Below are 288,358 nucleotides of genomic sequence, written 5' to 3' on the forward strand. Positions count from 1 at the left end.
GGATTTGCTCAGCAAGCAGCGTCTTCGCCCATTACCAATGAACGTGCCCCACCCTGCCTGGACTCCTGTTTCTCCCGCTATGCTCAGGAAGGAGGAAGGATAGAGGAAATCACTCAAGAAGGATTTAAAAATCCAAGGTTCCGAACAGGCAGGAAGCTAGAGAAACCAGTGTGAAAAAGATGGAAAATGGAAGAACGTGTCACGGAGTAACAGCAAAAGGAAAAAAGCCAGTGTTAACATGAGGCCCTGGGGCCCTCCATCACCCACGGCATGTGGGGAATTCACTGCTCCCCGCTGCATCTGGAATGGTCCTAGTTACGACCATGAGAGTATCGCAATGAGTGGGTGAGTGTGTCCCACAGACGCAAGGCCGGCCATCCTGGGGCAGAAGCCTCTCACATGCCATAGGACAGACGCAAGGAGCCTCCAGCTCAGCACCCGACACCCAGGAAGTGGCTGCTCCAACCTTGTGAATGGGGATGAAGAGCAGCCAGGCACCTGCAGATCTGAGGAATGCCAGGGGTGGTCGCTATCACTCAGCCGAGGGACCCAGAGAACCTGTTTTATAGGTGCAAGAATGAGGCCTAGATCTAAATCCCATCTGACTCCCCCATGAGCCTGTAAGCTCCGGAAAGCCAGTGACCACGTCTCAATCACCACTGTACCCCTAGCCCAGCCACACCTGGAACAGGAGGCATCTGCCTGTGTCCGCTGACCCCGCAGGGAGGTGAGCATCAGCGCAGGCCGAGGGGACCCCGTGGGGAGGGGACGCTGTAAGTGTCCTCACCTGATGGAGAATGCTGAGAGTGGACCGAGGGCAGCCAAGGCCAGGGCAAAGTCCTGAGCAGCCCAAGGAGGCAGGGGGAGTCGTGGCCCTCCTGGGCCTGCCCTGGGAGTACGCTGGGGAAGAGGCGGCGGCAGTATGTCCGCCCACACTGCGTATGTTGCCCAGCCAGCGATGGCTACCTCGTGGAAACCAAGAGACCTGTGGTTTGGGGAAGAGGAGAGCGTGGCAGCCCACAGGGGCCCGAGTGTGGAGGAGACTCTGGGCCCGGTGCGAGCAGGAGGCGGGTGGGAGGCTGAGGAAGGGAAACCCTGCGAGGTCGGAGCCCAGCGACTTCAAAACCCACGTGGAGTTGGCTCCTGAAAGGGAACGCCATGGCCCTGGGTGAGGACGGATAATGTGTGGAAAATGCCAGTTGCTCCTCACCTGAGGGGAGAGGCTTGGTGACAGGGACCGGAAAGGGACGCCTGGAGAGCTCCCGGAAGGAGCTGGCGCTGGGTTGAGCTCCCGGAGCTGGCTCTGCAGGTACTGCCAGGTCCCAGACACACCGCTGGCAGAGCCCGGCAGGGGAGGCAGTGGCATCAGCTTTCCTCCCTGCATTACGATTTTTCGACTGAGGCTCAGAGAGGTGAACTCATGTGCTCAGGGTCGCGTGGCTCGCACAGACTAAGAGAGAACAGTGTCGGATTCTGGCCCTGCTCCTCCTCAGCATCATACTGCCTCTCCCCGGGGGAGGCGTGGGCACTCGCCCCCGCTCTCTCTATCTCTCTCCCAGCAGGTGTTTGCAGGGTGCCCCATTGTGCAGGGCACAAGCTATGCACTGTGAACATGGCACAGCCTCTATCCAGGTGACCCACGAGGTCCACTGGTCCCAGGCAGGGCACAGGGCAGCATGAATCCCTAGTCAGTTTCAGCTCTCAGCCTTTCAGAGCCTTGGGGCACTGTTCCACCTCTGCCGAGAGCCCAGGATTCCATCTTTCTCCCCCAGGGAACTCCAGGCTTGGGGAGCTATTGATAAACACAGGTCCCCCCTCCACATACCTTCGCCAATCAAGTGGCAAGAACCTGGGGTAAGACACAGCTCCGGGAAGCCCCAGCTAAAATGAGCAGGCAGTACCTGGCCAGGCCTCCTTTGCACCCCTGGGCACCAGCATGGACCTGTCTTAATCACCAGGCCCCAAAGGGTGACACAGGCCTCCACAGCTCAGGGATCGCCTACAAACAAGGGCTCAGGTCAGCTCTAAAGATAACTGCCCTATGCCCTAGAATCCTCTTGGCAGAAGTGAGAATCCTTCTGTGTCTCTGAAGGTCATGCTGTCCTTCAGGGATTTTGCAGTTGCTGCAAAGACATAGAAGCTGTACTGCAGGTGAAGAGCGCTCCCAGCCAGGCAGCCCCAACCAAGTCAGAGGCCACAGCCAGGCCTCCCTCATCTTCATGGACCCTGAGCGATGGGTTCGTCTCGAGCTTTGTCATCACCTACCCCTGTACTGGCGGCCACACACGTCACAGCTCCTCCCAGCCCCCTGAGCTGAAACAACTGTGTCCAGCTCATCTTTATTCCCTGAAGTAACTGGTCTATGAGCACATGATAGACATGTGTCAGATAGGAATGCTTTGGTTGATAAAGAAAAAGGAGTAATATATTCCCTGAGCTGCATGTTTCTTGATTTCTTACTGCGTATACTGTGAAGAACCCTTTATGTGAGCGCATTTAGTTCTGATAACAATGTGTTGATGTGGGCAATACTATTAGCCATATTTTAGGAGGAGGAAACTGAACTATAGGAGGGTCCTGGGCCGGGTTTCAAACCCAGCCTGCCTATCCTAAAGCCACATTTTCAGCCAGCTGTACAGCCTGCTTTTTTTCCCTATCAAAAAAGGACGGATTCCCAGGGATCTGCCTTTTTCTAAACATCAGCATGACTTTGTTTCATCTTCATTGCCTGGCAAACAGTAGGTGTTCTATAAATGTCTATGGAGGATTAATAAATGGATGGCATCAATGTCAATGAAAAAGCAAATAGTGAAGGGAGAAAGGATTCAAAGATGGGTTAAAGACGCGCACTCTGTTCTGAAGCATTATCAGCAATTTCCTGGTATGTGTTGTGTGTGTCTCATACACAAACACACGCAGGTACACAGACACCACACAAGTCTATGTCTCAAGTTTAAGAAAGCGACTATTAATTACTTCTACATAAATATTAGAGGCTTTTCCATCCCCCAAGATGTGCTTCAGAACTCCACCCATGCTGCAATTCGACCTTCCTTCTGCTAATCTCATTAATGCCACTGAAACCTCTACTATCTTTACAAGGCGGCACCAAGGGTTTGGGCAGAAGTGTGGGATGTGACAGCTCAGAGCTTCTACGTGGGCAACAGCGGGATCTATCCTAGTTCCTGGTTCCTGCCCTTTCTACCTAACTCTGGAGCTTGGTAAGGCCTCAGTGTCTGTAACCATGGCTCACATACTCCTCCAGCTCTAGCTGTGGTGTCTGTGTGTGTGCGTGTGTGTGTGTGTGTGTGTGTGTGCATGCGCGCGCACATGCACGCACCGTAACTCTAAATACAGCCACGCACGTTAAAAACATGTATCACATATGAAGTTCAAAAATGAATCACTGCCTCATCAGCCATTATTTCCTCCAAAAGGTATACAAACACTGAAACCACTCCTTTCAAAACAGAATGAGTAAACAAATGAGGACCAACGATCTATAAAAGGAAATTCAGAAAGAGATGGGGGAGTGGCAATGGTTTTGCAGTTCCCAAAAGGGAGCCTTCAAAGGACACGGCTCACTCAGCACCTGCCAGCTAATGAGGTCATCATGGTCCTTTCTTGTTTTTAAGAGACAGGGTCTGGCTCTGTCACCCAGGCTGGAGTGCAGCGGCGCGATCTTGGCTCATGGCAGCCTCAGCCTCCTGGAGTGTAGGACCTCAGGCCGTGCCACCATGCCCAGCCGCATGGATGGATTTGGCTTTGGTCACTCAGTGCTCCCTGGAAAAGCCCCTTCTACTTCAGAATCCAGTATCTCCTCTCCTCACCACCTCCCAACGCTGGCATTTAGAGTTTTCACAAACGTGAAGTGCACACCACTCTGAACAAACTCTTAGATGCTCCATTTTGCTGACTTTGGCTGAAGCTGAGCTTCCAGGCCCGAGTCTGACAGAGGCACGAAGCTTAAGTCACTCTGCCACCCTGTGGCCAGCGCGACAACTGCACGTTTCCCGCGGGCCAGGCTCCGGAACAATGAGCTCCCAAGCTGCTCACCATTTTCAAATCCATGCTAGCACCTTTTAGGAGCACCTCCTCAAAGGCCTGACCGCAGTTCCTAATTGCACTGGAAATCGTCTGCTTTCATACAATTGTACACAAGTTTTCTTGTGTTTAAAGGGACCGATTCATCCATTTCTGGGTGCTTTGTTCTCCAAAACATCGTGCTTAGAATCCATCCTCAGGCTTTATCCACTTCGTCCTCCTGCCCCAAGGAAGGACACCCTTGAACCCACTCAGGAAACACACGTCACTGCCGTGCTATGAAGAGTGTCTGAAGGCAGCGTCACCATCTCCTGATAACACGCAACCATGTGTTTGAAGGTCAAGGGGTCGGAAGATTTTCTCTGAAGTCAAACCCGAATTCCTACTGCTGCGAAGACCTGAGGAAGTATGAGCAACCCCTGCTGAAGCTGATGTGAGTTCGAGTCCTAATGGGAGAAGTCGCTTGCTCTGAGCCTTACCGTTCTCATCTGTGATGTGCGGGGGCGAGAGTCACTCCTCCTGCCCCTGCCTTCGGGTTGCAGGGACGTGGGGTGTGCCAAAGCACACTGTAAGGCTTTTAAAGGGCGGTAGGAACGTGGCTCCAGTCACTCTCATGAAATGTTCCAAGGTGTCAGAAGACATTCAAGAGGGGCAGGTTGCGCAAAATGATGTCTTCAAACACAGAAGTAGGAGGAACCAGACTGGAGTTAGTGGGACCAGACATGTCACACCCTCCTGCCCAGCTTGGGAGTCACAGTGCAAGCGGGCCACCCACAAACCATGAACCAGTGACCTGCTCACTGGCATTCTGAGTTGACAGTAACCCCCCTCAGCCGCAGAGTGGCCGTGCAGGAGTGACTCTGGCCAGGGCAGGGAGGCCCGGGGCTCTGTGACACAGAGCTTGCCCCGATCACGGAAGCCATCTGTTCTGGATTTTCTGGACTTCCGGTGTCAAATATTCCGTCTATTGCGCCAATAAAGACACATGTGCTTGGCAGGGTCTGACAACTGGGTTTCAGGAAATATAGGTCCCGGAACCCCATTCTCGCAGCACCCTTTTGAAGGCAAGAGGCATAAACCATGATAAATGTAAAAACCCTCCCTGGGGTCTCTGAAATCCCAATCCTGAAGTGTAGGGCTCTCACAGTGGCCACCCTGGCCAAGCGGTCGGAGGGCCGCCTGTTTCGGGGTTGAAGCTGGAATCCTCCCTAGCCTGTGACTGGCCAGGACTCTCTCCTGGGACCTCACACCAGAGCCCAAAGGGCAGGATCAGAAAGGAGGCCGACTTCTTGCAGCCCGGGCACAGCTGGTGGCTGCGCGCCCTCTAGTGGAAGATCGGAAGAAGACGGCCTGCAGGGATGCAAAATGAAACTCACCAAGTAAGCCAAGTGAGTGTTTTTCCTGAGTTTTCTTTCCCCTGCTTCAGGATTGCCAGCACACATCTGCTTCCACGTTGACTGGCAGGCAGGCTTCAGTGCCTCCTATGCTCCAGTCTAGGGAACGACCTTCAATTCATAACAAATCACAGAAACCTTGGAAATGTTTCTGAACAGCAGCCCTCTCCACCTCCAAGAAAAACAATAAAATTTGGTGTTTGGGCCGCCTTCCTCCCTTGATGTGTTTCACACATGATTCTCCTGGTTCAGGGAGCTTTCAAGTTTGGGCATCAAATGCACGCATAGCCCTTTCAAGTAGGAGGTCTGAAAACCAAGACAAATAGTAGCTGTTCTTTTTTAAATGACTCATTTCATTTCCAAAGCATTTGGTCTTTTTATTAGTCTCTTTAAAATATAAAATCCATTGTGCAGCACACATCCATTTGAACAAACTAGATTCCAGGAATGCCTGGAGCAGATGCACACAGTCCTATTGTGTGGGCGTGCACGGAAGTGGGCCTACGCTTAAAATTTGTAAAAATTGTAAACTAAAAATTGATATTTAGCCAGGCATGGTGGCTCATGCCTGTAATCCCAGGACTTTGGGAGACCAGGGGAGGTGTATCACCTGAGATCAGGAGATCAAGACCAGCCTGGCCAACATGATGAAACCCTGTCGCTACTAAAAATAAAAAAATTAGCCAGGAATGATGGCGCATGAATCCCAGCCACTTGGGAGGCTGAGGCACGAGAATGGCTTGAACCCACAAGGCAGAGGTTGCAGTGAGCTGCGATCATGCCACTGCACTCCAGCCTGGGCAACAGAGTGGGATTCTGACCAAAAAAAAAAAAAAAATTGATAATTTTTATAAATGGAGTTATTTAAGCACCGCAAGGTTATTATTGTTTATGATATACTCTTTGCAATTAGTTTTTCTGTGGCTTTAGATACTGACAAAACCTATTAAATATCATAACAGTATTTTAATGTGGATATTTAACAGGAATGTTGGATGAAGTATTATAAAATCAAAGAACATTAAGATGTAACATCTCTTTCTCAGTTCCTCTGAGAACGGAGCGTCAGGCCAAACAGTTTACACACATAATCTCATTTAATTTTCCCAACGACTACATGAAGTAAGTATTATTATTTCCATTCTGTCGTTAAGAAAAGTAAACCTGAACAGGCATTCGTCTCTGTCTGTCCCACTCCACTTCGCTGCCGCCTGTGCCAGTGCCAGAAGTGCTGGCAAGAATAACCCACTTGTAACGTACTTACACCGGAGGATGCGGACCGAATGAAAAGAATTTCAGACAAAAAGAATTCCAACACAGAAAGGTTAAGTAAATTCTTGAAAGGAAAATAATGTAGTTTAAGGATTCCACAAAAGGCTTTTATACAAAGATGTTTTTAGAAAAGAAATGTGATTCTAAACAGTGTCTCCAATCTAATCACATGAATACATTTGAATACTTGAAGACCGAAATCAAAATGTGCACACAACAGTGGTACATAATCCCAGAAAGATTTAAAATACAAATTTACCAAAATCACAGCTTTTGAACAACAGACTTGAAAACATAAATAGATATTCACTGCATAAAGACAACTTCGGCTCTTCTTTGGTGAGACCTTAGCACTTACCAAAACATTATAAATAATGTTAAAAAAAAAAAAACTTTCCAATGATTAATCTTAAACTTCACCTTTTCTAACATTAAATGCCTCCAATCTAAGGCTGCTTGATCTGGAAAGAATTGAGTTAGCATTTATAAAGTGTCGGTGTAAACATCTTTTCAAGAGAAGTATATGATGATTTTAATTCGAGAAGCCAATTCAGCATTTATAAAAGGTAACTAAATCCGTCAGCATGTCTGTGCATTTTTCTTTAATGAGACTGAACTTCGTAATTTCTGAAGCATACAATTCAAGTGGGTTCAGATTAATAACAATTATATATTTATATATTAATTTTATATATTGTTTATTGCAAGATAATTTAAGTAAGAAAACTTTCTCCTCCAGGTTTCAAGAGCAGTGAACTTAGCAAGTCCATTTAGACCTGTTTGTGGTAGTTCCTCTCTCACCTTGGTGTTCCTGCATCAAAGGGCCCACAGAAGCAGAGGCTGTTGCTTCCGAGACCCAGCCCAGCGCAGTGTTAGGTGGGTGGTGGGTACTCACGAAATGTCTCCTTAACGGATCTGTGCTAGCAACTTCTAGGCCACAGGTTTGATCCCTAGAAACGTTTCTATCTGCATTTCACCAAGGACGAACATATCTCTATTAAAAAAAAAAATAAGATAAAATAAAATAAAAAACTTCCAAGCTTATTGCCACTGGGGCTTTTTATTCATAGTTCAAACTACGCAACCCACTAAAGGACTGGACGTGCTTTCAGAACCAACCTACTCAGTTCGGCATCAAGGAGACAGACTCACAGAGCGGAAGGCATCCATGCGACCCTCGCCCAGGCCTCCTGACTGCAAAATTGCTGTTCCTCTCTTATGTCTGTGGAGCTGGGACCTCATGGCTGCCCACAGGACAGAAAAAAAACAGCTACCTCAAGACAAACAACAGTATCTCTTCTCTGGCCACAGCGAGCAGCCACCTGTGACATTCTCAGAGTGGGGCGGCCCAGGCAAACAGAGCAGCAATGCCGTGGGCCTCGCTTGATGCCATTGCAGGTGCGCTCGGAGCTCCTCCTCCTTGGCAGCTAGGAACGAGGAACCGGCGCAGGTGAAGAAAGGGAACCGGGAGGAACAGGAGGGACGAGTGAAAGGTGGACTCGAATGCAAGCAGTGGGAGGTATGTCTGTGCAGGTCCGTCATCAAGCCCTCCAGTACAGCCTTGTGATGTTGTGTTGGGCCTCCCGCTCAGATTCCCAGCCCCGTGAAGACAAGAGCCATTCTGGAGGAAGCCATGAAGAATTTCTTTATGCAGAAGCACTCCCTCAGTTTCTCACAAGAAGGATGAAAGACATGGTGCGCTTTCTCTAAGAGCAGAAGAACGGGAGCTTACATTCCCCTAAGAGGCCAATTTATCCCTGTTTATCTCTGTTTTAACAGAGATGTTGCATCAAAAGCAAAGGTTTCTAGAAGCAACAAGGTAGCTGTCCAAAGCCCTGGTTAGTTAATTCATCAGATCAGCCCTCTGACATGGGTGTTTCAGATACGTGGGTTCTGCCTTAGAAGACAGAGATTTCCAATCAAAATGTGTAATTAGTGGCTAAACAAGGTATGCATAGGCCCAGGCCGCTGTAAATGCTACAGGAACCTCCAGTGAAGGTCAGAAACTTGCTGAATCCAAACAAGATTCCTGTCAGGCCACACTAGATCCAGAAACATTTTCTTATCCAGAAAACCTTAGTAGCTTGGATTGCCGAAGTCATTCAAGGGAGGCCTCTGCTCTATCAATGAAATACAAAAGTTAGATAGAGCTAATTAATAGTATAAAGCATCACTTAAATTACCTTTCAAGCATTCTCAATTACCTTAGAAGGAGCAATTGACAATCATTTGGTACATGAGATATGAATCGACTTTCTCTAATTCATTAAAGCAGGTCCCCCAGAGCCCTGGTCAGACCATACTTTGATAACCTAGTTTAAGTTATGGAAACGATTTGTACCTGAAAGTAATAGAGTGGAATTGCCTCAGAAATCCCCTTCCACGTAGTCTGCCATTGTAATTTTTTTTATTATAGCATTTCTATCTTAGAGGAAAAGATACCTGCATTATATGCAGCAGTGTTCTCCTGGGCAGAACCCTGGCTTCCCCGGGACTCAGTTGGCCCCTCTGTAACAAGAGGGGCCTCATCACCTCTGAAGTTCATTATCACTCTGAGGGTGCCTGGTTCCCCATGGCTGCAGCGGCCATCAGATACCTGAATCAAACCAGCCACTGCATTGGAGCAAAAATGTTGATACAAATGTCAAAAATCTCTTATGTCAAAACCTCGAAACGTCAAAAATGTCTTAGGCAAATCAGTTTCTCCAAAGAAAACAGATCTCTATTTCTGTCTTGGTTTCTTGGCCTGACTGCCTGGCTGAGCGGAGAGAGTGAGGAAAGAAGGGGACTGGGGTCTCCTCAATCTGAATGCTCATTTTTTTTCCTCGGCTTCTCTTGATGCTCAGTACAGCTCCTCAAACTGCCCATGATGGCCTGTGTCCCAGAGCCCGGAAACTCTCTGCGTCAATCTCTCTAGGGCACTGATTGCCGTCCCACGTCCCCTACCACCACCATCCCACACTTTCCCCCCAGATCTCCTACCAATTCAGGAGAAGGGATATTAGTCGGCCGTGGAAGGCTGGGGATGTCTTAACGTGCTCATTTTAAGACTTTCACTGAATCCCCTTGTTTTCAGTTCCACCCAACACTCGGCATTCTCTCTGTGAGTGTGCAGCATTCAGAAGCTTACCATCGTGAACAGCGTCCCCCAGCAAAGCCTCTGGGTCCCAGCTGTATCCAGTTTGCCAAGTCAATTGCAGTCATTCCTCCCCTCAGTACTGTTGACTCCTCCCACCGCACTCACCTTTTGGTCTCTCCACTGGCCCTGGGGCGGGGGACGGGAAGAGTGCAGACACGTGCGGGGTGGAAGTTTGCTTCCTTTAACCCGATGTCTCCAGGGTGGAATTCCTTAGGTCGTTTGACCCTTGCCTTTCTTCCCATTTTCCCCTCCCTGCCTTTTGCCAAGACCCAGAGTCGCTCCAGCACGCGCTCTCTTCCTCTCACGGCCTCCTCCCTCCCTGAAAGGACTCCCTTAAGATCAGTCCCTGGAGATCTGTGGGCCCCGGCCTGTGACAGAGGCCCTCTCTGCGTTTTGGGATTGCCACAGCTGCAGAAGAGAAGGAACGTTCCAACTCCCTGGCTGCACTGGCAAAACTCACAAACGCTGTCCTGACCATGAGTGAGGCCTCTCTGTCTCTGTCTGCCTCCCTCCCTCACTTCCTTCCTTTCTTCCTTCCTTCCTTCCTGCTTGCCTTCCTGCCTTCCTTCGTTTTAAATATAAAATGTTTCATGTACAGAAAGTGTATAAAATCTTTTTTTTTTTTTTCTTTTTTTGAATCAGGGTCTCACTGTGTCACCCATGCTGAAGGCTGGAACTTTTAGGTTCAAGCCATCTTCCCGCCTCAGCCTCCTGAATAGCTAGGGCTACAGGCATGTGCTACCACACTCTGCTGATTTTCGTATTTTCCATAGAGATGGGGTCTCCAGGCTGGCCTCCATCTCCTGGCCTCAAATGATCCTCCCACCTCAGCCTCCCAAAGTGCTGGGAGCCACCATGCTTGGCCTCCAAATTTATAACTAAAGCCCATCCTTCTCCTACCTCATTCCTTCTCTCACCCTGTCTTCCTAGAAATCGTTTTCTAGAGTTGGCGTGTATAATTTTCATATATGCCTCACGGATTATGTGCTCACATTTACATGATCTATATCCTTTTGCAAGTTGTTCTTTTCACTCAAAACTTGAGAGTTCATTTCTTACAGCTGCTATTTTTGTATTCTTTTCCATGTTTTAAAATCTGCTGCTGATGGATAATTTCCACGTTTTTAATTTTATTTAAAGTGCTGTGGCGAACATCCTTGTATTCTCATTTCTCTTTATGCTTAGACTGCAGGAGAGTTCCTTGGGTTGGATATCTGGAGTGGAACTGCTGTGTTTGTATGCTGTGTTCAGCTGGGGGAGGCCTTGCCAGCTTGATTTCTCAAGTGACTCTGCACCCCATCAGCAGGCTTTTACTGCGTGTGTCTCATCGCATCCTGTGAAACATCAGCTGTTCTCAAAGTTCCATTTGTGCCAATCTGACAGATGTAAAAGGGAAGCTCATTGTTTCACTCTGCATGTCAATGAGTAATTTCCAGTCTTCCTTTTCTGTGAATTGTCTGTTCATAGCATTTGCCCATTTTTCTATTGAGTTGTTTCTTCATATTGAGTTAAAGGAGGTCTTCATATATTTCAGCTAATAACCCTTTGGCTGTTATATTGGTTGCAAATATTCCCTCCAAGTTTGTGGCTTGGCATTTAACATTATTTGAATAGTCTTTTCTCTCATAGAAGGTTCTAGCTTCTCAAGAGTGTAAGAATATTCTCTTACATTGTCTTCTGTACATTTTAAAGAATTGCTTTGCATTTAGGGTTTAACATACCTGATATTTATTTTCGTGTGGCGTACGAGGCAGAAATCCAATTGTTTCTCATATGAAGAAAATAATTTCCTGAGCAGTACCTGTCTATCCTTGCTGACTGCAAATTTTTTTATTGAGGTATAAATTTTACATTAACAAGTAACCATTTAAAAATGTACAGTTCAGCAGTATTTAGAGGATTCACAATGCCATGAAACCACTATCTCTAGTTCCATAACTTTTCATCCTAAAAGAACACCCCCTTTTTTTTCCCCATGGTAATCATTGCCTTACTTTTTTAAGTTCCGGGGCACATGTGCAGGATGTGCAGGTTTGTTACACAGGCAAACATGTGCCATGGTGGTTTGCTGCACCTGTCAACCCATCACCTAGGTATTAAGCCCAGCATGCATTCACTCTTTTCCCTAATGCTCTCCCTGCCCCCATTCTTCCCCTACAGGCCCCAGTGTGTGCTGTTCCCCTCCCTGTGTACATGTGGTCTTATGTTCAGCTCCCACTTATAAGTGAGAACATGCAAACACTTTTGAGGAATCACTCCCTCTCTCCCAGCCCCTAGCAACCAGGAATCTGCTCTTTGTCTCTATAGTTTGCCTATTTTGGATATTTCATATAAAAGGAATCATGTAAGATGTGACCTTTTGATCACGACTTCTTTCACTTAGCATAATGTCCTGGAGGTTTATCTATCTTATAGCATATAGTACTTTGTTCCTTTTCATAGCTGAATCATCTGTCTGTACCACAATTTATCCCTTTATATCTTCATATACATATGTGTTATTTCTTCCTTTTGGCTCTTAATACTGCTATGCTTAACTGAAATTTAATGTCACCTTTAAGGATAAATTAATTACAATATATAAAGTGCATGGAATACTGCCTAAAACTTACATAGCAGAAATCATGTAAGCTATAGTTACCATTCTTATTCTATATTTTCATATTTTCATGGGTCTGTCCTTATTCTCTTTTGTTCCATTTCTCTTCTAACCTATTTCTCTGAAAATATCACATCGTTTCACTTACTATAATTTTTCAGTACATTTTAAAATCTGGGAGGATAAAATATGTCTCTCACTTGATCTCATTCCTTAAAGTTATTTGATAATTCTTGGCCTTTCAGTCTTCCACATAAATTTTTGAAACAGCCTGTCAAGGTCTATGAAAAATATTAATAGGATGTTGATTAAAATTGTATTGAATTTATAGATAAATTTGAATATGATTACTTTTTAATAAGTCTTACCATTCATGAACATTATATCACTTTCTGTATATTTAAGAAAATTTAAACTTTATTTCGATATAATTTTGTAATTTTCTTTAAAAATGTCTTGCACAGTTTTGATAAACTTCTTCCTGTGCACCCTTGTAGCTACTTGATATTTTAACTCTACAGTTTAGCCATTTCTTTGTTGCCATTGATTTCTATATTTCATTCCTTCTGTTTCCTGAAGGACATCCCTTAGTTTTTAAAGAGAGAATTTGAGAGTGGAAAACTTTTTATTATGAAAACGGGATTATTTAACCCTCATTCTTGAATGATAATGTAGCTGATTAAAGTCAACTACATGGACAGCAGGTTTTCTCTCAGCAATTTGTGGCTGTCCGCTTGTTCCCTGGAGGCTACTATTAAGAACTCTTCTTTTGGTCTAATTGTTGATCCTTTGTCAGTAATCTCTGTTCGTTTTAGTTGTTTTTCAGCTTTTCTCTTTGTGATTGCTATGTGAGAGTTTCTAGCCAGTGTCTCTTAGGTTTACATTTGTTTTTATTTTTTCTGTTCCAGGTTCACTTTGTTTCTTGCATCTATCAAATCGAATCTTTCGGAATCATAGTAGCCATTTTCTGTATAAGAGGACTTGGATTAGAGTACGTTCAATACACTCATCTATACTTGATGTCACTTAACTCCTCTTTCATATTTCCATCTCTGTTTGTGCTGCGTTCCAGGAAATGTATTCGTAAGTTCTACTGTTCTAGTCCATTAATCGTTTCTTCAGCTATGTCTAATGTATTTTGTGGCTGTCCATTGATTTTTTTTTTTTTTTTTTTTTTTTTTTTTTTTTTTTTGAGACAGAGTCTTGCTCTGTCGCCAGGCTGGAGTGCAGTGGCATGATCTCAGCTCATTGTAATCTCCGCCTCCCAGGTTCGAGTGATTCTCCTGCCTCAGCCTCCAGAGTAGCTGAGACAACAAGTGTGCACCACCACGCCCAGCTAATTTTTGCATTTTCAGTAGAGACAGGGTTTCACCATGTTGGCCAGGATGGTCTCAATCTCTTGACCTCATGATCCACCCACTTTGGCCTCCCAAAGTGTTGGGATTACAGGTGTGAGCCACCACACCTGGCTCTGACTTTTTATAAAAATGTTTTTTAATTTCTAAAAAATCTACTTGGTTGTTTACCCTTACTGTTAGCAAAAATGGTAAAAAGAATAAACAATATTCTTATGTAAGTTACAAGATTAATAAATTACAATACTTGAAGAACTTTCAAAAGTAATTGCTTTAATAGCCTGGGATACTTACTACTATTAGTCAAGTAGTAGAAAATATAGATTTGTCAAAGCACTAATCTGCCTTAGTCGATTCCTGGAACATTCTTGCAGATCTGTGCACCATATTGTAAGAGGAACCTGGATGTACTTAAGGAATGCCACTAGGATTATGGGATGACTTGCAGTTTTGTCTCATTAGGGATGGTTTAGGTAGAATAAGATGAGAACTTGAAAATAAAACTTACATGCTTGCTGGATAAACGGGGTAGAGCATGGGGCTAGCCTTCAATTCTACTAGGTAGGGCTCCCACAGCTAGGCTTCCATATACAGAAAGACTCATTCTCATTCTGATGGCCCTAAGGATTTGGGCTTAATGGATGGAAGCCACAGGAAATAAATCTATGCTGAATATAAGGATCTTCCAACCATTAACTAGTCTATGAGTAAGTACAACTAAAACGAAGGCCCCCAAGTGAATTATTTTTTGCCAAAAAATGATGATTAAAATTAATCCATTCCACATAAAATAAGCATCATTAGTGCTTCTGAAAGAGCTGCACTGTAATTCGGTGGCAACTCAGCATTAATTTTAGGGACTGTGGGAAATATATTCTTACTCACCAGTCTAAGTCATGAGTACTCAGTCTTTATGGCCCTTACAAAACAGTGTTTTCAATGGTATCCATTTACCATTTGGATTGTAGTAACAGTCATGCAAGATTTCTATTCTGTTCACTTGAGGCCAACTCGAAAGGAGAGCTTTCCAGGTCTCTCCATTTTAACTGCAGGAATCTTTTTCACAAGAAAGCAGTTGTTTCCCGCTGCCAATAATTCCAGATATATTCAAATGTCCCATAGACCTTACGACTATTCCAGAATTCCTCAGGAGTATAACTTCCTTATCTTGACATAAAGAAAAAAAAATCTACCTACTTCAGTAACACAGTCAGTGATAAATTATTCAACTGACTGCATAGTCCAAGAAATCTTTATTGAAACAGTTAAGAATGCTGTTAATCCTCTAGTTCATGCCCTATTTTTTTTTCATTTTTACTATTTTTGAGAGCATGAATCACTGTGAATTGAATGAAGTGGGAATATTTGATCAGAAGTGTCAAAGTAGGTTAAGCCTCTCTAACAGTACTCCACAGGGAAAGGAAATGTGCCCTGTTCCAGAGTGGCTGCTTAATTTAAACCATCAATAAGTGCTTGCTTAACTAATTTGCAGCAGCATCCTCTGGTGAAGCTAAAATTTTATAGCTTCCATTCAAACTGCAATCTTTGAACACCTGCTCGTTTGTTACATTACTATAATGTCATGTGCCATGCTCAAAAATATCATTTCTACTGTGGCACATCCCTAGCCAGTTACGATAAAGGATGTATCTTGGACATGGTTTTTCTGCTCCTGCTATCAGTAGAACTATAATGGCTTATAGTAGAACCCCACGCATTTGATTTTTAGTTTCGATTGTGCTATAAAAATAGAGGCAAATTTTATGTCCCATATCCAAAATTTCATTTGTACACCTCAAATGCTACATATGCTAGTCAACTGTCACAATAATATTAGACCATATGTAAGAATTGTCCAGGAAAAAAAATGTTTAAGGGCTGGCTTAGATTTGGGTGTTACTATGAAAAATGCCATATCACAGTTAGACCTAAAACATAGATAGGGAGAAAATGAATAAAATTTGGGGTTAAGGGTAGTTCTAAAAGAAATCCAAGAGGCCAACACTGGCTGCCAACACTCAACACCAATGTAAGCGTCCTTGTTTTTAGGAAGACGTACAGGTAGAAAGGGATGCTGGTGATGCTGGATCCTAATTTCAGTTCCTATCTCACCACAGGACTTTGGGTAAGCCATTTGATACCTGTTTGTCCCATCTGTAAGATCAATGATACGATATCATATAGAGATCAATAAACGTTTCTGTAAAGGGTCTAACGGTAAATTTTTTAGGCTTTGTTGGCCATTTTGTCTTTGTCACAATTACCCAACTCTGCCACTGTAGTGGCAAAACCAGCCATAACCACTGCAAATAAATGGGTGTGGTTGTTCCAATAAAATTCTGTAAGAACAGATGATTTGGCCTGTAGGTTGTAGTTTGCCAAGCAATAATATAGTATCTATTTAATAAAAATACCTTAATATTTAAAGAAGTGCCATAAGAAAAGATAAAATGATGCATAGAGAAAGAAGACTTAAAATGGTGGCGAAAGAGAAAAGTGGTTTAAGAGAAAAACTGGTATCACAAGGTAAATGATTTCTCCAAAAATAAACAAAACCCAAACAGCAAGAACTGAAATCTACTCTTGGTGAAAATTATTTACCAAGGCATTTAAACCGCTTGAGGCATTGTAGTCAGTCTCTGGGGAAGTTGCTTGATCTTTCTTCAAGTTTAAAAGAAGTAATGCTAAAGAACTAAACCTTCTTTGTGAAGTGTTATCATCTTAGTGGATAGATCACGGTGGTATACATATTTCATTACTATTCTTTTTCCCACTAGAGGTCAATTTTTAAAATAATTTCATCCAGCAGATGATATTTAATGTACAAAAGGGATAAAAATCAATGATGTGCTTATGTTTCCTATTTTTTTCTCAAGTGTCATCCTGATGTACAATCATGTGGCAACATATATGTTAACACCAATTACTCTGAATTCTTTATCAAAACAATTTGCCAGCACTTGTAAAATGAAACATTGGTATGATCTGAAGAGGGAAGAAAATTCTGTTGTTTCTTAGAGTTTCTCCTATAGTCTATGATTTTTCTAAAATTTGAGAAGCAAATTTAATAAATTGAGAATTTTGAGGGCATACAGCTCTACAATCTCTTATCTAAAACCTTTGGTTCAGATGTGTTTCAGAATTCAGAAATTCATATTTAAGAAAGGCAGTGTGTGCTGGGTGCAGTGGCTCACACCTGTAATCCCAGAACTTTGGGAGGCCGAGGTGGGTGGATCACGAGGTCAGGAGTTCAAGACCAGCCAGACCAACAGGGTAAAACCTCATCTCTACTGAAAAAACAAAAATGAGCCGGGCCTAGTGGTGTGCACTTGTAGTCCCAGGTACTCAGGAGGCTGAGGAAGGAGAATCACTTGAACCTGGGAAGTGGAGGATGCAGTGAGCCAAGATTATGCTACTGCACTCCAGCCTTAGGAGACAGAGCAAGACTCTGTCTCTAGTAAAAATAAAATAAAAAAAGGCAACGCGACATTGTTCGTATACTACATCACATACAGCTTGTTTATCTCTAAGGAAATCTGCAGCAGCACTCCATAACAAAATTAAGTACTTTTGCTACAGCCAAATTAATTACACCAAATAAAATAAAAGACCGTGAATAGCTTCATGTCAATTCAGTTCAGATTTTGCTGCCAAATGTCTTTGTTTCAAACTTTTGCAAAATCTTTGGGTTTTCAGAGCTTTTTGAATTTTGAAGAAGTCTGTGGCTTGTAAAAACAAAACAGAAAAGTCTTTCTGATGACTTTTTCACCTCAAAGAGATGCACAGTTGACTGTCTGAATTATTTATACATATACATTTAATATATTTAAAACTGAAAATACTTTCAAGCACGGATTCAAGAACAATAAGCCTCAACTTTCCCGCTAGCAGCACAATTACCAAGTGAAATGTGCTCCCTCAGCTCAAGTCTCGATTTCTTCTTAGAGCCAACACACATGGCACAGAACCCACTTTCACCAGTACTCACGGTCATTCTGACAGTGATTCTCAACCACAAGGGCTTGTCCCTAGAGGACAAATGACCCTATTATAAGCAATCTTCTATTTTCTAAGAACCTGTGGTTTTTCTCTGCAATAAAAAGATGATTCTTCTAACTCTGGCAATAATTGCAAATCAATATTAACTGACATTGAGATCTGCAGAGCTCTAAGAATCATTTTAAGTCCACAGCATTAATTTTTAGACCTATACATTAGAAATACACACAGAACATTGTTAAAAATAGATATCCAGGCAGCACCAGATCAATATACTTAGAAACCCAAAACGCCAAAAAGGTAATAGTGTCCTCCTTCATACAAAATTCAAAATAAAAACAATAATCATAAAACACATGGAAGGAAGTCCACCCTGTATGGAATTTTTCTTATGAAGCTTGGGCACCCTCTTTTTATTATTATTTTTTTAATGCCCCTGCTTTGCTACAGCCCTCAGCATAAACTTGTTCTTCCTACTGGATAATCCAGCACTGGGTGAGCCTTCCAGACTTGTAGACTGAGCCCCAAGTGGAAGAGGGAGGAGAAGAGAAAGAGAGCAGTATGGTAGAACATCCCAGACAGCCATGCAGTCTAAGAAAGGTTCTGCAAGGCCACTGTAGAGTTTTCAAGCCAAATACGGCTGTCAGAGGATTTCCATGTCTTCTAGAATTTGTAAACTAAGTATATCTTAGCATAACTGCCATACTCAGCCAATGGCTGAGAGAAACCACGGAAAGCAATGCAAATACTGCAATGGATTTCAAAGCGCAGCTGGGCCCCCAGGTCAACTGCATTCTCTGTAATGCCCCCGTATTGGAAGTGTGTGCCACAGATCTCCAGTATGATGAAGGGGCTCAGTACCCCTGAGAAAAAGCTTATCCGACTAGCATCTTGTAAAGTCCTCCGTTAACTATTAATATAACTTCTCACTATTATAGGATTTAAAGACGAAAAGGGAAGACAAAAAGTAAAGCAAATGTTACTTGAATAATACAAACCCACAAAGTTTTCACACCTGTAAACAATGTGCCAAATGTTTTATTTCTCTCATATGCAAGTAACTGACTCTCAAAGGATTAAAAAATTATTACACTTTACCAATGAATTATTTCTGTGCCTGGAGATTAAATAAAAATGTTACAAATAGTATAATATAATTCCTTAAATATATAGGACACTGTCAACAGCTTGATTCATATGAAAATATAATCGGATATCTCAAATTCCTAATTGTTTTAAAAACACAAAATACAATAACATTTGCTTTGAAATCGCTTATAATGATCCCTTTATTAAACTGCAATTAACCACTAATATAGAAATTCAATTTAAGCTATAAGCTTTATATATATACTTTACAGAAAACAATAATTTTGAAAAAGTTATGACAAACAGAGATCAAACACTTAGGGCATTAGTTACTGCATTCTCTTTTTAGAATGTATATTAAATCACTCTAGGAAAATTTAAAGTTTTATGACCAGGCCTTAAAAAACATGAATGATGATGACAGAACCACCACCACCATAAACAAAAATAGAACAGAGGGTGTCCACATCTTCATGAATTCAGTGATTTGAAATAAATGTTGCTGGGTTAAACATTAAGAGCAAATCTTAAGGTTCACCCAAAAAACTTAAATATTTTTCAGTATTTTTTAAAGTTTTAATAGTGTATCTCTGATGAAGGATGCAGAAAGGACAAAAAAAAAAAAAATACTGTACTGAACTGATTCTCACAGGCCTGCTCCCTCAAGAAACACAGTGTCATTATATATGGCTTATTTATATATAAAACAACCAGAGAATTTTCAGTCTTCTTAAAAAGTATTTAAAATACATTCTAGGTATGCATTAGGACTAAATGTTAATTTGTGATGTCCTTAAAGTCTTTCAATCCGTAAGAAACAATTTCTGGGAATATAAAAATATTGAATTTTACATATTTCAGAGTCTTGAAAAACTTAAAGTGCAATATTTTCATGTATCAGCAAATAATTATGCCATATAAGCTCATCTTGAAAGAGCACGTAAATAGCTTCCAAATTTTTATGAATGCTACATTAAAGAGGGCAGAGTATAGATATTTTAAGGTTTGACTGTCCACAATTTTTATTATTAGAGTGCAAGGAGAAAAAATAAGCACCAATGTAAAATATGCTTTATTAGAGGGAAAACAGTGTTTTCATGAAAAGAAAATAGCAAACATGTCATTTCTCCCCTTAGTGGGTTTTCTTCATTCAATTACCTGGCTTACCAAAAATGTTAACTCAGTTCAATCACTGAACAAATTACTCTTCAACAAAATGTCAGGGTCCAACATTTGTCCATGGGTTAAAACCTTTCAGCCAGGCATGGTGGCTAGCGCCTATAATCCCAGAATTTTGGGGAGGCCAAGGTGGGTGGATCACGAGGTCAGTTCAAGACCAGCCTGACCAACATGGTGAAACCAGACTCTACTAAAAATACAAAAAATATTAGCTGGGTGTGGCAGCATGCACCTGTAATCCCAGCTACTCAGGAGGCTGAGGCAGGATAATCGCTTCAACCCGGGAGGCAAAGGTTGCAGTGAGCAAAGATTGCGCCACTGCACTCCAGCCTGGAGACAGAGCAAGATTCCATCTCAAAAAAAAAAAGAAAGAAAAGAAAAAAAAACCTTTGAAAGAACACTAGTCATTCTAAGCTCCTTTCCTATTCTTCAGTAAGGCTTAAATTAAACATAAGCCTATTGACCTTTGCTTCACAATTTTAATATTAATGAAAATTTCATTCTAAGTTTGAAGTGATGTTTCTTCAAGGGTCTGGCCCATGTGGGTGGCAATGCACAAGTGGACTGTTATCACATACATGGTCACAAAATTAGAGTAAAACCTAAAAGGGGAAAAAAGTAGAAAACCCAGTATTAGTTAGTCTAGAAAAATAAAACGAAAAGATGGTTTGAAAATTGTCTTTAGCAAGATAAAGCAGAGTGATTTATAGACAAGACCAGTGGGTGTTTTCTCCTCCCTGCTGGAGCCCCTGGGATCTGTGACTAAGATGGTATTTGGGGTTTGAGAAGTCTCACTGATGACTGCTTCACCAATTTTTGCTGCTGTCTCGTTGACTGTGCATCCTCAATGGCATTATATGCTCTCTGTAAAGTAAAATACTTATTGTGAATTGTAAAGACAAGTGGAGGCTCATTTGGTTGAAGGGAAAGCTAAGAAAGCAAGAGCTGAAGCTCTCCAAACAGGTCTAATAGCTACGGACCAAGGATACAGTCCAGAGGTGTCAAATAAAAAGACTCTTGCACCTGACTGATCCACAGCGTATCATTTTAAGTTTATATATCCATCCAAAGTTATAATTGGGAGACCTTAGGGAGAATAATGGTATTCATTATAACCGGCTTTTTAAAAAGTATTTCAGCTAAAAACAAAAAAAATTGAGGGGTACTCTTGTTCACCTCTGCTGTGGCGGCATCCTTCAGGTAAACTTTTCGAACACAGCCTTGACTGGCACTGTCTTTTTTGTGGAACAGACCCTGTTCCTGTTTCAAAAGAAACAATGAAAGAAAGGAAATTATTCTGAGGAAGAAAAAAAAAATCACAACTTTCAATTGTATACTTAAATGTGAACTCTAAACAAATTGACTAACCAAATACACACATTCAAATAAGACATGAAATAAATCATCTTGGTACAAAGACAGTATTTCCATATGTGAGTTGTTAGAAGTTATAAAACTGGATGAACTATCTGTATAAAATAATGGCTTTCTGCAGGCTATGATAAATAGCCTACAGAAACACCACTTGGTAACTCATCACATCTGACAAATCAAAAAAACCCTTCGTTCATTTCTTTGGCTGATAGATAAAATTTTTGTATAATGCAAAATACATTGAGTCAATTCTCACCATTGATGCAAAAGAAAAGTGGTAACTGAGGAAACTGTAAAATATATGCACAGTGACATAGTCTTTCCCAGTTTGAAAACTGTATTTCATACACCAACCCACTCCTTAAGTTTTGACATTCTACAATGTGGTAATGCCAGGGTAACATGGTGTTTCCTTTTATTTGTAAATTTCCACAAAAAGATAAGTAAACATAAATTAAAGGGTAACAGTACTCACATATCTAGCTATTAAATTTCACAGTAAATGTTTTTCTAGCTAACTAAATTTCACAGTAAACTTTTTCAGATAGTTTTGCTAATAGAAACAACATTATTGTTTAGAGAAAACAAATACACTAAAGAAATTACCATATTTAGAAAAAAAAACATAGTTTTTTAAAGGCATGAAAATAAATTTATAATATATATAATATAGCAAACATATTTCAAAGAAAGTTAAGTACTTGAGTCTGAAAACTAAACAAAAGATAATCACTTTTACAAATTACTATGTAATTAAAATAAAAGTGCTTCCTTATAAAATGATGGGACAAAAGACATAAAAGTATTATTTATTATTACATACTTAAATTGTATTAGCATTCCATAAATGCCAAATATTATACAACATGGGAATTTTGGATACTTTTTTTTTTAATCAAATCACTTAATAATCTTCTGAAAACCTAAACAAGAGGAATCTTTCCAAAAATATCTAAGATTATAGTAACATGGGTATCCATATGAAATTTAAAAAAGAAACTATTTACTAATGCTTATTTCTACCAAAAAGAAAATATCAGCATATCAGAATCTTAGTTATCTGGGTGGGTAAACTGACACTTCACTCTATGCAATCAAGACTGCCAGAAAATAAAGTACAGATATACAAATAAATTGATTATATCTTTCTTTATGTCTCAGCATATGGTAGTAATGACGACACTAATCCTTCAAACATTTTGTGTAGTTAACTATAAAACAGTCTGAAAACAATGAATTCTTAGCTCTAAAGGTGTGACATGTTTTCTTACCTTAACTGAAATTTTTAGCATATTTTCACTGACACTAGGAGGAAATACAAAATCTTCAAATGGATACTGCCAGTCTATAGACATAAGGCCCAGGATTTCAACTTCCTTTATACACAACACTCGCCTATTTTGCAAAAGAAAACAAAAAATGTACAGGTCATGATGAAGACAATTTATTCTCACCAATAATTCACTCTGCTGGATGGCAGAGGTAGCACTTGCTCAATAAAGTAACAAAGTAGACTTTCAAAAATTCCCCTTCTGTCAATCTTACAGAATTCAGAAAAATGTAACTTTTTTTTTTTTTTTTTTGGTTAACCGACCAAAAAGCTGATAGGGAAATCATCTTTGAAACACATAAGAAACAGGCTGTACTCTCATCAGGGGAGCAGTAAAGGCAGAAGCCCCTGAAAATGTTTCACTTGGAAAATTATTAATTGCTCTGTACTGTCAGCCATTTATGTCTTCCAGTCAAGAATGAATGTGCAGGAAATGTCATAAACCTTAAATGTCAGCAAAGATTCACTTTAGGCCACTAATAAAGATCAGATTTGAACACTTTAATGCTAATATACTTTATCACAGAGTATATTCAATGGCAATAAAAAAATAAAAGAATGCTTAAAGGGCAACCACATTGATTTCTCAGTGTGTGATTCATTTTGATTACTGATATACCTATACTTAAAATTAAGCTTCTATTACAGAAAGCAAAATTACAAAGGAAGAGAACTATTAATTCAACAAATATTTTGGGTGCCAGAGAATCAAAGAAGATAGTTTCTGCTTGAGATGGTCACTGGCTAGAGGAGAAATAAACATGTAAATAAACGCAACAGCACAATTAGACAAGTGTGATAAGAGCGTGCAGATTCGAGTCTTTTGAAGCAAGCAAGAGAGAGGGGTACAAGCCTGTACTGGTAAAGCAGGTGACATAGGAGTTGATTCCTGAAAGGAAGGAATTCTCTATGTAGGTAAGGAAATGACAGTCCAGACAAAAAGAGGAACACACTGACATATAAAGGGATACAAAAAAGGAAACACTTATTTGAGGAATGTGAAGGTCTGTAGCTGGAGTACTGGATAGATACTATGGTGAAGCAGTAGGAAAATGAGCTTAGCACCAGACCTTGAGGGGTTTTTTTCTTTTCCTTTTAAAAAATTTTCACTTTTAATATAACAGGAAATAACATGATAATGTTGTTTCACTTTTAATGAAAAAGAAAGGGCATGTTTATTATTTTAGAGTCATGGTTCTGGTGGTAACAGAGGGAGGTGGCAAAGAGATTGGCAATAGACATTCAAGGTAGGAAGTTACCGCAATAGTCCAGTCAGGAGACAATGAAAGCCTCAAGTATGGCAGTGGCCTGAGAAGGGGCAAGAAAGGGCTAGATTCCACGTTTAGAAGGTAGACATGAATGAACATGGTGACCAATGCAGTGTGGGGAACTGAAACAGACCCCTGGCACTGTATTTCTCAGCAGAAGTGTTTATTAAATTTTGGACTTGTTTGGGATTGTGTTGTGCACTGGACAAAGTTCAACATCCCTAACCCCAGCCAAGTAAGTGGCAGTAGCGTCCTCTAATCACTGTGACAGTCTCCAACACCAACATTCATTTCCAAACAGCCTCCACTGTCCACACTCTTGGCCCCAATTGATAATAAGCTGACAGAGCTAAGAGTTAAAATGGCTGTTACAAATGCTTGTGCCAAACACAATTCACTACTCCAAGTATCTTTCAGTTTTCTTTACCATCCCAATAATACCACTGCTCTCCTACCATCTAAAATGTCTCCCTCACTCTCTTCCTCTTGCACCATGTTTACCAGGATTCAAATCTTGGTGGCCTTCTACTCACACACTCTCTCAGAATGGTCTCAGAAAGATCTCAACTCTGGATTTTTATCCAAACTATCTATCTATCTATCTATCTATCTATCTATCTATCTATCTATCAATCAATCAATCATCTATCATCTATCTATCTATCAATCATCTATCTATCATCTATATATCTATCATCTATCTATCTATCTATCTAATCTACCTACCTACCTACCTACCTACCTATCTATCTATCTTGTCTATCTAGGTATTTATCTACCTCTCTCCCTCCCTCCCTATCAATCTATCCATTTACCTACCTACCTACCTACCTGCCTACCTATCTAGGTATCTATCTACCTCTCTCCCTATCATGTATTCCCTTCTCATCTATATCCACTCAGTCACCAAGCCTCATCTCATAAGTTGAATTCTCATTCTTTAGACCCTCCCACTTCCTATCATGATAGCTGCCACAGTCTTTATGGCAGACAGAATTCTAAGACCGCCCCCAAGATTCCCAAACCCTAGTATACATCTCTGCACAGTCTCCTAAACTTTTAATATGATGGATTTCATTTCCAAGATTAGGTTTTGTTATAAGGCACAGGTGACTTTAAGCAAAAATATTTTATGTAGGTGGGCCTGACCTAAGTTCATGGACTCTAAATCTGGGTAAGATACCAAGAAGTCAGAGATTCAAAGCACCCTTGCTGGCCTGGAATAAAGGTGGTTTCTAGGAGCTGAGAGCAGCCCACTGGCTGACAGAGGTCAACGATATGGGGATCTTAGAATTCTGTCAACAACAGCAAATGAGCTTTGAGGTGGATTCTGTGGTAATGTGTTTTGCCACAATAGAAAACTTATACAATCTCTAACTGGTCTCCTTGCCTCTGGACTGATTCTCTTCCAGTATAGCATCCAAACTGCCAAAGATCTTTTAAGACTACAAGACTCATTGTATTATTCCCTGTTTACAAGATTTCCATGGGGTAGAAAAGAAGAGAGGTTACTCATGTGTGTATTATGCCTCTGTGTGAGCAGCTACAAGTGACATAAAAAAAAAAAAAAACAGACGTCTGGGTGTGATGGCTCATGCCTATAATCCCAGCACTTTGGGAGGCCAAGGCAGGAGGATTGCTTGAGCCCAGGAGTTCAAGACTAGCCTGGGCAACACAGTGAGACTCTATCTCTACTAAAAATACAAAAAATTAGCTGCTGCATGCCTGTGGTACCAACGACGTGAGGAGCTGGGGTGGGAGAATCACCTGAGCCCAGGAAAGTAGAGAATGAAGTGAACCATGATCAAGCCTCTGCATTACAGACTGGGAAATGAAAGTGAGACCCTGTTTCAAAAAAATACAGTAACAGTCTCTACCTTAAGCAAAAACCAGTGATTCTCCATCACGTTAATGATAAAATCGAAACCTTTAAAATCTTATGACTCATCTCCCAACACTAACATCTTACCATCCAGCCATTCCACACTGATCTTACTGATCAAATTGCCATACTGCTGTAGGCCTCCACCTGCCTCTAGTTTACCTATACAAAAGATACACACTCAAGACTCAGCTCAAGCTCCCTCATCTATAAAAGCCTCCTTGACACTTTTCCCATGACACTGTGGTCCCTATCTTACTGTATCAAGAGTTCTTCCTATGTCATTCAGTCTCTGTCAATAGAAAACACACGCAGTCTCTAACTGGTCTCCTTGCCTCTGAACTGATTCTCTTCCAGTATTGCAGCTAACCACAAACGATCTTTTAAAACTACAAGCCTCATCATATTACTCCCTGTTTATAAGACTTCCATGGGATAGAACAAAAGAGAGATGATTCATGTGTGTACTCTGTGCATATGCCTCCATGTGAGAAGCTGTGAGTGGTATCAAACAAAAAAATAAGAGACAGCTGGGTGTGATGGCTCATGCCTATAGTCCCAGCACTTTGGGAGGCCAAGGCAGGAGAACTGCCTTGGCTTTTCTTTGCTTTTCTTAGCACTATCATACTGTGACATCATTGATAATTTGTAGCCCTCGACCTTTAAAACAGGGAAGGGACAGAGATGTAACTTTCATCTCTGTGTCCTTGTATTTGTCACATGTTGATTTTTTTTTTTTAAAAAGTCTGCTCAATAATCAATTTCTTAATAAGGATTACTAAAATAAACTATAGCAGAGTTAGGACCAACTAGTAAAGCTATAGCCTAAGAAATTTAGGTCATGAGAACTTGCATTTTGTTTTAAAAACCTCGTAGAAAAAAAAAATTGGGGGACTAAGTTTTCGGCGAATTTCAAAATAAAAAATGCTATATACTGAGAAACTCAATTAGTAATCATTAACATGTCAATAATACATTTGATAAACAGGGTTAATATCATTGATTTCCAAAATGTTCTTTAAATTCAGTAAGAAGGCTAACGTACCAATGAAAAATGAGCAAAGAATATGAACAAGTAATTCAAGAAGTAGCAAATAAAAATGGATGATGATATATTAAAAGGTTCATGCTCAACAGTAATCAAAGAAACGCTAATTAAAATAAAAAATTATATTCTACCCATCAAGCCAGCAAAAAATGTAAGTTTAAATGATAAAACCTAGTCTTAGCAAAACACAGGATAAAGAACACTTTCATGTGTTGTTGAGTGGTTTCTAAACAACTGATTCAACCTTTCTGAAAAATGACTTGGCAATATCCAGAAAAGACCTCAAAAATCTTTGTAACTTAGTAATCCCACTTTTAAAAATGTATTCCAATAAAATAACAGAAAAAGTATCTGGTTACAAATATATAACAGTAAGAAATCAGGGAATATCTAAGACAAACATTGTTTTGGCTTAAGCTATAGGAGACAATATAAATTATGGACATAAAAAATAAGTGATTGTCAAAGTCATAAAATCTGCTTTTTAGATTGTTTTGTGAATATTTTTACCTTTTAACTAATGAGCAAATCAGGTGACTGAAGAATCCTCCCTTACATGAGGATTCTTACATGACTGGTTAACCTCTCTTATCCTGTCATTCAGCTTTCCTTTTTTTCTTCCCATCCAAATAAGTTTAAATGCAGTCATAAGGAATCTAATGCAGATTTTGCCTACTGTAAGAACTTTGCCTTAATCTTATAAAACTCATCACTAAGAAAGTTCTGGAAATCATTAATCTATAATTCTCACTTTGGGATAAGTTTATTATCTAGGCTAAATCTCAGGAAAATAAGCTTGGTAGTTTAGTCCAAGTTCCTGTATTTGGAAAAATTATCTACCACTTCCAAATGCTTAGTAAAAGCTGAGATAAATATAAAGTAATGCCATTCTTTAAAAGGGGCATGCTAATCACTCAAAATAAAACTTAGTAAAAGTGATTCACGAATTAATCCTCCATAACTGGTCTTGCAATTCATGAATAAGGGTATCACTATTATAGGTATAAAGCCCATTCTAGATTCTCTCAGTGGTTGTGTACTGTGAATAACTCCCTAAGCTACACTGTGTAACTTGGCTAAGTCCCTAAGCTACAAAGATATCTCAGTTTTAGCATCTTTAAAATGAGAAGGTTGGAACAGAAAATCTCAGAGGACATATTTAGATCTGTATTGTTGCGATTCTTTGAAAATGAACATTTTGCCATTCACTTTGGAGAATTTTAAGTACAATTCTCCAAATCCTCTGCCACTTTAGCCTTCAAAATTCTTGTGACCTATGCAACTAAGTAGTATTTGAAAAAATGTCACTTCAAGTCAATACCTATTTGTAACCATAAAGATTGTCTTCTTGCTTCCAGGAACAGCACAGTGGTATCGGTAAATCTCTCCTTCCAACTTTTTGATATGATTCTGAAAAGGAAACCAGGCTCTAGATTTGAGAAGTATATGCATGTAAGTAGTATTTACAATACTGCATATTAGCTAATTATAATAGTGTTAGGAAAACGTTTATTAGAAATAACAACAGAATTCTATATGTTGTTACATGAAGCTAGAAAAATATTCACAGCATGTTTGTAAGTTAACTTCCACTGTTGCCTTATGAGAAAAATATGTATTAAATGCTTACCAAGTGGTCTTCTGGTAAAATACATTTTGTTCTGTAGTAGCTTAGAAATATTAAAATATCTACCACCAATCATCACATTTTAATTAAGAAACATATGCTAAAATAAAATAACTACATTAACATTACAGGGGCTCTGAAGTAGGAGTCCATGGGAGGACTTTGGGTGGGTCTCTGAAGCACCAAACATAAAATAGAAAATTTTTTGAAAATGTGGTTCTACAGCTTTTTTCAGAGCACAGTTCATATTTTTTGTCAGTTTTTTTTTCAGTCACAGAAGGGAGTCAGTGATCTCTCTCAAAGATTAAGAACCACTGCTTTAAATAGAGGTATGAATATATAATTAATTATACACATAATAAAATTCCGAGATAATTAATGTTTAATGCTTTGGACATTTGATCTTATAAACATGCATTGAGAAGTATATTTATGTATCAAATTATATTTCTTATAGTAAAGAAAATATGACAATATTAGTATGAACAAAGAATTTCTAAGATTTCAAAATAGCTGGCACAATTTATTTCTGAAGACAAGTGTAAGCATAAAGTAATTCAAATATAAGTAGTAGCACATTAAAACACGTTTATTTTCCTTTTCAGCTATCTCAAAAGTATTGTGACTTGAATTAGTCAAATATTAAAAACGAGAGCTTTTTAAATAATGGATGCTAATGAAATATTACTGACATTATATATAATACACAGTTGAAAATAGATAATATATATGAAAATACAGAACATAAATATAAGACCTTGACACTCTATGACCAAGAATATAACACCAATATTGTTAAAAGGATAACACAACCAATATAACCAGAAGCAGAGAAATCACACTTGATATTATTTCAGTGCTTAAGTACACATTTTTTAAAGTTGCTTAGTACCTAGTCATTCCTTGACAATTGAAAAAAGCCATGAATAAGGAATAGGAATCCAAAAAGAACTGGGATCTCATCTTCAGAATGAGTCTCAGAGAAGAGTGCAGTTTCATAGTAATAGTCACTTGTTTCATAATTCACTTGTGCAAATTACCTAAATTCTTTTAACATTTATGCCTTAATTTCTTCAATGAGAAAATGGGAAATGAATTTAATAATTTAATGCATTTATCTTCAGTTTGAAATTTAAATGTTAAAATATTTATATTTGAAATGCAAGCACAAGAAATACTACCCACTTTCTATCTTGTATGCATTAGTTATCAGGCTATTGTGCTTCAAACCATTGAGAGCTTTTACAATATATCACCATAATACACTTTAGAAAACCTTGTTTTCAGCACTAATAAAAACCCATTACACTCTGAGATTCAGATTAAGATATTCAGTCACTAATGGCAGCAGAAGACCAAATTAGTTGTTAAAATAATCACATATCCTTCCCAAAAATGCAATTTGAGGAATTTAACAATACTTTGCAAAAGCCCTTTACCCCGTAATTCAATTTTTTCAAATAAATTCTAAGGAAATATCAAAAAGCAAGATATTAAAAAGCAAAATGTATAATGATGCTTATTACAGCATTATTACTGCTAGTAAAATAATAAACAAATTTAATGTCATGAATTAAGAGTTAAAAGCACAATGTAATGTTACCTAAATAGATGGTAATACAAGAATTAAAAATGTTAATGAAGCATTTCTAAGAACATGGAAAAATTTAACTAAAACGAAAAAGCAAGGAATGTTGCTTTAAATGTTGTATGATCATAAGTATGTGAACCAAAATGAGTATTAAATGACTATATATACATACAATGTATATACAGTCATATATAGAAGAATTAAAAATGTTAGTGAAGCATTTCTAAGAACATGGAAAAATATAACTAAAATGAAAAAGGAATGTTGCTTTAAATGTTGCATGATCATATAAGTATGTGAACAAAAATGAGTATTAAATGACTATATATGCATACATATAATCTATGTGTAGTCATATATACAAGAATTAAAAATGTTAATGAATCACTTCTAAGAACATGGAAAAATATAACTAAAATGAAAAAGCAAGGAACGTTGCTTTAAATGTTATATGATCATAATAAGGATGTGAACGAAAATGAGTATTAAATGACTATACATACATAATGTATGTATATATATTTATGTGTGTATATATGTGTTTATGTGTATATATGTATATACATATATAAGTATGAAGACTAGAGGATAAGTAGAATAGTACATCTCAGGAAAACATAATATATGATTTAGTAACTCTCAAAGCTGAGTATTAAAGAATACAGAGCACTACTCAGGAGAAAAAAGAAAACGAGGATCAAAAGATCCCCAAATAAAATATTTAGAATGTGCCCATATTACAAAGGGCTAAAAGGATATAATTTTATACTCTAACGCTCTTTAATATTTCCATGTTTTGTTATACTTGGTCCCTTAAGGACAGAAGGCTTCTTTTGTATATCCAGTACAGTCAAAATAATCAATAATCAATAAATATTTTTACTCAAGTAACTATGACAACAAGACAGGCAAAAATAAAATAGCCTAAGTATCTCCATTTTCCATGCCCACACTTGACATCCACGGCAAAAACTATCAAGTTCTCTCATTAGTGTATAATCATTCTATTTCTTCCAGTAATTATAATAATGCATCAAAGCTTTAAAAGCTGTCTGATATCTTAAAACTAATAAATCAGACAAAATGATTATATGTTTAAATAAAATAATTAAAGTTTCTGGAAGTTTTGTGCTTTTTGACATAGAGTTATAAAAAGATATCACAAGGAAAAGATTAATAACATAAAAAGCTAAACAAAAATTCAACATTTAAGAAAAAATCTTAAGTTACAGAAGTTCTCAAAAGTAAGTCTCATTAAAATAGCAATATATCTAGTAAAATTAAAAATTGTTACTTTTATTTTAGAATGTCAAGAGGAAAATTACTAGAAATGATTCAAGATAGCATCTTGAAGTAGGTATTTGTGCTTGACTCTCCTAGAATACTGCATGCGGTGACAATTTTGCCATCGCTCCATTTTCTAGGCACAAAAAAGGTTTGTCAGCTACCACTAACATTTACATATTTTGTTACACTTCATCCTTTAAGTACAGAAGTCATTTCCTTTGTATATTCAGCACAGGCTGGTTTTTGAATGTCAGTCTATCTTCTTTAAAGCTCTTATTTTAAACATAAACTTCAACTTATTATTTTGATAACTGCAATCCTTAAAATACATAATCCAACTAAACAGTTATATGTTAATAGTTTCATTCTCTTCAAATATACAACATATTAAATCTACATTTATACTTTGGCTTCATTTTTGAGGAGAAGCATAAAAGTTGCTAGATAAGACATTGTTTAACATTTCCATCATTTATTACAAAAAAAAGAAATTGAAACATGATTTATGTTGAGAATTAAGAGGATACTAATTTCAAAAATAATGATTTATAATTATTTTTCTCTTATTAAATCTTCTCTAAGGATTTAAATGCAAAAGGTTGGTTTTTAAAAATAAAGACCTCTATATATTCAAGGGCCACACAGCAATTTGACTAATTACATGTTCAACTTCTATCTACATTAATTAAAACTAGTAATTATGAAATAAGCATAACCAACAAGGAGATTCAATTTTTGAAAAGCAGAAATGCTAAAGGGTGAAAATGTATATAACACAATTACAAAATGACTATCATTTATCAGCAACAGTACCAAGGGGTTAAATAGGAAAAAGAGGAATGAGAAAACATATTCTCAAAATTCATGTGCCAACTATTATTTGAGGTCTAAGGGCAGGAGCAGAGCAACTGACACTTCAGTTATTAAAGCAGATGCTCCAGTAAACAGTCCTGTAACTTCAGTAAATTTAGTCATTTATGAAACAGAAGGCTATGTAATTCCATCATCAGGACTCAGAAACATAAAGAACGCATTCACTAAATTGGACATAAAATGGTCCTGTTTTTCAATTTTACCTGAAATGCACATGAACACCATACAAAAAGATAAAATCTTTGAAATGGTACTATCAGTTATCTGCTTCCGAGCTCAATAAAGTCTATTAAAGTCAATCTATTAAACAGAGAAGAAAGTTGATTCTCTGCATCCTTTAATATTTTGTGCTAATCTCTTATTTCTGGACTGTATTACCAGGAATACCACAAGTTTTTATTTGTAGTCAAGCCACTACTATGAAAGTTCAGATGGAGGTGAGAGTTTTAAAGAAAATTTCATTAAAATTGACAATGGAATTCACACACAGTCAATTAATACCACAGTTTGTTTTGATTTTTAAGGATGAAATCAAGTAGTAGATTAGGAAACATTTATTCCTGTATTTCCAGTTCTTGCTGTGTAGGCAGAAAAACAAAGAAAATAAAGTTAGAAGCATGCAGAAATACAGATAAAATGTAAACATATACAATAAAAACCAAAGGAAGAACAATTAAGAGGCATTTTATTTTAAAGTCAAGGTAGAAAAATATTAATAAATCTCTTCTGGGGGAAAGCCTGTCATGGGAAAACAGCTATATATATATATATATATATATATATATATATATGATCAAAACACAATAAAGTTAAAACTAAAAGCCTAAAAACTCTTAAATTTTCTTTAAGATTTAGCAAAATCATAATTATACATAACATTTTATTCCTTCCCCCAGCCCAGTTCTATTTACTGGAATAAATCTAGATTGACAAAGTAGTGCAAATAATTTGTTTGGGAGAAATGGAAGCAATGAAGTTCCAGTAATCAGGTACAAAGCAGGAAACCAAAATTAACAATGTTAACTAAACAAGTTATCACAGAAATAGTGATACAGCCTATAACTTAATATTATTGCTTCTGAAAAAAAAAAAAAAAAAAAAAAGCTTTACTCCTGTGTAGAAAAAAAAATCTATAATTTCAATTTAACACATGCTCAAATGAAAAATAATCAAATTCTATTCTACAAACTATGTATAATACCTAAAGAAGTTCATGAATCAGGAACTTTAAGAACCACCCATGAAATCCTGGACCTAGAAATCAGTAAAATTCCATTACACTCATGACCATGAAGAACAGAATTTACCTCAAGTAAATCAGACCCCTCAGACTCCTGTCTGTCATATGGACGAATGATACCATCTTCATGGATCAGGCGAGGGGGACGCAGACTAGATACTTCCTCAGTTGACTCTGCTGCCCTGAAAAAGGCATCAGAGTAAGTGTAAGAAAATACATGACAGTCTTTCAAAGTAACGTGTGTGTTGATTAAATACATAAATATTTCATAAAAAATCAGTAATTTTAGGTAACTTTCCCCAAATAATACAAAAATATTAAAATGACTCCAAGTCCCCCAAGGTTTTCTAAAATCAAAAGAAATATCAAAATAATAAAACCAGGGTCTAGCTCATCTACTCTCTGTATCCTTGGTGTCTAGCACAGTGCTTGGTACACGGTAGGTAATAAGCATTTGTTGAATAAAAGAGAAATTCAGAAAATATGTCTTTTATTATTCCATTCTGGTGGCACTGTATGTTTTAAAACCATCACAGCTTTCAATTAGACTCTAAGATCCTTAAGAGCAGGCAAATTATCTAATCTATTTATGTGTTCCTTGTAATAATTAGCACACAGAGACATACCTTGCACATAATACACTCAATTACCTCTGAATGCCTTGGAAGGTACTACTGGCCATATCTATGATTCCACCAGTTGGACGAGCCACAGCACCCACAAGCCCTTTTCCAATTCCTTTAAAGAATCCAGCAGCTCCTTCCTTTTTGGCACCTTCAGAAATTCAATGTTCAATGACAATTAATGATAAAGATATTTTACAATGAGCAAATTTGAATTCAACCAAAACCGGGGTCAGATACTGAACTGTTTTAATCAGGAAGTTATAAAAATTTGGCTTTCCAAAGAAGTTAAATGTAATCCTAATGTGATAAAATAGTGATTCTCAAAGTGTGTTAGAAACACACATTCTTGGGCGCCACCCTAGACCTACTGAATCAGAATCTCCGGGGGCATTAATAAGCACTCCAGGTGGTGATGACACATGGTCAAGTTTGGGAACTACTGATCTAGGAGTCACATCAGTACCTGTAACTTGCAGGTGTATGAAGGGACCAAAAACATTCTCTTTTTTAATGCTGACCATCAGATTTTTCAAGGAGTATACTTTTAAAAAATATATAACAACTTTACTGAAATATGTAGTTCATATAACATAAAATTTACCATTTAAAATGTACAAACTAAATTTTAGGATAAAGTGGCCTTTAGTACGTTCAGACTTGCACAACTATCACCACAATCCATTTTAGCAAATGTTAAACATTTTAAAAAGAAACCCCCTATCCATTACAGTCATTCCCCATTTCCCCCAGTCTCTCCCCCACAAATCCTACCCAGTGTACCTCCATTTCTCCCTGCCCCTCCCCAACTCCAGACTAGGTAACTACCTAGAGATACTTTCTATCCCTATGGATTTGCCTATTCTGGACATTTCAGACAAATGGAATTATGTAATATGTGGTATACTGCAACTGATTATTTTCACTTAGCATCACGTTTTCAAGGTTCATCCATTTTGTAACATGTACCAGTACCTGATTCCTCTTTATGGCTGAATACTATTGTAATGTATAGAAATATCACCTTCTGTCTATTCATGCATCAGGTGATGGACATTCGGGTTGTTTCCATCTTTCAGTTATCTTGAATAACGGTGCTATGAACATTTGTGCACAGTTTTTGTTTAAACACCTGCTTTCAATTCTTCTGGGTGTAAACCTAGGAGTAGAATTGCTGGGACACATGGTGACTCTGTGCTTAACTTTTTGAAGCACTGACAGACTATTTTCCTCCAAAATAACTGCATTATTTTATAGTCCCACTACTGGTATATGAGGGTTCCAACTTCTCCACATCCTCCTAACACTTGATACTAGCCATCCCAATAGGTATGAAATGGCATCGCATCACAGTTTTGACTTGCATTTCCCTACTGACTATTAATGTTTAGCATCCTTTTATGTGCTTATTGGCCATGTGTATATATTCTTTGGAGAAATGTCTATTCATATCTTTTGCTTGTTTAAAATTATGTGATTCGTCTTTTTCTTGATTTATAATAGTTCTTTGTATGTTCTAGATATGTCTTTTATCACATATATGATTTGCAAACATTTTCTTCCATTCTGTGGACTGTCTTCTCCCTTTCTTCATGGTTGTCCTTTGAAGCACAAAAATTTTTAATTTCGATGAAGGCCAATTTATGTATCTTTTCTAGCAAGGTTTTGCTTAATCCAAAGTCATGAAGATTTACTCCTATATTTTCTTCTGAGTTTAATAGTTTTGCTCTTACATTTAGGTATTTAATCTATTGTGAACTTATTTTTATATATGGTACAGGTAGGGGTCCAATTTAGTTCTTTTGCTCGTGGATATGTAGTTATCCCAGCAAATCTGTTGAAGATGGTTCTTTCCTATTGAATTATCTGGACATTCTTGTCAAAGACAATCATAAGTAAGGATCTATTTCTGAATTTTCAATTGTATCCCACTGTAGTACTTTTGCCAGTACTACACTGTCTTAGTTACTGTAGCTTTACAGTAAGTTTTGGATTTGGCAAGTAGAAGTCCTCCAACTTTATTCTTCTTTCTCAAGACTGTTTTGGCTATTTTAGATCCCTGGAACCGCCATATAAATTCTGGTCTTGGTTTGTCAATTTCTGCAAGGAAACCAATTGGGATTTTGATAGGGATTGCACTGAAGAAGCAATGTGCTTTATTAATGGGATAAAAACAACAGCAGCAAAATTGAGTCAATTGCTACTGAGGGCCCAAACAAATCTAGTTTATCTCTGGTCCTGCTAAAAATAACATTGAAAGTCTGAAGCCTAATCTCCTACTTAACCTCTCTGCTTTCTGAGGAAAACACATTCATTGAGCAACTTACGGCTATGAATATAAAATTCAGTCAGTAATTTTCTCAATCAAGTATCTAGCATCAATAACATATATTATGTTTACCATGCATTAAGTCTTCAGATTTTGTAAAGGAAGGCGATATTTTCAACATACCTTCCACAGGTTTTGTTATTATTCCAGTCACTCCACCAACAACTCCCTGAAAGACAAATCAAACATAATAGTCTAGACTGAATGCACAGCATTTAATTTTAAACCAACCACTAGAGGTCTCTACAGACATACTGGAAATAACAACAACGACAACAAAAAATTGAAGACTTAACTTGATAATGTGAACAACATAGACATATAAGTTAGCACTGTGATTTTTCAAATATTATATCGCAGCAAATTTTAATGAAATCACCTAGTAGGAGTAAAATGTTATAAAAGAAACAGGAGTAAAGCAGACAAAAGGATTTAAAATCTGGCTATGATACCAATCAGCTATGTAACCATGGGCAGTTGAGGAAATCTGTAAGTCTCAGTTTCCACATCAGCAAAATGAGTGAGTCGAGCCAAATAATATTTATGATCTAATTATAGATTTTAATGAGATTACTTTGTAACTTAGTGGAAGTGCAGAAAACTGAAAATAAAGGGAACTCCCAAGGATACCTAATAACCTGGCAAATAAAATGCCTTAGTGACTATAATATCCAACATTACAAATTACTATCACAAACACAGCAGTTTCCTAAAATTATTTCCAAAATTAAAACATGAATATACTAATACATTCTTAATCACTGTGAAGTAATAGTAGTAAAACTACCTGTATATTCTAAAAACACACAGAAAGAGAACTGATGGATACACACTTAAACTGGAAACAGATGAGAGATGATTAGAGTAGTCTACCCTTACTTTCAATGTTTTATTTACTTATTAAAAGAATAACTTGTAAGTTCTTACAATTATTTATAAGGAGAATATTCATATATCACCTATATAATTAATAGTATTCATATATTACCTATATAATTTAAAAGACTTAAAAAGTAATGAAAGGCAGTTCCTGGTTTACCAACAATTAACTTTCACACATCCCTTCTAAAGAAACAGTCAATTGCTGGTAACCTGTAGAGTTCCTTCTTCCTCTAGTTTCCATTGGTACCACGTATCTCTGCTTCTCACTTCCTCACCTTCTCACCAGTTCTAACCAGTTATCATTACAGTTTTACAAAATCTGGCAATTCAGGGGATAGATGTGGTGATGACAATGAGGAAGGGGAGCAAAAAGAAACTGGAAAGTCAATAATCTATCATTATTTCTATTCTAACAAGCCTAGACTCATAAGGAACTGTTTAAGTTTCATACAACCAGCTAGAATACATTTTTTTTTTTTTAAGTTGCAGATTTCTTAAAGATTCACCAGAGAACTTACTCGTAAAAAGCCCTTTCCTCCTCTGGCCAGGCTGTCTCCAAAATCTTTCGGCTGACGACTCAATTCTTCTCTTCTTTTTTGCTGATATTCCTTGTCCATTGTAATTGCTGCCAAACCTTTCCCAACAGAACCAGTGATTCGAGATACAACTCCTGCTGCACCACCTATCAAAGACAAGGAATTAATTTCTAGAATATACAAGGAACTCAAACAACTTAACACCAAGAAAACAATCTGATTTAAAAATTGGCAATCAATCTGAATATTTCTCAAAAGGAGACATACAAATGGCCAACAAATATATGAAAAAATGTCCAAGATCAATAGTCATCAGGAAAGTGCACATCAAAACCACAGTGAGATAGTATCTCACCCCAGTTAGAATGGCTACTACAGAAAAGACAAAAAATCACAAATGCTGTCAAAGAAGTGGAGAAAAGGGAATGCTTATACACTGAGAGTGGGAACATAACTTAATACAGCTATTATGGAAAATACTATGGAGGTTCCTCAAAAAACTAAAACAAGAATTACCGTATGATTCAGCAATCCAACTACTCGGTATATATCCAAAAGGAAGGAACTCAGTTTATCAAAGAGATGTCTGCACTCCCATGTTTACTGCATCACTATAGTCACAATAGCTAAAATACAGAATCAATCTAAGTGTCCACCAATGGAAGAATGGATAAAGCAAATGTGATAGATATATACACACACAATGGAATACTACTCAGACATTTAAAAAAAAATGAAATCCTGTCATTGACAGCAACACTGGAGGACATTATGTTAAGTGAAATAAAGTCTGGCACAAAAAGACAAATACTGCATGTTCTCATTCACATCTGAAAGCTAAAGAAGTTGAACTCATAGAATTGGAGAACAGAACTATGGTTATTAAATGCTGAGAAGGGCAAGGGGAGAAGAAGATAGGGAGAGATTGGTTAATGGACACAATATTACAACCAGACAGGAGAGTAAGTTCAAGTGTGCTATAGCACTGTAGAGTGACTATAATAAACAACTTATTGTATGTTTCCAAATAGCTAGAAGAGAGGGTTTTGAATGTTCCCAACACAAAGAAATAATAAATTTTGAGGTAATAAATATACTAATTACCTGATTTGATCACTACACATTGTATACAGGTATCAAAATGTCACTCTATACCCCATAAATATGTACAATCATTAAGGTCAATTAAAAATAAAATTTAAAAATTTTGTAAGGCTCAGAGAAGTTACATTGTTTATATAAACAGCACTATCACAATATATAGCATGCAACTGCTTTAAACTAATAAAAGCATAAAATGCTGTGCCATAAAAGAAATGTAGAAATTAACTTTTCCCATCTAACAAGAAAAGGAACAAAATTATTAAAAATACATGATTCAACACTACAAAGACATATTTAAAAACCAACAGGCCACTGTTAACTTATTTTCCACTTAAAAACAAGGAAACACATCCTTTAAAAGGGATTACTAAAAAAGTGATCCCTTTTTTATTAAATGAAAGCATTTGTTTTTCATATTTCATAACAATGTAATAAACAATATATACATAAACACAAATATGTGATACATACCTACTGTGTGTCCAAAGAGACTTCTCACTCCAATAACTAACCCCTCTGCAAATTCTTCAGGACCTTGAACAGCACCCTGGCCAAAAATAAAAAGCTTATTATTTAAAATTTAAATAAGTTTAAGACTTTTAATCTAATAGTTCAGGGTTTGCATGAAGAATTTTTATCTGTAAAAATCCATAAACATTGTGATGGATCAATTTGCACCTTCTACCCCAAGTATGGATAGAATATCTATTGTGTTTGAAGACACGTCTGACTTACACAATCTTAGCAAACCCTTTAAGTTAAAAATTGGATAGGTATAAATCACTGGCTTCAATTACAATTTGAAGTTGGCCTCCCAGAACTAAGTTTCATCAGGTTGCTAAAACAAGCTGCAATAAGAGTAAGAGCCCACAGATTTTTTGCTGTCTTGTTCTCCCATTTATTTTCTCTGCTTTATTCTTCTAAAACCCTCATACGCTGGACTGGTAGGCCCTTTAAATGGAGGGGAATAGGTTAGATAAAAGCCTGAAATGAAATAAACTTTGCTTTCAGTGCCCTATTAGTCCTTTCCACATAGTGGTACAGCCTTGAAGATCTTAATCTACTCGGCACTCTAAATATTCTTACAACTACATTGAATCCTGGCAAATGTGGGCAGTGTTCATTAAATTCTAAGCAATCATCCAATGTTATCTCATGTACCTTAAATAAAAATATAAAATTGATATACTTTTGTGATTTGAATATTATTCAATTCCCAGATACAATTACAATGCAAATTACTATTTGTCATTAATAAACAGAACATCCATTTTTCTATATCTATCCTTAAAATAAGTACGAAGTCAATACCTGGAAGGGTTCATAGAATAAAGCTTCAACTCCTTCAGACAGACCTCTAATTAATCCAAATGGGTTTCCAAGTACATCTAAGCCCAATACAAGGACATACATCTGTTTCAAGAACTAAAAAAGAAATTAAAGTAAGTCCTCACAACTGTTGTAAGACAGATCATAACGAAGTAGAAAAAAAGAGATTTACTGATAAAATTAAGTTTGTGTTAAAAGAAAGCTGTATGGAATAACCGCCACCACGTCAACTAATTGATCTTTGACTATGTGCCAGGCACTATGCTAATACTTTACACAGTTATGTGACCTTGTACAAGTCATTTAGTATCTAATGGCCTGTCTTCTAATCTATAAAATGGAAGGTTAGGTTGGGTAGCTTATGCCTGTAATTCCAACACTGGAGGCTGAGATGAGAGGATCACTTGAGGCTAGCAGTTCATGACCAGACTGGGCAACATAGTGAGACCCCATCTCAATAAAAAATGAAAATTAAAATTTTTTTGAAATGGGAAGTTACACTGTCCTTGCAGGGGTGAGTATGCATATTAAATGAATACATAATTTAGTCATTCTTAGTTGTTTTTACTACCACTTTACCATCACTATTATTAATAAAATAGATGGAAAATAATAACAAAAACAAAAAATAAGGGAAACTGCATCCTTATTTTAACATGTAACAACCATAATGTCTGTATATGTCACAGGAGTCAGAATATTCCAGCAGTAGAAGGAAAGATGTCACCCTGCAGTTCCATGGTATAGCAGTTTTACCCAAGTGACCTGCAACAACTACTGTCTCTATGCATACAAACTTGAACCACAGAGTAACTGAGGCACAGGGAGGAAACGGGCTTCGAATTCTCTTTGAGATTCACTAGATTATGTTTAGGAACTATAATCACTAAAGAAATCAAGTATAATGACTACAAATTCACTATTCTTTCCCAAAGTGGTAAAAATACAATTGCAAAGGAAAAAAAGGAACAGGAGGAAAATTTTCAAAAGGCGTATAAAGAGGGGTAGAACTAAAGAAATGGAAATTAATGCCCATCAATGACAGACTAGATAAAGGAAATGTGGCATATACACTATGGAATACTTTGAAGCCATAAAAAAGGATGAGCTCATGTCCTTGGCAGGGGCATGGATGAAGCTGCAAACGATCATTCTCAGCAAACTAACACAAGAATAGGAAATCAAACACTGCATGTTCTCCCTCATAAATGGGAACTGAACAATGAGAACACATGGACACAGGGAGGGGAACATCACATACCAGGGCTTGTCAGCGGTTGGGTGGCTAGGGGAGGGACAGCATTAGGAGAAATACCTAATGTAGATGATGGGGTGATAGATGCAGCAAACCACGATGGCACATGTATACCTATGTAACACACCTGGACATTCTATACATGTGCCCCAGAACTTAAAGTATAATAATAAAAAATAAATAAAGAAATTAATCATTGAAGAAAACCACTAAATAAGGAAATTTCAAACTGAGTAAATTAGACAAACATTACTGCACACTATACAATCACATGCAAATGTTTTGCTATTTTATAAAGTATATTCCTTATGAAATACTATGATAGGATATTACCTGTTCACTGTAATGCCTAACAACACTCCATATAAGCTGATCTCTCTTGTAAAACTGATATCGAATTTCATAATAAGCAAGTCTGGGAGGAGAAAAAGGAAAGATTCAAAGATACCAAGATATATTATAAAAAAATAAATGGGGCTTAAAATTTGAATGACAGCTAATGCTAATCATAGCCAATTCTTTCACAATTGACTTTGTACATTTACCATACACAATTTATGATTATCCTAATAAGGTTACTAAATTATTATAAAAATGGTACATACGTTTTTCATATATGGATAAAGAGTGAAGATGTTTTTTAAAAGTCAACAATCATCCCACCACAAAGGTTCATTTTCTTATTTTCCACTTTGAATTTTTTTTTTTCTATGCAATGGTAAAACGTTTAAAACATTTTGTATGTCCTGTTTACACTCAACATTGTGGAAAAGTATTTCTCTATGTTATTTAAAACTCTACATAACCATTTTTAAGGGATGCATAGTATGCCACCATGTGGCAGTGTTGTAATAAACAATTCTGTCAGACATTTCCAATTTTTGGTAAAATAATTAATGATGCCATGTGTATGTTGAATATAACTCTTTAACTGAACTTCAAGATTAGATTACTTTTTGGAAAAAAATTTCAAAAAGAGAATTACTGAGTGAAAGGCAACAAAACATTTAAGGCTCCTAACAAATGTAATTTTCCACTTACACCAATAGTATATAAAAAGTGTCTATTTCTTACTCTTACCCCTGACTAGTATTAAATAGGATTTTAAAATGGAATCGTTTGTATTTAAAATCTGTGATAATTTGCTTTAATATGCATGTATTCTTTGATAAATAATAACACCATCACTGTGTTTCCCCTTTTGTTAATTATCTCTTATTGTTGTCTGGCCACTATAACCATTAGAATCTAGGTTTTTGTCATCAATGTTTAATATTAAGATAACAGTTGTTTCTCTGTCATTGTATTTTCCCAGTCTTTTGTTTTTTTAATTGTTTTCATTGATTTTGTTGTAAAATATTTGATCTTTATGTGGTTAAATATATCTTGTATTTTCCACTGAAATGTTTTCCAGTGATTTTAAACTTAGAAAGACATCCTCTATTCAGAGATTTTACTTTTTTTGTCTTTTCAGTTTAGGTTTTATGTTTTATCATTCATTTTCTCCAAAATTTAGTAGTGTACATTTGAGGTGAAAATGATCTACAGGGAATTTTTTTTCACTCAGATAATTACTTGTTCCAATACCACTGTTGAATTTCAATTCAATAACAATATTTAATTTATATGTATCTAGCATTGCATATTTCTAAATATAATTATGTTTTAAAATATGGTCAATTTATAATATATCACTAAAAAATTCAATTATTCTACATTCATGTATTATCTAGATATGAGTAATCAAAGAAAACAAGACTTTTCACCTTATCATTATAAATACAATAAGCATTCCTAAAGAGTATAATCACAAATGGACCAAATTCTCCAAATGTAAGTAGTAAAGTTATCCTTTTCCTAAGTTAACAATGCACAAACGGAGAGAACTAACATCAAGAAACATGAACCTGGTACACCTGCCTCCCAATGTACTCTAACAGAAGTCTTACTTGAATATAAGGTCATCCACATCAGTTAGAGTAGCACCTATGCTTTTCAGCAGCAGGTTGACAGAATGAACTGCAAACATCTCCTGTTTTTCTTTGTCTGATTCTTCACCTCCGGAACCCAAAGACAAACTCAAATGCAACTAAAAGAAAAATAATTCTCAATAAATGAAAGCTAAAAGTGAAAAATTTACATATATAGGATCCAAGTCGTTACAGAAACAAACCAAAAAAATGTCTTTTGATTAGAGTCCTAGTGAAAGCCATTATTTGATACCATACATTAAAGCAGAACAACCCACTTATATTTGATTCTCCTTACTTTTTGATAAAATACAAATTAGTCTGATCCAAAAATAGAGTTCTAATTTTATGCAATGTGTATAAATGCCATTGTATTCATATGAAGAAGACCAACATACTTTTAAAAAATTGCATAATCATTTTGGTTTTTTTTGTTTTTTGAGACAGAGTCTCATTCTGTTGCCAGGCTGGAATGCAATGGCACGATCTCGGCTCACTGCAACCTCCGCCTCCCAGGTTCAAGCAATTCTCCTGCTTCGGTATCCCAAGTAGCTGGGACTGCAGGCGTGCACCACCACGCCCAGCTAATTTTTTGTATTTTTAGTAAAAACGGGGTTTCCCCACATTGGCCAGGATAGTCTCAATCTATTGACCTCGTGATCCACCCACAATGGCCTGCCAAAGTACTGGGATTATAGGCTTGAGCCACCACACCCAGCCAATCATTTTAAGAAGAAAAACATGTCAACTGGCACATAAAGTAATCTGACAGTTAAAATAATAGATAATAACGATAACATGACAAGGTAAGTTACCAAGCTGTCAAGTTTTTAAAAGTATAGTAAGGTTTTCAGCTTCCACAGACCGTCCAACTTAGTATTTAAAAATGAGATTTTAGATTCTCATTTAGCTGCTACTTTGTGCTAAGCTATCATTAGTGCAATAGTGCAAGAAGAAACAGGCAAAAAGTAATTCAATATGTGAAATAAAGTAGATGAACTTCCTTTGTCATTTTGTCATTTCCTAGGCATATTAACTAACTAATATAGAGCTCAAGTAAAGTGAACTTGGGGTAAGGCCAGGAAGGCCTGTGGTTATTTTCTTTCATGTGACCTTCTGCCCACATGAAGAGTCGGGGAGTGCTGGGATCCAAGAAAGGTAACCACGAGTAAACACTGATCCAGCCTTTCCCTAGGGTAAAGTCATCATGGGCTATGAAAATAATTGTTGTTCACAATTTTTGCCATTAGACTTCATGGCACAGTTTGCATGTGCCTAAGAACATGAATCTGGAAATTATCTATCATTAATATTCCTCTAGCATATAAAATCCATAAAGCCATTTTATACCTCCACAGCAACTTTGAGAATAAGCATTCAGTAATATTTAAGGTATTGTTCAATCTCACAAATAACTGATTTTCACTTAAAAATAAAAAAGAAATGGTATATTACCTATCACATAAAACATTATCAGTTTTAAACCTGACACTATCAATATGTCAGCTATCATCAAACTAATATATCAATTTAAAATAATAATTCCATTTTAGAAATTTATTCATTTAGCTGAAGGACTGGTATATGCAATTGAAAGTAATGTGCTATGAACAGTTTTTGAGAATATAAAGGATCATCAATATTTTAAAGAGCTTACTTAATTATAAATCTGGCCCATTACAATACACAAGTTTAGAGCATTTTGGTTGATAGCATTTGTGAATTTACTAAGCAATCACCTTCTATAAAGGCTAAAAAGAACAACAAAAGGGAAAAAGGAAATGGGTTCATAAAGTACAAAATCAGGCAAGTGAAAGGTATCCAATTTTCCACTCCCTTAGTTACAATCGAATTTTGGAAGGAGGAAAAACACCACATCAACAGTATAGTACCTACTTCAGCGTTTTCACATTCTGGTTAGGGCACCCATTATAGCTCTCTGTTTAGACAGTGATAGTAGTTACAAAGTGCAACCAAAACATTAAATGTTGGCAAGCACTTCGCTTAATTAAGAAATGCTTTTGTCAGCTTCTTCCTTGAATAAGGGGGTTATTAATTCAAGACTGGAGAACATGCTTTGGTGGTTTCTCAGTGGGAATTTTGGTTGTACATATGTTACAGAGAATTGTCTTAATTATTTCGATTAATCAAACAAAATTCCCACCAAATACATGATGCAACAAATTAAAACCTACTTTCGTCTACAGACCCTTTAAAAAGTTCTACAACAATTGCACAAAATTTTCAAAATAATAATTACAACAAACCTTAACAGGAGAAATATGGAAATGTTCAAAGAAACTAAGAATTGATATATCAGTCATTGAAGTCTCCATTAACTCTGCATTTAGAGCATCAATATCTTGTTGGATTAACTTTGCCTGAAAAAATTAAAATCAAGAATTTCTATTTTAATTTTTTCTCTATTACATAGAATTAGTTCAAAAATGCTATTTAAATTTTAATTTTATAATTTTCCCAAGAAATAAAAATTTTTACCCGTCTTTTTTCAGCTTCAGGGTCTGTTGTTGGGGTAAACAGTGCAATAATAGCTCCTAGAAACCCCTGATCAATTTTTAAGGCCATTTCCTGAATGAGGACCATAAAATACCTAAGGAATATAAAATCCAAGATGGAAAAGGATTTCTATCAGATCTTTTAATTTTCAGTGTTAAAACTTTGATTTTAATCAAAAGCTATAATTGCATCTTTTCTTTCATCTCCTAAAAATTATGTTAATAAGATCAAAGTCTTGAGACTTTTTCACTGGAGTGAAAGTTTCACTTAAGGTAATACTGCTGCATTACCACTTGGCACTTACAGTCCCAAATGCCACATTCATCATGTCACAGATGAAACAAATACAACTAGATGATGTAGCATATATGATCCAATTTTTAAAGTTCACAGTAATTAAAGAACACAGCTCACAGATACATGTCATTTAGATTTCACTTACTATTTTATATTCTAACTGGAGTTATAAAAGGAAGAAGATAGTTGAAGAAATTCTACACTTTAAAATATGTAAATACTACTAAAATAAGTTGAAGCACATTATTTGACAAAAAGTGAATTAATAGGTTCAGTTGGAAAATACTTTTTACATGAAAGTCACTTTCAAAAAGAGTAAAATTACTTTCAAAGTAGATTTTCATTTTAAATTCCTTTAGCGAAACAACAGGAATCTTTACTTACTTGAACTGTAAGACTTTACTGTACTCATTAAATCTTGTGATGACACTCACATCAACGAAAGGCTTGGGCTCTAACAGGAAGAAGTAACACAGATACACAAAATAGTTTATACTAGGTCAAACTACTGACTATTTAACTTTTATAAATAAGGTATATCTATGTCACAACTTTTTTTTTTTACCTGAATCTAAAGCAATAGATTTTGGAGGGGCAACGGGATGAAATACAACAGGGAACATTGCACCTGGTAACTGATTATCTACCTGAAAGTAAAGAAAACCAACTTAGCAAGATTTCAAATAATTCAAACTTTCAGTTTCAAAGATAATGTGATAGAAGACGTCTCTAATTTCATCATAATTGTCTGCACGTTTATGTGGTGCAATTAGAACTTTCATTTTAAATCTTTAAAAGTTACATAACTCAGCAAGGACAAGGCTTTAAAGAAAGAACTATATAAATACCCTCATAATTGTATTAACAGTGTGGTGTATGTACATCATTAATGAAAATACTTGTATCTGTGGATCCCATGAGATTTCAACTCTCTATGGTTTAAAGAAAATATAAGTAGAAACTGAATATGAAATTAGGGGATAAGGTAAAAAAGAAGAAAAAGAATTAAAGTCGCCTAAACCATACTTAACAGCTAAAAAGAAGGAAACGAGGGATGCTGAGAGGGAGCAAGCAAGCAAATTTATCTAAAAGGAACCTTCAGCAAAGCTCTGCTCTCTGCCCTGAACCATGATAAAGGAAAACCTTATTTGGGATCCCATGACAAATTCATAGGAACATTTAAAAATAACAATCTCAATGCAAAAAAACCCTTTTGCAGGCTAACTGATTAAATTAGTATCAATAATCACAAAGTTTATAAGTAAGATGTTAAACAAACAGGATTATGGAAGAAGGGGAAAAAGCATACAAACAAAAAGAAAAGATACCAATTACAATGTAAACTACAAAGTTGTAAAAAAGAAATTTTATTCTCAAGATTCCCAAAGTGATGATAAATACTTATTTGAGAATGACAATATTACCTGAAGCCAGTACAACCTGGCCCTTAAACTTCTCTGGTGAGAAGACTGCTTAAATTCAATCTGAATTCCTGATAAAAAGTCTCGTTTAATAGGACAACGAATAGGGAGGCGCATTTCCATTGGATCTTTATCAAAATTGACCTGGAAAAAAAGCACATGTTTTTGTGAGCTGTTGTTAGCACAGTAGCTGTTCTATTTTAAATATCTATTTACTGATCAGATTGAAAAAAACTTTGTGTCTCACCAAAAGATCTATCTTAAGGCGATCTACAGTTGAGATCTTTGAAACAAAAGCACCGCTTTTCCACCAAAGTTATTAGAAAAGCAAGAAAACAGTTATAAAACTTTTCAATTATAGAAACTTCAGTTTAAAAAACTGCTTTATAGAAAAGAAAACTTTTTCAAGTAACGAATAATTATGGATTTTTTTTTTTTTTTTTTTTTTTTTGGAGACAGGGTTTTGCTGTCACACAGGCTAGAGTGTAGTGACAAAATCACATCTCACTGCAGCCTCAACCTCCTGGCCTCAAGTGATCCTCCTGTCAGCCTCCAGAGCAGCTGAGACTACAGGTGTGACACCATGCGCTGCTAATTTTAATTCTTATTATCTTTTTCTTTGTATAGACAAAGTCTCACTATGTTGCCCAAGCAAGTCTCAAACTCCTGGCCTTAAGTGATCGTCCGGCCTCAGCCTCCTAAAATGCTGGGATTACAGATGTGAGCCACTGCACCTGGCCCCAAGATAATTCTCAAACAAATTCTGTTTTGCAATCACTAATTGATAGCTTAGTCATTCCTGACACTAATAATATCAATTTTTATCATTTAAGTATGGCCAACATTGACGGGGGTGGTAGAGAACCGAACAGTTTGACCAGTGCAAACTGAACCACCAGACACCAACGACAGAGTAACCAAACTGCATAATTAAACTAGAGCAAGCTGGAAACTGCAGTCAAGCTTCTGCAAACTTTCTGGAGCAAAGGTGACTGTTAGTTTCAACTGTGTAAGGACCCAGGTAGAGTGCGTCTTATTTGTGGATGCCTACTCAAGTCCAACAATTACTCACAACTAATGAATTTACTTGAGCAGGTTTTTGTAGGTTTCTCCTCAATGAAATATATAATTTTACAGTCTTTATTTAGCAATATATATTGGTGTCATTCAAAATATTTTTTAAAAATTTCAATGAAGTAATCTTAACTTCTCCCTAATTTTTCTGAAAAGAAGTTCCATGAGACTATCTGATTTGCAAATATAACAAATTATATAAAAATGCAATAAAATTATTAAAAGACAGGTTTAAATCCTGTTTCACAGTATATGATTAAATAACAATATGTTTTAATTAAAAATATACTAATATGTATCATTAGTCACGCCAATCCTATTAAGAAATAAGACTTTATCTACTAATAAGTAAGTTTAATTCTGAATACATCTTTACTTGGGCATTACAATTTTACTTACTACCGCCACCAAGAAAATACACATAATAAAAACCAAAACAAAAGAACGTTGGTATACCTCAAAATTATTATCTAGCTTAATCCAACCATGGCCTCTTGATATTTGATGTTTCTGATAGGATTGTTCCAATAAGATTATCTGCTTTTGACTAAATGGCTTCCACTTCTGTTTTGGTTTCATCTCCCAAACAACACCAGAACTAAATAATTCACAAAGAAAATTAAATTAGCAACATGTATTTAGGCCTGTGGAACATTATTCAACTCCAGATTATTCTAACTATTGTTTTCTATGAAAATTACATTGGTACAAGGAACTTCTTAAAGGAGCGAACTATACCTGTGTTGCAAGCATACAAAAAGAAAAGAAGCAGGCAAGAAAATACTTTTTCTATCACACATTGACATCAATCAATCAAAGGACTGGCGAACTTTTTCTGCAGAGGGCCATATATCAAGCAGTAAATATTTTAGGCTTTCTGGACTGAGACACAGTCCAAGTTATTAGATAGGCAACTTAGATATAAATGAGATAAAAAAAAAACCTCCCATAAATTTTTAATTGAAACTCAGAATATAAGTGAGAGCAATTCTTAAAAACAAGTCTATTAATGAAAAAAAAAACTTGTTTTGTGAAAGTAGTATGTCACCCAATTAGTGCCATTAATTAGCAAAGTCAATTGCAAACATTCATCTATTAAATGATAATGCATAATGAGCATCTTTAAAAACGCCACTTCACATAGATAAGTGCTGTCAAATACTCATATTGATCAATGAGAATTTATTATTTTACTTGCGCATATATATCACTTGGAAGGCATTTATAAAATTCTATTAAATTCTTCTCTTGATATTTGCCTTTTCGTATATCAATATGTTACAAGTCAATCACTTCCAATTCAAAGTTAGGTAGAAGCTACTCAATTGCACAAATAAATTTTGTAATGTGGAAATTTTCTTACACCTGCATTGAAGTTAGAAAAAATGTTGCTGGTACTGGAGTTGCAGGCCATGAAATATATCCTCTCCAAATACATGTGGAAGTGGAGGTTTTGCTTCATGTTTTAACTTTGGACAGCACAGAAAGTACATGGAACATCTTGATATTACTTGAGATTCAAACATTAGCTGTCTTCAAAATGACTACACTGTAGTATAAATTTTTCACATAAGCACTTATAATTTTAGCTTGAAATTCATTAAAAAAAATCAACTCTGCAATTCTGCAACGAAAACTAATTTCCAAAGCCACTATTATTGCTTCATCAATTCTGCATCAAAAATTAATTTCCAAAGCCACTATTATTGGTGCTCTGTGATGGTGGTTGAGAGTGATTCTTTTTGTTCAAAAAATTTTAATCCTAGCCCAGAACTCAAGAGTACAACAAAAAGTTACTGATGCTAACCCATCAAACTGCTGTGTGGCAAGACAAGTCAGAAAGAACATTCAGCTTCTATTTCTGGCAAAAATTCACAAAACTAATGAAGGTTAAGACCACAAAACTGAATAAAGTTTACTATCTGACATTAATGGTTTGATAACAAAAGGCAAACTAAAATTTTTCCACTAAGTACCTACTCACAAACAATAGGCTTTAAGTGCTTTACTTTGAGACGAAGTTTCACTTTTGTTACCCAGGCTGGAGTGCAATGGCACGATCTCGGCTCACCGCAAACTCCGCCTCCTGGGTTCAGGCAATTCTCCTGCCTCAGCCTCCTGAGTAGCTTGGATTACAGGCATGTGCCACCATGCCCAGCTAATTTTTTGTATTTTTAGTAGAGACGGGGTTTCACCATGTTGACCAGGATGATCTCGATCTCTTGACCTCGTGATCCACCCGCCTCGGCCTCCCAAAGTGCTGGGATTACAGGCTTGAGCCACCGTGTCCGGCCCAAGTGCTTTACATTTTCACCAGCTATATGAATTAGTCCAACTAAGTCTTTTTCTGTTCCACACACATTTTTCCCATAATCAGTTGTATGTATCTTCAGGTTAATATGGAATTAGCATTTCCTCAGACTGTTTAAAAATTTTCTCACCTATAGTTGTCCTAGGCAAACTATTTAGATTAACCTAGAGGTTAACCCTTTAGTCACTTCAAACTAAGCACTGACTTCTCAAATATACAACTGAGCAGTATCGGTAACATCTGTAGACTCATCAAGAGCCAGTATCATTTGCCTTGTTTTTTTAATTGACTACTGACGTTCTAAATGTCTTCCATTCTTTAAGCAACTGTTCCCACTGAAAGGCTGACGGCCTTAAACAAATTCATTTTCTCTGGATACATTTCTTTAGCTGCTGCAGACACAATTCAATTAACTCACTATTGGTAAAAGACTTTCCTGGCTTGGCTAATACATGAGTCACTCAGAAACTTACTTTGCTTGCAACCTATTATTGTTTTTTTATATTTGTAAAGATTCTGGGATCAGATATGTTGCCTTAAACTTTCTAATTTGTCTAGCTGTTGCTTCCCTGTGATTTGGAAATGTTATGGTAAGCGTTTAGTTTGCAAACTATATTATCAACATATGTTGTATTATTTCGGCACAGCTATAGTTTCCTAACATAATAAAATAATGCTTTTTTAATAAGAAGATAACCCACATTCCATTATGCCCTAAAAGAATAACATTCAAAGTCCATTTTTCTCTTCTTGTTTGACATGATGGATATATATCAGTAATATAAAAAAATGCTGGAGAATAATATGCCTGAACTGAAACACAGCATTATCTGTAGTGCACTGAGTAGCAGTGTCAAAGCAGCTATGTAAAAAAGAACAGAAATCACTGTGTCCCAACAAAACATTATTGATAGGAAACAAACTGATTTTCATAATTTTCAAGTATTATATTATTCTGTGGATTTTTTTCAACCATTTACAAACGTAAAAAAAAATTATTCTTAAAAGCGGAATTAAAAACAGGCAGTGGGCTAGATGTGGCTCATAGGTCAAACTTCGCTGGCACCTGAATTAGAGAATAATGCTTGCAGAACATATATATTTAGATAATAATAAAATATACATCTATAATATTTTACTTTACATGGCTTGTTTATATTAGTCAATGTTCGTGTTAACAATGTCCTAACTATAAAATGTATTTAGAGGATATCAGTGAAGGCACTGAATAAAATACCTACTATAGACAATATAAATCCAACATTATTCATGATAAAAACTCTGAGACAACGTAAGGGGGAACTTCCTCAACTTGATAAAGAGCACCTACAAAAAACTTATAGCTAACATCATAGTGAGAAACCAGATGCTTTCCCACTAAGATTAGGAACAAGGCAAGTATGCCCACTCTCAACCACTCCCACTTCAACATAGTACTGTAAGTCCAAGATGTGATCAGACAAGAAAATAAAGTTAGGAATGAAGAAATAAAGTGTCTATGTTCACATCTGACATGACTGTCTAAACAGAAAATCCCAAAAAAATCAATTAAAAAAATTTGTAACTAATAAGCAATTATAAAAAGATTGCAAAAATACAAGGTTAATATATGTCAACTGCTTTCTTATATGCCAGCAATAAACAATCAGAATTTAAAATAAAAACACAATACCATTTACATTAGCACCAAAGAAATGAACACCTATGTATAAACAAACTCTAATACAATGTGTATGTGACCTAAATGAGGAAACTCCAAGTCTTTCAACAAATTATGTTGGAAGAACTGGACATTCATATGCGATAAAGCAAATCTAGACACAGAGCTTTCACCTTTCGCAAAAAATACCTCAAACTAGATTAGACTTAAATATTAGTTCGAGATCAGCCTAGGCAACATGGTGAAATCTCAGTCTCTACAAAGAAATAAAAAATACTAGCCTGGCATGGTGGCATGTATCTGTAGTCCCAGCTACTCAGGAGGCTGAGGTGGGAGGATTGCTTGAGCCCGGTTGGTGAGGTTGCAGTGAGCAGAGATTACACCACTGCACTCCAGCCTGGGCAACCAAGTGACACTCTGTCTCAAAAATAAATAAATACATATATACATAAAAATAAATAAATATAAAACACAAAATTATATAACTCCTAGAAGACAGTAGGAGAAAATCTAGGTAACTTTGGGTATAGCAAAGACTTTTTATATACAGCAACAAAAGCACAATCCACGAAGGAAAAAAATCGGTAAGTCTGACTCACAATATAAAACTTCCGTTGTTAAAAACAGTTACGAGAATGAAAAGATAAGCCACAGACTGGGAAAAAATATTTGCAAAACACATATCTGATAAAAGACTGGTATCCAAAATCAACAAAGAACTCTTTAAAACTCAACATTAAGAAAATAATCTAATTTTTAAATGGGCAAAAAATTTGAACAGGTGGCTCAGGAAAGAAGATATATAGATGACAAATAAGCATATGAACAGATCCTAACATCATATGTCATCAGAAAACTGCAAATTAAAACAATGAGATACTACTATAACTCTAGTAAAATAGCAAAAATCCGAAACACTGACCATATCAAATTTTGGCAAGGATGTGGAACATCAACTCTAATTCATTGCTGCTGGGAATGCAAAATGGTGCAGCCACTTCATAAGACAGTTTGATGTTTCTTACAAAACTAAACATATTTTCATCATAAAATCCAGCAATCACATTCCTTGGCACTTACCCCCAAAACGTTTTGTGTAGAAAACATATGTCTACACAAAACCTTGCACATGAATGTTTATAAAAGCTTTATTCATAATTGTCAAAATGTGAAAGCAACCAAGATGTCCTTCGATAGTTGAATGGATAAACAAACTGGAGTAAGAGTCCATTCATACAGTGGACTATTAGTCGGTAATAAAAAGAAATGAGCTGTCAAGCCATGTGAAGAAACGAAGGACCTTAAAAGCATACTGCTAAGTCAGAGAAGTTCATTTGAATAGGCTACATACTGTTTGATTCCAACTACATGAAATTCTGAAAAAAGAAAAACTTTGGAGACAATAAAAAGATCAGTGGTTTCCAAAGGTTTAGAAGAGGAATAGAGGGATTAACAGGAGGAAGCTGAGGGACTTTTAGAGCAGTGAAACTATCTTATATAATACTGTTAATGGTGAATACAGGTTATTACACATTTGTCAAAACTCATAGAATGTACAATACAAAGAGTTAGATGTTAGATAGGGAAGTTAGATAATAATGTTAGACAATAATAAAATTAGATAATAATGTAGTACCAATATCAGCTCATCATTAGTAACAAACATATCACATGACCGCAAGATGTTAGTAATAGGTAAAACAAGAGTGTGGGTATATGAAAACTCTGTATTTTACAGTTTTTCTCTAGACATAAGGCAGCTCAAAAAAAAGGTCTGTTGTTAAAATTATAAAACTGGTGTTTTTCCTTTGAAAGTGTAGATATCACTGAATGTGTACCATGTCATAAAAAAGGTAATGAAGTTATTTTAGATAAATTTTTAAATGTTCTTATAAATAAAGGTAAACCAGACAAATTAGGACAGGATATATAATATTAAAGTAAAAAGAAGTTTTATCAAAGAACAAAATAAAAGAAAATATTGGACCTATATGACTAAAAATGATGTCCATGTTTAGTTTAAAAATACCATATAATACTGAAATATATAACAAAGAATGTATTACCTAAATACACATAAATACATTAACATTATATTAATTGTATGTATGATATCATTTATAACCATTAGTTTGTCAGGTGTTATGCAAAGTGCATTACATAGATTATCTCTTTACATAAACTTTTATCCTTAATATTTGCTTTTATTTCCCCAAACACATGCTTATTGATAGATCTTATCCTGGTTATATTTGGTATCATGTCAATCATTCCACCCATCAGCCTCCAAAAAAGAGTCTTTCACCAAATTAAGTGTGATTTTTCAAATCATTCAGATACTTATCTTATACAGGTATAAACAGAACTAGAGAAAATAACTGGTCCCAAAACTATTTCAAAATTCTAAATGGCCACCCATTAAAGATATGTACTTGTATCAAATGCTGCCTCCTCTACAACCTTTTTTCCAGTTTCCGTTGGTTTCCCCCGACTCATGACAGTTCCTCCAACCTCTACTACACCAAACAAATTAGTCACTTCTACCTCTGTATTTCCAATGCACATGCACATCCTTCTTTGTACACCCTTTCCTTTTCTCAGTATTTCTGTAATTCGTTAAAAAACACACACACATATAAGGACAACAAGGAAAGAAGCAAACCACTTTTTTCCCACAAACTGACAATGAGTATTGTGAAGACAAAGTGAGTAAGTTTTACTGAATAAATATACACCATACCAAAGTCAAACCAGGTATCTTTTTACTTTCCTCAAATTGGATATTATGAACTCAATGCCTTTTAAAGGTTTAGGATGTCTTACTTTCCCTCTTGCGTACCTGGTTATCCCAATATATGAAACTTCCTGCTTGCTTTCATTGTTAACCAATGAAAGCCCAAGACTGTGGAGAGACAAGGTTATTTCATAATCAGCCTGTTCCATTTCTTCTGCCTGCAGTGCTTTGGAAACCAAGGCAACATCATCGGTGAAAAGCAAAACTCTCTGGCGCCCATCTAGAAATGATACCCAGTGTATCTGTATGTTTGCATCATATGGAAACTGTCCGCATTCATCCTGGGAAAAAGAAAGACTTTTCATTAAACCCACACATAGTAACTTTTTATTATATAAAGTAGATAAAGATTAGAAAAGTTTAAGAAGCACTACTATAAATTGAAAAATTCTAACCATCAAAATGACATAAATTAAATTAAGCTATAATCTACTTTAAAACATACCAATTATTTTCAAAAACTGACTAAATGATTAGTTTTTTAATACCTTAGTCTGAATTATCTAGTGAGCACTAAAAAAAATCACAGAGCAGGATTCAAGAGGATATTTTGGTGGCACCAATGCCGTAAGATGCTTATTTGTCTCCAAGCTGGAGAATAGAATGGTTCACAAGTTTCTTAGAAATACAACCTCAGGCCAGATATGGTGGGTCATGCCTATAATCCCAGCACTTTGAGAGGCTGAGGTGGATCACCTGAGGTCAGTAGTTCAAGACCATCCTGGCCAAAACAGTGAAACCCCATCTCTACCAAAAACACAAAAATTAGCCGGGCATGGTAGTGGGCACCTATAACCCCAGCTAATCAGGAGGCTGAGGCAGGAGAATCACTTGAACCTAGGAGGCAGAGGTTGCAGTGAGCTGAGATCACATCATTGCACTCCAGCCTGGGCGACAGGAGCAAGACTCCGTCTCAAAAATAAAAAAAATAATAAAAGAAAAAAAAAAGAAATGTAACCTCAGACAAAACCAGGCTAGCTTATTTTTATGTTTTAATGATCTATAACACAGAAAAATATTTATATAAATCACACTGGTGAAGGTTACACGTAGCACTTAAACATATGAGGCTTGATTTGGTCAATGTTTTCAGAGGTTAAAATAATAAATTAATAATAAATTCTACTTCATTCAGGGCTTAACAAAAAAAGAACAGCAGTTCATTTCAATAACCAGTGCAAATAGCTACTATGTACTTTCCATTTCCTGCTTTCCAGGGGAGGGGGAAAAAAAAAACAAAAAACAAATGAAGTTACCAAGAGCATAAGAATAGTAGAGTGTCATTAACGTTCAAAATTTACTAATACTTTTAAGATATATTATCAAAGAAGCCTGTTTGATTTTTTTACTCTAATAAGAAATCAAATTTTAATAAATACCTATTAAAGAGGTGAATTCTGTCTGTGTAAACTACAAAATGGGCTATGTATCTTAGTTCACAGTTATTACTCAAATATTCTCAGACTCTTGTTTTTCATCTATTTTTTATGTTAAAAATTAAATGAAGTACAATAAAATATCCCCATGCAATTGTGTTTCAGTTAATTTCTAGCATTTTAAGTTTTATATGCTAATACAATACTAGCCATTGCATGAAAGTTATGGCCATCACTCCTTCTTTGTCATATTATCATTATTTAATAATTCTGCTTTGAATTATAATTGGTCAGAAATTAAAATCAACTGAGAGTGATATGTCCAAAACGGAAAGAGTAGAAGCGATGTAGATTCACTCTTTACCACAGAAAACCAAACATGAACTTCTAGCACCAAGATTATCACCAGCAACATCCCAGAACTTAAACCCAAGGCTGATAGAATTCCTGGGACTACAGAGAAGTACAAAGCTCCATGCAGACTGTAAGAGAAATGAACTTCTCTCCCCACAATGCCTCTCCTTAACTCTGCCTGGCATTGCATGCAGGAATTTCCTCTCAGGCTCAGAAAGCCAACTTCCCCACCATCTTGGGCTCCCTTGCAGGAAAATCACTCCTGACTCAACCCATGGGAAGCATTACAAGTGCCTCAGAAAGAAAACCCCCCAAGGGCAGCTACAGACAAAGAGGGGAAGCAGGATTAAAAACTCCACTCCAAGAATTTTTGCTCTTTATTTCAGCTAAAGGAGATGCCTATTCAGAGCAGCTGTTCACCAGCACCACATTGTGGGAGACACAGTCCATAAATCTTCAGAACAGGAACCAATGGCCAGCCTTCCCACATAGATAGGATATCCCCTTCGAGATGCAACCTCCTACCCACCAGTGGAGATAGTGCCAATGTATCTGAGAACTGAGGCAAACCAGGACTTATGGCACCATTTAGAGCTGAATAGGAGGCAGTGATCTAGTATAAAGAGGGTCCATAGGCACCTGCAAAGGACCTTTAAGCAAACATACTCTGGAAAGACCAAACCAAGCCAGGGAACAAACACTGGAATAAATAAATAATCCTTCAATGTAAAGCCACAGACGCATGTCCACAAGAAACAACAGCAAGCAGGGAACCATGACCTCCCCAAATAGACAAAGCAAAGTGCCAGTGACAAGCTTGGATAAGACAGCCATGTGTGAGCACTCAGATCAAGAATTCAAAATAGCAATTCTAACAAAGTCAGCAACTTCCAAATAACACAGAAAAACAATTAAGAAATTTATCAGAGAAACTGAAATATATTGAAATAATAAAATTAAACAGAAACGATGGAATGAAGAAATAAATTTGCTAAACTAAAAAATGCACTGGAGGCTCTCAACAGCAGACTGGATCAAGTAGAGAAAATAATCGGCTCTAAGACAGGCTACTGGAAAATATACAGAGGAGAAACAGAATTTAAAAAAAAAAAAAAAGAAAAAGAATGCCTGCAAGATATAGAGAATAACCTCAAAAGAACAAATCTAAGAGTCACTGGTGGTCATGAGAGAGTTGAGAAAGAGCAAGGAGTAGCAAGTTAATTAAAAAATTATTAAGAAAAAACTTTCCCTATTGGAGAAAGACAGAAATGTACAGTTAAAGGTCAGAGATGACCAAAAAGATTCAATCCAAATAAGACTATCCCAAGGCATATAATAATCAAACTCTCAAAGGCCTATGACAAAGAGAGAACCCTAAACGCAGCAAAAGAAAAGCAAATAACATATAAAGAAGCTGCAATTTGTTTGGCAACTGACTTCTCAGGAAACCATGCCCTGCAGGAGGCAGTAAGACAACATATTGGAAGTGCTGAAGGGGAAGAAAAATCCTGTCAACCAAGAATATTGTATCCAACAAAGCTTTCTTTCAAACATAACAGAGAGAGAGTTTTTATCAGACAAAAAGAGGCTGAAGGAATGAATTCATCATCTTTAGATGCACCTTATTAAAAATGATAAATGGAGTATTTCAGTATGAAAGAAAAGGATGCTAAAATGAAAAAAAAATAGAGGCATAAAACTCACTCGTACAACTTAGAACGCAGACAAATTCAGAACAATCTAACACCATAATTGTGGTGCATAATCTACTCATATATCTAGAATGAAAACTAAAAGACAAATCTACCAAAAATAATTATAGCAACCTGTTAAAAAGCAATATAATAAGATACAAATTGAGACAACAGAATGTCAAGATGTATGGGGGATGGACTTAAAGTATAGTGTTGTTTAGTTTCCTTGCTTTCCTTTCTGATCAAAGTTAAGTTGTCATTTGTTTAAAATAATATATTGTGTCTACAAGATGTTTCTTGTAAGACTCATGGTAACCACAAAGCAAAAAGCTATAATAAATATACTAAAAATACAAAGCAACAAACTAAAACATACTGTCAGAGAAAAACGACTTAAACACTAAGGAAGACAGTTAAAAAAAAAAGATGAAAGAAAGAGTGGCATTATAAAATAATCAGAAAGGCTGGGCGTACAGCTGTAATCCCAGCACTTTAGGAGGCCAAGGCGGGCAGACTGTCTGAGGTCAGGAGTTCAAGACCAATCTGGCCAACATGGTGAAACTCCATCTCTACTAAAAATACAAAAAAAAAACAAACAAACTTTAGTTGGCCGTGGTGGTGTGTGCCTGTAATCCCAGCTACTTGGGAGGTTGAGGCAGGGGAATTGCTTGAACCAGGGAGGTGGATGTTGTAGTAAGCTGAAATCATACCACTGCACTCCAGCCTGGGTGATAGAGTGAGAAAGGAAAAGAGAAGAGAAAGAGGAAGAGAAAGAGAAAGAGAAGAGAGAAGACAAGATGGACAGATGAGAAAGAAAGGACAGAAGGTAGGGAGGGAAGGGGAGGGGAGGGGAGGGTGGGGAGGAGAAGGCAGAGGAGACCTGTAACAAAATGGCAATAGTAAGTCCTTAATTATCAACAATAACACTGAATGTAAATAGACTAAATTTCCCAATTAATAGAAATGGAGTGGCTGGATGAATAAAAAAATAAGGCCCAACTGTATGCTCGCTACTAGAAACAACACTTCATCTATAAAGAAAGACATAGGGTGAAAGCGAAGTGATAGAAAAAGATATTCCACAAAAATGGAAACCAAGAATAAAAGAGTAGGAGTAGCTATACTTACCTCAAATAAAACAGATTGCAAGGCTAAGATTCTAAAAAGATACAAAGTCATTATATAATGATAAAGGAGTCAATTCAGCAAAAGGATATAACAGTTGTGAATATACATACCCAACACCAGAGCAGCCAGATATATAAAGAAAATAATAACAGATCTAAAGGAAAAGATAGACTGGAATACACTATTAATAGGGGACTTCAACACCTCCACTCTCATTAATAGAAAGACATCCAGACCGAAAATCAACAAAGAAACACTGGAGTTAAACTACACTTTAGACTAAATGGATCTAACTGACATGTAAAGAACATTTATCCAACCACTGCAGAATAAACCTTCTTTTAAGCAGCACACGGAACATTCGCCAGGAAGACCATATGGTAGGCCACCAAACAAGTCACAAAAAATTCAAAAAGCTGAAATTATATCAAGTATCTTTTCTGTCTATAACAGAATAAAACTAGAAATCAATAACAAGAGAAACTTATAAAGTATAAAAACATATTAAAATTAAATAACATCTTTCTGAACAATAAGTCAATGAAGAAATTAAGAAGGAATTATAAAATTTTCATAAAACAAATGAAAATGGAAATAAAATATATCAAAGTTTATAGGATACAGCAAAAGCAGCACTAAGAACGAAGTTTACAGCAATAAATGCCTATATCAAAAGAACAGAAAATTTCAAACAAACAACCTAACAATACATCTTAAGGATTTCGAAAAGCAAGAATAAACCAAACCCAAAAAGAGTAGAAGGAAAAAACTAATAAAGATCAAAGCAGAAATAAATAAAATTAAGACTAAAAAATAAAAAAATCAATGAAACAGAGTAAGTTTTTTGAAAACATAAAATGGACAAACTTTCAGGTAGACTAAAAAAAGAGAGAAGGCCCCAAATAAAATCAGACATGAATAAGGAGACATAACAATCGATACCAAGGAAACATAAAAGGATCATTAGAGACTATTTTGAACAACTATCTGCCAACAAATTGGAAAACAGAGAAGAAAGAGACAAATTTCTGGACACATACAGTCTACTAATAATGAACCCTGAAGAAACAGAAAACCTAACTGGAAAACGTCATGTTAAGTGAAATAAGCCAGGAACAGACAGTTAAACACTGCACATTCTCACTTGTATGTGGTAGCTAAAAAATGGCTGGTCTCATAAAGCAAAAATTAGAATAGTGGATACTAGAGGCTGGGAAGGATAGGCAGAAGTGGAAATAGGGAAAGTTATTTTAAAGGATACAAAATTACAGCAAGATAGAAGCAATCAGTTCTAGTGTTCTATAGCACTGTAGGATGACTATAGTAAACAATAGTATTATTACTGTCACATACATAGCTAGGAAAAGGATACTGAATGTTCCCCACACAAAGAAATGATAAATGTTTCTTCAAATGTTTGAATGTTCCCAACACAAAGAAGTGAGAAAGAGACACAAATACATTAAGTACTCTGATCTGATCATTATATACCCCGTAAGTATGTACAATTATGTGTCAATTTTTAAAAATTATTTTAAAAGAAACACAAAGCTTGAGCAGACCAATTACAAGTGACAAGATCAAAGCAATAACAAAAAGTCTTACATCAAAGAAAAACCCAGGACCTGATGGCCTCACTGCTGAATTCTACCAAACACTTCAAAAATGAACTTACAGCCAGGCACAGTGCAGTGGCTCACATCTATAATCCCAGCACTTTGGAAGTTGCTGGGATTTGTGGGTGGATAATGAGGTCAGGAGATCTAGACCATCCTGGCCAACAAGGTAAAACCCTGTCTCTACTAAAATACAAAAAACTAGCTAGGTGTGGTGGCATGTGCTTGTAGTCCCAGCTACTTGGGAGGCTGAGGCAGGGGAACTGCTTGAACCTGGGAGGCAGAGGTTGCAGTGAGCAGAGATCATGCCACTGCACTCCAGCCTGGCAACAGAACAAGACTCCATCTTCAAAAAAAAAAAAAAATGAACTTAGAACCATTCTACTTAAACGCTTCAAAAAAAACTGAAGAGGGGGGAATACTTCTAAACTGATTTTACAAGGCCAACATCATGCTGTTACTAAAACCAGACAAAGATACAACAACTACAATCCTCAACAAAACACTAGTAAACCGAATGCAATAACACATTAAAAAGATTAATCATGATCAAGTGAGATTCATGACAGGGATACAATGATGGATCAACATATGTAAATTAATATGATATATGACATTAACAGAATCAAGGACAAAAATCATCAACAGATGCCAAAAAAGCATTTGACAAAATTTGATATTGTTTTATGACAACAGCTCTCAACAAACTGGGTACAGAAGGAACATACCTCAAAACTATAAAGGCTGTATGTAACAAACCCACAGCTAATATCATACTGAAGTGGAAAAAATTGAAAGCCTTTCCTCTAAGATCTAGAACAAGACAAGGATGCCCACTTTCACCATTTTTATTTCACATAGTGAAGTCCTAGTCAGAGCCCTTAGGCAAGAGAAAGAAGAAAAGGGCATGCAAATTTGAGAAAGGAAAAAAAAAAAGTCAAATTATCCTTGCTCACAAACAACGTATTTAGAAAAACCTAAAGATTCCACACACATAATTAAAAAAAAAAAAAAACCAACCTATTAAAACAGATAAATTTGGTAAAGTTGCACAATACAAAATCAATATATAAAAATCAAATGGCCAAGCACAGTAGCTCATGCCTATAATCCCAGCACTTTCAGAGGCCAGGATGGGCAGATCACTTGACTTCAGGAATTTGAGACCAGCCTGGGCAACATGGCAAAACTCCATCTCTCCAAAAATAAAAATAAAAGCCAGGATTGGTGGTATACACCTGTAGTCCCTGATACTCAAGGGACTCAGGTGGAGAATTACTTGAGTCTGGGACGTTGAGGCTACAGTGAACGATAATCCCACCACTGAACTCCAGCCCAGGTAACAGAGCAAGACCCTGTCTCCAAAAAAAAAAAAAATCAATTGCACAGCTCTGTGCCAACAAAAAACAAACTAAAAAAGAAATCAAGAAAGCAATCCCATTTACAATAGCTACAAGAAATATAGAACACCTAGGAATCAGATTTAACCAAACTGGATAAAGCTATGAAACACTAATGAAAGAAATGAAAGAGGACATCAAAAAATGAAAAGATATCCCTTATTCATGGTTTATAAGAATTTAATATTGTTAAAACGTCTCTACTACCCAAAGCAATCTGTAAGACCAATGCAATCCATATCAAAATATCAGTGATATTCTTCACAGAAATAGAAAAAACCTAAAATTCATATGGAACCACATAAGATCCCAAATAGCCAAAGTAATTCTGAGCAAAAAGAATAAAACTGCACACATCATACTAACTGACCTCAAAATATACCACTGTCATACTAACTAAAACAATTTGATACTGGCATAAAAAGCAGACCAATAAAACAGAATAGAGAACCTGGAAATAAATCCATGCATTTATAGCCAACTCATCTTCATTCAACAAGGTGACAAGAGGACATACTGGGGAAAGACAGTGTCTTCAATAAATGATGCTGAGAAAACTGGATAACCATATAATGCGGAAGAATTAAACTAGACCCTTACCTCTTACATATACAAAAATAAAACTGAAATAGATTAAAGACTTAAATTTAAGACCTAATACCACAAAAAAAATACTTAAAAGAAAACATTGGAGAAATGCTTTGGGACATTGGTCGAGGCAAAGACTTTTTGGATAAGACCTCAAAAGCGTGATCAACAGAAGTGAAAACAAATATACAGGATTATATTAAGCTAAAAGGCTGGACAGCAAAGGAAACAATCGACAGTAGAGACAACATTCAGAAAGATAGTATTAGCAAACTATCTGTCTACTAAGAGATTACTAATCAGAAAATACAAGGAACTCAATACACTCACCAAGCTTGTGCTGGTGAGAATGTGAAGTAGTAGAGCTACATGGAAAACAGTATGGAGTTTTCTCAAAAAACTAAAAATAGAACCATAATCCAGCAATTCCACTGCTTGGTATACATCCCAATGAAAGGAAATCAGGTTATCAAAGAGATATCTGTAGTCCCATATTTATTGCAGCACTCCACAATATGGAACCAACCTAAACGTCCATCAATAGATGAATGGATAAAGAAAATGTACTACATACAGAATGAAATATTATTCAGTCATAAAAATGATGGAAATCCTGTCATTTGCAGCAACTGGACAGGACTGGAGGTCATTATGTTAAGTGATGTCAGTCAGGTACAGAGAGACAAATACCGCATGTTCTCGCTCATATGTGGGAGCTAAAGAAAGTGGATTTTATTTTACAGAGAGTTGTTATTGGTAACCAAAGGATGAGAAGGGGATGGGAGGGAGTAAGAGAGGTTAATGGGTACAAAAATATAGTCAGAAGGAATAAGATCTTGTGTTAACTAATACAGGATTATTATAGTTAACAATAATATATTCTATACCTCAAAATAGATAGAAGAGAAGATTTGGAATGTTCCCAATATAAAGAGAAATTTTTGAGGTGATAGATATGCCAATTACTCCAACTTTTTTATTGCACATTTTATGTATCAAAATACCACATGTATTCCCCAAAATGTACAACTATTGTATATAAATATTTAAAAAGAAAGAAATTAAAATCACAACTTTGCTTTCTTTTTACTTCTATTTGCTTATTAAATCTTTACCATCTCTCTTCATGGTTATAATTTTCTGTTAGCTTGGCTGAAACAGAACTCTTGTAAACAATTTAGAGTTAAATCTTATTTTTTAATTTAATCTGAATGTTTTGTCTTTTAATAGAATTTAAATCATTTCTATTTACTAACATAACTGATAGGAAGCATGGTCTAGTAGAAAAAGTTCACAGACTTAAGTCATACAGCCGTGGTTTTGAATTCTAACCAACAGTTCAATGTTCCTATCATAAGAATTAGTGATAATATATAAAAAGCATTAATATATGATATGTCCTCAATAAAATGTATCTGTCATTTATTATATACTTTCTTAGGTTTCATTCTTTTACTATAAGGGCAAAGTTTTAGTTATTTTCATTTTCTCATTGCTTTGAAATTCCTTTCTCACTGATTTGAGTTCTACTAATCGACAGCTTTTTTTAAAAGATTTATCTTAAATCTATCATTTCTCTTAACTAAAATTTAGGATTAAATGGGATATATATAGTTTTCCCTCTCCCTTTACACTTTAGTTTGCTGTCTTTGTCTTTTATTTCACCTTGCTTTCTCTTATTTCGTAGTCGTCATGTCTTTATAACCTAGTTGAGAATGCCAGGCATACATTTTGAAATGTTTCTTCTGGTTCTGTAATAAAAAATTTTTCAGAGGCATAACTATCCTCCAAATCAACAGGATAATGCTACCTTTTTCTAATGACATATTTTTTTCACAAAGCCCATGTTGAGTTTTTTTCTGTTTATCATACTTAAATGAGGAAACCTAGTGTAAATCTAGTGTTTACACTAAACGTGTAATGTTTAAATGTGTAATGTTTAAATGTTTAAAAGTGTTGGCCAATAATGTATGATTTTCTTTGAACTTCCCTGTCATATCCACTTGGCCTGGGGCAGAACTCCCTTCTTTGACCAAGTGAGTGGAAAAGGACGTGAACAATTTCTTTGCTTATAGCTCAGTTTTCAATACCTGACAGATTATCTGCTGACTGAGGTGGACTCACCCTCTCTTCCTACTGTCTTGTTCTCTAACACCAAATAGAAAAGAAACATTAAAAATTGAAATCCCTGATCATGCTGTTGATAGAATTCTTCCTGGATCTGCTTCTATACACAGGCCTTTAAGTTCTCCTCCAGAATGTCATTGCCACCTTCTCTCTAGTATCTATATGCTACTTACTGGGAGCTACGGTTGCTAAGTAGTATTAAATGTGAGGAGAGAAGATATTTCAATCACTGCTGGCCAATTACCATTTTAAAGCAAAAGTCAAGAAAGCCTTTTAACAGCTGGTGGTACTGGACAATGAACAGTGGACAATGACACTATTTAAACTCTTTCATCATGGAATATATTCATACAGAAACTAAATGATCCGCTACTAATGCAGGTGCAATTCCTATATCAGATGGGAGGCTGGTAAATTCTTGGGGCCCTTTCAGAGGCTGAGAGTATAAAAAATAACATATTTAATCAATTTGACTCCCTAAATATTATATCAATAAATATTTCACTAAATTTCTTACATGGGGTAATTTGTTGACTCCATTAGTTAACAAAATACATAGCTGTGTTGAGGAAGACATGCTTTAAAAACTCATAGCCAAAGGTGGCATAGATATGTTCAAAATAAAGTGGTTTTTAAGTTAGTCTTACAACTCCTTCCTTTTAAAATAGGTAAATAAAAAGGGTGCTTTAGTGGTCTTTACTTGGGCAGGATAAAGCAGGTCTATTTTTTAAACTGTAAATAAATTGTTTACATTGATCTAGGATAATATATTGGTTAGAACAACAGTATTCGCCATCTAAAGTCCAAAAGCTGCTTATTCTGGAAATACTTCCAATTCATTTTTAGTTCAGTTAAGACAAGGAGTCAGTGAAGACAGCTTCTCTACTTTCTTCACTGTCAGGTAACTCATATAGCACTCATTCACATCAAATGATACCTTTAATAGATCATGTTCCCCAACATTTGCTGCATATGTCCATTTAAGTTTTCTGGTACCAGTAGGATCTGCCCAGGCAAAAAGTCGAGCTTGTCTTGGCAGCAAGACCATTTCTTCTGGTGACCCACTGAAACACAATGGACAGACAGAAGATCAGTTTATCTTGGAGTTAAAAAATCCAAACCTGTAGTTTACTGAGGAGGGGATTAGCATAAGAGTCATATGAAATTGCTTTGGTTAATAAAATACAACTCTACCTAAAAAAAAGTACCCTAAAATGTCTAATAAACTAATGGTTTTTAAGCTTGGGGAAACAGAATATTGCCATTTCTGAAGCTTCAGGGCACCTGCAATTGATCCAAGCGGAATCATACCAATGGAATTCATTAGGGTAAACAGATTGGCAAGATCAAAGTCCACCTGTAGATATGGCTGTGAACAATAAATATATATCTTTAGTAGCAGAAGAACGTCACTCAGTGCTTAAATTTAAACTTTTTTTTTTTTTTAGAGACAGGGTCTCCCTATGTTTCTCAGGCTGGAGTGCAGTGGCCATTCAGAAGTAAGATCATATTGCACTACAGCCTCAAATTCCTGGGCTCATGAGATCCTCCTACTGAAGCCTCTCAAGAAGCTGTGACTATAGGTATGCATCACCATGACCAGCTAAGCTTTTAAATCAAATACAATACTTAATATGTATTATGGGTCATAGCAACCAAAAAAAATTATGTCCATACCATTACTATGCAAATTGTGGTCTGTAAACAAGCAGCATAAGGATTACTTGGGGACTTGTGGAAAATGCAAAATCCTAGGCCCCATCCAAAATTTACTAAATCAAAATCTGCATCTGACCAAGATTCCCAGGAGATTTTTAAATTGATGATTAAAGTTTAACAAGTATTTGTCCATTGAATGCAAAAAATATTTCAGAGAACTGGTAGAAAAAAGTAATCCAACTAGGTTTTAATCCTAATATGTACTTTTAAATCTCTCACTGTATTCACTCCATTAGAATTAAGACTAGGAAAATCTTTAAGAAATTTACATATATACATATATATATATGAGTATATATGTGTATAAATATATACACATATATACATATATTAATACAAATATATATAATTTTATAAATAAAATTATTTTTAAGGACTTAAATTCCCTATGTCATCCAAACCAAATGACAGCAAATGCAAGAATAACGAAATTCCTAACAGCCAATGCTATACACTCAACACCACTATCTACTCATCATCTTCTCATGGAACCTTCTATTACCCCTACCCAAAAAGACTAGATGCAGATTTATAAGAAGAAGTTCACTGAGCACTACCAGATTACATAGGAAAGGTAATACTTAAACAGGTTCACTCCCTTATCTGACATTCTGATATCTTAAAAGCTTTAAAAGCCCAAACATTTATCTGGAAATTTGGTGTCAAAACTTATTTGGCAGCAAAACCTGATCTGAATTGATACGAAACTATTAATAGTTTCTATTTATCCTATTTGATGTGAATATTCATCACTTTTGCTGTAGAAATATTAATGTATTTACAGTGTTATCTCAAAACATGCTAAGGGTATTCAAACACCATGTATTCCATATCACCTTTCTAACATGTAAAAATATTTTGAATGTGAAACCAACGTGCTTCCCAGAAATTACTGTGGACCGATACAAGTATTTCCCATTAACCCCTTTTTTCTCATACCTCTGTTTGTATGTGAGGATGTCCCATGGTGTATGGTTCATTATCAAGGCAGGTGCAGATCCCTCATGGTAATCAGAGAAAGTTATGACAGTTGAATGTTCAGCAGTGTTTACATCCACCAAGATACCCCCATCCTATTGTACGAAAAAAATATATGTTCGATAAATTGGTTTAATCTACACTTACACATGGAAATTTCAATACTATGTAAAACACAAAAGCTTTCTTTTCCTTTTTTTTTTTTTCTGAGACAGAATCTTGCTCTGTCACCCAGCCTGCAGTGCAGTGTTGAGAACTCGGGTCACTGCAACCTCCATCTTCTGGGTTCAAGCAATTGTCCTGCCCCAGACTCCCAAGTAGCTGAGATTGCAGATATGCACCACCATGCCTGTCTAATTTTTGTACTTTTAAGTAGAGACGGGGTTTCACCATGTTGGCCAGGCTGGTCTCAAACTCCTGACCTCACGACCCACCCGCCTTGGCCTACCAAAGTGCTGGGATTACAGGCGTTGAGCCGCCATGCCTCTCCTGTTTTCTTAAGTTCTTACTGAAAAGCAAACTAGCTCTGGATCTGTTACGAATATATGTAGGCATAACATATTGATATAGCAGCACCTTCAAATAATTACCAGTAGATTTTGATAGCATGGTTTACTGAAATACCTCAAAGCAAATTTTAGAAATCAAAAACATTTTATTTTAAAATATGGAAACTTACCAGATCTTCTAAGCTCAATAAAGTGCCATTATCCTGTCGGTTATAAAAGAATGGTTTGGAAGATCCTTCACAGCCCACCACTCTTACACAAAGTTTGCCTGACAAATTTTCAGGCCAAAACGGAAGGCACTAAAAATACAAAAGTAATTATCAGTCTTAAGACAATACTGTAATATAATAAATAAGACATTAATTAAATTTTAAATTTTGGTTCTTGATTAAATTACTATGAAGTCTCTAAAAATATATCCTCCACATCTCATAGTAAGATTACTGACTGTGGAAACCAATGAAATTTCATCAGGAGAATACAGATATATTAGTCTATGCATTTATGGTATAATTATAATATGAGAAACTGAAGAGCCTGTTGATTAAGAATTATACAATTAATTTCAATTATTTAAAATTATAACCTGAATTGCTTTTGTGTATATCCGATTGATTCATTAATATATGATGAATTATTTCACAGAGTATCTTATTCTAGGTAAATAAGAATGACAATTGAAGGCAGAGGAGAGAACAGCACAGACCTTGCTGGAAGTTCTGACACCACCCTTCTAGCTGATAATCAGACCACATACTTACTTCTTTGAGCGTCAGTTTTACTTATAAAACTGAAGATTTAGTTCCCAATAAAAAAATGTCCCTCTGTTATGGAATATACCAGGTAAATTCTATCTCTGAATTTAAAAATACTACTATAATCAAACCCACAATAAAGATAAAAACATAATGAGCATTTATTTGTTGTCGAGTTTACCGTGAACACACGGCTCTTAGAGCTCTAACTTTGTATATACTGTAATTGGAATCCTTCCTTTTGAGTCTTTTGCTAAACATTTTTAAAATAACTTCAGAATCTTTCTTTAAACAGTGAAAAGTGATCTTCAACTATCCTGAGCATCAGCTGTTTGGTTGAAAACTCGGTCAAGATTAAGCTCTAGTGTTTATTTTCGCACCTGTCCTCTTCTGGCACACATTGCCCCATTTGCTTTACCTCCTCATTTCTTACTGAGCATGAAAAGCTTAGTTCAAATCCAACTCTTCTGTGAAACTTTTATCTTTTCATCTACAGCACCATGATTTCAACTACCAATGACTTTATCGACCTTGGAAAACTCTGAAACTCAGTTTCCTTTCCGGTAAAGAGAGAAGGCGAAATTTTACCTCAAAGAAATTTCCAGCTCACCTAGTCAGATATTCTATAACCACCTATAACTTGGCATATACTATCTTTCTCTCCATGTGCTGACTTTTATAACTCTTTTAAAATAATAGCTTCTTGAATATAGAGACATTATCTTGATTATGGAAACACTACATAGTATATAATATCTCCGTACTTTTTACAGTACATATCCACATTCTATACGTATAAGAATTAGAAAAAAGACTATTAATGATCTAGACTGGGCTAGTGGTAAGTATTATCAAAACTTTTCTTGTTTCTTTAAAAACATAGTAATGAAAAGAATCTTTCAAAGCTGGGTATTGTATTTTAACACATCAATATCATAGAGTATGAAAAAGAGGCATATACAATTCTTATTTAGATGTCAACAATTATTTGTATATCTTAGGAACCAGTTGTAATAGAGAAAAATGTTACCTCTGAAGAAGCAATATAGTTCCATTTATTAGTTGGCATTGAGCCATCAGATGCAATCTCACCAACTTCTAGTTCTAATGATGACTTGTTTGCAATGGTACAAAAGGGAGTCAGGGTAACGATTCGTGAAAGATTAAAACTGCTCATTTTGATGCTAACACCAACCTGTGGAAGGGAAACAAGCTTATTTTCCAGTTTATTCAATATCTTTGAAATATACACACAGCCCGATTCACACACCAACTTCTTAAAACATTTAAAAATAAGAATTATTAAATAAAGCAACTACAAGTTATATTCTACTACAGATTATCTCCTAAGAAAAAAAAAATTTTAGTTCCTTAGTTTGACTCAAGAACTCAAGAAATATCAATTAGTAATTTAACTAATGACTTGGAATGGCAGATTTAATATGTCTAGCATTCTTTACTTTTAAAAATTCCAAACATAAATTGCATTATAATTTGTATACAGGCCCAAGTTTTGCTGCTTTATTATCTATTATTAGTAAAATAAAAATTTTGAAGTAGTAAGAAAATAGGTCAATTGGTACCAGATTATTCAAATTTTCATACTAGTCAAATTTAACATTTAAGAAATGTCTGGCAAGGGGTGGTATAGAATAAGGACTCAAGCATACTGTGAATATTTTCCAAGTTGCTCTCTTGGATGGATTAAGCTCACTGTCTTAAACTTAGACACATTCAGGTTGTGCTCTGGTATCAGTGGCCATAAAAATCTGTAGTGCTAACGGCCTTCTACATATCACTTTAAATTCAAATTTCTGTACCCTGAGGAGCCAAGTTGTTCATTGAACTGTAGAAAAGGTGAATCGAATCAAAAGTAAATAAGCAAGCAGAACTCACCAAGTATTCCATATTGTTGGCAGGACACTTCACACAACCATAACTTCCCACTGTATCCAACGAGAAACTACTGGACCAGGCACTAGTTGAAATTTTTAATTGTACCTATACCAGAGAGCACATATCATCATATAAGAAACCTAAAACACTATAATAATTTTATCTGACAGAAAGTTGCTAGACTACTAGAAATTTCTTTAGTTACTATAGGACACAGAAAAATATAATCAAAGCCGTATAGCAAACAGATAACAGAACCACAAAAAACTCTAGGGAACAATAAAATGAAAACAAAGTTCTGACTTTCTCATTCACCTATGCAATGAGTATAGTAAATCTAAAGATAGATACCAATGAGACTGTGTATTGTTTTTAAAAAGAATTATAAAGCAAAATGATGTTTTCCAGTGATAGACCTATGATACAGAGCTAACACATTTTTTAAGTTTTAGCATATAGAGAATTGATGTCTTTAACATTATTCAGCAGACACTGCATGAGACATTGTGATAGGCAGAATGGAAGACAAGAGGACACAGTTCCTATCTTCAATGAGCTTCCAACTAGAAAGAGAGACTAGGAAATACATACTCCAAATTATCATACAAGACTCGATGGAATAAGAGCCATACAAGAGGCAAAACACACTATCAAGATGAGAGGGTAAATCGTTTACTTCTGGTTCTGGGATTTAGATAAAGATTTACAGAAGAGATCAAACTGTGCCCTTGTATTAATCTCACCCTCATCCACCCAATTAGACTGTAAAAAACCTGAGGGCAACTAGAGGTCAGACACATAAACAAGCAATCACAACTACAATACCATGTTTTAATAAACACTCAAAGATAGTGGAGATCCCAAAGCATCACCTGTTGGAAATGTAAATTCTCAAATCATACCTAGACCTACTGAATCAAACTCTAGAGACAGGACCCAGCAATCAGTGTTTAAAACCCTTTAAGTGCCAGGTGCAGTGGCTCGCACCTGTAATCCCAGCAGTTTGGGAGGCTCAGGCAGGCAGATCACCTGATATCAGGAGTTTCAGACCACACTAGCCACCATGGTGAAATTCTGTCTCTATTAAAAATACAAAAATTAGCTGGGCGTGGTGGCAGGTGCCTGTAATCCCAGCTACTTAGGAGGTTAAGGCAGGAGAATCGCTTGACCCTGGGAGGCTGAGGTTGCAGTGAGCCAAGATCACACCACTGCACTCCAGCCTATGCAACAAGAACAATACTCCATCTCAAAAACAAACAAACAAGCAAGCAAACGAAACCTTTAGGTGATTCTAATGTACACTGAAATTTGGGAACCACTACTACTGTAAGAACGCAGATGGGATATCTAGACCCATTTTAAATGGTTAGAAAATCTTCACACATACAGGCTTCGGCAGAATGCCAAAGAACGAACAGCAGATAATCAGGAATGATGAGGAAGACAGAGAAACAATTAAGGGAAGAGGCATTGGAGGCAAAGGGTACACCCTATGCAAAAGCCTAGAGGTGAGCCCTTAGGAAAGTGTGTGGTAAGAAATGGCAAGACATGATCCTAAAGAGGAAAGAAAGGACAGAGCATAAAGGACCAGGCTTAGGCATTAGGTTTCTCTCCCGAAGGCCTGGCTGAGTGCTTCACACATAGGAAGGCTCAACTAATATAGGCCAAATTCAGTGATTACATCTTTAGAAATGCTATTTTTTCACTAGTAAAGTGCATAAAATCAAGTTATTCTACCTACCATACTACTACTACCACTTCAAGAAGAGAGGTAACTCTACAGTCAGTGGAGAAAAGGGCAATTCAGGCTCAGGAAAAGTTAGTTCCTAATATACCATTTGATTATGCTTATGTCTCCTTGAGCCTAATTCATACCAATGGCATTTAGCAAATAGGTAAGCATGGTTTTAGGGAAGGCAAATAATTCAAAGTTTCTAGATTAGAAATTTATGTTTTAACTTATTATGTGAACAAAACCACACCTTATTTTTAGTAAAAATATTCTTCTTCTTGAAAGAGAATAAAATAATATCCCTGAAATCAGCTGGATGTTTCACATGAATATCTTCTGAACGATACTGGAGAACCCGGGAAGTCTTGTTGATTAGCCAATAGGGACTAAAGACAGACAGTACCATCCGGCTGCCAATTCGCCTGACATGTACTGACAGATCGACTGTCGTCACTTCTGCGGAGTCAGAAGAAAAACACACAGGAAAGAATTCTGGAAGTGTATCACGTATTCGGAAATGTCCATTCCAGTTTTTGCCCTGGTATTTCACCAGGACTAATTCCATTATTTCACCACTGATTCTCGAATGCAGAACATCAGCAGTACTGCCTTCTGCTAGCTCATGAGTTTCTGCTGTTCCCTAAAACCAAACAAAAACTTTCTTAGTGACTTTTTTAAAACCTCTGAAATAACAAAATCCGTATTTTTCATAAATGCTAAATAACCTACCAGTTGCAAGTTAACTGCGAAGTCTTCTTGTGCAGTACCATGCTTACATATTACAAATGTCCGGCACTCACTAAGGACTAAAAAGCAAACTCTATACCATAGCCACAGGCAGAAACTGACTTTGGCCATTAGGAGGCTAATAGCCATAGTTTTGTGAAAAAATCGGGTCTATAACAAGAGTCAAAGACTGGATTCAGGAAGCTTGGCTGTTGTCCATTAGAGCTATGGCTTTAGGCTGGGTGCGGTGGCTCAAGCCTGTAATCCCAGCACTTTGGGAGGCCGAGGCAGGTGGATCACGAGGTCAAGAGATCGAGACCATCCTGGTCAACATGGTGAAACCCCATCTCTACTAAAAATACAAAACATTAGCTGGGCATGGTGGCGCGTGCCTGTAATCCCAGCTACTCAGGAGGCTGAGGCAGGAGAATTGCCTGAACCCAGGAGGCGGAGGTTGCGGTGAGCCGAGATTGCACCATTGCACTCCAGCCTGGGTAACAAGAGTGAAACTCCGCCTCAAAAAAAAAAAAAAAAGAGCTATGGCTTTAAATGAGCCACTTAAGTGCCTGGCCTTCAGTTTTATCCTCTATTCATGTATCATGCCTAATGGTTCCCATATGAATGGAATAAGAAAAGTGGTATGAAACTATTCTGACGAGTAATCTAAGGTAGAATTATTTGAAAAATGAGTAACAACATATAAACCAGGTTTCCTTACTAAAAACTCCTCTTATATAAATCCTATTTAAGTCATTTAATTAATTTTTGTCTCCACAACTCAGGAATGGCTCATTATAACAACAAAAAAAAAAAGGTTCCAAATACTTTCCAGATTTTAGTATTTTAAAATATACTGGGACACAAAAATTTTAAAATATTTATCATACTCCATTACTAGAAAATCTTTATTACTTCTTAAGACAGACAGTAAATTATTTTTATTTTCCAAGGTTTATTTTCAATAGAACCTTGAAGAAATAATCATAATATTGATTTTAAAAGAAAAAAATTAAGAGGAAATATTTTCTCATTTTTTCCTATCTTTCAGTTAATGGAATTTTACTAAATTAATAAAGAGATGATCATGGCTCTTAATTGAAGGAAGATGCCACAAAGAGGCAGAAATAAAAAAGCCAAACTGCCTAGGTTCAAATCACAACTCTACCACTTCCTAGCTACGGGACCTTGAGCCAGTCACTTACCCTGTTTTCAACTCAGCTTCCTTATACATAAAATGGGCCTAATTAAGTACCTACATCAGGATTATTATAAAGAGTAAATAGGCTGATACATGCAAAGTACACGGAGCAGTTCCTGGCACACAGTAAATGTTATGCCAGTTTTTGCTATCATTAATATTATGAAGGCATTACAAATTACATATATATATGCTATATATATATGCTATATAAAACACTGACCTCAATTTAAAATACCATAAAACAATCAAAATTTACTCTGTGCAACAATAAAAAATCAAACTAAATGCAAAAGACATACCTCAAGTAAATATCTTAGAGAATATGGGAGAAGATTTCGCAAAGTGAGAGAAGGATAAAGATGAATAAGGTAAGCTAAATCCCAGTCTTCCCCATGTGTACATATGTAGCTTAATTCATCAGGCAGAGCAACTGTATTCACGATGAGAGGTAAGAAGCTAACTTCTACTGATGGACACTGCAACATGCATCTGACTTCCCTGCTCCTATGAAGTTCTTCTTTCCAAGAAATGTAAGTGGTGGATTCCTTGTACTGATGCTCTAAGACTCCAGCTGGCTGGATAAACAACTGACATCTGCAGAAAGAGGAAACAGTGAGAATAAAGTTTTGATCCAGAACTTAAGAAAAAGAATCTTATTAAATCTTCCTGACAACTCTACAAAATAGGTGCTATTATTCCTGTTTTTACAGATGTACAGATGAGGAAACCAGGGCTGAAAAAAAGGTTACAACATTCACCCAAAATCACATAACCAACTTGTGGAGGAACTTTCTCGGGAGGGGGAAAAAAAAAAAAAACTCTGTAAACAAAGACAACTTAAAAATTTTTTTCATTTCAAATACAAAGGCAATCTAATAAAAATACTCAGAAAAACTCTGACATCAAATATATTATAAGGAATTTTCACCTGATAAATTCAATGATAATATAATGTAAATGTATTTATTAATATAAGAATAAATTATGTCTTAAAATTGGCTTTTACCAGTCTTTACATAATAAAAATATGAAGTTATTTTCTAGAATATAAATCCCCAATTCACAAAATTAAAAATATGTATTATGAATTTTTTTAATGCTCAGTACATTTAAAGAAGTATCTACCTATATGAATCTAAAGGAACATGGAACTCCTCTTCAGGTCTGGCTATCCCAATACGCTCCAATAGCTTAACATTCTTAACAAATTTATAGATGATAAATGGAATGGAGAAATGGTTTTTGATCTGTTGGACAAAAAGACATACAAATTTTTTAAAAGATACACAAGTTCAAAAGAAAAATGAGAGCCACACACAATTACTTTCAGATCTAAAAAATTTCAAACTCAATACTGGAAAATATGTTTACTGGCAATTGAAAAATTTTAGGATATTTAAGTGTTATATATATTAAACTTAATGTTTGGTGGCAGTTGAAAATTAAGGTATTCAAATTCTCCATATATTATAAACTTATGTTTAGTATTAGTCTATATTATCTTTCAAATATGTCTTATTCTTTGAAGATTTAAGCCATTTTTTCTGTGACAATCGTTTCTCAATGCATCATGTATAATAACTAAACAGAAATGAATAGCAAAAAAAAGAGAGAGAGAGAGAGAGAGAAATAGTACAACTCTCTTTCCTTGACTAAAGTCTGTTATGCACTGGAGCAAATAACAAACTAAGACATAACAATGACCAAAATATGAAACCTTTGTATTTTTATCTGATGTTACAGATAGAAAAAAAAAATAGTTCTTTTGCTGACCATATACTGAAACCTGTAGTAATATAGAGAAAAATAAAAATTTTGGAAAAACCTTAAAAGTAGAAATATTTACAGATTAAGATGTTAAAATGATTTTAGAGGAGTAGATCATTCCAATATCCCTTCATACATACTTGAAAAATATAATCCAAGTGGCATACAAAGAGAATGGAATGTTGCCTAACTACAATTACAATAATCCTCGGGTCTGAATATTTAAAGGAATATATCAAAAAAGCTTTATTAATTTTAAATTTGTTGGCTTAAAAGATAGAAAACAAAACTGAGCTTTAAGTTAGCAAAACTACAGACATTTAAAATAAATATTACCAAAGCAAGCTGGGTAGGAAATAGAAGCCATTTCAGTTTACAATTTATTTCTGAATAATCAGTATTGACTTAATGAAGTTTTACTATATTCCTATATTCAGCTAAATTATTGAATATTTCTTGATACACTGAAAGGGATGCAGTTCACTTTGAAGTATTACCTGTAGAGGAGAGCGAAGGGTAATTACTTTATTCCCTTCAGTCGCATCGATCTGTATCAAGACGGAGTCAGAATGACTGGCATTGGGATTCCGTACATTATATAATCGCCGTCCAGGTCTGGCCACAGGGATATTTGCAACTTCTGTATATCCATGAGGTACTAAGGCAGTGCATAAGAGAAAAGAATTCCAAATATTAATTTGCCAATGTTTCTCCATGACAGAATTATCATTAGTACCTCAAAATAATGAGTATTTTTCTTCATGACTAGAAATGATCACCACAAAATGCTCTTCTAAGACACATAAAATAAAAAAAGGAGACCAGTTAGTGTTAGAAAATTTTGACCAAAACAATTTTTCTTGAGGTTTTGAATATAAAAGCAAAATCCAACTTATAATTTTATTCTCTCAATTATATAGCAACAATCCTTTTCTCTGTCACAGTGTCATGATTTTAAGACTTCTGAATATAGCTATTTTCTCTGCTCATTAAACTCTTATCTTTTTAAAAACACATTATATATCTATATGTGTGTTATTTAAGAGCATAAAAATAATATAGTTTTATAAAGTATTTCTTAAATCAATAAAGTTTAATTTTCTCAAGTTTAGAAAACAAGAAACAAGAGGTTAGCAATTATATTTTCAAATGTTGTATCTCCAGATATGTGCAGCAAAATGTTTTTTCATATTTTATCAAAAATTGGCCCACACCAACAACTTCTAAGATGCCCTTAAAAGAAAATAAACATAACATACCAATGGTCAGAGTGAAGAAAGAGCTTTCTTGACGGCTCAATATAGATAGGTTCCCTTGACTTGAAGGTATCATGCTGGCATATTCCAGCTCCAAATTTTGGCCAGCATCAACATCAAAAACATCACTTTTCTTGGGGAAGCCCATTACTCTGAGATTACAATTGGGCCGCACCTTAATGGGAACACCTACAGCATTTTTTACCGTGAAAGGAGCTCTGTCCTTTAAAGAGTAGTCAAAAGTAGAAGCAGTGCCCTCTGAAAAGCCCTGAAAAGGAACAGATCATCACAGTAAAATTTTTGAAAAACATACATTCTTTCTAAAACCTATACCATAACTACACATTTTTTGATGATAAAAAAATCCATGTTTCATTTTAAAAGTCCACCTGAAATATTCTAAGCAAAATTCAGACATACTTTCGCTAAATTGTTGAAAACATTAAGACAACTTTTGGATATTGTTATATTCATTGTATTTCCTGAAGAAATATGAATTGCCATTTGTGGCTCAGGAATAAAATCATCTCCTGGCAGCAAACTTTTATCCTGGACTGGATTCTTCTTTACCTATGAAGAAAAATAACATAGCAAATTTATTAACCAGCTGATAAAAAAATAAAAACGCTAAACAGATGTTCCACAAGTCTTATTTTCAAAAACACATAGTGGTTCACTTTGATTTCATGGAGATCAACATTCATGCCTTCAGAGCATAGTCCAATCATGGGGAAAAGTTTAGAATTACGTCATGAAATTATTCAAAGCCAGCTAAAATATTTGTTTCTTATGCATTCCTCAGAGCACAGCTATTTATTCAGTGTCATACAACTGGCGATTATGTGCTGATGAGCAATCAAAGAGGACCCTGAATTCTAAAGTGATCCCTATTAGAGGTGCTACCTGGAAATGTTTCTCTCCTTTTATTTTTTTTAACCAATAACACCTTAAAATAAGTAACATTAATATAGTAAACACTTAACTAGCCATCAGATTCCATCAGCTTTTGTTCTAGTAGTATTTCAAAAGCCTTGTAAAACATTCTTTGTTAGCCTCCCTATGCCAGAGAAAGGCATGTCAGAAAAATATTACTTCTTTATTGAGAGGAAATTGGAACACAGGTTAAGGGACTTATGTTTAACAGAAGATTATGTGGAGTCCATTTCCATGTCTGACTCCTTAGGCTGCCCCAAAGAAGTATGCTATGATAATTTCTTAACAATATATGACTCAAGTTCCTTTTAATCAAGAAAAACGTGCTTCAGTATCTAGGATTCTAAGGTGTTCTCAAAAAATAAAATAAAGAGGTAACACAAAAGAGTTTATTAACTAGAATAGCAATTCTCAGATATTCTTGTCTCACTCTTAAAAAAAAAAATCACTGAGTAGACTAAACAGTATCATTTATGTTGTATCTACCAATATGCACTCTATTAACAATTAAAACTGAAAAAATTAAATATTCATTTAAAAATAAAAATTACATCCTAATATAAATAACATTATACTCAAAAATAACTACTTTAAAAATACAGTGAGAAGAAGAGAATAGGCAAATTTCTTTAGTGCGTGCCTTAAGGGAAGACAGATAAATTCTCGTTTCTGTTCTGCATTCAATCTGTTGCAGTATCACATTTATGTAGTCTCTGGAAAACTCCACTATACACTCATGAGAGAATGAGAATGAAAACGATCTGTGAAAAGAGTTCTGACCTCATGGACAGAGCCCTTAAAAGGGCTTCAAGGATCCTAGACCACATCTTAACAATCACTGAACTAAAAATTAGGAATGAATATGCACAGTATCGTTCTATCCAAAGATATTTTAAGATTTCCTTACATCAAGCCTCAAATTCCACTGTCTCTTCCCATCCACTCTCTCAATCAGTGGCTCCCAGACAGCATGAATCTCATTGTAATAGTGCACCTGGAAAGATACATACAGAATGATAAGAGAGTCTTTTGGCCTTAATTATGTATTTCGTAACCAGTGGGAAAAATATTAATGTTATATATTATTAGCCATTTTAAAAACCCACCTAACAATATAGAGAGTGTATGTTCCTTTACTCTCTTACTCTATTGTCATAAATTATTTACCAAATCAAGCTTTAAAAATAATTATCAAAAAAAATACATCGACAAATTAAATGTCCGAATACAACATCTATTCACATATATACTCACGATGGCCATGCACAAACAAGAAAAGCTTATATCTTAATTCCAAAATTGCACTTCAAGAAGTTGTCTCTGAAGGTATTAAATGAAGTGGCCATACCTGTAGCGTCAAGTCTGCAGCAGCAGCCATTAAAGAAGTCCAATTTTTAATATTTCCTGAAAACTTAGACTCTGCCAATAATAAAGGTACAGTTCGATGTCCAAGGCCACATTCTAAGGTAACCTGAACTGATTCTACAAGAACAGCACAATTTTCCTCTATCAATGAATGTTCAATGTCTCTGAAACTTTCCGTTGCTTCTGTTGCCACATCAACACCAAGAAACCAAGTGTTATAATCATTAATCGATTTGACACCCCAAAGATTTTCCATTTCCTTAGCTGTATCTTTGGATTCATCTTCTTTTGTTTTTGGAGACAATGCAGCCATGATTGTCATCACAGTATTAAGAATTATGGGTGAAATCTTCAAAAAAAAAAAAAAAAAAGCAGAAAAATATTTAGAATAAATTCTTTCCCAGATGACAATATATGCATACATGATTTTTTAAGTTAAAAAGTAACTAATTTAAATTTTAAATAATTTCATAACCAAGAAAAACAAGAGAGAACACAAAATTATGTGTCAAGCCAACTAACCACGCAACACTGACTTCTACTCAGGTTATCTGGAATTAAGCAACTAATGTTATACGTCACTAGTCAAAATCTAAAGTTAAACTGATCAAGTCAGACCAAAATAGTGTTACGTGAATAGACAAGTATAGAAATGTAAACAAATTCTTCATTTTAAAATCAGCTGCATTAATTAAACCAAAGTGTGTGATCCTTGTCAAGACACACATAAATATCGTTACACAAGAAGATCTTAAAAAAATAAAATAAAAGAAGATATGCATTTGCTTCTGTTTGCCTTACTAAAACTGGAAGACTGGATATCATAGCTCTCCTTTGACTTACCCCAAGATCTGCAGATTCTGCCTCTTACTGTCTTTGGATAGTGCCTTTCTTTGCTCACTTCCCTCATTTTCTATTATTGTAACTTGAGTTCTACGCTGACGATACCTTCTATGTCCAACACTGTCTCAGCCTACCCTCCACAATGCCACCAGCATAATTTTTCTACAACCCAGATCTGAGCATGTCATTCTTATGCTTAAAATCTTCATCAACTTTCCATAACTTTTTTATCCCACAGGATAAAATTCAAACTCTCTTTAGCTTAATGTGCAAAGCTCTTTGTGGCCTAGCGCCTATTCAACCAGCTAGCCAGAAATTCCCCTGAAATACCAGGCTAAATAAGTTAACTGTATTCCTTTATTATTCACTCCTCACAATCCTTACTTAAAATGTAAAGAGATATAATTACATCAACAAAAGCAGGATCTAGTATGCACTGCTTTCCTAATGTACTTGTCAACTTTTCTTCCTTGTCTTAGGAAAGTGACGTTAGTCACTTACAATTAATGCTTCCGGTCTTACAACTCCACCACACCATTCTCTAAAGGGACCACCCCCCTAAGTCTTAAAAGGATTTTTTCATACCTCTGCCTTTGTGCATATTATCAGTTCTGTCTGGATAAACCTTTCCATGCTCTCCATCTATTTAATCTCCATTAGACTTTCAAAACTCAGATCACATAGTCCTGCTTCTACACAGCTTTCCCTGATGTCCTGGTCTGAATTAAAGGCTCCATGTCTTTGCTCCCAACTGAACCTTGTCCATGCCTTTAGCACTGAGAGCTATGATCACTGATTTCTTTCTTTCTCCCACATATGTCATTAAGTTTTTTGACAGCAGGGGCTGCAAATTCCCAATGCCTTGTAAAGGACATTTTTTTTTTATACACAGGAAAATCTCAAAAATGTTTGTTGAATCAGTCGATACATTTATGTACAAAGAATGTAAAGTCTTAACAGCACCTAACCTAATGTCTTAAGAGAATATACATGCAAATTCAAGGAGTTTTTCCCCCTTTACTACTTTATATATTTATAAAAGTAAATCCATTAACAATATACATTCTAAGACTATTCAGTATTTTAAAATATTGAGAAAAAACTAAATTAATATTTACATTGTACTTTAAATGAAATGAGTTTCAGCGTTAGTTCAATCACTGTTGGCCACGGACATATGTAAGTAAAGCCACTACCATTACTGGCGTTAACCAATTAACCAAAAATTAGGCAATTAACCAAAAAAGGACTCATTTTTGTATCCTTTGTGTAAACAGAGAAACAGATTGCAGAAAGTATTCTATATCTTCTATTTGTGACTGGGAGCGAGGTCATACTTAAAGAATCTAAATGCCACTGGAAAACAATTATTTCAATGGCACTGAAAACAATTAATGTTTCTCAATACTTTAAATGTAGAGTAAAAAGCAGTAAACCCTAATAATTATTTCTACTGTACAGGTGTCATTACAAATATTTGAAGCCAAATAAAAAATTTAATCATATAGTTATTAAATTCAATCAACTTATATAACAAATGCCTAAAAATGACTTATTACAAAGTAATAACAACGTCTTCTCTCCATCCTTTCTTCCCTTATCTTCCCTCCCACCCATCTCTTCCCTCATCCAACTCAACCTCCCCAGCACATACATGCAAATATAATAGAGAAAAACTACCCTGATCATTTGTAGACAGTAAAAAGCACTCTTTTAAAGAAAATAGAAGCAAACATTTGTATTAAAGAAAAATATACTTTAATGTTAGAAATTACTTATTACTGAACATATGACTAGCATAATGCTTGAGTTATGAGAGACATCAAAAGATACTGTCTCAACTGCAAAATATGCAATGTTGTGAGGGAACACAAGAATTTTTCACTCAAAGAATATGGTAAGTACTAACCTTAATTATAAATTCTTTAACCTTGATATTTATATTTTGTTTTCCTGAAGCCCACATACATTTTTCCATAAATAAAGAACAGGGCTGCAAGACCTATAAACAGATAAATGAAGTTCATTCACATTTCCATAGATCCATCATATACGTAAGATACACTTACAACAACCATGTCTTACTTAACTTGGGTTCTTTACTGCCTGCTATTATTCTAAAAGCAAAAAGGCGAAACTAAATTAGCTGAGAATCTCTTTTGAAGACGCTTCTGTACTATGAGAAGTCTGTACACATTGGTAAAGTACTTTAAGCAGTTCTGATGAATTTCATCACGCCAAATCTTTAAGTAATAAGGTATATTTAGTACGTTTAAAATGTTTCTTTCTGCTGTAATAGTTTTTAAATGATGTGCTCTATGAAATATGCCTTTGAAATATCTATAAAAGTGACCTAAAGACTATGGTAAAGGTAGTTAAATAAACAGTTTCCAGATGATTGACAGGTCAGTTTGAAATATCATACTACAATAAAGGTCAAATCTTCAAATTGTGAAGCCTATATTCTTACATACCATTAAAGAAATAAATGAATAAGCTTGTACCTGAACTGAATAAAGTAATTAGTACTGCATAATCGCCATTTCTTAAAAAATAGAATGAGGCCAGGTATGGGAGTGCACACCTGTTATTCCAGCACTTTGGGAGGCCAAGGTAGGAGGATTGCTTGAGGCCAGGAGTTCTAGGCCAGCCTGGGCAATATAGCAAGATCCCTTCTCTACAAAAAAAAATTAATTTTTAAAAAAAACTTAGCCAAGTAACATTCCTAACTACTTAGAACGCTGAGGCAGGAGGATTATTTGAGCCCAGTAGTTTGAGGATACAGTGAGCTAAGATGACACCACTGCACTCCAGGTTGGGTGACAAAGTGAGACACTTGTCTCTAAAAGAGAAAGAATTAGGATGAGCTAATAGATATAAGCTTTTGGTGACATGTATAAAGATGATCCTGTCAAAGAATATTTCATGATAAAGTACAAACTTCACTCTTTCTTTATGCAGGTCACTTGGCCCACAAATTTTTTTTATTTAAAATGCCACTACAAATAAGTCACATAACATAATGATTCTCTTATAAAATTATCAACACTATAAAATAATTGGTATGGTAATTAACTGACTAAAACCATATTTTTCAATAATAATATGAAAACATAATTGACATTCCCTTTTTTTTGAGACACAAAGTCTCAAACTGTCACCAAGGCTAGAGTGCAGTGGTGCGATATCAGCTCACTGCAACCTCCACCTCCGTGGTTCGAGCAATTCTCCTCCCTTAGCCTCCCTAGTGGCTGGGATTACAAGCAAATGCCACCATGCCCAATTAATTTTTTTTTCTTTGTATTTTTAGTAGAGATGGGATTTCACCATGTTAGCCAGGATGGTCTCGATCTCCTGACCTCATGATCCGCCTGCCTTGGCCTCCCAAAGTGCTGGGATTACAGGCGTGAGCCACTGCACCCAGCCGACATTCACTTTCAGTAACAGCAAACACCAACACTTTTGGAGAGATGACTCTAATTTTTTTCATTCTAAGTCTACATATCATTCATTCATTAAATAGGTATAGTATGGTGAACAAAAGAAACGGTTGAAAAAGAATATTAATTTGTACATTTTTTAATTTTATCAAATGCTACTCAACAGAAGATGGTATAATGAAAATAAAACCATTCTGGAGATAATCCCCAGTTTGGTCATCGCATCCGTGGCTAAGTCACTTAACATCTTTGGAATTCAGTATGTTTATATGTAAAACCTCAAGTTCACAATAAATAACCTCTAAAGTCCTGCAAAGCTCTCATACTCTAGAATTCCATGAATCAACTGTTTCTGCCACTCTTCAACCCAAGTTTAGGACACAAGGTAATTCTTACTGTGGTAATGTTTTTCCCTCTCTTTTCTCTGAGAAAAGGGCAAGCGAGCACTTTCAGATCTCTCACAGAAGCTTCCATCATCTGTTCAAGTTTGGATGTTGACAGAGAAAGTTTACACTGAAACGAGGCTGTCAGAGCAGGAGCATCAGCCTTTGTCAGATTGGCAACAAATACGACTTCTGGATCTGTGATCATGGCCTTTAAAGTCATATTTGGTCTAACAGAGTCATCTGAAGAAACAAAAAACAGGAACTAGAAAAGTTTCAGGTAGGCATTTTCATTTGACTGCATGTTATCTACAAGTTGTTAAGTTCTTCTCAATGTTTTCCTATAAAAGATATGGTGAAACGGACAATATTAATTGGTTAATATGAATGATTAAGTGATTAACAAATGCTGATTGTGTAAGATAAGGCAATCTGATCCCTGTCCCAAGAATACCATTACCACTTTGATACTGTTTTGACGTTCTTTTTGTCAGAATTAAGATATGTGCATATACACAGACATAAGTATGTATTATACTACAGGCACAAAAAAGGGAAAACTGGAAATAATAATATCAGGAAGAGGAAAGAAACCCTGATAAAGCAGACACCGTTACTTGTTTCCTTCAGTTTCACCCAAAAGTCCATAGTCAGTGTCATATAATCTATAGTATAAATAAATTCAATGCATATATAAATATAAATATCAGATATAATTACTATTTAAAAAACAATAACAGTAAATTTTTAAAATAGCATTCTTACCCTACCAGGACATAATACTTTTTCAATCTGGATAATACATTAGAGAGAAACATATCTGCCTAAGACAATTGTAATTTAACATAGAAAAGTCACTGATCTGGCAGGGGCAAAGTGGCTCACACCTATCATCACAGCACTCTGGTAGGCCGAGGAGGACGGACCACTTGAGCCTAGGGTTTGAGACCAGCCTGGGCAACATGGCAAAGCCCGATCTCTACCAAAAATACAAAAAAATTAACCAGGCGTGGTGGTACAAAACTGGTCCCAAGCTAATCAGGAGGCTGAGATGGTGGACTTGCTTGAGCCTGCCTCAGGAGGTGAAAATTACAGTAAGTCAAGATTACAGTACTGCACTCCAGCCTGGGTGACAGAGTGAGAGCTCATCTCAAAAAAAAAAAAAAAGGTTGGGGTGGAGAGGGAAGGAGAGAAAAGGAAAGAAAAAAAGGGAAAGAAAAGAAAGAAAATCACTGATCTATCAGATAATGCTGGAATAAAAGAAGTATACAGCTCAAAGTGGCTTTAGCATACAGCTAGACAAGACATTTGCAAACTCCTCCACAAACTTTAAGGAGTTAAGGTGACATTCAGGGAGGTCCTGCTGAGTCCTCCAAAGTCCCCATGTTCTGCTTTAATATTTTCAGTTGTTTTTCAATATGCTAGAATTCTCAAAACGTTTTCTTTGAATAAGATTCCCCACCTATAAAACAGGCCACTAACCACTGACCCAGATTAACTCCATTTCTGGATCAGTAAAGAAGTGTTCATGGCACAGTTGGAACCAACGCAGTTTCCTGGCCGTTGGTCCAATTTCTACTGTACCTCTCTCTTAAAAATGTTTTCATTTTTAAAAATTTCTTAAAATGTTTTAAACATTTTGAACATTTCTTAAAAATGTTTAAACATTACATTTAAACATATTAAACATTTCTTAAAATGTTTAAAAAAACTAAAAAGCTAAAGTTTTTATATAGAATATGTTTAAATCTAAAAGTCTAATTTTACATTCTTGTGTTCTCCATTTCTTTTTTCTACTTGTAATTCTTGTTCAAATATATAAGTTGTCATCTATGACAGATAAATTCTGCTAACCTTTCTCTATCTTGACTTTCCCTGTGGCAGTCTGTCTTGGTAAAATCTGTGTTTCTTTTGCCACATTTTCTGGACTCTGAGGCACAGCTTTGATAAAGAAATCTGCCACAGTCATCAGAAATTCCACACTGGCACATACATACAGCTTGTCAAGAACAGCATCAATTTGACTTCCATTTTTGTGTTGTTTGTAACTTATATCAATCATAGAACTGTTGTTATCTTGGTCATTCTTTCTGTCAATCATTCTGAAAAAAAAATGCTATTCATTATTTTATTCTTGCTAAAACAATAAAAAAGATGAAACATTTCCTAAATACCTCAATAATCCTTCTTTCACCTTTCAGTTTCTAATATGTATAAAAAACAGGTCAAGTTTAACTAGAATCCAATTATTCATTAGTAACCAAGATTACCAATCTCCAAGGCAAGATACAGGTTATTAAGCAATTACTAAATATTTTATACTTATATTATGCAATTATATATGTTATTGAATTATAATGCAATTATTAAGTATTATATTATAATGCAATACTAGAGAAACAAACCAATGATGGCCAGAATGGAATTTAGGCAATTAACAGCCTAAAGGGTAATGCAGCCCTTTATATTATTTTTATGAAATACAACCTCATTTAATAAATATTATTAATATTTATTATTATTTAATAAATTTATTAAATAAATATTTAATATTTTATGAAATACAACCTCATTTAATAAATATTATTAATATTATTTATTAAAATAACTTTTAATAAATTCACCTTCAAAGATAATCCTATGAAAATTTGGGCCCAAAAGTATTCAATACAACTTAAATCATCAAGTGTTTTATCAAGTGTACTCAATTACAGTTCCCCTATGTCCTCCATAAAATGGAAAAAGCAGGCTACCTGATGGATGTTACCATTTATCACCCTTGTCTAGAGAGCTGTGGACAGCTACTCTAGACATGAAATTTCCAAACTAGAAAAGCTGGGTGCATGACAGCACTCCTTCCTTATTTATTCCTCTCTCAGAAAAACAAAGGGCTCAGAAGTATCCCATATGTATTCAATGGAGTCCAAGTTTAAGTAGCAACATAGTTTTTCCTCCCAAAAAAAAAAAAAAAAAGGTACAAAATTTGTGTCTCATAACTTGAGAAAGAAAACAAAAACATAATTAGGCTACTCAAATTATATATTTCCCACTTTAGAGTGAGCTAATATAAGTCACCCTTTCAAAAATGGCTTGATGATGTGAATGCACTAGATTCTATTTCTACTAAAACTTTGAAATAAATTTTGCATAACAGTTTTAAAAAGACATGAACAAAATAAACAAGAAGAAGGAAAAATCTGTAACTTGAAGGCTTTTTTAAAATAAAATTCTGCCTACTGGAAAGAAATTCGAAAAATATATCACCAAATATACCACCCCATGTTGATTTAACTATTAAAACTCATTTTCTCTTAGTTCCCATTCTAATGATGGTATTCCATTTTATTATTAAACTTCCCTTTAATTTAACATTTAAAGCAACCGAATCTTATATTAGCGCTACTTCGTAATGCGATTCAAGTCAGGAAGTATGATCAAAAGACAGAAATCTTTTTGGTGATCCCTAGCCTAGCAATGCCTGGAAGCCATGCCAACTGCAATGTCAACCTGAAATAACATACAGCAAATTCAGAGCTGACAAACCTCGATGTTGCTCTCTCAATTCCTTCTCTGAGATCATCAAGGGTGCATGTCTTAAGTTTAACACTGACATTCATTGAGCCATCCTTAAACATCTTCCCTGAGGAGGCCATAAGATGTAGTCTGAGTTCACCAAGCTGGAAACTGTCACTATGAAAAGAAATTCTGGACTCCTATGGTATATTTTACAAGCAAAAGAATTAATTATCTTTAAATATTATATAATTAACTTTTAAACATATTTCTTAATTCAGAGATTAAAGGCAAATTGATTTCACAAAATTTGAAAGTATCAGTGCTAAAACACCTAAATAGAAGAGAGAATATGCATGTTTGTGAGTATACCTGCACATACAAATAAATACATTATATGTGTGAGTATTCAACAATGGTTAGTATAGAAAAATTTATCTGATTTACAGCTTATTGCAAATAAAAATAATTAGGAAGGAGTTCTGTCAATTAACCAATTAATCTAACTAATAAATATTTAATGAGTTCTTCTGTTTAAAAAAAAAAAAAACCATGATAAGATTTATGAGGTTTATAAGAAAGAGTAAGGCATGGTAGGTGATGTGAGTGAGCATACACCCCAATTCATTGAAAAAACAAAACAGAAATACACTAAAAGGAGCATCACAAGAAGATGCTATTAGTTGTAAATGATTAAATATTTTGTGACACATAGTATTTTATTCATTCATATTTATATCTTCTCACATTTCACAAAGGCCATTTAGTGGTTAGGTAAGGAATATAAATAATAAGAGCTCAGAGAGGCTCAAGGTATCATTCTGGCTGAGGGAAAATTCATGAAGACTATGAGAACTTAATACAGCCTCAGAGGCTAAGTGGGATCAGATAGGCTAAGAGGGTGGCAGGAGACACTCACTCTACGTAAAGAAAGAACATGAACAAACAATTTAAGATGCTCTGAGGACATACAATACAGGGTAATTGGGCTAGGATACTCCAGTAAAGAATGGCAGGTAAAAAACTAGAAAGAAATACAGAGGCCTAATCAAGGTCTCAAATCCCAACCTAAATATTTAAATTTTCACTTACAGAAAAACGGACCTCAATCTTTATTCTACCATAACATATAATTCCAAATTGTCTCAGTATGCCCAGATTAAAAAAAAAAAAAAAAAAAAAAAAAACTAGCCAATTAACAAACAAAAACCTTCAGGCAATCAATGAACATCCATCACCATTGCTTACTACAGACCAAGGCAATGATAATAGGTGTGCCGTGTATATGCAATCATTAGCACACTGGTTAGAACTTCACCCCTTCTCTCACTCAAGAGAGTATGTTCATGCAACTGGGTCAGAATGACATTATTATTGGCAAACTTTGAATGCATTTAACTAATAAAAATGAAAATTATTCACAAACTTTTATTCTATAACCATTAACAGAACGGGCCTGAGACACATCCACTGATCAGTATACACTAACGTTTCCTGACAGGATTACTGATATGGTTTCCTGATGGAGACAATATGGAGCCCCTAAATTTTCTTCCACAGATGAAATTCAGATTACATAACACAATGTTTATTAGTGGAAAGGGAAGGTGGAAATGACTACATGAAATTCATTTAGGAAAATGAACTTGTGCCAATATCCAGGATGGATGAAAGGTAAAAAAATCAAACAAGGAAGTCATTGCAGTACTACAAGGGTAAGAAGAGTTTTGAATAAAGCAGTATGAGAATTGACAGAAAAAAGAAAAAGTTTACTCAAGAAAAAACTGACAGTACTCAGCATCTCAATGAATAAGGAAGGTATGCAAACAATGAAGTAAAAGTAGACATCAAGATTCTAAGACTGGGGAACCAGCAGAATGATGGTACCAAGTAAAATAAAGACTGAATTTATCGGTTCATTTTCTGTAAGGTCATTTTCTGACTGAGCATTAAACATTAGAAAATAAGGCAGTTCATTGCATAAATGACAAATACAAGCCCAAAATTCAATAGTAACAATGTATAAATATTATATAATTTGTAAATAAAATAAGAATGAACATATTTCATATAAATAGACATTAACAACAGATATAAAACCCATAATCTGTATCTGTTGTTAACGTCCATTTGAGTATATGGCTCACTGGCCAATTAGGGTATATCCTCAATGTTCAATCTATAATCAATACAAAATATGGATATTAAAATGTGACATACTCATTATAGGTATTAATATATGACATAATTAAAAATATTTACTGGAAGAAATATCTGCATAATAAAAAATAGCTTTCTACAATACCACTGATATATTAATTAGTTCAAATCATTATGGCGTAAGACCTTGGTTCTTCAATTCCTTAACTGGTATCCTTAATACATAATCTACTACATATAACACTTATTCAATAGAAACATAATTAATGTTTATATATCATGAATAATCATGAATTTAAAAATCATCAGGCAAGGCTCTAAAGCCACTACTAAATTATTATTCTTAAGTAGTTATATATACATATACATACACATATAGCTGTGTAATAAAACTGTATGTATAATAAATCACTCATATATAAAATTCTTTTACTAGTAATAAATCAAACTGTGTTTTGATGCTGATATTACTTGGAAAGAAAGAAAACCCTGAGTACTTTGCCTTAGCCTTGTAAGATCAGAAATACCAACAAAGTGAAGATAGAGGGCAGGACCAATGCATATTCTGTAGGCCAAATAGAATTTTATAGACATATTAAATGTTTTAATGAAAAGTCCCACCAAAAAAAAAAAAAAGCCAATACTCTAAAACTGACTATCAAGAGCTACAGATTTATTTCTAATTATACAAATGTATTACATACCTGGTTGATATCATTGTTATAAAGGATAATGGAAAGAGATTCAAAGTGAAAGTCAAACTGAAGAGTGACAGTCTGGTTCACAGAAAGCTTTGAGTCTGTCCCATCTTCTTGTTCTGACGGTGAAAATTTAAAAGCTTTTAAGTAAGTACATAATTTTATAAATATTTTTAAATCTGAATTTATTATTCTAAATTTATATGATGCTTTCTGAGATTCTGCTAATCACCTTGAGACAATTAATAAAAATGGCAATTACATTCCAACTGTTAAATTCTAAAAATGGCAATGACTATTCCATATATATTTACTATATATGCACAAAGAGGCACAGGCAGACAATGTTAAAAAAAAATTTAAAGAGGGGGACTTACAAAGAATATAGTTTATAATTTTCAAGGCTTTTACATCTAACTGGCTACAAGCCATTTTCAAGACATTATGAAATTGGAGACAAAGAACAGTCAAATATTTTCCCTTAGATTAGACAGCTAGTTAACAGATTCTCTGCTAGCCTAACGTACTTCCCACTATCTTTAACTACCTATATTATCCAACCCGTTGTCTTTATAAGAACAAAATATAACTCAATAGCAAAGTCAAACAGAGTTCATATTTGATGCAGGGGAAGGGAGTGGATGCTTTGGAATTTTGAGACGAATGAGACTTCAGGAAGTCACATAGTTTTTTCCCTCATCTTTAGATAGACCATACAGACTGAATAGATCTTGCTTTCAATCACTCTTACAGACTGATTCTATAATCTTCTTCAATATTGATTCTAAATGTTGTCATTCTGTAGAAGAGTCTGTTCTTACAAGTTACTGAAAAAACGAATACTGCATAATTCTAACCACCTAAGCCTTCTCCACGTTAGAAAATTCCATTTTTCCTGGAAATAATTTATATTCTAATTTTCATCATCTTTGCAGCTTCTATTTGAATTCATAAATTTTCCCAAGTGCCACAGTGTCCATATAGCAAGAACCAGATACATGAATATGATCATGACTGAACAAAATGAGATCATTAACCACATAAAGCTTGCCTGTTAATAGTTTACTCATCTCTACATATAGTTCTTGTCTAATTATAATAATAGTCCGGTTATCTAGCATTTGTCTGTATGGTGGCACAAACTTCACCTAGGGAGATGATCTCATCAAGTTTTGCAATACTTGAAACTATCTATTTAGCTTTTTGTCTTCAGCAAGGTGGCCAAATTGCAGACGCAGAGATGTAGATCTTTGTGAAGATACTCACGGGCAAGATCATCACCCTTGAGGTCGAGTCCAGTGACACCACTGAGAATGTCAAAGCCAAAATTCAAGACAAAGAAGGTATCCCACCTGACCAGCAGTGTCTAATCTTTGCCGGCAAACAGATGGAGGATGGCCGCACTCTCTCAGACTACAACATCCAGAAATCTGGAGTCCACCCTGCACCTGGTGCTATATCTATGAGGTGGCATTATTGAGCCTTCCCTCCGCCAGCTCACCCAGAAATACAACTTCGACAAGATGATGTGCCTTAAGTGCTATGCTTGTCGGCACCTTTATGCTGTCAACTGCCATAAGAAGTGTGGCCACACCAACAACCTGTGCTGAAGAAGCAGGTCAAATAAGCCTCTTCCTTTCTGGAAGGGCAGCCTCCTGCTAGGCCCCATGACCCTGGAGCCTCAATAAAGTGACCCTTTGGTTGACTGGAACAACAACAACAAAAAAAACCTAACACCATATAAACCCTAGTAGAAAACCTAGGCAAAACCATTCAGGACATAGGCATAGGCAAGGACTTCATGACTAAAACACCAAAAGCATTGGCAACAAAAGCCAAAATAGACAAATGGGATCTAATTAAACTCCAGAGCTTCTGTACAGCAAAAGAAAGAATCAACAGAATGGGAAAAATTTTTACAATCTACCCATCTGACAAAGGGCTAATATCCAGAATCTACAAAGAACTAAAACAGATTTACAAGAAACAAACAAATCCATCCAAAAGTGGGTGAAGGACACTTTTCAAAAGAAGAAATACATGAGGCCAACAAACATATGAAAAAATGCTCATCATCACTGGTCATTAGAGAAATGCAAATCAAAACCCCATTGAGATACCATCTCACGCCAGTTAGAATGGCGATCATTAAAAAATCTGGAGACAACAGATGCTGGAGACGATGTGGAGAAATAGGAACACTTTTACACTGTTGGTGGGAGTGTAAATTAGTTCAACCATTGGGGAAGACAGTGTGGCGATTCCTCAAGGATCCAGAAATAGAAATTCCATTTGACCCAGCAATTCCATTACTGGGTATATATCCAAAGGATTATAAATTGTTCTATTATAAAGACACATGCACACGCATGTTCATCACAGCACTGTTTACAATAGCATTGGAACCAACCCGAATGCCCATCAATGATAGACTGGACAAAGAAAATGTGACACATATACACCATGGAATCTATGCAGCCATAAAAAACGATGAGTTCGTGTCCTTTGTAGGGACATGGATGAACCTGGAAACCATCATTCTCAGCAAACTGACACAAAAACAGAAAATCAAACACCACATGTTCTCACTCATAGGCAGGTGTTGAACAATGAGAACACTTGGACACAAAGAGGGAAGCATCACACACTGGGATCTGTTGGGGATGGCTACGGGAGGGATAGTGGGAGGAAGGGTTGGGGAGAGATAATGTGGGGAGAAATATCAGGTATAGGTGGTGGGGGGATGGTGGCAATAAACCACCTTGCCATGAATGTACCTGTGCAACAATCTTGCATGATCTGCACATGTACCCCAGAATCTAAAGTATAATTAAAAAAAAAAAACCAACTATCCACTTAAACCAGAAACCTTGCATACTGTTCTAGTTATTTGTTTGTGCCATTTCAAAACACAGCAAGCATAACTACAGGAAAAGCAATGTTGATATGGTATATCAACTGGTGGTTTTATCAATTACTGTCATTGGAAGTAATAGATGATGGTATGAGAGCATTAGAAAAGTACAGCAGCCTGGGACCATTTACTGTATGGGCAAGGGGTACTTCGTCTCTTTTTAGCCATGAAAGTATTAACCCATTTACAGTCTAATAAAACATAACATTCACATCAATGGTTTTAAATAATGAAAAAAGAAATTATATTTAATATAATCTAGGAAAGAAAAAAGAAACCTTACATTTTAGAAAAACTATCATTTTTAAATGGCTGAATTAAAAAGGTTCACTGCTTTTAATAGGTTCAAATAAATGATCTGAAAAAGTATCTTATGTATTTGATCCATAATTCTCTAATAAGTCCAGATAAATAAAGCAGTTACTATACACGAATACCTTCCTTTCTCACTGTTCAATCACCTGAGCATGATATGTGACACCAAGGTCCTTTTCTCTCTTAATTATTTTGGAACCTTACTACATTGCCTGTCTAGTTTGATTCTTCTCTCAAGATATTCCACTTCAGTGCCTAATGAATTCAGCAGATTTAGCATTCACAAGCAAAGGGTAAACAAGCATCATGCCAACAAGTGACCATTCCCCCTGTAGCAGCCAACAGACACACCTCCCCCCCAGCTAAATTTCCACAGTAAGTAGAACAAAACTGAATTCGTTCATATCACAATGTGCTGGACACCTAGAAAAATACTATATATAAATATGACATTAACACTAATTTTGTCTCCTTTAAGTATATATCATCAATTTATACCTTTGAGATGGTCAGGTCCACTTGAAACATCAACTTTTCTGACTCTTACAGCCTCCTGCACAGACTGTGTAGGGCTTGGTTGTGAGGAAGCTTCTCCAAGATTTTCAAGCAAAATTTTCATTAAAACTGTCAAGTCATCTTGACTGAGAGCAACCTGGAAACAACCAATAATTTGTTCACTGAAAGTAATTTTTAAAATGCAGACTGGCTGGGCATGGTGACTCACACCTGTAATCCCAGCACTTTAGGAGGCCAAGGTGGTGGGCAGATCATGAGGTCAGGAGTTTAAGACCAGCCTGGCCAACATAGTGAAACCCCATCTCTACTCAACATACAAAACATTAGAGGGGCGTGGTGGCAGGGGCCTGTAATTCCAGCTACTTGGGAGGCTGAGGCAGGAGAATTGCTTGAACCAGAGAGGCAGAGGTTGCAGTGAGCTGAGATTGTGCCACTGCACTGCAGCCTGGAGACAGTGTGAGATTTCATCTCAAAAAAAAAATGCAGACCATCATATTTATGTCTCAATTTATGTTTTTTTTTAAATTAATTGTTCATTACTTAAAAAAGAAAGAGAGTTGGGACCATAAATACCAGAAGAGAAGTATTTCGGCTTGTTTTCTGTGTGTACACACACTTCTTTTTTTTTTTTTGAGACGGAGTTTCACTCTTGTTACCCAGGCTGGAGTGCAATGGCGCCATCTCAGCTCACCGCAACCTCTGCCTCCTGGGTTCAGACAATTCTCCTGCCTCAGCCTCCTGAGTAGCTGGGATTACAGGCAAGCGCCACCATGCCCAGCTAATTTTTTGTATTTTTAGTAGAGACGGGGTTTCACCATGTTGACCAGGATGGTCTCGATCTCTTGACCTCGTGATCCACCCGCCTCAGCCTCCCAAAGTGCTGGGATTACAGGCTTGAGCCACCGCGCCAGGCTGTCGTATACACACACTTCTGCCTTCACCCATATCCAGGCCTCTGCCTCTGGCACTCCAACACTCTCTATGGCTTATCTGTTACTATGTCCTCCTGTTCCTGGACCTGTGCCTATCTGTCCCCTTTCCCGATCTTCCCACCTCCATTCTGTCTCTCTTTCAACTCACGTAGTACCAGCACTTCTAAATTATTTACTCCCCTTATAATTCAATACAGGGAGAGTGTTGTTCAGTTTGTAGTCTCAACCAAAGAGTAAGAAGATGCTCTCCTGCTATGTAGCTCTTAATCTCAGTACATACGCATCTGGAGATACATATATATATATATATATATATATATATATATATATATATATATACACACGTATATGTATATATATATACAAACACACACATATATATAAAACATATATATATATAAAAAACATTTGTTTAACTTATCGAGAATAATGCCACTTAGAACAATAACAAATGTATCTACAAAGAATGTTTAAAGAACAAAAAATAGGAAGGTAGCATCTTCTTTATCTCTCACCTTCACAAAAGGGTATGTGTGGCAAAAAGAAAAAGAGCCAGGGCTTTGAGTCAGACAGATCTGTATCAACTCTACCACTTCAAGCTGTCTTGTCTCCCAAGTTTCCTAATCTCTTAACTCAAGTTTTTTAACTTTAAAATAGGCATAATACCAACTTTCTAACAGTCGGCTGCAGAACAAGACAAAGCAACTAAAACAAAGCTGCTATTGGCTGCTAAAATCCATTAAATCAGTACTTTCTTTGAAGTTTCTTATCTTTCTACCTTGTGTAAGACACAGTGGCTCAAAAGACCTGTTTCAAGTATTTATACACTAATTCACACATGCATGCATGCATAGCAAATCTCCTCTGAATACCACAGTACCCTGTGTCTGCCAAATTAGGTCCCTATCACCAGAGAAATTGCCTAGTTCCCAGTTTAAATGAAAATACAGAGCTATTTAAGCACAAGATAAAGACCAGGGATTTATGGCTTGTCCTAAGCCCCAGGCCTCACATAACAGGTGTAATTTTCATGCCTTAGAAATTCCTTGTGTATCCCTTCCCCCTTCTTATACCAACCAAGGTACCACAGCTTCTTAAAGGGCAACTAAGTTTCACCCCTCTTTCACTTTGCTGTGGGTTTTAAAAAAAATAAACGAGTATAAAGAACAATTTTGAAAGGCAGCCTCACAGTTCTTAAAAACCATCAAACTGATCTATGTAAAACAAACTTGTTGGTATTTATCACCTGCCTGATACCCTTTCTGAGCTGCAGCCCAGACCCAGGAAAACTATACAGACTATGACCAAAGACGGGTGTTTAGAGAGCACTGGACTGCTGACAAATTAAGCATTGGTGGCCTCATCCACTGTTACTGCATTCCTGAGTTAATAGGAGGCCTTTTGGTTAAAGTAATGATCATACTTTGATGCTGAAGTATCAGATGTTACTTTTTGTTTTCTTGTTTCTTCTAAAACACTTCAAGCATAAAGGAAAAGAACAGAGAATACTACAATCTTCCCCTATGAATCTACCACCTGGCTTTGTCAAATTTTAACAAGTTGCAATATTTCCTTGAGATCTTGTTTCCCAATTACAGATATAGCTGAAGCCCTGTGTGTACCTCTCTGAAACCCTATTCCCTTCTCCTTTCATCCCCGGAGAAAGACACTAGCCTAAATTATAGAATTATTATTTCCATGAATACTTTCTTACAGTTACCACTACTGCATCTCTTATAAACAATATATAATAGTATTATATTTCCTGTTGAAAATCTGAAATAATATAGAACTGATAGAACTGTACTATCATTTTGCAACTCACTTTTTTCATTTTTATGTTTAACATATACCAATTTTGTTTCATATAGTTCTACTTCATTCACTTTACCTGCTTTACAACATCCATTATATGAAGATACCATAATTTTATCCATGTTCTGCTACCAAAAGACATTTAGGTTTTACTTAGGACCAAACCTATAAGCACACAATCTCTGAAAGGAAGAGTCAAATATTAGTCCTGGGATCTAATCTCTTAGCAGAGAGAAATTAAAAGAAGGTACCCATACTCTGGAATAAAGCCTACCCTATCAATGCCCAAACAGACATAATTCACTCATTGTTCTTCATGTAACATATACACTAATATATGAACAGAAACCTTTCATTTCTACAACAAGCTTCAATTTTAACTTCTTCTCTAGTAGAACTCTGCTCCTTTGATCCTTCTTATTTTATGTTAGAGTCAATTCTGAAACAATCACAAGTATCAAAACCCATTAAACTACTGAATTTTTGTTTGGTTTTGTTTAGCCTCTCTCACCCCTACTCCATACCCGGCTGTGTGGTTTCAACAGTTTCACACATAGGCTCACAAGAATCACAAAGATTCCTACACTTCCACGGCTACCTTTAACCAGTCTCACCTCCTCCTCTGAGCTAATATGCAACCTGCTAACAACACTACTGTATTAAAAATAATGCCGTGGCTCATGCCTGTAACCCCAGCACTTTGGGAGGCTGAGGCAGGTGAATCACCTGAGGTCAGGAGTTGAAGACCAGGCTGGTGAACATGGTAAAACCCCATCTCTAATAAAAATACAAAAAAAAAAAAAAAAAAAAAAAATAGCTTGGTGTGGTGGCATGTGCCTGTAATCCCAGCTACTCAGGAGGCTGAGGCAGGAGAATCGCTTGAACTTAGGTGGCAGAGGTTGTAGTGGGCCAAGATTGTGCCACAGCACTCCAGCCTGGGTGACAGAACAAGACTCCATCTCAAAAAAAAAAAGCAAAAAAAAAGCTCTAAGTATATGCTTATCAAATATATACATTTGCCTATTCAAAATGGTATCACCTTTCTAGTTAAAATAGGGCCTCTACACATTAAAAATACTAAGGTGCTTTGAATTAGTGTCTGAACATCACTTAGCATTGTCTTACAATTTAACTGCATTAAAACTTTAAAATAATTTTCCAAAATTAAGAATAATATTTTGGGCCGGGCATGGTGGCTCATGCCTGTAATCTCAGCACTTTCAGAGGCAGAGGAGGGCAGATCACGAGGTCAGGAGACCAAGATCAGCCTGGCTAACACCATGAAAACGTGTCTCTATTAAAATACAAAAAAATTAGCCAGGCGTGGTGGCAGGCATCTGTAGTCCCAGCTACTCAGGAGGCTGAGGGAGGAGAACTGCTTGAACCAGGGACACGAATGTTATAGTGAGCCACGATCATGCCACTGTACTCCAGCCTGGGTAATAGAGCAAGACTCCACCTCAAAAAAAAAAAAAGAAAATAGCAATATTTTTTAGTAGACTCCAGCAGATTTTATCTCAGACTCCTTGCTGGTTTTATCAAACAACTAACTAAAATGAAAACAAAGAAAAGTGAGGGAAACAAGGATGATCTAATAATAAACTAATCCTCTCAGTTACTAAAGGATTCCCTTTTATTTTTTAGTTATTTTTGTCATTTTTGAATAGGAAACAAATCTAGTTTATTCTATTTACTACTTAGGCAAAAGTATACATACAACAAATGTGCACTAAGAGAAAACTGGTTTAGCTTTATCAATAATGTAGCATCCTCTAAAGTATTACATTCTTCTGATAACCACTAGAACTGCACTATGACCAATGATAAAAGCCTATCAAGAAATTTTCATATATTATATACTAGATATTTACCTGCATAGGTTTTAGTTTTCCTTTTATCTCTATCCCTGGAATTTGTACACACCATGCTGCTGCTAAGTTTCGCTGTATGGACAAAAGCATGTTGACTGGTTTTAAAATTTCAATGTCATTTTGTGGCAAGCTAGCCTGCAAAACAGTTCTGAAAGAAAAACAAGAATTTATTTTTTTTTCAAATTTACATTTTTAAAATAAGGACTACCCTATGTTTAACAGTTTCTACACAGCCTTTCATAAAGGTTAAAGGCTGCTATCAGAAGTCTTTTAGAACATACTTCTTTTCACAAAATCAATCCGTATCACAATAAATAAAGTTAATATGCAGAACTATACAAAACTAAGCCTATATAACACTGATTTCAAAGACATATTGTCATACACTAAGACTACTGCATTATTTACTATTTTTCACAAAGGCTGTTTGATATAGTAAATAGTACATACTGACATGCCAACAAATGTTACATCCTCCTAAAATTGGAAGATAAAGAAAGTGATCTATACTTAGCCCTTAACATGCTACTGGTGCTTCTCCAGACTCAAGGGGAAAACTCAACTTATCTAAAAGTTAAACAAACATATGGTAATAGTCATTCTAGCTTGCCTGCCAACAACCACTTGCATCATCAAATAAGTTCTCTTGTCTCTCAACAGAGCCAACACTGTCCTATATGGATTAAATAATCCTTTAGATAACTCACTAAAAATTCCCAAATGTGACAAAGTTTGAAAATGAGAAATGAATTTGAAATTTTTTATGTTAGGAAGTTTTTTTCCCACCCCTAAAAAAGGAAAGGGTTATGTGCAAAGTAAGAAAAATTAAAAAATCAAATTAAGTATTGAGTAAACTATGGTTTTATAATAGCTAATTTTTATAGAATGGAAAAAAACCATATTATAAACTTAGTAAGAGAAAATACAGACTCTGTGAGGCATACAAATGACTATTAACCACTGATCAAGAAGCTAATGGTCAAGGTTTCATAATTAGAAGAAATAAGGAATGAAAACCACAAATTACTAGAATAATTTATCTTAGGCAAAAATTCTATGAAAATCCTATTTCTAGTAAGAAATATACAACTAGATTACATATTTATACCTTGACAGCTTCAACTGAGTGAGTTCAATGTTCATTTTATCAATGACTGGGGGAAGAGAATAATGTTCCACAGGAACCAAGGTAAACTTGTTTTCAACTCTGATTAAACCAAGATCTGCTATAACACCATTAGGTGACACTGAAGACTGAGGAATAATAATAACTGGTGCTTTCAAATTAATATCCATCAAAAGGCGGAAACTCTTTTGAGCCAAGTCTTTCATGCTGGAAGCAGCTCTTTCTGCAGCCTGGACTGTGGCTGTGCTTAGAGCTTCTTTAGCAGTTTGGAAATTGTTGAGGAAGTTCTGTTGGAAGAGACAGATTTTTAGGGAAAAATGTAATTATTTTTAAAAGAAAAAACTTTAAAAAGCATTTACTCTAAAAAGAAAAAATAAACAAAAGAAGTAATATAAAAGAGATATGTTTATGATTTTGTATATGGAGAGAACAAAGTCTAGAAACATACACTCTGAGCTATTAGTAACATTTGCTCTAGAAAAAAAGAGCTCTTTCTTTCATTTTACATATTTGAGAATTATTTTATTCTTATGACAAATTTTTGCAACAATTCTTTTTTGTTTTTGAGGAAAATTGATCTTTATTCATTTACATATGTTATCTGTCACCTGTAAACAACTGAGTACGCTACTCCTGCTACTGCTATTATTCTCTTGGTAGACTCGAGATTGACAATAGGACAGCAGCAGCTATATATGCTTCAATCTCACCGTTCTCTGAACCCCCATTAGAGCTTTTCAGTATACCTTAGACCAAGGGTATTCAATCTTTTGGCTTCCCCAGGCCACACTGGAATGAGAGGAATTGTTTTGAGCCACACAAAAAATACACTAACATTAATGATAGCTGATAAGCTTAAAAAAAAAAAAATCACAAAAAAACTCATCATGTTTTAAGACAGTTTACAAATTTGTGTTGGGCCACATTCAAAGCTATCCTGCCGTGGGTTCAACAAGCTTGCCTTAGACACTCCTTAGACATGCCTCTGAGAACATGACATTCCAAGATTTTTGCACAAATGAAAAATGCAAAGTGACTACTACTTAAGGCTTTTGTTTTTCAGTCTTGGAAAAATAAATAGGGTTAAATAAACTTTACTCTCACTGTTACTAGATTTAAAAAGTAAATGTATATTGCTCATAGTACACTCAAAATAATTGAATGATCCATTTATATAAGCTCAATAGAGAAATAAAAATAGTGAACATATAAACTAAAGTAGGGGGCTCTTCCAAGCTACACATCAAAGAGATATCCTGAAGTAGAAAAAAAATTAAGTGGGATTAAAATGGTTTAGTTATATTCAAAATCTATTTTGTCAAGCAAAATAAGAATTTGAAAGGAAAGATGTAGGAAAAATGGAAAAGAATAAATTATAAATACTTTGCTAAGTAAGGAGAACAAAGATATGTGATAAGTTACTCTTGTGATAAGACATCAGAGAGAAAAAGGTTGAGTGTTTGTTTTTTTTTTTTTTAAGAAAAAAATAAGATAAATGGGATAATGAGAAACCAAGAATATTTTAGGCTAAATTTCTAGAATGTTGTTCTAAGAAAGAATACTTGATACAATAGACTAGTATATCATTAGGACTGCTGAGAGTAGGATATAATAGAACACATATATAAATAAACGGTTGAAACTGTCAACTTTAATTCCGGCCTTACCTGGCAGCTATGGGGTGGACCAGAATAGGGGAGTCATGAAGAAAAAATCTCCCTTTATTCATGAATGTTGATTATTTTTAATTCAAATTTAAATGAAAGGGAAAAGGACAGTACTGTACTACTCTAAAAGTGGGTTCTATTCTGTACTGCAGGTAACAGCAATAAAGTTTAGCCTTAGATACTAAGCTTCTGCTGGCTTACTTCTAAAGATTTTTTTTTAATATACTCATGCATGAGGAAGACAATTAATTGTCTACAATCCTGTAATCATTAGTAAGAGCCAAAATTTATTTATAGTAAGACATACTTCATCTCAATTTCAACTAAAAACAGAAAAATTTTTCCCAATGAGGATAAGGTCATTCTTAGAAGCAATATTCTTGGTATACATCTATTAACATTAAAAAAGCAATCTAACCTTCCCTGGTACCCACTTCCAAATTAGTTACTCTCTAGAAAAATAAACATGATGGTTTAAGTAGAAATTCATGATTTTAAGAACTCATGAGATTCTGTACATGGGAAACCCTACAGACTCTACCAAAAGGCTCCTGGAATTGACAAACAACATTGGTAAAGTTTCAGGATACAAAATCAACGTACAAAAATCAGTAGCATTTCTATACACCAATAACATTCAATTTGAAAGTCAAATGAAAAACGTAATCCTATTTATAATATCCATCAAAAAAACAAAGTACCTATAAACACATCTAACCAAGGACATGAAAGATGTCTACAAGGAGAACTAGAAAACACTGCCGAAAGAAATCACAGATGACACAGACAAATAGAAAAACATTCCATGCTCATAGATTGGAAGAATCAATATTATTAAAATGGCTATACTTCTCAAAGCAACCTATAGATTCAATGTTATACATATCAAATGACCAACGTCATTTTTCACAGAACTGGAAAAAACTATTCTAAAATTCATATGGAACCAAAAAAGAACCTAAATAATCCAACCAATCCCAAGCATAAAGAACAAAGCTAAGGCATCACATTACCTGACTTTATACTATACTATAAAGCTACAGTAATCCAAACAGCATGGTACTGGTACAAAAACAGACAAATAAACCAAGGGAACATAATTGAGAACCCAGAAACAAACCTGCACACCTGCAACCTCCTGTTCTTTAACAAAGTCAACAAAAATAAGCAATGAAGAAAGGATTCCCTACTCAGTAAATGGTGCTGAGAGGGCTGGATAGTCATAGCAAAAGAATTAAACATTGTTCATTCTACGGTGAAAGAATCCCTACCTTTCACCATATAAAAAAATTAACTCAAGATGGATTAAATATTTAAGTGTAAGACCCCAAACTGTAAGAATCCTACAGGAAACCTAGGAAACACCATTCTAAACATTGGCTTTGGGAAAGAATTTATGACTAAGTCCTTAAAATCAATTGCAACAAAAATAAAAATTGACAATCGGGACCTAATTACAGAGCTTCTGCGCTACAAAAGAAACTTTCAATGAAGTAAACAGACAACCTACAGAATGGAAAAAAATTCACAAATTATGTATCTGACAAAGGTCTAACATGCAGAATCTATTAAAAAAAGAAAAGTAAATGAGTAGACAAGCAAAAAAACAAATCCCATTTAAAAATGGGCAAAAGACATGAACAGACACTTCTCAGAAGAAGACATACAAGCAGCCAACATATGAAAAAATGTTCCACATCACTAATGATCAGAGAAATGCAAATCAAAACCATGAGAACCATAATCAAAACCATTTCACACCTGTAAGAATAACAGTTATTAAAAAGTCAAGAAACAAATGCTAAAGAGACTGCAGAGAAAAGATAACATTTACATAACTATTTCTGGAAATTTAAATTATTTCAGCCATTAAGAAAGCAATTTAGAGATTTCTCAAAGAACTCAAAACTACCATTTGACCCAGCAATCCTCTTTCTGGGTATATATAAAAAAGAAAATAAACTGTTCTCCCAAAAAGACACATGCACTCATCTGTTCATCAGAGCACAATTCACAAAAGCAAAAACATGGAATCAACCTAGATACCCATCAACAGTGGACCAGATAAAGGAAACATGGCACATATAGACCACAGAATGCTACATAGTGATAAAAAAGAATGAAATCACATCCTTTGCAGCAACATGAATGCAGCTGGAGACTATCATCCTAAGCAAATTAACACAGGAACAGAAAATCAAATACTACATATTTTCACAATGAATGCAGCTGGAGACCATTATCCTAAGCAAATTAACACAGGAACAGAAAATCAAATACTACATATTTTCGTTTATAAGTGGGAGCTAAACACTGGGTATTTCATGAACATAACAATGGTAACAAGAGACACTGGGGACTACCAGAGAGAGAGAGGAAAGGAGGAAAAGATTGAAAAAAATATTGGATACTATTCTCAGTACTTGGGTAACAGGATCAATCATACCCCCAAACCTCAGCATCATATAATATACTCATGTAACAAACATGCCCATGTATGCCCTGAATCTAAAATATTTGGATCATCAACTGAAATTAAATAGTTGAAATTATCAACTGAAATTAACAATTGAAATCCAAAAAAGTTGATTTTTTTTTTATTGTGATTTTAGAAAGCTTTGATTAGCAGCCCTGCTAAGAAGAACAGGCAGATTTAAATCCTTTAGCCCATTTGATACCGTTTGGCTCTGCGTCCCTGCCCAAATCTCATCTCAAATTGTAATCCCCAGGTGTCAAGGGAGGGAACCGGTAGGAGGTAACTGAACCATGGGGGCGGTTTCCCCCATGCTGTTCTCGTGATAGTGAGTTCTCATGAGATCTGATGGTTTTACAAGGGGCGCTTCCCTCTCCGCTCATTTTTGACTGCTGCCATCTAAGACATGTCTGCCTTCCCTTTCACCATGACTGTTAAGTGTCCTGAGGTCTCTGCAGCTGTGCAGAACGGTGAGTTAATTAAAGCTCTTTACTTTATAAATTACCCAGTCTCAGGCAGTTCTTCACAGCAATGTGATCATAGACTAATACACCATGACACTTACATGGAAATAAATAATAGAAAGAAAAGCATTTCATGATGCTGTGGATCACAATCATAACCAAAAGCTGTAAGTTTCAAAAGGAGCCCTCCCCAAATGCTTGAAGAGTTTCCTCAAATAAATTGTTTTAACTAAATACTCTTAAACATATTTCATTAAACAAGTAACAGTGAAAAGCCCTAAACTAAAACATAAAACATACATTTAAAATGTATGCCTATGGAAATGTGAGAGAATTATAGTCTGTAACTTCAAAACAGTAATTTAAAAAATTCATTTGGTTAATATCATGAAAAGGATTTAACATTCTGTTCAGCACTCAGGTGCTCATCACATAGCCCTATCAGTGAAGATTTTTACTATCTAGGTTCAGCTATATAAGCAAAGGTATTTGGGCCTCAGTGAGAAATAAAAAGATTTTTTAAAACTTACCAAAAGAGACATGAAGAATTTATGGACATAAACAATCTGAATACAACCCACTTTGAAACTAAGTTTGCCATCTACTTTGGACATATCAGCATAGGCCTCTCCTTCTGTAGCATCTGGATAAAGAGTCAGTTGGAACCTAAAGACTTCATCTCCCAAAATAGAGACAGCCTAAAAGTATTACATTAACTGGTTATTATATCCAAAGTGCTGTATAGCCCTTATCAATATATTATAAATAAGTTCTCTTATTACAGAATCCTTGATATATAAAGTAGCAATCTATGGTTTCAACCTTAAAAATTATTAGCTGAAAACATTTTGTGTAACAATAACTTCTTCCTATTTCTATAAAAATCATTTTACCAGTAAAAAGATCAATCACTTAACTATTCAGAAATGAATTTTACAAATCAGTGTGTATCAAGAGGCCTAGTCTATACACAATGTGAAAGCAGACTATTAGCATTCTCATCTCCAATTCCTAATAAAGTATCTGGTACATGACCGACAATAAATATATAGTATGCAAACAAATAATAACATCTCAAATCCAAAGAACAACATAAATTCCAATATAAAAATCTATTTTTTAATCACCTTTTTGTGAACGGACAGCAGATCTACATTCATAACTATAATATCTTTAAGTCTGGCAAACACATCGGTCTGCTTAGGCTTCACAGAAATAGAGGCATCCATTCCTATAGGAAGCACAACATTTATAAACTTTTCACCAATTCAGGGGTATTTAAGTACAATAATATACTGATAAGATATAAAGTGAATAAAAACTACTCATTATTAGACATATGAATGGCATCAACCTTCATGTATGAGACACCTAAGAAAGATAAGAATACCTTTAGGGATACAAACATCTACAAAAAAAGTTGTGGAAATTAAAAAAAAAAAACACCAAGTTTCAAGGAAATTTTCCAAATTAATCATATTTCTCCAAACTTAAATATCCTCTGAATCAGCAAGATTGGCAGTGGTCATTTAGGAAGACAGTATTTGTTAAACAGTGATATTACAAATATCTACCATATTAAAAACTGTTGCTCTAATAACTTTTAAAAAATGAACATCATTTAATGAATACTTTTATTTCTATAATAAACTGTATTAGATAGCAGTCCTCTAAGATTTCTCTCCAAAACAAAATTTCTTTGTCATTTTCAATTTCTAAAAGCATAATGATTTCTACAACTGCATAAAAATGTAGATAATACATAATGCATAAGGAATGTCTCATCAGCTATGAATCATAACAAATTTACTTTTAACATTTTAAAGCACATCTTTGAAAAGCTTGCAAAATCTTCAATGTAAGTAAACCAAAAGAATACTTATAAGAAGTCTACCAGGTACAAGCTCATTTTTCCTAGTTATGTAAAGAAACAGAAACACCTACAACAAGAAATAACTACTTACCATGTATTTTAATATCTGCAATGTTACACTTCTGATCACAGACGAAGACATTAAATGTATTTAATTCAGCTGTGACCTTTAAATCAAACACATCTTTTTGGGAAATGTTGCTGGATACTAAAAAGTCACAGAAACCTTCTGATTAGCAAAGGGCAAACATGATAGAACACATACAATAACCTCAAATCCACCAAAATAAAATAACGTACTCTGAGGAACCAGAACTCCCTCCATTAAGATAGCATGTAATTAACAGATTCTGGATCAATTATCAAATTCCAATCATACAAAAATAAGCATTTTCCCTTTCAAATTACAAATAAAGGCAACTATGTTTTTTTTTTTTTTTTGAAACAGAGTCCTGCTCCATCACTCAGAGGGAGGCCAGTAGCACGATCTCAGCTCACTGCAACCTCTGTCTCCTGGGTTCAAGTGATTCTCCTGCCTCAGCCTCCCAAGTAGCTGGGACTACAGGTGTGAAAGGCAACTATACTATTAATAGCATCTTGAAAGTGCAGTTTACTTGATGGAAACCTTACCATAACTTTTTCTGGAAAAAGTTACATGAGTTTTATATATACTTAACTCATACTATAACTTTTTCTGAAAAAAGTTATATGAGTTTTATACATACTTAACTCACACTATAACTTTTTCTGGGAAAAAAGTTACATTGTATGTGAGTACTCTAGATCTCTCTTGGTCTAAAGTTTTGATTCTGAACTCCTTTGCATATCATATGTTAAAGGAAGAATAATTCATGACAAACTGAATTAGTGATGCATAGTTAATAAAATACATATTATTTACTATGGCACTTGCATGTTATTAACTACAGAAAGAATTTATTTAGATTATATCCTGTTGCTCCATGAACAATCCTAAAATAAATTCTATGAGAAATGAACATAAAGGGCCAAACTTTTAAAAAAGCAAAAAACAAAACAAAACAGAGTGAGACTCTATCTCCAAAAAAATGTACATATACATATACATATTTTTTTGAACATATACTTTTTTTTGAGACTGAGTCCTGCTCCATCGCCAGGATGGAGTGCAGTAGCACCATCTCAGCTCACAGCAACTTCCGCCTCCCAGATTCAAGCAATTCTCCTGCCTCAGCCTCCCAAGTAACTGGGATTACAGGCGCATGCCACCATGCCCAGCTAATTTTTGTATTTTTAGTAAAGACGAGGTTTCACCATGTCGGCCAAGATGGTCTCAATCTCTTGACCTCATGATCCGCCAGCCTTGACCTCCCAAAGTGCTGGAATTACAGGCATGAAACACCACACCCAGCCAAAAATATATTGTATAGTGTGTGTGCATGCAGGTGTATGTGTGCATAAGAATCACAATAAAACTAGTTCCCTAAATCCACTTTAGTCCAAATGCTGATTGATAAATTTAGGATACATTTTCCTAAAAATCTGTCTCACTTGAAGGAAATAGAGACTTCTGATTGAAATTGCAAAAGCATGGAGAATATCTGTCCTTAATCACTAATATGACAGGTTGTTTTTTTTCTTTAATATTTGATGTAGCCTAACCAAACCACAAAGATAAAAAATATAGTAAAACTGGAAGACTGTATCTTTGGGGTTAATAGTGTTTCTAGCTTATTGTGAGTTTAAACATTTCTTTTTCATTTATTCAACTGTATTGTGTATTTATTGTATATATACATTATATAAAGGAGACAAACTTCTGAGGGTATTATTTCTGAGGCTATTAATGTGACAGGTACATTAAAGGCAAGAGTTTGGTAAAGCTCTTTTACCCTAGTTTATAAGGTAATTATTGTTCTGTTACATTGTTTAAAAAAATCCTATCTTTGTATCTGATCTAATAATACTGACAGTTTTACACCAAACATGTCAGTAACATAGGTAAAACTCAAACCGGTAATGATCTGAAAATTGAATTACTAGATATTAAATACTAACATCATATAATATAAAAGAAAAATAATTAAAATGACATTTGGTTTAAAAATAAGCAAATGCTCGGCCGGGCGCGGTGGCTCAAGCCTGTAATCCCAGGACTTTGGGAGGCCGAGGCGGGTGGATCACGAGGTCAAGAGATCGAGACCATCCTGGTCAACATAGTGAAACCCCGTCTCTACTAAAAATACAAAAAATTAGCTAGGCATGGTGGTGCGTGCCTGTAGTACCAGCTACTCAGGAGGCTGAGGCAGGAGAATTGCCTGAGCCCAGGAGGCAGAGGTTGCCGTGAGCCGAGATCGCGCCATTGCACTCCAGCCTGAGTAACAAGAGTGAAACTCCGTCTCAAAAAAAAAAAAAAAAAAAGCAAATGCTCTTTATTCACACAGAATGTCATACCTAATATTTCATAACATAAGTCATATGCCTGAGGACCACGTGCCCATATCTGTGTGATCAAAATATAATTTTGGTTGGAAACCAGTGTCTGTCCATTCCATGAGCTCCTTCCCTGGATTGTTCCACAAAGCACTTAAAATTACTGAGCACCAGGTAAGTCAAGTCTACCTGACTAACTGAAATGGATCTTTGTTATCATGTAAGATTGAATCCATAATTGAACTTCTTCCTTTCTAACTTTCATTGAACTGAAGACTGCAAAGACACATCAACATAAAGTACATACATTTCTATTTTATGTAAAAACTAGACAGTGAATTGAAATATAAATACATAACATTAAACAATATTTATTTAAAATTCTTCACTAAACTGCTCTATAATCCTATAGAGATAATGTTTTCTTTCTCTTGAAACTAACCTATCAGAGCAGCAATGTCAATATGCTAAATACTTAACTTAATGGAAAAGAAACAAGTTGCTATATTATTATTAAAGTTCAGATACAAAGCATTAGATCATGATTCAAAATTATTACCAGCTTTGACAGTGATACTTCTGGACTCCCCCACAAGTGGTTTCAGCTCAGATTCCTTTTCAGAAGAGGAAGGTTCAGAGGATGGAACAGCAGATGATAAAAAATCCATGAAGGAAAGTAAAGCTTCCAAATGAAGTACTACATCTAAGGATGAAAATGAAACCTAATACAATGAACAATTAGAGAGGCAGATTTCAGATGCAGTAACATTTTTACATCAGGGTTCAACAGATATAAGCAGCACAAGAATAGTTCAATTAAGTAAGGGCCTTTTTAAAATTTTAATTTTTTTAAGAACTAACTCTATTAAAATGTTAATATTTGCCAGATAATAAACCAATACTCTCCACACTCTGGTTTTTAACTCAACAGAACTGGATGGATTTTAAGTAAAGACACAGGAAATATTATCAGGCTTGAAACCACATTTCAGAGAGTTCCAAGCTGACTATGCATGTTCAAATGGACTGTGAGCAATGTCTGCACTAGGTTATGCTTTACCCTCCACCATATCTTATTCTAATTTGAATGCCAATACATAATTCAAATGTTTAATGCTTCCACCAGTGTTAGGCCAAATAACCAGAGTCAACTAAAATGAGTAACAAAATTGCCTTTAAGTGTATTATTAACATACTTTTCAAGAAATCTAAGTCAAAATTAGCAAACAATATTTTCAGAATTCAAATCAACTTTCTGTAAGAACTTTATTCCAATTCTATATCTATTTAACTTTATGCATAAATTAGATCAGAAATATTATTACTGCCACTGTTATTCTCATGTTAGAATTTACAATCTCACAATTGAAAATGGCTATGAAGCTAGATTTAATCAACACAACCCAGCCTTACAGTAAATTATAAAAGATTTACCTTCAGTCTCTGTTTGGTACTGTCATGAATAGTTTTAAATTCTGGTCCATCACTGTCTGCCTACAAATAGTGGAAAATTACACCACTGAGTTTCAAACACTAAAAATTCATATACTGAAAATACATATACTCTTTACTTTTCTAAGCATGCTATTAAAAGAGTGAAACCCTATTTTTTAAAGGCAAAGAAGACCATTCAAAAAAATCCAAACTGACCACATTAGCATTTCTCACATTCCATACAAGCAAAAACTCTCAAATTCCTTATCTTACTGTGGAGGAAATGCTAGTATATCCAGATTAGGTACACTAATCTAAAAAGTAGGAAAAAGTGCCAGATTATATAAAACACACTTTACTTTGGATTACAATGGAACTTTATATTACTCTCATTTATTCAACATCATAGAGTAACTCAGAAGGTTAATGAACGTATCTAGGATTTTCAGATGCTTGTAAAATTTACCACAATCAATCAGTTTAGATTGAAAAATGTTGGGAGAGAAAACTGGAATATTAAATACAAGGGTAATATATATAACTTTATATATTCAAATATTAAAGAATACTAGAAATGAAATGAAATGTACCTTTGTCAGTAACATTTTCAGAAGGGGTTCATCAGTCACATTAGAAGAGTTAATAATGTGAAGAGGTTCTCCTTTTGAGTCTAATAGAGAAGAAAGACAAGGTTGATACATCAAGTTAAACATTTCACACGTTTTAAAACAAGACCAACCATTACACAAATGTACATTTGTCAAAACTCAGAACTGTACACTAAAAAGAGTAAAGTACACTGTGTATAAATCATACCTCAATAAACCTGGCTTTGAAAAAAAAGGAAACAAATTCCATAAAACAAAAATACTAGTACCCACCAATTACAACTTGTATAATACATGGTACTACAATACTACTCTCATCTAAACAAATCCTAGTATATTAAAGAATCTATAAAATACATAAAGTAGGAATTATTCTCAATACAAATTTACTTAAAGATATCCCATAGAGTTCTTATAAACTTTAAACACTAATAGAACTTTAAAAGTTAGCTTATTGCAGGAACTTAAAAGGTCAAGGATACCCACTAACAATAACTTAGTATTTATTCTGAGGGAAGGACATGAGACTACAGATGATATTAATTTTTTTCCTCTATATACTTTTGTGTTTAATTTTGATTTTTCACAAACACACATTAGCATAATTTAAAAGAAATGTTAAAACTCGTATAATTTAAAAATTTAAAAAACAAATAAAACATCTTTTTTCTAGTAAATTAAATCAACTTTTCAATGGGTCCCCAACCTGTGTACCCAGGGACTGTTTTTGAAAAGCTGAGTTAATGTAGTAGGAAATTAACACAACTGTACACAAATAAATATGTTTAATGTTGATAAAGTAGGGATCATCTGCCTAATGAATAATTTTCACAGACAATATTTCACACTTACCAGTGAAATCAAAGCATCGCATACTAATTTTTTTTAGATAAGCTTTAGCAGTCATGTCATAGGTTTTAACTCTAGCTTCCATTCCAAGATGCAGGACATTTAGCTCATGTAAAGGTCTTCCTTCCTTTTCTGATTTTTTCATCAAAGTAACTACAACCTAAAAGAAGGTACCAGTATTAACATCAACTATTTCACTAACACACAATGAAGGTAAGTCAAGAATTTAATAAGCATCTGGAGTACTATAAGCAAGAAATTCACATAATGTTAAGATGTTTACTTCTGTTTGTGCCTGCAGTTTGGCCTAATTCCCAGAAGTCCTAGTCTGATGGACAGCTATCCAACTAAAAGTCTATGATACTAACAGCCAATTTTTACACTATTCCTAAGGCAACTTTTCTCAACTTTGGCAGTATTAACATTTTGAGCTGGTAATTCTTTGTAGTGGGGACTGTCTTATGAATCATACGATACAAGGCAGCATTCCCTGCCTCTACCTACCAGCTGTCATTAGCCATTACCCTCCCAGATAATGCAACAGAAAATGTTTTCAAAGAATGCCAAATATCCAATGCAAACTGCTCCCCTTTAACCCAATCACTGTCTTAAGGAAAGAGAACAACCATAATATACATCACAAATAATACTTAAAATGTCTTACGGGTTTTATATATGTATGTATATATGTTGTATATGTGTGCATGTTAAGTATATCTGCAAATAGAATGATTCATCTATCAATGTTTCAACGACCAAGGCTTAAAAACTTCAGTAACTCCGGTATTAACCAGAAAAACATACAAGTTTAATGTAAAAGAAGTTGGCTTCAAAGCATGTATTTCAGATTCCTAAAACTAGAGCTCATTCCTTTAAAAGTTTGTTTGTTTGTTTATTGACTGATTGTTAGAGACAGGGTCTTGCTCTGTCACCCTGGCTAGAGTGCAGTGGCACAATCAGAGCTCACTGCAGTCTTGACCTCCTGGGCTCAAGCGATCCTCCTGCCTTCCAAGTAGCCAGGAGTAAAGGCACATGCCACCACACCTGAATAATTTAAAAATTTTTTTTTTTTTTTTTTTTGTAGAATGTGGTCTCGTTACATTGCCCAGGCTGGTCTCTAATACCTGGACTCACATGATCCTCCAGTCTTGGCCTCCCAAAGAGCTGAGATTATAGGCATAAGCCATTGCAACCAGCCTATTTAAAAGTTTATTATTTTTAGCTCAGAGAAAAAACATAAGCTCTGATAAAACAGATTTAGAGGAAGTCCTTACAAGTCTCTGTATCCACTATGCTTTCTCACATACTCACACTTTTATGCCTGTTCCTCTCTGGCTTGCTCCCAGACCCTTTCCTGATCCCTTTTCTCAGATAATTTATTTCTCTTTAAAAACTTGATTCAAATATCTCCTCCTCCAGAAAATCTTTACTGAGCCTCTCAGTCTGCTTAAATGCCCCCTCCCTACCATCAGCACCGCAAGCTCCAACAGCATCTTCAGCAAGAGTTTTCGTGAAGTGATTACAAAAATTTTAATAGTTTTCCCACATGAGTTCAGACTCTATACTTTTTGCCTCTATCCTTGTCACAAGACACATACAACAAATATTTGTTGGATGTGTGAGTAAAGAAGAAAATCCATTTCATCTTTTCTCAAGAATATGCAGATGGTAAACATATTAGTAATTTAACTTTTTTAAAAATGCAGGCATATAGTATTTTATTCTATCAAGGGTTTCTAACATTTGAAAAGAATTTCTCTGACACTATTTCCCTTTCCTGCCTTTCTTATATGACATCCAAGGCAAGTGACATTCCAACTATCCTAAAATCATTAAAAAGCATGTTATAGGATGCTGTCATTTTCTCTATGAAATACTGTAGCTCCCAAATGTTTAACAAACTTTTAATATTTAAAACATCACTGCTGAGCCAGGCACTGTGGTTCATATCTGTAATCCTAGCACTTTTGGAGGCCGAGGCAGGCGGATCACAAGGTCAAGAGATCAAAACCATCCTGACCAACATGGTGAAATCCTCTCTCTACTAAAAATACAAAATAAAAATTAGCTGGGCATAGTGGCAGCTGCCTGTAATGGCCAGCTACTCAGGAGGCTGAGGCAGGAGAATCACTTGAACCTGGAAGGCAGTGGTTGCAGTGAGCCAAGATCAAGCCACTGCACTCCAGTCCAGCGACAGAGAAAAACTCTGTCTCAAAAAAAAAAAAAAAAAAAAAAAAATCACTGCTATATGTGAGCAGCCCAAAGATTTTTTTCATCAGTATCAATTAACTACAAGTTTAGTAGAGGTAATTCCAAATATCCAGTACTTTTTCACCTCACTTTACAAAAACAGCTGAAAATTACACACCTCTTTAATTTCAAAATTCAGCAGCATATTAATGATGTCTACAGATCTAATTTCTTCCACTCCAGCTGTTAAAGTATTTTTTGAAGCAGGTACGTCTTGTTGTGATATGGAAATTTCAAGAGGCTCTTTAATTTCACCTGAAATGTTTAAAAGAAATCCATTCACTTTTATTCACACATTTCTTCCACAAATACTTATTGTGGACTTATGTGAGTATTCTGGACCTGATAGAAGCAATTAACATCCACAAATTAGTAACAGTGCTAGCCCTTAGAAAACTCATGGTTTAGTAGAAGAGGCATATACATTTAAAAGACAAACAAGGCCAGGCGCGGTGGCTCACGCCTGTAATACCAGCACTTTGGGAGGGCAAGGGAGGCGGATCACGAGGTCAGGAGATTGAGACCATCCTGGCCAACATGGTGAAATCCCGTCTCTACTAAAAATACAAAAAATAGCGGAGCATAGCGGCACATGCCTGTAGTCCCAGCTACTCCGCAGGCTGAGGCGGAAGAATCTCTTGAACCCAGGAGGCGGAGTTGCCGTGAGCCGAGATTGCGCCACTGCACTCCAACGTGGTGATAGAGTAAGACTCCGTCTCAAAAAAAAAAAAAAAAAAAAAAAAAAGGACAAACAAAATAAGCAGGCCATACCTAATCACAGTAAGTGAACAAATGTTAATAGAGGCTATATAAAATGCACTGGAAGAGTGACATTGTTTTACAGAAGTCAAGAAAGGCTCTTAGAGGAGAGCTAAAGGACCTCCTCACACAGCGGAGACATTACTGGAAAGGAGGAAAACACATGATAGGTTTTGCAAACAGAATGGAGTTCGATATGGTTAAGTCATTAGGGGGATAACAAGAGTTAAGACTAGAAAAGAAAAAAGGGAGCAGGAGGTTACACCACACTAAGAAACAAAAGTAAAGCTATATAATTTTGACGCTGTTTCTGAAATTCGCACACCCTGAAATGCAATAAAATTGCTTTTTAAACTGTAATATAAAAAATATTAACAGCTATCACTTACTAAGTGCTCACCTGTGTGGCAGACACTGTTCTAAGGGCTGTATATATACTTTCCTATTTAATTCTTATGACCTACCTTTGAGGTAAGAACTTTATTGCCCTTATTTTAGAAGTGACCAAATGAGATTCAGACAGATTTAGTCCCTTGCCCAGTGTTGCACAAATGGCAGAGTCCAAATTTGTCAGTCTGATTTTACAGTCTTCACTCTCCACTGTCCCTCAATATCATTAAATAAGTTATTACTATTATTGCAGTTGACGTTATCTTGACCACTGATACAACACACAGGAACCATGTAGTATAAACTATACCAGAATTCCATATAGAAAGTCACTATTGTTAATCATTACCTTTGACAAAGCATTGTATAGGGTAGGGTTTCTTAACTATCGTCTTACTCTAACACTGTTCCAAACATAATGTGAACCAGGGAAAATGATTCTAGCAAATATTTTTGCTTTTAAAAAACAATTCCCAGAATAGGCAAAGATTTTTCAAGTGGAAAAAAAAAAACATTGATCATTTTAACAAACAGTAAATTTAAGCTGATTGAAATTAACAAATTCTATTCATTAAAAGATCCATTAGAAGAGTGAAAGGCCACCAGTCAGAATAGCTATTGGAAAGTCAAAAAAATAACATACGTTGGCCAGGTTGCATAACAAAGGGAATACTTACATACTGTGGGAATGTAAATTAGTTCAGCCACTGTAGAAAGCAGTTTTGAGATTTATCAGAGAACTTAAACCCTTTGACCCAGTACTCCAGTTACTGGGTACATACTCAAATAAAAATACATGATTCTACCAAAAAGACACATACCCCCACCTGTTCATCACAGCATTATTCACAATAGCAAAGACAAGGAATCACCCTAGATGCCAAGTGGCAGTGGGCTGAATAATGAAAATGTGGTACCGCCGGGCGCGGTGGCTCAAGCCTGTAATCCCAGTACTTTGGGAGGCCGAGGCGGGTGGATCACGACGTCAAGAAATCGAGACCGTCCTGGTCAACATGGTGAAGCCCCGTCTCTACTAAAAATACAAAAAATTAGCTGGGCATGGCGGCGCGTGCCTGTAATCCCAGCTACTCAGGAGGCTGAGGCAGGAGAATTGCCTGAACCCAGGAGGCGGAGGTTGCGGTGAGCCGAGGTCGCGCCATTGCACTCCAGCCTGGGTAACAAGAGTGAAACTCCATCTAAAAAAAATAAAGAAAAGAAAAAAAAAAGAAAATGTGGTACCTATACTCCGTGGAACACTACTAGCCACACACAAAAAAATGAAATTATGTCCTTTGCAGCAACATGGATGGAGCTGGAGGCCACTATCCTGAATGAGTAAACCCAGCAACAAAAAACCAAATACCATATGTTCTCACTTGTAAGTGGGAGCTAAACATTAAGTACACATGGACATAAAGATGGCAACAACAGACCCTGGGGACTACTGGGGTTGAGGGAAGGTGGACAGGAAGAGGGCTGAAAAACTACCTGTCAGGTACTATGCTCACTACATGGGTTATGGGATCATTTGTAGATGAAATCTCAGTGACACACAATTTACCCATGTAACAAACCCATACATGGACCCCCTGAACCTAAAATAAAAGTTGGAAAAAAAAAAGTGTGAAAGGCAAACCACAGATAGGGAAAAAGATATTTCTACACAGACATGCATGTAACACATATAACCAACAAAGGGCTCATAATCAGAATTTTAAAACCACATATCAATAAGAAAAAAGGCAAACATCTCAATAAAAATAGCTGTCAATAGGATTAAATGGTTACTTCACTAAAAAGGATATCCAAACGGCCAATAACCATTATGAAAACGTGTTCACCATCACTAGTAATCAAAAAGCAAATAAAATCCATAGTGAGATGCCACTGCATATCTATAGAATGCTAAATGTAAAAAGATTGCCAAAGCCCAGTACTGGAGAGAATGTAAAACAACTGGAACTCTCATACATTGCTGCTAGGAAAGTAAATTAGTGCAATCAGTATGGCACAAGTGACTGAAGCTAAATGTAAATCTCACGTATGACCGAGTAATTCTACTCCTACCTATATATCCAAAAAACAAAGTGTAGATAATTATGTCAAAGACACCAAGTAACATTCATAGCAATTTCATTCATGATAGCTAAAAACTGGAAACAACCTGAATGTCCATCAAAGATAGAATAAAATAAATTTTGATACATTCATATAACTGAATACTGCACAGAAATAAAAAGAACAAACTACTGCTGCAAATCTTGCAAACATAATGCTGAAGAAGCCAAACATCAAAGAGTAAATTCTGTATGATTCCATTTACATGAAATTCAAGAAGCAAAACTAATCTATTACAAGTTAAAATGCTAGTTACCTCTGGGTAGATTTGCAGGCAGGGTGTTTGGTACTGACTGACAAAGGACAAGAGAGAAACCTTTTGGGGTACTGAAAATGTACTATTTGTTGATCATGGTGATTACACAGATGTATCCATACATGAAAAAATTCACTGAATTGTACACTGAATATTTTTACACTTCACTGTATGTACTAAAATACAATAAAATCATTCTTTAATAAAAAATACAATGTGATGCCAGTTTTCACTTAGCATATGGACAAAATTTTTTAAATCTGATAATATTCTGTGTTAGAAAGGTAAAGAAAAACAACCTGGTGGGAGTGCAAAGTTAGTAACGTTCTATGGAGGGTAAACAGCAAGATCTGTCAAAATCTTCAATTAGTCTATTGATTTGCTGACCTAATTGTCAATTAAATTTACATTAATAATTTACATATCTTTTAACTGGTGTTATCCTATAGATATATACATACTTATAAAAGTACGTATGAGGATATTTAATGCGACACGGCGATAATGAAAGTTTAAAAACGTCTACCACTAGGAACTTGCTAAATAAATTAAGATACTTCAACAGAATTTAATACCATGCAACCATTACAAAGAATGAAGGAGATCTATACATATCTACAGATATGGAATAGACACCAAGATACACTGTTAATATTTCTTCAAAAAAGCAAAGTGCATAATAAACACACACATGCATGTATACATACAGGATGATACCATGTTTGAAAAAAACTAAAGATTATACATTTATGTGTATATACATACATTATATATAAATACACACATATATGTATATATGCATATATTACCTTAAAAAATAAGGCTGGGAGTTATTTTGTCTTTAAGTCAAAAGGGCCCCTTTAACTAATAATTTAAATTCGGTTTCCATTTTTACTCCTGTATAATCTTCTCAGTATCTCTGGAAAGTGATAATTTATCAACCATTTCAATTCCTACAGATATTTTACTACCAAGCCTTTTTGAAAAATCAGATACACTATGCTACCATAACCTACTGCCAACTCAGAATGGCTTCTTCTATACATGCAATTTCAATGATACTTCAACAATCTACCATTGATTTGAAGGCCTTCTTTATGGCCTCCTCTTCACTCATGCAACTTGGAAAAAAGTCTGAAACTATAACTGAAAACTTAAGAAAGTCAATCATCTCCAACTATGATTTCATTCAATAGCATCTTGTATATTTTCTTGGTAATATGAACTGTAACTTGTAAACATACATTTGTTTACTTTTTATTTCCTAATTCCCTACTAAACCATAATATAAATAGACACATAAGTATTACGTCACTTACTGTCAGCCTCTTACCTGTCTCTTGTGTCCTTGGTTTCACTTTACACAAGTCTTCAGTACCCTCACCGAGATTTTCTGCTAGTATCCTAAATAAAAGATTAAGATCTTCTTGATTTAGACTAACCTGTAAAATATTATGTTAAAAATTAACTATATTACATTTTTAAATGAAACAACTGTAATACAGAAAATAAATTCCCAGTTGTAACACATGAGGGACAGAATAATCCTAACACTAAAAAGTTACATACAATCAAAACCCACAAGAATTGTATTATTTATTTCATGTTAAAGTTTTTATTTTCAAAGATAATAAGATGTTTACAGAAAAATCAATGTAATTTGTCAGTCAATATTAGCTCCAATGACTTATGTTTACTGAAAGTTAATAATGATCAAAGAAATATTATCTTTTTTTTAAAAGTGACAAATTGGGAAAATGCATAAATTCTACTTTTTAAACAATAACAACTCCAATGAAATAAAAAGGTTGTCTTCAATATAAAAAATAAATATTTTCTTCAATGCTATAATTATCCTAGGGGTACTTAGATATCCCTAAAAATAAAAATGTACATATATAATATGTGAGATAAAGTTAATACATAATTTATATACAGATCTCTACCAATACATATGCATAACAAATTTTAAAGTTAAGAAATCTTAACTAAAGGTTTAATTCTACAGAAAATAGTAATGATCTTGTTGGAAAAAGTCTCATTGAAATTTTTCTTATGCTATTCAGCAAAAAAGTCTATATTTCATTTGGATTTCAACTTTAAAAGTCTTCAGAGTTTAAAATTTCAACAATGAATTTTTTTTTCACTCATATACTTACATTCATTGAATCAAGATGTCCTTTAATTTCCACAACAGGCAGCTTGTGGTACCAAGATGCAGCTATATTCCGATTTATAAAAAAATCCAAGTTAATTGGGTGCAACAGCTGAATATCAGGATGATAGACGCCTGGCTGGATGACTGTCCTGTGAAAAATAGAAATGTTACATATGCATAGATATAGGGAAGAAATGCAACAAATTTAAAAAAGCAAAGTCAAGCAGTTTTTGGCCGTTCTAAATACTGATTTGAAACAGTGTGGCTTGAATATCTTCAAAACTGAATCTATAATTAATCTATAATCCACTAGAAGGGACAAATTAAAAGGTGATATACAATGAACCATTAAGAAAACTTTTTTTAAAAAAAACAGGAGATAGGTGAAAAATGGAATAAGTTTTTAAAAGCAATCCATACAAAGAAATAGAGAAAATCATTACATACAGTTGTTCAGGGATTAATAGGTATGTTGGTGCAGAGACTGAAGAAAATGATGGCAAAGTGAACAAGAGGTGAGCAGTTAGCATTTTCTAAGGCATTTCATAAAGCTCTTCTCTAGGATTATTTTCTGGACTTGCCTTACAGTCATTAATTTTTTATTCTACATAATTAAATCTTCATTGCTGGGGTAGAAAATAATTTTTAAATGTATTATGTACAGATTTCATGTGCCGCCTGGTATGAGCACTTAAGATACAACATAATTTACATAACGTCCCTGCCAAAAATGTACAAGTTCAATCAAACCAGGAGGAATCACTCAGACAAAACCAAATTGAGAGGTAAACGGAACCAGACTGTTTTCTTCAAAACTACAGTAATAGTCATATAGTCATAAAAGACAAAGAAAAGCTCAAGAACTACTCCAAAATAAATTTTTGTCAGTACAGAAATCCTCCTCAGTAATGCAGAATACAAGTATACACTATGGGTGATCCTGAATTGGGTGAAACAGTGGATATTCCTATAATGGAAATTATTATAATGGAACAACTGGTAAAATCTGAATATTGACTGAATTTCAGATTATAGTATTGTATCAATATTAAATTTCTATAATTATATCATGGTTAATGTAAAAGAATGAATATCCTTGTTTATAGGAGACATATGACAAAGTATTTAGAGACAAAGAGTTAAGATGTCTATTCTCAAATGATTTAACAAAAATGTTTTAAATAATATATATATGTATAGACAGATTAAATGAAATATAAACAATTTGTGAACCTAGATGAAGGATATGTAGGTACATTCACAGTACCATTTTTTTCAATTTTTCTATAGGTTTGAAATTTTTGAAAGTAAAAGTTGATTTAAAAACTGTTCTGGCGGCCTGGTGCAGGGGGCTCATGCCTATAATCTCAGCACTTTGGGAGGCCGAAGTGGGCAGATCACCTGAGGTCAGGAGTTTGAGACTAGCCTAGCCAACATGGAGAAACCCCATTTCTACCAAAAAAAAAAAAATACAAAAAATTGAGCCAGGTGTGGTGGTTCGTGCCTATATTCCCAGATACTCAAAAGGCTGAAGCAGGAGAATTGCTTGAATCCGGGAGGCGGAGGTTGCAGAGAGCTGAGATTGCGTCACTGCACTCTAGCCTGAGCAGCACAGCGAGACTTCGTCTCAAAAAAAAACAAAATAAAAAACTGTTCTGGACCAGGCATGGTGGCTCACACCTGTAATCCCAGCATTTTCGGGGGCCAAAGCATGTGCACCACCTGAGGTCAGGAGTTCAAGACAAGCGCGGCCAACATGGTGAAACCCCATTTCTATCAAAAATACAAAATTTAGCCAGGTATGGTGGCACATGCCCATAGTCTCAGCTACTAAGGAGGCTGAGGCAGGAAAATCGCTTAAACCCAGGAGGGAGAGGTTCCAGTGAGCCAAGACCACGCCACTAAACTCCAGCCTGGGTGACAGAGCAAGACTCCATCTCAAAACACACACAGACACACACAGACACACACACACAAAAGTAAAAGAAAATCTGTGTAAGTGAAGAGTTCATTTGAACAAACTGTGTTGGGTAAGAATTTCAATGGTCATAAAATTTCATGGAAATCATGAACATAATGTTTAAATCCATAATTATTGAAAAAGCATACCTAGAAAGTGTAAGCTTTGTTAGCTGCACATCCAACCTATCAATTACTGGAGGATTTACGTAGTCTTCATCAGATACCAGACTAAACTGATTCTGAACTCTGATTAACCCAAGATCTACCACAACTGCATTGGTAGAAATGGAAGACTGTGGGATGACTATAACTGGTGCTTTCAAATCAATATTGATGGAAACACGAAAACTCCTCTGGGCAAGATCTTTCACACTTGTGGCAGCCTTTTCTGCAGCCTGAGCAGTGGCAGCACTCAGAGACTCTTTGGCTGTCTGGAAATTATTCAGGAAGTTCTGTGGACACAAAGTATAAAAAGAGAAATTCAAAGAGAATACAGGCACATCAATAATAACACAATCTTGTTTTCATACATGTAGTAACTTTTTTCCCCCAATATTTAACTTTCATTTGAGCCCTCCTTTCCTTGTGGTAGTAAGAAATTACCGATAATCCATCTAGAGCTATGAGCTGCCTGAAATGAGTTAATGTTACGTGGTTAAGAAACACAGAAAGAATTTTTTTTCCAATAATTTTTGTACTAAAGAATTTGGCTTCATTATATTATAGTAAAACTAATTTGTTCTAGACAAAAATCATTAAATGATTCAGATTTCAACTGTTAAGTGGGAGTTTTAATCTCTACATTCATGCATAAATACCATCTATAATTAAAATAATGCCCACCCTAAAATCCAAGATTTATAACATTTGCCATCATAATTATTAGACTTTTAAAAGTATTTCAAAGTTGAAAAATCCATATACAAATAACAATTTTACCAGAAGTGACATAAGGAATTTATGAAGATAGACGATCTGAATGCAGCCAACATTCAGTGATAGCACACCATCCACTTTGGACATATCAGTATACAAATCCCCCTCAGTAGCATCTGGATACCAATCCAAATTAAAACGAAAAACTTCATTTCCCATTATTGACACAGCCTGAAAAACAGAGACATGAATGTACTCTCATCCAGAAAGATAATGACAAAATTTTAGAAAAGGCTTTATATTTGTAATATTTATAAAAACATTTTTCTATTGAAGTTTATTTTATTAATGTTTTTAAAATAAAATATACTTTACAATAGAATTTCATATTCAGCCATTAAAGAATATTAACTTTTTACAATCACTTACTTTCTTATGAACTGTCTTCGGATCAACATCTATAACAATAATATTTTCCAGTCTGGCAAAAAGTGACTGCTTTCTTGACTGAAGAGAAAGGGAGGAATCCAGGCCTGAAAAAAGAGTGTACTATAATTTCTACATACCTACCATATATAAGATCTTTATTTCCATTAAATTATATGATTTTACTTTGGGGTGACTTTTAAATTTAGCAATGTTTCAACTCCCAATGGATGAATAAGTTGCAATATTAAAGTTTTTGGTTTTATAAACACCAAAATCTATAAATTCATTAAACAATTATCTGAATTTTCAAACCAGGGAAGAAACACATCTAGTACAAATAGATTATCTCAGGATTTAAGAAAATATCCTTTATACTTTATATCCAATCATTTACATGGAAACTATAAGTTTCACAAATCAAATTCAGACTAGTAGATGCATTGCCAGTTTGGAAAGGACAAAAGGAAAAAAAAAACTAGTTTTGCAGTTTTTAAGTTCTTAAAAATTTTCATTAAACATATTAAACGTATTCTGGTTTTTGTTTTTGTTTTTTTGAGATGGAGTTTCACCCTTGTTGCCCAGCTGGAGATTGCAATGGCGCAATCTCAGCTCACTACAACATCCGTCTCCCAGGTTTAAGCGATTCTCCTGCCTTAGCCTCCCGAGTAGCTGGATTACAGGTATGCGCTACCACGTCAGGCTAATTTTTTGTATTTTTAGTAGAGACGGGGTTCCTCCATGTTGGTCAGGCTGGTCTCCAACTCCCGAATTCAGGTGATCTGCCTGCCTCAGCCTCCCAAAGTGCTGGGATTACAGGCGTGAGCCACCACCCCCAGCCACCTATTAAACATATTCTTTATCTTTACCAGATCACAACAAGCTAGTAAAGGTAAGACAGAGGAAAAGCTAGATGAGTTTTGGCAACTTTTATCTAAAAGAACATAATGTGCTCACAGATATTGTCATTCATTATAAGACTGCTTTTCATAAGGAAAGATAAACACAAATATGTAATTATGTTATATATAAAAATCACATAAACGTAAAAAAATATTAAAAAGTAAAGTTATTATAAAGCATGTCCATAGACCGTCACCTAAAATCTAGACTGACATTTCTCCTAGCTCAACAGCATTTCTACATTGACATCAGTATCCCTTTTCCACTTCCTAGATAACTCTCAGGAAGATCCCAAACACCAGGATATGTGTAAAGTTCAATAGGGATGGTCAGATTCTGACCAGTATCTGTATCCCAAAGAGAAGAAAGCATACAATCCAATTATGTCTCTCCAGCTTTCACAGCTCAGAGCCCTTTATTTGTACATTCGTTAGCACTGCAAAGAAAAAAAAAAAGAAGAAGAAAAAGCTTCTCTCTTCACAATTTTTAATACCGTGTGAACTTTTACCTTGAATCTTGATTTCCGCGATATTGTTCTTTTCATTGCAAACAACGATACAGAAGGCATTCAACTTAGCAAATAGCCTGAAGCCAATAATGTCAGTATCTTTGGAGGATACAATCACTGGAAATAAAACAAAGCACTCTATCACATAGTGAAATTCTAGTCATCTACACTCTATTAAGGTTTATTCCCTATATTAAGTGAACCACTGTTACGTTAAAAAAAAATTTTAACATTCTCCAACTGTTAAAGATTCAAATAATTTTTTTTGCTTCATATATTCTGTAAAGTTTGCATTTTTAATAGTGATTTAAAAGCAAGAAAAAAAAAAAAAACTAAAATAAATAAGGACACTGAACTTCAGAGAAGTTAAATAATGTGTCCCAAGTTTACACGGTTGAAGTTGGAAAATCAGGATCTGAACTGTGTTCTTCCTTATCCAAAATCTGGGTTCTTGGCCAATTAGATGCCACTCCTCAGCCCTTCCCTACCTTTGTTGTCTGAATCTTAATTTCCTTATGTGTAAAATGGAAAGAAAGACTAACTCTTTATAAAGCCTCTTCAGGAGCCACTGAGAGAGGAGGAAGAGCTCAGTATAAATACAGATCTTTTCCCCCTATTACCTACCTAAAGGCATCCTATATCACCACCAAAATAAGAACAAACATTTTTTAAAACAGCAGTATTGATTATATTTGCCTTATATATCAGTTGCTTGCATATAATTTAATTTGAAGAAAAGGGGAAAATGGTAATTAAATGACTGAGTCAGATAATCTCTAGTATTCCTCATTTAGCTGTAGAATTTGAAAACCCTTGCTAACAAAAAACAAAAATGTATTTTTCATACCTTTTGGCAGAGTTGAATTTTTTTGCTGTTTTTCAGTTGAAATTTGTACCTCCTTGGCAACACTCATGCTTTGATCATCTGATGGAACAATGGTTGTAAGGTAATTAATAGAAGAGAGAAGAGCTTGTGTTTGTAGTAACAGATGTAAAGATGAAAAGGCCACCTAAAAATGTTTTAAAGAAAAAATTAGTTTTCCACAGCCAGTTATAACCTGCAGTCTCCAGAACAGACCCAAAAGATTCTCAGCTGGGTCTGCATCATTGCTTTCCACCATTTAGAAGGAACAGTGAAGAGAGGAAGATCACAATCCCCTTTAACAGGGAAAATATAGAGAAAAATTACACTTGTATACTACAGGGGTACATCAGAATATTACAGTAACCTAATTACTCCATTTACCAAGCATAATGGTCATGAAATCTATACTCTGCTTCACATGGCCATCCTGATATTCAACATATAAATAGCTTTTTAAATCTTCAATAGATAATTATGATTATATAAAATTACAAGTCAAAAGATAAAATCCCAGAACCACCATGTGCTACTACTATGTCTAGAAATGATTTCAAAGGTGGCATCCATGAGATTTAAATATAAAAAGGACAATTATGAGTGAGTTACTAAGTGATCTCCTCAAATCACAATAATGGTCCTATCATTTAAAAGGAAACACAATATATAACTTACAGGGAAAAGGTACTACACTTGTTAAAACAACTGCTTTCAAGAATGGGTAGTTTTCTAATAGCAAATTAATATAAAATTTAAAACTCTGTTTTAAATAAGAATTTCTTTTCATTTTCTCCTAACACTAAATGGATATAAAAACAATAAAAGCTTCACAATATTAAAACATATATTCTTCTACCTCTCAAAAAAGTGTGAGCTAACACTCAGCTCTTTCATTTTAACTCTCTTTTGAGCTTCACTCTGTTGCCCAGAATGGAGTGCAGTGGGCCGATCTCAGCTCACTGCAATCTCCGCCTCCCCAGTTCAAGATTATTCTGCTTCAGACTACAAAGCAGCTGGGATTACAGGCACCCACCACCACACCTGGCTAATTTTTTTGTAAGTTTAGTAGAGACGGGATTTCACCACGTTAGCCAGGCTGGTTTTGAACTCCTGACCGCAAGTGATCCACTTGCCTAGGCCTCCCAAGGTGCTGAGATTACAAGCATGAGCCACCACGCCCAGCTTCATTTTAACATTTTAATGTTACCCATAAGCACATTTTGCTCCTCTTACTCTAAACTACTACATAAGTAGTATAGCTTCAAAAGTGCTCAACATCTCTCCTTATATTTAATACACTTTTCCACCTGTACATCAAACAATGGTATATAGTTTGGCTACTTTAGAAACCTTTAGTTCTTTGTACATCGAAGTTCCTTTGCCTATAGCATTTCCTAATTTAGAAATAATACTGAAATTTTAAGGATGTTAGGATGTGATATAATAAAAGAACAGCTTTAGTAAACTGAATCATAAACACAGAGCATGGTATCGATGAGGTTATTTATAACTCATATCGATCCTTGACTATGCCATGAAATTACCCAGTCAATACTCCTCAAGAGATACTAGAGAGACTTCAAGAGTAGGTTATTTTCAAACAGGATAAATTCCTTTAACAGAATTTCTTACCTTAACTGTTTGTTCAGTTTTTCCAAAAGCAGTTTGAAAACTAGGTCCATTCTTATCAGCCTGAAAAAAGAAACAATAGTTCTAAAGAAGGAACTAAGATCAAAGTAAAGAAATCACTTATTTATGATTTCTAGTTAATTTATAGTTAGTTATAAATATATTTTACATACATTCATTGTATATTTAATTTTATTGTCATTATTTTAAAGTTACATCCAAATAACATATTTATTATAATAGTGCAAATGTGTTCTCCTCTTCAAACGTGGGAGAACATTCACTTCTGTCAAACTGTAGCCAGGAATCAGAATGATAAACTCTGAAGGTTGTGAGGTATAAAGGTAACATAGCCCATCTATCACCTAATGCTTAAATCCCTCCATAAAGTCTTTAGCAAGTCCATTTTTTTTATATCTCCAGTAAAAGAAACCTTGTTTCTTTACAAATCTAATCTTTAGAAATCTTAACGAGGCCTTCACACCGAGTCAAAAATCTATCTCCCATCATAACTAATCATTGGTCCTCGTTCTGTCCCTTGGGAACATAAACAAACTCAAACTCAAAAGATTTACCTCCCGTGAGAAGTTTTCTGGCCTTGCCAATTTCCCTTGCCCCTCTGTTCTAATAATGCTTTGTGCTTTTCTTTATTAGAGAATCAATCACATTATATTCTAATGATTATTTACTTGTGTATCTCCCTACTAGTCTATAATTTCCTTGAGAACAGGGAATGTTTTTCATCTCTGTATCCCAAGCGCCTAACAGTATAGATATCCAATAACACATGCAGAGATAGTCAATAAATAGCTGTTGACTGATTAAACAAATCAACGAATCTTGAATATCTTGAATGCAGCTATATACCATTAGTTCCTTTCGTGTTGCTCATAGGAAATATTTCTGTGGCCCTTCCTATTCCTGGCATTTCTCTTCTGAACCCAATTTAATATGACTTTATCCTTTTTCATGCAGGATACTCAGCCAAAGGTCACCTATATATGACCTATAATCAGTATAGACATGTGAGTATGCCCTCGAAGACAAATGGTACCTACTTCATCCCAGGTTTCCATCTTTGGGGATAAGAAGTTCAGTGACTTTGTGTAATAATAGCCCTGTACTTAACTGAAAGAGAAAGAAGGTGTACAAATGAAAAAAGAAACAGATTTCCCTATAATTAAAAACTGTGATACACATCCAGAGCCATTCGTTTTTTACTGTCATATTTTTCCTTCCAGAAACATAGTTTGGAATATACAATACATATATAATCATTCTATGGTCCCTACCTTAACATATTCCACTTTCAAAAGATCTAATCCAGGCTTGTCAGAAGAGCTAATCAAGTGAAGGGGCTTCTTTTTGGATCCTAGATTAAAGAAACAGGAAAAAAAATATGTTTCAAATAAATTGCTCTTTTGTAATTTGAAACTTTTTAGACTTTTTAAAAATTTGTTAATTAAGCTTTACAAGAAAATCTTTGCATGTTGTCAGTTATTAAATACTAAGGCCATCACTGCTGATGAAATTAATGAACACAAATAGTTGTCTCTGACATCTTGGTTAAAAACATGCATATTTATTTTCACCTGATCTCACAAGTGTCTTCTAAAATTCTGACAAATTATTTTACTTCTATTATAGAAATTAAAATAATTTCCTTTTGTTTAAAGTGTGAGAGGTGACTTAAAAGAGAAAAATTTTTGTCTTTGTCTTTTTTTCTTAAGAGAGAACTGTTAAACTCCTTTTTAACTTAAAAACAGCAGGTACTACTACATGTCCTTTATATTCTTAGGTAGATGTACCAAGGAACTGCCTCCAAAAGCTTTGGAGGGAGAAGTAACTTGTCCACCATTTTATCCATCTTTTATTATTTGCAATTCTTTAAGCCTTGCTTCTGAGACATCTTAAAATTTTCCCTTGACTTCCAAGGGCATAACCTTCACTAAAGGAAAAAATAGCCTAGAAAATGTATTATTTATATTTTTCCCTCAAGACAATAATGCAAACTTTGTATTAACACAGTGCCTATAGAAATTACAAACACATAAAATATTTTTCTTCTAAGCGGAGATTTTAGTTTCAGCTATTTAAAAAAATTATAAAACATAGGTCTTTATACAGTCAGCCTTCTGTATCGATGGATTCCAATCCATAGTTCAAACCAATTTCAGCCTGAAATATTTTTTAAAAATTAAAAACAATAAAAAATTAAAAACACAAAAATATCTAAAACTAATATGGTACAACAACCATTTACATAGCATTTACATTGTATTAGGTATTAGAAATATAGAGATATTTAAAGTATATGGAAAGATATGCATGGGCTATGTGAAATGCCGGAGCCAGGCATGGTGGCATGGTGGCTCACGCCTGTAATCCCGGTGCTTTGGGCGGCCGAGGCGGGGAGATCACCTGAGGTCGGGAGTTTAAGACCAGCCTGACCAACATGGAGAAACCCCATCTCTACTATAAAAATGCAAAATTAGCTGGACGTCACAGCGCATGCCTGTAATTCCAGCTACTTGAGATGCTGAAGCAGGAGAATCACCTGAACCCAGGAGGCAGAGGTTGCGGTAAGCCGAGATCATGCCATTGCACTCCAGCGTGGGCAACAAGAGTGAAACTCCATCTTAAAAAAAAAATAAAAATAAATAAATAAATAAATAAAAGAAAATACAATGCCATTTTATATAAGGAACTTGAGCACCATGGACTTTGGTACCCACAGAGGTCCCAGAATCAATGCCCCACAGATACCAAGGGATGATGGTATTTGACCAAAGCTTTAGGCAAATGTTAGGGAATTTTAATTATTGAAGATCTGTCCATTCCTACATGCCTCAAATACCTGAGAACACAACATATACACGGAAATGAATAAACTATCAGAGTTTCTGAAAGAACTAACTTTATATCCTACCATTTTTATTTTTATAACTTGGTGTTTCTTGTGGTAAATGAGTACTATTTAAAAGAAAGAACAAGGCCTTCAATATCTTAAGACCAGACTCTAAGTTTTGTCATTCATGAAATACATGATATTAAGTAAGCTGCTTAATCTTTATTTAGCCGTTATCTGTTTATAAAATGAGAATAATATTCCCAGTATCAAGGAGATTTTTACAGACTATCTGAAGCAATAGGTAATATTAATTAAAAGCACAGACCCTAGGGCCAGATTTCCCGGGTTTTAATCATAATTCAGTCACTTACTAGTTCTGTGATGATGACAAATTATATTAATATAAACTGTCTATGCCTTAGTTTACTTACATGTAAACCATAGACAATAACACTGCCTACCCCATAGCACTGATATAAGGATTAAATAAGTTATTGCTTGTAAAATGCTTAGAACCATACAGATATTATCTATTATAAATACTATATAAAGTGTTTCACATACTTATAAGAGCTATCTTTATTACAGGCTACTATTTCTATTTTTATGGCTATTACCTTCAATTTCATAATAATCCAAGCTGATTTTCTTTAAATAAGATACTGCAGTTAGGTCAAATGTTCTCACTGTAGCTTCTGTTCCTAACTGAGTAACATTAAATACTAGAATTGTATCTTCTTCTTTCTGTTGTTTAGTAAACTCCAAAATCACCTAAAAGAATTAGTAGAGCCAATTAAAAGTTGATAAGGAGTCTGAATCATACTTAAAATAATGAAAACAAAATCTTTCTCCATACACATCACCATATGAATAGTAGTCACTTTGTTCATATCCTTCCATGACCATAGCTATTTAATATAATTCGAAATTACCAAACGAAATTCTATTCTTGAGGATATATTTATAAAAAATCATAACAATTTAACTCCATTGTTTATTTTTTCCAATTTAGTATAAAGAAGAATGTATAAATCCTTAATATGATTTTCTTAAACCTATAATTCAAAGCAAAAATCATGTTTAGTAATTTTTATTAGTAATTTTTTATGGGGATTTTTTTTAATTCCCATTAAAGTGAAAGTAAGACAAGATGTTCACTATCATACTATTATATAAGTTAACTCTGGAAATGATAGCCTGTATAAAAAAAAGTGGTAATTTTTCAAAGATGTAAGTGATTTTGCTACTCTAATCAAAGGTGTAGACCTTTGTCCCCACCCTTTGAATATGGGCAGGGTTGTGAATGCTTAAATAATTAGAGTGAAAGGAACTGATACTATAAGGACTTCTGGTGTCAAAAAAGACCATGAAAACCCCACTTGGGAAGACTCATACTGGGGGAAGCCAGCCACCATGTAAAAAGTTTAGCTACTCAGACTGTCATGGCCTTTACCATGATGAGAGGCCAATAAGTAGGTGTTTCAGTCAACATTCCCAGCTGAGCTCCAGTCAATAGCCAGTATCAACTGCAAGCCTCATTAAGTCAGCCACAGGGACCTCCAGCTTGAGGCTTCAGATGACTGCAGCCCGTCAATATCAGAATGTAAACAAACGAAAGACTACGCACAAAAGTGCCCAGTTTGACCCTTCCAGAATTCCTAATCCACAAACCTGTAAGGAAAATAAAAGTTATTTTAAGCTATTTAACTTGATACACAGCAATAATAACCAGAATAATACTGAAAAAAGGCAAAATATAATATTGTTAGCAGATGTTATAATTACACACTGAGATAAAACTTTAAAAATACTTAAGAAGAGGCCAGGTGTGGTGGCTCACACCTATAAGGCCAGCAGTTTGGGAGGCCAAGGAAAAGTGGATCACTTGAGCCTGAGAGTTCAAGACCAGGCTGGGCAACATGGTGAAACCCCAACTCTACAAAGACTATAAAACATCAGCTGGGTGTGGTGGCATATGACTGTAATCCCAGCCTCTTGGGAGGCTGAGGTATTCTGTCACAATAACATAAAACAAATTAAGACATTCTTTATCATCAAGAAGTTGATATTCTAGGGAAAGCTGGAGAAAGTGAAGGTTGCTATCTTGTCTTGGGTGGTCAGATCTTTCCAATGGGATGACAATCAAACAAATACCTTAAGTTAAAAAAAACCAAGCCATGTAGAAAAAGAGTGTTCCAGGCAAAGGAAACAGCAAGCACAAGGAATGTGCTTTGGTATATAGAAGGAAAAACATAAGACAGGTACAAGCTCCAGGGGGCAAGAACTTTATTCACTGCTATTTTCCATTATATAAATAATGCCTGGTAATAATGGCACAGGATCAATACTTATTGAAAGGATAAATAGAATATGGCTGAAGCAGAGTGAGCAATGGCCAGTCATATGAAGTGTTACATGTAAGGCCTTGTCTGCCATGGGAAGGACTTATCATTTACCCTTAGTGAGACATGAAGTCAGTGGAGGATATGGAGCAGAGTAGCAACATGATCTGACATTCACTTTTTTTTATTCTATTTTATTTTATTTTTGAGACTACGTCTTGCTCTGTCACCCAGGCTGGAGTGCAATAGTGCAATGTCGGATCACTACAACCTCCACCTCCCAGGTTTAAGCGAATCTCCTGCCTCAGACACCTGAATAGATGGGATTACAGGTGCCCACCACCACAAATGGCAAATTTTGTATTTTTAGTAGAGACGTGGTTTCACCATGTTGGCCACACTGGTCTTGAACTCCTGACCTCAGATGATCCACCCACCTCAGCTCCCAAAGTGCTACGATTATAGGCATGACCCACTGCACCCAGCCTGACATTCACTTTTAAAGGATCACTCTGGCAACTGACAGAACAGAGTACCTGATGGAAGCAAAGACAGTTAAGAGGCTACTGAAATATAATCCAGGCAAGATTATGGTGCCTTGGACAGCACATTAGCAGCAGAAAGGAGAAGCAATCATTTGAATGCATTTTGAAGTTTGCGTCATGGTATTTAATTATATTTTGGATGGAGTATGAAAGAAAGAGAGAAGTTGAAGGTGGCTAATGGAAAAGAACAAACCTTTCTCTAAACAAGTATCAGTAACACTTAGGTTTGTACACACAGCTAAAATGCAGTATTTCTGACATTGTATTTTAGGACATGCTGTCACTTTGAGATATGAAACAGTCAATAAGGAACAGGTACCTCCATTTTCTATCCTTTTTGTGTGTGTAAGACAAATTTTTTTATAGAAATCTGGAATACATGGAAAAGCAAGCAGGCAAATATAAAAACCTGTAATCCCACCACCCAGAGATGAACACTGTCTGTCATTTATCAAAGAAAACAAATAAATATAACTTTAAATGGAATCGTAATATCCTTGGTATTATAATCTTTTTCTTTCCCCAAATACTGATGTATTGTAAACATTTCTCCATGTCTCCTTTTACCACATGACTTTTAAAGGCTGTAAACATATGTTGAAAATTTAGGTTGTTCACATTTTTTCAAACCATAAACATGACAATGAGCAATATTACTTAGCTTAAAAGTTAAAAGTTTAAAAAATTAAAGTAGGCATGTCATAAAAATTTTCTGCAGAAAAGTAAATCCTAATTAAAAGTCTAAGCTTGAAGCAGGAGAACTGCTTGAACCCAGGAGGTGGAGATTGCAGTGAGCAGAGATCATGCCACTGCACTCCACTATGGGCAACAAGAGCGAGAGTCTATCTCCCAAAAAAAAAAAAAAAAAAAAAAAGTCGAAGCTCTTCCAGAATAATTTAGATATGTCACAGATCATTCTTAGATCAGTTTTTTTTTTCTTTGTATATATATATTTTTTAATTGCATTTTAGGTTCTAGGATACATGTGAAGAACATGCAGGATTGTTGCAGGGCAAACTGGTTTGCTGCCTTCATCCCCATCATCTACACCTGGCATTTCTCCTCAACTCCCTACCCGCCGCTGTCTCTCCCCTAAACTCCCCACCAACAGACCTAAGTGTATGATGCTCCCCTCCCTGTGTCCATGTGTTCTCATTGTTCAGCACCCACCTATGAGTGAGAACATGCAGTGTTTGATTTTCTGTTCTTGTGTCGGTTTGCTGAGAATGATGGTTTCCAGGTTCATCCATGTTCCTACAAAGGACGTTTTTTATGGCTAGTGTTCCATGGTGTATATGTGCCACACTTTCCCTGTGCAGTCTATCATCGATGGGCATTTGGGTTGGTTCCAGGTCTTTGCTATTGTAAACAGTGCTGCAGTGAACATTTGTGTGCATGCGTCCTTATAATAGAACAATTTATAATCCTTTGGATATATACCCAGTAATGGGATTGCTGGGTCAAATGGAATTTCTATTTCTAGGTCCTTGAAAAATCGTCACACTGTCTTCCACAATGGTTGAACTAATTTACATTCCCACCAACAGTGCAAAAGTGTTTCTATTTCTCCACATCCTATCCAGCATCTGTTGTCTCCAGATTCCTTAATGATCGCCATTCTAACTGGTGTGAGATAGTATCTCAATGTGGTTTTGATTTGCATTTCTCTAATGACCAGTGATGATGAGCATTTTTTCATATGTTTGTTGGCCTCATACATATCTTCTTTTGGAAGTGTCTGTTCATATCCTTTGACCACCTTTGAATTGGTTTGTTTTTTTCTTATAAATCTGTTTTAGTTCTTTGTAGATTCTGGATATAAGTCTTTTGTCAGATGGGTAGATTGCAAACATTTTTTCCCATTCTGTTGGTTGTCAGTTCACTCTAATGATTCTTTCTTTTGCAATACCGAAGCTCTGGAGTTTAATTAGATACCATTTGTCTATTTTGGCTTTTGTTGTGCTTTTGGTGTTTTGGTCATGAAGTCCTTGCCTATGCCTATGTCCTGAATGGTTTTGCCTAGGTTTTCTTCTAGGGTTTTTATGGTGTTAGTTCTTATGTTTAAGTCTTTAATACATCTGGAGCTAATTTTAGTGTAAAGTGTCAGGAAGGGGTCCAGTTTCTGCTTTCTATACATGGCTAGCCATTTTTTCCAGCACCATTTATTAAATAGGGAATCCTTTCCGCATTGCTTGTTTTTGTCAGGTTTGTCAAAGATCAGGTGGTTGTAGATGTGTGGCGTTGCCTCCTAGGCCTCTGTTCTGTTCCATTGGTCTAGATCTCTGTTTTGGTACCAGTACCATGCTGTTTTGATTACTGTAGACTTGTAGTATAGTTTGAAGTCCTGTAGTGTGATGCCTCCTACTTTGTTCTTTTTGCTTAGAACCGACTTGGCTATGTGGGCTCTCTTTTGGTTCCATATGAAGTTCAAGGTGTTTTTTCCAGTTCTGTGAAGAAGGTCATTGGTAGTTTGATGGGGTAGCATTGAATTTGTAAATTACTTTGGGCAGTATGGCCATTTTCATGATATTGATTCTTCCTACCCATGAGCATGGAATGTTTCTCCATCTGTTCGTGTCCCCTCTGATTTCCTTGAGCAGTGGTTTATAGTTCTCCTTGAAGAGGTCCTTCACGTCCTTTGTTAGTTGCATTCCTAGGTATTTTATTCTCTTTGTAGCAATTGTGAATGGCAGTTCATTCTTGATTTGGCTCTCTGTCTGTTATTGGTGTATAGTAATGTTTCTGATTTTTACACATTGATTTTGTATCCTAAGACTTTGCTGAAGTTACTTATCAATTTCAGGAGATTTGGGGCTGAGACAAAGGGGCCTCTAAATATATAATCATGCCATCTGCAAATAGAGACAATTTGACTTCCTTCTTTCCTAACTGAATACCCTTTATTTCTTTTTCTTGCCTGATTGCTCTGGCTAGAACTTCCAACACTATATTGAAGAGGAATGGTGAGAGAGGGCATCCTTGTCTAGTGCCAGATTTCAAAAGGAATGCCTCCAGTTTTTGCCCATTCAGTATGATATTGGCTGTGGGCTTGCTGTAAATAGCTTTTATTATTTTGAGATACGTTCCATCAATACCTAGTTTATTCAGAATTTTTAGCATAAAGGGCTGTTGAATTTTGTCGAAGGCCTTCTCTGCATCTATTGAGATAATCATGTGGGTTTTGTCTTTGGTTCTGTTTATGTGGTGAATTACGTTCATAGACTTGTATATGTTGAACCAGCCTTGCATCCCCGGAATAAAGCCTACTTGATCGCGATGGATAAGCCTTTTGATGCGCTGTTCCAATTGGTTCGCTAGTATTTTATTGAAGGTTTTTGCATCTATGTTCATCGTGGATATTGGCCTTAAGTTTTCTTTTCTTGCTGAGTCTCTGCTGAATTTTGGCATCAGGATGATGTTGGTCTCATAAAATGATTTGGGAAGGATTCTCTCTTTTTGAATTGTTTGGAATAGTTTCAGGAGTGATACCAGCTCCTCTTTGTATGTCTGGTAGAATTCTGCTGTAAACCCAACTAGACCTGGGCTTTTTTTGTTGGTATGCTATAAATTGCTACCTCATCTTCAGCCCTTATTATTGGTCTATTGAGGGTTTCGACTTCTTCCTGGTTTAGGCTTGGGAGGATGCAAGTGTCCAGGAATGTATCAATTTCTTCCAGGCTTACTAGCTTATGTACATAGAGTTGTTTATAATAATCTCTGATGGTTGTTTGTATTTCTGTGGAATCTGTGGTAATATCCCCTTTCTCATTTTTTTTTATTGCATCTATTCGATTCTTCTCTCTTTTCTATCAATCTGGCTAGTGGTCAGTCTATATTGTTGATCTCAAAAACCCAGCCCCTCGATTTATTGATTTTTTGAAGGGTTTTTTGTGTCTCTATCTCCTTCAGTTCTGCTCTGATCTTAGTTATTTCTTGTCTTCAGCTAGCTTTTGAGTTTTTTTAATCTTGCTCCTTTAGCTCTTTCAATTTTGATGACAGCATGTTGATTTTAGATCTTTCCTTGCTTCGCATGTGGACATTTATTGCTATACATCTTCCTCTAGACACTGCTTTAAATGTGTCCCAGAGATTCTGGTATGCTTTGTCTTCGTTCTTGTTGGTTTCCAGAACACCTTTATTTCTGCCTTCATTTCACTGTTAGTCCAGTCAACATTCAAGGACCAGTTGTTCACTTTCCATGAAGTTGTGTGGTTCTGAGTTAGTTTCTGAATTATGATTTTTAATTTGATTGCACTGTGATCTGAGACACTGTTTATGATTTCCTTTCTTTTGCCTTTGCGGAGGAGTGATTTACTTCCCATTATGTGGTCAATTTTAGAGTAGGTGCGATGTGGTGCTGATAAGAATGTATATTCTGTGGATTTGGGATGGAGAGTTCTGTAAATGTCTATTAGGTTTGCTTGGTCCAGGTCTGAGTTCAAGTCCTGGATATCCTTGTTAATTTTCTGTCTCGTTGATCCGTCTAATATTGACAGTGGAGTGTTAATGTCTCCCAGTATTATTGTGTGGGAGTCTAAGTCTCTTTGTAGGTCATTAAGAACTTGCTTTATATATCTGGGTGCACCTGTATTGGGTGCGTATATATTTAGGATCGTTAGCTCTTCTTGTTGCATTGATCCTTTTACCATTATGTAATGCCCTTCTTTGTCTCTTTTGATCTTTGTTGGTTTAAAATCTATTTTATCTGAGACTAGGATTGCAACTCCTGCTTTTTTTTTACACTCCATTTGCTTGATAAATCTTCCTCCATCCTTATGTTTTGAGCCTATGTGTATCCTTACATGTGAGATGGGTTTCTTTCTTGGATGTAGCACACCGATGGGTTTTGACTTTTTATCCAGTTTGCCAGTCTATGTCTTTTGATTGGACCATTTAGCCCATTTACATTTAAGGTTAATATTGTTTTGTATAAATTTGATCCTGCCATTTTGATGTTAACTGGCTGTTTTGCCCATTAGTTAATGCAGTTTCTTCATTGTTTCAATGCTTTTTACAATTTGGTATGTTTTTGCAGTGCCTGGTACTGGTTGTTCCTTTCTATGTTTAGTGGTTCTTTCAGGAGCTCTTGTAAAGCAGGCCTGGTGGTGATGAAATCTCTGAGCAATTGCTTGTTCCTAAAGGATTTTATTTCTCCTTCGCTTATGAAGCTTAGTTTGGCTGGATATGAAATTCTAGGTTCAAAGTTCTTTTCTTTAAGGATGCTGAATATTGGTCCCCACTCTCTTCTGGCTTGTAGGGTTTCTGCTGAGAGATCTGCTGTGAGTCTGATAGGCTTCCCTTTATGGATAACCCAACCTTTCTCTCTGGCTGCCCTTAGCATGGTTTCCTTCATTTCATCCCTGGAGGATCTGACGATTATGTGCCCTGGGGGTTGCTCTTTTTGAGGAATACCTTTGTGGTATTCTCTGTATTTCCTGGACTTGAATATTGGCCGGCCTTGCTAGGTTGGGGAAGTTCTCCTGGATAATATCCTGAAGACTGTTTTCCAGTTTGGACTCATTCTCTCCATCACATTCAGGTATACCTATCAAATGTAGATTAGTTCTTTTCACATAATCCCATATTTCTTTGAGGCTTTGTTCATTTCTTTTACCCTTTTTTCTCTAATCTTGCCTTTTTGTTTTATTTCATTGAATTTATCTTCAATCTCTGATATCCTTTCTTCTGTCTGGTTGCTTCGGCTATTGAAACTTGCACATGCCTCACAAAGTTCTCTTGTTGCGTTTTTCAGCTCCATCAATTCATTTGTATTCCTCTCTAAGCTGTTTATTCTCGTTAGCATTTCATCAAACCTTTTTTCAAAGTTCCTGGTTTCTATGCATTGGGTTAGAACATGTTCTTTTAGCTCAGAGAAGTTTCTTTTTACCCACCTTCTGAACACTTTTTCTGTCAATTCATCAGCCTTGTTCTCCATCCAGCCCTGTTCCTTTGCTGGTGAGGAGTTGTGATCCCTTGGAGGAGGAGAAGCATTCTGGGTTTGGGTGTTTTCATTCTCTTTGCGCTGGTTTCTTCCCATGTTTGTGGATTTATCTACCTGCGGTCTTTGCAGTTGTTGACTTTCAGATGGGGTCTCTGAGTGGATGTCCTGTTTGTTGATGATGAAGTTACTTCTGTTTCTCAGTTTTCCTTCTGTCAGGCCCCTCTACTGTAGGACTGCTGGAAGTCCACTCCAGAACCTACTTGCCTGGGGATAACCTGCAGTGGCTGCAGGTAAGGGTTGCTGCCAGTGTCTTCTGCTATCTTTGTCCCAGAAGGATACCCACCAGCTGTCAGCCTTAGCTCTCCTTTATGAGGTGACTCTGGATATACAGGGGTTGGGGAGCTGCTTGAGGAGACAGTCTGCCCCTTATAGGAGCTCAAGTGCTGAGCTGTGAGCTCTGTTGTTCCATTCAGAGCTGCTGGGCAGGTATGTTTAAGTCTGTTGCAGCAGAACTCATAATTGCCTTTTTTTCCAGGTGCTCTGTCCCGGGAAGGTGGGGCTTTATTTATATGTTCCTGTCATGCTGCTGTTTTTTTCAGGGTTGCCCTGCCCAGCAAGGAGGTGGCCTAGTCACAGTCTGCCAGCAGAGTCATTGCTGAGTTGCCATGGGCTCTGCCCAGCTGCTGACTGCACTTCCTTGCAGTTTTGTTTAAAGGGGTATAGTTAGAACTGCCTCAGTAATGGCAGACTGTCTCTGTAATGGCGAACTGCCTTGGTAATGGTAGACCGCCTCGGTAATGGTGGACTGCCTCAGTAATAGCAGATTGCCTCAATAGTGGTGGACTGCCTCGGTAATGGTGGACTGCCTCAGTAATGGCAGGCTGCCTTGGTAGTGGTGGACTGCCTCAGCAATGGAGGACGCCCTACCCTCCACAGAGCTGGACCATCCTGGGTCCAGCTGTGCTTGCTATGAAACTCTCAATCCAGAGTGTTTCAGATTGCTGGTCTTTGTGGGGGTGGGACCGGCTGAGCCAGATCACCTGTCTCCCTGTTTCAGCCCCCTTTTTTTCAGTTGAACAGGGACTCTGTCTCTCAGGTGTTCCAGTTGCCAGTTGAAACAGCGCTAGGAATTGTATGAGTTTCTGTGCGGAGACCCGCTGCACCAGCTGAAACAGCCATGCTGGCAACTCGTGGCACTTTTCCACCAGGGAATTTCCTGGTCTGTGGGCAGTAAAAATTCGTTTGGAAATGTGGTGATTACTCACCCTCTGTGTTTTCACTGGAAACTGTGATCCAGAGCTGTTCCTATTTGGCCATCTTGGATCTCTTCTCATACATCAGTTTTTTAAAAAGCATTTTATTTTAAAAAATCTTTGTGTGTGAGAGAGTGAATGTGTGTGAGTGTGTATGTTCATGTGTGCTGGGCAGCAGGAAAGACAGAGTACCACATTTTTAATATACTTGACATCTGGGTCTAGCTTGAGGATAGCTTAAAAGATAGTGACAACCAGAACATATCTACTTATAGACAAAAAAGCACATACTTCTTTAATTTCAAACTTCAGTAGAAGATTAATGAGCTCCTCATTTGGGACCTCTGCAGCTTTTTTAAGTTCTGATCCTTTCATACTTTTACCAGTCTGTGGTTCTCCCTCTTCAGCATCAAAATACTCATCATCGGACTCTAAAGGAAAAAGACAATTATTTGATCTGAGACAATGTATGCTGAAAACTGCATAAAACACTCAAATCTAAGTCTCCAAAAAGGGAATTCATTTATTAGATATAATCTTCATATTTATCATCAGAATAGTTGCCTTTTTTAAACTTCCACCAAGTGACTCAACCTGACATGTAACAATCATTAAAAATCAAGGTCAGGCATGACGGCTCACACCTGTAATCTCAACACTTTGGGAGGCTAAGGTGAGCAGATCATAACGTCAGGAGTTTGAGACCAGCCCGGACAACATGGTGAAACCCTGTCCCTACTAAAAATACAAAAAAAAAAAAAAAAAAAAAAAATTAGCCAGGCATGGTGGCAGGTGCCTGTAATCCCAGCTACTCAGGAGGCTGATGCAAGAGAACTGCTTGAACCCAGGAGGCAGAGTTTACAGTGAGCCATGATTGGCCACTGCACTCCAGCGTGGGTGACAAGAGCAAGACTCCCATCTCCAAAAATAAATAAATAAATAAATAAATTTAATTTAGTTAAATTAAATAGCACTATGTTCTTTTCTTCAATGATTCTGTTTTCCACTTTAGTTCATTCATTCAATATTAAACAAAATATTTATTGGGCATTATCTACCATGTATCAGGCTGTGCCAGCCACTAAGGATACCAGAATGACCAGGATAGACATAGTCCTCTCCTGATAAGGCTTACATTCTAGTTCCAAATTAAAACAGATCAATTAGGTCTGAGCTAGAGAAAAAGTTCATGTAGAGATTGGGGCCAAAAAAAGTCACTTATTTCGAATCTTAAGCATTGTCAACTACAAAAAAAAGAAAATTCCTTCATTTATCCAATGAAGACAGAAACTTAGGCTTAAAGAAGAGAAAAGACTCAAAGTCACACTAATGTAGCACAACTAGAACTAAAACCAGTAAATTACTATAGCACTTTCTGAATGCCCTTATTTTCTAAAAACGTTATCACTGTGTAACAATGTACAGGCTTAATTTAGCAGAGAAAGAGTATTTTACTCTCCTTACCTGATTCCACAGCATCTAACAACAGTGAAGTACCAAGCAGACCTTTTGTCCCGCCTGAAATAACAGGAATTGAGGATATCTAGCGAAGAATACAAAAAGTTTTCTTAAAAAGAATGATTTAGCAGGAATAAATGACATAAATGAGAGAAAGACTTAAAAGTAATAGAGGATAAAGAGATATGAAAAGACACATACACACAATATAACACAATATACAAATCTTCCAATAAGACATATTGTGCAATCAACTAATAGTTAACTAGAATTACAAATTATTAAGTCTACCACCCATTTACAAGTACAAAACTAAGCGTAGCTCTGGTAAGTTAATCTATTAATGCTGCATATCATTTACATTCTGTCTATTACAATATTAAAGTACATCTTTTTAGAGGTCCCTGGCACATGGTCTCACCATTAGCTGGCTTTATCAAATTTCATTTCAAAGTAGAAATTCAACATTTCTACTGAATAAAGATCAATTCCAATTAAAGTGACCTACAACTTTTAAGTCTTAACATATAGGGAAATTTTATACCAATTGTTTCATTTGCAAGCTTCTAATGAAGATTTTTGTTTGTTTTTTTCCCCTCTAGCTTTATTTAAAACCCATTTTATAAATCTGAAAAGATATTTTACTTTTATTTTTATACTTTTGGTCCTTTCACTTATAAACCCTGTGCTGAAACAGACTTTTCACCACTACTCTAAAACGATGGTAAAAATAGGTTTACAAAATTTATTTTATCTCTTTACCTGTCTCTCTGGAGACTGGTCTGATGATTTCTGTGGCAAAGGTATACTGTTTATCAAACATAGCACATCTTTCATCTTCTGGTCAGAAATTCTAACATGCATCAAAGGAAGTCCTCCTGATACTTTAAATCTAAAAGTACAATTCAGTGGTAAGGTTTTAAGTCAGCATCTCAGTATTACAGACGAAGGAAAGAACTGCACTAATGTAATTAGATTAAAACATGTCAAAAGTTTGAACGTGTTTTAATCTAATTACATCAAATACCTCCTTTACAACACTGTCAAGAAATGCTAAACAGTGAGATGTACTTGGAGGTGTGGATGAGGAAGTTTGTTGTAATCCCCCTTTGCACCTTATTTTAAAGAATAAATGAAACATTTTTCTTGTTGCCTTTTTAAAAATTTTAAATGGAGGGGAAGAATAGGGGCAGGGCATTATTAGGTTACTTCTGATGCTTCAGTTTTATAAATTCAACATATAGACTGACAACCTAAATTAATGGTGTGACACAGGTTTTTTTGTTTGTTTGTTTGTTTGCTTGTTTGTTTTTGTATCTGTTCAATGAAAATAAGAAGGTACAACCCAAGTTTTGTAGTCTGACTAGAGGAATTCCACTTCAAGGACTGAAAGTAGGACTTTTACCTTAAAAAAACAACAACAACAACAAACAAAAACTATCACACAGGATGGATAACAAGACTGGTTAAACAGTTTTGTGTAAATTTTTGGTGATGAACTATGACATTAGCCTTACGGATTGTAAAACAGAGATAGCTGGAGCTAAGGTACAGAACTAAATTTTTAAAACTTTATTTGCTGTTAAATTCTGTGAAATTTCAGTTATCTAAAATAAACATACACAAATACGAAAAGTAATGTTTCCAATTGCAAGGTAATATGTAATGTAGTGTTTGTAAGATACTTTTGTCTAATGTGAACTAGTAGTATTTTGATTTGCACAGGCATAATTTGTTTAAATGAATTCATTTTAACATTCACTGATGTAGATTAATAATATAAATTCTGATTTAAAGAATGGTGGGGAAATGGTGCATGCAATACTTTTGCAAGTGTTGGGGAGATTGGTATGTTTTGAAAAGAGTAATTTAACTTTTGGGTGCCAGGAAATGGGTTTTCTCAAAGTCCATTGCCAGCAATGGGCAGGCCCGCTAACACTGGCACAGAGCATTAATTATACACCTTATTAATGGTGAGGTGAATAACTTTGAAATAAAGTTTTAGAGAAATAAAAAAAAAAAAAAAAGAAATGGGAAATTCTATGTTAGCTAAGTTTCCAGATCATTTCAACATATCCCTCTTAAGTAACCAAACCTCTTTAACTTAACTAATTTTTATCAAAATCTTTCCAAACACAATTCTCTACCTTTTAAAACTAAAACACTACTTTTCCTAGTATCAAAGATCTCATATTATAAACATCAAAGAGTATTTACCCCATCATCTCTCTATCCCATTGCCTTGCTTTCTTTCTTTTTATATATAGCAGTTGGCAGCACTGAACAAATCACATTTATAGTTGTTTATTTCATGTCTGCTCTGATTAAAACGTTAGCTCCATGAGGACATCTGTTTTACTCACTGCTGAATCACCATTGTGTTTTCATCAGTTGCTTACTTTTTGGCAGATGCTTCTATTCTGTTTCCTACTCAATGTAATTGCCCCAGGTTTATTTGTCTCAATAGCTTTATGGCAGCCATATGCTGGTCATAAAGCTCTTTTTGGTTCTTGTTTACCTTTGGCTTCCTGACTAAGCTGTGAACAGCTCAAGCTGACAGATGCCTAACTGCTAGATGCCATACTGGGGTATGTACAGTAAAGCACTATAGAGAGGGAAACATAAAGCACTAAATGCCCATATTGGAAAAAAAACTAAGGTCTCAAATCAATGACCTCGGCTTCCACCTTAAAAAACTAAGACTGGAAAGCAAATAAAATATAGAATAAGCAAAAGAAAGAAATAATAAATATTAGAGTGGAAATCAGGGGGAAAAAAAGAATCAAAAGAAAAAAGAAAATGGAAACCAATAGCTGGGTATCTCAGAAGATCAGCAAAATTGATAAACCTCTCATCAGAGTGATCAAGAGAAAAAGAGAAAAGGCACAAATTACTAACATCAGGACTAAGAGAAATAACACCACTACAGATTCTTTGTGTATTACATAGGTAAGAGGAAAGCATTATGAACGATTTTATGCCAATACATTAAACAACTAAGATGGAGAAATTCCTTAAAACATACAAACAATAACTCAAAACATTTGAAACACACAGATCATTCAAATCTAGCTCTGTATCTATGAAAAAACATGAATTTGTAGTTAAATACCTCTCAAATAGAAAACTCCAAGACCACATGGCTTTACTGGAGAATTCTATCTAACATTTTAGGAAGAAATAATGCCAGTTCTACACATCATCTTCCAGAAAACACAATGTATGAGGTCAACATTATCCTGATATCAAAACAAGAAAAGCACAAACCAATATCCCTCATTAACACAAATATAAAACTGTGTAACCAATTTTTGGCAAAACAAGTCCAAAAATATTTTAAAAGATTAATACATACGGGTTGAGTATCTCTGATCAGAAATGGGGTAAGAAGTGTTTCAGATTTTGGATTTTTCCAGATTTTGGAATATTTGTATTACATAATGATATATACTACAGATAGGACCCAAGTCTAAACACGAAATTGACTCATGTTTCATTCATAACTTATACAGAGTCTGAAGGTAATTTTATATAAAATTTTTAATAATTTTGTGCAAGAAACAAAGCTTGTGTTAAGAACCTATGTGCTGAATTTTCCACATGTGACATTATGTTGGATCTCAAAAAGTGTCAAATATTGGAGAATTTCAAATTTGGGGTCTTTGGATTAGGATGTTCACCATTACCAAGCGAGCTTAATCCAGCAATGAAAAGTTGGTTTAATATCCACCTTATAAGGGTATCAATGAAATACTGATACATATAACATAAATGAATCTCAAATTAATTATGCTGAATTTAAAATGTCAAACAAAAAAGTTAAAGGCCTATGATTCTATTTACGTAAAATTCTAGAAAATTCTAGCATATATATATATAACATCAAAATGCAGACCAATGTTGTCCAGGGACTGGAAGAAGAGAATTTCCAGAAGAAAAGAAAGGAATACAAAGGGGAACAAGGTCACTTTTGGAGATAACGTGTTCATTATCTTGACTGTGATGATGGTTTCACAGCTATATAGCTAAGGTGACATTTATCAAATCGTAAACTTTAAATAGATGCAGTTATATTCAATAAAGCTGCTTTTTAAAACCAGCAAAAACATTTCATAACTGTCTACTTAAATTCAAGCATAATTTTCCATTTTTATGTCACTTTATTCTTCTCAGGATTATATGAAATTTCATTATCAAAAGAGCCTCTAATGTTTTTAAAGATTTTATTTCATTGATATTAAACATGGGATTACATTCATTCAAAAAATGGACCATCAACTTTTACAGAATGTAAAAGTTCAAATACTTCTGAAATAAGAGTTGATGTATAACTCAAACATACATTTTCTTAAAAATATATTTCTGCTGCAAAATAGAATAATCCTTATTTATTTCTGTCTCCCACAGAAATCTATCTTTGTTTCCTTAAATTCTAGCAACTGATGCGGACATATTTCACCTGTTGATTTTCTAATATAAAAGAAGCTCATACATTACCTGGCCATTCTAATGTCTTTTTCTACCATGGCCTTGGCCAGCTCAACATGAATATCCATGGGTTGCAATATATGCATAGTTGATGGATGCTGAAATCGACACTTTTTCCAGTTTTCCTCTTTAAAAAATAATTTAAGATATTATTTACTGTTTTTACAAACAGCAGTGGAACATGGATAAAATATTATTTTTAATGAATATTACTGTAAATTATCAGTCTATGGAAAATCACTGTAAATTAATCCAAAGTCAATGATTACCAATTTCCTATGCTTTTTAAATACAAACTGACAGGATCAAAGACTGTGATATAAAATAATTCTGTTTGGAGAATGTTCACATAACATCTTCCATTTCAAAGTAAACAAAAAAAAAAAACAAAGCCCTGGATTTACTACCCCAATTCCAGAATTAGTGACCAAGGTTGATAATTACAGGGAAAAGAGGAGGAAAAGCAAGAAAAAATAAAAAAAGAGGTTTATGGTTAAAGTACAATATTTATACCAGCTTAGCCCACAATTCCAAAGCAAAAATGAGTTTTATCAAAATTTCATGACCAAAAAAGTTTAATAATCACTTTTCTTCAAATAAGGTCCCAAAAACAGATTTTCCTATAACCAACAGAGCCCTAAGCAGATCTTTATTGATGGCAATGACTAAACATCTTTTATCACTTATAATTCAATTATTTTTAAGTAAATACAAAACAAAAGACAGTTTTAACGTTCTGTGTAAATATTCCACTTAAAGGAATCAGCAGGCTCTTAATACATGAAAAGTATTATGTATTTACATTTTAATAAATCTCAGCACTCCTACTAGAGTATAAACTCTGCAGGTAGAGGCTATAACTGTGTCCTTTCCTCTAATGACCTACCACAAAGTGGTATTATGATCAAGGATAATTAATAAATATTTATTGCTTCTAAAAACAAAGTCTAAAAAAACCAAAAATATTTACTTAAACGTAGAAAACACCAAAGCTTTTGGAAAATAATTAAGTCAGTTACTTTAAGATATTAAGACTATGTCTACGATTTTGTAGATACACCTTTCTCAGATATCTACAAAAATAGAAAGCATAATACTAGTAATAGCATTGAAATTAAGACTAGGCTAATATAACATTTAATAATGAAGGCAGCAAGGATAATATTGAGTCATCCCAAAGGCATTAAGACAGAAACATGTGAATCAACTGCAATTTCCATTTTGTGTTCTAAGCAGTTTTATAGTCGTATTACAAAAATACAGGCTATGAATAGACCTAGATTCAAATGGAGCTAGGTATCTTAAGATGACTAGCCAAATTTCCATTTCTAAGTGTTGCAGTAATTTACACTAATAGTCTCCTACACGGTTTCTTTAAGCGGCCAACAGAGTATGTGTGCAAAATGGTTGTCAGGGTTGATATAAAGGCACACATATATACACACATATATTACACAACCTACCCAACATAATTCCCAGATCCTAAAAGTTGAATAATGGTTTACCTGCTCTTGCAAAAAGGAGTTGTACATTTTTTATTTCAACATCAAACTTGTCATATGCCTTATCCATTATTTCCTCCAGAGACGAATTAGTAGTCTTCTGTAAACCTTGATCTTTACTGTTGAGCTAAAATGAAGGAAAAGTTTCAATTTTTTTTTTTCTCCGAAACAGAAAAGCACATACATCAACATATTTTAGTTAGGTTTAAATCTTGCATTTAGTTAGTTAAAACCTAACAAAATGAAAATACTGCCTTTAATTAATAAGCATTTTGTTTAATCTTCAGATAATTATTGGTAAACAATATATTAGGAATATAATATTTCAGCATACATCTCTATTAAAGTTGAGAAATAGGTGATCAGCACATTTTTATTTTTAAGCTGTCTGCCTCAAATAACTTGTCTGGATGTACAACTACTCCTCTTCCTGGCTCTCAGGAGTTATTGCCACTTATAGTCCAGCTCCCCTACCTCCCCACTCTACACCCTTCACCATTAAATAGCAGCGTTTTGTCCCTTCTCCACACTATACCACAGAAATAATTAGGCCACTATAATTCAGCTCCAATTAGGACTACCTTCCTCCCCTTCCTGGTGGAAGCAAAGATCAGTTCAGGAGTATACAAGGGATCTTCAAAAAGTTGATGGAAAATGCCCATTATGAAAAAACTATAAATAAATTTGAAAACTGTTTTGCACCTAAAGAAACTTGTACTAACTTTTTATATCATGTCTGAACAGGATCAACTTTGAGTCACATCTGTTTGAAAATGGACCCCCTATCATAGCAACATAAATTCTGCTAAAATTAACGTGAAAACAAACACCAAAATTATGCTGAAGCTTGGGTGGAAGAATAAATCAGTAATGCTTTGCAAAAAATGTATAGGAACAGTGCCCCAAGGAAATCAGCAGTTTACAAACAGATAACTAATTTTAAGAAGGGTCAAGACAATTTTGAAGATGAAGCCCACCAGTGGCAGCCCATGCACATCAATTTTGAAGAAAAACTTAATCATGTTCATTTCCTAACTAAAGAGGATCGACGATTAACAGCAGAAACAATAGTCAACACCAGACTGGTTTCGGCCTACACAATTTCAACTGCTTCAGCCTACACAATTCTGACTGAAAATTTAAAGTTGAGCAAATTAATCAACAGGATCCAAAACCATTGCGCTGATATCAGCTACAGACAAAGAAAGGCAGAGCTTTCAATGGAAATGTTTTAAAAGCATGGAATCAAGATCCAGAAACATTTCTTCAAAGAACTATAATAACAGATGAAACATGGGCCGGTCATGGTGGCTGACATCTGTAATCCCAGCACGTTGGGAAGCCACAGTGGGCGGATCACTTGAGGTCAGGAATTCAAGACCAGCCTGGCCAACATGGTGAAACCCTGTCTCTACTAAAAATACAAAAATAAGCCAGGTGTAGTAGCGGGCACCTGCAATCCCAGTTATTCACGAGGCTGAGGCAGGAGAATCACTTGAATCCTGGATGCGAAGGTTGCAGTGAGCTAAGCTAGTGCCACTGTACTCCAGCCTGGGCAAGAATGAGACTGTCTCAAAAAGAAAAAAAAAAAAAAAAGAGAGAGAGAGAGATGAAACATGGCTCTACCAGTGTGATCTTAAGGACAAACCACAATTAAAGCAATGGTTACCAGGATTTGAAAGTGGTCTAAGTCAAAGCAGAAGTGGACTAGTCAAGAGCAAAGGTCATGGCAACAGTTTTTGGGGATATTCCAGGCATTCTGGTTGTTCACTTTCTGGAGGGCCAAAGAACGATGGCATTTGCTTTTTATGAGAGTGTGCTGAGAAAGTCAGCCAACGTTTTAGCAAAAAAATACCCAGGAAATCTTCAACAGAGTCCTGCTTCACCATGACAATGCACTTTCTACTCATTCCTCTCATCAAATGAGGGCAGTTTTGTAAGATTTTCTGAGAAATAATTAGGCACCCACCTTAGAGCCCTAATCTGCCTCCTCCTTTTTTTGGTTTCCTATTCTTAAAAAAAAAAAAAACTTATAAACAACACCTAATTTTCTTCAGTTAGTAATATAAAAAAAGACTACACTGACATGATTAAATTCCTAGGAGGCTGAATCCTTGAGCAATGGACTAAATGGCTAGTATCAACACTTAGAAAAATGTCTTGAACTTGATGGATCTGATGTTGAGAAACAAAGTTTATCATTTTTTTTTATCTTTTAATTCCATTTTTTTCACAAACTTTTCGAAGTCCCCTCATATATCTGAAATCATCACCTTTTACAGGAGGCATGGATTTCTACGAGAGTCAAAATCCAAAATCCAAAAGTTCTCTTGCTCTACTTAGTTACTGACAGTGGTTTAACAAATATGTATTCATATATGTACAATTTCCTATCGTCAAAATATATACGCAACAAATAACATGGTATAATTAAACCCTGGAAACTTTGAAAACTAGGAATGCTTCTTTCTAATTAGGAAAAGACTGAATCCAGTCCTTACTGTCAATTCACCTATCATTACAGAAAATTTGGAGGTTTTTTCTTTCAACAATCATAAAACATAAATAAAATACTCCAAGCTAGGCCTGAAAAACAGGCTAAAAAAAAAAGTCAGTCCACATTTTGCTTAGTGAACTCCGAAGAAAAAAACAGCAAACTATTGTAGAGTGAGCCAGCAAGCCAGTCAAAGATGGGCTGACAAAAAAAAATGCATATATACCTACCTGAAAGGTACCAAAATCTAAAATCAGAAGATTTGACTTTTCATGGTGGAAACCTGTCTGTGGAACTATTAGATAAGAAGGCTTCAAATTTATCCTTAAATCAAGGACTTTTCGAGTTTCAATAATATGTGTAAGTCCTAAAAAAGGTAAGAAATAATCACAGATTAGATGGTCAAGTTGAAATATGTAATCATATTATTAACAACTAGAATAAGAATTTTACATGAAAAGTATTACAAAGGAGTATTAGTTTTTGTCAAAAATTAGATTCTCGATTCAGCATGTAAGGTGAAAACTGCTTACTATCAATGGGAAACAATCTTACTATAGCACAGCATAATAAACCTAACACAGCTAGTATTTTAAGGAACTGGATAAAATAGTTGGCTTGAGTTTAGAGGCCATGTTATACAAAGTAAGTATCTTTCAAACTATATTCACACACAGTGTGATGAAGACTTTCTTAAGGACTGAGAAGGAGGATTGTTTTTCCTCTCAAGCTCATTCTGAAGCATGAGTTCTTGACTGTAATGGAAGGCAAAATCATCTGTGCCCTATATTATGTTCTTTCTCAACCCGTCTAGCAGGTATATTTGTCTTTGAGTAAGCCATGTCCACTCTATACTGTAATACAGCCTGAGTTTAAAATAAAGAAGAAAAGCAAAATGATATTTTGAATACAATGTTTACAGCAGAGTAGACAAAATTTTTAAAGCTTAGCTGATGCTAATATAGACACTCAAATTCCTTACCTGTAGCTGTTCTCTCCTTAATTTCTTCCAACTTCATCAATGTTGCTGATGTTATTTGCTCAAGATCCAACCCCTTATCTGACTGAAAGAATTCAACCACTGCATTGACAGTTTTCTGTAAGAAATTTTTTTTAATGTAACCAAGTTACACATAGTTCCTTCCATATTGTAAACTTTAAAGTTTCACCTCAATTCTAAACAGCTGTGGCTTTGAACTGTGGAACTTCAAAGATACTCTGCTCTACTACATCTCCCTTTAGAGTAAAAGAGAATCTGGAGAAAGGAAAGAGCCTAAGCAATCTTACTGGAGAAGCAACAAATGTGCACTTATCATTAAGGTGTCAAGTATGTTCTACAGTGTCATATGGATGCATCAGCAGATATTACCTCTAGTTTTAGCCTCCAATTAGTCAGAAGGTGAAACGTCACTTCTCTACACTGTAATTAGATCCTGTTGCACTTTGAAGTTTAGAAAATTACGAGGAAGAAAGCCATTCAGCTCTTACCTACATGCCAAACTTAAGCTTTAAAAAAATCAGAGATTTTCCGAGATGAAAACAGTTCTGGAGACTGGTTGTTCAACAATGTGAATGTACTTAACACTACTGAACTGTAAGCTTAAAAATGGTTAAGATATTGAACTGAGTTATATAAATTATACCACAATTAAAATTTTTAATTATAAAATATAATGAGTTCTGCAGTCTTTATATATTGCCCCTCCCACACATACACTGTGAATCTAGCTTTCAGTTGTAAAGTAAAATTAAGGAAGGGATCTCAACAAGCTGGGGTGAACCTACAAAGTGATGCAATGAATAGTGAACCATATCCATATTGCTGACTGACTTGAGATGATGGATAAGACAGCCTGAATAAAAGGTAAAGCCATAGATACAGAACCTGAGCCAGCATTTCCAATAACATCTAAATGCCAATGCTTTTTCCCCATGTTAACAATATTTAAAATTCTTTTAATCACTCCTCAAGCTCTATGAATTTCTTCTAAACAATGAAAGAAAAGAGAAACTTCACAAAAAGAACCTGAGTAAGACGTCAACGTGTAACAATTTGGGAGTAGTTGGCAAATAAACAAGAATTTTTTAAAGTATATTAGATTTTTAAAATTTAACGTAAGCATAGACAAATAAACCTCAGAGTAGGAAAAAAATGTACAGCATATGAAAAAATCAAAATTAGCTACTGAACACGTACTGTTTTTGAAACAAGAAAAACCTATTAGGAAACTTACCTACTAAGTAAATAAATTTAAATATGAAACAGGAGAAATTTAAAAAACATTGGTCAGAAGTGTAAGATGGTTTAAATAAACAGTTACTTTTTCCTTGCACTTACAGCATCATAGATGACCTCCACGGGCTGAGACTGAACAATCAGACTCTGGTCAGCAGCACTATCCTCCGGATTGGTTTCAAACTCAATTTTAAGCAAGGATGATGTAGTATCACCAATGGAAGCCACAAGTGATGGTACAATATCCTGCTGTCTCAAACCTGTTATATACCAGTGTTCTAATTTTGCTTCTACCCTATAAGCCAATGAAGAAAAAGGAAATAATACAGATAAGGTCTTCTGTAATCTAATGGGCCAAAATACAAATTTCCCTTTAAAAACTTCTTTGAGAACCAGGACCATCCATGCACATTATCCAGAGCTGAAGCTCAGCCTCCTTAGTCAGGTATTCAATTGTCCCCAAACAATGTTTTGCTGCTCTTGTTGTTTTAATTAATTCTTTTTCATCCACATGAAAAACTCACTTTTGCCACCTTCAGAATACTGTAAAAGTTCTGATCATTGCCGGGCGCAGTGGCTCAAGCCTGTAATCCCAGCACTTTGGGAGGCCGAGACGGGTGGATCACAAGGTCGAGATATCGAGACCAACCTGGTCAACATGATGAAACCCCGTCTCTACTAAAAATACAAAAAATTAGCTGGGCATGGCGGCGCGTGCCTGTAATCCCAGCTACTCAGGAGGCTGAGGCAGGAGAATTGCCTGAACCCAGGAGGCGGAGGTTGCGGTGAGCCGATATCGCGCCATTGCACTCCAGCCTGGGTAACAAGAGCGAAACTCCGTCTCAAAAAAAAAAAAAAAAAAGTTCTGATCACTGTTGTATGAATAAAAGATTACACGACATGGATGAACTCCTCACCCTATTTCTACGCCACCCTGAACACCCTCTTACTCCATCATCGCTTCTTCTAGTCATTTCCATCAGGAGTCAAGGCCTTCTCCTAGCTCAGTTATTCTCTTCCACAACTAAGCTTGTGTAGGGTTAACTAAGAGTCATTTAATCTTACAATACCTTCTCACCTTAGAGCTGTCTACTGTTACATAGTTCTTGAATTATTAATTTTTTCTATCTTTTCTTATCTAATTACATTTCTTGAAAACAAAGACTTGTACTTCTCCATAGCTTTCACAGTATCGGGCCTATAAATTAAAAACTATCCAATAAATATTCACAAATGTAAGGAGGGAGGGCAGAACAAATGATGACGTACCCATACAGCTCCATAATAAAACAAAAGCAAATATAAAAAGACTATCTTGACATATACAAGCAAAAGAAATTAAAGAATAGCTAGCACTAATCATTTTTAATACTGAATAACACGCCACATTTTTTGCCTAAAACTTTAACTAGAAATAAAATTTGAAACAAGTTCTTAAAAACTTACTTAAGTGCTTGTGCTCCTGGACGCTGAGATACTTGAGTGCCCAGGCCAATTATCTGAATTTTTAGTATTTCTGGAATATTCTTGTTTTCTCTGATAGTAACAGAGGTGCTTACTAACTTCAGGGTCATTATATGGGCAACATACTATAGAGGAAGAAAAAAATTAAAATTGTTAAAGTTTAAATAATTATTACTTTCTTTTTTTTTTTTTTTTTTTTTTTTGAGACGGAGTCTCGCTCTTGGTACCCAGGCTGGAGTGCAATGGCGCGATCTTGGCTCACCGCAACCTCTGCCTCCTAGGTTCAGGCAATTCTCCTGCCTCAGCCTCCTGAGTAACTGGGATTACACGCACGTGCCACCATGCCCAGCTAATTTTTTGTATTTTTAGTAGAGACGGGGTTTTACCATGTTGACTAGGATGGTCTTGATCTCTTGACCTCGTGATCCACTGGCCTCGGCCTCCCAAAGTGCTGGGATTACAGGCATGAGCCACCGCGCCCGGCTAAATAATTATTACTTTCTTTAATACTTTCTTCTTATTTAAATTTGCTGAATAATAAAGCAACCTAACAAATAGAGCACAGTAGATTCTGGCATCCATATGCTCACCATAAAGGAAAAATTCTTCCTTTACAAATTTATTCACTATAAATTAGAAAATTCAATATAAAATTGTCCACTTAAATAGGATACTTACAAAACACCTAGAAATTCATTTCTCTTAGTTTATTTTGTTTTGTTTTGTTTTTTTTGGAGATGCTGTCTTGCTCTGTTGCCCAGATGGGAGTGCAGTGGTGCAGTCTTGGCTAAGTGCAACCTCTGCCTCCCAGGTTCAAGCAATGTCCTGCCTCGGCCTCCTGAGTAGCTAGGATGTGATCTGCCACCATGCCCAGCTAATTTTGTGTTTTTAGTAGAAATGAGGTTTCACCATGTTGGCCAGGCTGGTCTCAAACTCCTGACCTCAGGTGATCCACCTGCCTCGGCCTCCTAGAGTACTGGCATTATAGGCATGAGCCACTGTGCACACAAACACATAAGCTCACCCTCTCTTACTTTTAAAGGTGATAACAGTGAAACAATTACGAAACATTCTGTGACATGAAGAGTCAATTCAGCAGCTTTTTCTGAAACAAACTATTTCAGAATAATCCTGTGGCTGAAGGAAAGAAAACTATATAGTACATCTGCTTGACTGCTGTGCAGGGTCAGTAAGATACTGAGAAAATAAATCCTGACTCCAAAATTACTGAGTCAAGATTGAAGTTAAAACAGAGAACCAGGGAGATGATCCTGGAATCTGGGGACGTGTTTCTCCTAGAGGTATTTGGAAATTTCAGAGCGGACAGTCTAAAGGCTATAAAGCTAAGGCTGGCAGGGTCAAAATTGGAAACCAGGTCCCACAAAAAGTAAAAGCACTGATAAAATACTCTCTCTTTCGGCTGGGACCCTAGAGGGCTATATCATAGGACTAAAGGTGAACTGGAAGTAGGGAGACTCCCATGATCTACAGCATGGCATCAAATCATCTCAATACCTACAGTAACACTGACTGTGTGCATGTACATACACACACACACACACACACACACACACACATTCTCTCTCTCTCTCTCTCACATATACACCCAAACACACACATGCGCGCGTGCGCACGCGCGCACACACACACACACACACACACACACACACAGGCTCACCAGATTCAAGACAAATTCGAAAAAAAACAGCAGAAACAACAGTAAATAGATTCATAGGAGCTCTGGACATCAAGTGTGTCTAAATTTAGACTTATTCAGACTACTAGATTTATTACGCTCAAAGACATAAAAGATAAAACAGAGCATGCTAGAAAATAATTTGGAAGCTATAAAAAGAAGAACCAAATAGAAATTGAAGAACTGAACCATACAAAAACCAATTAAGAATTCAATGAATGAGTTTAACAGTAATATACAAAGAGCTGAAGACAGAATTAGAGGAAACTAGCCAAAGAATAAACAGAGAAAGAACTTGGAAATACCTCAGAGAAAATAAGACACACATGAGATATTATGAAAAGATTCCACTGTGTACACTAGAAGTCCCAAAGGACGAAGGATAAAAGAATGATGGGACAGAAACAAAACTGAAAGTAATGACTTTTCCCAAATTGATGAAACCTCAAGATGTCCAAACAGTAAAAACAAAAATGAATACATATCTGAGCACATGACAGTAAAATTACTGAAAATCTAAGGTAAAGAGATTTTCTTAAAAATAGACAAAACAGAGAGGTGGGTGGAAATTACCTTCAAAGTGATACAGTAAGACTAACAGCTGAATACACAAAAGAAAATGCAGGCCAAACAACAATGAAATTGTATCTTCAAAACTCAGAAAATCATTAACAACCTAGAATTCTATACACAAAAAGAAGTATCCAGCCAGGCGCGGTGGCTCACGCCTGCAATCCCAGCACTTTGGGAGGCCCAGGCAGGGGGATCACAAGGTCAAGAAATTGAGACTATCCTGGCCAACATGGTGAAACCCCATCTCTACTAAAAAGTACAAAAAATTAGCCAAGCATGGTAGTGCGTGCCAGTAGTCCCAGCTACTCAGGAGGCCTGAGGCAGGAGAATTGCTTGAAATCAGAAAACGGAAGTTGCAGTAAGCCGAGATCACACCACTGCACTCCAACCTGGCAATAGAGCGAGCCTGTCTCAAAAAAATAAAAATAAAAATAAAAATAAGTATCCTCCAAGAAATAAAGAAAAATAAAAATATTTTCAGAAAAATAAAAATTTTTAAACTTGTCACCAGCAGAACTGCATTAAATAAGATAATATGACGGGCATTGTTCAGGAAGAAGGAAAATGACTGACAGATGGTTAGAGATACAGAAAGAAATTACATGACTGGAATACTAAATATTTCTACACTTAAAATTCTCCCCATAATAATTTACAGATTCAATGTAATCTCTAACAAAAGCACCATATACTTTTGAAAAACATTGATAATATGATTCTAAAAGGTATACATAAGTGGAAAAGTCCTAAGATAACCAAAATACTCTTTTAAAAAAAAGGTCAGAGGTCTTAGTTCAAGACTTATAAAACTGTAATAATCAAGAGTACTACTCTGTTCTCATGCTGCTAATAAAGACATACCTGAGACTGGGTAATTATATTATAAAGGAAAGAGGTTTAATTGACTATCTTTCAGCATGGCTGGGGAGGTCTCAGGAAACTTATAATCATGGAAGAAGGTGATGGGGAAGCAAGGTACTTTCTGTACAAGCTGGCAGGAAAGAGAAGTGCTGAGTGAAGGGGGAAGAGCCCTTTATAAAACCATCAGATCTCATGAGAACTAACTCACTATGGCTACAACAGTAGAGGGGAAACTACCCCCATGATTCAATTACGACCACCTGGTCTCTCCCTCCATGATGGCAAGGTGCAGATTATGGGGATTACAATTAGGATGAGATCTGAAGAGTTACACAAAAGCCTAACCATATCAACATAATTAGTCATTAGGAAAATGCAAATTAAAACCACAGTTGAGAAACATATCATACCCACTAAAATGGCTAAAATTAAAAAGCCTCACAATATCAAATGTGGCAAGAATATGTAACAACTGGAACTAGTGGTAGGAATATAAATTATTACTACCTTTGGAGAAGCATTTGCCAGTTTTTGGAAAAGTTATATATATTTACCCTATGACCCAGCAATTCTACTCCCAGGTATTCAACTCAAGAGAAATAAAAAATATGTCCACCAAAGACTTGTACATTCATAGCAGCATTATCTGTAATAGCCAAAACCAGAAACAACAAAAATATTTATCAACAGGAAATAGATGAGAAAGTATGGCATATTCATACAATTAAATGTTATTCAGCAATGAAAAGGAACCATCTATAAATACATACACAACATAATTGAATATCAAAAACATTATTTTAAGCAAAAGAAGATAGAAACAAAACAATTCCTGAACAGGAAAAAGTGTTTGCTTTTGAAAGGCAAAAGAAGAAAAATGACTGGATGAGTCACAAGGGAACTTTTTTGGAGTGATGGAAATGTTCTCCATCTTGTAATTCTGCCCTAACCAAATTTTAAAGACACCACTTATACCAATCCAACAAAAGATGTTCAACTTCTGCTGATAAAAGTATAAAACATGATTAAAGGAATGAAAAAGGGATAAATAAATGGAGCCATGTGCTGTATTTATAGATTAAAAGGCTCAATACTATAGAGATATAAATTCTCCCCAAATTAATTTATAGAGTCAATAAAATCCCAATGAAAATCTCAAGTTTTTATATAGAAACTGACCAGCTGATTCTAAAATTTATATGGAAATTTTAAGGACCAAGAATACATAAGGCAGTAAGAACACCAGAGTTTAAGGATTTTTACAACAAGGTCAAAGGAATGATTACAAAGTTGCAGTAACTAAGACAGAATAATACAAAGACAGACAAATGGCCAATGGAATAAAGCAGGAATTCCACAAGTATAGACACTTAACTGATGATAAAGGGGTAAATGGAGAGCAGTTGGAAAGGCAACCGGTGTTGTGTCAAGGAGATAGCTATATGGACAAAAACTGAATCTTAACCCCAACTTCACACCATATACAAAACCCAATTTTAGACAGACCATAAATTAAATAAAGACAATATAAAACTTCTGAAAGAACAGTTTCATGACCTTGCAGTGAGGAAAGACTTTTAAACAGGACACAAAAAAGCACTAGCCATAAATGAAAAAATCAGTAAATATTAAAAATAAGAAGTCTAGCCATCAAAAGATACCATTAATGAATGAAAATGGAGATGGGAGTGGTGGCTCATACCTGTAATCTCTGCACTTTGGAAGGCCAAGGTGAGCAGGTTGCTTGAGCTCAGGAGTTTGAGATCAGCCTGGGTAACATGGCAAAACCCTGTCTCTACTAAAAATATATATATACACACACACACACACACACACACACACACACACACACAAAATTAGCTGGGCGTGGTGGCACATGCATGTAATCCCAGTTACTCAGGTGGCTGAGGCAGCAGATTCACTTGAACCTGGGAGACAGAGGTTATAGTGAGCCAAGATTGTTCCACTGCACTCTGGAAGAATAAGACCCTGTCTCAAAAGAAAGAAAAAAAAAAAACAAAACAGAGAATAAAAATATACTTTACATTATGAGAGAAGAGACTTGCAACACAACTAAAAATGAAAAGCCAAGCCACATTGTAAGGGCAGATATTAACATCCAACCAGCAAAGGCTTCATATCCAGAATATATAAAGAATTCCTACAAACCAGTAAGAAAAAAAGACAACCTAATAATGAAGAGACTCAAAACCCACCTTCACAAAAAAAGCATATTTAAAGACATTAAAAAGTGCAAAACCTCTTTAGTTACCCAGGAAATGCAAATTAAAACCGTAATATTACAACTACTTTTGCATCAACCTAAGACTACCACTATTCATCCCCATTTAGAATGGCTAAAATTTCAAAGACTGATAATGCCAATGTGAAGACATGGAGCAATAATTATCCTCACATACTGCTACTGGAAGTGTTTTCCACGGAAAACTATTTGGTACAATATAATATCAAATATGCTCATATTCTATGACTCAGCAATTCTACTCAGTAAACATTATCTTACATATCCACACTAAAAGACACAAGTTTAGAGCAGCATTATTCATAATAAACAAGAAACAACCCAAATGTTTATCAACAAATGTACAAATAAATAAGATGTGGTATTTTCAAATAATTGAATCCTACACAGCAATGAAAATGAGTAAAATACATCTACTGCAACAACAGGCATGGATCTCACAAGAACAAAACTAGAAACAAAATATATATATAGATAAATAGATAGATAGATATAGAGAGAGAGGCCATTTATAGAAAGATTAAAAATATGCAAAACAAAATCACAATGTCAGTAGTAAAAATCAAAAAGAAATCAAAGATGATTACCATAAAAATCAGGATAATGGTTACTTACAGAGAAGCAATGATGGGGGATGTGGAAGCTTCTAAAGGGGCAGCAATATTTAAATCTTAATCTTAATAATAATTACATAGCTGTTCCCCTTTCAGTCAATCAAATAAGCAGTACATTTTGGTTTTGCTTACTCTTTTATATATGTTATGCTTCACAATTTGAAACAAATTTTTTAAGATAAAATTCTTTAAAGCTTTAATTTAGAACTATAATAAGTACTTTTATCAGGTTATTCTTACATTCACTAAAACTACTTAAATATAAAGTTGGAGGCTGGGCACAGTGGCTCAAGGCTGTAATCGCAGCATTTTGGGAGGCTGAGGCAGGCAGATCACCTGAAATCAGCAGTTCCAGACCAGCCTGATCAACATGGCAAAACCCCATCTCTATTAAAAATACAAAAATTAGCCAGGGGTTGTGGTGGATGCCTGAAACCCCAGCTACTCGGGAGGCAGAGGCAGGAGAACTGCTTGAACCTGGCAGGCGGAGGGTGCAATGAGCCAAGATTGCGCCACTGCACTCCAGGCTTGGTGACAGAGCAAGACTCCATCTCAAAAAAATAAAAATTAAAGTTGGAGAGAAAATTTTAATTGGTAAAACCTGACTGACAGCATTTAACCAATTAAGTAGCAGAGTGAAACTAGCAGTACTTTTATTACTTAAAAAAAACAGTAACTCTAACTCAATTCAATCTAATACAGTACAATGAGACAAAAATACCTCTTAAACCACTTAAATAATTACCTGCTTAGGTAAAGTTAGGTTGTGGGTACTCTCACTATAACCAATGGCAGTGAAGAGTTTATCTTTTTCCTCTGGAGTCATAAGGTCATCAATAGCTATGAAGAAAAAACATTTTAAAAAATTAATTGCATTCATTTGACAGATAAAACTAAAAAGACTAACCAAACTAACAAGTATCCTAAACTCAACAGACATAACTGCTAAAGCTAAACTACCCAGGTAATTTCCTCTAATATGCAAAAACTTCGACTAGTTAAACACATTCTATTTGCTTGCTAAGGTCAAGAAAAGGAAGAGAGACCTATGTAAAAGGTAACAAAAAAATGCTAAACGTTGAGATCTCTAAACATTTTAAATTTAACATAAATACTACACAAACAACAAAAAAAATCAAAGTTTTATTTTAGTCAAAGTTTTATTTTAGATAAACATGGAAATATTCCAGCCTAATGTATTTGCTTATATATTTACCATACTGAACTAATTTATTTCAAATGTATTTCAAAATAAAATTCAACTAACAGGGAAGATATAATTTACATAGTTTTGTTTTTTGTTACTTAACACTGTACAATAAATTTGACTTGGAACTTACTTTCAGGGATCAATGATTCTTCGTCCTTTTTCTTAGACTCTTTCTTACCCCAAAACCCACTAAACCAGCCTCCACGTTTCTCGCCTGTGTCAGCAGACTTTTTCCTTAATTTTTGCCCAGACCGAATGACCTAAAAAAAAAATTTTTTTTTTTTAATTTACTTGAAGAATAGTGCCCTCTTTATTTTCAGGTGTAGCCTGAAAAAAACAATGGTTTACTTTTGTTTGTTTGTTTGTTTTAACACTACGTAACACTGAACCAGTCAAGAAAGCCAGTATTTGCTTAAATGATGCTCACAACATAATTTGGTTAAATGTAGTTCTGCTATCAGTTTATTAATACTTCTAACACCAACTGATAGCATTTTGATGAGGCTGCATTTTATGAGCAATGTAATTAACGTTCCAAGTAAAATGTTTCTAAGTAATGTGACTTCCAAGTTTTCAAGTTAAGGAGACACTAGATAGGCATGTTTATAAAACGAAAAGTTCCTTGAAAGGGACACACCCTAAGAAGTATTAATTTAAAACAATTATATTTCAGAATTCATATACATCGCTGGCTTGCTAACTAGGCAGAAAGAGGGATATAAATTAAAATAGTCCTTGAATCTCATTTCACCCTCTTTTCACAAATGTATCAGAAAGAAAGAAAAAAGAAGAAAGTGAAGAAAGAAAAAAAAAAGGAAGGAAGGAAAGGTGAAAAGAAGAGAGGGAGAGAAGGAACAAGGAAAGGAAGGAAGAAGAAACAAAGGAAAGAAAAAGTAAAACAAATAGGAGATAAAAACCGTAAGTAGGCAGACACATTAGCATGGGAGAAAAACTGGGTAGACAAAATGATAGCAGTAGTATTCTAAGTCGTTAGGAGTATAGATGTCTTTTAGTTTCTTCTTGGAGTTTTTCAGAGTTTTCATCATAAAATTTTTTAAGTGGCCAGGCACAGTGGCTCACACCTGTAATCCCAGGACTATGGGAGGCCAAGGCAGGTGGATCACCTGAGGTCAAGAGTTCAAGACCAGCCTCGCCAACATGGCGAAAACCGGTCTCCACTAAAAATACAAAAAAAATTACCAGGCGTCTATGATCCCAACTACTCAGGAGGCTGAGATAGGACAATCACTTGAACCCAGGAGATGGAGGCTGCAGTAAGCTGCACCCCACTGAACCCCAGCCTGAGAGACAGAGTAAGGCTCCATCTCAAAAAAATGGTAATAAAATAAAATAAAGTTTTCTTTTCCCTTTATGTTAGATTTTTCAGTACTCCAGTTTCTTTTCCCCTGAGAGTAAATTAAGCAATAAAAACCTCAACTCATGAAACTTCAGTATCTTGATCCTAGGTTTAAAGGAAGGTATTAACATGTTTAAAACATAAAATGAGCTAATAAAAATGATTACCTCAACTTGTGCTTGTTGCCTTGCTAAAATTATGTTAAAAACATCTAGAGTTTTCTCCAAGTCCTATAAAAAACAGAGACACTTGTAAACAGGAAACGTAATCACTAGATAAAAGAAATTTTTCTTTTATGATTTCTAGGCATATCTAGTCCATTATCAGTACTTGTGATCTAATGAAAGTATTAGTATAAATCTGAATGTATTGTAGACTTTCAAATTTTTAATTTTGTACAGTAAGAGTTTTCCAAGAAAATAAATCCTCATTAAATACAGTACAAAAATTAATTTTTCTGTGAGACCATTATAATTGGTAAGACAGTCATAAATGTACATGAAAACAAGAATATTTAGAAAGAGGATTTGTTTTACATATTATCCTTATGGTTCTTACCTCTTACTCTCCTCTATTCTTTTTATTATATAGCCATTATACTAAGGGTACCATTACAAAACACGTAATATTTAAGAAGGTAAATTCTCCAAATCAACAAGCAGGCTAAAGCAGAATCTGAAGGCATTTATATAAAAATATGTGGGAGAATCTAACATTAACCAGGTGACCTGTGTTACAGGTGCTTATGTGTTGTCTTATGCAATTCTCCCAACTCTGTAAGACAGATACTGTTTCACTTTATATATGAGAACATAAGACCTGAGAGTTTGTGAAACTTGTGTCCATAAACAGGAGGACACTCAGTAAATATCCAAGTCAGTATCTGAACCCAAATCCATCTGATTCTAACATCTTTTTCTAATATTTCAAACTGGGGATTGTAATATATTTCAGAAAAATAGGAATTCAACTCATTTTTCACCTTATGAATCACTGGTACAAATAGTTCTATAAATGAAATCAGATGACATTGAGAAAATTATATATCCAGTGTGTTTCTACCTTTTAAAAGGAGTAGATAAGACATCCTCTTTCCCGAGAAGTAAAAGCTATTTTATATAAATAATATTTTGAAATATTTTAAAAAGCCACTACCACTTAAATACAGGATTTTTACCAACAAAATAAGATCTAGCTATCTAATAAATGCATTTTAAAACAGCTATGATACTGACTCTCTAAACATTATTATGAAAACCAGACACCTTTCCCAAATCGCTTATAGTAACCTTATTTTATCTGATATTAGCATGGGGAAAAAGTTTTTTTAAAGAAGAAAAACTGGAAAAAAATTCTACATTTTCCCATATGATTCTCTCTCAAAAAGAGGTGAATAATTTTCCTCCTAAAATTATTTTTTGATTCAAATTACACAGACAAGAATATTAAAGGATGATTAGACAAATAACAGCTCTCACTAATACATGCAAGACATACCTGAATTTCTTTTTGTATTTCTTCTGAGACTTTAGACTGTATTAACTTGTTTTTGTAGGCAATTTTATAACTCTTGAGTAACTGCCTGTGCTTTTTTATGTTACTCCATGACCACATTTGTGTATACCTTCTTATATGAACTTCAAGAACAGAATCAATTGCATATTTCCACCTGAAAATCAAATTTTTTAATGTAAATTTGAGTATAAAGATGTAAGAGAAAGTAGAAGAGTCTTGACTTTTTAGATATTAAATTATAAAATTTTTTGTTCTTCTTAACATAAGAGCTCAGCAATTCCCAGTGCAACTGTCTGACTTAAACAGATTTAGATATAGGAAAACTCGTAAGGAAGAGGTTTTGCCAAAGCAAAATCCCAAAGGCACAGAATTACATGTGGAAAATAGTATTCCAGTAAGGTTATAACATGAGTTTATGTGGGTGACTGATAAGCAATAAAACTTTTATAAAAATGTTGAATGTCTTGAACGTTAAGAATTTGGGAACCCCCTGGGCATGGTGGCTCACATCTGTAATCCCAACATTTTGGGAGGCCAAGACAGGCAGATCACAAGGTCAAGAGATCAAGACTATCCCAGCAAACATGGTGAAACCCCGTTTCTATTAAAAATAAAAAAATTAGCTGGGTGTGGCAGCACGCGCCTGTAGTCCCAGTTACTTAGGAGCCTGAGGCAGGATAATCACTTGAATCCAGGAGGTGGAGGCTGCAGTGAGCTAAGAATATGCCACTGCACTCCAGCCCTGGCAACAGAGTAAGACCCTGTCACAAAAAAAAAAAAAAAAAAAAAAAAAAAAAAAAGAAAGAAAGAAAGCAAGAAAGAAAGAAAAGAAAAGAAAAAAAAAGAATTTTAGAACCTAGGAGCAGAAATACAAGTGGATATTCATATGAAAAAAGTAACATGGACATATAAAAGAAGTAAAAGCTGTTTTCCTGTTTTTATAAGTAATCAATATATTTACTATTTGTCTTTTAATATTCTTGTCTCTTTTTTAAAAGTGGCTGAATTATATGGCTTTTAAGGGTCTGTTAACTCTGAGAATATCTAATTACATGATTATATGCTTCTCACAAAATAAAAAAAAGAAATTCTAACTCACCATAGTCGACAATTGGTATGAAGTGGTAAACAAGGCTTGTATTTCCTATAAGGTGCATTCCTAACCATATAATCCACTGATTCCAAAAGGTCGATCATACTTAAGTACTGTTAAAATTTAAAAAAAAAATTTATGACATTGTACATATAAATAAAGACTAATTTCATTCTACTTTTTAGTCTAGTGAGACTCCCAATTCCCAGAACAATGTTGCCTGGTAATCCAAAAATATACTGTTTTTAATCAAATGCTATCAACTACAAGTATACCGTATTTCATCAAATTTAAGACATTTATCAATTTTAAGTTGTAATTTTAGGTACTACTACAAAAGAAAACTGCTGTTAATTAAACTGTCTTATCACCGATATATATATATCCTATTTTCAGATATGCTAAAATGTAAACTAAATGAACAACTTAGAAACAATGAAATATGGTATCTGTAAAGTATGACATAAAACATGTCTGTTTCTAAGACTATATATTTTTCCTCTGGATCATCGTTTCAGCAGTAACTATCTATGAGCTGATTTTGAAATTGCTGCAAAAAATTACTGCATAACTAAAGCAAGATAAAGCTATTTAAGCAGCCATCTTACCACCAAGACAGCAATTCTGCACAGATCTGACAAACAGTTTAAATGGAGGGAAACATACATCCAGAGGTAACATGAAAGCAGAGAAGATAAAGAAAAGGGCAAGTCTAGCTTCCTCCTCTTTTTCATAATGCATTTCTAACTCAGGGTTACCTACCACGCAGCTGTTGATCACTTGAAATGTGTCTAGTCTCAACTTAAATGTATTGTAAGTACAAAAGATTTCAAATATTTGGGGAGAAAAAGATGTGAACTACCTCATTACAACTTTTTACATTTATTACATGTTGATATGATTAATATTTTGGAAATGTTAAGTTTAACAAAATGTATTATTAAAGTTAATTTCACCTTTTTTTTTTAACATTGTTAACAGAGCTACTAGAAAATCTAAAATTACAACTTGCATTACATCTTGATTGAACAGAACTGTACAAAAAAGCTAAATTAGCTAAATCTCCCGTCCTCCTTTCACTTGCAGTTCACCAAGCCTATCACCCCAACTCTCTGGGCATATAACCATGCTTGGGAAACAATGAAGGAAAAAGTTGCCAACATAGCTGTTCTAAAAATTAAAGAAACAGTATTTATAACAGTGTCTTCCACTAAAAACTGAGGAGGGAAAAATACATTAAAATCTTCCATCAACAATTGTGAGTCAAACGGAAATAATGTTATTCCCTACAGTTTGATATGATTCTCCACAATTTAGGACAGGCGTCCCTAAACTTTTTGTACAGCGGGCCAGTTCACTGTCCCTCAGACCGTTGGAGGGCCGCCACATACTGTGCTCCTCTCACTGACCACCAATAAAAGAGGTGCCCCTTCCTGAAGTGCAGCGGCGCGGGGGAGGGGGGGGGGGCGCGTCGGATAAAGGGCCTCAGGGGGCCGCATGCGGCCCACAGGCCGTAGTTTGGGGATGCCTGATTTAGGAAAAGATGAAAAAAAATAAAGAAAATCATTTCTTAAATTTGAAGTTCATATCCCTTCAAACAGAATTTTTTAAACAAATATTAACATAATGAATCCCCCAAATCCACCAAACCACTAGAGAAGTAATAATCACCAATAAAAGCAGTCAAGATTTGAAGCTAATCAAAGCTGCAAATATCCAAATGAATCATACCTGAGGTTTGGTAAGTTCAATGGCAATATTTTGTACTTCTATGTTCCAATCCAGTTTGGGCGCTTTGAGCTCTGATTCTGCATAAGGATTCATGTAGAGTTTTGCAGAGGCTGATACTGGCTGGAAAACTTATATCACACAGGAAGACATAAGATATGCTTATATGCTTTTACATATAAACAAGTATAAATAATTATGAAAACACTGTCATACTAGAAGTAAAGAAAAATGATCAAAAATATGTGTAATAAAACCACTACCAAAAAATATTTCAGCAGTTTAAGCTTCTACTTATCTGCCTAATAATAAGCTTAATGGTTAAAGCGTTATCTCCAAGGGGCAAATTGGAGACCTATGCTTCTAGGTAATAAATGTATGAATCAGACAACCTACTCTTGGTTATTCACAGTCTGCATGAAATTAGGCTTCTCTTCCTTGCTGCAAGACCTTTAATGATTTTATTATTCACTGAAAATACTAACACAAAAGGGAAATAAAATGTGGTAACTCTGTCTTAATCGCTAGCAGAATTTAATAACAAAATCATGAGTAAAATTCATTCCAAAAAAGGAAACTGCTCACCTCTTTATGATTTTCAAAATGATCATTATATACATAACCTTAGAATCAACTAAAGAAAATAATTTTTGGGTCGAGAAGTAATATAAAAAGGTGTACTACGGAAGATAATAGACAGGGGAATGCAAGGTAATAAATGATAAATTTTAACTATGAATAGTATCAAAACTATAAAAACTGTGATATATTATGGTAATTAGAATTTGCTTAAGATTGCCCAAAATTTTCAACTGCTTTATATAAACACTAATTATAAATGGAAAATGCCTAAGAATAAAATTGTAGATTTTTCTTAACTATTTCTTATATCAGTGAACCTAAATGCTTTTGCAAACAAGCAGCACTTGAAAGTTTTGTCATCATAAAATACAGGGATCTATATAACATAAGTGCCAACTATTATCCAGAGGCAATTAGTTACAAAAGAACATGAAGAAAACAACAGTGAACCAAAGTAACATAGAACAACATGAATATGAAAGCTGAGAACAATCATAAAGACATAATAAACCAACAGCTTCATTAGAATGAAACTGAAATAAAGAAAACAGATGAAAAAAATAAACAAGTAAGGAGGAAGCTTTGTTAGAGATCTAGTTATAAAATAAAGGTGAGGCTGCCCAGAAACAGAAAAGCTCACAAAAAAAAAAAAAATCTCTAGAGTGGCTGGTTTATGTTAACACTGCAATAGTAACATGGTAAGGGTGACCTGAATACCAGGATCTCAGAGATTAAGTTGTTTTTTTTTGAAAAAAGAAAGAAAACCTAAATCCTAAAACAAAGAATACAATAGCAAGCTAAGAATACATGGAATTCAAACAAGGTTGGCTATAAGGAATGAACTACAGCCATACTGCCCTTCTCTCTCTTACTCTCCAGTGGTGTGTGTGTTATCTATTCCTAAATAGTTATAACACAAACATGCTGTATCATAATACTAAGGTATAAAATTAATAAACTTTGACAAAGTAACTTTACCACACAGGTATGTTAAAATAATGTATTAAATTCTATGTTTCTTCCTATAATGTGAAATAAACTTTTACTATTACTTACTGTATTGATAATTTGGAGGTATATTTCCACTTGTAAGAATTTCATTTTTCAGCTGATCCTAAACAAAAAATATGAATGAGAATAAAAAAGAAAATGCACACATACTCAGCCACATACACACACACACACACACACACACACACACACACATACACACACACAACTTGGTTCTTACATCAGTATCTTTGTTTCTTTCTTTGTTACTGGTAGTAAGAAAAATACGCTGAGCATTATTTACAAGTATAAAGATACAGAAGCAGACAATTTTAAGAATTCCGTATGTCTACAAACAATCATGTAGTATGTCCCCTCTGACTCTGAAGAAATGTACATAAATGTATATCCATACATTGGGATTTCAGACGCAGTCTAGTCAAAGGCAAATTAGGTGGTAAAGTATCTTTCTGAGAATTAAGAGATGGAACACTGAAATTTAGCAAGCTCTAAAAATCCAACTGTTCTTCCTTTATCCGTTAATAAACATGACTAAAACTGGTTTAGCACACTGAAGTTTTGAATTAATCTTCTATTATTCAGAAAATATCATCACAAATGTCTAAAACATTTGTCAAAGATATATGCTTATATCGGAAAGTAACATCTTTATAATCTTTATAATACTCTTAATCATTCTAATATGAAATATCAGAATATAACCAGAATACCATCAAAATAAGAATGTAAAAAAATCAAAAATACAGTCTTAATTTAATACTATGGGCTCTGATATCATTTCCCAGTGAACCATTTTACAAAAATCTTAAACAAAAGTGCTTTTCTAAAGACACAAAGATTTGAAAGGATGTTTTTCAAATTTCTGATTTAGTGAAACACAAGTTAAACGAATAGCTGATATCCTTTCCTCATGAAGGCCCTCTTATATTAAACAAATTTAGGGAGTGGGAGTACAGTTAACTCCTCCAAGCATACATGAATATTACCAAAATCTGCTCCCTTGATCTCTGGTAAGACATGCTGCAGTTTACATTCCAGTAGGCGCTAAGACTATCAAGCCGTATAAGCTGTAAGAGAAAAATGAAAGAGATCAACCACACTGAAATTATGAATCAATATTAAAAGATTATTCTCATATTCACCACTCCAAAATTATCCAAATGCCATTTTGAATTTTTAAAAGAAAGAAAATAATACAAAAATGAGGGGAAAATATATCCACGCTATTCAGACTTCATTAAGTCTAGCATTTGCTAAATTGTGCTTTGAAGAATACTATTTCCAAGGAACTCATTCATTCAATTACCAAATATTTGTTGAGAATTTAGTATTTAACAGACCCTGTAAGTGTTTCGCTAAAAAAAAGACATGATCTCTCCAGCAGATACGAATGGCTGTTTGCTGAAAACAGGTGGTAGGAGAGGAGTCTATTATCAACACAGTGGAAAAACTATGTACTAAATATCCCTCTTGGGGATTCACGATGTTTGTTAACATATTTAAAGTATTGTGAAGCTCTGTAGTTTAAAATAAAAAGAAACATGTCGGTTTAATTATGTATAGCTTAGTACTTCAATCACTATTCTTACTTGAGCAGAGAATATCTTGTCTGTAACATCTAAAAATATCTCAATATCTAATGTTCATAAAGTACCATTTGGGAAATATTAACTGTATCCAGTATCTTCATTTGATAGATAAAGAACCTAGATCTCAGAACTGGTAAGTGATTACAGAAGGTCACATAGTAAGCAGCACAGCCAAAACTAGACCCCAGACTTTTAACTCACACCCCAATGGCACATGATGCTCCACCAATGTTTCTTCAAGAAAATAAATTAAGAGCACCTAGAAAACTAACAAAAATTTTTATTCCAATATAATACCTTGTATATAATTTTTTCTGCTTCATTTAATATGCATGGAGTCCAGTGTTCATTTGCAGTCTAAAAGGAAAAAAGAACACCTGTGAAATGTGTTATAGACGTCATACAACAGTGCTTTAATACCTGTAAAATGTAACGAAATAACTTAGGAAGAAAAGACATCTAGTTAATGTTAGTTAATATTAGCTATATATTTCTTTACATATTTATAAGACAAAATCAAAGAAACAATGAAAAGAGAATTGGTATGGTTCTAACTTAACTGAGTTCATTCACTCAGAAAGTAATTAATGAGCTACTATGTGTATTACTGGAAAGAATTGGGTATAAATGAAAACAGAGAGCCAGCCTATATACTACTGAAGACGGTACATATTCTTTTTTAAAGAAACAAACAAATAATTGTTGTAAAATAGGAAGAAAACCAGGACAGTATGGAAATTACAGCATGACCATGTTTCTACAAGGACAGCACATTCAGCAATGCCAAATACTAAACTTATTTAGCAGCAAGCGTATTACTGAGAAACCTGTTAAGAACTGTTTCAGTGGAGTAGTAGAGTGAGAGTAAAATGGGTAAGGCATTGGTAAGATAGGTTAAGATGAGATCCAGATCAGATGTGGGAATATAACTTTAGATTTAAAAGTTAGATTGTAACTGCAAAGAAAAACAAATGGTATGGATACAAAGAGGTAGGTCTGCTAGTGCTGTTGTTGTTATAACAGCCACTGTAACAGTTGAAGCAGGAAATAATTGAGCCAGACAATGTGCCAAATGTTTTCATAAACTACCTCATTTAATCATCACAAAAACCCTAAAAGGTAGATACTATGCTAGTGAATGAATGTGGTTTTGACAGAAGGAGATTAACATGGTAACCAGTACAATATTATTTTGCAGGTCTTTAATAAAATATAATAGGAAGCATAAAAGAGGGAGTGGCAAATTCTAAGAAGGAAATGAAAAAGAATGAGAAAGAAAAGGTCATATATCACATAAGTATTAAAACTTGAGTAGAATCACCAGCCAGGCAAAGGGAAGAGAGTAATACAGACAACTAAAGCAGAATCAAGAGTCTGAGCAAAGATACAAAGGGTCAAACAACAGCAAACACTAAGGAAACTACATATTCTTATGCACTAGTATATCTGTTATCAGAAAATAGGAGATATATGACCATTTTGTATTTTGTGCATTGTTTGCTAGAAGCGCAAAGTTACTATGCTCCCTTATGAGCAATATCATTAGATACGGTCTTCTGGAACAACTCTTTCTCTATCCTTTAGAACACAGATTCAACCCTTGTTAAAGGTGTTACTGCATACTTCTTTTTGTCAAAAGTTTCTTCAAATTCATTTCCGAAATGGCAAAGGATAAACAGTATATTACACGCTAGCTTCCTTCACTTCCTTTCCTTTATTTCTTCAGCTTTTTCTTTATTCTTTCTGCTCTGTTCTTCGACTCAATGTGTGTCTCTGCTTCTCTATATGCCCACAACATTGTTAAGCCCTCCATATAACCATGTCCTTCTTTTCCTGTTTCTCTGGCAGTCTACTGCCCTTCCTTTCTTCTTCTTCTTCTTTCCCTACTGAGGCCTTCTCATATAAGTAGTAACAAGGCAAACTGGTCTGGTATCATTTATGGTTCACTGTCCTTAACTTTAAAAGTATCTAAGTGAACCACATCTTCTCCATAGCAGAACCTAATTCAGCTATCTGTCTTCACTTACATACCCTAAAACATGTTTCCTACCACTTAGTTGCCCATAATAGAAAAAAAATGTGCAGCCCATATATATATATATATTATATATATAATATATATATATGTATATAAAATAGTAAAATATACTGATGGTGAAAAAATAGAAAAAAATCCAGCCTATATATTTTATATATATGTATATAGATGTCCAGCCTATATGTATATTTAAGGGTAGAGAGTTGTGTGTGTATATATATATGTGTGTGTATAATATATATACACAACTGTCTATCCTTAAAGACCATTAAAAGAAAAACTTATAAAATAATCAAAAACAATTAATTTACACATAGCCCAGAGATGCATATGTACACACGTACACACAAACATATATATATATATATATATATATATATATATATAAAACCTACTTAGAAATTCCATCTACCTATACCAAAGACGAGTACATTACTCTACAGAAATTCATCTTCCCCTACTTTCCCATGTTTAAGATACAGCTTTTTTCTTTCAAATTATTCAATAATGATATTTTGATTATATGGAAAGACAATTACAAATAATTTTAAAATGTAATAATAGCATCACTAAAAATGTTAAACTTCTGGAAAAGTTGTAGCATGGTAATACATTTAAAAAATCATAGTTCTTTACAGTACAGTTAATTTTAGACAATTTACCCTGTGACTTCAGAATAATACTTTACAGGTTCCACAGAAGTTTTAAATAAAGCAAACATTACCAATAGACTAAGCTCTCCCAGTGTGACACCAAATGAAAGAGGCCGCTTTGGATCAGTGACCTACCAAAAAAGAAAGGATAAGAGTAAAAAATACTGATGGTGAAGGCGAATCCACGTCCTTTACAATAAGCAGCAAAGAGGAATGTGTTTACAAGTCATACAACTCAATTGGATTTGTCTTCAAGTTTTTGCTCTATTTCTCATCTTCAATATCTAAGTTGCAATCCACAGTGCTTAAACTATACCACAATGTGCACAGCATCACTGTTTTAGACATCTTAAAGAAAAGTCTTATAGAATTGCTTGGTCATGGCAGAAACTAAGGAAATTACGGAGAAGGGAAAAAGATAATGTTCTAAATCATCCAACTGGGATTCCACAGTTTAGTCACATACACTTTTCTCAAATGGAAAAAAATCCATGTGGTACAGTTGAGAAGTCTGAATAGTTTTATAAGTCATTTTTAATTAACATCAGATATATGATGATTTGTGGCAAAGTATTTTCCTTCATTCCCACAGTCATCTTTTTATACTTAGAGATAACTAGCTCAAAATAATTTGCAGCTCGTTCTGAAGAAACTGTCATTAGTTTTATTAAAGACAACCCTCAGTTGCTAATGTACTACCTATAAACCATAGTTATTATCCAGTGAGCATGTTTATGATAAATTATTATATTTTCTCTAAACCCATTTCTTTATTATTATTATACTTTTAAGTTCTGCGGTACATGTAGAGAATGTACAGGTTATATAAGTATACACATAAAATGGTGGTTTGCTGCACCCCATCAACCCACCTTCTACATTAGGTATTTCTCCTAATGCTATCCCTCTCCTAGGCCTCTACCCACTTCTATCCCTCCCCTAACCCTCTACCCGACTATAGGCCTGTGATGTGTGATGTACCCTTCCCTGTGCCCATGTGTTCTCATTGTTCAACTCCCACTTATGAGTGAGAATATGTAATGTTTGGTTTTCTGTTCTTGTGTTACTTTGCTGAGAATTATGTTTTCCAGCTTCATCCATGTCCCTGCAAAGGACATGAACTCATCCTTTTTTATGGCTGCATCGTATTCCATCATGTATATGTGCTATATTTTCTTCATCCAGTCTATCTTTGATACACTCATTTCTTAATAAATAATTTTGTAAATGAAAGAATTTCCTCCTTTTTAAAGGCTGAATGGTATTCCATTGTGTATATATACATTGTATTTATCCATTCATCCACTGATGGGCAATCTTCTCTAGAGTGAATAGTGCTAAAATGAACAAGGGAATGCAGCCTTTTCTCTGAAATACTTATTTCAATTCCCTTGGATACATAGGAATTGAAATCAGTATCCTCTTATCCTCGGGAGATATATTCCAAGCTCCCTAGTGGATGTCTCCAACCACAAATAGTACCAAACTCTAAATATGATATGCTTTTTCATATATATATAAACCTATGATAAAGTTTAATATTACAAATTAGAAATGGGACTGCTAGATCATATAGTAATTCGATTTTTAGTTTTCTGAGGAAACTCCACACTGTCTTCCAAAATGGCTGGAGTAATTTACATTCCCACCAACAGTGTATCCAGGTTCACTTTTCTTCACATAAGATTTTAATGATAATGATAATTATTCTACTTTCATAATGTGTTGAGTACACTTTATTTTCTTAAGTTTGTCATCAATAAGGCATTTATTAGTTAGATTTCTTTAAGACGTTTATTTGTTAACACACTTCATTTTAATGATTCCATTAAGTCAAGAGATAAAAGTCGGTATGACAGAGACGGTGTTTTTTGAAAATCTACAAGTTTCTCCTGCTGACTTTCAAGTTACACAGGGAACTTATCAAGAAAAGAAAAATGAAATCTAGAAATGTCAGTTTTGCTTTAACTGAATTCACACTTAAAGCAACTTTAAAACAAAAAGAATGCAAACTGATTTTTCGAAGCAATGAACATTTCCAAGTTCCTAGATAAATGAAAAAATTCAAGATTTCTTACGTTTCAAACTTTTAAATAAAGCAATATATATTGTTCAAAACATGCGTTACATTTTAATTAAAATCAGCCAGTTAAACAGTTCTTAATCAGTTGATGTTACACTTCTGATTATGAGTGAGTTTGGTTTCTTTCGTGCAATTACTGTTCCACGTGTGTGTGAATAGCTGTGGGTGTTCAATCCAACTCAGTGGAAGGTAAAAAAAATGAGACTACAGTCAGGTGACCAGAGTTTTAGTCATTTTTTGGGCAATTAACATTACTAATAGTTTTTTCATCACCTTTTAGAATTAACTCTTTTGTCACCAAAAAGCAAAAATTAGTTCCTTAAAGTTTTAATATGATGAGTCTCAACATGTAAAACAAAATTCAAAAAAAAAAAAGAACACAGGATAATTGAGGACAATCCAAAAACCTCTTTTATCAGCTTCAGAAAGGAACCATGGTAATGTTATAGTATATTTATGTACATAAATGCTCAATAAAACTAGCCTAATACAAGAACATATGGTAGTGTACTCATAAGAAAAAAATCAATCTTGGATTTAAAAATGGGTACAGATAATCCATATGTAGAAAAGTCAAAAATATTATAAAATGCATATTTAATTATTAACTTAAACTGAGTAAATAAAAATTACTTACATCATCTTCATATTTAATGTGAATGTCTGTGATTTTTACTTGTACATTTTTTATTACTTGAGTCGCCAATTTTTCCACAAATGTATCCTTTTTGGCTTCTTTTGGCTTATCTATTAAAAAATAGAAAAATACAAGCTCAAAAGTTGAAATTCTCATACACCTCAAAATTAATTAATGTATCAAAATTAATAACCAAAGGACAGCTAAGGCACTACTCAATGGAAATTACAGCCATAGTGTCTTTATTTATATTTTAATACGCATTTCCAACCTAAAATGTGGTTTTGTGGCATTGTTGTTTATATTTAATGCCTGTAACACCTCTTCCTAAAATGTTTTTGAAGTTATACTGTTTATCTGACATTCATTTCACCTTCCAACTGAAATCTAACACTCATTTCACATTCCAAATCAGAAATAAAGTAGCAATGTATATAAACAACACCATGGTATAAAACTACTTTACCTACCTTTTGAACGATCAAGACCTTTAAAAGGTTTCTTAAAATGCTTTTTGTGCTTTTTACGTTTACGTCCTTCTCAGTGGAAGCATTTTAGTGAGAAAAGGATAAAATTCAAGTTAGCAGACTACAGGACAGAAAAAAAACAGAATTCTTCCTGACAGCAAATTCTGGCACAACTCACCTTACCTTACTCTACACTGACCTGTTACTTCAATATAAACACAAATTCACCAATCTTCTTCAGTCTAGAATAACCTTCTACAGTAAAGAATAACCTTCTTTAATCCAGAAAATAAATCGGCAGGTGTAATTATACTAAAATTGGAAAAAAACTCCATTCCCAATGCCATTTATAATATTAATGACTTTACAAAGTTACACTTTAATTTCAATATTACCAAAATATTGGAAATGTAACAATGACAGAATATAAAACTTGCAGAAGAAGGTTTTGATAAACATAAGGTTGGAACATAGGCATACAGATGAAATGAAAGGTAAGCTGGCAACAGATGACTTCCTCTGGATAATACACTTCACACACAAAATTATTTAATGACTCGAGGATATAAAGAATATTCAGTGGGCCTAACATCTACATTGGACTGTACACTGAATTCGATTAGCAATTTATTTAAAACCTCATTCTCTTTTGACACTGCCTCACTGCATTCTGGCATTTACCAATACCTGTCTTACTCAACTTACAAATCTTCATACTCAGCTTCGTACCAGGCATCACCCCCAGTCTGAACTCTTGAGGCAGTCTGTTTTATCAACTGGTCCCTACTCTCCAGCCTCATCTCCTACTAAAGGTCCTTCTATACTGTGATCAGACTGATGTGTTTTAAAAAACTAATTACAGCTTGTAAATCTCTTGCTCAAAATTATTTACAGGCTCTCTGCAACCTGCCAGACAAAATTAAAATGTGTTTACACAATAAAGAATGTCCTTTTGTGATGTGATCCCTACCTCCCTGTCCTGTTCTCTCTCCTGCCATGCATCCTTGCATTGGATACTACAGAAATATTTATACTTTCCAAAACAAGCCATGCTTTCTAATGCCTAATGCCTCTACATATATAATTCCCTGAACTTGTGTTGCCTTCCCTGAAGCTCTTCACCAGGCAAACTCCTAGGCAGCTTTTAAATCTCAGGTCCAGCACTACTGCCTGTGTGAAGCCTTCTTAAACTCCTCCAAGTAGCCCCAGGGCCTGTACCTTACACAGAACTGCATAAACAGTGATTATAATGTATCTGAAGTGTTTGTTCAATTGTCTTGCCATCAGGCAGAAGACTTCATTAGATCAGAGATTATTCTAATACCTGGGCACAAAACATACAATACTTAACTGTTCAAATGGATTAAAGAAAATCCACATCCAACTAAATTAATATTATATATATTTAAGAGAATAATTTGGCTTGAAATTTTTAATTTGTTCTTCCTTGATTTTTAAAAGCAAATTGTTCTGCCACTATAAAAATTAAAAAACAAATCCTGTACTACAAAAATAAAATCCTCAGTTTCAAGAAGAAAACATTTAATAAGTAACGTAACACAATCAGGATAGTACTATACCAGTAATTCTTGCCACTGTAAAAGTCACTGACTCTGTTCTATTCATAAAATATACATTAAAAAAATAAGTTCTCAAAGAAATGCCATTTGAAAAGAAACAAGTAAGAACGCCAGACTAGCTATGAAAACCATTCCACTTGATAGAACAGCTTTCAAAGACACAGACTCAGCTGCCAGGGTTTAAATTCTCTTCTTACCCGATGAAATTATCTTTCTGGTTTCATACCTGTTCTAGCCGTATATTCTGTCTTTCATCTCAATGGCAGATACACCATGTTTAAACCTGTCTAAACAGTTTAAATCTAATTTTAGTGCTATACAGCACTTTAGAAAAAAATTTCTAATTAATCCAATAAATAATGAATTCATGATTCTCAATCACACACGAAAGCAGTTCTCAAACATTCTGGCATCGCAACCCATTTAACATTTAAAACTTGAGGACTCCAAGATGGCTGATTAGGAGCAGCTCAGGACTGCAGCTCCCAGCAAGAACGCAGAGGGTGAGTGGACGCAGCATTTCCAGATAGATTTTTATTGCCCACAGACCTGGAGATTCCCAGGCGTAGGAGCCCCATGAGTCGCCAGCACGGCTGTTGTGGCCAGTGCGGTGGGTCTCTACACAAAATACATGGGTCCAGATGCCGTTTTAGCTGGCGACTGGAGCACCTGGGTGACAGAGTAGCCCATTCGACTGATAAAACGGGGACTGAAACAGAGAGCCAGGCCAGGAGATTCCCAGGCAAAAAAAGTGCCAAGAATATCCAAGCGGCTGTTTCAGCCCGTGCAGTGGGTCGCCACAGGGGAAATCACACAGATCCCAGCGCCTTTTCCACAGGCGACTGGAATGCCTGGGAGCCAGAGTCACCCATTCAACTGATAAAAAGGGGACTGAAACAGGGAGCCAGGCCAGGAGATTCCCGGGCAGAAAAGCGCCACAAATCTCCGAGCGGCATTTCAGCTGGCACAGTGGGTCTCTGCACATAATCTCACACAAATCTGGGCGCCTTTTCAACTGGTGACTGGAACACCTGGGAGACAGAGTTGCCCGTTCAACTGAAAAAAAGGGGACTGAAACAGGGAGCTAGGCAAGGAGATTCCCTGGCAAAAAGCGCCACAAATCTGCAGCAGATGTTTCAGCCAGTGCAGCAGGTCTACACACAAGAAATCACACAAATCCAGGCGCCGTTTCAACTGGAGACTGACGCCTGGGAGACAGAGTCACCTATTCAACTGAAAAAAATAAGAGGGGTCTGAGGCAGGGAGCCAAGTGATCAGGCTCAGCCGGTCCCACCCCAACAAAAAACAGCAATCTCAAACACTCTGGATTGAGAGTTTCACAGCAAGCACAGCAGAACCCAGGATGGGCCAGCTCTGTGGGGGAGGGGCGTCCACCATCACCGGGGCAGTTCACCGCTACCAAGGTAGTCTGCTATTGCTGAGGCAGTCCGCCATTGCCAAGGCAGTCCGCCATTACAGAGAGACTCTGCCCTTACAGAGGTGGGCCACCACTGCCGAAGCAGTTCTAACTATAAACAGGACTGCAGGGAAATTCACACGGCAGCTGGGCGGAGCCCACAGCTGCTAAGCAAAGCCTCTGCAGACAGACTCTGACTAGGCTGCCTCCTCACTGGGCAGGGGAGCCCTGAAAAAAGGCAGCAGCATGCCAGAAACTTAAAAATAAAGCCCCACCTCCCCGGGACAGAGCACATGGGGGGAAAAAAAGGTGTTTATGAGTTCTGCTGCAGCAGACTTCAACATACCTGCCCAGCAGCTCTGAATGGAACAACGGAGCTCACAGCTCAGTACTTGAGCTCCTATGAAGGACACACTGTCTCCTCAAGCAGCTCCCTGACCCCCGTATACTCAAAGAGTCTCCACATAAAGGAGAGCTCAGACTGACATCTGGTGGGTATCATTCTGGGACAAAGATAGCAGAAGAAGAAACTGGCAGCAACCCTTACTGTTCTGCAGCCGCTGCAGGTGATCGACAGGCAAGCAGGGCCTGGGGTGGACCTCAGCAGTCCTACAGCAGAGGGGCCAGACTGTTAGAACGAAAACTAAGAAACAGAAAGAAATAACTTCATCATCAACAAACCGGACATCCACTCAGAGACCCCATCTGAAAGTCAACAACTACAAAGACCACGGGTAAATAAATCTACAAAGATGGGAAGAAACCAGTGCAAAAAGCATAAAAACACCCAAAACCAGAACACCTCTCCTCCTCCATGGGATCACAACTCCTCACTACCAAGGGAACAAGGCTGGATGGAGAATGAGTCTGATGAATTGACCGAAACAGGCTTAAGAGAGCCAAATCAAGAATGAACTGCCATTCATGATTGCTACAAAGAGAATAAAATACCTAGGAATACAACTAACAAAGAATATAAAGGACCTCCTCAAGAACTACAAACCACTGTTCAAGGAAGTAAGAGGACACAAACAGATGGAGAAACATTCTATGCTCATGGGTAGGAAGAATCAATATTGTGAAAATGGTCACACTGCCCAAAGTAATTTACAGATTCAGCACTATCCCCATCAAGCTACCAATGACCTTCTTCACAGAACTGGAAAAAACCACCTTAAACTTCATATGGAACCAAAAGAGAGCCCACATAGCCAAGTCAATTCTAAGCAGAAAGAACAAAGCTGGAGGCATCACACTACCTCACTTCAAACTATACTACAAGGCTACAGTAATCAAAACAGCATGGTACTGGTACCAAAACAGAGATATAGACCAATAGAACAGAACAGAGGCCTCGGAGGCAACATCACACATCTACAACCATCTGATCTTTGACAAACCTGACAAAAATAAGCAATGGGGAAAGGATTCCCTGTTTAATAAATGGTGTTGGGAAAACTGGCTAGCCACATGCAGAAAGTAGAAACTGCACCCCTTCCCGACACCTTACACTAAAATTAACTGCAAATGGATTAAAGACTTAAACATAAGACCTAACACCATAAAAACCCTAGAAGAAAACCTAGGCAAAACCATTCAGGACATAGGCATAAGCAAGGACTTCATGACTAAAACACCAAAAGCATTGGCAACAAAAGCCAAAATAGACAAATGGGACCTCATCAAACTCCACAGCTTCTGCACAGCAAAAAAAAAAAAAAAAAAAAAAAAAAAAAAAAAAAAAAAAAAAAAAAAAAAAAAAACAGTAATTAGAGTGAATCAGCAAGCAACAGAATGAGAAAAAATTTTTGCAATCTACCCGTCTGACAAAGGGCTGATAACCAGAATCGACAAAGAACTAAAACAGATTTACAAGAAAAAAACAAACAAACCCATTCAAAAGTGGGCAAAGAATATGAACAGACACTTTTCAAAAGAAGACATATATGAGGCCAACAAACATGAAAAAATCCTCATCATCACTGGTCATTAGGGAAATGCAAATCAAAACTACATTGAGACACCATGTCACACCAGTTAGAAAGGTGATCATTAAAAAATCTGGAGACAACAGATGCTGGAGAGGATGTGGAGAAATAGGAACACTTTTATACTATTGGTGGGAGTATAAATAGTTCAACCACTGTGGAAGACATTGTGGCGAATCCTCAAGGACCTAGAAAAAGAAATTCCATTTGACCCAGCAATCCCATTACTGGGTATATATCCAAAAGATTATAAATCATTCTATTATAAGGACACATGCACACAAATATTCATTGCAGCACTGTTTACAATAGCAAAGACCTGGAACCAACCCAAATGCCCATTGATGATAGACTGGACAGGGAAAATGTGGCACATATACACCATGGAATACTGTGCAGCCACAAAAAAACGGTGAGTTCGTGTCCTTTGTAGGGACATGGAGGAACATAAAAACCATCATTCTCAGCAAACTGACACAAGAACAGAAAATCAAACACGGCATGTTCTCACTCATAGGCAGGTGTTGAACAATGAGAATACATGGACACAGGGAGGGAAGCATCACACACTGGGGTCTGTGGGGGAAAAACAGGGGAGGGACAACATGGAAAGAAATGCCAGATATAGGTGATGCGGAGGAAGGCAGCAAACCACACTGCCATGTGTGTATATATGCAACAATCTCACATGTTCTTCACATGTACCCCAAAACCTAAAATGCAATAAAAAATAAAAATAAATTTAAAAACTTGAGAACTCTAAAGAACTTTTTATTTATGTGGGTTATAAATACTGATAGTTACCATATCAGAAATAAAAACAAAAAAAATTATGAGTTTGTTTAAAAATAATAAGCCATTACATAATACTAAGTTTTAATGAAAAAAGTGGCATGGTTTTACATTCTTACAATTCTTTTTAGCATCTGACTTAGTAGAAGACAGTTGGATTAGCATATCTGCTTCTGCCTTCAATCTTTTGAGATATGTTGTTTTCATTTAAGGACATGATAAAAATCTGATCTCATTCTAGATACATAACTGGAAAAGGGAGGAGCATTTTCAATGCCTTTGCATGAAATTATAGATATTATATCAAATTCAACAAGTGGAAGTTTCTTAAAGGAAGTTGCATCATGGAATCTGAAATCCTATCAATGAATTTTTCATACAAATTAAAATCAATTAGTCCATCTTGCACTTTAAATGAACCCTTTACACATGTATGTTTTTTATCATCCATTGGAAATGCTGCTTTACTGAATTATGCAAATCTTCCAAATCTCAAGTCATTTCATTATTTAACGTCAAAAGTTACATCTGTTAATATTACCACCAATCTCATCAGAAAAGTCTTAAAGTATTACTGGGAAGCTGTCAATCTCAAGGTGACAAATAGAAGTTTTCCAAAATTCTACTCAAGAGCTCAAATTTTATCATTGGCAACAAATACTGCCAGTTGTTTTCTTGAAGTGGTTTTGTTGAGGTGTCTACCAAACAACCAAATCTGAAGAACGGTAGTCTGTGATTCTTCCAACTAAAAATGGTTTCCCAGAAAAAAAAGCAACTAGCTCAGCTCACAACTCAAACATCTGCACAAGCACTTTTCCTTGAGACAATCATCTTACTTCAGTTTGCAGAAATGCTTTAGGCATACTTTCTCTGCTGTTGCACAAAATATCAGAGACATGCTCAAGGCTTGAAGTTTATTAAATCTGAATACAAACAGTAAGACTTTAATCTCCATTTTATGAAGCCTGAAATTTCAATATGTTGTACAGAACAGTAGGCTAGAGGTACTTTCAGAGCTACTACAGAGGTGAAACAAATCAAAGAGGCCATAACAGGAAGCTCAGAGGAACACCTCCTATCAAGGGTCTGAATTTTTTTTTTAAATCCACTTTATTGCTTTTTATGTTTCAAAACCACCACTATCAGAGAAGAACTGCTTAATTCAGAAACTACTTAATTCAGAACTCTAGAACTAAAGTCAAAAGGGTAGCCCAAATCTGAAAGTTATTTGTAGATCACATTATAAGCCTCCTAAGAACAGTGAATCATGTTTGTTTACCCCACAAACATCCAGCATCATCCAGCACAGTGACTGCCACAAGAAGACACTCAAATATTTAGTGAATGAGTATTTCCTTTCCTCAGGAAAAGGAAACAATGGTAAAGGGGGAAATCACAAAACACATTTCCATATTTTCTAAAAGGATGGCATGCCATCAAATGGACTCCATCAGAAGCACAAGCATATACAAGAATATGTTTATACAGTTGAATATAATTAACCATGCATACCCACCAGGCTTGATGTCCTTGTAAACAAAGTTTTCCAAGCCATATATAAACTCCCCCGAATGTGTGCCTGTATCCACATGGCAGCAGTAATCAAAATGCAAAGCAATTTAAAGACACCTTTAATTTCACATGTAAAATATGACTAAACTTAATTTCAAATAATTAGAAATCATGTAACAGGACAATTAAAATTTGGTGACACAAAAACTATTTCTAAGGAAATATTCATAGTGACATCATTTTTGTTCTTTTAACACAAAAACTTTATTTTCATAATATTAAAACAAAACTAACAACTAAAATTATAAAAATCATTTCAAATTATGTGAGGCAGGTAAATATCAATTATGCCTAATAGCTCACTGAAATCTTTGACAAGTTTTCAAACAGTACAAAAAATCTGCTATTTTGGTTCTCTTTTTGCATGCCATTTTGCCCATTTTCAGAATAAAATATTACTGTGATATTTGACACTAATTTTACAGTCAGCTGACATGATTTCATCTTACTTTAGTGTGATCTGGTCTCTTTAGATACACTGTTTGAATCCTTTATATCCATTCCTGTTAACGATGGCTAGACAGCATCTTCAACATTGCTCTCCAAATCCAGTCTACCCTAGACAACACTGCAAGTTTAAGTTCCTTAAATCATAGCTCTGATCATGTGATTCCTTGGACTCTTGTTTTTTTTGAGACGGAGTTTCGCTCTTGTTACCCAGGCTGGAGTGCAATGGTACAATCTCGGCTCACCGCAACCTCCGCCTCCTGGGTTCAGGCAATTCTCCTGCCTCAGCCTCCTGAGTAGCTGGGATTACAGGCACGCGCCACCATGCCCAGCTGATTTTTTGTATTTTTAGTAGAGACGGGGTTTCACCATGTTGACCAGGATGGTCTCGATCTCCTGACCTCGTGATCCACCCGCCTCGGCCTCCCAAAGTGCTGAGATTACAGGCTTGAGCCACCGCGCCCGGCTCCTTGGACTCTTAAAGAAAGAAAAAGGAAAACTTACTTCCCCACTGGCTACAGATGAAAGTTCACATTGTACAGTGTTAAGAATACAAGATCTAGAGCCAGACTGGGTTCACATTCTAGCTCTACTATTTTCTAACCATGGGACCTAGAAAAATTTATTTAACTTTCACTCTCCTCAACTGTAAGATGGGAACAACAGCACTTACACAGCATGTGACTATTAATGGGTTAATTCATATAAAGTATTTTGAGTGACTGGTGAATAATAAATGCTCAATAAAGGTCAGCTGCTTTCACTGTCATTACCATTAACATCATTAGAGCATGCAAATCTCTTAAAACTGATCTAAACTTAGCTTTCCAACCTTAAATTCATCTAATCTCTATCAGACTACCAAACTGTTAGCTGTGCCCACAGATGATTTATACTTTTCCACCTCACTGCCTCCTGTACCTAGAATGCCTGCCCTCCTTTTTGCAGATCCATCCGTTAAACCCAATTGAAATACACACCTTCACAGTATCTACCCTGATCTCTTTGACTGTATATGACATGTTCATTCTCAACTCCCATAAAACAGTCTGTACCTCTGATGGGACTCAACACTTTCTTTTGCTTATTATTATGCAAATTTCCTATTTGCCCATTAAAAAGTAAGGTCTTTGAATTGACAGGAGGGTCCAAGGATTCTGTAATTTTTTTTTTGCTTCCAACAATGTACAGACTGGCATCAGACTTTTTTCAAAAGAACCTGGAAGCTAGAAAACATTGCCTCCAAAATTACAATTTTTAACCTAGCATTCTAGCCCCAGACACATCAAACAAGAGAAGGTAAAACACAAAGACATTCAGCCTTAAAAGAATTCTCAAAATTATACCCAATGCATCCATTCTTAAAAGATTCTAGATGTGCTCTAGCAAAACAAATGAGTAAACTAAGGAAGAAAAAGACGGCAAAGGACCTAGGAAACAAGGAATAAATCATAGAAGAGCAATTAAGACCAGTCCTAAGATGACAACTGTGCTCTGGTCTAAAAAACAATCAGTTCAGAGGGGAAACTCCGAAAGATAAGAACGTGGTAGACAGCATCAACAGATGGCTTTACATGATTGGAAAATAATATCAATAATCAGATAACAGACAAATTTTATGCAGCATGTGAAAAAGAATTAAAGATACATTTACATATAAGACTAAGCAAATAACAAAGTATTCACAAATTCAAGAAAACCAAAAGATTGTAAAAGAAAGGAAATACAGTCATAGTACACTAATATGGTTTGGATACTGGTCCCCTCCAAATCTCATGTTCAAATGTGATTCCCAAAGTTGGAGGTGGGACCTGACATAAAATGATTGGATTAAAGGGGTGGGTCCCCCATAAATGATGACATGCCTGCTTTCACTTCACCTTCTGCCATGATTGAAAGCTTCCTGAGGCCCTCACCAGAAGCAAGTAATAGCACCATGCTTCCTATAAAGCCTGCAGAACTGTGAGCCAATTAAAACTCTTTCATTCATAAATTATCCAGTCTCAGGTATTCCTTTATAGCAATACAAAAACTGCCTAACACATATATCATCTAACCTGCGCAGTAAACAATAACTGTATTGTCACAGTAATCTAAGTACTGACTAGTAATTGGTCAAAAATTATGATATGTCCTTATTATGAGAAAATGGGAAGGAGAATTCAGGGTGCAAGGAGATAGTAAGAGAAGTAAACTCCTTCACTACTGTAACAGAAAGTCCTAGATAATGCCCTATATTAATAAACTAGATTAATGACAGATGTTAACATTGCTAAAATATATATATTATTAACTCAGGCGGAACATTATAGCTTACGCCTGTAATTCCAGCACTGTGGGAGGCCGAGGCAGGCAGATCATGAGGTCAAGAGATTGAGACCATCCTGGCCAACATGGCGAAACCCCGTCTCTCCTAAAAAATACAAAAATTAGCTGGGTGTGGTGTCGTGCACCTGTAGTCCCAGCTACTCAGGAGGCTGAGGCAGGACAAGTGCTTGAACCCGGGAGGCGGAGGTTGCAGTGAGCCAAGATCCCGCCACTGCACTACAGCCTAGCGCCTGGTGACACAGCAAGACTCTGTCTCAAAAAAAAAAAAAAAAAAAAAAAATATATATATATATATATATATATATATCTTATTAACTCAAAGGTGTTGATCTGAATGAACTGCCATTTTTTGTCATGTCTTTTTGGCCAAAATACTGATTTTCAAGTGTGTGTACATATTACTTCGATAAAATTCAACACCTTAGGTACAGAATCTAGCATTTGCAAATCTTTTGGACTTACTAGGAATTTAATCTTTCTCTTTATGATAGCCTTCACAGGAAAATAAACTCACTCCAATGAAATAAAAGGAGAAAAATATCAAAGAGTTTATTTTTACAGTTGAGTAAATTTTCTAGAAATGAACTCATAGTTACATTTCAATTTCCTTTTATTCCTATGATAGTGGGAAAGAGTATATTTTTTATCAAATAAAACAAACTAAGTCAAAATGCTTTTTTTGAGCCAATCAGCATGGTAATTGTTTTCATTTTTATCATCTGCTGCTTAGAGTTGAATCACCTCCTTCCTTTGCCTCTCTGAGTCCCTATACATGTGCAATGGTGCTTTTGTGCTTTTAATATCAATAAAAGGTAGAAAAATAAAGTATAATTAAGTAATAACTATTAATAATGTAAAATGTAAAATATATAAAGGTCAGTATTGTCTATCATTCACATGAATAATATTATAAGATGTGACTCATATCCATAGAAATGAGAAAAAAAATTGCAACATAATTAAATGTATTTAACAGTTAAGAATAATCTAAATATACTTCCCAATTCCTGAATTCATCTTTTAGACTCAAAACTTTTTTTGACAAATATAACATGTTAAAACTGCGTGTTAAAAGTTTCACTTGTTGAATTTCAATTTTGCATGAAAAAAACTTAAATTTTATCATCCAAGCTATAACGTCATTACTATATACAGCATAGGCCTAATAGTTCCATTCACACAAAATGATTCCATTCACAGATGTACATCCTTTATGTCAAACCATTCATAATAGCCTCTTTGTCAGACCCAATTATCAGTTTTCTCAGCACTGACGACCCAGAAGTCAAAATTTCCTAAGTACAAAATGTGTGTAAAATAGATAATCATATTACCAATTAAACTGTCAACTACTAAAACAAATGAGACTATATACCATGTCTTTTCTTACAGATGACTGAAAATACGCAGGCTTTTTTTTTTTTTTTTTTTTTTTTTTTTTGAGACGGAGTTTCGCTCTTGTTACCCAGGCTGGAGTGCAATGGCGCCATCTCGGCTCACCGCAACCTCCGCCTCCTGGGTTCAGGCAATTCTCCTGCCTCAGCCTCCTGAGTAGCTGGGATTACAGGCACGCACCACCATGCCCAGCTAATTTTTTGTATTTTTAGTAGAGACGAGGTTTCACCATGTTGACCAGGATGGTCTTGATCTCTTGACCTCGTGATCCACCCGCCTCGGCCTCCCAAAGTGCTGGGATTACAGGCTTGAGCCACCGCGCCTGGCCAATACTAAAGCATTTTTTAAGCAAACACAAGTTATGCTCCATCTTTTAAAAAGGTGGAGTTTGAGATTTGGTTATTAAAAATAACATACATATATAACTTATGTAATTATAAATAATAAGTGGGTAATTATGTTATATCAATATCTCTAAGTATATATCAATATACTTGTTGATGAATATACATGTCAATATCCTAATCTGAATAGTTTAAAGAAAAAAACTGAAACTCTAGTGCTCTCCAATTCATGATCTTCATTTTTATAGTACTATTTATATATATATTAATTAGCCAAAATTGAATATAAACAAAAAAAAAATCACACTGAACTGTCATGAAACAAAACCAGTCTCGTCTTGCTTTCTTTGCCACACAAAAGTAATATAAATGTTTAAAAAATGGTTTTCCTAAAAATACAGATACTTAAGCTTCAGCAGGAAGACAAAAAAAGCTTCAGAGTGAAAATAAGGAAAAAAAATGTTGAGGCTTTTAGAAAATTTCTTCCATTATGGTAACCTCTGTATTTTTAAATAGCTTAGTAACTTTTAAGAAAAGAATCAATATTTCTGCATAAGAAAAAAATACTTGGAGCAAGAATTTAAAACTCTGATTAAAAACTTTAAGAAACAAGCTATTTTTAAAGATTTCTAATTGATTCAATTAAAAGTCAGCAGCTTAAGCTAAGAAATCTTATATCTAAATATAATTAACATCATTTCTAACTCAATATTTGCTTTACCTTTCAAGCAAGACTATCATAAAAATGGCCGGGCGCGGTGGCTCAAGCCTGTAATCCCAGCACTTTGGGAGGCCGAGGTGGGTGGATCACAAGGTCGAGAGATTGAGATCAACCTGGTCAACATGGTGAAACCCCGTCTCTACTAAAAATACAAAAAAAAATTAGCTGGGCATGGTGGCGCGTGCCTGTAATCCCAGCTACTCAGGAGGCTGAGGCAGGAGAACTGCCTGAACCCAGGAGGCGGAGGTTGCGGTGAGCCGAGATGGCGCCATTGCACTCCAGCCTGGGTAACAAGAGCGAAACTCCATCTCAAAAAAAAAAAAAAAAGACTATCATAAAAATATATACACATGCCACCAAATAACATAAAAATTCTATAAAACGCTAATAACCTTTATACACTAATCAGCAATTGCTGATTGACTTAAAAAAGATAAACACTGGATGTCTAGAAAAGTCCTTCAATTCATCACTCTACAGATACTCTTCCATCTTACCCTTATTCTTGCTCTATAAATCAAATCAAGGTCATCAGATTTATTTTTAGATAAAAACAAAAATGTAAACATAAGGCAAGATGTTAAAATGTTAAAACCTGAAGAATCAAGTTGTTTCTTTGTTTTGTTGTTTTTTTATTATCCTGTACAACATGAAGGGAGACAGCCAGGAGTAGAATTACAGCAGCATTTCCCCTAAACATCATTTCACTATAGCATTATGCTTTACCTCATTATCTAGCAAGAACACAGGTAAAAAGGCACACAAAGAAACTATTAACATTTGGCCAAAATAAACAGGCCTGCAAATACTCTAAATTTGGAAAGTCTCCTAAAGTAGCACAGTAAAAATGACTAATCAAGAAAAGTGGAAAAATCAAATTAGCAACATCATAAAACACTTACAGAAAAAAGGCACTTACTTTTTCCTAGATGTGAGTCATGAAAATATAACCAATATTTTGAGACTTTTTAAAAATTATTTCTTTAGAACTGCAGCTTATGACGGCTTATGAAAGCATCCTCTTTAAAGGAAACTAAATATATCTAAAATATAGGTATATCTAAGTTTATCTAAAACAAACTTTTTACCTTTTTCTGCTGCTTTTTGAAGGGCTTCTTCAATTCGGGATAGCTCTTTCTGTTTAATGTCCTGCAAGGATTTTTCTTCTTTTTCAGCATCATACTTAATACCTAAAAATATATAGTCAATTCACACAAATGGAATTCATAAATAAACAAATGGAAAAAGTTCAGCCTCCTTATGATTGTGTAAGTATGTAATCTTTCTGCAATACAAAAATACTTTCAAATTTTTAGAAAAGTTTTACAAAATGTTTAAACATATATCATTCCTATTCACTTACAAAAACTTAAACACAAAAAGGAGGAGGGAGGAAAAGAAATTACAGCGAGAAAGGAAGGTAGGAAAAAGAGAGAGAGGAGGAGGTGAAAACAAAGATCAGGAGAAAAAGAGGGAAGACAGAAAGTACACCAGAATACTGCTCTGTCAGTGGTCAATTTTAAGAAACTACAAAATAATTTAATATCCAATACTATCTGGGATCAATATATATTGATTTTTTAAACTTTCAGAAAGTAATTCAAAATATGTATCAACTATCAGAAAATATATAAGCCCTTTTAATCTAGTAATCTCTTTCTGATCATGCAATGTAAGGAAATAACACAAAAGAATTAAAAGATCTGGCCAGGCGCAGTGGCTCACGCCTGTAATCTCAGCACTTTGGGAGGCCGAAGCAGCTGGATCATGAGGTCAAGAGATCGAGAGCATCCTGGCCAACATGGTGAAACCCCATCTCTACTAAAAATACAATAAATTAGCCAGACATGGTGGCACATGACTGTAATCTCAGCTACCTAGGAGGCTAAGATAGGAGAATCACTTGAACTCAGTAGGCGGAGGTTGTGGTGAGCCGAGAATGCGCCACTGTACTCCAGCCTGGGCAACAAGAGCAAAATTCCATCTCAAAAAAATAAAAAAGATCTGTAATGATATAATATTTACTATAAAGCAAAAAGCAATTGGTAGCCCACAACAGAACACCATACGGCCTTTCAAAACTGTCACTGCCATCATAAAAACTGTGAAACACATCAAAAATGTATATAATGAAAGGCCAGATCAATGTTGTATATATAATGTGGTAACAGCTACTGAAAATCACATATGCATAGGCTAAAGACTGAAGAGCAAAATGAAAAAATTAAAATTGTATAACGGTTGAGAAATTGTAAATTTTCCCTAAAATATCCAAACTTAACATTATATTGCTCTTACAAATGAAAAAATAATAAAGATATTACTTAAACATCATTACTTTAAAGCATTAATTAAAAATTAAAATACTACAATTTCTAAGGAAAAAATTACCAATTTTACAAATTTTTGAGAGAAGATTCTCTCAAAACACAAAGCAACAAAATAGAAAAAAAAATAAATTTTCAATCTTGAAATCTGCAGATTAACACATCAGGATATTTTCAAAGATTTCTTTCACTTCATTTCTTATTAGCTGAGCCTAATTCAGCTCAACAGGAAGCCCTAGCTGCAAAACAAGTACTCACAGAAAGAATAAATTGCAAAAATAAATTAAATTTTCAACAACAGAAATACTTTATGCACAAATGTGGCTATAAATGTTCATACATATTCAAAATGTATGGATATATGTATGATTGGTTTATTTAAATTACCTTCTATCTTAATAAATAAATGTACTAAAATACTTAGGTAACAATTTAATTTCAATGTGATGTTAATGAGTGGTTATAACCTAAAATAACGTACTTGCTCCAGGGACAACAAGCAGGTATAATCCTTCTAGGGTCGCAACAACTGCTTCTCCATAAAGGTTTTTCCAAGGAATCTTCAAAGTTAATTTATCTAAAGAAACATAATTTCAACCTTAAATTCTTATTTGACTGCTCAAGAAGACATAATGCTCTCACTTTCCATTAGAGAAAACGAATAAAAAACTCTTCATGCATATCGTATGCATATCACTCAAAAAAGATGAAAAAAACTCCAACACTAAAGTTTACAACGGTCTTTTCCACATAAAATTACTCTTAAGTAAAAATTCACATTGTAATTTTTATTTTTCAATACAAAATATTTTGATAACCATTATCCATTTAATATCCAAAAACTGTAAAACGAATAAGGCAGCTATCATTTCAAACCTGAAAAAAAGGAAACTCAGTCCTAGAGAAGTTAAGTTAATTGCTTAAGTCTATCTAGTGACTTAAGCAGTGACCAGATTATCAGTAAGGATGCTGAACCAGATTCGGTGCACAACAGTTGATAGTATTAATATTGCATATGCTCTTCTATCCACATCAACACATAAATCTTTACAGATGAACAGTAAAATAACATCTACACAAGCTACCAGCAATTGAAGCAGCAACACAGAGAAGAGATGCCAAGAACTTTGTGCAAATGGAATTTTGAGAGTATACCAAATTGTCATGACAGGAAGAGGCTAACTCTAAAGGCAAGGCATACTATTTCAAGAACAGCATTATGAGTCACAGGCAACTCAGACCGGTTATATTCCAAATATCTATTTATAAATCACTTAGAAGACAGAACACATATTCTCTCTTGGAAACAATGGTATTAATGTCAGGTCCTCCTGAGGCGAGCCCACAAAAGCTTTCACTCACGACAGAGACGAACTATGGCCCTAGTATTACTGTTCCAAGTTTGGGGTTTTATTGAAAGCCTATTCAGGGCAAAGGAGAGAAGATAAAAAAGGCATACTCTCAGCTAAATTTTGAAATGGGCAAAATCTGTTAAAATCTTTCCATGTTTCTTACCCCAATCTCTAGTATCCCCTTTCCAGGTCTCCAGGCAGCAAAATGTATCCAATCTGCCTTTCTGTATCAACTCTATCCAAACCTTTCCTACACATAAAGCTTTACATGTTCCAAAATAAAATACCTTCCTTCATCATATTTTTTTAAAATCTATAGTTCTCTCAGAGCTACTAATCAAGATTTTCAGGAGAAAAGATTCTGATTCAACTAAGTCATGCTTGTCTGTGAATATTTAAATTACTTACACCACCAGAATCACGGGTGGTTTTTCATATTTAAAATCATTTTTAAATGAAAATGCTCAAAGTTCAAAAAACTGAAAAACTGTATAACAAACTAAAGAGAAAATAATGTATTGTAAGACGGAATATTTGGGGTCCCCTAGATAGATATGCAGGTAAGCCACTTTTACCTGATATCTATTTCCAAGAATAAAATATCAAATTATTTCTCCACTTAGATTTTCATTTCTCTTTAGCTTGTAAACCTGCTGAGTTTCTCAAATGGCTCACATGTCAGGGAAGTCTACAGCATTCTGAGTCATTTCTAAGTCCAATGATTTTATATTTATAATGGGTACTGTTATATTTGTAATTATATCAAAATTTCCTAACAAAATGTATGTGATTGACTTCTTGGTGAGCATAAGATTGAAAAAGTGGGAAATATCACTTTAACTAGCATACCAGAAAGGGACTGTCTTTCCCTAAAGCTTTTCTTCTCTACATTTATCCTAATTATCCCCCAACTTCTTCAAAGGATCCTAGAACTGAGATTATTATATTTTACTCCCTCCTTTTACATATCAGAACATTTTTTAAATTTTTAAGAAAAAGGATAACTGAAGTGTACCCACAAACACGTCTAGCTCTTAGAAAACCAAATCACACTTGAGCTTAATTACCCACACTGACCCTACAGGTTAGGTATAATATTTTAACCTAAGCAGAAGTTTAACAACTAATATAAATACTTGGTATATCAAATAAAAAGGAATTATAAAGATTGTACATGCCTAAAGATGCTTTCAATCTAAGAAAATTTCTCTGGTTTCAAGAGACAAAAACATAAAAATATTCTTATATATCAAAAGGTAACATATCACATAATATGATCCAAACACAATATCCAAATAATTGCTAAGAGACGCTAGAGTAATAAAATACAAAGCCTTCCTATAATATAGAATACTGAATAAAGAATAAAAGTGATATGGTGTAATAGCAGAGTGATAAAGTTGGAAGAAAGGATATAGCATAGGTAGAATTCTAAAGTAAGAGTAAGCCATCTTGGATTGTAATTTATATATATATTTTTAAGTAAATCCTAAACATAAAACTTGAAACTATAAAATTCCTAGAAGAAAACTGAGGAAAAACTCATCTGGACATCAGCATAGGCAAAAAATTTATGACAAAGACCCTAAAAGCAAATTCAAGAAAAACAAAATTAAACAAATGGGACTAATTGAACTAAGAAGCTTCTAGGACGAGCATGGTGACTCACACTTGTAATCCCAGCATTCGGGGAGGCCAAGGCAGGTAGATCACTTGAGCCCAATAGTTCAAGAATGGCATGGGCCACATGGCGAAACCCCATCACTACAAAAAATACAAAAATGAGCCGAGTATGGTGACACATCCATCATGTCAGCAATTTGGGAGGCAGAGGTAGGAGAATCCCTTGAGCCCAGCAAGCCGAGGCTGCAGTAAGCCATGATTGTGCTCCTGCATTCCAGGCTGGACAACAGAGCAAGACATTGTCTCTAAATTAATTAACTAACTAATTTTTTAAAAACTAAAAATAAAAATCTTCTGCAAAGCAAAAGAAATAATCAACACAGTAAACAGACAAACTACAGAAAGGGAGAAAATATTTGCAAACTGTGCCTCCAACAAAGGACTGATATTCAGAATCTGTAAGGAACTCAAATAAATGAACAAGAAAAAAAATGATCTCATTAAAAACAGCAAAAGAAATAAACATTTCTCAAAAGAAGAAATACAAGCAGCCAACAAACACATGAAAAAAATGTTCAAGATAATTAATAATCAGAGAAATAAAAATTCACACCACACTGAGATACTATCTTACACCAGCTAGAACAGCAGTTACTAAAAAGTCAAAATATAACAGATATTGGCATGGATATAGATGAAAGGGACCACTTGTATACTGTTGGTGAAAATGCAGACTGGTTTAACCTCTATAGAAAACAGGATGGAGCTATCTCAAGAAACTAAAAACAGATCCAGCAATCCCATTACTGAGTATCTACCCAAAGGAAAATAAATCATTATATTAAAAAAGACACCTGCACTCATATGTTTATCACAGCACTATTCACAACAGCAAAGTCATGCAACCAACCTAAGTGTCCATCAACAGTTGATTAAAGAACATGTGATACATATATATCATGGAATAGTATGCAGCCATAAAAAAGAATGAAATCATGTCCCCTGCAGCAAGATGGATAAAGCTGGAGGCCGTTATCTGAAGTAAACCAACTCAAAGGTGGAAAATCTAATATTGCATATTCTCACTTAATGGTGGGATCTAAACAACGGGTACACATAGACATAAAGATGCTTAATAGCCATTGCAGTACACTGAGCTCCATAAAGACATTGCCAGGGCAAGTAAGAGTTAAGGAATTCATAACCGTAATATATAAGGAGCTCAAACAACTCTATAGAAAAAAATCTAAAAATCTGATTTGAAAATGGGCAAGAGATCTGAATAGACATTTCTCAAAAGAAGACATACAAATGGCAAACAGGTACATGAAAATTTTCTCAACATCACATCCTCAGAGAAATGCAAATCAAAACTACAATGAGATACCACCTCACCTCGCTTAAAATGGCTTTTATCCAAAAGACAGGCAATAACAAATGCTGGCAAGGATGTGGAGAAAAACAGTGCACAACCTTGTACACTGTTGATAGGAATCTAAATTATTATAGCCACTATGGAGAACAATTCAAAGGCTCCTCAACAACCTAAAAAGAGAACTACCATATGATCCACCAATCCCACTACTAGGTATATACCCAAAACAAAGGAAATCAGTATACTGAAAAGATACCTGCACTCTCATGTTTAATGCAGCACCGTTCACAATAGCCAAGATTTGGAAGCCACCTAAGTGTCCATCAGCAGATGAATGATTAAAGAAAATGTGGTATATATACACAGTGGAGTACTATTCAGCCATAGAAAGAGTGAGATCCTTCCATTTGAAACAACATGGATGGAAATGGAGGTCATTATGTTAAGTGAAATAAGACAAGCACAAATAGACAAACTTCACATGTACTCATTTACTTGTTTTAACTAAAAATTAAAATAATTGAACTCATGGAGACAGAGAGTAGAACAATGGTTACTAGAGGCTAGGAAGAATAATAGGGGAGGATGATTAGTGAATACAAAAATATAGTTAGACAAAATGAATAAGACCTAGTATTTGATAGCACAACAGGATAACTACAGTCAACAATAATTGACTGTACATTTTAAAATAACTAAGAGTATTAATTAGATTGTTTGTAACACAAAGAAAGGATAAATACTTGAGGTGATGGAAACCTAATTCATCCTGATGTGATTATTACACACTGTATGCCTGTACCAAAATATCTCATATACCCCATAAATATATATTCCTACTATCTATCCATAAAAATTAAAAGTAAAAAAACTTAATGAAAAAATAGACACTGGGGACTCCAAAAAGGGGTAGGGATTGAAGGAGAAGGGTGAAGGTTGGAAGATTACCTATTGGATACAAAGTTCAATATTTGAGTGACAGATACACTAGAAACCCATTCCCCACGATTATTCAATATATATATGTAACAAACAGGCACGTGGACCACCTAAATCTAAACTTTTTCAAAATATAAATTAAATAAATAAAAATAAAAACCAGATAGCATGGACTACATGGGAAAACTCTGTAAATTAAATGTCCTATTAAAAAATTTATTCCACAAAGATATATATTTACTTATAGACAGTCTTAGTGTGGGAGTTTAACTGCAAAGAGAGAGACTCTGTACTTACCAAAACATATACTCCATACCACATTGCTGCATAATACATCAAGTGAAAATGGTTGAACAAAACATGAAGGAAATAAGCTCCATTTACAGTTTACCTACTAGAGTTTGCAAATTATACTACTTTCACATTTAAAGAAAAAGCACATAAAACTTGGAAATCTAATTTGAAAATGGGGGTATATTTTGAGTGGCAGAACCAAAACCTGAAGAATGCCACTGTAGTACAAATATCCTTCCATTTTCTACCTTTTTTCATGAAAAATAAGAAGTATGCATATTTTATATATAATATACATTAGGCTCAGAACTCTACAAGCTCTAATTAATGTAATTAAAAAAATACCTCACACTTTTAGTCAAAGATTTTTTTAGGTTAGATAACACAAGCAAAATAGAAAACTGAAAGGACTAAGAATAATTCAAATGAAGACTAATGTACTTACCAATTTGGCCAGCCTTGACTTTAAAAGGAACATCCAATTCACTCTTAAGAAGAAAGAGAAAATGTAAAGGACATCTTTAATTATTAAGCCACCCCAAAAATCACTTTTGCATGATCATTTAAATATACAGCTCTAAAGAAAAACAAAAAACAAATTATTTATATTTGAATAACTCATAAAGGACATGTTTTATAACTAAAAAAAGTTTTATTGGCCAGGCACAGTGGCTCACACCTGTGATTCCAGCACTTTGGGAGGCCAAGGTAGGTGGATCACCTAAGGTCAGGAGTTTGAGACCAGCCTGGCCAACAAGAGGAAAACCCATCTCTACTTAAAATTTTTTAAAAATTAGCCATTGTAGTGGCAGGAGCCTGTACTCCTAGCTTCTTGGGAGGATAAGGCAGGAGAACTGCTTGAACCTGGCAGGCGGAGGTTACAGTAAGCTGAGATCACGCCATTGCACTCCAGCCTAAGCGACAAGAACAAAACTCCATCTCAAAAAAAAATGAGTTTTACAACTTAAACTTTGACTTTAAAGAATTCACAAGAAAAACAAAATGATAAATAGGAAAAGCAGAAAGTTTGTAGTTAAATAACCAGATAAACTGGTTACTTGCTTTGAGTAAACCAAATCTAATGGAAATTAAAATCAAATCAAATGAATGTAAACAGATGGACAATGTTTATCTAAAACAAGGTAAAAGAATAGAGTCTTTTTGCATAAATTAGTTGAAAACAATACAGAACAACAATTCTCACTCAAATATATTTAGTAAATGAATAAATTTTAAAATCTTAAAAGAAAAGCTAGATTCCCAAAATATTATTTACTGAATTAGCATTTCCTTTAGATAAGTTACAGACAGGTACCATAAAATAATAATACACCTTCACTTACCCATATTCCAAACAACTAGTAGTTCAAATAACTGTTTTTATTCACAGAATACTAAACACTAAGTGACACTCATAATGACCACCTGAGTCTTTAGAATTATTAAAAATTAAACCAGTTAGTACAGCCATTCTGTTAGGTGTAACTTAATATATACTAATAGTATAAAAATTTGACCAGCAAAATATAGGTAATATCCAAAATAATCAATTTACCTGATCATCTGATTACATCTGCATTCTAGGTAAACAGGAATTGAACAAAATACTATTACAATAGCTTTGGATAAAAAGTCTTTTTTAGAACCCCCCCCAAAAAAAAAACCTCTGCTGTCAATAAGGGCAGCTCTGTCCTCTGGAGGACAAGAAAAATAAATTCAAGAGAATTCGCATTATACAGGATACAAACTACAAACTACATACTTCCAAAAAGGAGGTCTCATGCTCATTTTAATCCTCCTGAAATAATTTTCACAGAAAATAAATGTAAAGAACTCATATCAAAGTAAAATCTCATCAAATTTAACTGGGGAAAGGAGGCTATTTTGAATTAATAAAAAGCATAAATTACAAAATAGTTGATTATATTTAATTATAACCAAAACTTTAATTAGGCTAAAACAGAGTACAAATAATTTGACTCCTAAGTATGCTGATATATATCCTGTCACTACAGTTCTATTTATATTGTCATAAATAGAGAAGAAAAAAAAACCAATCTTTAACAACAGAATCACAAGGTCTAAATTTGTGTTTAAAATGTAGAAGTTGTAGCATCCTATATAAAACAGAGAAAAGAATTTCAATATTTTGAGTTACCTACCATATGCCAGACTCTACTTCTCATCTTATTGTTTAATACTCTAATACCATAAAAATCTGGCCACCAAAATATAGGTAATAATTAACTAAAATAATCACTTTACCTGATTTTGTTTTATACTTAACTTCACTTTAAAGTTGATTAAACTCAGGCTAAAAGATCAAAAAAAAATAAGAAGTTAGGACAGGCGCAGTGGCTCAACACCTGTAATCCCAACAATTTTAGAGGCCAAGGCAGGCAGACCACCTGAGATTTGGAGTTGGAGACCAGCCTGGCCAACAGGGCAAAACCCCATGTCTACTAAAAATCTTTGCTGTCAATAAGCAAAAATTAGCCAGGCAAGGCACCTGTAATCCCAGCTACTAGAGAGGCTGAGGCAGGAGAACTGTTTGAACCCAGGAGGCGCAGGTTGCAGTGAGACAAGACTGCACCACTACACTCCAGCCTGGATGACAGAGTGAGACTCTGTCTCAAAAAAAAAAAAAAATTAAGAAGTTAAAAAGCTGAAAAAGTTAACTAAACAATAAACTCATTAAGTGGCTTCATAAACTCACATTTAGCCCAATAAGCTAAACAGAAACCTAATGGTGGGGGCATTGTTTTGTTTGTTTTCAACTCAAATGACACAAATTACTTTCTGGAGCTAGAGTCCAGAAAATCCTATTTTACCTCTTAATATTACTATAATAAAGCAAGACTGTCAATATATTTCCAAAATATATTTATTAGATATATTATTTTAAATTAAACTGTCATTTATCTCAAAAATATGTAAAGATACTTCCGAAGAAAAATATTTCTGTAAGGAAAAAGTCAACCACAAAACTGTACAGTCAAATTAGATTAAGGAAAAACACTCCATTTTTCAAGAGATACTATTTTGATTATTAGGGGAAAAAATTTCTAAATCTTTAATCTCAGATTTTCCAACAGCAAATGGTTAAACAAGTAATCCTTCTTTGACTGATTCCATTATTTTATCTGGTACCAGGTATCAGATGTGTAATAAGCAAAGGTTTCTAAGAACTTACCAAATTGAGATATTAGCGTAGTTTAAAAAAAAAAAAAAAAAAACTTACCAGGGCATTTTCTTTTATCTGTAGATTATCTAAAGCCACATTACCTTTAAAAAAGAAAAAGAGGAAAAATATTACAATAACACACCAATTAGTATAACCTATCATACATAATATAGTACCAAGCACTAAGAAACTGTGCTAAGTGCTAAGAATACAATGACAAACGAAACTGACTTAATTGGCTCCCAGCACAAAATAGTTGCTACATATGGTGGAGTTATTAAATGTAGCACTCTGTAAGTTAGCCCAGTGTAAAAGAAATTATAAAATATTTAACTAGCTAACATTTAAAAAAACAATGGGAAAGAAGCTGGAGCTTTTTGGACAGAATGTTAAGACCAAAGAAAGTAGCCATCATTTTGAATGATTGAGCCAAAATCTGAAGATATAAAGAGACGATTACAAGATCAGATCAATCATCCTCGGTTCTTTAATTATGGTATCAGTTAACACTTTCTTCAGAAACATGTTGTCTTTTCATGTCTCCAAACATTCTACCTTCCCAATGATTAAAGTATGTGCTTCTTAGTCCAACTTTTATTATATTCATATGCTGTTATAAAAATACCATTACATGACTCAAATTGTAAACACTATCCCTGTATCTGTTGATACACCATAGTTAAATATTCATGCTCACATAAAAACTTAAGGAAAAAGTTTTCATTTCACTTAAATTATGCTAAGGCTAATAAAACTATAGTTTCAACATTAAATGCAGGCATAAATGACTTGTATATTTTCCTAATCATTTATGACACATTTTTTTTAACTATAGTAGCTATGTTCCCCATTAATATTGTTCAATCAAGTAACTTTTTCTTAGGGTATTCTGAGGTAAATTTAAAAGTATATTTAATTTTTTATGCTATTTTAGAGATCTGTTTTTCCCCAGATTTCAAAATTAAACATTTATTAAGCACCCATTATATGTTAGGTGCTGGAAAGAGAAAGATTGCTAGAACAATGTCCCTGCAATAAGGTACTCACAGCTTAGTAGAGTGGACTGTGAAAAACTAACTGCAGTTTTTGCCATTACTTTTAATGGCAAAAACTGCAACTACTTCTGTACCAAACTAAAAATTTCCTAAAATTTTAGAAATATTCCAATAGAAGCATACACAAGATGAAAAGGAGGAGCCACCTAACTGACTAGGGAAATCAAGAACACACATAGGTTTAGGCTGGAAGGCTTAAATAGTATTTACTGAGTGGATAAGAAAAGAGGGCAAATAGATATGTGTGAGTAAGGCACATTTTTTTTTTTTTTTTTTTTTTTTGAGACGGAGTTTCACCCTTGTTACCCAGGCTGGAGTGCAATGGCGCGATCTCGGCTCACCGCAACCTCCGCCTCCTGGGTTCAGGCAATTCTCCTGCCTCAGCCTCCTGAGTAGCTGGGATCACAGGCACGCGCCACCATGCCCAGCTAATTTTTTGCACTTTTAGTAGAGACGGGGTTTCACCATATTGACCAGGATGGTCTCGATCTCTCGACCTCGTGATCCACCCGCCTCGGCCTCCCAAAGTGCTGGGATTACAGGCTTGAGCCACCGCGCCCGGCGAGTAAGGCACATTTTTGAAAGCACAAATGGTTTGGTGTAAATGAAGGGTGTGAGAAAAGGATAAGAAATCAGGTCAGAAAGGCAGGCAGGGGCCAGACTAATGAAGAGCTTTTAGGGTAAAAAATTCCAGACCCACCAAAACAAAGAGAGAAAATATACATAACAGAGATTATGTTATTACTCAACTATCCTAAAGAATAACTATTGATCTGCCCAAACAATTTAGCTACAAGGATACTGCAATATTGGAAGGGAAAGAAGGAAGTACAGAAGGAGGGAGGGAGGGAGGAAAGGAAGGAAACAACCTAAAGATCTCAATGTCCAGCAAGAAGGCATAACTCACAATACATCTGTATTAGAAACAAAAAAAAGTAAACATGGGAAAATGTTCAAAGAATATCGAAGTTTTTTTTACAAGTAAAAGAATGTCCAGATTGATCTAATTTTAAAAGTATCTATATATGCACAAGTGTGCATTCCACACATACAGAGAAAAAAAAAAACTGTAAGATGCCATAATACTCACAGTGGTTATTTCTATATAACAAAGTTCATTTTCCATGTACATACAGTTCTCAAATTTTCTAAAATAAATTGTCGAAAACTACAATGAAGGAAGAAAAGGAGGAAAGAAACCTCACAAATGGGAAGAAAATACCGTAGCCGGGCGCGGTGGCTCACGTCTGTAATCCCAGCACTTTGGGAGGCCGAGACGGGTGGATAACAAGGTCAGGAGTTCGAGACCAGCCAGGCCAAAATGTTGAAACCCCGTCTCTACTAAAAATACAAAAATTAGCTGGGCGCGGTGGCGCGCGCCTGTAATCCCAGCTACTCAGGAGGCTGAGGCAGGAGAATCGCTTGAACCTGGGAGGTGGAGGTTGCAGTGAGCCGACATCACGCCATTGCACTCCAGCCTGGGTGACAGAGTGAGACTCTGTCTCAAAAAAAAAAAAAAAAGAGAAAAGAAAATACGGTAGCATATAGTAGGAGGGAAATGAAAGAATACAGGAAGTCAGGAAACTTCTGTAATACACTGAAAAGAAATTAAAACCTAAAAGAAGAAAGTTACTTAAGGATCAAAGAGGTAGAGTCACAGTAGAGCTATTTTGGAGGCAGAATATACAGGATATCATCCTGCCCAGACGTAGGAACAAGGAAGCAGTCATGGAAGACTAGCATGATTAGCAAATGAGGAGGAAAAAAGGTCCTTATGCATTACATATGCACTCATATTACATAAAGACAAATATTCCTGGATTCAAATCTGTCATGATGAATTACACAAAATTATAATTGGGAAGTCTATTCAAGCCCACAGGGTAATCTGCACAGATGCTAGCTAGTGCCTATCTGAAACCATGCAAACTAGTTTAACAAGATCTAAGGCCCATATGCAGACTTTCAACTCTGCTCATAAATTTTGACTGTTCTAGCTAGTCATTCTCAACTGGTAGGTCAAGTGTCACCAAGAGTGATCAGAAAACATCTGCATTAGAGGCGAAGTCTTTGTAACAACTGTTAAGGCATTAACATAATGTGTGTAAAAATATAAATATACTTGTAAAACATGGGCTGTTTCTGTTGCCTTGACACTTTAGTTCTTTGATCAAGTAGTAGATAGCAGGTGGTAGTTAAGACGTGAAATGTTGAAAACTACCAATATGGCTAACAGAGTTAGGTAAGTATATTTAGACAGACTGGCAGACAAAAAAAGATTGTACTTATTACGCAGTGCTAGAATTAAAGATGGCTTTTTTATTAATGCTTTTCAGGATTTTCTAGTTTTATAATAATTAGATAGTAATTTTATGTGAAATTATTATGGAAGTTATAAGAAGGAAAATGGGGAAATAAAGCAAAAGTAAATTTACATGTCAATATGATTTAAATATTTTTATATAAATTTTTTCTGTATCTAGTACTGCCTTACCCCCAAACATGTAAGAATAACAAAGAAATACTTATTTCTTCTACCCAGTCTAACAAATGCATACTTCCTCTTTGAAAATGTGAATGTTATCTAACAAACAGTAACTATAAAAGTGAAATAAGAATAATACATTCTACAAGTTATTTGCACTGAAGGAGGAGCCTCTAGTTCTAATACAAAGTATAGGGAAGGAATAAGCAGCATAATTCAGATTAACACTGGCACCAGTGTAAAGAGGTAAAAGTGCATTCAGTTGTTCAACTAGTAGATGAGTATTTATCTTGGTAAGGCAGTGGACTAACAAGTACTCTCCACTAAACTGCATGCTGACTGATAAATATGCAGCAGCATTATTTCATATCCTATGGATTCCAGAAATCCTACTGAAAGATAAGTAATTTATAAGATCAGATTAAACCACCTCTCCCCTAAAAAATCAATCATTTTATATTTAACTGAACACCGATGAAAAATATTTCATTTTCCTTTTCTACCTTAAGGCAACATAATAATTCTATATACATATAAATAACTTTATTGCTATAGCCAGATCACCAGGGCTAAGAACACACAGAAGCCCTAGAAAGTTTCCCAAAAAACCTGAAGGAAGAATAAATATTTGTGTCTAATCTCTTAAAAAAAAAAAAAAAAAAAAAAGGATATGATGACTAATAATTGGAGATGAATAAGCTTAACTCTGCCAGCAAGGAAAGTTCTAAAGCCAATCCTACAATCAAGTGGCTCTAATCTTACCAAGTCTAAACAGACTAAGGTGACAGACAAGAAAATTCTGTGAAGTGATCTCCCTTATGTGGGACAGGCCCATGGGTGGAGCGTAGACAACCTGCATAGTCTGTGCTTCAGAAGAGACCCCACATGATTCTCATTAATAAACTACAAATATTTTGGATGTACATACATTGCTAGAAAGTCACAGTTTCCAAGCCAATCTTGAAAGATATTTTAAGAAATACACTAAAAGGGCCAGGTGCAGTGGCTCACGCCTGTAATCCCAACACTTTGGGAGACCGAATCAGTTGGATCACTTGATCCTAGGAGTTCGAGACCAGCCTTGCCAACATGGCAAAACTCTGCCTCTACAAAAAAAATTAGCCAGCCATAATGGCCGGCGCCTGTAATCCCAGATGCTCAGGAGGCTGAGGCAGGAGAAGGCTCGAAGCAGGAGGCAGAGATTGCAGCGAGCCAGGATTGTGCCACTACACTCCAGCCTTGGCAACAGAGCCAGAGCAAAACCGAGTCTCAAAAATAAAAACAAACAAACAAAACAAACCACTAAAAGGGTAAATCCTCTATCAAAATTTAGTAATCCTCGTCAATGAACCAGAAGATGAAAATGGAAGTAAATTAGCAAATGACACCAAGAGTTGGAATTATCTCAAAAAAAAAAAAAAAAGTAAAAATAGTTGCTAAATTACAGAAAACAACCAAGCTACTGTATTTATAAATAAAAACCAAATGGTACTGGCCTAATAGGGAAAAGCCTGCCTAAGTCCAAGAATGGTTTTTCAAATATATAATGGCCTACAAAATAAAGGTAAGACATATAGTGCTATTGTTAAACACCTCTAGCCAGAAATAATCTCTAAACTTTTGCAGAAATTTAGGCTATACCTTTCTTATGGTACTTAGCACTTAACTTTAGATAAACCCCCAGCCCGATTATAAACTTCTTACTGATTCTCCTCAGCATAGGTACTCAATAAATATTGACTTTAGAATACACACTGTACTGGGGTGGAAACAACTACAATAAGAACACAAATCTTTTTATTTTAGAAAACACTTTCAGATATATAACATTACTCGATCCTCACCGCCTCCTGGGTGAGGAAACAGGTTGTATGTTATTAAGCAATAGAAGATGAGCCTTCGAGAGGTTAAACGACTAGCCCAAGAATCCTATGGCAATCTAGTAGTAAGTGGTAGTGCCAAGGCTCAAATCTTATAACACTCAATGCTGTCTTCAGAATAACACTGTTCTCCCAAATAGCAGAGCATAAAGGGTATAGGATGTTCATTCAAAAGACAGTTCTACCTCCCTGGATAAGAAAAATGCCATAAAAAAAAATCAGACTCAGCACTGACAGGCCAGTGTGGTTTTAGTTCCACTTTCAGTGTCTGTATTTTCAAAAAGATGTGAAAAAATCCAAAACAAAAAGGATAACTAAACGTTGTATAACAAGGTCACAGGCAGAAAGATAGGATACAGTCAAGGGGTTATGTTCAGAGCATACCCAGAAGAAAAGATAGCGCCACAGGGGAAAACAGATGCAGGAGATGGTATTACAAAATGGTCATTTTGGTACTTTTTAAAAATCTCTTTTTTCCTCCAAAGACAGAAATCCACAAATTACAATTTAGAACTATTTGGGACCATAAAGTTACTCAAATCTAATTCCTTCTCACTTTATGAATGAAAAAATTAAAGTCTAAAGAGATCTGGTAGTTTATCCAAGGTTATACAATTATTTTGTGGCAGTACTAAGAATAGAATATACGTCTCCTGACTCTCCAGAGTCAGAGAGAGTCAGGAGACGCAGAATATAATATAAAACATAGAAATTAATCCACAACTGTGACTAAACACAAACACCAACCAACAAACAAAAATACCATGCCATAATCTATGAAATTAGCTTTGCATATCGTAAAATAGTCAACTAAATACTCTGTACTTACTTTTTAAGATTGTGTTTATGTATCTATAATATAAACATTCATTATTTATTTGAAAGTATATCCAAATGATCTGACACATTCATTTTCCAGGAAAGTGAGCTAAAGTGGATGACTCACCAGTTTTTTAAGGCACGAATCAAATTATTTTAATGACTTATGTTTTAGTAAAGAGTATCAAAGAAAATATTATAGCTATTCATTTCAAATGAATCTAGCTAGTCAACCCAAATTAATCAATCTAGACTCCTTTCAGTGAGTTCACAGTGACTTTGTCTACAAAGAGGAAGGCAGAAAAGAGAAAGGAAAACACTCTGACTCTTACTCTTTCCATTTCCCTATTGAAACAGGAAGTCATAGTGAATAAAGGTGGAAAGCTGCAGTTACTCTGAACTTTCTCCCTTACAATTCACTTCAGGGATCTCCTAACACTGAGTAGTGTGGTAGAGTTTCCTAGCAGAATGGTTACCAAAGTACCAATTCTCAGTTCTGGTTCTAGAAAATGAGTAAATTTTTAATTAATAATGCTACTTAAATATGTAAAAAAGGGCTTACATTTAAATTTTAAGCAGTGTTTTAACTGATAGTAACTGAGCCTAAATACATGTTACACCATTGACTTTTCCTTTGTTATTTTAAATGCTAAACAACAAGCTAATGAGAAATGCAGCCTCCACTACACCAACTGTTGGCTGAGAGGAAAAAACTAAAGAAAATCCCTCTACAGGTTTAGAAATATCTAGATACTGCCATCTTTTATGTGTCAAAGCCAAAAAAAGCAAAAAAGGCCTGCTTTTTCTTTCATTTTCAAGCTGTCTTGCAGGAATCTGTTAAGACAATATATTGCAGTATATTAGACTTGAACCCACAAATATTAGCATGAGCCTGGAACTTCATTTATCTTGTCACTGTCATTGACTGTGGCTCTTTACTCACCAATATTGGGTGAAGAGCAAAAGGAAAGATAAAGATACATTATTTAAATACCTTTTCTCACTGTGATTGCAGAGGAAGTGGCCATACCAGTCATCCAATGAAGGATCTCACAATGCTCCTGCCTTGCTGAATCATAAAAGTTTAAAGACAGAAGAGATGACCTTGTTTAACCTTTCACTTACAGATAAGAAACCAATGGTCACTCGTTAGAGACATGCCAAAAGCTACACAGCTAGACAGTATCAGAGATGGAGTAACATTAAAGAGGCTTGCTCATTCCCAGTCCAGTGGTCATTCTCCTTTCCTATGCTGCTCTGCTCCAACAGTATCTGGCAGCTCAAGGGAAGTGTCAGGGGTGGGATAAAGGACAGAATAGTCATCAGCACAGGTTCGGCCTGGCTTGCACAGCCACAAACTCTGAGGGCATTGCACTTGGCTTCTATTCCTGGTCACCAGAGTCACCCTTGTATCCAACACATCACAGCCTCTATGTTGATGCCACTTGTCCAAATATCAAGAACGACAGAGTTCAGAGTTACGGAAGATTTTCCAGCTGACTCTCCACAGTAAATCACTTTGAAAAATCAAATTTACAAAGGTTCTACATTGCAACAATACTACTCAAATCAAATTGCAAAAGATGTGGCATTTCAACATGCCTTTTCAAATACATGTTACTCTTTAAACAATTATATCCTGGACACATCTCAATAGCTAAGGGCTGTGCAATTTATCTCCTGGTATGTTTGTGGGGAACAAAAATCTAGATAAACCTTCCTACTTAAGTAGGCAGTACATACCCACCAGGCACTTTTCTGAACCTCTGAAAGCCTGACTTACAAACTAGCTGGCAGTTAATACTGTAAAAGCATAAGCATAAATTCAAAGGCAAACAGAGTTTTCTTTTGGTTTTTTTTTTTTTTTTTTTTTTGAGACGGAGTTTCGCTCTTGTTATCCAGGCTGGAGTGCAATGGCGCAATCTCAGCTCACCGCAACCTCCGCCTCCTGGGTTCAGGCAATTCTCCTGCCTCAGCCTCCTGAGTAGCTCGGATTACAGGCATGTGCCAGCATGCCCAGCTACTTTTTTTTGTATTTTTAGTAGAGACGGGGTTTCACCATGTTGACCAGGATGGTCTCGATCTCTTGACCTCGTGATCCACCCGCCTTGGCCTCCCAAAGTGCTGGGATTACAGGCTTGAGCCACCGCGCCCGGCCTGTTTTTTTTTTTTTAGAGAAATTTGTTTGGAAAATAAGAAATGTTTAGATATGTAATGATAGCGCTACACAAGATTATCACTCAACAGAATACTGACACCTCTAAGAAAACCAAATACCGCATGTTCTCACTCGTAAGTGGGAGGTGAACAATGAGAACACATGGACACAGGGAGGGAACATCACACACTGGGGCCTGTTAGGGGGTAGGGGGCAAGGGGAGGGAGAGCATTAGGACAAACACCTAATGAATGCAGGGCTTAAAACCTAGATGACAGTTTGATAGGTGCAGCAAACTACCACGGCACATGTATACCTATATAACAAACCTGCACATTCTGCACACGTATCACAGAACTTGAAGTAAAAAAATAGTAATAATACCTCTAGAAGTCTGAAGTTAGAAGAAACATCCATATGAAAATAAAACAAAGACTGTTTTCCATCAGCCAGCTAGGTTTGGTTAATCATTATTACTATCAATATTATCAACAATGACAAACTATTTTGACACAATCTATTTCACAAATACACTGAGTATTACATATGCACTTTACAGATTAGGAGACTGAGAATTGAAATGTTTTGCCCAGGGTCCCACAGCTAATAAATAATCAAGGTCTCAATTATCTACAATGGCAAGGATTTTTAAAAGGAAATTCTGCTTAGATTACTTTTAAAAACGCACAGGAATTGCCTGGCATTAAATATTTAAAGAACAGAAAAACAATGGTAGGATGTTTGCTTTGCTTCTCAAATTTAAAGCTACATCTAAAGCATACTTCCTGATTCTGCGCATTCCAGTAATTTTCCCCAACCTTCTCAACCTTTTTTAATTGTAAATTTCATTATGAATGTCTACATATATGAATATATGCACAGTACGATCTTTTCCAAATCATGTTAACATAGTATTTTGATTCTTAAAAGTACTTCCAAAAATCACCCAAGCAAAGATTATGCATTTTTATTGACATACCTTTCAGTCACTTAAGATATAAATTTCTCCCTCAAATTACAGATTTCATAAGAGTAATCTACTTCCTCTGTGTCCTTTTTAACTCCTTACAATTTGTTCAGTACCCAGTAGGTCTACTACACATGTGGAAGACAATCTCAGTCTTCCCCTTAGACTAGGGTTTCTCAACTAACAGTTTGAGCTGGACAGTTCATTGCAGGAAGTTGTCCCCTGCATTGTAGAATGTTTAACAGTACTCCAGGGGTCTATCCACTACACGCCAGTAGCACATCTCTTCCCTCAATGTGACAACCAAAAATGTCTCAGACACTGTCAAATATCCCCTGGGGCACAAAGTCACCTTCCATTGAAAACCACTGCTTTAGGCTAGTTAGATGCTCCAGTTAAGATGTATCAAAGTAGTGTATCAACTGATTTCAAAGAATACTAAGATTGGGTGTGTGAAATATTTACAGGATGAATTCTTCCCTTTCTCAAGACTTGGAAATTCAACAAGAAAAAAAAAAAAAAAAAAAAAAACTCTGTGAACTGTAAACCTTACCTGCTAAAGCAAATAGTTTTCAAACAAGATTATACAGAATTTTCCATTTTTTAAAAACCCTGTCAACATTGTGGATGCCATATCAGCTATTTTATTAAATATTCCCATTTGTTTACTCAAAAAAAGCTCCAGACAAATTTATTTAGCAATATTTTGAAAGAACAGGAAAAAATCAACTCAGGTATCTTGCCTTCCAATATTAATGAGGAATTAGGGTTAACAACAGATTGGGCAATAACTCTAAAAGCTCATGACTTCTAGGCTTTTTTATTTAACCACAAAAATAAAAGGCAGCAAAACTTTACAGAGGCAGAGGTGAGAGCTGATAAAGCTAGGAGAATCCCTGATTGGATGTTCACTGGACATTTGCTCAGGCCTATTATAAAGTTAATGTTGGCCACTGGCAGAATACCTTATTCTAAAAATTTTTAAATGAGATGAAAGAAAGTCTCCTTTTCTAGATTTCCCCAAAAAAGAAAAAAGGAAAAATAACATAAAATCACGGCATTTTTAATGTCAGTTGTGAAAAAGTTCAAAATCTTCAAGCAGTACTCCTCGATGTCATGGTAAAACCATTATTAGAAGAACAGAATACTGGCATCATCTTAGATGTTACCTAGTCCAACCTCTAATTTTAAAGATAAAACAGAGTAACATTTGATGGCAAGGGAAGCTTTGAGTATATACCCATACATTTTATCTTTTTAAAAAGAAAACGTCTTAAGTAAATATGGCACAATATTGTAACATCAAAATATGGGCAGTAATTACATGAAAATATTATCCAGTATGACTTAAATTTAAAAATTTAAAATTTAAAAATTTTAATTTTAAAAATTTAAGAATTTAAAAATATTTTTTCTATAAAAGTTTAAGATGAAGAAATTAAGGCCCAATAAGGTAGGTGGCTTGTCCAACATAACACACCATTCATTAGGCCTATTCAGATTTCAGATTTGCTACTCCAGTGCATTTTCAAATTGCAAATGTTTACAAACTATAAGAAATCACTGGAGATAATATTGCCACTATTCTTAAGAAACACGATTTCTGCAGAAGGTGCTGGACATTTAAATCCTTAAGTGTGTCTTTCTTTACTTCCCTTTCTTTTATATTATATTTAGTGTGTTGGGGGGGATGTAAACAAAGTATGTACAGTAGGCCCTCCATATCCCTGGACTGAACTGACTGCAGATCAACTGCAGATCAAAACTATTTAGGGGGAAAAAAATAAAAAATATCAATTCGGCAATAAAAATAATGCAATCACTTTGTTTAAAGACAATATAACAACTATTTACATAGCATTTACTTGAATTGGGTATTTATTATAAGTAATCCAGAGATGACAAGGTATACAGAAGATGTGCATAGGGTACCTATGTTTAAGGGACTTAAGCAACCTTCGATTTTGGTATGGGCAGGGGTACCAAAACCAATTCCCCATAGATACCAAGGGACTACTGCACTGTTGGGCACACCACAGTGAACCAATCAAATCATCAGCCACTGATGAAAAACAGGCTCTCGGCCAGGCACTATAGCTCACACCTGTAATTCCAGCACTTTGGGAGGCTGGGGCGGAAGGACCATTTGAGACCAGGAGTTGCCACTGCACTCCAGCCTTGGCGACAGAGCCAGACCCTGTCTCAAAAAGACAAGGGGAAAAAAAAAGAAAACCAAAACAGGGTCTTCGGCAAATCAGGGTAGCACCCACGGTTCTAAAAACAACATATAAATATATGTTCCACATTATGTAATTATAAATTTTAGAAGCCAGGTTTAAAAGAAAAAAAAGGAAAACTAAAAACAGGGGAAATACATTTTAATATTATATTTAATTTAACCCAATATATTCAAATATTATTTCAACACATAAGCAACATAAAAATTGAGGTATTATGTTTTTTCTACTTCATTAGGGGTAATACTTACTCAAAACGATGTTTTAATTCATATTAACAGGACGTCTCAATTAGCACCAACCTCATCTCAAGTGCTCAACAGCTACAGTGGCTAGTGGTTACCCTAACGGACAAGGGACGTCTATAGCTATTTGTTGCTTGAATTAAAAGCAGATCCATACATTTGAGTCGTTTTTTGAATTTTCCTCCAAAGCTGACAAAATTCCCAAATCTTTTATAGAGTGAGAAAGTCTCAAAGTCCTCAAAACTTGACACGTAATTCATGCAAACGATTAAGCTGTTGAACAGTGCATGTTTAAGCATACTATTCATTGAATACTTCTATACACTTAATCTCCAGGATAAAAACGTTGGCATAAATTCCTGGGCATGCAACCAAGCAGACACGTAATTAATGATGATGCTGATAGAGGCTTGAATTTCTGCCTATTGCTCCAAAAAAAAATTCAAAACCCTCTTCGTACTGACGGAAAACTAAATGTTAAAAAAAGAAATCATCTTATCAAGAGCTGAAAGCATTAGGAATAAGAATCCCTGCGCACACGCCTTTCTTAAAGATCTTCCCCTGCCTATTCCTCTCCAAACCCGGCAATCCTAAAGAGAAGGAACCCAGTTCCTCCACCCTGTAAAATGATAGTGAAGATAACTGCGAAATACAATTTCCTCCTTCTTCTTCCTTAGTGCCACTTCGAGAGTGTATGACCAGACAGACAACCATGCTCACTCCAAGCGGTACCGAAACAGGGCTCTGTTTTCACGCTGTGGGGCCAAAGGGGCGGCGCTGAGTGCAGCGAGAGGACCACAGAGGCCGGCAGGGCGGAAGGCACAGGGCCAGGGCTCGGCCTCCGGGACGCGAAAGGTGGCAATTTCGGCAGCCCAGGCGGGACCCCGCCGCATCTCCCCAGGCGGGGTGGGCACTGGGACCCCGAGAATCCGCGGTCCGCAGAGACTCCCGCGTCCGGCACCTGCCGCACCAGGAGGGGGAGTCTCGGGCGGCGGAGGGAGCAGGGCCCGGGCAGGATCCGTCCGGGACGGGGCAACCCCTCGGCGGGGCCCTCCACGCCCGCAGCCCGCCGGCCGCGCCCCCCTCGCTTACCGCCCCAGATGCCCAGCTTCAGCTGGGACTTGTTCAGGTTCTCCACATAGTCCCCCAGGAAGCGGTTCAGCAGGTCGGCGACCACCGACTCCAGCACCATGGTGGGGCTGAGGCAGCGGGAGAGGGAGGAGCCGGAACCGCCCGGCGCAGCTGAGGGCGGCGACCGGCGCGGCGAATGACAGCCCCTCCGGCGCCCGCCTGCCCCCGCGCCGCGCGCGTGACCCCGCTTGTGCGCAGGCGCGGAGTCGCCGGGCTGGCGGCGGGGATCATCCCGGGCCCCGTGGGCGCTGCAGCCCCGGCCCTCTGGGGTCCGGCGGAGGCGCGGAGGGGAAGTTTGCTTGGGCCTACTTCGGCAGCCGTACACGAGAAAAAAAAGAACCTTCGAGAAGAACAAGGGAGAGCAAGAGTTTCCGAGCACAGGGACATCTTTGTGGCCGCTCTGCTTTCTCGCCGCCACCTGCTGTTGACCTCCGGCTGCAGCGCGACGTCCGGAGCCGCCCGGCCGGGAGTCCGCGCAGAGCGTCACCTGGGCAGCCACCCCTGTACCTGTCGATCAGGTGGGGAAAAGGACCCACTGCGTTCTTGTCCTGCTAGAGTTCGACTCCGCCCTCTGATTTCTTGAAAACACATAGGTTTTTTTGTTTTGTTTTTGGATTTGTTTTGTTTTGTTTTTCCCAGATACGGCCTTGCTCTGTTGCCCAGGGTGGAATGCAGTGGCGGGAGCATAGCTCACTGCAGACTGGGCATGCTGTACACTAGAGATCCTCCTGCCTCAGCCTCGCAAATAGCTGGGACCAGTGGCGCATGACAAATAATTTAAAAGTGGGAGGAGGGGCCGGCGTGCTGGCTCAAGCCTGTAGTCCCAGCAATTTGGGAGGCTGAGGTGAGTGGATCACGAGGTCAGGAGTTCAAGATCAGCCTTGCTAACCAGATGAAACCCCGTCTCTACTAAAAAATACAAAAAAAAAATTAGCCGGGCGTCGTGGCAGGCACCTCTAATCCCAGCTACTCAGAGGCTGAGGCAGGGATTTGCTTGACCCCAGGAGGCAAACGTTGCAGTGAGCCGAAATCACACCACTTCACTCCAGCCAGGGCAACAGAGTGAGACTCTGTCTCAAAAAAAACAAACAAAAGTGGAGGAGGGGAACAGAGCCACACGAATGGGCAGCTAGCATAGAATAAGAACTGAATATGTGTGTTTTGTGGGAAACTCATTCTTCTCCCCTTTCTCTAAGATTCACTCTTAATTCACAAGCCATTAATTAGTTACCTATCTTATTACAGAAATAAAAAACAAAACGTTGTAGTGACTTTAAGTATGGGTTGCTTGTTATTTATGTATCACTTTATTTCATTATGTCGTTGAACTGTCTTTTGATGCAGCACAACCTTAAAAACAGAGTTTTATACCACAAGGTCTTTCAACCCTGGTGAAATTTTACCACCCGTTGACGTTCACCTCTTCAGAGAACTGGAAATTTTTTCCTAAAATGTATTTCAAAAAGCTGTTGAGATACAATAAATAGAACCTAAGAAATGCTGATTTGTAGTCACAGCGTTTATAAGTGTTTTGCTACAAGGTGATGTCCGAGAAACTATTCATGTATTTTTCCTAAACAACTGAGGCTTATACAGGATCACAAAGAAAAATCTTAAATTCAGGGTCCACTGGAGAAGAAAATCAAAATGGCTACAGTTGATATTGTGCCTTAAATACCTTTGTACCTTAAATAAAATTGAAGATCCAAAGAAAGACCCAGTCACTCTAACCAGTACTGTCAAGATCCACTTTCCTCTCCCACTCCTGCACACACCACTCTTCTTTAAGAAGATAAATTCTGCCCTCTCTGTCTTTGCACCGGGAGCAGCTCTCCTGCCACAGCACCTCACCTCCTGAAAATATCTGCCTGCTCCAAGTTGGTCTCCACTCCCTCCTTGGTCAAGAGCACTTCACAGCTGCTGAGCCGTCCACTATCCGCAGTGGTGCTGAAACGACCGGAGACACTGACAGATGAGAGCCCCAAAAGCTTGGCAGTCTCACAACCCCTTACCTCACTTGTCTCTAGCCGCAGCTTCCGGACCAGCGCCATTTCAAGAGACATGGACACAGCAGCCAAGTTCATCGGGGCTGGGGCTGCTGCCGTTGGGGTGGCCGGCTCTGAGGCTGGGATTGGGACTGTGGGAACCCCATCATTGGTTATGCCGGGAACCCTTCTCTGAAGCAGCAGCCTAAGCCATTGTGGACTTTGCCCTCTCGGAGGCCATGGGGCTCTTTGGCTTGATGGTGGCCTTTCTCATCCTCTTCACCATGTGAAGAAGCCGTCTCCATGTCCCATAGTTCTTTGGCCCATGCGTGGTCGGCCCTGTGTATTCCTTTTCCTATACCCCTCCAGGTACCGTGGGGAACATGGTTGGCTCAGGGTTTGACAGAGAAAAGACAAATAAATACTGTATTAATAAGATGTTTCTTGAAAAAAAAAAAAAAAAAAAAAAAGATGAATCCTTACCCACGTGTTTTTCCTAGCTGGTCACACAGACAAAATACCTAGTAAGTACTCTGGATTCCTTCACTGTACACAACAAAATAACAGCCCAACTGGTCTACTCTTCTTTTGCTATCTTTCCTAAATTCTCCATGTGTTCCTTCTGGGCCAGGCAATCTCCTTGAAACTCACTTTCTAGCCTCCAGTTACTCCTTCCTCCAGTCTATTCTCGTGAACGCCAGACCTGATTTCCCAAAGCACAGGTGAGCTTAAGTTACTAATCTGCTTAAAAACATCCAATAACTTCCCAGTGTTTAGAACACTCTATTCAAACTTTCTCCAGGTTCTTTCTAGTCATACATCCTAACAATCCCCTCTTCCTTTTTTTTTTTTTTTTTTTTTTTTTTTTAATGAGACCGAGTTTTGCTCTTGTTGCCCACGCTGGAGTGCAATGGCACGATCTCAACTCACGGCAACCTCCACCTCCCAGGTTCAAGCAATTCTCCTGCTTCAGCCTCCCGAGTAGCTGGGATTACAGCCATGCACGACCATGCCTAGCTAATTTTTTATTTTATTTTATTTTATTTTTGAGACGGAGTTTCGCTCTTGTTACCCAGGCTGGAGTGCAATGGCACAATCTGGGCTCACCGCAACCTCCGCCTCCTGGGTTCAGGCAATTCTCCTGCCTCAGCCTCCTGAGTAGCTGGGATTACAGGCACGTGCCACCATGCCTAGCTAATTTTTTTGTATTTTTAGTAGAGACGGGGTTTCACTATGTTGACCAGGATGGTCTCGATCTCTTGACGTCATGATCCACCCGCCTCGGCCTCCCAAAGTGCTGCGATTACAGGCTTGAGCCACCGCGCCTGGCCTTAGTTTTTTATTTCTTTAGTATAGATGGGGTTTCTCCATGTTGGTCAGGCTGGTCTCGAACTACAGACCTCAGGTGATCCACCTGCCTCGGCCTCCTGAAGTGTTGGGATTTCAGGCCTGAGCCACCGCGCCCAGCCCCCCCTTCCTTTTTACATTCACACTGACTATGCACCAAGAGGAATGTAAAGAAGCAATATATGTTCTGGTTGAGATAAAGCATGTGCCATAAACACTTAAGAAAGAAAACAATGCAAGGATGTATGAGTAACAGGAAAGATGCACAAACATAGCTTGGTCAAGCAGGTGGAACAACAGGCACAATCTTCTGGGAGAAGTGAGGACCACTAATGCCTTGTCTAATACAATAATCCCTTACCGTTCTATGGTATAACGTGATAATTTTGAAAGAATTATGTGTAAAGGTGCTTTCATATGCATCAATTTTATTATGTTTCAGTTTTATTTCGTGAGCTGTCATATCATTATTATGCAAAGGTAGGCATTTTGGTGTAATCCTCACAAAAGATCTGTGAGGTAACTAATGCAGGTAATAGTATAGTCTTTTATTTTATAGAAAAATTAAGCTCAGGAATGTTAAATGACTTCCCAAAATCACACAGCCGATATTAATTTCTTTTGCTTCCCTAAGCACTGCCATCCTTTTCTCTTCCAGTAATTATGCAGGTTTTTTTTTTGTTTTTTTTTTTTCTTTGAGATGGAGTTTCGCTCTTGTTACCCAGGCTGGAGTGCAATGGCGCAATCTCGGCTCACCGCAACCTCCGCCTCCTGGGTTCAGGCAATTCTCCTGCCTCAGCCTCCTGAGTAGCTGGGATTACAGGCACGCACCACCATGCCCAGCTGATTTTTTGTATTTTTAGCAGAGACGGGGTTTCACCATGTTGACCAGGATGGTCTCGATCTCTTGACCTCGTGATCCACCCACCTCGGCCTCCCAAAGTGCTGGGATTACAGGCTTGAGCCACCGCGCCTGGCCCAATTATGCAGTTTAATCACCACTGGGCTATTAGTGATTATCAGAGATCATAGTTTGAAAGGTTCATGGCAGAAAAAAAAAAAAAACTCGGTGGAAAATTTGGCTCTGAATTTTTGGTTCAACAAATGAGATTGCCATATAGTATAAAAAGCTTTAAATTTTACTATTTTCCATTTTCAGCATGTTTTAAGTGATGGATTATGTGCATTCAGTCATGCCCCAACTCGTCCATATTTATTTAAGAAGTCAGAAGTGTGCAGTCCCAACTTAAAACAAACTATAACCAATGTCAAGAAATGCCATTAGCACTCTTATGTATGGCATTGTATCAGAAATAATTTGGATACAGAGGTTAACGGAAGAAAATAAGCATTCTCATTCATTATAGTTCTTGCCTTCATTCTGGCTTAAGAACAGTGAGAATGACAACAGAGGCAATTACAAAACTAAACTTCAGTGAAGGACTGAACAATAAAAACAGATAAGCAAAATAGTATTTCTTTTTTTTTTTTTTTTTTTTTTTTTTTTTTTTTTGAGACGGAGTTTCGCTCTTGTTACCCAGGCTGGAGTGCAATGGCGCGATCTCGGCTCACCGCAACCTCCGCCTCCTGGGTTCAGGCAATTCTCCTGCCTCAGCCTCCTGAGTAGCTGGGATTACAGGCACGCGCCACCATGCCCAGCTAATTTTTTGTATTTTTAGTAGAGACGGGGTTTCACCATGTTGACCAGGATGGTCTCGATCTCTTGACCTCGTGATCCACCCGCCTCGGCCTCCCAAAGTGCTGGGATTACAGGCTTGAGCCACCGCGCCCGGCCCAAAATAGTATTTCTATTAAAAACAAAAGCATCAATTAGGGACACTTAAAAATTACTCAAAAATGTTTAAAAAACAAAATCCACACTAACCACCACCCATATCCTATTCCCCAACCCTAGAGTTTCTGGAGAAAAGCAAAAGGAATTTGAGGGAAAACGAAAATGGGGGAGAAAGCTAGAGTATAAGCCATGATACCATGGACTGCGGGAAAAGTTAGGGAAGTTAACGAGGAGAGCGCAAGGGAGTGGACTGCAGAATATTAAAGCCAGAGAGAGGATCATCTGGTTAATCCAACCCCCTCAGTTGACAGATGGAGACACTGAGTGCCAGGGAGAATTTAAGGTTTGCCCAAAGTCCCACAAGTTAGTGACTGTCAGAATGAAAACGCAAACCCAAAGGTCCTGACTCCCTGCTCTGTATTATTTCCTAGTACTCCATACTCCAGCTGTGTTGAACAAGATGCCTAAGTCAGAACACTAGTATTTTATTGGCTGTAAACTCTCTTCTTGCTTTCCTTGACACTCAACCTCCTGTATTTTTATAAGTGTGCTTTAAAAAGATTAATTTCCTTTTACTCTGAGAGCACCTCTTGTCTTGATGGTGTGTGGTCTATTTACGCTTACTTTACAGAATTGTTTTCCAGCTCCAACACTGGATGTTCCCACAGCTACAGCTGTGAGCTTCCTCTGAGTAGATCTGTATGTTCCAGGCACTCGTTACACCATCCTCCCAAGTACTGGGTGGCTGGCTCATGCTTCCGAGTTAAGTAAAACATAAGGCTTAATGGGGTCACAGGGACCAGCCATGCAAGGGCAAATCTCTGCTATTTTTAAGAAATCATGTACAGGAAATGCTATTAAGGTGTTACTAAAGAAAGTGAATCATTAATAAAAACAAAGTAAATCTGCTTTGCTTGCCTGAGGAGAAAAATGTTTTTAAAAGAATCCATATGTGAATCAGCTAATCCCTGGCCAAGCAAACAGTCATAATAATAATAGTAATAATAACAGCTAACTGCTAGCCAGCGCTTAACTGCTAACCAAGCGTTTTCATGCATATCTTTTTAACCCCCACAACAATCTTATGTGGTCGGAATTATCAACCTCATTTTATAACGAGCTCAAACAGGTTCATTAACTTGCTTAACAACTTTTCAGCCAACTTCTCAGACTGTAAACTCTGATCTGTGCTCCTAATCACTTTAACCAAGTAAGGGCTCTCACAGGGCCACCAACATCTTGTTTCCTGAGAAAAGCTGAGTCAGAACACATGCACATGACCCTCAACTATATAATTTGGTAAAATTTTTACCATAAATTTAGCCGTGGCCCAAGAATTTTGGCAAAGAGTAGAGGTGATATCAAGACAAAGAAGTAGGCTGGGCTTAGTGGCTCATACCTGTAATTCCAGCACTTTGGGAGGCCAAGGCTGGGGGATCTCTTGAGCCCAGGAGTTCAAGACAAGCCTGGGCAACATGGCAAAATCCCATGTCTATAAAAAATACAAAAATTAGCCAGGTGGTGGTACATGCCTGTAGTCCCAGCTACTCAGGTTGGTGACATGGGAGAATTGCCTGAGCCTGGGAAGTTGAGGTTCAAGTGTCCATGACTGTGCCACTGCACTCCAGCCTGGGTATCAGAGTGAACCCCATCTCAAAAATTAATAATAATAATAAGACATAGCTAGTCAAGGGCACAGTAAATCCAGAGACCCACCAATCCTGCCCCTTAGACTAAACATAGAAGTAATGTTCAGGCCAAGTACGGTGGCTCACACCTATAATCCTGGCACTTTGGGAGGCTGAGGTGGGTGGGTCACTTTGTTCGAGACCAGCCTGCTCAACATGTTGAAACTCCGTCTGTAAAAAAAAAAAAAAATTAGCATGGTGGCTCATTACTGTCGTCTCAGCTACTTGGGAGGCTGAGGTTGGAGGATTGCTTGAGCCTGGGAAGCAGAGGTTACAGTGAACCAAGAGCCAAGATTGTATCACTGTACTTCAGCCTGGGCAGCAGAGTGAGACACAGTCTAAAAAAAAAAAAAACACAAAAAACGTAAGTAATGTTCAGTGTCTGCCTCACGTAGACGGAATTCAAATAGTTTACTCTCATCATTTAATTCCATCATTTATGGATTTACATAGCTGATATGATCTTGTACAGCTAACTTGTATCCACTTGCCTAGCATGGTGGCTGGAACCCAGAAAACACTCAGGCAGTACATATTACTTTGAATGAACTAATGAGCATTGCTCTCTTCTGTAATAATAATATTATATGTGACATTGTGCATATCAGGTGCTATGCTAACCTCTTCATATGCATTATCTTTACACTCATGATAACCCTATAGGTTGATACTATTAAGAATTTTAAATTTGATACTGTGGCTTAGAAAGGTTAAGTAACTTGCTCAAGGTCACACAGCCACCATTCTGGCATTAACAGTAGATCTGATTTCAGATCCAGTTTTCTTAACCACTATCTTTTATGACTTTCCTTCTCTCTTTATTAATGATAATAATCACTTCTATGCATTTAGCACTTACCATGTTACAGGCATGGTGCAAAATATTTTACATTATTATATTAATTCCAAAAACAGCTCATTTATACCCATTAGTAGGTATTATTTCCTCTATTTCCCATCATTATGTGACGTTGGATAAGGTACTTGATTTCTGAGTCTTAGTTTTCATCTATAAAATAAGGATGATCTGAATAGGCAGGGTTTCTGTGACAGTTCTACAGACTATCTGTAAATCATCTAGCACAGCGCCTGTGTGTCCTGGAAACAAAATGCACATGCCCTATCCTGAAAAGACTTTTGCATGAATTCAATTTAATTCATTAAACGTTATTTAGATAAGTGAATAATTTGCAAGGCAGGATATTAGGCAGAAATATCATACACCCAAATGCTGAACAAAATGCCTCAGATCTCTTTCAGCCGGAGCTAACTGGAAGCAACTCTTACAAAATGAACACAGGTTAATTTTCAAAAGGTAGGAAAAGGATCTCTCTGGTGGGCACAGCCTAGAAAGGTCAGATGTGGTCACGGCGCCTCGAAAGGGTGATTCCAACTGCCCAGAACATGCAAGTGTACATTTTCCCAATTAAAAAAATCAGCACACATGGCTTAAGAAGTAGGTTGCGTTTTTTCAATTGATGTGTACCATACACACAATAAAGTGCGCTAATCTTAAGTGTACACTAGAGGATTTTTTTTTTACATATGGATACACCTCTGTAACTCCACCCGGATCAAGATATGAAATGTTCCCCCTGACCCCGAGTGGTTTATAATAAGAGAAGAACATCTAAAATCAGAACTGAAAACTGGAAAGCAAGTAAAGAACTTTGAAAGCTGGGCAACTGGCAGCTGGATTTCGGGAAGGGTTATTAGGCAAGAATAAGACAAACCAGACTCGTCTTCATTTTAATAGTGAATGTAGAGTACTAATACGCGTTCACATTCATTACACTCGTCGATCCTCACAGTGGCTCTGCGGTATAGTAGAGACTTAACACCATTTTGCATGTGAGGAAACAGAAACCTGCTCCGGGTTTCCGATGAAAACATCTCGACCTGAAGCCGGAGAGAGAAAGAACTGGGTCTCCAGACCTTGCTCAGCAAATCCAGCCACGTGGCAGAGGGACAGAGGAGGGCCTGGCGTCAGGTTACCAGGCAGCGCCGCTCTGTTCGGCCCACTGCCAAGCGCTCCCAGCTGCAGGCATAAAAGCTCAGGCCAGCTGTCTTTGAGCACTTGTGCTGAATCCTACCGCGCGCGCTTTGAATTTCCCAGCAGCTAAGCACGTCTCCTCTCCTGGTCGGTGTACCAGGCAGAAAGGTGCAGAGACCCAGCTGACGCAGGACTCCAGGTACTTTAGGAGGGACCTATCAGCTTGCTTAATTCCCCGGGGGATTCGTCTGAGGCTCTTTGCCTCTGCAAGGGGAGAACAAGCCACAGTATTCCTGGAATGAATACTAATTACTTTAATTCTAGCTGAGGACTAGACTGCTATACTCCCGAGAGTCAGGAAACAACAGCGCATAGCAAGGCAATTGTTGGCACAGAGAACAGAGCGACTGAACTTACAATCCAGCATTTTGTGAACCTCTGCCTTAGGCCAGCGAGGGCGGATAGAGAATAAAACAAGCTCTGAAGTGTGTATTACAGTAGAGTTCAGTCAGGACAATAGAAAAACAGAACTCTTTTTCGATCACTGAAAAATAGCCTGCCATATCGGCACGCAGAGAAGTTTGCCTTGTTTCGGGAAAGGCAGGAAGAAACACCCCAAAAGTATTAATAGAAGAAAAGGGACAGGAATTTCTGCACCCTGTGGGGCTCGCTCTAACAATCCTTGAACCTTTGTGCTTTGCAGGCAGACAGGCTCCAGCAGAGGGTGACCAGATGTGGTGTCTGGAGCGACTCCGCTTGGGCCCTGAGTGCCTTCGGCGGGGCGGGGACTGGCTTCTCCCGGGTCCGGCCCGCGGAGCCAGGTCTCTCACCACCGCCGCGTGCGCAAACGTGCTCACTCCGGACCGCATCCCCGAGTTCTGCATCCCGCCGCGGCTCGCGCCCCGCCTGACCTTGGCTGCGCTCCGGAATTCTTGGAGTGAAGAAGCAGGGAGAGACGAAGGCGCCAGCCACACGGACTGGGACCCGCGCTCGCAGGCCGCGCTGTCGCTCCCGCATCTGCCGCGTGTGCGCACCGCCTACGGCTTCTGCGCGCTGCTGGAGAGCCCGCACACGCGCCGCAAGGAGTCGCTCCTGCTCGGGGGCCCGCCCGCGCCCCGGCCCCGGGCCCACACCTACGGCGGCGGCGGCGGCGGCCCGGACGCCCCCCTGGGGACACTGCGAGGCCAGCGAGCCCCGCTCCGGGCCACCCCGGCGGCCCCCGGTGGTCACCGCCCGCCCCAGGACGCTCTAGCCCCGCGGCCCCGCGGCTGCCGCCTCCTGCGCGCCCCCAACGGGCTGCTGAGCCGCGCGCTGCGGGCTGGAAGGAGTCGCCGCCGGGCCCGCGCCCGCTCCGTCTCCAGCGGGAACGAGGACGAGGAGCGCCGCGCAGGCTCCCAGTCCCCGGCCCGGGCCCCCTCCGCGAGCCCCCCGTCGGCCCGGGCAGCGCTTCCCGAGCGCCTAGAGGCCGAGGGCACCGTGGCTCTGGGCCGCGCCGGCCACGCCCTGCGCCTGGCCGCCGAGTACTGTCCGGGAACCGGGCGCCTCCGCCTCCGGCTGCTCCGCGCCGAGGGCCTGGCCGGAGGCACCCCCGTGCCCCGCGCGCTCCGCTGCCGCCTCAGCCTCGTGCTACGGCCGCCGGGCACCGCGCGCCGGCAATGCAGCGCCGTCATGGGGCGCAGCCGCAAGGCCGCCCTGGACCAGGACTTCTGCTTCGACGGCCTTTCGGAGGACGAGGTGCGCAGCCTGGCGGTTCGCGTAAAGGCCCGGGACGAGCGCCGCGGCCGGGAGCGGGGCCGGCTGCTGGGCCAGGGCGAGCTGCCGCTGGGCGCCCTCCTGCTGCCCTGTGGGCCCGGCCTTCCCCCTGGCGCTCCCGACACTGACAGCCGCCTTGAATAAAATAAACGTGTATTTGTTGTTCTCATCAGGCCTGTTTCATTTCAACACTAGTAGAGATGACTCTAGATTAAAAGTATCCCCGTAAAAGATAAGATATTTTCCATAGATACCTCTAGAGTTCTTTTCAGCAAATGGAATGGTGTTGTGCAGTGTTTCCCAATATAGACAGCCGTTTGCATCTCATATGTACCACACGCTCCTGGAAAATAATCACATGAAGTGTTAGAACTAGAAAGTGTCTTCGCGATCTATTTGCTCCAATCACCTTATTTTAAAATTGGTGCATTCCACAATATGCATCGAACCACCTTGGTGCATTCACTTTTGAAGCATTTTGTTGAAGACCCCAGACAAGAAAATGAGGCCAATAAAGGTGAAATGACTTGTTCAAGATCAACAGCGAATTATTGGTTAGACCGCCAGTTTGATACTCCTAGCTATAACTTACTGGAAAAGCACTGGAGAAAACGAAACCATTTTCTAAGCCTAAATAATAATTATAATAGGCTAGGCGCAGCGGTTCATGCCTGTAATCCTGGCACTTTGGGAGGCTGAGGCAAGCAGATCGCTTGAGCCCAGAAGTTGGAGATCAGGTTGTCGCTTGAGCCCAGAAGTTGGAGATCAGGTTGGGCAACATGCCAAGACCGCGTCTCCATAAAAAAATACAAAATGTAGCCGGGCGTGTTGGCGCGCACCTGTAGTTCCAGCTACTCCGGGGCTGAGACAGAAGGATCACCTGAATCGAGATCGCGCCACTGCACTCCAACCTGGGCAACCGGAGTGAGACCCTGTCTGCAAATAAGTGTAATAATAATAACTAGTTTTACAAGCGTTAATTTATGTCTTAACTCCCAAAAGGAGGCACTGCTATGCCTATTTACAGATGAGGATTTTGAGGCGCGTAATAAAGAGGAGAGTCAGAATTTGTATCTAGACAATCTGTATTTCACTCATTACTCTTATATAAGTAAGTAATATCAGTGTCTGAACGGCTCGCTATTAACGTTGCGAGATGGTGCGACTTCTCTGTGAGACTGTTGACTCTGAAGTTGGTGTCTCCTTGCATTCCTCACCCTGCTTTTGATGAAAAAGCAAATTGACTGAAATGGATAATTTATTATCTCGTGCTAATAACTTCAGGCATTATGATGAGTTGATAGGTCTAAGAGTCTGACGAGGAAGAATCATAGAAAATCACAGAAATGAAAAAAAAAAAAAAAGAAAGAAAGAAACGAAAATCATAGAAATGGGTGTCAGCCTTATTGTAACCAGGTGAGCTAATCTGCTGGAACAGGGTTTCACCTCTGGCTTCTGATAAGAATTATAGATTTAACAATTCTGTTTTAAAGGATGATTTTCCTTCATTCCTTGAATTCCCTGCCAGCAAGGTATTTTTCTTCCTTTTTTATATGCAAATAGAAAATGCATCCTAAATGAGGGTTAAAAATTTGAAAATATTTAAATATACAGCATGGTGTTAGGTATGACTCCATTATCAATGTGGATTCAGAAATGGTTTCTACTTTATTTCATTTTATCTTTTAGAAACAAGACCTTGGCCGGGCGCGGTGGCTCAAGCCTGTAATCCCAGCACTTTGGGAGGCCGAGGCGGGTGGATCACGAGGTCAAGAGATCGAGACCATCCTGGTCAATATGGTGAAACCCCGTCTCTATTTAAAAAAAAAAAATACAAAAAACTAGCTGGGCATGGTGGCGCGTGCCTGTAATCCCAGCTACTCAGGAGGCTGAGGCAGGAGAATTGCCTGAACCCGGGAGGCGGAGGTTGCGGTGAGCCGAGATCGCACCATTGCACTCCAGCCTGGGTAATAAGAACGAAACTCAGTCTCAAAAAAAAAGAAACAAGACCTCACTTGTCACCCAGGCTGCAGTGCAGTGGTGCCGTCATAGCTCACTGCACCCTCTACCACCCAATTCAAGCTATCATCCCACCTTGGCTTCCCGAAGTGCTAGGATTATAGGCGTGAGCCACCATGCCTGGCCAGTTTCTGCTTTTATCAAAATTGTTCACAGTTTTATCCATTCATGTTCATTAAAAGTGTTATTTAGAAGAGAGTTTGACAAAAATAAATATTAGGCGAAGTTCAAAGAAAAAAAGAAAAGATTTTCTGTTTCAGTCACAAATCAGGGTTATTGTGATGTGTATTTATAATGATGACCATTGAACAACTATGAAGAATACTGTGAACTCTGTGATTCTATAAAAATCAGCCACATCCAGAAGCTTGCAGTGGTTGACCAAATGAATGACGACATACAGTAGTTCAGATCTAACCCGTGCTCTTCTATTAATCAGTGAGTATTTCCTTGGCCCTCAAGCCAACATTCATTTTTTATGTATAACCATCTTCATGATTTTGGAATTTTGGTAGGGTAACTACTAATGAGTTCACATATGTAGCACTTTAAAAGGAAAATGAATGGAGAGTGAAAACAACCCTTGGCTATGTATAATATTATTGTGGGTTTTAATTTTTCCATTTTAAAAATAAAAAAATTATTGATAGTTTAAATAACATGCATTTTTATTCCAGAAGATGTTGCAATAACTATTATCACTACATTATATACATGTCATTTTATTAAGAAGATTTTTTTTCAAAAAAAGTAAATCAATTCATTTGAGGGATCTAATTTTTTATGAAATGGTGGTGATTTCCAAACAGACGCTCCATTAATGGCAAGTTATGGTTTGATCAAATAATCTGAGAGTCTAATCAAAAAGATTTTAAAGGGGTTGAGATAGAATCATAAATAATAAAATCATAAAATTTTATAGTTGAAAAGAACTTTAATACGTGCAAATCTGTATCATGGAAGTGGACCAGAGAAGCAAATTCTAGGTTGCCCCAAATCACACAATCAGTAAAAAGAGCTGAGACTAGAACCTATTTGATTTTCATTTTGCTCTTCCATCTCATGTCTCTTTGACTACTAATTCCAGGAAAAGAGAAACACTGTACCTCCCTAATCTAATTTGAGTTTTTTGCATTCGAGAAATCTTATTTGCAATTCAAATATTTTTTATAACATTAGCCTTTCTGGGAGCAAATTTAAATTTCATTTACATTTTGCTGCCCTCTAGTGGATCCCTTAAATGTTTTGTCCATTGGCTCTACCTCTGTTAACTAGACCAACTCAAAGATCAATCTAATGCTGGAACCCTATGTTCTTGAAGATCTTTGCTAATATTAGATTGTAGTGAAGATTCACGTTGAAAAGTAACTTAATATGCTTATCTGAGAGCACAAGGTGCCAAAAATATTTTAGATTTTAAAAAGAGAGGGAATTTTTTTCCAGTAATAATGAAGTTGGGAGTGTATGGCAACAGCATGTTGGTTACAGAAAACTGCTTTTACAAATTCTCATGTTTCTTCTCATCAAGCTTTAGTACTCACATCTTCTCCATGAAGGATATGGCATGATCTTGCCTTTTTGTGGTTTAAATATCTGAACATATCCAAAGGAAAGACCTACACAACAAACAGAATATGCCAATTTAAATAGCATCAGTTGAGTAAAAATTTTTAGATCACCACATTGTTAGCTGGTTTTACAAAGACAATGTATTCTACACCTAAAATACTAGCTTCAATGTGGCTCAAATATTCCCAGAAGATAATTTCTTTTGAGTCTAATTTTCTTTTATACACACCTCAACAATTCACGTTCTCTCCATATTCATTCCCAGGGCTTAGTTTAGCCATGGCATGCAAGAAACCATTCTGCCTCCAGGCTTTTGAGTTCAGCAGATAAAACAGATGCACGGCCCATGGTATTTTCAAACCCAAGTTTTACTATTCTGTACAGCTAGTGCTCGACTTACGACCACGATTGGTTCCGACAGACCGGTCGTAACATGATTTGGTCGTAAGCTGAGTAGGCTACATGTACAGTACTGTGAAATGATGTTATAAAAATCTTTAAGTCAGATATTTAAGCCTTCTTGGCAGGCTGAGGCGTAGACAAAGACAATTTGCTCTTGGTAGACATCTTGGGAGGGGGTTGATGAAAAATATCCAAGACACAAAACACAAATTGCTGTACCGAGTCTGGGATAACAGTTGAAATGGTGCACACGGAGATGATAGTGCTGCCGGAAGCTGGTCCGCACTGTCGTACGCCCAACTGGGCAACGTTTGCGCTGTGAGACGCGGAGTAGTGGCTAGCGATTGTGGTCGTAAAGTCGAATGGTCGTAAGTTGCATAGGTTGTAAGTTGATCAATACCTGTACATGCACATAGAAAAATCCCATCAAGTTCATGCCATAGTCACTATAGGTCCATAATAAAATGCTTAGCTAAGAATTCTCCAGGGCCCTACTGATTCTGCTTTCTATTACTCTAAATTGGTTCAAATTTTGTAGAATTTTATAAACATGGAAAAATTAAGTATAGATTCTCGGCCAGGCGCAGTGGCTCACGCCTGTAATCCCAGCACTTTGGGAGGCCGAGGCGGGTGGATCATGAGGTCAAGAGATCGAGACCATCCTGGTCAACATGGTGAAACCCCGTCTCTACTAAAAATACAAAAAATTAGCTGGGCGTGGTGGTGCGTGCCTGTAATCCCAGCTACTCAGGAGGCTGAGGCAGGAGAATTGCCTGAACCCAGGAGGCGGAGGTTGCGGTGAGCCGAGATCGCACCATTGCACTCCAGCCTGGGTAACAAGAGCAAAACTCCGTCTCAAAAAAAAAAAAAAAAAAGTATAGATTCTTTTGAGGAAATCTGGCTCCTTTCACTCAGCATTATTATTTGAGACACAGCCATATTGCTGCCTGTATCAATAGTTGATACTTTATATTGCTGAACAGATGACTGTCAAATGGCTAAACTCCAATTATTTTATCCCTTTATTTGTTCGTAACTGTTTTCCTTGCACTCATTGTTTCTTTTTTCCCTTCTCTTTTTCTGCTTTCTCTGGCTCATTGAAAATTGCATATAATTTTACTTTCTCTTCTTTCTTAGCACATCAATCATAGTTCTTTTCAAAATTTCTTTAGTGGTTTCCCTGGTGTTTGCACTATGCATTTGGAACTAATCTGAATCTCTTTCAAGTAACACTATACCAAGCTTGTCCAATCTGCAGTCTGTGAGTGGCACGTGGCCCAGGATGGCTTTGAGTGCATCCCAACACAAATTTGTCAACTTTCTTAAAACATTGTGAGATTTTTTTTTTTTTTTTTTTTTTTTTTTTTTTTTTTTTTTTGCTCATCAGCTATTGTTAATGTGTTTTATGTGCAGCCCAAGACAGTTCTTCTAAGGTGGCCCATGGAAGCCAAAAGATGGAGCATCCCTGCAGCATGCTTCATGGGCAGTGTGGCTGTATTATAATAGGATATTCCCAATATCTCCCTCCCTTCCCTTAACAGATTGTAATTTACTTATCTGTTCTTTGGCATCTGTCATTCATTTTGAAAAACTTCCATCCATTATTACTTCAAATATTTCATTTGCTTCGTTCTCTCTTTTTTCTCCCAATTACTCATATGTTACATCTTTTGAAACCATCGTACAGTCTTGGATATTCTGCTCTTTTTTTTCTTTTTGCATTGCACTTTGGGAAATTTCTATGGATATGTCTTCAAGTTTATTTCCTTGGCCATGTCCAATCTATTAATGAAGGCATTTCAAATTTTTAACATTTCCTTTCAATTCATTTTTAAAGCTTTCCACTCTCTGTTTATATTACCCGTATATTCTTGCATGTTGTCTGCCTTTCCCATTCTAGCCTTTAACATATTAATTATAGATAGTTTAAATTCCTGGTGGGACAGTTCTAAAACTGTGTCATATCTGAGTCTGGTTCTGATGCTTGCTTTGTCTCTTGAGGTTGTTTTTTTCTTGTCTCCTAGTGTGCCTTGCTGAAAGCGGGACATGATGAATTAGATGCTAATAACAAAGGTAAATAGGCCATTAGTGTGAGGGTTTATGTTTATCTGGAGGAGTTATGCTGTGGTTACTCTTTGTTATAGCTGTAAGTATCTGAGGCCAGTTTCCTTTAAAGTCCTTATTTTTATCTCCTCTGTTGGCTTGAGTTTCCCTAAGAGCACTTTGTTACATAAAGTATCTGCCTTGCAGCTCTTTCAGCTGTTATCCACTGATGTCCTGGACCCCTGATGTGGTGGTAAATGATGGGAAGGGAAAGCAGTCTATAACTCTATGATTAAATCTCATTCTACTAATGGACCTTTGTCCCTGGGCTGAGACCTTCACAAATGTTTCTTAGCTTTTTTCCTCCAGGTGAGACGGGAAGGATAGCAGGTCCTAAGTTGAGGAATTGCCCCTCTCCTAAGCTCATAAGACTCTAGTAATGTCCTTTTCTCATGAAGGGTAGATTTTTTTTAAGGGAAAATGCTTTGCGAGTATTTCAAAATGATTACTACTAAGTTTTCTCTTTGCTCTCCACCATGAGAACCTAGTGGGGCTTCTGGGATAACCTATGAAGTATGCCACCTATAACACCTTCCCCACAACCCCAAGACTGAGGATCCCAGGAGTATCTCATGCTCACATTAGTCCATACTCAGCCTCCAGGAATTTTTCAAAGTAACCATTTAGTATTCTTATCAGTTTATGGCTCCGGTAGCTTCTGCTCCAGGTAAGCTGATCTTGGCTTGACTCTCCATGTCAGCCTCTTCCTCCAGATTTCAGGGTGGTGGTTTGTCTTGCTACATCAAATCTCTGATAGGTCTAAGAAAAATTATGAATTTTTAGTTCGTTCACTTTTTTTCTTATTGTAAGAATGGGAATGACAACTTTCAAGCTCTTTATATGGTGGAGCTCATTATAAGATCAGCTTAAAGAAGGGAAGCTGACCCCATTCAGCAAGTTAGGCTTCCAGAATCAGTATCCATTCTCCTGGTAATAGATACTTATATTATGTTCAATTTCAAGCTTTTATGAATAAAACTGCTACAAATTTCATGTACAAGACTTTGCATGGATGTATGATTTCATTTCTCGATGTATGATTTCATTTCTCTTAGGTAAATACCAAGAGTGGAACAGCTGGATCATCATATGGTAGCTGAATATTTAACTTTCTAAGAAATGACACACTTTTCCAAAGTGGTTGTATCATTTTACTTTCTTACCAACACTTGCACGTATAAAGAACTTTTGAAGGAAACATATACAGTCGGTCCCCAACTTAAAATTGTTCTACTTAACAATTTTTTGACTTCACAATGGTGAGCAAGTGATATGCATTCAATAGAAACTGTCATTTGAGGGACCATACAACCATTCTGTTTTTCACTTTTGTAGAGTGTCCCGTAAATTACATGAGATACTGAACATTTTGTTATAAAATAGACTTTGTGTTAGATGATTTTGCCCAACTAAAGACTCATGTAAGTGTCCCAAACATGTTTAAGGTAGGCTAGGCTGTGCTACAACATTTGGTAGATTAGCTCTATTAAACACATTTTTGACTCTAATGGGTTTACTGGGGTGTGAACCCATCTCAAGTTCAAAGCATCTACATTTAAAGATTTTATTTTTGTTATCTATACGTTGTTACAACCACGTATGGCAGGCCCCTTAGTAATTCTGACTACAGATTTAACAGTTCAAAGATAGCAATAACAATTAGGCAAAAGCCACATTTGGGACAGAATTTTGATGTAATGTAATCATCATTATTTTGGTATAAGATATTCAGAAAATATGTGAGTCCATTAAAGAATCCTGGAACATCAAGATTTTTAAATATTCAGTGCTGATTCAATAGCTTTAGTGTTCAGTAAGAGTTACTGTGTTTCCAAAAGTCATTAATTTAGCCATTTAAAACCAATACAGATAGGCCGGGCGTGGTGGCTCACGCCTAATCCCAGCATTTTGGTAGGCCAAGGCAGGTGGATCACGAGGTTAGGAGATTGAGACCATCCTGATTAATATGGTGAAACCCCGTCTCTACTAAAAATACAAAAATTTGCTAGGTGTGGTGGTGCATGTCTGTAGCCCTAACTACTCAGGAGGTTGAGGCAGGAGAAACACTTGAACCCAGGAGGTGGAGGTTGCAGTGAGCGAGATTGTGCCACTGCACCCTCCAGCCTGGGCAACAGAGAGAGAGTTTGCTTTAAAACAACGATGACAACAACAACAACAAAACCTACAGATAGAAGATTTCTATCATAGAGCAGGATCAAATTTTGTGAGAGTCAATTAAAGGAGATAACAATTATATTATCTGAGAAAGGTCTGACCAGAGATGGGGCTTAGAGACTCTTGCTTTGCTTCTAGGTAGGTTACTAGAGTTCACTTTTGTCAAGGAGCTGACAATCCCTTCTTTCCTTTCTTTATTATCCTGCAGCTGGTGGAGCAGAAATACGAGCCATATAGTGACATCACAGCTAGCACACAGCTGCAGAGCCAGTTTCTGACAGTTATTAGTCAAAGGCACTACTCCATCTACAAATCTGGATTGTGGACCCTGGGCACTGTGTAGCAACTCTACAGGTGTCATTGTCGATAAAAAGTTCATTTCTTAGGGAGAGTTTAAATTCAAAATCAGAGGAATGTGGGTCACAGATCTCAGCCGTCATTTATTAACTATTTATTAACTACGTCTCTTGGTATATGAGTTAGCCTTTCTAAACGCCATTTCTTCATTAATAGACAGCAGTAATACATATTACCTACCACATGAAATTTCTGTAAGGATTTTAAGGAGATAATACATTAAAAGTCCTCAGCAAAGTGGCTAATATATAGAACCACTCAATAAATATTAGCTCTACTTTTTGCTTCGTAATAGACGATGTTACTGAACTTTCTCCCCACGGTTCTAGCATGTTCAATTGATGCTTATCTTAGAACGAGGATCCTGTAGCAAAGAGAGTTAGTAGATTAGTTGTGCTCATTCGAGTCATTTGAGAAATGCATGTGGTGCCAAAGTACGTGTAACAAACAGTACTATAGACAGGATTCTTTTTTTTTTAATTGTACTTTAAGTTCTGGGGTACATGTGCAGATCTTGCAGGATTGTTGCATAGGTACAAACATGCCATGGTGGTCTGTACATGCCTCCATTCCCCCATCACCTACCGACATCACGCATTTCTCCCAGTGTTATCCCTCTCCAACCTCCCCATCCCCTGCTGTCCCTCCCCTAGACCCCCAACCCCCAACAGACCCCAGTGTGTGGTGTTCCCCTCCCTGTGCCTATGTGGTTTCATTGTTCTACACCCGCTTATGAGTGAGAACATGCAGTGTTTGGTTTTCTGTTCTTGTGTCAGTTTGCTAAGAATGATGGTTTCCAGATTCATCCATGTCACTACAAAGGATACAAACTCATCATTTTTCTTTTTTTCTTTTTTTTTTTTTTAACTGATTTAAAGTAAAACGGAATAAAAAAAATTATGCCTTGGCGAAAGTTTAACTTAGAATCCAAAGTAATACTTATACTTTTATTTTATTTATTTATTTATTTATTTTTAGAAAGAGAAAAAGAATAATAAGAAAAAGAATAAAGAAGAGGAAGAAAGAGAAAGAGGAAGAGGGAGAGAGAATGGGGGTATTGCTTTGTTGCCCGGGCTAGAATGCAGTCTAAATATGGGTATGCCTATAATTGTCCTTAATAATGGAGACATGAAAGAAAATGAGGGAAGAGAGTAACAAACAAGGAGCCAACCAACATTTCGTTTAAACTTCTAAGTTGATATGATGTGGTACTGATAAGAGTGTATATTTTGTGTAAAGTGGAGAGTTCTATAAATGTTAATTACGTTTACTTGTTCCAGATCTGAGTTCAAGTCCTGGATATCGTTGTGAATTTTCTGTCTCATTCTTCTGTCTAATATTAATGTTGAAGTCTCCCACTATTATTGTGTGGGAGTCTAAGTCTCTTTATAAGTCTTGTATGTCTGGGTATTCCTGTATTGGGTGCGTATATATTTAGGACCTTTAACTCTTCTTGTTGTTGCATTGATTCTTTTATCATTATATAATGTCCTTCTTTCCTTCTTTTGATCTTTGTTGCTTTAAATACTATTTTATCAGAGGCAAAAATTGTAACTTCTGCTTTTTATTTATTTATTTTTGCTCTCTGGTTGGTTGGTAAGTCTCTCTCCATCCTTTGTTTTGAGTCTTTGTGTATCCTTGAACGTGAGATGGGTCTGGATGCAGCATACAGTTTTAGTTTTTTGTCCAAATTGGCTGTCTGTCTTTGAATTGGGGAATTTAGTCAATTTAAATTTAGAATTAATAATGATATATGTGAGTTTAATACTGCCATTTGCCCATTAGTTGATGTAAATTCTTCATTATATTGATGTTCTTTACTTTTTGGTATTTTTTAGAAAGGCTGATACTGTTTGTTCCTTTCTATGTGTAGTGGTTCTTTCAGAAGCTCTTGTAAAGCAGGCCTGGTGGTGATGAATTCTCTGAGTGCTTGCTTGTTCACAAAAAACTTTATTTTTCCTTCACTTATGAAGCTTAGTTTGGCTGGATGTGAAATTCTTGGTTGAAAGTTCTTTTCTTTAAGGATGTTGAATATTGGTCCCCACTCTCTTCTGGCTTGTAGGGTTTCTGCTGAGAGATCTGCTGTAAGTCTGATAGGCTTCCCTTTGTGGGTAACCTGACCTTTCTCTCTGGCTGCCCTTAGTATTTTCTCCTTCATTTCAACCCTGGTGAATCTGACGATTATGTGCCTTGGAGTTGCTCTTCTTGAGGAATATCTTTGTGGTGTTCTCTGTATTACCTGAAGTTGAATATTATCCTGCCTTACTAAGTTGGGAAAATTTTCCTGAATAATATCCTGAAGCATATTTTCCAGCTTGGATTCATTCTCTTCGTCACATTCAGGTACACCTATCAAGCGTAGATTAGGTCTTTTCACATAGTCCCATATTTCTTGGAGACTTTGCTCATTCCTTTTTATCCTTTTTTCTCTAATCTTGTCTTCTAGTTTTATTTCATTAAGTTGGTCTTCGACCTCTGATATCCTTTCTTCTGCTTGATCAATTCGGCTATTAAAACTTGTGCATACTTCACGTAGTTCTCGTATTGTGTTTTTCAGCTCCATCAATTCATTTATTTTCCTCTCTAAATTTTGTATTCTTGTTGACATTTTGTCAAACCTTTTTTCAAAGTTCTTAGTTTCTTTAGATTGTGTTAGAACAAGTTCTTTTAATTCACAGAAGTTTCTTATTATCCACGTTTTGAAGCCTGCTTCTGTAATTGGAACACACTCGTTCTCCATCAAGCCTTGTTTCGTTGCTGATGAGGAACTGTGATTCCCCTGCTGAGGGAGAGGTATTCTGATCTTGGGTATTCTCAGCCTTTTTTGACTGTTTTCTTCCCTTCGTTGTAGATTTATCCATCTGTGGTCTTTATAATTACCGTCTTTGTAATTGGGTTTCTGAGTGGACGTCCAACTTATTGATTCTCAGCGCCGAAATCTGAGCAACCCACTGCACCGACTAAATCAGCGGCGTAAAGATTGGTGGTGCTTTTCTGACTCTGCACCGAGAACCGACGCTCTGAGGCGCCGGCAAAACCGCCTCGCCGGTCACAAGAGTCGCGCTGGTGACCCGTGGGGCTCCTCCGCTGGGAATCTCCTGGTGCGTGAGCAACAAGAATTCATGTGAAGGTGTGGCGTCCTCTCGTTCTTTGCGTTTTCACTGGGAGCTACAATCCCGAGCTGCTAGTGATCAGCCATCTTGGATCTCTCTGAAACTCAACATTTTTCATGGCTGCATAGTATTCCATGGTGTATATGTGCCACATTTTCTTTGTCCAGTCTATCATCAATGGGCATTTGGGTTGGTTCCAGGTCTTTGCTATTGTAATCAGTGCTGCAATGAACATATATGTGCATGTGACTTCATAATAGAACAATTTATAATCCTTTGGGCATATACCCAGTAATGGGATTGCTGGGTCAAATGGAATTTCCATTTCTAGGTCCTTGAGGAAGCACCACAGTGTCTTCCATAATGGTTACTAATTTACATTCCCACCAACAGTGTAAAAATGTTCCTATTTCTGGGTAGAACTCGGTCAGATGTGCTGGCTGCAAAACTTTCAAGTGAGAGGGCTTTAATTTACTGGCCTTTGTGGGGGAGAGACCTGCCAAGCTGTCACCTGTCTCCCTGCTTTCAGCTCTCCCTCTTCCTGGGGGGTGGGTGGTTCCCTCCCGCAGGCACTCTCGGCACTCTTGGCAGAAGTCAAAACTTCTGCCCAGATCTGTACTGACAACTCATGGCGCCAGGCCTGCCGAAGCTGTTGCTCAGATCTGTGCGGTATCGGTAACTCGCAGCACTTTTCAGCCCGGTGGCGTTATCCTGGACTGTGGGTTGCAGCGGCCATGGGAGAAGGGCAGTATCTGAACCAGAGTGCCAAGGGGGTAAAGTCCTCGATCCTCTGTCCAGTTGCACTTCCTGGGTAGGGCAGCACCTCACCCTGCCCCAGTTTGTCCTCCTTGGGCTACACCCACTGTCCAACCAGTCCCATTGAAACGAACCTGGTTCCTCGGTTGGAAATGCAGAGATCACTCCCCTTCTGTGTCTCTCTCACTGGGAGCTGCGCTCCAGAACTGTTCCTATTCAGCTATCTTGGTGGAAGTCGACAAGGATTCTTAAAAGAGGGAAGCAGAAAATGAGAAAAGTCTCAACGTTTATTTTTATTTATTTATTTTGAGACAGAGTCTCACTCCGTCACCCAGGCTGGAGTTCAGTGGTGTAGTCTCAGTTCACTGCAATCTCCGCCTCCCAGGTTCAAGTGATTTTCCTGCCTCAGCCTCCCAAGTAGCTGGGATTACAGGTGCCCCCCCCCCACCACGCCTGGCTAATTTTTGTATTTTTAGTAGAAACAGGGTTAAACCATGTTGGGTAGGCTCATCTCAATCTCCTGACCTCAGGCAAATCGCCCCCGTCAGCCTCCCAAAGTGCTGGGATTATAGGTGTGAGCCACTGCACCCAACCTCGACATTTATTTAATACTCACCAAATTCCAGGCACTATACCAGGCACATTAAGCATTAGATCTCTGTGCCACAGCTATTTGAGGAAGGGCTTGATATCACAGATGGTGATACTCAGAGAAAAGCACTGTCACACAGCTGTTGATGGGGAAGGTGATGATTTAGACCCATGTGGATGTGACCACAAAGCCTCTGCTAGGCCTTGGGTACCCAAAAGGTGGGTTGGACTTCCATCTGCAGAGGAAAGGAAGAAGGGTAGCCTTAGAAAAAGAACTAAGTTTTGGAGCCAAGCTAAGTAAAATGTGTTCTGGAAACACTGATTCTCAGATCTCCAACAGCTTTTCTAGTTTCTTCTAGAACTTTAGGGAAAATTCTGTTGATGAACATATTGCCACTACTGGGGATCCTCATTTGCTGACTTGTTAGCACATAAAACTAAAATATACATATCACTGTCTCTTGGACTCATTAGAAGACGGCAGTCAAACTTCCATTTATTTACTTAAACGATCAGATTGCCCTACAATAATACTATTTCTCCAGCTTCCAAAGACATTTTCCTGTGTGATTAATTATGTAATCAGAAGCAGGTTAAAAGTATGAGTTTTTCTGAAAAGTGGGTAAATTGAATTCTTAAGCTAAAAAGAAGACAGGTTTTGAGACAAGATAGATGTATTACTTTTTATTTTGTGTAACCCATTTCGCTAAGTTGAAAACTGAAACCTGAGAATTTCTTTACTGAGACCAAGACCCTGAAATTTAACAAATATTTACCATCCTTAAACATTTTAAAACAAGTTCAAACATCAACCTAAAGAAGTAAATCCTTGAAAAATGATATACTTTAAAGCTACATAACTTAAAAATAACTTGCTCATTTTGTAGATGAAAAACATGAGATCAGAGAGCAAAATAACTTTTTGGGTTTACATTACCAGTTAGTAGCATTTCTTGACTCCCAAACTAGTGTTCTTTCTGCTTTCATATACCATAATACTAACTATACTGGTATACTATTAATTTTTTACATGACTAAAAACATTTAAAAAATGATCACCACCAGAACACCACCATTCTCCTGCCACTCTGATGTAAATTATTTTTGTCTTAGTTCAATATCTTCCAATCCTCACTCATATCTATATTTATATGGTCCCAATAATAATACGCATACGCATTCTTTTTTCTATTTTTTATTTATTATTAGAATGTAAGAATTGTTTATGTTGCTATTAGTCTTTGGCATCACAGCCCTTGAGGTAGACATATAAGGATCAATTGTTTTCCCATTGTGAAATATATTGTCACTTTCTAAATTGTTTCTCCTTTTTTTTTCTTTCTTTTTTTTTTTTTGAAACCGAGTCTCACACTGTCACCCAAGCTTAAGTTCAGCGGGACAATCTCGGCTCACTGCAACCTCTGCCTCCCAGGTTCAAGTGATTCTCGTGCCTCAGCCTCCTGAGTAGCTGGGATTACAGGTGTGCACCACTATGCCTGGCTAATTTTTTGTATTTTTAGTAGAAGCGGGGTTTTGCCATGTTGCCCAGGCTGATCTTGAACTCCTGAGCTCAGGTGATCTGCCCGCTTCAGCTTCCCAAAGTGCTAGGATTACAGGCACGAGCCACAGTGCCTGGCCTGAATTTTTTCTTAGAAAAAATTCTAGGTGATGAAATTTCAGCCTGAAAACCTATGAACATTACTATGGCCCCTATGAGCATTACTATTAGAGTCCTTCATATGTCAACTTTTCTGGTTGGTCACAGTTTCTTTACAAAATGAAATGGGGTAAGAAAGGACTGTGGGAGCAGGGGATACAATTATAAATGTAACAAGCCTGAACCTGTTTATAGAAGGCACAATACCCACTATTTTCTCAGAGATAACGTAGGAAGTGAAAGAGAGTGAGGATGGCTTGCTTAAACGGTAAGTAGCAACTACTATTTCTATAGTTTAATGGATATTAGGTACTCTATCTGAAGGAATTTGGTGGTCTGGACTTTTACTGAGCAAAACTCCCTGTCTCAAGACATCGAGATTTAGTTTATAACAACAACCTCCAAACAGCGAAAATGTTATTGGCATCGGGGTTTGAAAAACCTGCTGCCTTTAATAACTGGTTTGTTAAGTGCCCATTTCAGTGCCTATAGAGAGAACTGAGAGGACAATTTTGCTCAGATACATCGAACTCAGCCTTAAATTACTCAGAAGAGAATAAACTAATTTCATGTAAATATATTTTTAGACTTAGCTTCTTACATTGAATTTTCATTATGAATGTGATTAATGTATTTTCCATTATCATATTTAACTAAGAATGTTTTGTGCAATTATGATTCCATTTGTGTAACTTGTATAGACTTTGGCAAGCAATGACGTGGAGAAATGGCTATGTATGCTAGCAGATTTCGGGTATCCTTTGTGGACATCATTATAGAAGAAAAAGTGTTTGAATACTACAAATTTGAAGCAAAAGGTCAGATAATTCACAATCATGAATTAAGCTTCCACCTAGGCAGAGCCAACAATATTAAATTACAATGTCAACAGTATTGTGGAAACACTCCGCTTTCCAAATACCTGAGTAAACTCAGCCGAAAGACAGATAGCCATAGGTGTTTATTGAGGACTCAGTATGACCTCAGCCACTGTATCACACACCTTGGTGACATTAACATTAACAAGCAGCATGTTTCATGAAGGTGAAGAAAAGAGTGATGACAAAAAATAAAAGACATGAGTTCTCATTCTGACTTTGTGCTCCATGAGTAACTCACTTCCTCTTTGGGTCTTAATTTCCTCTTTGGAAAATGAGAAGGTTAGCATGGATCCACCATTGCCAGTAGATTTTATCTCAGATATAATACCACTGAACTTATAGAAGCTGCCTGGAGTGCTATGATGGAAATAATTCTGAGGCAATATGTGGGCTGGGTACGTGTGCTATTTCTTATTGACCTTGGCCTCATGAGCTCTGTAACTCTAATATTTGTTGATGCTAATGAAGACAAGAAATCTAAAATATGGGTTGGGGAGATAAGACCAACAACACAAATTACAATGAATAATCAAGATAGAATAACCATGGGGGCTAATTTTTGCAGTAAATGTAGTAAATACCAAAGCCCAGGAAAAAAAAAAAGATCAATAAAGACTTGAGTAGTTAAGGATATTTTCTTAAGGGAAAAAACACTTGAGCTGAGACTTAAAGACCACGGCATGATAATAATATAAGTACTAAAACAATACTAAATATTGAAGAGATAATATAAATGTTTATAATTATATAGCACTTTAGAGTTTACACACCATTTTGGCATATTATCAAATTTTAAGAGGATTTCAAATGTGTTTTGTGCTTTCAGAATGTTCTATAATTTACAGTTTTTACAATCATTGTAACATTTAATCTCATAATAATCTGAGAGGTAGGCATTATTAGCCCTATCTGATAAATGAGGAGCCTCAAGTTTAGTAAAGTTAGGTGACTTCTTCAAGAAATGTCACAAAGTTAAGGAGCATTGTTTGAAAAAGACTTAAGAGTCCAAACCTACACTAAGGTAGGTCTATCAGTCAGGATTGAACATAAAAACCAAGTTAAGTGCCCACTAATTTAGAAAGACAAATTGTTATACAACCATGCTAACGAGAAGTCACCAAAACTGGTTTTTAAACTGTTCTATTGATCAACAACTTGTTTCAGTGACTGTTTTTGCAAGCCAACCAATCATGTCAACCCTCACTTCTACAAGTCAGACAGGCAGGGTGGGCTTATTTCAGTAAACATGCTTGTGAGTGCCAATCAGCAACAGTCTCAGAGAGTGCTTCTACAGATATTGTCAACACATGTATGTCTCAAAATGTCCTCCAATCCCTGAAACCCATGCTTCCCCAGAGCCTTAACAAATATTACCAGACAGTTCTGCTCAGAGGGAATGTGCCTAACACAGCTCTCCCTTTCAAAGGTAAGCAATAAATTCACTTCCCACTCACCCCAGATATTGAGGGCTGGTCTTATCACCCTTTGATGAGGTGGAGTCAGGAAAGCAGTTACCACTCTGGGTTATTTCAAACAAAGTTAATACAATGAATTGTTTATCCAGGGTTGGAAGGACTGTGACAGCCCAAAGGGGACGGAGAGGTAACCCAAACATAAATAGCTCTAGATGAGCAAAAACCTTACAAACTACTGGTGAAACGAAAATGTGTACTCAATTCATGACAAGCCTTCCTCCAGGCACTGCTAGAGAGCAAGGAACAAGACAAATGAGGTCCTAGCTTTCACGGGGTCTACATTCTAGGTGGGGTTAAAGATAGTCCAGGCTGGGCACGGTGGCTCACGCCTGTAATCCCAGCACTATGGGAGGCTGAGGTGGCAGATCACCTGAAGGCAGGAGTTTGAGACCAGCCAGGTCAACATAGTGAAACCTTGTCTCTACTAAAAATACAAAAATTTTCTAGGTGTGGTTGTCTGTGCCTGTAATTCCAGCTACCCAGGCTGAAGCAGTAGAATTGTTTGAATCCAGGAGGTGGAGGCTGCAGTAAGCTGAGATCATGACATTGCACTCCAGCCTGGGTGACAAGAATGAAACTCCATCTCAAAAAAAAAAAAAAAAAGATACTCTAAAAAATTAGATAAGGTAAATTCATATGCAATCACATGACGACAATACAAGAGAGTGAGGTGATGGAGATTGGGGGTCAAGTAAGGCCTGTCTCAGCAGATGGAGCTCATGCTGAGGCAGCTGAGAGCCAACCTGCCAGGCCTGAGGGAAGAGCATGTGGACAGAGGAAACCATTGCTATGAATGCCCTGACCACTGGTACCAGAAAAGGGTTTCTGCTCTTCCCTGTCACCAGTCTTTTCAAACTGTTAAGCCAACAGTTTCTCTTCGGGGCTTTGAAATAACATTACCCATGGTCTTACGCTGAAGTATGTTTCAGGGCCGGTGCATATGAGTACATATGAGTGGACAGCACTTAGTAGCTCTGGAGGAAGATACAGAGTCAGAAGATGAAGAAGAGGAGGATTTTGCATTTTGGGTTAAAATACTTCCTATAGATTTCTTCACTGAACATTTTTTTTCAATTTCCTCCTCAGCAAAATCATCACTAATCTCCCCGAAATAAACATTAGCTACATCTTTGTGGAAGCTTTTCTTTTTACTTCAAATACTGGGTTTATTCCACTTGTTTATTTTTGTCTTCTCACTATATCCATGTCTGACCATCTCTACTGCTACAGTAACATTTCATACATACTTAAAGCCCCGAAGTGAGTGAAGGGGTAAACATCACCATTTGTTCTCTATTTTCCTCCCCAGTTTTCAGTACTAAACAGGCATTTCGGACAACACATTCTTGGCAATGGAATCCAGACATTTCTCACACACGGTAGGGAAAGGTCTCACTCTGCATTATAAAAAAGACAGCCAGATATCAACTGTTACAGAAATGAAATAAGATGAAAAATTCTAACAACTTTTTTAAACTATTCTCACAAAGGCTTCCCCCACTGCCAGAGATCTCGAACAGGCTCCTGGTCAGTCACCGGGAAGCATTCTTCACATAACTGATGAACTTGGCTTCCACTCTGGGAAGAAAACCCCTTTATCTATTCTTGCTTGCATTTTTGCTTTAATGTCTTCTACAGAACTAGGTTCTTTTGGTGTTTAAAAAAATTTTTTTTTATCTTGTTTTGAAGGATCTTGACCTTTTAATCTTGTGTTGATGGTTTTGAGTCTTTTCCAAATACTTCCTATAGATTTCTTCGCTGAAGATTTTTCTTCAGTTTCTTCCTCAGCAAAATCAGCATTATCACTTTCTTCTTCATCGCCATTCTCATCAGCAGCACGTTTTACTTTTTTCTGTGGAGGCTTGCTACCACCTCCAGGGGCAGATTGCTTTCCAAATATACTTAAGAGTTTCCCATCCTCCTCCTCTTCATCTTCGGACTCTGCATCTTCTTCCACACCTGCTAAGTGTTGTGCACTCACGTGCGCCGGCCCTGAAACATACTTCAACGGTAAGACCATTCGTGGTGATATTTCAAAGCCCCCAAGGGAAACTGTTGGCTATACAGATGTTTTCCAAGTTGCCAGTGTTACCTGAATTGGACTGCCTTCAACATTCACTGTCTCTGCTTCAACAACATGGAATTAAACCTTTGCACCAGCCCCTAAACTGGCGGTTCTTAAAGCCAACTGGTGCTCACTTGTATCATTATCCACCTTACAGTGACAACCTCTGTCATCCTTTAGTTCACAACCAAAAGGATGGTTCTGGGCTTTAGGAGGCTCAAGTACACGTCTGTCAAATCTTCCATGGGGTGGCGGCACGCACTCAGATGGGAGAGGAGGGGTGGGTGGAGATAAAAGATTACAGCTCCAGAGAACAGCTGCACAGGTTAGAATCACACCAGTCTCTTTTTCTTTCTTACTTAAATCTGGAAACAGGACAAAATCCATAGAGTGTGTCTGGGACTCTGGCTGGATGATTGGCCAACTGTTTTCCCCATAACATACCATACAGGGGAAAAGAAAACGGGAGAAAACACCTGCTGGGGAGGAAAATAGAGAACAGATGGTGATGTTTACCCCCTCATTCACCTTTGCATATGTGAGAAATGCTGGCGCAACTTCTAGGAACTGGATGTTGCCAGAAGACAGAAAAAACACATAAAAACTAATCAGTAGTAATAACAGCACCAATAAGCCTAATCACACCTGGGGTGGTTGAGCTGGAAATAGAAAACCCAGCTTATCACATTATTACAAACCTGTCACTTGTGGTAAATGGAACTTAAAAAGGGAGATGGGCTTTTCAGGGTACAGTTCCTATTATTATTTCTTAACAGTGATGATCTCGATTAGGCTAATTGTGAAATATTGCTTCTTTAAAAGCAGATATAAAGCTTTATGGCAGGAATTGGGAAAGATGTTTAGGTAGGGAGGATGAGTGTGCAACAGACTGAAGAAGGCTGAACATACCAATCAGGAGATACAGGTTATCTTCAAGCTAATCAGCAGAGAGAGGTTATCTTTGAGTTCTGCCTTAACCAGACGTGTGTATCCCCTGGGTCCAGGCTCTCCCTATCTGTGATAAGGGAGGATTGGACCAGAGTGGTGGTTTACAGTGATTTCCAATTTGTTACTAAATCTTTTCAGTGGTATCTTATGCAGAAGCTGTACATCAAAGATAATTTTATTTTTTTTAAAGGTGGTATCTTGCAATATTCTCCAGGCTGGCGTGCACTGCCAACTCACAGACCTGATCACAGCTCACTGCAGCCTCGACCTTCCTGGGCTTAAGCGACCTTCCCGCCTCAGGTCTCCTGACTAGCTGGGATTGCCTGCGTGTGTCACTGCACCACATTCAATTTAAAAGATGAAGTTGCTCTGATTGATGATGAGGTGGCAGCCCAGAAACCTATTTATTCATTCATAGATACACCAAGACAACAATTTTTTTTTTTTGAAATATTTTTTAGTGTTCTTACTACCTAGGAAACATGCTGGAGGGCAGATGATAATTAAACATAAGTCAACAAATTCTATGATATGTTAGGAGGCAATATATATATCAGAATAAAGAACGTAAGCTGGGGAACGGAAGTCCACAGTGTCCAGTGGTATTGTGACATGGTAAAAGCCCCATAAAACTGCACACCTCAACCATACCTCGGCTTTCTGCTGAAACTGCTCTCTGTAACCCCTAATGTGACAGGCAAGCAGTCCAAACCCACGCTGTCTTGGCCCCTGTGACTTGTACTAGTAATTAAGGTATGTAATTTCCACCCTACCCAGGCAATGTGTAAATTAACGCTTATCTTGACTTCTGTGATCCACTTAAGTAACAATTGGAATGTCCAAAGTCCCCTGGCCCTCGGAATGTCCAGAGCCCCTCACCCTCCTCTCCGCCCAGGAAGTGATTTACAGAATCCACTGGCCCTCGGAATGCCTGAAGCCCCTCACCCCCACCCCCGCCCTTCACCCTCACCACCGAGGTGGTTTTACAGGTATGAAAGGTCTTGACACCCTCCTTTCAGTGTCACAGGTTGAAGAGACACGAGTCTGCCATGGCTGCCGGCAATAAAGACCCTGCAATTTGGCATACTTTTGTCTTGGTGTTGCCTTTCTATGCTCGCTCCAGTACAACAGTACGAAGGTAAATGCTGTGGACAAGGAAATCAGGGAGCCCTCAGGGAGAAAGTGAGGTCTGAGCAAAGACCTGTAAAGTCGGGAAGGGAACTACCAAGCACATACCTGGGAGATGACTGTCCCAGGCAGAGGATGCAGCTAGGGCAAAGGCTCTCCACGTGAACATACCTGTGCACTGGAGAACAGCGGGGAAGCCAGGACGGTGGAAGTGCAATGAACCAGGAAGTCAGTCATGGGAGATGAGTAGAGGGGTCCTGGGGGCTGGATGATGCAAAGCCTTGCAGAACCTCGTCAGGAATTTGGCTTTTACTCTCAGTGACGTGGAGAACATTGCAGAGTTGTGAGCAGGGGAGAGACCTGGTGTGACTTCTGTTTCACAGGCTCACTCTTGCTGCTGTATTGAGAATTGACTAGATAGTTATGAGAATGGAAGCAAAGAGGCCAGTTAGGAGGCTAGTGTCTGATTCAGGCCAGAAATGAGGTTGTTCACACTGGGGTAGTAGCAGTAACAGGCAGTGAGAAATGTGTCGAGGGTCTGGATATAGTTTCAAGGCCTACCCCTCAACCTCTTCCTCATTCCCATAGCTGCTTCTGGGGGCCTCCTGGAATCCCTGAGAATTCCAGGAGCACACTTTGCAAATCCGTAGGTCTGATGACCTGCAAGTCTCCCGTCTGGTTTTGTACTCCAGTTCCAGGGGAGCCAGAGCACTAATGTTCAAGGAGCTACATAAGGGATGCTGTGATCTGCTGGGCCTGGTTTTCTTTTGCAGCCAAAACACTTAGATTTTGAATAATGAGAAGTAGTTTGGCTTATAAATCATCATTAGTTTCTAGACCAAGCCCACTGCCACACCAGCCATTCTGGCTTCAAGTGTTTTGGCTGCAGGCAAGAAGTCCACTGAAGGCCTCAAATATGCAGTCATTTCCTTATGTGCATGTTCCACTCTATTCTCTGGATGACAGAAAGAGACCAGCATCCGCTTGGGATCCCAAGACCCAAATCCCTCCACAAGATGACCTCTGCGCTATCTGCACTATGATATTCATATCTTGGTATATTACACACAGTGGGTTCTCAAAGGAAATACGTAGTGTTGATTCAAATCCATGACAATAAGTCCACATAAAAACAATATTATAAACAGCAAAGTTGCAATGAGTTGCAAGGTGGATGTATGTTTCTGTTCACTTTAGCCAAACTTTATAGGCAGCTGCTTGTGATATGATCTGACGGGTACAGAGGGCCCACCTGCATAAATTATCTCCTCCCATAAGCTTCTGTTTCTGGAATCATCCAAATTTAAGCCAGGATGCTGAACAGGATTTATCTCAAATACCAAACGTAATCAGTTAGTAAAGGCTGTCTGGAACAATGTGCGGAGGATGGAAAAGCCACATCCAAATTCCACATCAACAAAAAAGAAGTGTATTTGATTAGTAATGTCTGCTATGGGCACAGAATAAGAAAATGTTGTTATACGTTTTATCCCTATTTTAAGCTTTTATTTTATGTTAAAAGTCCCTGTATTCAGAAGGCACCAGTTAAAATACCAACATGAATACCAAGAGTTACCCATAATGAAGCAAGTGGAATATCCATTCACATGTTCTGTATGTCTCAAAGAGAAAACTCTATTTCTTCCCTCTGTATCTGAATCTTTAGTTGGAGGAAGGTGCTTTGTTAGGAAATAATTGTTATATGCAAATCTGGTAATATTCAACCCAACTATTTTGTTTGCTGACTTTCTCATCATACAAGTTGTTTTTGAGCACCCACTATTTGCAAGGCACAATTAGGGGCTTTCCATATATTATCTCCAGTTCTCACCACAATCTAGCAAGTAGGTATGATTTATCTCCATTTTCCAGAGAAGGAACTGAGATGTCACACTGCTACAGGTGGTAGACAGAGGTTCGGAATCCAATGCTACCCACCTGCAACACCTGGCTCTTCTTCCCCTCTTTTAAGAATTTGCAATGGACCATCTGAGCTCAAGCACAGCCTCCGGTAGATGGCAGATTACCTGCAAATGGATGTCACCAGCTGACAAATGATGAAGCTGGGTTCATCTTAAAGATTATTCTAGTCGCCTAGGCCTGGTGATCTTTGTGATTTCACTAAGTAAAGCCCCAGGGCAATTAACACTGATTCAATAAAGGCCAAAGCCCTTACCCAATCATCTGTTTACATCTCTTCAACAAAACAGAAATGTCAGCTGGACATGACGTGCCTCACACTGCCAGTGATATTTTGAAAGAAATGACTGTTTTCTCAGAGCTCACATTTCCTCTCCAGCCTCCTCCCTTCCCTCTTGCTCCCCAAGCCACCTCCTGTCAGAGAGGTTGCTGGGAAAAATATCAGGTTTCCAAATGCTGATTTAGGAGTGAGAAGTTACCCCAGAAAACATATCAAATTTTTACATCTGCATTTCTGATCTTTATAGGGAAGGAATATTTAGTTGCCAGTTTCCACTGGCACACATGTGATGAACTTAGGGTGTAAGGCAAAATTTCAAATAGGCATTTTTGCCTGATACAGCATTTGTAAAGCTCGCAAGAGGAGAGTGCCTATTGTGCACACAGGGAGATCAATACGGCCTGTGTAATGAAGGAGGGCTCTATGGAGGAGGCACAAAGTCCTGTCTTTGCATCTCTGTCTCACTGAAAGTTTAGAAACCTGACAGAGGCTCTTGGTTCAGACTTCCTCAGCTTGAATCCCAGCTCTACCTCTTGCTAGCTTTGTGACCTTGGACATATTTTTTTAAATCTCTCTGCACTTCAGTTTCCTCAGCTATAAACTGGGCATTGTAATTGAGCCTAGAAAAATATTGGCGTGGTTGTGAGAACAAAATATAACACTGGAGATAAAAGGTTTAGCATGGCTTAAGATTATATTGTATAAGCTCAATAAGTAGTCACTGTTATTATTTACATTATTTACATTTGGGTATAGGATACGGACAACTGTCACCTTCGCACTTGCAAGAGGGAAGAGGGGTCCACAAAGGTATGGTCAAGCAGGGCCAGAAGTTGGATTTTTTTTTTTTTTTTTTTTTTTTGAGATGTAGTGTTGCTCTGTCTGCAGGCTGGAATGCAGTGGTGCAATCTTGGCTTATTGCATCTGCCTCCTGTGTTCAAGTGATTCTCCTGCCTCAGCCTCCTGAGTAGCTGGGATTACAGGTATGCACCACCACACCCAACTTATTTTTGTATTTTTAGTAGAGATGGGGCTTCGTCATGCTGGCCAGGATGGTCTTGATATCTTGACCTCATGGTCTGCCCACCTGGGCCTCCCAAAGTGCTGAGATTACAGGTGTGAGCCACTGCACCTGGCCAGAAGTTGGATCTTTCAAATGTGCTTGGCCATAGCAATTGCAGTCCCTGGTCCTCTCTGTCTCCAGTCTACTATCATCAGACGTCTTTTATGAAGTGGAGGGACTAGGAGGCAGAGGCTATGCTGCAAACGTTTCCAACTTACAACAAACTAGCCTCAGAGGAAAGGGACCTCAGAGGAAAGAAAAGCAACAGAATCTCTACGGAAGCCTCAACAGGCCCAGCTTAACCATGGGACCCTCCCAGGGCCAATCACAGTGGCAAAGGGAAGGGGGTACTTCTGTTGGCTATGCAACAGAACCTCATGGGGCAATGGAGGGGAGCCCCTCAGGGGATGGGGGTGCTGTCCTGAAAGAGAGAGGACAGGGATGCTGCCAGGACAAAAACAACAGATGTTGGTCCTCCAACACTCACCCTCAGTACATAAAAATAAGCTTCCTTGGCCACACATGAGTACATAACTATTAATAACCAAATAACATTCTTTGTGATTAAAAAAATTGTTACATAAACCAACTTGGAAGCTTAAAACCAAAAGCAATGAAAAAGCATATATATATATGCTTAATATATATTATATGTATATATCTATTCTGCCAATAGTTATGAAACAAATTATATTTTAAAACGTTAATCAGATCATTGCTAATTTTCCGAGGCTTTTATTCTAAGCTTCCTAGGCTTTTATTCTAAATTCTGGTAATATTAAATTTTCTTGTCCCATGGAGTTGCTCAAGTTGTTTTGTTGTTATGCGGGAAGGGAAAAAACATTCTGCTATAGACACAGGGATGCAAGTTGTCAGAAACAAAATTTGTAAAGAATATACTTCCCAAAACTCATTTCTTGGTGTATAATGCTTTCACAGCAAATTTACAAATAATTAAATTTATCCTTTTGATGATTTGGGGTAAGGTGGTAATGAAATGGAAGTGACTTGAGAAAATTTCTTGTACCCTCTGTCAAATTTTTATTAACTGATTCCCTAAATAATTCTTGAGGTTTTACTATGTTATTTTTACCAATCTGAATGAAATCTGTTGGAGTAGGAAGCAGAAACAAGTCAGCACTGCTCCCAGCCCTGGAACTCTGATGACTTGTTGGGTGGTCTCTTGACTTAAAACATTCCAGACCCCCGATGGCAATCAGACTGGATTTAAGCATGTCAGTAAGCCAAACAGGTGAAGACGTTTAAACTGTTGATGAATAAATGATGACCTCTTCAGGGAGAGGAGAGGTAATGTCTGGGAGGGGGAACAGCAAGGCTTTGGGGTCCTGGCCATGTTCTATTTCTTTTCTTTTAATTTAATTTAAAAAATTATCTTACAGGCAAATTAACTTTTTTTCTTTATTTTCTCCTTACTCTCCTTACAGTTCTATGAATTTCAACACATTTATTGATATGGTCTGGATCTGTGTCCCCACTGAAAACTCATATCAAATTGTAATCCCTAGTGTTAGAGGTAGGGTCTGGTGGGAGGTGATTGGATCATAGCAGTGGTTTCTCATGAACAGTTTAGCACTATCCCTCTTGGTGTTATTCTTGGGATAGTGAGTGCGCTCTCATAAAATCTGGTTTTTTAAAAGTGTGTAGCACCTTGTAGGTCATTAAGAACTTGCTTTATGTATCTGAGTGCTCCTGCATTGGGTGCATATATATTTAGGAGGGTTAGTTCTCATTGCATTGATCCCTTTACCATTGGTAATGCCTTTGTCTTTTTTGATCTTTGTTGGCTTAAAGTGTGTTTTATCAGAGACTAGGATTGCAATCCCTGCTTTTTTTTGCTCTCTATTTGCTTGGTAAATCTTCCTCCATCCCTTTATTTTGAGCCTATGTGTGTCTTTGCACATGAGATGGGTCTCCTGCATACAGCACACCAATGGGTCTTGACTCTTTTTTCAATTTGCCAGTCTGAGTCTTTTGATTGGGGCATTTATTCCATTTACAGTTAATGTTAATATGGTTATGTCTGAATTTGATTGTACCATTTTGATGCTAGCTGGTTGTTTTGCCCATTAGTTGATGCAATTTCTTCATAGTGTTGATGAACTTTACAATTTGGTATGTTTTTGCAGTGGCTGGTACTGGTTGTTCCTTTCCATGTTTAGTGCTTCCTTCAGAAGCTCTTGTAAGGTAGGCCTGGTGGTGATGAAATCTCTCAGCATTTGCTTGTCCATAAAGGATTTTATTTCTCCTTCACTTTTGAAGCTTAGTTTGGCTGGATATGAAATTCCAGGTTGAAAATTCTTTTCTTTAAGGATGTTAGTATTGGCCCCCACTCTATTCTGGCTTATAGGGTTTCTGCAAAGAGATCTGCTATGAGTCTGATGGGCTTCCCTTTGTGGGTAACCCGACCTTTCTCTCTGGCTGCCCTTAGCATTTTTTCCTTCATTTCAACCCTGGTGAATCTGACAATGATGCGCCTTGGGGTTACTCTTCTCTAGGAATATCTTTGCGATGTTCTCTGCATTTCCTGAATTTGAAAGTTGGCCTGCCTTGCTAGGTTGGGGAAGCTCTCCTGGATAATATCCTGAAGAGTGTTTTCCAACTTGGTTTCATTCTCCCCATCACATTCAGGTACACCTATCATTTTTAGTAGAGACAGGGTTTCACCATGTTGGCCAGGCTGGTCTCGAACTCCTGACCTCAGTTGATCCATCTGCCTCAGCCTCCCAAAGTGCTAGGATTACTGGTGTGAGCCACCGCACGCAGCTGATCAAAGCTCTTTCATAGCAGTTCTGGACTTACTGGTGAAACTGATGTATGATCTCTTTGAGCATTGTAAGTACCCAGGTGGGCTACATTCTATTCCATAACCTGAGAAATAATTAATAAAAGAGGGGCAGCCTTTGACAGAAGTAGAGTAAATAAGAATTGCATAAAGTAATACAGTGACCCATGTCCATATTAACTTTTTAATCAGTGGTGTATAATTGATCTTACAACTGCTCAGCCATTTGGGAATCAGGGAGGAAGGACTTAGGTTACCATGCAACTGACTGGATAATGTGTTTCCTGTAGGCCACTGGAGTAGAGCATAGATGTCCTTTGACATTTATGGTATTCCCTCCCTCCATTGTCATAAAAGAACAACTGGGAGGCTGAGGCAGGTGGATCATGAGGTCAGGATATTGAGACCATCCTGACTAACACAGTGGAACCCTGTCTCTACTAAACATACAAAAAATTAGTTGGGCATTGTGGTGCACCCTTGTAATCCCAGCTACTCAGGAGGCTGAGGCAGGAGAATCCCTTGAACCAGGGAGGTAGAGATTGCAGAGAGCCAAGGGCACACCATTGCACTCCAGCCTGGGCGACAGAGCAAGACTCCATCTCAAAAAAAAAAAAAAGAAAAGAAAAGAGAAGAAAAGAAAATCTAACTAAAGTTTTTATCTATTCAAGTACGATTTTGTTTCTGAAATAATATAATGAATACCATACTCATCTCAAAATGCAAAATGAATATCATACTCACCCCAAAATGCAACAGCCTATTGAGTGGCTGTGATTTATTCAATTGAAACATCCAGATCACCTTTCTCAGCCCACAGGCCAAAGCCTACATGCTGGCTACACTAGCTTCAACTCACTTCTGTGGCCAGCCTTCTTTTGGGGATATGCAGAGAAAAGCTACTGGAGAGTGTCCTAAAGAAGTCACCTCTTCAGCATCTGAAGATTGGTTTAATAGGGCAAGAGTCACTGATAGACTGGCAAGCTTCCATTCATTTGGGGCAGGGTAGCCTGTTAGGACTGGGAGCTCATTACAAAGAGATTGGGGGAGCTGAGACTCACTGTTGGTGGCAACAGGGGTCACTTTAAGTTCTTGACCAAGGGGAATAAAGTGATGAAAGACATAGAATGTCAATAAGAAACCCTTTGTCTCAAGTACATCTTGGCTTCTTAAGCAAGGAAAAAAAGATATCTGTTTCCAAATACAAACTCTTGGGGAAACATAGTGAAATGCTACTTGGATTTTTTTCATTTTTTTTTTTTGAATAAAGGTGATGAAGATTTTTAAAGTGAGATATTACTTAAGTAAGATAAAATATGTTTTATTTGTCTCCCTTAGTCATTTCATGAAAGAAATGAATTTTTGCCTGTCTGTAACTGCCTGGCATCTAAACTGTATTTTTATGTTTCAGAATTTCCTTGAGTCTGAGATTTAGCAGGACTCAAAGCCCAGCTCTCCTCACAGAAGCTGAAAAGGCCAAATTCATTTCCCTGTTACTAGTGCAGGAGGCTAGGACCAAGTTTGGCCAATCAAATGTCCACAGATATAAACTTAGAGAAGCAGGGACAGGGTGACAGCAGCACTGGCTCCCCATGGCAGTAGGCACAGTGGCAGTGACACCAGGCTTAGTGCTTCATGTTAGCTGCTTCAGCATCCTCCATTCAGCAGTCAGTCACCCACGGTGCTGGCTGACTGCTAAATATGCTCTTGTTCCGACTACGTAGACTCCCTTGGTTTGCCCCATTTTCCAAGCCTGGTCCTCCAAACTTCTTAGAGATTCCCATAAGAAACCAAAATCTTGGCAATAAATTTCTTTTGTGCTTAAATGACTAGAATCAGTTTCAGTTGCTTACAACCAAGAACCTTGACTTGTACAGTGAAAGATCCCACACCAATCCTCCTAAGGGCTTTAGCATGTTTTGCTCATCTTTCTTTGATGGGGACAACTTTATTAGTGTACTTTAATCATGAGACTAGTGAAATGATTAAAGAGCTCCTAGAGAAAAATATGATTACTGCATTTATGTTAAAGGACTAATTAAAGCTATCCATTTTTTCTTATTACAAGTTGATAGTCTTCCCCTGAGAAGGGCACATCCTATGTGCATTATCAGCTGAAAAATAGAAGGAGCTCACCAGGAAATTACTTGGAGAAAATGCTCAGTAGACACTCTTAAAAAGTAATGTATCTGCCAAATGGCCTCCAGATAAAATTGAGTCTCTTAAATGCAAGAGTAACATATTGAGTCTCTTAAATGCAAGAGTAACAATATCCCAGAAAGAAGCAGATTGCAAAGATGTTACATTATGTAGAAGGAAATAATGTAAACCTGTATTTTTTAAATGTCTAATTAAGTTGCCTGTGTCTTTCTTCAAATCCTCATATCTCATACAATTACTGTGATATGGTAGAAGAACAGTTAAATCCCTGTTGTAAAACCTTCTGCATTAAGGTTAGACCAGTTATCTATCCTTAAGTTGTTGATGCAAAAGCAGCAATCGGGGTAACCTAAATTATGAATTTCTCAAATGGTCATTTCTCTATACTTTTATATTTCCCTCTGAGTGAGAAACATGGAACCTACATGTAATAGGTGATCAATGAGTGCTCATTAATTTAATTCAGAGTCAAAATGATTAGTCATCACTGACCAGGAGATAGCATTGGCCTGAATTATGTCATATGAACAGACATGGTCAGGGCTGCCTTTATGGTTGGGCAGATTGTGCAGTGGGGGAATAGGAGTGGATACTCACAGTACAGCCCTTAAATTACTGGGAAGGGGGCAGAGTAGCAAGAAAAATCCTGCTTTAATAAACTTGTATACCTGTGATAAAAGGTTTCGGAGTCAACATCAATATGTTACATCAGCTCAATGGGATACGTGATAAAAACTAAACAGAAACCCCTTTTTCTTACTCCAGTTCCCATTCTTGTCAGTGGACTCGGTGCTACTTGCTGCTAGAGGAAGGGGGCTGGGGAGGAAGCAGACTGGTAAGACTGGAAGCAGAACCGCAGCAGCCGAGTCGCGTCCCAGGAAAGCCACGTCAGCAAGGCGCAGGGCAACCGCTCAGCCCCCAGGGTTGCACCTGGCCTGAGAGAATGGAGGGGAGAGGGACTTTGCATGGAACAACTGATTAGATAATGTTGTGGCTTAAAGCGATGGTTCTCAGTGGGCTGATATCCTATCTCAGAGGGCCTCTTGGTAATTTGAGGGGGAGTTTTTGGTCAGCGCAGTGATTGCAGGAAGACTGCACACATTTGGTGAGTAGACTAAGGATGCTGAACAACCTGCCGTGGGCAGTTCAGTTCCATATAGCAAAGGATTTTCTCAAGTCTGGCATGACTTTTGAATGTTCCAGCAGGTACTCACATGGTGGAAAACCTTTTTTATAACTATTTATGAGCCTAGAATCGAACTCTGTTTTATGTATCACACGAAGCAGTTTTTGCATTGTTTTAATATAGACGCTACATTTCCAAGAATGTAACTGCTATGCAAATCTAGGCAAGTAGGTTCTTTGTTTGAAAACGTATGAAGAGTTGAATCATGCTACGTACTTTGGGCTGCACACACCTGTGTTAGTCTGCACTTGTAACTGTCCCATGTAAAAATGTAGCAAATATTTGAGACTCTTTTAGCAAATATTTTGAGCAGATTTAGATCCAGATATTATTAAAGTACAGACATACATTAAGTGTAAGAATCTTACTGCATTTCATTGATAAAAGCTTTTTTGGCTGGCTTCCGTGGCTCACACCTGTAATCCCAGCACTTTGGGAGGCCGAGGCGAGTGGATCACATGAGGCTAGGAGTTCAAGACCAGCCTTACCAACATGGCGAAACCCCATCTCTACTAAAAATACAAAAATTAGCCAGGTGCGGTGGTGCACGCCTGTAATCCCAGCTACTCTGGGGCTGAGGCATGAGAATTACTTGAACCTGGGAGACAGAGGTTGTAGTGAGCCAAGGTTGCACCACTGTCCTCCAGTCCGGGACAGTCTCTCTGTCTCTAAAAAGAAAGCTTTTTATCTCTAAATTTTTGCTGTCACTTATTTCCAAGTTTTAGAACAATGATAAGAAATCTAGCATTGAAATCAGACATTTATTTAAGGATCGCCTGTCGTTTTTGCATCTTATTCTACTAACAATGCCTGATGTCCACTCCATGGCCTTCTGAGTGATTGTTCTTTTCTAGCCCATCCCTAATTCTGCATAACATACTAAAATATATATATCTGTGTATTTCAACATAGGAAGTGTGTGTTTCATAAAATTTTGTTGTTCCTTAGTCTATACCATAATAGAGGCAATAATGGACACTCCACTTATAAATCAGTCCCAGCTCATTAGTGAGAATATGTCATGCTTTCTCATTTTCTCCACTATATCAGTATGTACTTTATCTTGGTGTGTTATCTCTCCATCAATTAAGCACTTCTCACTTTCTTGTATGATGCATAAAATAACTCTGCTTATTACTCATGTTAACACTAGTTTTCACTTTGGTGTCCTGCCTGAGTACCAGTGATGTTCCATCTTTCTCAACCTTTTTTGTTTGTTTAAAGCCTAGCTTATTTATTATGCACAGCTGCAACCATCTGACCAATTCATCATGTCTTCTAGTGAAATCATACCTTATCATATAAATGTTGGGTTAAACGTTATCATTATTACCTTTATCTTATTTCTCCATTACGTTATAGTTGTGGTATAATATTGATTTTTAAAAAGTTGTATGTGCGTGTAGGTTTTGTTATCTATGAATTTTATTTCAGGATATATTTCATTTGCTATAAAATGGAGACAAACCGCCAAAGGCCAGGTGAAAAATAACACTTGGGGTGGAAACCCCTGGCTGCCCTGAGTCTTTGTGCTTATCTTTCTGAGAGTCACAGCAAGACAAGACTCTTTATTTGGCCTACAGTCACTGGACAGGAATTTTTGAATATGCTGAGCGGTGGTAGAGGTTTTTCTTCCTTCCACATTTTAGTGAGCTGCAGCTAGCCCTGTGCGCTAGGCAGAGCCTGAGCTCACTGCACAGAGTCAGACCTGGAAAGGAGTCATGATGCTGCCTGTAGAAACACAGCACTCAAGATCCAGAGCCTTTATTCTACATCACACCTGCCTGTCAGGAGCTTCTCACTGTATTGATTGTTACCCTTGCACTGCACCATAGGTATCTGTCTTCAGGTAAACACGTAGGAAGGTGTTCAGCTGCACCTAACTGGGATTCAGAAAATGGCTCTGGGCAGGTGTCCCACCACCTCACTGTATGAACCAGGGTCTAACCAGGAAAATAGAAATGACTCTGAGTATTTAAAATCAAGAGACCTTACTGCAAGGGACAAATTACTTAGGTGTTGGGAAAGCAAGCAGCCAATAGGGTGAGAGGAGGCAACTCAGATTAGCAACAGCAGACAACCACTATTCTCCCTAGACCACGGACAAACTGGAGAAATCAGAACTGTGGGGGGACCTGTGCCACAGGAGCTGGAGCCACAGAGGAAATACAGCTGCTGCTGGAGATGCACACTGACCCATCTGTAGCAACCAGCAGACGTGGAAGCCTGGGAAACACATCCTGTAGGGTCAGCTTCCCTTCCCTGTCCCCCTACGCTGATCCCTACACCCCTTCTCCCTGATAGAGCTATGAAGAGGACCAGCATGTCCAGGAAGGGTAAACCTACTCTGCTATCCTGTTGCATTTGCTGATAACCATCGGGTGAAGGAGTTCTAGGAGGAGGAGGAAGAGAGGAGACTACAGTTGGAGATGGCAAGTTATCAACCCTTTAATTCTCTTAATTTTTTTTTTTTTTTTTTTTGAGACATGCATGGTCTTGCTACATTGCCCAGGCTGGCCTTAAACTCCTGGCCTTCAGCAATCCTCCCACCTCAGCCTCCTGAGTAGCTGGGACTACAGGTGTGACCCACTGCACTCAGGAGTTTACCAGCTCTTTATGAAATGTATAAGCCAGGGAGCGGTATTTGGCTTAGGTTTTCCATGACTTGGTATTACTTTCTCAGAAAATAGAGCTATCGATTGGCCCTTGGTGAGTATATTTAACAGAATTTCCTCTAAGCCTGTAAAACAGAGGACACTTTTCTCTGGTTTGAGAGCTGGTGCAGATGGTCTGCTATTTTTGTCTTCCTTAGATCATTTGAGTTCGTTTCTGGGCAGTGGCATATCTATTCTTTTACATCTGTCTTTCCTAGTTTTCTTCCAGAAGATCCAGATCTTTGTGTATGTAGGACAAATTTCCAAACAACCACGCTCAAAGGGCTCAAATCTCTTGCAAACCTAAATCAACAGATTTCCAAGAGCACCTTAACTATTCTTTTGTTAAAATGCTGTGCTTTTACTTTGCTAGCAAAATGCTTGGAAAAGACAGTTAGGTCTAGAGTTAGATATTTGCATCATATTTGGTATGATGATGAACATACCGATGAACAGTTTTAAACTTTAGATTCCCTGGTGCTAAAATAGGGATATTAAAGCTTACCTTGAAACAAACTATGTGAAGCCTCTTCCACCCCATCAGGGATGAAATAAGTATCCAACAAATAGTCAGTGTTATTACCAAAATGAGCCATGAACCGTATTTAATTTTCACTGAAATATTTATGACAATTGATGAAGACACATATAGCAAAGGCTTCTTAAAAACAGAGGAGTTCTCAAACCCAGTAGCTTTTTATTTTTGTTCTTACTGTGATCCACAGTAAGTATTGCATCACAATACATCTCATATGTAAAACTAAAACAAAAGTTACTAAAAACATTCTTTACCACTCGGTAAGAAGGACATATTTTTTTTTTCCTATGCCATTATGCTCCCTTTTACTTAAAAAAAATTTGGGTCATGATCCAATATGCTTCATGTGAGTGGAAAATTCTAACTCATTGGTTTCTTTTTATAAAATGTGTTTAGAAGAAAGTCTGCCTAATTCATTGATGTCAGAGGAAGTCAGGTAGCCCTGGGCACTTCAAAAAGAAGTGATTGCTCTCCAGGAGCTTAAGATGAATGTAAACCCCAAATGTGGCTACATTTATGGCGTTTGACCACCAGAGCACATGTTCTAAATCATGTTTTACAACTGCTTGTCATGTGGTGACGTTTGGGAAACCTCTGAGGAGTTCCACTGACACAGACTTGTCTCTGACTGAGTCATTAAAAGTGGCATATGTCTCAACTAGTCTACTTACGACATCCAGGAGAGCATTAGTGATTTTTCTATTTTAAGCCATGAAGGATGTGCCTTTGCATTCTGAGGCTATTTCTGAGCCATCTAACTGCCGATAAGTTTGGTGTAATAGGTAGACACTTAGTGAAATTGTATTGTAAAGTAAGTTACTCAAATATTTAATCAGCTGTGCATACAGCCCAGCCACATGGTTCCTCCTGTGTAGAGTTTTATACCCCATGGCTAGGAGTTGCTATGTGTTACAGCTTTTCTGTCAAACATGAAAAAAACTGGGTTTGGGAGATGAAAATTGGTTCCAGAAATGGCTTCCTCTTGACATAAGACAAATTGACACATAAGATTCTTGGGCCAAGAGTTCAAAAGTCATGAATTCTTGCCATACCTGTCCTCAACAGTTTGCTGGGGAATACCATTCTTTTCCTTAGCATTATTCATTCAGAGGGAAGAGCACATACTCTGCAACAAGCTTTCATAAAGAGTAAAATAATTTTTCCAAAGACATCCAGTCAGTCAGTGAAAGAACTGAGATTCCAAACAGAAGTCTGTCTAGCTTACTTTGAGTGCCCATTATATGCCAGGCATTGTTGGAAGAAATGCAATATAAGCAAGACCTTTTGAAGTCGTTCAGTCTATTTAGGAAATAGATCTATTAATACACTCTGACAGAGACTGAGCAAAGGGTTATCATGATTGGAACATACAAGTACCAAGAGAGCTCATAAGGCTGAATGGTCAAGTCTCTCTTTTCATGATGTCTATACATAGATGGGGATTTCATAAAGGTTTCATAAAGGTTTAAGAAGCAGAATCTATAAAAATCATAAGTCAAACACCCATTGAATATAAAATGTATTTTTTTTGCTAATGAGACCCTGGTATTTTAAAACCTTGCCTTTTAAGAAGAACCTTGCCTTTTAAGAAGAATCTTCCTAACTCAAATATTTTATGCATTAAATGTGACTTCAAGTAGATGGACCATTGGTTAATGTTTCTAAGTCTTTTTTATTATAGGGAGACCTAGCTGTTTTACCCTTGACTAGACCTATAATTTACTCTTTTTTTTTTTTTTTTTTTTTTTTTGAGACAGAGTTTCACTCTTGTTATCCAGGCTGGAGTGCAATGGTGCGATCTCGGCTCACCGCAACCTCCGCCTCCTGGTTCAAGTGATTCTCCTGCCTAAGCTACCCGAGTAGCTGGGACCACAGGCGCGCACCACCATGCCCAGCTAATTTTTGTGTTTTTAGTAGAGACGAGATTTCACCATGTTGACCAGGATGGTCTCGATCTCTTGACCTTGTGATCCACCTGCTTCAGCCTCCCAAAGTGCTGGGATTATAGGCATGAGCCGCCACGCCCAGCCCCTATAATTTACTCTTAAAGACCAAGAAACCAGATGCGTCCCCTTTCTAAGAGAATCAAATTCCATTTTTCATGCATCTTCCTTAGTTCTCCTCTATTTCCTTTGGTGCTAACCTTGACAGCTGTCAACCTAATAATGGGACATAAATTCCTTGTCCACAAACATTACAAAGGCAGCTAAATGTAGCCCAATTTTCTTCTCTCCAAACCAGCTCTCATAGTCCCTTAAACACTTTTTATACTTTATCAGACCTCACATATTCTCAGGAGAGAGCAAGTGTCTCTTCTCCAAAAATTTCAATAAAAGATGAATTGACTATCCTGGACTCTAACTGAATCTCATGGCCATTCTAGAACCAACCGTGGTAACCAGCGGGGGGATGCAATATATCCCTGGTCTTGGGTATGGGACATGTGCTCCCACCCTGAATTTCAGAGGTCATTCCCACTCAACTGTCTGGACTCATAATGGAGGATAAGAGGGAAGACTGAAAATACTGTCCCTTGAAATAGAGTGAGTAGATGCTCCAAAAAACAATCATGAGAATAGAAGACCCTTCCTAGGAATTACAGAAATCTTGTGGAGGGTATTTTTTACATGACCTAGAACAGGAATTTGAGCCAAAATCTCATATAGACCTTAAGAGGCATGGAGGTATCATCTAATATATAGTTTACCTGGGGGAAATCATGAAATGAGAATGAGATAAGTAGATTTACCATGAAAGTCATGAAGTCTACACTTCCCTTATTTGACAGCAATCCTAAAAATGTTACATGGAATTATCATAAGTTATGATGCTGAGAGTTTTCTAAAGTCTAAATGACAAAAAATGTTCAATCATTCAAACCAAAGGAAAGACTATCTTTTTATCCTCTCTTTTAAAAACAACATTACAAAATCATTGTCATGTAAGAATGTAAGCGAATAATACGTAGCCAAAAACACGGGAAAAGAGGTGTGTCAGGTATTAATAATGTGCCATTTTCCTAAATATTGTGATTTTTGTGTTATTTTTCAGCTCTTTCTAATTTGCAATTTGTTTATGACCTCTTTTCTCATTCTAATCAAATATTCACATTTATACCTAATTTTGTATGTGTAATTCTGTGTGTTTTATTGCTGCTGTTATTTTTTAGAGAGACAACCAAAATTGTATAAGCCAAAGGCCTTACAAAACCTGCATGCTTCCCCGAATTCTACCTTTTTGGCAGTGGCCAGGAGGTGGCCTGAATCTTGAAGCTTACTCCTTGTGGTCTCAGCAATTCCCAGCCATATATCCTCACACCACAAACCCAGGGTGGAGAAGGCGTCTGTGGCCCAGCATTCACAGCTTGCGTCTCAAGTTGACTCTTCTTGGACCAGCTTCATTGCTCAGCCCTTGAATCAGCCATCCTGTTAGGGAAGGGATATTTTGGAACAGATAAGCCAATCAGGGAACGGGAGTGGGGTTGCTCCCAAAGAAGCCACATAACTAAGGAAATAGATAAAGGGATAGTTTTCAAAGACAACTTGGTGTACTTGGTGTACTGGGACCAGGGAGGAGCACCAGTGCTGGGTGGAAAGCAATAGGTGTCTTGGAGCTGGGGCTAGGGTGGGTCAAGAGAGGCTCTTGCCTCAGGTGCGGAATTTAAGAGGGCATCAAAACCTCAGCCACAAGATGAATAATATTTTGATGTAATACTTTTAAAAAAAAAAACTGAAGTGACAAACTACAGCCTGCAGGTCAGCTGCCTATTTTTATAACTCATAAGTTGTTATAACTTTTGTGACAATGGCTAGACTACCCCCTTTGGGAGACAGGTTCCACCCCGTCACTATCTACAAAATTGTTGATGTTTCAGAAGAAACTGTCTGGGCCCCAAGGCCCCTTTTAAGCCAGGAGTTGTGACATTTTCTTATCTTATGACTCAGCTCTACATTGGCCTCCTGATCCTGTGAGGTGTGGAGAAGGCAGAGGAAGCCCCATTTCACTAACAATTAAGATCTACCATATTAATTGCACAGCTGTTGACTAACAAATTATTTAGAATAGAAAGAATAGTGGCAGTCCTTGGACTCAGGCTAAGCCTCTACCATTATGGCCAGCCCCCCATTCACGCAGCTCCATGGCAAGCTGATGAGGCTCTGTCCAGCCAACTTGCTGGGGAGGACACATGAGACCTGCTGGGGACAGATGGATGAAGAGACAGCCCCCAGCAGTCTGCTGCCAGCCCAAGGCAGCCCTTGCTCTCCTGCAAGGATGTGTTCTGGCTTCAGTTACTGAGCCAGGCTTTACCCTCTGTGGCGGCTGCTAAAAAGTTTCAGCCTATTCTCATGCCATCAAGGGTTTGCAGCACCTAGAAATAGCCCCAGACATTGGTGAAAGGTGAAAGGCATCTTTCCAACTCATGTATGTGACCAGATATCCATTATTTCATTAACAGGAGCCAGAGATAACCAAAAGAGGTGACTAGTCACTCACAGGTTATCCAAACACATTATCACATTCTTTCAATTAAGGTTTCGATATCCTTCTAAGAACTGCATCCCTGGATTGCCGGTAAGAGCACTTGTTGGCTCTGTGACCCTGGGTGAGTCACCTGGACACCTATTTGGGGGTTCAGTCTCCCCATGTATGACGTAAGGCGGTGGTCCTAAGTGACCATCTCTGAGGTCCTTTCCAGCTCAGGCTATAATTCCACCAACAGAGGTGGCATTTCCTCTTCTCCCGTTCAGCCCCAGGACAGCTGTAGAGGGCCCGGAGGGGCAGAGCAAGGAACACAACGTCACCCGTCTATACTGGCAAGTGGAAAATAAATCCAAAATAAATTTGGGCTTACTTCTAAAGAACTCTGTCACCTAGTATTAGAATTTATTTTTTAATAATCTCAGAAATAAATTGCATCTCCAAGTATAATTGTTTCTTCATATTTGTGTTAGTTTGGGTCCTCTGAGATGTAGATGCCAAAAGAGATTAGCATACAAGAGATTTTGGGGGGAAACACCTGGGAGGGAGAAGGAGCAGGTGTCAGGAAACGCAGAGGAAGTGAAGAGAGCCTTTGGATCAGAATGTACGTTGGCCACCTGTGATGGGAGAGGTAGAATAAAGGAGGGCTGAGCAAGAGGAACCTCAGACTGAGGCACAGCTCTCAGATCAGTTCCATTAGGCTGTGCATTACTCGGCTAGGGCTGCCGTAACACGGGTACACAGACTGGGTGGCCTCAACAATGGAAACATACTTCATTGTTGTTTCAGAGGCTACATGTTCAGATCAAAGTGCTGGCAGGGCTGGTTCCTTCTCCTTGGGTGCTTCTCTCCTTGGCTTGTAGGTGGCCGTATTCTCCCTGTGTGTCTTCACGTCGTCTTCCTTTAGTCTGTCTGTGTCCCAATCCGCTTTTCTGATTAGGACACCAGTCAACAGGATTAAGACCCGTCTTAATGACCTTATTTTAACTTTGTCATCTCTTTAATGGCCCTATCTGTGAATCCAGGGCAGGCATGCCTCATCTTCCTGTGCTTCACCTTACTGCACTTCACAGACATTGTGTTTTTGTTTTTTTGATTTAATAAAGTTTTATTTTTCCAAATGTACAGTTGGTTGGACCTGTTCATGCGTCTTCACCAGCAGCTGAAGCATCTCCACCCTTGGTATTTCTGGTGTAAATTACTTGAGCTCTGTGCTTTGAAACCAGTTTGATAAGTCCTGTACTAAGGAGCTCCTGAAGGGCTGCCCTGGCAAGGGAGCCTCAAATCTTCAATCTCTCAGAGACCACAGCTGGAGTTATAAGTTTATAGTTGGGAACTTCCTGACAGAGTTTGTCATAGGTAGCTTTGTCAAACAAGACTCAGTTATTGAGCTTGTCCCGAACTTTGCCTTTGGACCACTTCTTCTTTTTGGCCTTGCCCCCGGATTGGTTCACTGGGTCTTTGTCTTTCTTGGCCGAATTTCCGGCATCTTTCTTCTTTTTGTCATCCTTGGGCGGCATTGCGAAGATTGGAGAGCAACGGCGAACACTACAACCGCGCTAAGATGTCCTGTTTTTGTTTTTTAATCCATTGAAGGTTTGTGGCAATTCTGTGTCAAGCAAATCTTTGAGCGTCATTTTTATTTTTTCCAACAGCATGTGCTCATTTCATGTCTATGTATTCAGAGTTGTAGATTAATCCTGCTTTCCTTCATTTCCTCCTTGCTAGGAACTTAATCTACACAGGCTAAAACAAGGGACATGACTCAGCTCAGACTGCACTAGAATACTCTGCAAAGGCCAAACCTACGTACTAAAGAGTCCAGTCTTCTAGGTCACACCTGCTGACCTCCAGTTTCACCTGGTAGCCTTCTCTCTTGGCTGAGCACACAAACCTTGCACGCCATGGCAAGCACTATCCCCCGTTCCTTGTAGCAAAAGGAAGAAAGGCTATAGGCTCTGTCCTCCCCACAAGTGTGACTGTGAAGGAAAGACCAGAGTTTCAATATCAATTTGCCTTTTACTAGCCATACTGCTTTGAGTAAATAATTTAATATCTCAATGTCTCAATTTCCCTATCTTTAATTTCTAAATAAGACGAACCACCTTGCAAAGTTGTTGTGAAGACTGAGAGATCACAATGCGAGACTGTCTCCTAGCATGGCGATTTCACAGTTGGTAATCTACAGACACTGAACCCTCCACCCCACCCCAATTGCCAGAATATTATTTTTCCTTACAGTCAGAACAAAAATTGTATTGTCAAAACCATTGAAGAAATCAACAAATTCCTGTTTCTATTGTCCTTGAAATTCCTCATTTTCATCCCATTTATATGCCCAGAGCCTGCCACTGAGGCCAAAACCTACTCTCTGGGGAGGTTCCATCAGTCTTTCCCACTTCAATGTGAATTTCTACATCTCTAGGCATTTCTCCCAGAAGCATGACATGGTAACTGTCCAACTTCATTGAGGAAAGAAAGACTTTACCTCTTGGTAAAGTAAACCACATCAATAGCAAGGATTCCTCTGGTGGCCCTAAATCACAGCAAATAGCTATCCCCCTTTCACAAGGGCGGCCCCAGATGAAACAGCATCTACCCAGAGGACTGCAAACATTTTCAGTAGCATCATCTCTTTTTTCAAATTAAATTTTGTCATGGATCCCAGTATTTATAAAATAGATAAAAACTGTATTAATATAAATTCATTTTAGTTGAAATTTATAAAGTTTGCCAATTATAACCCGAAAAAGCATAAATAAGAGATAAATAAGAGAGTCTCTTGAAAATGAAACTTTACTATTTAAAAAAATATAGATGATGAAATTGTTAATTAGCCTGGTTTAACCATTCTACATTATAAATGCATATCGAAACATCACATGATACTCCAGAAATTATAATTTGTCAATTAGAAATAAAAAAGAAATATTGACATTAGGTGACAGTTAAATTTTGTATCATCTTTAGTAACACATTAAGTTGTTGCTATTGTTTATCGGCTACTCAGTGTCAGGAAAAGCTTACCACACAGATAAGTAGTTCTTTCTGGTTCCCACATTTTTTAAAAGTCTCTGTTAAGGCCGGGCGTGGTGGCTCAAGCCTGTAATCCCAGCACTTTGGGAGGCTGAGGCGGGTGGATCACGGGGTCAAGAGATCGATACCATCCTGGTCAACATGGTGAAACCCCGTCTCTACTAAAAATACAAAAAATTAGCTGGGCATGGTGGCGCGTGCCTGTAATCCCAGCTACTCAGGAGGCTGAGGCAGGAGAATTGCCTGAACCCAGGAGGCGGAGGTTGCGGTGAGCCGAGATCGCGCTATTGCACTCCAGCCTGGGTAACAAGAGCGAAACTCCATCTCAAAAAAACAAAAACAAAAACAAAAAAAAAGTCTCTGTCAACCTCAGGGGACATATTGATAAAACTCATTTAAACTTGAGAGATTATATTATATGCACACACACATATGCACACACACACACACACACAGATAATATATTTGTATAAAAACACATATGTGTGTATGCATGCAAATATCTAACAATAAATCACCCAGAAAAAAATACAATAATTGCTTAAGTGATCTATAACATGATACTTTCACATTGCAATATGTTTGGCCTTTATTAGTTATTGCACAAATGAGAACTGCTCTGTAATGAGAGTGTGTACCAAGCAGATGCATGTGAGCTTGGCATGGCCTTTAATCTGGTTTGGCCCCAGGTACCATGGTAATGCATATGCACTACCCTGAATTTAAGACAAGACCAGAGGCAACCTTCCAGGTCAATACACGCCTATAAAAGATTTAAATATATATATAAGAGATATCCAGATAATTTTTGTCCAAGACCACAGAATAAACTCACAATAAATGTGCTCATGTATTTTAACAGATAAAATTGAAATACAATCTATTTGATTATTCTTGCTGTCTTTTATCAAAGATGCTTTACTTTTTCAATAAAATGTGACCCAAGAGTTTGCAGATGCCCTGAAGCATCTCTGCAGAACGGTTTGAAAGCCTGATTCCTGCTGAATACTAGTCCAATACAGATGGAGAAACCAGGCCTAGAGAATTACAGGGTCTTGTTATGGCTTGCGTAGCCCATCAGTGACAGAACCACAGTAAGAACCCTAAACCTCAGCCTCTCAGGTCAGCGCTCTGACCAGTGCCCCAGAGTGCTGGGAGACTCCTGGGCCCCACAGTATGGTGCATGACAGGCATCACTTGATAGTCTAGCATGAAATCCTTTTCCCACATGGGAGAGAAAAGTCCCGAAATGACCAGTGACCTTTATGACTCAGCCCATGCTGAAGAGCTTTGAAAAATAATGTTTTGTTAGATTTGGTTTGGTTTTTGAGAAAGAGAGAAACCAAGGTACATCACAGTTAAGTGTTGAGGTGTTGGGCCTGCACTGGGGAAGCCCCTCAGTAAACATGAGGAAGGGAGGGATGCCTGCCATGGGCTAGGGTGGAGAGGGGTGGGTTTGGGGCTGGGTTTGAATCTGGGCCAACAGAAGAAGGGTGAGCCAGGAGGCCTGCAACAGCAATCTCTCCATCTGCCAGGCGATTGCAACAGCTATTCTAAGCACTGGCTTGAGGCCAGACTTTATTGATTTCAGCAATAAAATTACATGTTCCAGCGCTCATCTGTTTTGGACCATAAATGACAAAAAGAGCTATTACAGAATGTCAGATCTGTCCCTCTGTTTGGGATGATGTCTCCTACGTTAACACTTGCTTGGCCTCTACAAGCGATTCATTTACGGCAGCAGAATTTCTGAGTCACTGGCAGAATAATTCACTCACATTTCTCTCATCCTTATTGTGTGTTCTTCCTTGCTACAGCCAAATACTTATTCATGTTTCCCTTTGTACATGTGAATATTAATGTCACCAGTGGGCTGTGCTTTCTTTCTGCCAAATAAAGACATAGTAAACATGATAATAAAATCAAAGGCATTTACAATGATGGTGAAGTCCTGTTTTGAAAGGGTACAACCACATTTTCTGATCATGGAACAAAAGAACAATTATTCAACTTTGAATTAGCAAATGGCTCCTCCTCCCATCCTAATGCCTACTTAAATCCCTATTTAAAACGTCTTCCTAGTGTTGCCTCAGTGAAGCCGACTTCCCCTTCCTATCCATAGGCACGTACCTTCTGTCTAGGGCTCAGGAAGCAATGCTCTTTGCTCAAGCTCCCTCCTTCCTACAGACAAATGCTGTCATTTTATTCCTATGAAATGTGAGGGTCTTTTTCAGGGAGAAAAGAACAGAAACCCTTCCAACTAGCTCAACAAATCAGAGGGACTCTGTTGGAAGGACACGAGTGTATCTCAGAGTAAGCAAGGAAGGGCAGAAAGGGCCTGAGCTCACGAGGAGATGGGGCATACCTGCAGGAGCAGAGCGGGTGGTCACACCCCTTGGGCTCCTTCTCTAAAGAAATTCTTTGTCTTTTTTCTTTTTCTTTTTCTCGTTTTTTTTTTTTTTTCTTTTGATACAAGATCTTGCTCTGTCACTCATGCTGGAGCGCAATGGTGTGATCATGGCTCACTGTAGCCTCTACCTCCTGGGCTCAAGTGATCCTCCCACCTCATCCTCCAAAGTAGATGGGACTATGGGCACAAACCATCCTGTCTGGCTAATTATTTTGTTTGTAGAGACGGGGTCTCCCTATATTGCCTAGGCTGGTCTCAAACTGCTGGGCTCAAGCAAACTTCCCACCTCGGCCTCCCAAAGTGCTAGGATTACAGGCATGAGCAACCGCACCCAGCCAAGTGGTGCATTTTCAATAATTGAGGAGACAGATTGGTAAGAAAGTTATGCCCCCTGCATTGTAAAGTCAGAGGAAAAAGGGCAATACAGGAGTGAATGCGTCCAGCCACAAGTGATATATCAAAGGTCAAACCTATGGCTTATAAAGAAGGTATGACTTACAGAGAAGGTGGTCAAACACTGGCACACACAATGTACATACACCCGTCAACTAGTGTTCAGCTAATTCAGGTCCCACCCTTAGCCCAGCCCAAACTCATCCTCAGACGCCGAGGGTGAGGCTCACTGATTTGTGAGGGCTCCCCAGAGTTAGACCATGGCTACAGTTTTGGCTCCAGGAACTCCCAAATGGCCTGAAATCCAATCAGCTTCTCTCTTTCCTTTTCTAAATATCTTTTCAAGTCCTGATTATTTGGGACGGGGGAAATTTTATGTCTTCATGTGCAAGTAATCTCTGCTCTACATCGCCCCCAAATGGAAGACCTGAAGGCTTGTGTAAGATGAGAAGGAAGCTTTCTGTCATTAACGCAGTGCAGATCTGTGCTGTGGCGGCATGTTCCCTCATGCTGGCCGGATGACAACCCTTAAGTGTACCTTTTGATTTAAGGTTTTGTTTCTTCATCGTTTAAAAGGAGTGTTTATTTATTTTGAAAAGGGGTATATATTTTTGCAGCACCTTCCTAAAAATATAAACCCTGGATGTTTGTGAATGGAGGCGGGCAGATCAGATCACTGCCTGTCTTCTGAGCAAGAATATTCTGAGAAGAAAGGGAACACAGGAAGGACGGGGAAGTTGGTCTGCATAGTTGCTTCATAAGGAAGAGAGTCTGAAGACGCACTGGCATGGGAATAGAAAAGACAAGCAAATCTCACGGAAACTAACTCTGCTGGAGCTACAGGTGGTTTTTCTGAGGGACAGAGTTATTAGCTACAACCACGACGTTGCTGGAGACTGCATTCCATCCTTGGACAGGGGATATGATATTCAACCCTGGAAAGAGATGGCCCTGGAAGGACAACGCTAGTGGCACTGACCTGCCTGCCATGGAGCTACTGACTCCAGCCTCCCCCTCTTTGTCAGGTTTTTCTACAGGAGTGTTTGCATCGACCCTGCTGAGAAACAGGGCACGGTGCCAGCTTCTGCCAGCCTATCACAGTTGAAAAAATAAGAGAAAAAGAAGAAAGGAAAACATGAAGACAAAGGAAGGGAAAAAAAGCCTGTTCTAACTTCCTTTGCCGGGCACATGTTTCCCACGGGGCACCCGAGAGCCAGTTACTCCTCCCTACCACATGAGAGTTTGTATTATTGTCCCCTTTAGACTGCAGAGGACACAGAGACTTAAGGAGTTAAATGCCCGAGGATACCTGGTTGATGAGTGGCAGAGCCAGGATTTAAACCTGAGTCACTCTGACTTCAAGGCTTATGTGCACCAGGCACTGCCTCTATGCCCCAGGGTGATCACATTTCACTTGTCTGACTGTGGAGGAGTAATTAAAATCCAGCTGTTTTCCATTACTGTCATTCACACACATTAACACAAACCAAGGCCCTGCTGTCCCTTAGTCAGCAGCACTGTCTCCCTGCAGAATTCTGTCCCCCTATTGGCCCTGTAGTGCAACCCCCGACCCCATCCATGTATCCTACCCATTCAGCCCATAAAGATAGCCCAGGCCATCCCTACGATCCTGTCGTCTCCCACCCTTCTTCCTCTGGTCCCATCTTTACTAGACTCCCAACTCTTGGCTCTACAGCCTGCCCCACAGCCTCTCACCGGCAAACCCCTCCAGACTTGGTACTTTTTCTGATCTCCCTGGAGTTCAGAGCCAGTGTCTTCTCCAGACTTCAGCTTGGTCCATGCTTCTGGTCTTTGATCCTCTGCTGCCATGGAACCTGATCCTGTCATGGCCCCTGGCATCTCCCTGCCCTGGGAGGAGCAATGCTGCTCAGCTAAGACTCCTGGCATCTCAAGCAAGTCCTCCCTGCCCTGACACCCACTGTTCTCTCTCAGGTTCAGGAATCGATGGGTCCAAGAACAGATAGGCAAGCAGTAACAAAGGCCAGGAGAGCCAAGGAGACCCAGTGTTTCTAGAGATGGCCAAAGAAGACAGTTGCAGGGACAAGAGATGCACAGTGAGCAAAGCCATCAGCCTCCCCCTGTCCCAGAAATCCATGGGAACTCAGGCGCAAGCCCGTGGCAGGCTGGAGGAGAGCCCACAGTGAGGCAGGAGAATCACTTGAACCCAGGAGGTGGATAACCAAGATCGCACCATTGAACTCCAGCCTGGGCAACAAGAGTGTAACTCCATCTCAAAAAAAAAAAAAAAAAAAAAGAGAAAGAGAGAGAAATAAAGAAAGGGTATGATTTACAGTGAACTGCTGTTGGCTTCTGATGAATTTCTACTCACTGGACTGAGAGTTCAGAAAACTTTCATTTAACAATTAGTTGTAGGGTTTCTAGATTCCATCTTCTTTCTTTTTTGACAATTGGGACAGTATTTTCCTCTCTTCTTTCCTGTTTCCCATAATTCCTTAGAAGACTGACAGGCATGCCAGTCTCATTTACATGCAATTTGCCTGAACCAGGATATGAAACTATTCAAAACAATTAGGTGTTTTGTTTTATATTGTTGTTTGTTTTTTGGGTTTTTTTTGTTTTTTTTTTTTGCCATTCCTTTCCCATATCTTGAGTTTCAATTTCCTGATCTCCAGGTTTTTCTCATTCTGCAAATCATTAACCTTGATAGGTAAATAAAGTTAAAAAACAGTTGTGCTTTCTCTTTGTCACCCATAAACATTAATTACACCACCTACCCCAAACAATAGGCTTGCACATTTGCAGTTCTCCTGCTCTGAACCAAATAAAAACAGTTCTTACTACAGTTATTTTTTAAAATTTGTTTTCATTTTTTAATTTTTTTGCGACAGAGTTTCACTCTTACTGCCCAGGCTGGAGTGCAATGGCGTGATCTCAGCTCACTGCAACCTCTGCCTTCTGGGGTTCAAGAGATTCTCCTTATCTCAACTTCCCCCGTAGCTGGGATTACAGGCGCCCACCACCACAACCAGCTAATTTTTGTATTTTTAGTAGAGACAAGGATTTGCCATGTTGGCCAGGCTGGTCTCAAACTCCTGACCTCAGATGATCCACCCACCTTGGCCTCCCAAAGTTCTGGGATTACAGGTGTGAGCCACCTTACTACAGTTTTTATGATTGTCTTTAAGTCTAAGTTTATCCTGGACTTTGATCATCCTTACTCCATCTTTACCTATTCATTCATCCATTGGGCAAACTTTCTCTTTTTTGAGACAAAGTTTAAAAAAAGAGAGAGAGAGAGACGAAGTTTCACTCTTGTTGCCCAGGCTGGAGTCTAACGGCGCAATCTCGGCTCACTGCAAGCTCCGCCTCTCAGGTTCAAGCAATTCTGTCTCCCAAGCCTCCCGAGTAGATGGGATTACAGGCATGTGCCACCACACCCAGCTAGTTTTATATTTTTAGTAGAGATGGGGTTTCACCATGTTAGTCAGGCTGATCTCAAACTCCTGACCTCAGGTGATCCGCTTGCCTTGGTCTCCAAAAGTGCTGGGATTATAGGCATGAGCCTCTACGACCAGCCCTGGGCAAACTTGTATTAGAGAAACTATAATGGCTGCACTGGAGATACAGAGCTGGATTAATTATAGCCCTGTTCTCAAAGAGCAAACACCTCATGGGGAGGAAAATAGATTCTTATATCTAACTTCCTCATAATTCAATCAGCATTTCTCCATCTTGTCCCCAGTTAAGACAAGGAAATTGCATCCTAGTCATGTATTCTCTTTGTGCTAAATTCTGGGTGTTTGTATATTTGCTTCCACACACCTTCTTGGCAAGCAGAGCATCACATGTCACTCCTTTGGATATGTAGTCATGCAGTGAATAACGATGTTTCGGTCAACAATGGACCGCATATGCAACAGTGGTCTCATAAGATTTTAATATGTAATTTCACTATACGCTTTCTATGTTTAGATACAGAAATACTTACTATAGTGTTACAATAGCCTACAATATTTAGTACAGTAACATGTTGAACAGGTTTGTAGCCTAGGAGCAATAGGCTATACTCTACAGCCTAGGTGTGTAGTAGGCTAGACCATCTAGGTTTCTTATGTAAATACACTCCATGTGTGCATACATACACACACACACACACACACACACACACACATACATATATATATATATATATAGGCAACAGGCTATACTATTAATAAACAGCCTAGGTGTACAGTAGGCATACTACACACCTGGACTGGTGAAATCATCCAACAAAACATTTATCCAAAGCAACACATGACTTTAATTAGAAAAAAAAGGTAGCTAGGGGGAAAAAAATGGTAGCTCGTAGCCCAAATGTCAGGGCAGGAGTAAAGGTATTTACAGTGCATGCTGGAGGAAAGAACAAGGAACAGAAAACCTTGGCATTATAATTGCATTCCCCTATTGGTGAGAAGGAAGAGAGTTAAGGCATGCATTTAAGTAGGTTTTTGGGACAAGGGGCAAGTGGCAGACAAGAGTCACCAGCTTCTGGTCATAAAATTGGCAAGACAAGCAGAATACCTCTTGGCATACATCTAAACAGCAATAAAATAAATGCATACACAAGCCTATCATTGAAATTGCAGTGGAGGCAGATTCTGAAACATGTCTAAGGGATTACACTGACTTAATACTCACAAAAAGAAAGTTTAAAAGTAAAAATAAGGAATTTTGTATATCTGTGACCTCAGAGTCTCCCATTCTGTGTTTCTCATAAGGCTTTGAGTTATTTAACTGCAAAATTCTCCCATCCCAGGGGTTTCAGGGCTTAAGAAGGAGTCAGTGATGTGTTAAAGTACAGGAGCTGTGTAGCAGGGCTGGCTGAGTGCAAAAGCTTCTGGGGCAGCAGCGTTTGAAGGAGGCTTTTGACGATGAGCAGGCAATGAAAGGTTAGAGGACAGGGCCATCTGGCCAGAGGGCCAGGAGCTAACCAAGGAAAGGAGCAGCAGGAAGGGAGGCCAGCAGTGGTCAGGCCAATCTCTGAAGGGCCTCACCTATCAGAGCAGGGAGCCTGGGATTCTCCTAAAAGGAAAAGGGAACTAATACAATGTGAGAGCAGGGTGGTGTGTCATAAGCCAGCTTGTGGCTTTAGGACAAGGCAGGAGACAGGTCGCAACAGGGGCTCCCTAGAGAGCAGCTCTGGGAGCTTCCATACTCTGCTTTGGTTTTATGTCTCTCTTTTGTATATTATCCTTAAGAGAATTAACAGTCTTTTAGCCAGGTGATTAAACAGGGATTTATTCAGTTCTTCCCCTAAGAAGCTGTGAAACGTATTTTCTGGCTGCTATTTCTCTGTTAAATCAGGATCTAGTACCTCCCCTAGCCGCCTGCTAGCCACAAAGAGCTACCATATTTGCACATCTTACTGTGAACCAGGCACCGTGCATATGCATTCTCTCATGTAATCCTCATAACGCCCTTACCGGGAATGAACTATTAATATTCTCACTGCACAGATGAAGACACAGAGGGTTAGGAAGTGGACGTGACTCTCTTTAGATCTTGTAAGTCACGCAGCCAGGAGATTCCTTTGCCGAATTTCTCAGTCATTCCAGAGGTCAACCACATGAAGGCTCCAATTGGATTCTAGGTATTACTGAGGTAATAGGAAGCAGTGGGAAAACCCTTTCATCCTGCTCAACTCAAGTTTCACTTTCCACACAATGTGCTTCCTTTCCCTCTCCTATCAAGCTGGTGTTGCCAATCTTTTTAGAATAGGAGGTTACTGCTTTTAATTGCAGTCCCTCTCAGGCCTTTACGAAAGACAGCAGTTAGGGCAACTGGATTCAGCTCTCAGCTTCAGCAAGACGGTGACCCCGGTTGCCTTCTTTCACTTACTCATCACGCCATGATTCAGAAGCCTGTTGTTCTCAGGGTAAGTCACGCTCATGCTGTTGCGTACAGGCATTTGTCCTGATTCCTGTTAGTGCATCACTCTTATTTTGAACTGCACTGGGATTAGATAACTGAGCCTGAAGCAAAAAGTAGAACCAGAAATTCCCAGAAACTCTGGGGCAGAATTGGTCACACGGTTTTGATTTTGTGGTGTTTTCCTTTGAAGGAAGCTAAGGTGACCATAAATAACATAATTAAAGTGCCTGGAGTGTGATGAAAAGAATCTAAGTGCTGGAGTCAGAAGAACAATTTTCCATTTCCTTTTTTCTGCTGAATTTAGAGTTGTTTTTGTTAACTGAGACGTAATTCACATACTGCAAAATTTTCCCTTGTAAAGGGTACCATTCAATGGTTTTTAGTATGTTCCCAAAGTTGTACAACTATAACTCTAATTTCATCACCCCCCAAAAGTGACATTGTCCCCATGAGCGGTCTCTCCCATGCCCCTTTACTGTGTGCCAACATCATCTAAATGGTTTGCTCCTCCTCTTCTTTCTCTCTCCTCTCCCTTGAATCCTCCAGCTGTCACCAACCTCGTCACCAGAAATGAAGTCCCTCTGGCTGAGCACAGGGCCAGGGTCACCGCCATTTCACTGACCATAAAAGGATGGCTCTGCCACCCTACACAATATTGTCTCTGACAATGAAGGAACCCCATTATCTTGCTATAACTGATATAGTGAGCCAAAGGGTATATATATAGTCAGAGAGGCAGGGGAAACTGGGTCTCTGGGGCTCAACGCTGCTTGAGAAATGGGCCCTGCAGAATACACAAAATCAGACTGATGGATTAGTAACACTGCAGTGTACTCTGAAATCACCCACATACTTCCTGACTCTCACCTAGCGCTGTTGAAAGATCGCATATTCCTCACCCTAAGTTTTCCGGGAGAAGAGAGACTTCATTCTCTGAACCCCAAAAGGTGAAATGTATAAGAGACACCCCTCTCTAGCCCCTCATTCCCTCCTCCCCAAGGGAGGGAAACTTATCACCACTTTATGTAATATGCGGTTTTGTCTTAATTACGGTCTGATCCTCCGCTAGAACTTAGTGTCCCAGAAAGACAGACTGTTGCTTTATCCTTCACTGTTACACCTCCAGGGCTGACAACTGTGCCCTGACACAGGGTAGATGCTCCGGAAACATGAATGAAGGAGAGGTTCGGAAAGTGCCACAGTGGCATGAAGTCAGCAGTCAAGCCTGAACATGGCAGTCTGTATGCACTAATGTGAAAAGCTCTGAATTTTGAGGCTCACATTGCTTTAAAAACTGTGTTTAATCGTATTTTAAAATGTCAGGCTTCACAGGCGCTTAGCAAAACGTGCCCATTGTTCGGCAAGCACAGGCCCATAGCTAGAGTTGGCTACTACAACTTCCTGGCCACTCTTCTGTTCTCAGGCCTCAACTTTCAGCCCTGCCCATCCATACTCCGCTGGAATCCTGGCACAGGGGGCTGCGCGGACACGCGTACTCAGAGCAGGCTGCCGGTTTTCCTCTCCCGGCGTGACTGTCCCTCCCCTTAGCACAGCCCTGAAGCCCACTAGAAATGCAGTGATGTGGAGAACATCCTAGTCAAGGCAACACCTCTCAGAGCCGTACGCAGTCATGTTATCAAAAAAGCGTCCCGATCCAGACCCCAAGAGAGGGTTCTTGGATCTCAGGCAAAAATGAATCTGGGGCAAGTCCACAGAATACAGTGAAAGTGCGTTTATCAGAGAAGTAAAGAATCCAAAGACTGGCTACTCCACAGGCAGCGCAGCCCTGAGGTCTGCCAGTTGACCACGTTTATGGGTATTTCTCAATCATATGCCAGACAAGTGGTGGATTATTCCTGAGTTTTACAGGAAAGGGGTGGAGATTTCTCGGAATTGAGGGTTCCTCTCGTTTTAGATCGGATAGAAAGTTGCCCTGACGTTTGAAAACTGTCAAGGTACTGGAAGGAGTGCCTTTTAGCATGCTAATATGTTGTAATTATCGTATAATGAGCAGCGAGGATGACCAGAGGTCGCCATCTCGGTTTTGGTGGGTTTTGGCTGGCTTTTTGACTACATCTCTTTTTATCGGCAGGGTCTTCGTGACCTGTAGTTTGCGAAACCAATCCTGCGGATTCCTATCTCACCTATTCAAGATGAAGTCACTCTGGTTCGAACACCTGTGACAATTATAAGCTGCTCGACTTGGGGTGTAAAACTCAAAGGATGTGCTCTGGTAACAACAGGTAATAGATACATTGGCTGCCTTTGGAGTTTCACTTTTTTTTTTTTTTTTTTTTTGGAGTTTCACTTTGCTGAGAGGCGTGGCATGTATGTATTGGATCCAGAGCTGAACTGCCCACATCAGAAAGAGGACAGGCTCTTAGTGGTGGCCTGCCTGTCACACTGCTCTTCCCCCAGGGAGGTGCTCCTCTAAATAAATGTACTGTATTTCTTTGAAGGGCTCTAAACTATTATCCTGCCCAGGGTGTCCCTGCCTGTCCATCCACTCCCCTCAGCCCCATGCTATACCCCACAATTTACCATGCCTACCAATCCATTTTACATTGCAGCCTTGCCTCCACCCCATGGTGGTCTCAGCCACCACCACTAGGCATTAAGAGCTACCACTGGGTTAAAATGACAAATGCTTTAACCCAAGTTTCCTTAAAATAAAAGGAGTCCAACCTATGTCCACTGCTATCCAAGATCATCCCAGACTCACTCCTAAATTTCATTTCAGTGGTCTCCTAATGGAGCTTGAAGACAATTCACACCAAGTCTTTTACCCAATGGAACCGTTGTGTCTTAGCTTCTGCGGTAACCTAGCAATCCAAGTTCAAAAAGAGAAAATGAAGGGCATGTGGAAACTGGGTCAGGTATCTCTTAATGGTGTTGATTCAGCAGAGAATCTAGGTCAGTAACATTTTGTCATGGCCTACCCTGTGGTAGAACCTTTTATTATACGTGAAACTTGAGGCGAGGTTGATTATCTTGGCTTGTAAATGAAGGCACTTTCCCCTCATTCTTGCCAATGAGAGTGGAAACACAAAACACTTTTAAAAGTCAGTCTACCATCTTTAGCCTTGACATATTGGGTAACCTACTTGGCTCTGGGTTTCAATAACTACCAGGTGCCTGAGGGCATCTGGATGGCTGCTCTGTGGCCACTGTGGGTTTGTTTATAACCTGGGGTTTCAGGATAAAGGCTTCTTATCTTCCTCTCTAAGCAGAGAACAATAACCAGAGTGTTTCACCACTAACGAATAAGGGTAAGCAAATTTGACTTTAAGTCCTTGACGTCAAATGAGGTTTTGCAGATAGTTTCACGCGGGTTTGGGCCAGATGAGGTTCACCCGGGGTCAGACCGTGAACTCCCTGACATCAGTCCTACAGACACACAAGGACAGCCTGTTAGACCAGGAAGCATATTTGTGCCTCAGGCACATACACAAAATAACGTGCTCCCAAAAATGTGATAATGGCAAATACTACTTTATTCTGTTAGTCTTAGAGCAGGGAGCAACATTTTCTATGCCCCACCATTAACAAAACCATACGGTCTACTAAGAACAATTTTTAGTGAAGTAAATTCAAGTCCACAAACATTTTATCATAAAAAATACAATTCCTGACTTGCCAGTAATGGTTACTGACATTTTCTAGACTCTCTTGATTGTAAGGTTAATTTTCATTGAAGGTTTCAAGCTCAAGCAGCCTGCACTGCTTCTCGTCACTCTGGGTAGAATGGACCACTTTGTTCCCACAGTCCCCTATACATGCCTTTACTGAAGTGCATATTGCTGATGCTTCCAGTTTTGTTTATGTCTGTCTTCCTATTGTTTCTTGATGTTATTAAGGGTCAAGGTCATATTTTGACCATCCATATCTTCTCAGTGCTAAGTATAGTAACTGGTACAAAGCTGACATCAAATATCTGTCTGTGGAATAAGTAAACGGATGAAATCTCTTGCAATAGTGCAAAATGTATGGTTTCTGCAGTCAACTTAATTTCTTTCACTAGCCAAAGTGTGATCAATAAGCAAGACTGAAGAGTTAAAACATGGATAAGAATAATTTCTCATTTTCCATTTTCTTCAGCCCACAAAGTTTTCTCCCAAATATCCTTTTTCCTCAAAATAGGATATTTGCATTTTAAGGATATTTTTATTTCTTTTAAGAGTTCATGTTATGTAAAGCTGTAAATTCTGCACAGAGAGGAGTATAATCCTCTATGCAACAAGAGACTGGATTTTTGTCCAGGATCTAACGATAATCAACTGTGTCACACTAGGAAATTCACTTCCTTCTCTGTTGAGAACAGCTAGAGGTGGCAGATGAGTTTCATCTCAAGGATCAACTCCAACTGGGAGAGACCAGATAAAATACTGTATTGGGGATTCTAAAATCCTACTGACATCAGTGGGAAAGAATGCTGGAATCAATTAGTGATGTCCATAATGAATATGGTGGGGAAGAATAACAGAAAATAAGTTAGATATTAGCTATGCTAGTATAAACAATCTCAACTGTCCCCTTCAAGCTTTCAAATGCTGATTTGTCTTTTATTAGTTCACAGATTAGCCAGAATATTTTTAACATTTATAACACACACACACACACACACACACACACACACACACACACATACACACACATATATATATACATGGCCAGGATGTATTCAGTGTTTACTAAATCCTGGCACTGTGCAAAGTCCTTTGCATAGATTGTCTCATTTCCTCTTCACAACACTGCTATGAGGCCCACACTGTTATTATTCACACCATACAGGATGAGGAAACTGAATCCAGAGATGTTGAATGACTTGCAAATTCACACTGCTATCACAGTGAAATAGAGACTCACATCCTGAGCACCTTTCTCCAGGAACTATGTTCTTAATCACTATGTTGGGTTAGATTGTCTACTTTGGCTTCCTTCTAAACAAACAAACAAACAAAAACCTAAGATCATTTACTAAGATAATGTCTGCAATAGAAAAAAGAAACATATTCAAGTGACAGGAAATTACTTGTATTTCACTCTGATAGACAATGATTTCCAACGTTAAGTAATAAAGGGCAGTACAAATATTGACTGTTCCTGAATCACTGATACTGAAAGAAAGCTGTTTGAAATACACATATTCTTGGGAAAATTCAGACACGTAATCATTTTCCAGTAGTACTATAGAGTTAATGAAATTGAGATCTTTTATGTAAAATAAAACAGGAAATTAAGAGGTTCAGAATATCATTTGAGGCCTTTATGCTAGAAGATACTCTTTCAGATAGTTGGTCAGTAACTTTTCCTATCACATACCATCCTTAGCCCCCTCTCAGTTCTGCACTCCCTGACTTCCCTGACACTCAGCAGATGACCTCCTCTCTCATTTTTCCAATCAGTTCCAAGGCTTTTAGGTCAAGTAGACTTATATTATGTAAAGCTGTAAAGTCTGCACAACGATGAGTATAATCCACTATGCACCCCTGCCAGGCCACAATGGCAAGTTACCCTGCGAAAACTTTTCTAGGTTCAGATTAGAAGAGGTGCTCTAATTCACAGACTGTAGCATGACAGCTTCCTAGAAATGGCTACACGCAGCCAGAAATGGCTAAACGAATTTAATTTACCAATAGGTGGAACATGAGACCTGGCCACATTTCCTTTCACCAAAACCTGAGAAGCACTTCCAACCTTCAAAGTTAGAAAAGGCCATTTACACTGATGCCCAGGGGGTGGGAGAATGTGTACACTACTCCACAGAGACAGACGCCACATTTTCCTGCATTTTGTATACGCATTTTCTTGTATCTTTACTCTCATTTCCCTACTCACTTCTCTCTATTCAAGACTATTCCTAATGTCATCTAGGTTCTGATCTCATCATTTATAACCTTCTTCTTTCCTACATTGAGTTTAAATTAATTTCCAATTACTCATTAAATGCACTAATGGATTCTCCTTTTAAGAAATTCAGACGCCGGGCGCGGTGGCTCAAGACTGTAATCCCAGCACTTTGGGAGGCCGAGGCGGGTGGATCACGAGGTCAAGAGATCGACACCAACCTGGTCAACATGGTGAAACCCCGTCTCTACTAAAAATACAAAAAATTAGCTGGGCATGGTGGCGCGTGCCTGTAATCCCAGCTACTCAGGCAGCTGAGGCAGGAGAATTGCCTGAACCCAGGAGGTGGAGGTTGCGGTGAGCCGAGATCGCGCCATTGCACTCCAGCCTGGGTAACAAGAGTGAAACTCTGCCTCAAAAAAGAAAAAAGAAAGAAATTCAGACATGACAGATAAAGCCAAAGTTCCACAGACAATGAAAAATATAAATCTTGAAGCAGAGGAAGATCAGCTCGTATGGTAACTGAGGTTGTGGTCATCATGATGTTGTGGAGAGAATTTTCTCCTCTGTATTAAACTTTCTTAAAAAGTAGTTTTCTCCTCCTCAGCATAAGCTGCCTCAAATTATTTTTACCTTCAGAAACAAACAAACAAAACAAAACAAAACAAAAAAACTCCCTTTTTCCTACATCTTCTTCTAGCTAGGATCTCTTTTCCTCCTCTCCTCCCAGTCACTTATCTTAAGGTTTTCTCTGTATCCTTTCTTTTAGGCAGTTTCACTACAATGTATCTTCTTTCTGTTTACATTGAGTTAGACCTAATGATAAAGAACAGAAACCTATACCAAGAGTTAAGAAAAAAAAAAAACACCCAAGTTTACTTAATTGCTGCCTTCTGCTACCCCTTGGCCCAAAGAGCTGAGAGTGGAGATGGGGAAGCCAGAAGACAGTGCACAATTAGACCCATCTGCTATATTCTCAGCCAGACAGACTGAGGGCCCCCTAACGATAAGCAGCGGCTTCTTCCAGTTATGGAACAGTATTTGCATCCTGGAGTTCCCAGCACTCCTTTAAGCACTTGGCACAGCTGGAGAGCAGGTTATTGCTAAGTTAAGTACTTCCTTTCACAAGAGCTTATCTGGGTGTAACTGATTATTACCAGAAGTGCCCAGTTCACTTCTCTACTTCATCCCTGTCAATCATACGCATGTGTCTACTTTTACGTCATCACCTATCATCGTAATAAATTTATTTATGCTTTTAAGCCTAAGGTTCTTCTAATTTCTTCTGGTGACCCTCCAAAAGGAGTCTCAGTATATGAGGTATTAAGTTAGTAAATCCATGGAGCAAAAGAGAAGGCCCAAAATTCCTCTGACTATAACATTTCATATGAACACAAACCAGAAATAAGTTCTCTTTATAAAAGGACAGCTAGTTGTCTTGATAAAATTTAATAAGTACAGTTGATTCTTTCCCCAAAGATTTAAAACCACTTTTTACCATATGTATTAGTCCATTTTCATGCTATTGATAAAGACATATCCAAATATCTGAGACTGGGCAATTTACAAAAGGAAGGTTTATTGGACTTACAGTTCCACATGGCTGGGGAGGCCTCACGATCACGGCAGTAGGCAAGGAGGAGCAAGTCATATCATATGTGGACGGCAGAAGGCTAAGAGAGAGCTTGTGCAGGGAAGCTCCCCTTTCTAATACCGTCAGATCTCATGAGGCTCATTCACGATCATGAGACCAGCACGGAATAGACCTGCCCCCACGATTCAATTACCTTTCATCAGGTCCCTCCCACAACACATGGGAATTCAAGATGAGATTTGGATGGGGACACAGCCAAACCGTATCATTTCACCCCTTGCCCCTCCCAAATCTTATGTTCTCTCATTTCAAAACCAGTCATGCCTTCCCAACAGTCCTGCAAAGTGTTAATTCATTTCACTCTTAACTCAAAAGTCTACAGTCCCATGTTTCACCTGAGACAAAGCAAGTCCCTTCCACCTATGACCTGTAAAATCAAAAGCAAGTTAGTTACTTCCTAGATACAATGGGGGTACAGACGTTAGCCAAATACAACTGTTCCAAATGGGAGAAACTGGACAAAACAAAGGGGCTTCAAGCCCCACACAACTTCAAAATCCAGCAGGGCAGTCAAATCTTAAAGCTCCAAAATGATCTCCTTTGACTCCATGTCGCACATCCAGGTCACGCTGATGCAAGAGGTGGGTTCCCATGGTCTTGGGCAGCTCTGCTCCTGTGGCATTGCAGGGTACAGCCTCCTTCCCAGATGCTTTCATGGGCTGGTATTGAGTCCCTGCAGATTTTCCAGGTGAATAGTGCAAGCTGTTGGTGGATCTACCATTCTGGGGTCTGAAGGATGGTGGCCCTTGTCTCACAGCTCCACTAGGCAGTGCCTGAGTAGGGACTCTGTGTGGGGGCTCCAACCCCACATTTCCTTTCTGCACTGCCCTAGCAGAGGTCCTCCATGAGGACCACAACCCTGCAGCAAACTTCTGCCTGGGCATCCAGGCATTTCCATACATCTTCTGAAATCTAAGCAGAGGTACCCAAACCCCGGTTATTGGCTTCTGTGCATTTGCAGGCTCAAGACCATGTGGAACCTGCCAACGTTTGGGGCTTGCACCCTCTGCGTTAGCCCCTTTCCGCCACAGCTGGAGCCACTGAGACACAAGGCACCAAGCCTCTAGAATACACACAGCATGGGGATCCTGGGCCCAGCCCATGAACCACTTTTTCCTTCTAGGCCTCTAGGCCTGTGATGGAAGGGGCTGCCATGAAAACATCTGACATGCCCTGAAGACATTGTCCTTATTGTCTTGAGGATTAACATTCAGCTCCTTGTTACTTCTGAAAATTTCTGCAGCTGGCTTGAATTTCTCCTCGGAAAATGGGATTCTTTTCTATTGCATTGCCAGGCTGCAAATTTTCTGAACTTTTATGCTGTTTCCCTTTTAAAACTGAACACCTTTAGCAGCACCTAAGTCACCTCTTGAATGCTTTGCTGCTTAGAAATTCTTCTGTCAGATACCTTAAATAATCTCTCTCAAGTTCAAAGTTCCACAAATCTCCAAAGCAGAGGCAAAATGTCACTAGTCTCTTTGCTAAAACATAACAAGAGTAGCCTCTGCTCCAATTCACAGCAAGTTCCTCATCTCTATCTGAGACCACCTCAGAGTGGACTTTATTGTCCATATCATTATGAGCATTTTGGTCAAAGCCATACAAGTCTCTTGGAAGTTCCAAACTTTCCCACATTTTCCTGTCTTCTTCTGAGCCCTCCAAACTGTTTCAACCTCTGACTGTTTCTCAGTTCCAAAGTCACTTTCACATTTTCAGGTATCTTTTCAGTAGCACTCTACTCCTCATACCAATTTTCTGTATTAATGTTTTTATGCTGTTGTTAAAGACCTACTTGAGACTGGGCAATTTACAAAAGAAAAAGGTTTATTGGATTTACAGTTCCACATGGCTGGGAAGGCTTCACAATTATGGCAGAAGGCAAGGAGGAGCAAGTCATGTCTTAGGTGGATGGCAGCAGGCAAAGGGAGATCTTGTGCAGGGAAACTCCCCTTTTTAATACTGTCAAATCTTGTGACACTCATTTGCTATCATGAGAATAGCATGGGAGAGACCTCTCCCCATGATTCAATAACCTTTCACTGGGTCCCTCCCACAACACATGGAAATTCAAGATGAAATTTACGAGGGAACACAGGAAAATCATATCACCATAAACCTCATTTTTAATTTTGCAGGGCTCTGTTTTCTTTCTTTTTTTACAGTTCTTTGATCTTTAATTCTAGTTCAATGTCAATAACATGCTTTTCTAACTGCTGGAGTTTTTCATTATATTTTGATATTTGGTAGGGTAACTGGGCATTGCTATTTTTGGCAAAAATATTTTTGAGGGGTCTCTAGTCTACACACCTGGCCTTTCATGTGAACTCTAGAATCAGCTTATTATTTTCTATTATATATTATTTTTGAATTGTTATGTGGGCACATCAAATCAGTGAGAATGAGCTGGACTTTATAGTATTTCACTATTGGAAATAACCAGATAACTATATGGGAAAAAGACAAAATTATATATATTACTGTCACCATTTATCAAGACACTTTCAATATAGATAAGATATTAATGCCAAAGTAAAACCACACAAATACCTAAAGAAAATATGGGTGAATTTCTCTATAAACTGTGAATGCAGAGAATCGTATTATGACTCGACATCCAGATAAGGTAAGGAAGATTGATAAAGTTGACTACATTTTTAAAAATGAATGGTAAAAAGCTCCAACAAACGACAAAGTAGACACGTGACAACTGGAAAAATATTAGCAACTTGTATCACAGGTAAAGAGTTGATACCCTTAATATACAAAGGGTTTCTAAAAATAACCAATCGGCCTACAGAAAAAATAGGTTAGAGACAAAGACAAAATAATAAGAGAAACGCAACTTAAAGTTTTTTTCAAATCGGCTCTCCAAATATCACCAACTGATAATTCAAAGCCAAGTTTCTTGCTTCCATTGGCAAGGGAGAAGATCACTTCAACAGAGCTTTCATAGCATCTTGGAGGGAAAAGTAATGTAGGATTTTATTGAGAATGAGAAGGCTGGATTCAGGTAGGTCTTTCAAAGTAGGATGTGGAAAAGACTTGATTAAAATTGGGGGAGGATCCTGACAGACAACTTAGGATCATAACATATTGGTGGAAACCACAAGGTGAGGATTTTGAGGTGAGGGATTCAGAATCTTAGGACATCGACTATCTTTCAGTGCTTCCTAGTGAAGAGTTGATGGAACTTTCGGGAAGTTCCCCTAATGAAAAATCAAGTTATTTGTCTGGGCAAGAGTATTCTGAAATAATAAAGTTATGCCAATAAACACAATAAAATAATATAGTCATGTTCATGTAGACAATAGGCTGTACAGAGGATAAAATAGCTTCAATCATAAGTTTCCACACTGTGTAGGGTGGTGGGGAGTAGATGGTTTCAGTTCTTACAACACTGAGACCTCCAGTTTCAGCTTAGACATATAGAGAGCTAAAACATATAAAAGGTGTTCTCCCTTTTACTAACTAGGAAAAAGATGGACACGCTGCAAATTAATGGCTTTTCTTGGCCCAGCAGAGAATCAATATCGCAGTGCAAACAATTAACTCCAAAACTACAAAAACAATCACCTGTAGGGAGAAACAAGACCTAAGCACCTGTTACCTGGAATATATGCTGTCGAATGTCATATAAAACAGAGAACATTCAACTAGAAATTTTTAACAAATTGCTAACAAATTGTGGGGCGGTATAAGTGTGCAGCCCTTGGGGACAAAGATGGGGGGTGGTATTCCAACTTTTTGCAGGTCTGTCTTCCAGGAACTCCAGTAGGCTCTCACAGAGGAGACTGGGAAAAGCCTGAGACAGCCCATCTCCTAGGGTTGGAAGGCGACCGTAGCCACTGCAGAGCTCCCTCTAGACTATTTTCCCTACTTTTGCAAAAGAAGAAAAGTCTCAATCTATATGGGGAATCATCAAAACCTGTATCTGAGGGCACTGGTGAAAACCCATTTCAGCTGGGGGAGGCAAACATGGGGGTAAGGATAGAACAGGAGTACAAGAGAGGTCCAGTGTTATGTCTGGAGAAGGAGCAGGAACACCTGTGAAAGCCACAGTTTGGAAACCCACAGGTTTCCTGTTCACAGTACCTGTGGTTCACAGGCTTAGTGTTACCTTCACAGACCAGGCTTAATCAGAGCATCAGAGAATAGTCTTCCCTTCCTCTTACCACCATACCAACAAGCATTAAGTGAAAATAACAGAAGAATGCAGCTGGGAGAGCTGCAGCAGCACAGTTTTACTAGGGAATGGTGTAGAAGAAAGACTCAAAGACAAGCAAAGAGGTAAAATAAGGTATCACTAGAGGAATTTGAAGGCACTGATGCTCAGAGGTAACCCAGGCAGAAACAGTCTTTAAATCCAGCCCAATTCCTTACTAGAGCAACACAGGCTTCACACAAATGGCCAAGAAGAAGGAAAAGTATACTGATCTCCAAGAATAAAAGTTATTTACATCAATGCCTAATGTTCTATTCAACATGTCTGGATTGCAACAAAAATTTATGAGTATACAAAAAGGCAAGAAGAAAGAATCAGATGAGACAAAGCAATCATCAGAACAGGCTCCAATATGTCACAGAAAAATGTAAATTAACTATGATTAATATGTGAGAGATGCTAACTTAAAAGGTACACAGCATGCAAGATCGGATAGGTAATTTCAGGACAGACAGAAACTATAAGAAGGAATCACATGAAAATGTTAAGAAATCACAAACACAGGGATTAAATTGAAGAATATTTTTGATGGGTCCATTATTAGACTCGACACAACCAAGAAAAAAAAAACCCATACATTTGAAAGCATGTCAGAAATTATGCAAACTGAAATACAAAATTAAAAAAAAGAGTGCACAAAAAGAATAGAGAACCCAAGAGTTCTGGACAACATAAAGTGGTCAGACATGCACATAAAAACTCTAGAAGAAGAAAGAGTGAACATGGCAAAATAGGTATGTGAAATAATAGCTAAGAATTTTCCAAATTTAGTAACAGCAAAACACAGATTTGAAAGGCTAAAAAAACATCAAGCAAGATTTTTTTAAAAGTCACACACAACTCACACCTAAGAATATGAGATTTAAACTACTGAAAATCAAAGAAAAAGAGAAAACATTTAACACATCCTGAGAAAAAGATACAGGAGACAGAAACAAAGAAGACAATGAAGCAGACATCTTATCAAAACATGCAAATAAAAAGATAGTGAGATGACATCTTTAAAACGCTGAAAAAAAAAAAAATCTGTTACCTTAAAATTCTTTACCCAGTGAAACTATGCTTCGGCATGAAAGAAAAATAAACTTTCCCAGATAAACAACAACTGAGAGAATTCATTTTTAGCAGACCCAAACTACAAAAAATATTAAAGGAAATTCTTCAGGAAGAAAGAATATGATACTGTTAAAAAACTTGAGTCCTCGGTCAGGTGCAGTGGCTCACATCTGTAATCCCAGCACTTTGGGAATCTGAGGCAGGCAGATTACCTGAGCTCAGGAGTTTGAGACCAGCCTGGACAACATGGTGAAAACCTGTCTCTACTAAAAATACAAAAATTAGCTGGTGGTGATGGCGCACACTGGTAATCCCAGCTACTTGTGAGGCTAAGGCAGTAGAATCTCTTGAACCCGGGAGGCAGAGAATGCAGTGAGCCGAGATCACACCACTGCATTCCAGCCTGGGCCACAGAGTGAGACTCCATCTCAAAAACAACAACAACAACAACAACAACAACAAAACCTTGGAGCTACACAAAGAAATTAAGAACACCAAAAACATAGTAAATGAAGGTAAAACAAAATCTTTTCCTATCTTTAATTGCTCTAAAAAATTTAACCATTAGCACGAACAATAACAATGTAGTCAGTGTTAGGAGAAAGGAGAGTATGTAAAAGTGAAATGTATGACTGTGGCACAAGCAACACGAGGTGGGAACTGGGACCAGACTGTTACAAGGTCCTCACTCTGCATTGGAACTGGTATAGTATTACTTGAAGGTAGACTCAGACTGTTTTAAAATGTATATTCTAAAACTTAGGTGAACCACCAAAGAATTTTTGAAAGAGATAGAAATAAGTCAATAGGAAGATAAAAATGGAATTTAAAAATGTTCAGTTAAACTCAGAGAAGGCAAAAAAAAAAAAAAGTGAGGGAAAAATAAGCAAATGAAACAAATTGAAAATAGCTAGCAAAATAGTAACTTTTAACCCAATCACATCAGTAACCACTTGAGAGGTGACTAATTTAAATGCACATGTTAATCTCTGATAAGAGATTGTCGGAGTAGATTTTAAAAGAGCTAACTATATTCCAGTTGCAAGAAATCAGCTTTAAATATAAGGATACAGGTTAAAAAAAAGGATGGACAGCAGTATACCATATCAACACTAACCAAGAGAAAGCTGGAGTTACTATGTTAATTTCAGACAAAGCAGACTTTAGAACAAGGAATATTATCAAGATAATATTATAAGATCATAAAGGGGTCAATTATCCAAAAAGACATAATATGCGCATAACAAAAGTACGTTACATGAGGCAAACACTGAAAGAACTTCGGGTATGAATACACAAATCCTTAATTCTAGTTCAACATTCTTCTCTCAGCAATGGCTAGAAAAAGTAGACAGAAAATCAGCAAGAATACAGATGATCTGAAAAACGCTATCACCCAAGCTGATCTGATTCATATTGACAGAGTACCCCAATATGGGTGAATGTACCAGACAGTTCAGATTTAAAGTTTTAGTTTGAACAGTGGGGAGTGGCTCCTGCAGCTTTCCTTGCTGGTTGACTCAAGCCACGCCTCTTTATTAAATCAAGT

General features: G+C 37.2%; 2 protein-coding genes, 1 long non-coding RNA gene and 3 pseudogenes across 12 annotated transcripts; 3 read left to right on the plus strand and 3 right to left on the minus strand.

The window, feature by feature from the left end:
* Window positions 1-18,808: 18,808 nt before the first annotated feature.
* VPS13C (vacuolar protein sorting 13 homolog C) lies at window positions 18,809-213,549 on the minus strand. 10 transcript variants are annotated; one of them, XM_074393855.1, is made up of 87 exons: window positions 213,376-213,533; window positions 200,495-200,538; window positions 197,699-197,741; window positions 192,152-192,247; window positions 190,432-190,533; window positions 184,053-184,115; window positions 176,763-176,828; window positions 176,293-176,402; window positions 173,644-173,703; window positions 171,179-171,238; window positions 170,279-170,359; window positions 169,338-169,395; window positions 167,703-167,830; window positions 165,978-166,084; window positions 164,861-165,032; window positions 163,531-163,593; window positions 162,137-162,266; window positions 161,542-161,636; window positions 154,772-154,914; window positions 153,428-153,620; window positions 152,072-152,186; window positions 151,320-151,456; window positions 148,599-148,722; window positions 147,103-147,220; window positions 143,368-143,497; window positions 142,612-142,690; window positions 141,439-141,578; window positions 131,684-131,837; window positions 130,773-130,853; window positions 129,508-129,587; window positions 128,219-128,278; window positions 126,572-126,734; window positions 125,725-125,841; window positions 124,317-124,420; window positions 123,951-124,118; window positions 123,159-123,463; window positions 121,051-121,198; window positions 120,225-120,333; window positions 115,487-115,623; window positions 113,122-113,278; window positions 112,252-112,331; window positions 111,662-111,721; window positions 110,787-110,949; window positions 107,907-108,023; window positions 107,070-107,173; window positions 106,473-106,640; window positions 101,321-101,625; window positions 100,213-100,360; window positions 95,577-95,730; window positions 91,856-91,968; window positions 89,022-89,191; window positions 87,333-87,580; window positions 85,492-85,721; window positions 83,565-83,657; window positions 80,796-81,161; window positions 80,355-80,441; window positions 78,935-79,084; window positions 78,518-78,782; window positions 77,756-77,916; window positions 76,617-76,738; window positions 75,791-76,085; window positions 73,815-74,204; window positions 71,833-71,937; window positions 70,967-71,131; window positions 69,352-69,480; window positions 68,634-68,767; window positions 66,913-67,039; window positions 55,738-55,973; window positions 49,384-49,525; window positions 47,857-47,997; window positions 46,998-47,079; window positions 46,817-46,886; window positions 46,118-46,229; window positions 45,886-45,999; window positions 43,598-43,737; window positions 41,982-42,063; window positions 40,376-40,489; window positions 39,536-39,611; window positions 37,943-38,106; window positions 36,666-36,711; window positions 34,241-34,364; window positions 33,658-33,772; window positions 28,294-28,382; window positions 22,716-22,839; window positions 21,247-21,330; window positions 20,788-20,934; window positions 18,809-20,672 (listed from the first exon to the last, which is right to left on the minus strand). In XM_074393855.1, the coding sequence occupies exons 1-86, from the start codon at window positions 213,473-213,475 to the stop codon at window positions 20,833-20,835; spliced, it is 11,346 nt and encodes a 3,781-aa protein (XP_074249956.1). In that variant the 5' UTR covers window positions 213,476-213,533; the 3' UTR covers window positions 18,809-20,672; window positions 20,788-20,832. The 10 variants fall into 10 exon arrangements, with proteins under 10 accessions (XP_074249956.1, XP_074249955.1, XP_039324825.2 ...); XM_074393854.1 differs by having other exon boundaries at window positions 18,809-20,934; XM_039468891.2 differs by lacking the exon at window positions 130,773-130,853 and having other exon boundaries at window positions 18,809-20,934; window positions 213,376-213,549.
* Window positions 93,090-93,459, plus strand: LOC120363914 (ubiquitin-ribosomal protein eL40 fusion protein-like; annotated as a pseudogene).
* Window position 213,550: 1 nt separating the features above from the next.
* On the plus strand, window positions 213,551-216,227 carry LOC101047891 (uncharacterized; annotated as a pseudogene).
* Window positions 216,228-222,213: 5,986 nt separating this feature from the next.
* C2CD4A (C2 calcium dependent domain containing 4A) lies at window positions 222,214-224,194 on the plus strand. Its single transcript, XM_039469077.2, has 2 exons — window positions 222,214-222,421; window positions 222,926-224,194. Exon 2 carries the CDS (start codon window positions 222,955-222,957, stop codon window positions 224,116-224,118), a length of 1,164 nt encoding a protein of 387 aa, XP_039325011.1. The 5' UTR covers window positions 222,214-222,421; window positions 222,926-222,954; the 3' UTR covers window positions 224,119-224,194.
* Window positions 224,195-232,904: 8,710 nt separating this feature from the next.
* LOC141582689 (uncharacterized) lies at window positions 232,905-237,283 on the minus strand. Its single transcript, XR_012515583.1, has 3 exons — window positions 237,085-237,283; window positions 236,603-236,715; window positions 232,905-232,963 (listed from the first exon to the last, which is right to left on the minus strand). It is a non-coding gene; the product is annotated as an uncharacterized LOC141582689 (long non-coding RNA).
* Window positions 237,284-263,434: 26,151 nt separating this feature from the next.
* Window positions 263,435-263,816, minus strand: LOC101051606 (small ribosomal subunit protein eS25 pseudogene; annotated as a pseudogene).
* Window positions 263,817-288,358: the final 24,542 nt, after the last annotated feature.

Source organism: Saimiri boliviensis, chromosome 2 (assembly GCF_048565385.1).
Source record: "Saimiri boliviensis isolate mSaiBol1 chromosome 2, mSaiBol1.pri, whole genome shotgun sequence".
Lineage (NCBI taxonomy): Eukaryota > Metazoa > Chordata > Mammalia > Primates > Cebidae > Saimiri > Saimiri boliviensis.

Bases quoted from the DNA above. Each gene is read 5' to 3' on its own strand.
- C2CD4A (XM_039469077.2), top strand. From the start codon at position 222,955: ATGTGGTGTCTGGAGCGACTCCGCTTGGGCCCTGAGTGCCTTCGGCGG.
- VPS13C (XM_074393855.1), bottom strand. From the start codon at position 213,475: ATGGTGCTGGAGTCGGTGGTCGCCGACCTGCTGAACCGCTTCCTGGGG. The intron at 110,950-111,661 runs GTAAATCTTTTA...TCATTGTATTAG, and splicing joins GTACCAAACAGAGACTGAAG to GTTTCATTTTCATCCTTAGA. The intron at 38,107-39,535 runs GTATGTATCACA...TGTCTTTGATAG, and splicing joins TCTCTTTGGACACACAGTAG to GTGGTGCAGCAGGAGTTGTA.